Source organism: Entelurus aequoreus, linkage group LG16 (assembly GCF_033978785.1).
Source record: "Entelurus aequoreus isolate RoL-2023_Sb linkage group LG16, RoL_Eaeq_v1.1, whole genome shotgun sequence".
NCBI lineage: Eukaryota > Metazoa > Chordata > Actinopteri > Syngnathiformes > Syngnathidae > Entelurus > Entelurus aequoreus.
The window spans coordinates 51,447,695-51,736,052 of record NC_084746.1 but is presented as its reverse complement, the minus strand read 5'-3'; the positions used below and the strand labels follow the sequence as shown (position 1 = coordinate 51,736,052).

Genomic DNA, 288,358 nt, shown 5'->3' with positions numbered 1-288,358 from the left:
CGTCGACGAGGCGGCGCCCTCCGACAGCAGACAGAAGTCGTCTGTCAGACGCCAGAGAAGCTGCACCGGCGTAGAAGATGGAAGTGACACTTTTTTTTACCCCGCCCTTTTAACGCATCAACGCCTCGACACTACCAGACCATCTCAAGCACACATCTTCTTCTTGGCGTAATTGCCTTCTAGTTGCATGTTGATCTTTTTACTTCTATGTTGCAGCAGGAAATGACACAACTCAACAAAGTGTGCAAATAAACTGAAGCTGCATAGATCTACGTGGCAGGCGGCACACAGAGGCCTCACTTTTTGTTTTTTTTAAATCCCACAAAAATCGAGGCTTCAGCATATTCTAAAAGTAAAATTGAATCATTACAAATAAAATGTATTATTAGATATGGCACACGTTTGCTATGTCGGCTGTAATTGTTCAGATTTTTTTTTACTTAAACGGGAATAGCAGATCCATTCTATGTGTCATACTTGATCATTTCGCGATATTGCCATATTTTTGCTGAAAGGATTTAGTAGAGAACATCGACGATAAAGTTCGCAACTTTTGCTCGCTGATAAAAAAAAAGCCTTGCCTGTAGCGGAAGTAGCGTGACGTCACAGGAGCTAGTATTCCTCACAATTCCCCGTTGTTTACAATGGAGCGAGAGAGATTCGGACCGAGAAAGTGACGATTACCCCATTAATTTGAGCGAGGATGAAAGATTTGTGGATGAGGAACGTTACAGTGAAGGACTTGAGAGGCAGTGATGGACGTATCTTTTTTTGCTCTGACCGTAACTTAGGTACAAGCTGGCTCATTGGATTCCACACTCTCTCCTTTTTCTATTGTGGATCACGGATTTGTATTTTAAACCACCTGGGATACTATATCCTCTTGAAAATGACAGTCGAGAACGCGAAATGGACATTCAGTGCCTTTTATCTCCACGACAATACATCGGCGAAATGCTTTAGCTACGGAGCTAACGTGATAGCATCGTGCTTTAACTGCATATAGAAACAAAAAAAATAAACCCCTGACTGGAAGGATAGGTAGAAAATCAACAATACTATTAAACCGTGGACATGTAAATACACGGTTAATGCTTTCCAGGAAGGTTAACAATGCTGTGCTAACGACGCCATTGAAGCTAACTTAGCAACCGGACCGCACAGAGCTATGCTAAAAACATTAGCTCTCCACCTACGCCAGCCAGCCCTCACCCGTGCTCACCTGCGTTCCAGCGATCGGCAGAAGGACGAAGGACTTCGCCCGATGCGTTTGGCGGCCCGGAGACGTAGGAAGTCAAGGTGAGGTCGGCGGCTAGCGCGTCTGCTCTCCAACGAACTCCTCCTGGTTGTGTTGCTGTAGTCCGCTGCTTCTTTGCAGCCTTCATTGTTCATTAAAAAAATTGCAAAAGATGTCCAGAATACTGTGGAATTATGAAATGAAAACAGAGCTTTTTGTATAGGATTCTACGGGGTACCATAACTTCCGTTACTCTGACTTCGTCACGCGCATACGTCATCATACCGCGACGTTTCAGCCGGATATTTCCCGGGAAATTTTAAATGTCACTTTATAAGTTAACCCGGCCGTATTGGCATGTGTTGCAATGTTAAGATTTCATCATTGATATATAAACTATCAGACTGCGTGTTCGGTAGTAGTGGCTTTCTGTAGGCCTTTAACTGTCATGTCTTTTGGATCATGTTTTGTTTAGTTATTGGACTCTTTAGTTTATGTTACGCTCCATTGTTTTTGTTTCCATGACTACTCATTGGTTTCACCTGTCATGCATTTGGACTCACGCACCTGTCCCTAATCATGCCACTGTTATTTAAGCCTGTCTTTTTCTGTTGATCGTCCTGGTGACATTATCCTTACTACCTCTGCTACCAATTCCAAGCCATTGTTCCCTGCACGTTTTTTCATGCCACAGTAAGTGTTGTATATTTCATGTTTATAGTTTTTGCCTTTGTGCAAGTTTTTGTTTCGTTAGCCAAGTTATTGTACTTCCGCCTTGTGCGCGCTTTTCGTTTGTTCTTTTTGTTAGTGTAAAAATAAACATGTCCTTACCTTCACGTCTTGCCCGCGCCAACTTTCCTTTGCGTTCCGGGAAAACACAACACCCCAAGGTCCACGTATTGACAGTTAACCATATATTGATGACCTACGGCAGTGTTTTTCAACCTTTTTTGAGCCAAGGCACATTTTTTGCGTTGAAAAAATGCGGAGGCACACCACCAGCAGAAATCATTAAAAAACAAAACTCAGTTGACAGTAAAAAGTCGTTGTCGCAATTGTTGGATATGACTTTAAAGCATAACCAAGCATGAATCAATATAGCTCTTGTCTCAAAGTAGGTGTACTGTCACCACCTGTCACATCACGCCCTGACTTATTTGGAGTTTTTTTGCTGTTTTCCTGTGTGTTGTGTTTTAGATCTTGTCTTGCGCTCCTATTTTGGTGGCTTTTTCTCTTTTTTTGGTATTTTCCTGTAGCAGTTTCATGTCTTCCTTTGAGCGATATTTCCCACATCTACTTTGTTTTAGCAATCAAGAATATTTCAGTTGTTTTTATACTTCTTTGTGGGGACATTGTTGATTGTCATGTCATGTACAGATGTACTTTGTGGACGCCTTCTCTGCTCCACAGTAAGTCTTTGCTGTCGTCCAGCATTCTGTTTTTGTTTACATTGTAGCCAGTTCAGTTTTAGTTTTGTTCTGCATAGCCTTCCCTAAGCGTCAATGCCTTTTCTTGGGGCACTCACCTTTTGTTTATTTTTGGTTTAAGCACTAGACACCTTTTTACCTGCACACCGCCTCCCGCTGTTTCCGACATCTACAAAGCAATTAGCTACCGGCTGCCACCTACTGATATGGAAGAGTATTACACGGTTACTCTGCCGGGCTCTAGACAGCACCGACACTCAACAACAACACATCATTTGCAGACTATAATTACTGCTTTGCAAAAAATATTTTTAACCCAAATAGGTGAAATTAGATAACATCAATGATTTCTTTTTACACTTGCATGAAAATTATATAATAATTAAATAATAATTATATATAATAATAATATAATATATTATATTATATATATATATATGTATATATATAATATATAATATAATAATAATAATATGAGCAAAAAGGACAATGCGCCTTTGAGATGCGGTTGTAAGAGAACGGGTGATTATTTGTGCAGAACACTCAACCGAGTGCTTGTGAGTACAGCGCTATTGTCAGCTGAGAAAAGACAAGACAAATATTGATACGCAGTCAGATCACGAAGTCAGATAATCTTGTTGAGGGAGTAAATGATCCATAACAAAGCGGCGGCAAGCCTGCTGGCTCAGAGAAGCACAAACATGCTGGCGCTCAGCACTAAAATGACTTTGGACACAAAATGTCATCTTCGTCCGCCGTCAAGCAGGACTTTTCTTTGGATCAGCATACTTCAAATCAAAAGGGAAGCAGCTGTGAGTGGAACTTTAGAGTGCCACTTTTGGAGGAGGAGGATCACTCACAATCGACCAGTGGCCTCACCTCATGTATTAAAACTGCTGTTGATTTTTTGTTTTACTAAAAAAATGGTGAACAAATCCAGAAAACGTAGTAGGCACACATTTTTTTTTAAATGTGCTCATGCATTAATCCAAGCAGAGTTCTTTTGTACATGGTAAATGGGTTATACATTTCCACCTTCAAGGTACTCAAAGCGCTTTGACACTATTTCCATATTCACCCATTCACACACTGATGGCGGGAGCTGCCATGCAAGGCCCTAACCACCATCAGGAGCAAGGGTGAAGTGTCTTGCTCAAGGACGCACCATGAAAAAGACCCGAATCGGCACGTTCATCGGCAGTGCGCCTTATAATCCAGTGCGCCTTATGAGCCGAAAAATACGGTATTTGTTGTCATGCCCCCCCTTCGGGACATCATTTTTCCCACGACCCCCCCCCCCCTCAAAATAGAAATAAAATTGAGAACCTGATATCAATGATTTTTTACTTCTTCACCTGTACAAACCACTCTCTGAGTTGCTGGCACCAGCACCGACATGCCGCCTCGCTGAAAACTTGTGTAATGTTTTCTCACGACACCCAGTCATGCCCGCCCCACTAAGAAGTACTGGTCTAATTATTTGTAATACTTTAAAAGATATCTACAGTATATTTCATGTACGTACGCTCTGCTTTTCCTCTTTGTTCCGGAGGACACGACGTCCACAGTTTCCAAAAACAATTTCGAAATGTGGACTCGTCAGACCACAGAACGCTTTTCCACTTTGCATCAGTCCATCTTAGATGAGCTGCGGCGGCGTTTCTGGGTGTTGTTGATAAATGACTTTCGCTTTGCATTGTAGAGCTTTAACTTGCACTTGCAGATGTGGCGACAAACTGTAGTTGCTGACAGTGGTTTTCTGAAGTGCTCCTGAGCCCATGTGGTGATATCCTTTACACACCGTTGTCGGTTTTTGATGCAGTGCCGCCTAAAGGACCGAAGGTCACGGGCATTCAATGTTGGTTTTCAGCCTTGCCGCTTACGCGCAGTGATTTCTCCAGATTCTCTGAACCTTTTGATGATATTACGGACCGTAGATCAAGGGTCACCAACCTTTTTGAAAGCAAGAGCTACTTCTTGGGTAGTGATTAATGCGAAGGGCTACCAGTTTGATACACACTTAAAGGCCTACTGAAAGCCACTACTACCGACCACGCAGTCTGATAGTTTATATATCAATGATGAAATCTTAACATTGCAACACATGCCAATACGGCCGGGTTAACTTATAAAGTGACATTTAAAATTTCCCGGGAAATATCCGGCTGAAACGTCGCGGTATGATGACGTATGCGCGTGACGAAGGCAGTTGAACGCGTCATCTTGGAATAGGTCCCTCCCAATTTAAACAGCTCTGTTTTAATCGCTAATTTCCACAGTATTCAGGACATCTGTGTTGGTGAATCTTTTGGAAATTTGTTCAATTAACAATGGAGACTGCAAAAAAGAGAGTTGTAGGGAAGCGGTGTGTTGCTGCTGGATGTAGCAACACAAACCAAAACACAACCGGTGTTTCATTGTTTCTTTTCCCAAAAGATGGCGGCCAAGCTTTACTATGGAACAAAGAAGTCAAGCGAACACGGTTGGATTGGACGACACATACGAAGTACAGTGTATTATGCAGCGAACATTTCGAAAGATCATGTTTCGAAGAGGGTCCCTTGCGAATGGCAGAAATGGGAATCAGCACTCGTCGACTCGTGCTGAAGAAAGGTGCGAAGCCAACTATTTTCGATAGACCACGGACAAGTCCGGAGCACCCGACCCCCTCCACAAGCGGACAGACTGGGCACATGAGGTCTGCATTTGCCAAAAGGGAAAGGAAGAGGGTAAGAATCTTGATATCCAGTTTTCATAGTCAGACTACACTGTTCCAATATCCATTTCTTTGTTCTCAATTGTTGAAACCCCCCCACCTCCACACCCCGGATTGTAAATAATGTAAATAATTCAATGTGATTATCTTGTGTGATGACTGTATTATGATGATAGTATATATATGATAGTATATATCTGTATCATGAATCAATTTAAGTGGACCCCGACTTAAACAAGTTGAAAAACTTATTGGGGTGTTACCATTTAGTGGTCAATTGTACGGAATATGTACTTCACTGTGCAACCTACTAATAAAAGTCTCAATCAATCAACCAAAACTAACACACACAGTCATAGACTACTCCAGTGGTTCTCAACCTTTTTTCAGTGATTTTCCCCTGTGAACATTTTTTTAATTCAAGTACCCCCTAATCAGAGCAAAGCATTTTTGGTTGAAAAAAAGAAAAAAAATACAGCACTATGTCATCAGTTTCTGATTTATTAAATTGTATAACAGTGCAAGATATTGCTAATTTGTAGTGGTCTTTCTTGAACTATTTGGAAAAAAAGATATAAAAATAACTAAAAACTTGTTGAAAAATAAACAAGTGATTCAATTATAAATAATATTTTGTACACATAGAAGTAATCATCAACTTAAAGTGCCCTCTTTGGGGATTGTAATAGAGATCCATCTGGATTCATGAACTTAATTCTAAACATTTATTTTGTTGAAGTATTATTCAATAAATATATTTATAAAGGATTTTTGAATTGTTGCTATTTTTATAATATTTAAAAAAAATCTCTCGTACCCCTTGGCATACCTTCAAGTATCCCCAAGGGTATGCGTACCCCCATTTGAGAACCACTGGACTACTCCATGAACAATGAAATAAATTAACAATAAAATAGTCTACATATAATTATTGCTTCAAGTTCTAGTCAAGTTCTTCTGCAGTATAAAGTATCGTACATTTACTGACATTACTGTCAATAGTGTCAATACTGTCAATAGATTACAATAGACAATAATATAAAGTATTGTACATTTGTACATTTACAGACAATAGATCAGATCATGGACAGTACGACTACGGCATCAGTGGCGGATGCGGTGGATGAACCAATGGCAATGGCACTAGATTTGCCTGATGAGGAGGGCGATCAAGATCAGGTTCGATTTGTTTTCCTAATCAATGTTCAAATGGATTACAGTTCAAGCCCAATCCAAAAGTATTCATAATTAATGTAAATGAGGTATCCATATTACATGTAGCTGTTTCTCCATTTCCAGGGAAATACAAGAGAACAAGGATGCCAGACGGACTGGGTACCGATTGGGACAGCACCAACAGCAATGACCAGTAGCAAGAGCACCCAAACAGGGAAAATACATCATAGATCAAAGGGTATGTCTATTTCGGTGACGAACATGATTCTGCACATCACAGTACACATTGCACGCTGCCTGTGCAGAGTAGAGTAGACAGATAAATTAGGTGATTCAAAGACAATAATTATTATGTGATTCTAGTTTAATTTTAACAGATTATATAAAACAACTTGTGCTTGATTTTATTGCTAGGACACCAGGTGACCCCAGATATCCTCGAGAGGGTTAGAGCTCGGCCGGCCAGGGTTAGTGAAGTCCCATTGTCAAGTGTAGCAGCTCCATCTGACAGCCCCGAGATGCAGACTAACATAGCAGCTCCAGGTGTGTCTGGAATGCAAGCCAAGCTACGACCACCTCCTGCATTGTTTGATGAAGGACCAGCATCAAGTCCCACTGCGCCTTTTGTTGGTGGTTCTTCCGATGACAGCTATGTGCCGAGTGAGTCAACGACATCGGATCCGTGTCAATCTGACGGGTCGCCAGATCGCCCATGTACTCACCAGATGCGTGAAGAGGGCTGCCACAAGGAACCGAAGTACATCATCTTTGAGTCGTGCCTCCAGAGTCTCGTCAAGTGGTGTCACTGTCCAGTCTGTGGCAGCCAGGACATAAGCCCTTCTTGGGATTCGAACGGTACACAGCTGACCATGACTCTTCAATGTGCATCATGTGACCAGAGGAGTAGTTGGAGCAGCCAGCCAAACATTGGCCCTTATGCCGCGGGCAACATCCTGCTGTCTGCTGGCATCCTCTTCGCTGGGGCATCTTCTGGCAAGGTGTTGCAAGTGCTGAACAGCATCGGAGTGGTCACGTATGTGAAGAGGACATTTTTCAACCACCAGGAGCTCATCCTGCAGCCAGCCATCAAAAAGGTGTGGGAGGAACAGCAACGGACGCACCTCACCATGCTGCAGGTGGAAGGCCGACCCCTCGTCCTTGGTGGTGATGGGCGAGCAGACAGTCCGGGACACAGCGCCAAGTTCGGTACCTACACCACAATGGAGCTTGTGGCCAATGTGGTTCTCGACCTTCAGGTTGTACAGGTACGACCATATAATCTCACTAAAACACTAGTAACACAATAAGCAGATAAGGGATTTTCCAGAATTATCCTAGTAAATTTGTCTAATAACATTAACCATTTCAATGTATACTAAGCCCCTTTTTCATTTTTTTCTTTGCTCATTCCTTTTCTGTTATATATATTTCAGAGCAACGAATGTCTTGGCAGCTACCATATGGAGATGGAAGGACTGAAGAGGATGGTGGAACTGCTGATCAGCTGGGACCTGGATGTCGGGGTGCTGGTGACAGACAGACACAGACAGATCGCTAAATGGATTCGTGAAAACATGCCCAATACACGGCACTGCTATGACATCTGGCATGTTGCAAAATGTTAGTTGGATTATTTGTATGCATGACAAGTTGTGAAGTAGTGTGTACATATCAGTGATCAGATGAATGCGATATTGTATTTAATCCACAAATTTCTGTTTTTTTCTGTTTGTAGCCATCGGAAAGAAACTGAAGGCCATCGCCAAGCATAAGGACTGTGAAGACCTGAAGCCCTGGGTGCAAAGTATAATCAACCACCTCTACTGGGCAGCAGTGTCTACACCGCCTGGAGAGGGGGAACTTCTGGTTGCCAAGTGGAAGTCTGTGGAGCGAAACATTCAGAACATCCACAAGGACCATGGCGACCTCTTCCCAATTTGTACTCATGGACAACTGCAACGGCAAAAGAAATGGCTCAAACAAAGTGAGTAGGCAAATAAGTTGCCCGAAAGCAGTGAGGGACTAGCAGTATTTTCCTGCACATCTTTTGAAAGTCAAAAAATTCAGATAAACTTGTAAGTAAATAACCAGTTTAAGTTGACTGGAACATTTTTGTAGAAACGTTGTTCTATTTTAAATTTATGTTTAGGTTCACGCTCAGCAGTGAAACTGGAGGAGGTGGTCAACAACAAGTCCCTGCTAAAAGATATCGCCATGCTGTCGGGTGAACACCAGACTTCCAAGGTGGAGGCGTTCCATAGCCTTGTCATACAGGTGAGAATTAGACTGATCGCCTGTAGGTGGTGTCGGTGGTTACCACCTGCCACTAGGACTTTGGTGGCCAGGGAGCAAAATACTAGAGCATACTAAATGAAGCCTTGATACAGTCAGTGTAAGCAAGAGAATGTTGGAGGTCCAACATAGTGGCTGGCATCTTGGTGAGAAAGATTGCAAACAATTCTGGCGTGGTGTTAACATTGAAAACAAAACAGCTTCATTACTGCAGGAGATCAAGCTTTAATAGCTGACTATTAACAGTTTAATACACAAACATTTGTATTCAAATTTACAAACAATTTATAAATTTACACACACATTGTATGGACGCATGACTGAATAAAGTGTCTTTTATCTTATACAGTTCGCACCGAAAATGTATGTCTTCTCATACATCGGAATGCTGTGCAGGTATGTTTCCACACTAATCTAAGTGTCACTAGTGTGTGCCATACTTTAGTACTAATTATTACATTATTCTGTTACCACACCTAGGAACCTGCTTGCTGGGCTGCACTGGAACGAAAATTCGAGCCGCCCTATAGCCACTACACAAGCGGGTGCTGAGCGCTATGCAGTACGCTACCCGAAGTATAAAGCAGGGGGCCATGTGGTCAAGAAAATCGCGACAGAGCCAACATACCGTAAGTGTAGAGGACACAAAACATGTAAACACTTGACACTTTGTATCATGATAATAATACTGTCAAGTTTCACTCTCCATGAGTATATTATGTTGTGAGCAGGAACATGTACAATTGTATTTTGCAGGCTACGTAGATGACTTGATCAGGGAGGTTGTTGCTGGCTGCAGACAGACCCCTGACGAGAGAACACCACTCAGCGTCACTGTGGATGTGCCTCCCTTCCTCTGCGATGAACTGGAGAAGCCAGACAAGGAGGAAGCCATCGCCAAGCACAGGAGTCGCTTCGGTAAGTGTGAAATGCCCTCCCGGTAACAGTTAGAGATGCTACCTCAGTAGAAGCATTTAAGTCCCATCTTAAAACTCATTTGTATACTCTAGCCTTTAAATAGACCCCCTTTTTAGACCAGTTGATCTGCCGTTTCTTTTCTTTTCTCCTCTGCCCCCCCCCCCCACGTGGAGGGGTTATTCCGGTGACCATGGATAAAGTGCTGGCTGTCCAGAGTTGGGACCCGGGGTATACCGCTCGCCTGTGCATCGGTTGGGGACATCTGCGCTGCTGACCCGTCTCCGCTCGGGGTGGCCTCCTGCTGGCTCCACTGGACCCTCACTAATATGTTAGACCCACTCGACATCCATTGCTTTCGGTCTCCCCTAGAGGGGGGGGGTTACCCACATATGCGGTCCTCTCCAAGGTTTCTCATAGTCATTCACATCGACGTCCTACTGGGGTGAGTTTTCCTTGCCCGTGTGTGGGCTCTGTACCGAGGATGTCGTTGTGGCTTGTGCGGCCCTTTGAGACATTTGTGATTTAGTGCTATATAAATAAACATTGATTGATTGACTGATTGATTGATTGATTGATTTTATTGATTAAGTACAGTGGCCATGTAGATTCTGTTGCAGTCACTGCACGTCTTGGAACCCCGTGTAGTCCATCGATGGGAATGTTGTCCTAATCTTATGTACTACACAAGCTGGTAGTACCACCCTTATGTCCTTTCCCAGATATCCCCAGCAGAAGCGGACAAACTGTCGATAGGCTGTGTGTCGTCTCCGCCTGCAAGTAGCAAATGATGGCAGCTGTTATTATCCGGACATGGATACACAGTGACTCACTGTTCTCTGAGATTCAAAAGACATTGTCATGCATTCTATTCATTTGTCATTTACTGTTGCAGTAAATTGTAAATATTGTTGACATCTACGGTCCATCTATGTAATACTTCTATGATATATAATGTCATGTGCATTGTAGCACAGTACATTTCACAGAATAAGAATAAGATAAGAAAGTGCTCATTCTGACTTATCTTCCAAAGGTTGATAGAATAAAGAATTATTTAAACTTATTAGTGCCTCACTCATTTTGCTGTTGCTGCAGCATGCCATATTGCTGTTTGTAGGCGTTATACGCTGTCTGCAGCACCCATTCATCCAGACACACAGATGGAAAGCCATGGTGGTCTATGATGCACGTCTTCACCCCCTCCTCCTCCATCGTTCTGGTCACTGCCTCTATTTCACTACAGCAGACACACTCAGCCACTGTCTCCATGTTCACACAGTTTTGACATGTACACCTGGAAATAGAAATGTTCATAATATTTGTAAATCAATTCATATTATTGACACCTGCAATCTGCAAACATGTGGAATAATTAATATTATCATTGTCTTGTTGTGGATCTTATTAATCTGCATGCATATTTTTAGTATTGCCGGTATATGGAGCTGTGGCCCATAGAAATAATGGGTAATTAATTAGGTTTGACATTGTGTCAATGATAGATACTTAGTGTATAGATAGGCCTGGGGTGTAAGTTGTAACACTAACAGTAACAGTGCAAGACTAGGCCACAAACTAAAACTAGTCTATAAATAAATAACATATTACCATTCTGTATTCTCAAGGCGATCTATGTCGTGTGCTCCTCCAGCATCAATAGCAGCAGCGTCCTCCTGACCGTCTTCATCAGCGTCGGGTTCAAAGCGATATGGCTCTATCCCTCTCACAGCTTCTTCCCTATCTGAATCGCTTCCACTCCCCACTAGTCCTTCACTTGCACTTTCCTCATCCACAAATCTTTCATCCTCGCTCAAATTAATGGAGAAATCGTCGCTATCTCGGTCAGAATCGCTCTCAGATCTGGCGGCCATCATTGCAAACAATAGGGAGCTTTGCGGATATGTTCAATTGTCCACGTCACGCTACTTCCGGTAGGGGCAAGGCTTTTTTTTGTCAGATACCAAAAGTTGCTATCTTTATCGTCGTTTTTCTATTCTAAATCCTTTCAGCAAAAATATGGCAATATCGCGAAATGATCAAGTATGACACATAGAATAGATCTGCTATCCCCGTTTAAATAAAAAAATTTCATTTCAGTAGGCCTTTAAATAAATTGCCAGAAATAGCCAATTTGCTCAATTTACCTTTAACTCTATGTTATTATTAATAATTAATGATATTTACACTTAATTGAACGGTTTAAAAGAGGAGAAAACACGAAAAAAAATGACAATTAAATTTTGAAACATAGTTTATCTTCAATTTTGACTCTTTAAAATTCAAAATTCAACCGAAAAAAAGAAGAGAAAAACTAGCTAATTCGAATCTTTTTGAAAAAATTAAAAAAATAATTTATGGAACATCATTAGTAATTGTAATTGTGTGGGGGCGTGTCCAGATGCGCTCACAGTGGAGCCGCTGAGTGCTCCCGCAGAAGAGGGCGAAACATACGAGACGACTTGCAATCTTCTGGATTGCCAGCTGTCCCTTTGCACAGATAGAAAAATACAACTTCAGCACAATTGATAATAACTATAGCAACGGCCCTTAAGCAAAAGAATCCCCTTTAAAATACTCCTCACCACCTACAAGGCACTCCATAACCTGGCTCCACCCTACCTCTCTGACCTCCTCCAGCCACACGTCCCGTCCCGTTCCCTCAGGTCTAGTGATGCCGGCCTCCTGGAGGTCCCCAAGACCAGGCGCCGAACCTGGGGCGACAAGGCCTTCTCCGTGGCTGTCCCCTCTCTCTGGAACGCTCTCCCCAGGCACATCAGAGATGCCCCCTCCCTCCCTACCTTCAAAACCACCCTAAAAACTCACCTCTTCACATTAGCCTTTCCAAACTGACCCTGCCCTTGGTGTTTTTTTATTCTCAGGTATTATTATTATTATTATTAATATAAGAGTTGTGTGATAATATATACATAATTATTCAAACAGCCTCTCATGGTCCCCCTGACACGGCGCAATGATGATTAGGAGAGTTTAACATCATTTGGAGTGATAAAAAGGCGAGGAAAAAACTCAAACTGATGCAGTCTCCCACCACAATCACAACTACAACTCATTTGCTCTTCTCTAATAAGCCTGAAAGAATCAAAAAAGCACATCACTTACGGACCGTTTCTTTTTTTCCAGATCATTATGCAATTCTCTCTTCAAGAAAACACTCCAAACAATGCTTTGAAAAGTTATTGAACAACCGAGGCAATCAACTGAAAATGAAGGAGGCACCAAGGAGGACTGGGAAAATAAGATGTCATGTGGAGACACAGACATATGTTCAAAATGATTTATTTTGAAAACTCAGCAAGTTTGCCAGTCCTTATCACAACAGCAAACAACAGGACAAATAAATCAGCATTCCCACAACAACGGCTCAATCCAGACTGTTTGAAACTAGTGAACTTGAGAGACCAAGTGCTTCAAAACATATTGAACCAGGTCTGACTACAGATAAGCAAAGATATATATATATATACACGTGTATGAGCATTCAACTAACGCTCGAAACGCTAAAAGCCAAAGCAATTTTTTCATCACAATTCTGAAAAATAATAGTAGATACTGTCACGAGTGGGTCGCATCTTTCTGCGGGGTCGTTCTCCCGGGGTGCAGACGGACAACTCCGGACAAAGCGTGAAGGTAGGGGATGATTTATTGCTCATAAATCATACATCGTAGATACAAACGGACAAAAACAAAACTAAAGGGATGCGTGCCGATCGCACGGGAAGCTGAGGTAACCACTTAGCACAGGAATCATAGAGGCTAAGGTAACCACTTAGCACAGGAATCATAGAAGCTAAAGTAACCACTTAGCACAGGGATCATAGAAGCTAAAGTAACCACTTAGCACAGGGATCATAGAAGCTAAAGTAACCACTTAGCACAGGAATCATAGAAGCTAAGGTAACCACTTAGCACAGGAATCATAGAAGCTAAAGTAACCACTTAGCACAGGAATCATAGAAGCTAAGGTAACCACTTAGCACAGGAATCATAGAAGCTGAGGTAACCACTTAGCACAGGAATCATAGAAGCTAAAGTAACCACTTAGCACAGGAATCATAGAAGCTAAGGTAACTACTTAGCACAGGAATCATAGAAGCTAAAGTAACCACTTAGCACAGGGATCATAGAAGCTAAAGTAACCACTTAGCACAGGAATCATAGAAGCTGAGGTAACCACTTAGCACAGGAATCATAAAAGCTAAGGTAACCACTTAGCACAGGAATCATAGAAGCTAAAGTAACCACTTAGCACAGGAATCATAGAAGCTAAGGTAACCACTTAGCACAGGAATCATAGAAGCTGAGGTAACCACTTAGCACAGGAATCATAGAAGCTGAGGTAACCACTTAGCACAGGAATCACAGAAGCTAAAGTAACCACTTAGCACAGGGATCATAAACTCGGAAACCAGAATACCAACTAACTGTTGCAAATGCAAAGAAAGAAGCCAGGCCGACTGACCGGCAAAGGCAGGCTTAAATAATAACTCTGATTAGAGCTCGGGAAACAGGTGAGCGTCCCGAACACCAATCAGAGGCAGGTGAAAATAATAAGTAACCATGGTAACTAAACAAACTCAAGGGTGCACAACAACAGGAACTTAGGGAGTCCAAAACTAACAGAAAATAACAAAACCATGATCCGGGCCACGGATCATGACAGATACATCGGATACAATAAATATGTAGGAGCTGGTTTTTGTTGTTGTTGTTTTTTTTTTTTAGATTTGAGAGAAATATTTGATTCGTGGACCATAATGTACTTGTATTAAAATGATCATATTTAAATTTTTCCACAAATGCCACAAAATCAGAGCCGGCCCAAGGCATAAGCGTACTAAACGCGTGCTTAGGGCCCCGCGGCCACCAGGGGGCCCCCAAAAGAAATTAACAAAAAATTATTATTTTTTATTTTTTGCATGTACGAGTCTGACTGATGATTTCTAAATGATCAAAGATATATTATTGTACAAAAACACAATTTTAGGTCAACAGAGTGCTGCTGCTGATCTAGGCCTGGTAATTCTTCCTGCCTCTCTTTAAATGTAAAGCTGCTGTCGTAGAATTTCTGACCTTTTGACCTATATTTCTTGTCTTTTAAGAATGTCAGCTCATTTTCAATTCTCTTGTATTTTGTGCCATTGAATGGACCAGTTGTGGGACAAAAGTGAATATTAAGTCGTGCCAACCTGTCTACAGAATGTGTTGACTGTCTAAAGGATTTGAGTTGTTATGGAACAGATAGGGAAAACAACAAGATATTGACGCATTAGATAACAAACAATGACGCACAAGAGACATATAAAAAATGGCAGAAGACCGGAACTCGACAGTGTTTTTGGCTTGTGTGTGTCTTATTTGCTCCGGAGTAACATGTGGTCTGTCTGCACGGCCAACTTAATTCAACCTGCACTTCTGATAATGGGTAAATACATTTGTTGTACTAAACTACTTTTGTTGCCTGTTTAAGCTTCGGACAATCCACTACACTGCTTCTGCTGCACCTGTGACGTTTGCCGCCTGGCGTGCAATGCCAGTGCGCACTGGGCATCAAAAGCGCAGATAGAGGCAAAACAATGTCACAAAAAAGGACATGTCCTTCAGGTGCAGAAAAAAGGAAGAAGAAGAAAGTGGAAGAGGAGAAAAAAATGCCATGATAAAGGTATGTTTGCATGACTTGGTAATAAAAAGTGTATCCAAGAGATTTGTAGCTGTAATTAGCTTTAGCTAGGTGACGTTAGCTAGCTAGCGCGGTGCTAGCAATATGTTTTTAGCATGAGGTTACTCGTGAGATATGTTGTTTGCACAAATTGTTTGCAGCATTTGTCAATTGTCATTAACAAAAATGACGATTGATCATATACTGATATTACCAGTAGTATCGGCATCACCAATTCAGGGATCGACCCGGGGCGGGGGCGTGGTTGGGGGCGTGGTTAAGAGGGGGGAGTATATTTACAGCTATAATTCACCAAGTCAAGTATTTCATATATATATATATATATATATATATATATATATATATATATATATATATATATATATATATATATATATATATATATATATATATATATATATATATATATATATATATATATATATATATAGCAGTTAACGGGTTATGTTTAAAAGCTCATACCAGCATTCTTTACACAACTGTAGCACACAAAAAAGCACATTTAATAAAAAAAACATTATTGTGGTCTTACCTTTCTTGCTGGACATCCACACAGCCAGCCTTTGCATGTGTACCACGCCGTTTGAAAACGGGTCTTCTGTCCCGAAGTCAAAAGCAAACCTTTTAGCTCCGGCGTTGGTCTACCTTTAATTATTACCTCCTGCTTCCATTGAAAGTCCAGTTTAGAAAACTGTTTTATTTTACATATGTAATCCTCCATGTTTTTAATAAAAGTCCAGGCGAGAGGAAATAAACAATCATTGGAATAATTGACTTGCAAACTTTTTTTTTTTTTTCCTTCTGCGGCGAGGAATGATCTCTGGGATCACTACCGCCCTCTACCACCAGGAGGCCAGATTACTGCGAGCCTCAGTACGTCTTTTGCAGCAGATTTATGAATGCTCAGCACAAGAAATACGTGACACACATACAGTTGTTGACAAAATACACTGTACATTATATACCTCAGCTAACTAAACTATGCCATAGTTTACTTAGCTGATATAATTCATATAGCAATACAGTCTCACTGCACAGCAGCTCAGCAGTTAGCCGAGTCATTGTGCACAATCCATGTTGAGGCACAACTGAGTGACGTGCCTCAACTGGCTGCTGATCACCGCACCGTCTCTTCTCAGTATTTGAACGGCAAATGTGAAAATAAAAATAAAAATAATCTAAAACTGGTGAAGTTAAATGGAAAATAACTTTAGTATAATCACTGGATACATATAACAATTTAATTTAAAAAAAATTCTTTTTACATTTTTTTTCTTTCCATGATGGCAGGTGAGGCCCCGCCTCCCCTGCCTCTAGTGACTGAACGCCACTGATATATATATATATATATACACCACCGTTCAAAAGTTTGGGGTCGCCCAAACAATTTAGTGGAATAGCCTTCATTTCTAAGAACAAGACTGTCGAGTTTCAGATGAAAGTTTTCTGGCCATTTTGAGCATTTAATTGACCCCACAAATGTGATGCTCCAGAAACTCAATCTGCTCAAAGGAAGGTCACTTTTGTAGCTTCTGTAACGAGCTAAAGTGTTTTCAGATGTGTGAACATGATTGCACAAGGGTTTTCTAATCATCAATTAGCCTTCTGAGCCAATGAGCAAACACATTGTACCATTAGAACACTGGAGTGATAGTTGCTGGAAATGGGCCTCTATACACTTATGTAGATATTGCACCAAAAAGCAGACATTTGCAGCTAGAATAGTCATTTACCACATTAGCAATGTATAGAGTGTATTTCTTTAAAGTTAAGACTAGTTTAAAGTTATCTGCATTGAAAAGTACAGTGCTTTTCCTTCAAAAATAAGGACATTTCAATGTGAGCCCAAACTTTTGAACGGTAGTATATATATATATATATATATATATATATATATATATATATATATATATATATATATATATATATATATATATATATATATATATATATATATATATATATATATATATATATATATATATACATCCTGAAAATATGCAAACAAAACTGTGTTTAGATAATTCATACTTCAAACTTGCATAAATAAATCTTAAGGAATATAACATAACTTGGCTTCTGAGAGCTTCAAAATGTGATGAATAAAATGCTAAAGTTGTTGATGAACAAGCAATTATTTTAATAATTAAATATGGTCATTTTAAATGAATTATTATGATCATTTAAAATTAATTATTTCAAATATGTTTATTTTAATGTATAATTCTATGGCTGGATGTAATAAGGAGTCAGAAAAATTACAAATAAAAACACAATTAATTTGGATGTTTTTAGCAAAATATAGTAAAAATGTATTTAGTTATTTAAAAAAAAAAAAAAAAAAATTTTTTTCAGGTAAGATAAACATAATAATACAATTTATCTCTAGTCTGGATGATTTAGTTCTTTCAGCCTGACCAGCGTCGGCTTTGGCAACGTGTGCGCCAACACGGACGCCGAGAAGATCTTCTCCATCTGCACCATGCTCATCGGCGGTATGCCGGACGCCTCGTATGGAATAACGGGATTGGGCAGGCACGCTGTTTATATTGTGGGAAAGCGGACGTGAAAAAAGGCTGTCCTCACTCAGGTCTGCATGGAGCTGGAGGGGGCGTGGCCTCCTGCTCCGGCTGAAAATCGGGAGATTTTCGGGAGAATATTTGTCCCGGGAGGTTTTCGGGAGAGGCGCTGAATTTCGGGAGTCTCCCGGAAAATTCGGGAGGGTTGGCAAGTGTGAACAGAGTAAATGTAGCGTGTTACTACCCACCTCTGTTTGCAGCCCGAATGTGAATCTGTGAGAGGTAAATAAAAGATGCTGAGGTAAGTTCATTTGCAGACCAGTTGCAAGCTGATTTTCAAATTGTCCCACAGGCCAAGGTGGAATAATTCCCACATATGAATATAAATACACATTAGTCGGAAATGAGGTTGAACACGAGATCATTTACGCGGGGTTAATGTTTCACGGGGAATTTGAGGTCGCACACAAGAGGAATAATTCCCTTTTTTAAAAGTCATTATGTGCTGCAGATGAAATGGGTTATAAAAGTTATTATGGTGCTAAAGCTGCAAAATGGGCCTAAAATATATTCCAACACGCAGCACGCATGCAGAAGGCTGAGACTTTACGAGCATAAAACCAGATCATGTCGTTCATATTCCATAAAAGAATATGTGAACGATAAAGAAATAGCAGATACATGCTTACATCAAACACTGACATGTTATTACGACAGCACTATTTTAGCCGATTGTGTTCATTCTTAGGCCATGTCTACACTAAGATAACTGAGATAACCCCTTAAAGGCCTACTGAAATGATTTTTTTTTATTTAAACGGGAATAGCAGATCCATTCTATGTGTCATACTTGATCATTTCGCGATATTGCCATATTTTTGCTGAAAGGATTTAGTAGAGAAAATCGACGATAAAGTTCGCAACTTTTGCTCGCTGATAAAAAAAAGCCTTGCCTGTAGCGGAAGTAGCGTGACGTCACAGGAGCTAGTATTCCTCACAATTCCCCGTTGTTTACAATGGAGCGAGAGAGATTCGGACCGAGAAAGTGACGATTACCCCATTAATTTGAGCGAGGATGAAAGATTCGTAGATGAGGAACGTTACAGTGAAGGACTTGAGAGGCAGTGATGGACGTATCTTCTTTCGCTCTGACCGTAACTTAGGTACAAGCTGGCTCATTGGATTCCACACTCTCTCCTTTTTCTATTGTAGATCACAGATTTGTATGTTAAACCACCTGGGATACTATATCCTCTTGAAAATGAGAGTCGAGAACGCGAAATGGACATTCAGTGCCTTTTATCTCCACGACAATACATCGGCGAAATGCTTTAGCTACGAGCTAACGTGATAGCATCCTGCTTTAACTGCATATAGAAACAAAAGAAATAAACCCCTGACTGGAAGGATAGATAGAAAATCAACAATACTATTAAACCGTGGACATGTAAATACACGGTTAATGCTTTCCAGGCTGGCGAAGGTTAACAATGCTGTGCTAACGACGCCATTGAAGCTAACTTAGCAACCGGACCGCACAGAGCTATGCTAAAAACATTAGCTCTCCACCTACGCCAGCCAGCCCTCATTTGCTCATCAACACCCGTGCTCACCTGCGTTCCAGCGATCGGCAGAAGGACGAAGGACTTCACCCGATGCGTTTGGCGGCCCGGAGACGTATGAAGTCAAGGTGAAGTCGGCGGCTAGCGCGGCTAGCGCTCCAACAAAGTCCTCCTGGTTGTGTTGCTGTAGTCCGCTGCTAATACACTGATCCCACCTACAACTGTCTTCTTTGCAGCCTTCATTGTTCATTAAAAAAATTGCAAAAGATGTCCAGAATACTGTGGAATTATGAAATGAAAACAGAGCTTTTTGTATAGGATTCTACGGGGTACCATAACTTCCGTTACTCGGACTTCGTCACACGCATACGTCATCATCATCATGTTTCAGCTGGATATTTCCCGGGAATTTTAAATTGTCACTTTATAAGTTAACCCGGCTGTATTGGCATGTGTTGCAATGTTAAGATTTCATCATTGATATATAAACTATCAGACTGCGTGGTCGGTAGTAGTGGCTTTCAGTAGGCCTTTAAAGGAATAATTTTTTAGCCTAAGCCCCGTTTCAGCCACACTAAACCAGCGTTTAAGGTTCCCCTCCTCGGACAAATTTTTACACGGGTAAGTGCGCCGTGTATTTCTTGAATCTCCGGCTCTTAGCTTTGTATGGACTCTTACAAACTGAATTTGGAGAGGAAGTGACGTCAGAAAGAACGCGCCACAGCCAGCTTCATAATAAAGCGGTTTCGTAACTCGGAGCTAACCACTGGAAATATGGAGGCGAGTCATCCAGACATGCCCGTGTTTCTCATTCCTCTACATGTACAGACGCTTGTGGAAGTCACTCATGAACACCTTAAGAGAAAGCGATTGCAGCTATTTGGGATACAACACTTCTCAGACGGCAAGAGAACTTTCCAATGTCCAGGTCAGCTGTGATTCTACTTACCGAAAAACTTTTGTCTATTAGTCGAAGGACAGTCAACGAGCTCGGCACGGGCTCCTGTGGATGTGATAAAAAAGGGATCGTGTGCTTTGTATTACCTGGCCGTCGAGGGAAGACTACGGAAAACGGCGAATGCTTTTGGACTGGCAGAGCAGACTGTATCAGTTATTGTCCGCCATGTATGTCACGGACTCAACGTCTAGGTCCAGAGTATATAAAGTCACCAAAAAGGAATGGACAATGAAGGTGAAGGCAAAATAGTGAGGAGTGTCCTGACCAGAAATCTAGATCCCTAGATTGATTGTTCTCAAATGTTCTTTGTCACATTGTGTACTTTCGTGTCCAATAAAGATTAGATTAATTTATGATGGCTCAGGTGTGATTCACTACAATAGGGCCCCACAGCACACTGGATTCCAGTTCAATTGAACCTACTCAGTGGCCTAGTGATTAGAGTGTCCACCCTGAGATCGGTAGGTTGTGAGTCATACCAAAGACTATAAAAACGGGACCCATTACCTCCCTGCTTGGCACTCAGCATCAAGGGTTGGAATTGGGGGTTCAATCCAAGGCTGAAACGACGTAGTCGACGTTATCGGTTACGTAAATACGTCGACGCCGTTTTTGTGCGTCGACGCTTTGCATATTTACGTCACACTACCGTCATGGCGAAGCGCAAAGCAGACGATCAAAGCAGACGATGCGAGCGAGGGGGAAAAAGCACGCCAAAAGTCGTAAAAAGTGTGGAAGTATTTCAATAAACGGCCTAATAATGTTGTTGTATGCACACTGTGTCGAGCGGGAATGGCCTATCATAGCAGCACAACGGCTATGAACGAACATTTGAAAAGAAAACCATCAACTAGTCAATCGTCCGCGTGTGCATACGTTGTCATCATTACACAAAAACATGAATGTGTCATTTGTATCTGCTAGGGGTGTAACGGTACATGTTTTGTATTGAACCGTTTCGGTACGGGGCTTTCGGTTCGGTACGGGGGTGTACCGAACGAGTTTCTAAGCTAAAGCTAACTTTAGCTGCTAAAGTCTTAACAAGCTGCTTTGCTCCTTCTGCCTCTGTCTCAGCACGCAGCATTGTCCCACCCATACAACCATCTGATTGGTACACACAAAGCATTATCAGCCAATCAGCAGTGCGTATTCATAGCGCATGTAGTCAGCGCTTCAGCGTGGAGCAGATAGGTGTTTAGCAGGTGAGCATCAGGCAGCGGACTCTCCCCAAATGATAATAAACACCTCCCAGTCAACTACTAGTAACATCACTATGAGCCCGTTGACCTTCTAGAAACTTCAACTGCAGCTCAGCTCACTCGCAGTCCTGGCTTGAGGTGAAGGCTAATTAGCTCTCAGTTCCAGCCACATCGACCCCTTCTGAGCGCCTATTTTCAGCTGCTGGGAATATTGTAAACAAGAAAAGAACCAGAGCATGTAGACATGCTAACCTTTCTTCATTATAACTGTTAGTCACTCACTGGAATGAGTAGAATTGGTTATTGTGTACTGTGTTGGACTGGATGTTTATTTTGCACATTTTAAAAGCAATACTTAATGTTTACAGTGCTCCAGAATATTTAGATTGGCACTTTTTTGTATTGGATGTTTATCTTTATTTTTGCACATTTTAGCAAATAAGCAATACTTTCACTTTTGTTGAAATGTTTACGCTGTTGTTACAGAATATTTCGTTTTGCACTTTTTTGTATTGGATGTTTATCTTTATTTTTGCACATTTTAAAGCAAAATAAGCAATACTTTTACTTTTGAAATGCTTATACTATTGCAGAATATTAACATTTGCACTGGATGTTGACTTTTATATTTGCACATTAAAAAGCAAATAAGCTACTTTTAATTTTGTTAAATGTTAAAAGTTTTAAATGTTTACATTGTTACAGAATATTTAGTCATGTTGTTGTCAATGTTGACTGGGTGGCCATACTTCTTTTTTTTTGTAAATAAAAGCCATGCCTTTTGAAAAAACTGGCCTGCATTTATTTTTTCATCTTCATTTTGAATAAAAAAATAATCAGTAAAAGGAAAAATAATCTATAGATTAATCGAAAAAAAATATCTATAGATTAACCGATTAATCGAAAAAAATAATCTATAGATTAATCGATAGAAAAATAATCGTTAGCTGCAGCCTTAGTTCAATCACCCAAAAAATGATTCCCTGCTGCCCACTGCTCCCCTCACCTCAAGGGGATGGGTCAAATGCAGAGGACAAATTTCACCACACCTAGTTTGTGTTTAACAATCATTGGTACTTTAACTTTAATTGAAATACCACAACACTGGATATTGTTCAGATAAGTTACATTTAAGAACTTGCACACAAAGCAACACTGGAGGTGACGATGACGTGCGCATTTTCCGCGCATTCGTACTAGGTCACGGAGGGGGCGGGGGTCTTAAACGACCATTGTGTGTGTGTGGACAAGGATAAGGTCAGGTGGGATTTACCCTGGATAACCTTAGTGAAAATGTGAAAACTCACACGTAACTCAATATTTGAACTTCAACCCTCCTGAGCTTAGCTAATTAATGCCTCTCACGGCCGATCACAAAAAAAACAACCCTGGATACTTGCAGCCTGCTGATACTTGGCAGCCTGCGAGCAGTGTGGTATCGCCCACGCCCTTTCCTCACATGCGTGTGGCGGCAGGAATTCAAAACCATAAATGTTCGCGGTCTGGAATTTTTTTGTTATCTGCGAGAGCGATGTTGAGTTTGCATTCTGCAACACATGCCGGGAGAAAATACCTCATAGTGGGGCGGGGGCTTCTTAAAAACTTTAACACAACCGATTTGATACGGCATCTGTGGGTGTGTGGTGAGTTGTCGAGGCTCACGGCATAAAATGAAAAGAAGACGGCGGGAGCAGCTAATGCTAAAAGGAAGCTGTGGGGGGAGGTGGAGTCAGCGCTGCCTGTAGGAGGAAAAGTCACCGCCGCTGTCCATGGTACTGAGGACGAGCACAGGCGGGCAGGGGCGGTGCATGTGCTGACGGCGAGACACAGCTGGCAGGTGATTAGATTTCACAAGTGGTACGTGTTAATCTAATCATCTGTTGTCTTTAACATTAAGAGGCTGGGAGCAGAGCGAGAGAGAGGATTGGGAGTGACGGCAACGTCACGACATGCTGAAAACATTTTGGAGAAATCTTGTTAAAAAACATTCAAACTTTGTTAAACCTGCACACTTGGCTCTTGTGCCGTGTCTACAGTGGAGCTGCTAGGAAGCGACTTCCACAGAAGCTAACTCGGCAAACGCTGAGCAACACTCACCTGTACGAGCACGATAGCTAGGAGGCTAAGCCAAAAAATAATAATAATTGAATTCATGGGGTTAGATAACCAGCCATTCTCAGTGCTGGAACTTAGAGCCCCGCTACCTGCTACCTGCTACCTGCTACCTGCTACCTGCTACCTGCTACCTGCTACCTGCACGGGAATATTCCACAGACGTAGCCTTGCCTGAGCTCCACCAGGCTGTGTACTCTCACATCAAAAGTCTCCCTAAAAAAGGCGTCTCATCCTCTGTAAGTTTCAAGAGTGATGTATGGAGCTGGGATGTCAGTCCTATGTTGATGTTGAGTCTTACAGCTCGCTGGATTTATTTACATTTCCAAAGTTGCTTTTCTGTGACATTGCACAAGAGAGTTTGCACAAGGATTTTAATGTAAGAACCTATTTGATAGTTTGTTTATACGACACATATCCTTTTTTACTTTACAATATAGGGTTGTACGGTATACCGCGGTATACATAGTATAGTACCGCGATACTAATGAAACATATTCGGTACCGCCTCAGTCCCCCAAACTAGGAATTGTTGTTGGACACTAGGGTTGTTCGGTATACCAGTATTAGTATAGTACTGCGATTCTAATGAACCGTCTCTGAAACGTACCAATGCCGCAACCCCCCCCCCCCCCCCCCGCTCGTCACGCCGTGTCATTGCTGGTTTACGAGCAGACGAGCATGTTCGGCGGCACACAATCACAGAGTACTTACCGCTAGCCTGTTCATCAGATGGGGACATCTCTACGCTGCTGACTCGTCTCCACTCGGGATGGTTCCTGCTTGCCCCACTATGGACTGGACTCTCGTTGATGTGTTGGACTTTCACAATATTATGTCAGACCCACTCCACATCCATTGCTTTCGGTCTCCCCTAGAGGGGGGGGGGGGGTTACCCACATATGCGGTCCTCTCCAAGGTTTCTCATAGTCATTCACATTGACGTCCCACTGGGGTGAGTTTTCCTTGCCCGTATGTGGGCTCTGTACCGAGGATGTCGTTGTGGCTTGTACAGCCCTTTGAGACACTTGTGATTTAGGGCTATATAAATAAACATTGATTGATTGATTGATTGAGTACTTACAAGCAGACACGGTGTCTAGACAGAAAAGGGAGACCGGACGCATTTTGCCTTAAAAACTTAAGATAAAGGTGAAGTTATAACACTGAAACGCTCTCAGGAAGAGGTGCTTTAAGACATGGCTAGCTAGCTAGTGGCTAAAGCCCAGTCAAAGTTGGCAGTGTTTTAGCTACTTCTAAATCACTAATCCTTGTCTCCATGGCGACAAATAAAGTACGTTTCTTACAAGTGTCATCCCTGCAGGACGAGGAATAGCTAGACATGTTTCACTACACACCGTCACAATGTAAACAAACGCCATTGGTGTACCTACGCCTAACATCCACTGTCATGATACCAAATACAGTAGCGGATCTAGTTGATACTACTATGATTACGTCGATATTTTTTGGAATCACCATCAACTTCTTTCGTTTAAAAAAAATATATATTATGTTTATAAACTGAGGAAATATGTCCCTTGACTATTGAGGACTTTGAATATGACCAATGTATGATCCTGTAACTACTTGGTATCGGATTGATACCCAAATTTGTGGTATCATCCAAAACTATAGTAAAGTATCAAACAAGAGAAGAATAAGTGGTTATTACATTTTGACAGAAGTGTGGATAGAACTTGTTAAAAGATAATAATCTAATGCAAATAATCAAACGTAGATACTTTTTATTATGCTTTTTGATCTCTCTCTCTCTCTCTCTCTCTCTCTCTCTCTCTCTCTCTCTCTCTCTCTCTCTCTCTCTGTCCACTACTTGCTGTACATATTCTACCAAGTCAGACCTACACTGTTCCAATGTACATTTCTCTGATGATACAATTGTTGATGACTGAAGTGTTGATAACAACCAACCTAACCGCCCCCCCCTTCCACATCCCACACCCCGGATTGTAAATAATGTAAATAATTCAATGTATATACTCTGATGATTATCTTGTGTGATGACTGTATTATGATGATAGTATATATCTGATAGTATACATCTGTATCATGAATCAATTTAAGTGGACCCCGACTTAAACAAGTTGAAAAACTTATTCGGGTGTTACCATTTAGTGGTCGATTGTACTTCACTGTGCAATCTACTAATAAAAGTCTCAATCAATCAATCAATCAAAAAGAAAGTAAGCAGATATTAACAGTAAATGAACAAGTAGATAATTCATTTTCTACCACTTGTCCTTAATAATGTTGACAAAATAATAGAATGGAAAATGACACAATATGTTACTGCATATGTCAGCAGACTAAATTAGGAGCCTTTGTTTGCTTACTTACTACTAAAAGACAAGTTGTCTTGTATGTTCACTATTTTATTTAAGGACAAACTTGCAATAAGAAACATATGTTTAATGTACCATACGATTTTTTGTTTAAATGAAGCCAATAATGCAATTTTTTATGGTCCCCTTTATTTAGAAAAGTATCGAAAAGTACCGAAATGTATCGAAATAATTTTGGTACCGGTACCAGTACCAAAATTTTGGTATCGGGACAACACTAATACAATATATGATCCAGGCAATGTTTTGAGATATGTGACCTATTTATTTTACTTGTTGCATTATTCAGCTTGTTTAGAGTCCTGATTATTTCAATCTGTAAAAGATTGTGATACTAGCAACCAGGTTAAGAGTTTTCAGTTGTCCTTTTAACTGAATAAATGCTGCACTGTGCCTGCAAATGTTTTATATTTTGTCTCTTGTAAATATATTGTGTAGTACAAGAGACAAAATATAAAACATTTGCAGGCACAATGCAGCATTTATTCAGTTAAAAGGACAAAAATATAGTACAATGTTTTTGTCTAAACTCGGGTGACTATACGGTTAATTTTCTCATACATTGTCGCCAGCCAATAACACCCGCCATAAAAAAAATATTTTGCAGCTAATTCATGTGATGGTATCGGACAGTCTCACCCATAGATAAATGGAATCAGCAGCATAGAACCCTGTTCAGCACATCCCTAATAATTAGTGTCTCTGTGCTTTCTTTCAGGTCCAGCCTTTCCCAGCCAGTGGTATGCTTTCTCCATGTCAGCTCCTTCTTCAATTTGTCGGTGGTACATGCCATGCAGGGTTTTTTATTTCCATGACAGCCCATCGGGCTCCGGCTCCTTACTGGGCTTTTGTTGCCTGAGGCATTCGTTTAACAGGTCATCCCTGGGGGGCCATCTTAATCCCCAGGACAACGGCACAGAACAGAAGCAAGGACAGGGCATCTTCCTGGAATATAAAGTACCACATTTGATGGTTACTTGTGCAATTAGCTTTGAATTGGCCTGCAGAGTTCTTGTTAAAGGTTCTTAGTGTCCTGTTGATAGTATCATTCAATCATTCAATCAAAGTTTATTTATATAGTCCTTAATCACAAGGGTCTCAAAGCGCTGCACAAGCCACAACGGCATCCTCGGCTCAGATCCCACATCAGGGCAAGAAAAAACTCAACCCAATGGGATCAAATTTGAGAAACCTTGGAGGGGACCGTCGAATTGTGATGCGGGGGTGGTTCTCCCAAGATGCAGACAGACTCCGGACACAGCGTGCAGGTAGAAAATTATTTATTGGGATAAATCATACAGGGAAAAGCAAAGGTGTGCTCATAGCACGGGAGGCAAAGCTTAGGAGGCTAGCGCGGGAGCTAGCATACACAAACAATAATCAAAGTAGTCGTCAACTGTTGCGGGTAGCAAATTAGGAAGCCAGACTGACTGACCACTGACTGACCGGAAAAGGCAGGGCTAAATAGCGCTCTGATCAGTGGTCGGGAAACAGGTGAGCATCCCGAACACCAATCAGAGACAAGTGAAAACAATAAGTACCCATGGTAACTGAAAACAAACCCAGGGGTGCACAAAACAGGAACCGAGGGAGTCCAAAAACCAAACAGAACATGATCCGGGCAGCGGATCATAACAGTACCCCCCCCTTAAAGAACAGATTCCAGATGGCCCTTGGAAAAAAAACTAAGAGTCAGTTCAAGAGTCAGGGGAGGGCGGAGGGAGGACTTGGTGGTGGGCCGCCTGGCCAAGTGTCCCCGAATCCGCTGGGGACCAGTCAGGTGGCGGCGGCGAGTGGAACGCCGCTGCAGCAGGCGAGGCGGGCGACCACGGAACGGCCACATCCGTAGCTGTAGAGAAGGCGAGTGGCGCCAGAACTTCAGCAGACTTTGAGTTCTACGCCCAAGTCGTGGGCGTCACTGCTGTCTGCGCCAAGGGCGTCCCTTAATTGGCCATTGAGGGCATCGCGTGCAGGCACCTGATGACCGCCTGTGCTGCAGGCCAGCCGGAGGTCGCGGTGCTGACGACGCTGGAGATGAGGATGCATTTTGTACCAACTGTAATCTTTTAATACTAGACATAGGGAGACCCGAAAATAACACGTTACAGTAATCGAGACGAGAAGTAACGAACTGGTATGCAGTTCTCCAGGCACTACGGTATGCATGTGAGTGGCATTGAGTGGTAAGCTTTCTTGTGGTCAATCCAGACAGTACACAGGTTGGTGTTCTGGGTTTACAGTCTCAGGCGATTGTCCTCTTTACTAGCAACTGGTGTTTGGCTCCCCCAGTGTTATTGTCAATACTCTTCTGTGCGCCGCTCATGTATTGATCCATATGTCTATTCACCTTTGGCTGCTTCCATAGAAACTGTAGAAGTTATAGAAGATGCATTGAACGGTTGCAAATGTAGGGGGAGAAAACTGGGACAATGTGTCAAAAAGTCATCATAAATTCATTACAAAGTTTTTTTATTGGACAGTGACAAGATGGTTTGGATGTAAAAAGCAATTTATTCTTTGCTGTCTGCAGGTAGCGAGATGTTCATATTTGAAGACCATAAATCACAAGAGCACAGCGCCTGCAGTTAGATGTCAAATTAATAGCGGAGGACGGTGATGCTATTTGGTGAAGTCACCACCCGGCCGCTTGTCTGGCCTCCGGCGGAGACACACAATAACACACACACACACACACACACACACACACACACACACACACACACACACACACACACACACACGCACAACTCGATAGTTGTAACTCGCTGCTTGTGGTCCAGCAAGCCCTGAAACTGCATTACCGCTTCCACCATGCCTGAGGGAAGTGTTTAATTAGAGGCCAGCTCAGAGCCAAATAAACACCCTTCCCCTGATGCCACCTGTCAACAAATAGAAGAATCAAATCAATCTGATGCCAACGTGGCCCTGCAGCACAAACCTGACCCTCACGCCTGCTCAGCAGCTTGTCCTGTAATGATGCCATACTGTAACCAGTCTTTAAAATATCGTCTGACACTGATTGGCGGTACTGAATGGAAGCCATTTGTGTGGGTTGTGTTTTTCTTTTGCCCTGATAATAACACACATTCATTTTCCACATACTGTAACCTGACACACTTATTCTTACTCAAATCTGTTTGTCACTATAACAACAGAAGGCACATACTCCAGTGAGTCTTTACCACAAAATCTGGATGGAAGTATTCAGTGAGGCATTGTGGGTAATGTTGCGTCAGACCAGTTCTTCCTCCAAGGGAATCTAAATTACTGGTCAATCCCAAGTTCTTTCAAAGACATATATGCTGAGTAAGAAGGACCATCAAGACAGAATTGGAATATTTTCTAGTTTATTCCAAAGCTTTGGGAGATCAACTTAAACAATACATTCGTATCGTCTGCTGTAGTTGATCTGACATTCCAAGGGAAAAACACTCTTTTCACACAAAGGCCACCCCCATCTCCCCCTCTCTCAACACTGATAAGAAGAGAGAGACGTGGGTTTGTCTTCACATTCCAATGGTTTACGACCCTAACCAGGCATCTGAAGACAAAGAGAGACTGGTAAAATACACAGAGGAAAAGTACTAGCTACTCTAAACATGGCTATGTAAAAAGAAATAACTCTTAAACCTATCTCCATCCTTCCACAGTAAGAACCATCAGGACTAGAGGAGTGACGGTGGGTATTCATATTTGGTAGGTGGGTCAGCGGAAAGCAGCGTGCCGCCCTTGTTAAAGTTAAAGTCCCAACGATGGTCCTCTGCATTTGACCCGTCCCCATGTTCACCCCCTGGGAGGTGAGGGGAGCAGTGAGCAGCAGCGGTGATAACTTATACATAATTATTCTAACGGGTATGACCCGGCTGGGGTTTGAACTGACGACTTTCCAGTTTCAGGTCGAACACTCTAACCACAAGGCCATTGAGCAGGTTCAGTAGAGTTGGTGAGCTAAAGTGCTGCAATTCAGCTAGTAAGGAACTTGATTTGACAAAAAAAGAAAATAATTAATCAATCAAGCTTTATTGCAGATTCCAACGTCCAAGTAGACATAAAAAAGATACAGTATAAAAGGCATTGTCACTTAATATTATTATTCAGTAAAAAGGCATCTAATAAATAAATAAAAGCAGCAATAAAAAAATATACATCTACTAATTCTACACCAGTGCTTCCATATGTAGGATTTATTTATTTATTCTATACAAGTTTTTATTTATTTTTGTCATGACGTGGAGGTTTTCGCAGCTTACTGCGAGGATTGTTTTCCCAAGAAGCAAACGGACTACTCCGGACATGGCGTGCAGGTAAAAACATGATTTAAAGGCCTACTGAAATGATTTTTTTAAATTTAAACGGGAATAGCAGATCCATTCTATGTGTCATACTTGATCATTTTGCGATATTGCCATATTTTTGCTGAAAGGATTTAGTATAGAACAACGACGATAAAGTTAGCAACTTTTGCTCGCTGATAAAAAAAAGCCTTGCCTGTAGCGGAAGTAGCGTGACGTCACAGGAGCTAGTATTCCTCACAATTCCCCGTTGTTTACAATGGAGCGAGAGAGATTCGGACCGAGAAAGTGACGATTACCCCATTAATTTGAGCGAGGATGAAAGATTCGTAGATGAGGAACGTTACAGTGAAGGACTTGAGAGGCAGCGATGGACGTATCTTTTTTCGCTCTGACCGTAACTTAGGTACAAGCTGGCTCATTGTATTCCACACTCTCTCCTTTTTCTATTGTGGATCACAGATTTGTATTTTAAACCACCTGGGATACTATATCCTCTTGAAAATGAGAGTCGAGAACGCGAAATGGACATTCAGTGCCTTTTATCTCCACGACAATACATCGGCGAAATGCTTTAGCTGCGAGCTAACGTGATAGCATCGTGCTTTAACTGCATATAGAAACAAAAGAAATAAACCCCTGACTGGAAGTATAGATAGAAAATCAACAATACTATTAAACCGTGGACATGTAAATACACGGTTAATGCTTTCCAGGCTGGCGAAGGTTAACAATGCTGTGCTAACGACGCCATTGAAGCTAACTTAGCAACCGGACCGCACAGAGCTATGCTAAAAACATTAGCTCTCCACCTACGCCAGCCAGCCCTCATTTGCTCATCAACACCCGTGCTCACCTGCGTTCCGGCGATCGGCAGAAGGACGATGCGTTTGGCGGCCCGGAGACGTAGGAAGTCAAGGTGAGGTCGGCGGCTAGCGCTCCAACAAAGTCCTCCTGGTTGTGTTGCTGTAGTCCGCTGCTAATACACCGATCCCACCTACAACTGTCTTCTTTGCAGCCTTCATTGTTCATTAAACAAATTGCAAAAGATGTCCAGAATACTGTGGAATTATGAAATGAAAACAGAGCTTTTTGTATAGGATTCTACGGGGTACCATAACTTCCGTTACTCGGACTTCGTCACGCGCATACGTCATCATACCGCGATGTTTCAGCCGGATATTTCCCGGGAATTTTAAAATGTCACTTTATAAGTTAACCCGGCCGTATTGGCATGTGTTGCAATGTTAAGATTTCATCATTGATATATAAACTATCAGACTGCGTGGTCGCTAGTAGTGGCTTTCAGTAGGCCTATAATCTTGACTCAAAAGGGGTACAAACAAAAAGCGCTCACAAGGCAAAGGCACAAACTTGGCGCAGGGAACAAAACTAACACTTTAACGTAATCTATGAACATAAAACAAACAACACTTACTGTGGCATGAAAAGAGCAGCATGAACTATGACAGGGGTCACCAACCTTTTTGAAAGCAAGAGCTACTTCTTGGGTAGTGATTAATGCGAAGGGCTACCAGTTTGATACACACTTAAATAAATTGTCAGAAATATCCAATTTGCTCGATTTACCTTTAACTCTATGTTATTATTAATAATGAATGATATTTATCTTTGTGGAAACACTGATCATCTTAATGATTTCTCACAATAAATATATATAGAAACAGATAAATATCAATATGCAACACTTTATTTTTATATTTTCTCTAAGTGCACATTTTTCAAATTGAACATTTTCAAATGATCACTTCTAAGACAGTCTTGTGAAATCACAATATCCCATTTTAACTAGCTAGCCACTAACATTTTTGAACAAATCATGAATTACTTTGCACCATGTTTGTACAAATAATAACTCACGTAAAATACAAAAGTCAACTCTCAAATTTTTAAATAAATCATGTCACACTTTGAACTGGACACCAAATCTGTTATCTGTTACTTTGTCAGTTAGTGAAGACCAAGTCTTTAAAATATTTTCTTGGATTTTCAAATTGTATTTGAGTTTTGTCTCTCTTAGAATTAAAAATGTCGAGCAAAGCGAGACCAGCTTGCTAGTAAATAAATAAAATTTAAAAAATAGAGGCAGCTCACTGGTAAGTGCTGCTATTTGAGCTATTTTCAGAACAGGCCAGCGGGCTACTCATCTGGTCCTTACGGGCTACCTGGTGCCCGCGGGCACCGCGTTGGTGACCCCTGAACTATGGTATGAACCGAGCATGAAAAGCACATCAAAAGAGCATGAAAAGAACATATACAGCGCAATGTCGCCAGGACGACTAACTGGCAAAACAGGCTTAAATAATAGTCTCTGGTTAGAGCAGGTGCTTGATCCGAATACATGAGGCTGGTGAAACTAATGAGTCGTCATGGAAACTAAAACAAACAAGGGTGCACAAAAACAGGAACCATGGAGTCCAAAACTAGCAGAACATAACTAAACAAAACATGATCTGGACCACAGATCATGACAATTTTATTTCTGCTTGTATTTCTTTTATTTGGGTTTTATCGTTGTATGTTTTTACTTCTGTGATATGGATCCCCCTGGGTCTGAAATAAAAATGACTACGACTACGATTGGTACCTAACAGAATTCCACACCTAGGGATTGGTTATCTGTATAATAAGATCATTCTCGGACCCCCGCAGTCTACATATAAACTTAACCTTATCAGTTTTCTCAGGGTGGCGTGGAAGGCGTTTATACCTAAATCCCAAAAAAGGCTCGCTGGCACTACTCCCCCTGAGCTTTCCGAGCAGGATTCTTAGACAGTCATTATATGCAGCCTGAAACAAAAATCCATAGAGTTAAAACTCTTACCGTTGCACTTTCCTAAAATGCAAACCAGGACGGGAGTGTCGAAATTGCTAGCTTGATGCTAATTTACTTGGAATATGCCATATAGATGCTAGTGATTAGCATTAACGATTTTACATGGTAATTTCAACACCTCCAATTTTGGTAATGAACATTAGAGCTAAGATCCACATTACAATCAACAAGTGCAATACTTACAGTATAAACACTTTGTAAAACTCAACAAAAGACAAGACTCTTGGCACATTTTGTTCAATGGCAAAGACTACCTCCTGACTATGGCAACACACCTAGGACAAACTGAATTGAATGCATACTTGCAAAGGAGACTCAGAAGTGCAACAAAACAAGATGTAACAACTGAACAGCACGGTAATCATTAGCAGCTCAGTGTTACGTGGTAAATTAAAACATCGGATGTTATTGTTGCCACATGAACACACACAAAAATACTGAAAATAATAGTACATTGGCACACCAAAACTTGACATATTTAACCCTTGTGTGGTGTTCGGGTCTGTGGGACCCGTTTTCATTTTTTATTAAAAGAAAAATGATACAATTAATGAATTTTTCAAACTGAGACTCACTGACTTTGGCTCATTTTCTGTGAAGAACATATATCAGAATACATATTTAATTACCACACACACCATACACCCCCCCTACACATTTCTATTACATAAAAGATGTCTGGGTCCACTGGACCCGGGGCTATTAGAAGTGTGGAAATTGATGTTCTGTGTACCACACACACACACACACACACACACACACACACACACACACACACACACACACACACACACACACACACACACACACACACACACACACACACACACACACACACACACACACACACACACACACACAGCATGCCTAGACAGGAGGTGGACAGAGTGTAGGTACACAGAATATCAGAGGGTCAATTGTGCGAGAAAATGAGAGCAAACAATGTTGCAACCTCGTGTGGGAACCGCAGGTGCAGAAACACAAAAGAAGAATCCCTGTGGGATGCAGAAACTGGCAGAGAAATTTTCCGTGCAACGTTCATATTGTTGTAACTCAGCCAGCGTTTGCGGGTCTGATGGACCCGTTGCATTTTGTGGCTTTTAATGCCTCACAATCAAACACTTTTATGTTAAAATACTGAATAGATGTTTATTGGGATAAGGTAAACATCAGTTCAGTATTTTAACATAAAAGTGCTTGATTGTGAGGCATTAAAAGCCACAAAATGCAACGGGTCCATCAGACCCGCAAGCGCTGGCTGAGTTACAACAATATGAACGTTGCACAAGGATTAAAACAAGTGTGGACACTCCAGTGATGGAATTACCCCCCCCCCCAAAAAGGTGGCCAGAAAATAGCTGAATCCATCTCCCGCCATCTTTCCTGCTTAGTCACCCGCAACAGGACAGAGAGTGATCCTGCATTAAGTTGGGCATCCTCGTAATTTGTCACGGCGCCCGGGGGTAATGAACGGGGGTGAATAATTATGGAAAGGACAAAAAAAAAAAAGGCAGTTCTTGTCAAGGTCCTTCCTGCTAGAGCTCCTGTAGAGAAGCAATCATAAATCAGCAGTCATGACTCCTGTGGTCGCGTGTGTTTGGACTATTGAGGATTTTTGCCTTCATACTGTGCTTTTAAAGATGTTATTGATAAATGTAGCATTTAGTGAACAGGAAGAATGGTTATTTAATGCAGTTTGTCCATTCCAGGCTGGAAAATATTAGGACAATTGACATTATTGAAAATATTCAATCATGCTCCTTGTCATATCACAGTTACTAAAGCCATGTCTACACTTAGTCATTTAACCCCTTAAACCAGGGGTCGGCAACCTTTACCACTCAAAGAGCCATTTTGACAAGTTTCACAAATTAAAAAAAACAATGGGAGCCACATTACTTTGCATGGCATTCTGGGTATTTGTTGTGTTGTGTTATGTTGTGTTACGGTGCGCAGGTTCTCCAGAAATGTGTTTGTCATTCTTTTTTGGTGTGGGTTCACAGTGTGGCGCATATTTGTAACGTAACAGTTTTATACCGCAACCGTCAGTGTAAACTGTGTGGCTGTTGAGCAAGTATGCCTTGCTGTCTTCTATGTGTACGAGTCCAAGCTCGATACAACATGGGACCTGCCTGACATACTGTTTGTACAACCGCTAGAGGACAATAAATGCAGAGCTATCAGAGTATGCCCTTAATTCAGTTGTTAAGGTAAAAATCTGAAAATATTTTCATCGAGGGATTTCTAGGAGAGGCACGGAGATCGTAAGTAAGCTGCTGGGAAAACGGGAGGGTCGGCAAGTATGCAGCTGAGCTGCATTAGAGTTGTCAAAGAGCCGCATGCGGCTCCGGAGCCGCGGGTTGCCGACCCCTGCCTTAAACGAATCATTATTTAGCCTAAGCCCCGTTTCAGCCACACTAAACCAGCGTTTAAGGTCCCCCTCCTCGGTCAATTTTTTACACGGGTAAGTAAGCCGTGTATTTCTTGAATCTCCGGCACTTACACTCATGAATAATTAATACTGTTAAATAATCAATCCTTCCATTTTCTACCGCTTGTCCCTCTCGGGGTGGCTGTAGACTATCCTAGGAGCAGGCGGGCGGAAGGCAGGGTACACCCTGGACAAGTCGCCACTTCATCGCAGGGCACTGTTAACTAATATTTTATCAAATAATTGAAAATGACATTATATGAAAGTTCATTGAAAAACTAAAATGCTGTTAAAAGTTTAATAAATAACTAAAAACAATATAAAATATAAAAAATGCCATTAGATAACATTTGATTAAAAAGCTGAAAATGCAGATAAATGACATTTGATTAATTATCTGAAAATACAGTAAAATGTTATTTAATTAAATACATAAAAATGCTGTTAAATAACCTTTTATTTAATGACTTAAAATGTCATGGAATACAATTTAATTTAAATACCTAAAAGGCAGTTAAATAAAATCCTATTAAACAGGTCAAATGTTGTTGGATAAAACATTATTAAATAACTAAAAATGCTGTTAATTTAAATGTTATTAAATAAATAACAGGTAATTAAATAAAATGTCATTAAATAACTGTAATGCTGTTGAATTACTTTTTATTAAAAAATAAAAATGTCATTCAATAAAATGTTATAAAATAACTAAAAATGCGGTTAAATAACTAAATTTGTCGTTGAATACAATTTAATAAAAAAACAAACATGCAATTAAATAAATTGAGTTTGAAATAAAAAAATGCACTAATATTATTAAAAAATATCATGAAACATAAATACGTTCTTGAAAGGCCTACTGAAAGCCACTACTAGCGACCACGCAGTCTGATAGTTTATAAATCAATGATGAAATCTTAACATTGCAACACATGCCAATACGGCCGGGTTAACTTATAAAGTGACATTTTAAATTTCCCGCTAAACTTCCGGTTGAAAACGTCTATGTATGATGACGTATGCGCGTGACGTCAATCGTTGAAACGGAAGTATTCGGACGCCATTGAATCCAATAAAAAAAACCTCGTTTTCATCTCAAAATTCCACAGTATTCTGGACATCTGTGTTGGTGAATCTTTTGCAATTTGTTTAATGAACAATGGAGACTGCAAAGAAGAAAGTTGTAGGTGGGATCGGTGTATTAGCGGCTGGCTGCAGCAACACAAATAGGAGGACTTTGAGGTGGATAGCAGATGCGCTATCCGACGCTAGCCGCCGACCGCATCGGTGATCGGGTGAAGTCCTTCGTCGCATCGTCGATCGCTGGAACGCAGGTGAGCACGGGTGTTGATGAGCAGATGAGGGCTGGCTGGCGTAGGTGTATAGCTAATGTTTTTAGCATAGCTCTGTGAGGTCCCATTGCTAAGTTAGCTTCAATGGCGTTGTTAGCAACAGCATTGTTAACCTTCGCCAGGATGGAAAGCATTAACCGTGTATTTACATGTCCACGGTTTAATAGTATTGTTGATTTTCTGTCTATCCTTCCAGTCAGTGGCTTATTTCTTTTGTTTCTATATGCAGTTAAGCCCGATGCTATCACGTTAGCTCCGTAGCTAAAGTGGAGATAAAAGTCACTGTGAATGTCCATTTCGCGTTCTCGACTCTCATTTTCAAGAGGATATAGTATCCCAGGTGGTTTAAAATACAAATCCGTGATCCACAATAGAAAAAGGAGAGAGTGTGGAATCCAATGAGCCAGCTTGTACCTAAGTTACGGTCAGAGCGAAAAAAAGATGCGTCCTGCACTGCACTCTAGTCCTTCACTCTCACGTTCCTCATCCACGAATCTTTCATCCTCGCTGAAATTAATGGGGTAATCGTCGCTTTCTCGGTCCGAATCGCTCTCGCTGCATTGAAAACAACGGGGAAATGTGAGGAGCCTTTCAACCTGTGACGTCACGCTACTTCCGGTACAGGCAAGGCTTTTTTTTTTTATCAGCGAGCAAAAGTTGCGAACTTTATCGTCGATGTTCTCTACTAAATCCTTTCAGCAAAAATATGGCAATATCGCGAAATGATCAAGTATGACACATAGAATGGATCTGCTATCCCCGTTTAAATAAAAACATTTAATTTCAGTAGGCCTTTAAATAGATACATAGTCAGAAAAATAATTAGCAAAATGTTTCGACATAATTAGTTAATGCTGTATTTAACAATGGAATTAAGAATTGGATTTTTTAATCAATGTTTTCACATTTGAATAAAGTAATTCAGACGAAGACGCTTCATTTCAAGACTGCGTTGTGGTGAATGGTTGTGTGGATGTGAATAACCCAACGTCACCTGGGATAGGCTCCAGCTCCCATTGGCCGTGAGGAGGATAAGTGGAGGCAAGCACATCAGCCTCACTGAGAGACACCGGAGCCTTGCAAAGTTCATTCCTCACTGCGAGCCTGTCATCATCGTCATCGTCATCATCATCATCAGCTATTCCTGCTGGTGGCTTGTGAGGCCAGAGTCGCATCCGAAATGTGCGGCGCGGCACCATGAGAGCCAGAGACGGGAGACGGGGGTGGGGGGGAGAAGTAAAGAACATGCTCATTTTTCCCTCGGGTCGCTCCCTGTCAGAAGAAAGCATCGGCAAAGAAATACTGGTTGACTGCAGCAGCGATATGACTGCAGATGCTGCAAACCAAAAACAAGTTACTTCCACCACTAACCAAAATATTGGAAACATCTCATGATAAAGAGCTACGACCACAAAAAAGAATATATTGTTGGTTACATTTATATCTCAGCGGTACCAAGACACAATCATCTCCGTACGCTACTCTATGTGTTTGTTGCAGGACTATGTGTGTGATTTTAACCATGTGAATAATACCAGACGGTGTTGTACGCGTGTGATGGATGAGTCTTTCGTCAGTCCAAGAGGGCGAGGCGAAAAGGGAGTCCGTAAGCAAGCAGGTGGTCGAGGGCAGGAGGGAAGCGACAAGGTCCGTCCAGGCGGGGGAGTCGAGGATCGAGGGAGGCAGTCCAAAGTCCGGAGGAAGGTCGAGACACAGAGCTCGAGCACACGGGACAAGACAAGGAGACACAAAGAACATGAGGCGAGGGAACAAGGAGGACAAGGAGAACGAGTGCGAGGACAATGAGAAGGAAGCCAGAGACGTGAATGCTTACTACAAAGAGTTAACGACATTCCGGCGCAGGTTCCAAGGGCCGACTGGTCTTTATGCTGCCGCTCAGATGATCAGCAGGTGCTCTGATGATCAGCAAGTGCGCGGATTGCCGATAGTCTGCAGCTGCGGCGATGCGGGGGCGTGTCCTGGCCTGCTGCCAGACAGAGTGCTTGAGGATCTTGCAGCGGAAGAATTGAGGTTTCGAGACCGCGCCGTGACAGCTTGGATGGCAACATATGTTGCTCTAAAACCTGTATGTACCTTTCAGCATTACCCTTGCCTTGGGCACTAATACACCCCCATACCATCACAGATGCTGGCTTTTGAACTTTGCGCCTATAACAATCCAGATGGTTCTTTTCCTCTTTGGTCCGGAGGACAAGACGCCCACAGTTTCCAAAAACAATTTGGAAATGTGGACTCGTCAGACCACAGAACACTTTTCCACTTTGCATCAGTCCATCTTAGATGAGCTCGGGCCCAGCGAAGCCGGCGGCGTTTCTGGGTGTTGTTGATAAATGGCTTTCGCTTTGCATAGTATAGTTTTAACTTGCACTTACAGATGTAGCGACCAACTGTCGTTACTGACAGTGGTTTTCTGAAGTGTCCCCGAGCACATGTGGTGATATCCTTTACACACCGATGTCGGTTTTTGATGCAGTACTGCCTGAGGGATCGAGGGGCCGTAATATCATCGCTTACATGCAGTGATTTCTCCAGATTCTCTGAACCTTTTGATGATATTACGGACCGTAGATGGTGAAATCCCTAAATTCCTTGCAATAGCTGGTTGAGAAATGTTGTTCTTAAACAATTCGACAACTTGCTCACACATTTGTTCACAAAGTGGTGACCCTCGCCCCATCCTTGTTTGTGAATGACTGAGCATTTCATGGAAGCTGCTTTTATACCCAATCATGGCACCCACCTGTTCCCAATTAGCCTTTGGTCTTGACGTGGTGCTTCAGCCCGTGTTTCGTCGTTGCAGCCGAGAAGGTGGGCCGCGTCAGACGGGGGAAACCACTGAGAAGCTGTTGGTACTCTAAAAAAACATCCATAAAACGCTAACAATACTCCATTGACATTTCGTGACCGGAATATTAACCAACTATTAGCGATATTATTATTGTAAGCGCTAACGTTGAGGACCTACTTTTAGCGGCACATTGATCAGAGAAGGATAATTAGCTTATGCTGATGTATTGACATCATGAGCTGGTAAGCTCCTCTCTCGCCTCTGAGCTGGTGAAAGTTTATTGTAAATTATAAATCATGGTTCTTACCTGGGGTGGAGGTTGCCCTCTAGTGGGCTCTGCAGACCACCACACACTGCCAGGAGAGCCCGGGATTCAGGGTATAACACTGTTTTATTCTCATATACTAGTGCCAGTCTATTGCTTTCCAGCAAACTGTCTGTCTGTGTCTTGTGTCTCTCTCGCCCTCTCTGGCTACCACTCCAGCTCCATCAACGTGTCTCATTCCGGCTGCTGCTAATAAAGGCGACAGGTGATTAGATAACAAGGCCCACCTGGGCCATCCACTCACATGTCGCTGTCTTCGAGGCCGGTCCTGGCACACCCCGTTTTAGCGGCAGGCCCGCAGGCCACGCCCCCCCCCCTCCACACCTGTATAGTAGAAGGATGAGGTCATAAAACCAGAAATCGGTAAGCTTTGTTACTCAACTTAGACCGGGAGATGATAAGAAAGACAGAAAAGATGCTCGTTATGATATGTATGATTCTTATATGAACATCCCATTAGGCGGCATCATAGTTAGAGCAGACATTGTACAGTAAGTGATTGTTTTATAATGTTTGTTGTCACTCAAAAAGTCTGCCGTGAGTTGTAGTCGGGGTTGTTAAAGGAAAAAGCAAACATAATGTGCCAATTAAATTAATTGAGTAAAATACAAAATATTACATGTTATTATGAATGTATTATTACATATATATACTCTTACAGCCTGTTTATAAAACCTTCATGGAGGTTTTTTAGAGCGCCTTACAGGCGGAATACAGCGACTCCATTGTTGGCTGACTTTTGCCAATGTTTATTTATGTGTTAGAATGCAAAAAAAAAACAACAACATGTGTGCTTGTCTTACATAGGGATTGTGAATGATAGGCAAAAAAATCCCCAAAAAGTGCAGTTCTTCAAAAGAGCAAAAGGGAGAAAAAAAGTGAATCAAGTCAATAAAATTAAATAAAAGTCATAAAAAGATAAGAGTAAATTGTGAGTAATACACTAAATTAGGATAAGTGGAGACATTAGCCAAGTAAAGCAAAGATGATCCGGGGCACGGATCATGTTTTGTTCTGTTCTGTTAGTTTTAGACTCCCTTAGTTCCTGTTTTGTGCACCCTTGATTTTGTTTTAGTTACCATGGCAGTGGCGTGTGGTGAGGTTAATGTCTGGTGAGGCACTGCATCATCACAGTCAGATTTACAAACATATGAACCCTAAATAGTATCTTATTCACCATGTGATTGGCAGCAGTTAACGGGTTATGTTTAAAAGCTCATACCAGCATTCTTTACACAACTGTAGCACACAAAAAAGCACATTTAATAAAAAAAACATTATTATGGTCTTACCTTTCTTGCTAGACATCCACACAGCCAGCCTTTGCGTGTGTACCACGCCGTTTGAAAAGAACGGGTCTTCTGTCCCGAAGTCAAAAGCAAACCTTTTAGCTCCGGCGTTGGTCTACCTTTAATTATTACCTCCTGCTTCCATTGAAAGTCCAGTTTAGAAAACTGTTTTATTTTACATATGTAATCCTCCATGTTTTTAATAAAAGTCCAGGCGAGAGGAAATAAACAATCGCTGCACTAATTGACTTGCGAACCATTTTTTTTAACTTCTGTGGCCGAGGAATGATCTCTGGGATCACTACCGCCCTCTACCACCAGGAGGCCGGATTACTGCGAGCCTCAACCAGTACGTCTTTTGCAGCAGATTTATGAATGCTCAGCACAAGAAATACGTTACACACATACAGTTGTTGACAAAATACACTGTACATTATATACCTCAGCTAACTAAACTATGGAAATGTATAATATAATTCATATAGCAATACAGTCTCACTGCACAGCAGGCCAGCAGTTAGCCGAGTCATTGCGCACAATCCATGTTGAGGCACAAATCAGTGACGTGCCTCAACTGGCTGCTGATCACCGCACCGTCTCTTCTCAGTATTTGAACGGCAAATGTGAAAATAAAAATAAAAATAATCTAAAACTGGTGAAGTTAAATGGAAAATAACTTTAGTATAATCACTGGATACATATAACAATTAATTTGTTTTTTTTTTCTTTTTACATTTTTTTTTCTTTCCATGATGGCGGGTGAGGCCCCGCCTCCCCTGCCTCTAGTGACTGCATGCCACTGTACCATGGCTACTTATTATTTTCACCTGCCTCGGATTGGTGTTTGGGACGCTCACCTATTCCCCGAGCACTAATCAGAGGCATTATTTAAGCCTGCCTTTGCTTCATGCAACCTGTTTACGTGAGTATTGCTTGTCTCTAGTCCAGGGGTCACCAACCTTTTTGAAAGCAAGAGCTACTTCTTGGGTAGTGATTAATGCGAAGGGCTACCAGTTTGATACACACTTAAATAAATTGCCAGAAATAGCCAATTTGCTCAATTTACCTTTAACTCTATGTTATTATTAATAATTAATGATATTTACACTTAATTGAACGGTTTAAAAGAGGAGAAAAAAACGAAAAAAAAAGACAATTAAATTTTGAAACATAGTTTATCTTCAATTTCGACTCTTTAAAATTCAAAATTCAACCGAAAAAAAGAAGAGAAAAACTTAAAAAAAGAATTTATGGAACATCATGAGTCATTTTTCCTGATTAAGATTAATTTTAGAATTTTGATGACATGTTTTAAATAGGTTAAAATCCAATCTACACTTTGTTAGAATATATAACAAATTGGACCAAGCTATATTTCTAACAAAGACAATCATTATTTCTTCTAGATTTTCCAGAACAAAAATTTTAAAATAAATTCAAAAGACTTTGAAATAAGATTTAAATTTGATTCTACAGATTTTCTAGAATTGCCAGAATATTTTTTTTGAATTTTAATCATAATAAGTTTGAAGAAATATTTCACAAATATTCTTCGTCGACAAAACAGAAGCTAAAATGAAGAATTCAATTTAAAAATGTATTTATTATTCTTTACAATAAAATTTTTTTTTTTTACTTGAACATTGATTTAAATTGTCAGGAAAGAAGAGGAAGGAATTTAAAAGGTAAAAAGGTATATGTGTTTAAAAATCCTAAAATCATTTTTAAGGTTGTATTTTTTCTCTAAAATTGTCTTTCTGAAAGTTATAAGAAGCAAAGTAAAAAAAATAATTAATTTATTTAAACAAGTGAAGACCAAGTCTTTAAAATATTTTCTTGGATTTTCAAATTCTATTTAAAAATGTCGGGCAAAGCGAGACCAGCTTGCTAGTAAATAAATACAATTTAAAAAATAGAGGCAGCTCACTGGTAAGTGCTGCTATTTGAGCTATTTTTAGAACAGGCCAGCGGGCTACTCATCTGGTCCTTACGGGCTACCTGGTGCCCGCGGGCACCACGTTGGTGACCCCTGGTCTAGTCCATGCTAAGTGGTAGCCTTAACTTCGAGTGCGATCGGCACGTTGTTCCTTCGGCTTGTTTTCTGTTTTTTGTACTTCTTTGATTTTCGAGAGTAAATCATGTTCCTACCTACACGTCCTGTCCGGAGTGGTCCGTCTGCATCCCGGGGGAATGAACCCTGCAGTAAGCTGCGACCCCCCTCGCCGTGACAAGATATTGAGAATAAAAATATAAATAATGAAGAAAAAATGTTAACTGAATCGCACAATTCACAAATAGGGTGTTGAAAGAGTACGAAAAAAATCTAACAATATAAAACAGTGACAGAGTAGTGAAGTGAATTATATTTTATATAGCACTTTTCTCTAGTGACTCAAAGTGCTTTACATAGTGAAACCCAATATCTAAGTTACATTTTTTAACCAGTGTGGGTGGCACTGGGAGCAGGTGGGTAAAGTGTCTTGCTTAAGGACACAACGGCAGTGACTAGGATGGCGGAAGCGAGGATTGAACCTGGGATCCTCAAGTTGCTGGCACGGCCGCTCTACCAACCGAGCTATACCGCCCAGAGTAGCCTGTAGCTTGAAAAGAAAATAAAAAAGCCTGAAAAGTGTAAAAAAAAAAAAAAGGACAAAAATATGAGTTCATGTACAAACCCCGTTTCCATGAGTTGGGAAATGGTGTTAGATGTAAATATAAACGGAATACAATGATTTGCAAATCATTTTCAAGCCATATTCAGTTGAATATGCTACAAAGACAACATATTTGATGTTCAAACTGATAAACTTTGTTTTTGTTGCAAATAGTCATTAACTTTATAATTTGATGGCAGCAACACGTGACAAAGAAGTTGGGAAAGGTGGCAATAAATACTGATAAAGTTGAGGAATGCTCATCAAACACTTATTTGGAACATCCCACAGGTGAACAGGCTAATTGGGAACAGGTGGGTGCCATGATTGGCTATAAAAGTAGATTCCATGAAATGCTCAGTCATTCACAAACAAGGATGGGGCGAGGGTCACCACTTTGTCAACAAATGCGTGAGCAAATTGTTGAACAGTTTAAGAACAACCTTTCTCAAGCAGCTATTGCAAGGAATTGAGGGATTTCACCATCTACGCTCCGTAATATCATCAAAGGGTTCAGAGAATCTGGAGAAATCACTGCAGGTAAGCAGCTAAGCCCGTGACCTTCCATCCCTCAGGCTGTACTGCATCAACAAGCGACATCAGTGTGTAAAGGATATCACCACATGGGCTCAGGAACACTTCAGAAACTCACTGTCAGTAACTACAGATGGTCGCTACGTTTTATGGATGTTTTTTTAGAGTACCAACAGCTTCTCAGTGGTTTCCCCCGTCTGACGCGGCCCACCTTCTCGGCTGCAACGACGAAACACGGGCTGAAGCACCACGTCAAGACCAAAGGCTAATTGGGAACAGGTGGGTGCCATGATTGGGTATAAAAGCAGCTTCCATGAAATGCTCAGTCATTCACAAACAAGGATGGGGCGAGGGTCACCACTTTGTCAACAAATGCCTGAGCAAGTTGTCGAATTGTTTAAGAACAACATTTCTCAACAAGCTATTGCAAGAAATTTAGGGATTTCACCATCTACGCTCCGTAATATCATCAAAAGGTTCAGAGAATCTGGAGAAATCACTGCATGTAAGCGATGATATTACGGCCCCTCGATCCCTCAGGCAGTACTGCATCAAAAACCGACATCAGTGTGTAAAGGATATCACCACATGTGCTCAGGGACACTTCAGAAACCCACTGTCAGTAACGACAGTTGTTCGCTACATATGTAAGTGCAAGTTAAAACTCTCCTAAGCAATGCGAAAACCGTTTATCAACAACACCCAGAAACGCCGTCGACTTCGCTGGGCCTGAGCTCATCTAAGATGGACTGATACAAAGTGAAAAAGTGTTCTGTGGTCTGACGAGTCCACATTTCAAATTGTTTTTGGAAACTGTGGACGTCGTGTCCTCCGGACCAAAGAGGAAAAGAACCATCCGGATTGTTCTAGGCGCAAAGTGTAAAAGGCAGCATGTGTGATGGTATGGGGGTGTATTAGTGGCCAAGACATGGGTAACTTACACATCTGTGAAGGCGCCATTAATGCTGAAAGGTACATACAGGTTTTGGAGCAACATATGTTGCCATCCAAGCAACGTTACCATGGACGCCCCTGCTTATTTCAGCAAGACAATGCCAAGCCACGTGTTACATCAACGTGGCTTCATAGTAAAAGAGTGCGGGTACTAGACTGGCCTGCCTGTAGTCCAGACCTGTCTCCCATTGAAAATGTGTGGCACCTAAAATAGCAGAAGGGAGACCCCCGGACTGTTGAACAACTTAAGCTGTACATCAAGCAAGAATGGGAAAGAATTCCACCTGAGAAGCTTCAAAAATGTGTCTCCTCAATTGTAAGTTAATGATTATTTGCAAAAAAAAAAAAAAGTTTATGAGTTTGAACATGAAATATGTTGTCTTTGTAGTGCATTCAACTGAATATGGCTTGAAAAGGAGTTGCAAATCATTGTATTCCGTTTATATTTACATCTAACACCATTTCCCAACTCATATGGAAACGGGGTGTGTATAAAGTGAATGTCTTGTTTTTTCTCCACAGTGTCCGTTCAATATTTGGAACACCTTTTTCAGCATACAAACAGTCGTTAAAAATGGCAGTGAATGTCCTGCCTTTTCCTTGCAAGCTATTATTATGCTGGGGTGTGACGAGCCCCATGTGGCTGCTGGATCAGGTGGCTGATGCAAACCGCTGCAAATGCACACGCTATCGACTACAAATGGCTCCAATTTCCAAAAGAATGATGTGTCTGCTGGCCTTTCATTGGCCTGCCCTAATAGTGCTCACCATCCAAAATGGCCTCTCTCTCCTTTTGTTGTCAGCCTGACATGCTCCCACCTATACTTACTTTTTCCCTCCCGGTGACTCTGATGTGGATTACTGCCTGTGGGGTTTCCCTTGTCTCCCCACAGTAAAGAGAGTGTTTTCATTTCAATGAAAAGAAAAGATTATACATCACCAGACGGGCTGGGGGTGAAATGTAAAGCGACTGCCCTGTGGATGTGTTGCATTATTTATTCTCCATGTCCGAAACTCCAACTGCTACGCGCCTCACTTCTAAATTTAAAGTTTGAATACTGTGCGTGCTTGACACCACACTAGGCGCAAAACAAGCTACATTGTAAAAAATGATTGTTACTGTAAATAGCAACAGTAAGACGTTGTAAAATGAACAGTAGTTCATCACTGCGCTTACTGTACAATCAACACACCTGAGGATGATGAGAGCTCCCCTGCCTTCTTAAGCCAGCGTGTCCAGTAGGGCTGTGAATCTTTGGGTGTCCCACGATTCCATTCAATATCGATTCTTGGGGTCACGATTCGATTCAAAATCGATTTTTTTTTCTTCAATTCAACACGATTCTCGATTCAAAAATGATTTTTCCTCGATTCAAAAGGATTCTCTATTCATGGAATACATAGATTTCAGCAGGATCTACCCCTGACATGCAAGCAGAGTAGTAGATTTTTGTCAAAAGCTTTTATAATTGTAAAGGACAATGTCTTATCAACTGGAATTTGTTTGAAATATTAAATGAACCAAAAATATGACTTATTTTATCTTTGTGAAAATATTGGACACAGTGTGTTGTCAAGCTTATGTGACATTATTGTTCTTTTTTTATAAATGTCTAATGATAATGTCAATGAGGGATTTTTAATCACTGCTATGTTGAAATTGTTACTAATATTGATACTGTTGTTGATAATATTCATTTTTGTTTCACTACTTTTGGTTTGTTCTGTGTGGTGTTTGTGTCTCCTCTCAATTGCTCTGTTTATTGCAGTTCTGAGTGTTGCTGGCTCGGGTTTGGTTTTGGAATTGGATTGCATTGTTATGGTATTGCTGTGTATTGTTTTGTTGGATTGATTAATACATTTTTAAAAAAAAAAATTTAAATAAAAAAAATTAAAAAAAATTAAAAAAATCGATTTTTTAAAAATGAGAATCAATTCTGAATCGCACAACGTGAGAATCGTGATTCGAATACGAATAGATTTTTTTAAAATGCATTTTTTCCCACCTTTTTTCCATAAATTACATATAGTACCCATAAGAGTACCGATAAATACCGGTATCGATAAGGAATATCGATAAGGGTATCGTACCGATTAAAATCTTAACGATAAACATCCCTACTTGAGAGTGCAGGTTAAAGGCTGACATTGTGTTATGATCGGGTGCCGGATAATAGTTTATTTTGGGTTTTGATTCACTTGTTGTTGAAGTTCTGTTTCAGCACCCCAGTTTTGTGTTTTCTTGGTTGTCATGGGCGCTGATTATGTTCACCTGCCTCTGATTAATGTTCGGGACGCTTCACCTGGGGGCAGCGCGGTGGCAGAGGGGTTAGTGCGTCTGCCTCACAATACGAAGGTCCTGAGTAGTCGTGAGTTCAATCCCGGCCTCGGGATCTTTCTGTGTGGAGTTTGCATGTTCTCCCCGTGACTGCGTGGGTTCCCTCCGGGTACTCCGGCTTCCTCCCACCTCCAAACACATGCACCTGGGGATAGGTTGATTGGCAACACTAAATTGGCCCTAGTGTGTGAATGTGAGTGTGAATGTTGTCTGTCTATCTGTGTTGGCCCTGCGATGAGGTGGCAACTTGTCCAGGGTGTACCCCGCCTTCCGCCCGATTGTAGCTGAGATAGGCTCCAGCGCCCCCCGCGACCCCGAAGGGAATAAGCGGTAGAAAATGGATGGACGCTCACCTGTTTCCGAGCACTAATCAGAGAGCTTTTCCCGTTACGGTAGTTCCGTGTGTTTCTTGAGCTAATGCTTTGACTTAACGTATTTTTCCGACTATAAGTCGCCCCGGAGTTTAAGTCGCACCGGGCGAAAATGCATAATAAAGAAGGAAAAAAACATATATAAGTCGCACTGGAGTATAAGTCGCATTTTTGGGGTAAATTTATTTGATAAAAGCCAACACCAAGAATAGACATTTGAAAGGCAATTTAAAATGTCTAAAGAATAGTGAACAACAGGCTGAATAAGTGTACGTTATATGAGGCATAAATAACCAACTGGTATGTTAACGTAACATATTATGGTAAGAGTCATTCAAATAACTATAACATATAGAACATGCTATACCTTTACCAAACAATCTGTCACTCCTAATCGCTAAATCCCATGAAATCTTATACGTCTAGTTTCTTACGTGAATGAGATCAATAATATTTGATATTTTACGCTAATGTGTTAATAATTTCACACATAAGTCGCTCCTGACTATAAGTCGCACCCCCGGCCAAACTATGAAAAAAAAAAAGACTCATAGTCCGAAAAATACGGTATGTGTTTTCGTGTTAGCTACTCCGTTAGCTTTCCTTGTGCTAGGCACGCGCTCCCCTTGTGTTTGTTCCTGCCTGATTTATGGACATTAAATCATTCTCTTACCTGCACCTTGTCTCCGGAGTTTCTGCTGCATCTCGGAAGAACAATCCGCGCATCATCATGCCTTCTCGACCACGTCACATATTGCTAAGATTTTTCTTCAAGGTAAGTAAACAGAACACATCTAATACATCTTTGAATAGCGTAAGCTTGATTGTCATCTGTACACACTGCTTTTAAATTAATTAGCTTCCAGTTCTGAATGTCAGTAAGTCTTAAAGGCCTACTGAAAGCCACTACTACGCAGTCTGATAGTTTATATATCAATGATGAAATCTTAACATTGCAACACATGCCAATACGGCCGGGTTAACTTATAAAGTGACATTTTAAAATTCCCGTGACACTTCCGTGTAGATAAGATGACGTATGCGCGTGATGTAAACAGTTGAATCAGACATCTTGGAATAGGTCCGTCGCCAGCTTAAGTCGTCTGTTTTCATTGCTAAATTCCACAGTATTCTGGACATCTATGTTGGTGAATATTTTGCAATTTGTTTAATGAACAATGGAGACTGCAAAGAAGAAAGTTGTAGGTGGGATCGGTGTATTAGCGGGGGACTACAGCAACACAACCAGGAGGACTTTGAGGATAGCAGACGCGCTAGCCGAACGACCTCACCTTGACTTCCTCCGTCTCCGGGCCGCCGACCGCATCGGTGATCAGGTGAAGTCCTTCGTCGTACCGCCGATCGCTGGAACGCAGGTGAGCACGGGTCGTGATGAGCAGATGAGAGCTGGCGTAGGTGCAGAGCTAATGTTTTTAGCATAGCTCTGTCGAGGTTCCCTAGCTAAGTTAGCTTCAATGGTGTCGTTAGCAACAGCATTGCTAAGCTTCGCCAAGCTGGAAAGCATTAACCGTGTGGTTACATGTCCAGAGTTTGGTAGTATTGTTGATCTTCTGGCTATCCTTTGTTTTGTTTGTTTTGTCCCATTTACACATTTTGACAATTCCTCCAATGTTATTTCATCAAAGAGAGAGAAACTATTTTGGAGGGCAATGTCCGTCGTATATACAGTCGTATTTGTGTTAATAGAACCCAGTTGTAGCTGAGATGCATTGTCTTTAATCTCTTTTCTAATGACTTCAATTTTCTTATTAAAGAAATTCATAAAGTCATCTGCTGAGTGGGTGGAGCTACTGGGAGGAGTCCCTTGTTGGGTTAGCGATGCTACTGTACTAAACAAAAATTTAGGATCATTTTTGTTGAGGGGGATGAGATTTGAGTAATATTTAGCTTTAGCTGAGGTAAGCATGCGTTTATAAGTTATTAAACTATCACACCATGCTTGATGGAAAACCTCAAGTTTAGTCGCACACCATTTGCGTTCCAGCTTTCTACATGATAATTTCTGGGATTTAGTTTCTTCTGTAAACCATGGGGTACGCCTTTTAGGGGCCCCTTTTAGCTTTAGCGGTGCTACACTATCAATGGTGTCGCGCAGGGCGTCGTTAAAGTTGTTAGTGAGGTTATCAATAGAGCCCACATAATTTGGGAATGGTGCCATTACCGAAGGCAGTAGGTCAGTAAGAGTCGTCGTTGTGGCAGCATTAATGTTGCGGCTGCTATAATAGTTATTATTATTATTATTAGTTTGTTGACAATGAGTCAGAACTTCGAATTTTATAAGGTAATGATCGGACATTACTTTAGTGTACGGGAGTATCGTAACTTTAGAGGTGGTGACACCCCTGACAAGCACTAGATCTATCGTATTACCGTTGCGATGCGTGGGTTCATTTATTATTTGTGTAAGACCACAGCTATCAATTATAGTCTGGAGCGCCACGCATAGAGGGTCCGATGGGGTATTCATATGAATATTAAAGTCCCCCATTATGATTATATTGTCGGCGTGCGTCACTAGATCAGCAACAAACTCTGAGAATTCACTGATGAAGTCCGAATAGAACCCAGGGGGCGGTAGATAACAGCCAGGTGGAGAGGCAGCGGTGTGACAAACCTCAAAGTGAGCACCTCAAACGAGTTATATTTATTATTTAGGTTAGGTGTAAAATTATAGTTTTCATTGTATATTAGTGCGACACCCCCTCCCCTTTTAAGAGGACGGGCAACATGTGCATTGGTATAGTTAGGAGGAGATGCCTCATTTAGCGCAAAAAAATCGTCTGGTTTGAGCCAGGTCTCGGTGAGACCAACGACGTCAAGTTTGTTGTCTCTAATGACCTCATTAACTAATAACGTTTTGGAAGATAATGAACTTATGTTTAAAAAGCCTATATTATAGGTAGTGGGCTGTTTTGAGGATTGTTTGTTGAAATTATCCGAAGTAGCAATATTAATAATGTTGCGTTTATTATGCGTAGTGCACTTTAAATAGTTTCGACCATATCTAGGAATTGATACGACGGGAATTGTCCGATTGTTTGCTAGATGTTGCGATAAACTGAACGCATCATAGTTAATAGTTATCCCCGTTTATATATTTTTTTTAAATTTCAGTAGGCCTTGAAGGTCCTGCTCCCTTTCAGGTATTTAATTCACTCTTCTATGGTTGTGAATATAACGTTTTTTTGTAGTGGCCTCAAGGGCAAAACTGTCTTTCAGATAAATACCTCTGAAACAACATTTAACAAAATAAAATTTTTTTGAAAACACAACATCACTGCAAAAATGACATAACACAGCGACATTGCAGATTATGTAAACTGTAGGGACAACAGTTCTTGTTTATGATGGGACAGAACCCTTGCTAAAACATATAATGGCAGCACAGTGGCAGAGGGGTTAGTGCGTCTGCCTCACAATACGAAGGTCCTGGGTTCAATCTTGCGCTCGGGATCTTTCTGTGTGGAGTTTGCATGTTCTCCCCGTGACTGCGTGGGTTCCCTCCGGGTACTCCGGCTTCCTCCCACCTCCAATGACATGCACCTGGGGATAGGTTAATTGGCAACACTAAATGGTCCCTAGTGTGTGAATGTGAGTGTGAATGTTGTCTGTCTATCTGTGTTGGCCCTGTGATGAGGTGGCGACTTGTCCAGGGTGTACCCCGCCTTCCGCCCGAATGCAGCTGAGATAGGCTCCAGCACCCCCCGCGACCCCGAAGGGAATAAGCGGTAGAAAATGGATGGATGGATGCTGATGACGTGATTTTTTTGATTGATGTGGACGTCCCATTCAAAGTCACAGGCCGCGACAAAGTGTTTACTTTGATAAAAACGCGAAAAGACTGGTTGATGCGATTTCGCGTCAATGGGAGGCAATGTGTTGATCTAACTTTTGCTTTGTTTCTGTTTCTGGCCGCAGAGAGGTTCATGTCAGTCCGTAGTGGACTCCTGAGCAACAACATGTGTCATCCTCAAGCAGAAGCACAAATCTACATGTTGAGTGCCCTCTTCAGCTATCGGGCTCATTTTTTTCAAGATTTATAATTCTCTCCACCATGAATGATTTCAACACCGCCTAATGTGGTAATGAAAAATACAACTAAGATACACTTTAAAATCAATAATAACTACAACTAGTTTGAAGCCGAAACGACAAACGCGCTCAGAGGAGATAATGTTTGATGTTTGGTGACTGGTTTTTACAAAAATTTAGTTTTGAAGGGGGGATTGCAAACTTCCTGTTGATTTTTGCTGAAGGGTGTCAAAGAATGAAATGTAGGTCTAGGTGAGACCTACATGGAGGTTTTTCTTTCATGTCACTAAGACGTTCCTACCGGAAGTTACAAGCAGTTTTGTCTGTGTTTTCCTCTGAGGAGCAGTTTTGTCTGTGTCTTATTCAAAAATTGCGCTAGAGCGCAATTTTAAGTTTTGGGGTTCGTTTTTTTTATTAGATCGCAATTTCTACCAGTCCTGATGTGTGTGTAAAGTTTGGTGAGTTTTGAAGCATTTTAAGGGGGTCAAATTACAGGTCAAAGAGGCAAAAGTGACGGTTTTTAGTCATTTTTTGTCTTGAAGGGGGAATTGCCAACTTCCTGTTGCTTTTTGCCTGAGGATGTCAACTTATGAAATGTAGGTCTAAGTGAGACCTACATAGAGGTTTTTGTTTCATGTCTCTCCGACCTTCCTAGTGGGAGTTACAGGCAGTTTTTTTCCCCTAGGGGGCGCTAGAGCGCAATTTTGGGTTTTGAGGTTGTTTTTTTTTATTAGATGGCAATTTTCGCAGGTCCTGATGTGTGTGTCAAATATGGTGAGTTTTGAAGCATATTAAGTGGGTCAAATTGCAGCTCGAAGAGGCGGCCGCTATAATAATAATAATAATAAAACCTTATAATAACAATAGGTCCTTTCGTCCCATTGTAAAAGGAATCCCGTTGGGATTCCTTTTACAATGGGCCGTGCGGGCCCTAATAATTACGGTATAAACAAAAGACAAGACCGTTTTCCCAGGATGCAGACGGAACTCCGGAGGCAGAGTGCAGGCAATGATTTATTTACCATAAATCAGCCAGGAAATACAAAGTAAACAGAAAAGCATGACGATAGCATGGGAAGCTATGGCGAAGCTTAGTCCTAAAACATGAATCTCAAAGGTATTCACACATAACTTGTTGCACGGAGCAAACAAGACAGCCAGACTGAGTGTGGCGAAAAGCAGGAATAAATAGCTCTCTGATATGTGCCCGGAAGCAGGTGAGCATCCCAAACACAAATCAGATGCCGGTGAAAATCAGCACCCATGGCAACTAAAACACAAACCCAGGGGTGCTGAAAAAAGAACTAAGAGAGTCAAACTAAAATAAAACATGATCCGAGCAATGGATCATGACAGACTGGCACATTCGACTTAGTAACTGCATGCAAAGTCTACTATATTATATTGTATTTGCAAATGAGACACATCCGTGTAAGAAAACAAGATAACAACTGGACAGCACAGCTCAGTGTTGAATGTTAAATAAAAATGTTTTTATTTTTACAATCATTATTATTTGAACCCACACAAATATACCAAAAATTGGTACTAATATAGATTCCCAAGTACCGAGACTTCGTACCTTTTCGGTTCAAATATGAAATAATATGAATGCCGGCAATGTTTTGATACATTTATTCAATACCAAGGGTAGTATCAGTCAGTTTATGATTGATACTGGAGTGGTTAACTTACATCAATATTTTATATATATATATATATATATATATATATATATATATATATATATATATATATATATATATATATATATATATATATATATATATATATATATATATATATATATATATATATATATATATATATATATATATATATATATATATATGTATGTATGTATGTGTGGGAAAAAATCACAAGACTATTTCATCTCTACAGGCCTGTTTCATGAGGGGTTTTCCTCATCCTCAGGAGATTGAGGAAAACCCCTCATGAAACAGGCCTGTAGAGATGAAATAGTCTTGTGGTTTTTCCCCACACATACATATTACGCTCTACCACGGTATCGAGCACTATTTTTTGGATAATCTAATTAAGACATATATATATATATATGTATATATGTATATGTATATATACAGTATATATGTATTTTATTATAGGGGCGGTATAGCTCGGTTGGTAGAGCGGCCGTGTCTGCAACTTGAGGGTTTCAGGTTCGATCCCTGCTTCTGCCATCCTAGTCACTGCCGTTGTGTCCTTGGGCAAGACACCCACTGCTCCCAGTGCCACCCACACTGGTTTAAATGTAACTTAAATATTGTGTTTCACTATGTAATGCACTTTGAGTCACTAGAGAAAAGCGCTTAACTATAATCTGGTACAGAACATATCTGCCTTTGAACTTAATGTTTCTGTGCATTGTCCCTTCAAATAAAGACTAAACCAAACTTGTTAGCGACGGCTACAGCACCGGCAACAACACACTCTTGTCATTGTTATGCTCCGCGTGCGGCGGTTTGATGAGGTCGCCAGGAAACCTCTCATGCTGCAGTCGTCAACTCCTGTGTTGTGTGTGGGAGAAGGGAGAGGGGAGGGGCTGCTGACTTGGAGACGCAACTGCTCTGTACTTACCGCTCCGTACAGCGGCGTTTTTTAAAAAGTCATGAATTTTACTTTTTGAAACCGATACCGATAATTTCCGATATTCCATTTTAAAGCATTTATCGGCCGATATTATCGGACATCTCTAGTGTTGATATTGTTGCATTGTCAGTAGCACTAGCCATAAATACATTAACATTTTTTTTACAACTAATACATGCAATCCGTATCGGCCAATCTGACTCATGGTTGATCGGTATGTGAATCTGCAGTGTAATACCCTGATGGAAACAGTTTCAGCATATTTTAAAAAAAAATGCCTTCAACCAGTAAAAACAAGAGTGGGCAACAAATGGCCCCTGGACACACTTTGGGCACCTGTGTTCTACTGCCTTCAAATAACACACAGCAGGGACACCACATGACCCTCCTGGCAGCACTCTGCACTCCACCACGCTGTTGAAGGCCTTTGAACTTTGTTTGGAGGGGAGAAAAATGATGAAACATCTATTAATATTTATGCTTTACTCTAAACAGAAAGTGAATCATTTGCAGGGCTCCCCGCGAGAGTTCATGTGAAAACTATTTTATTTGTTGTTTATCCATATCAGCGCTACACCGTGTGTTGCACTACGTTCATAGCAGACATTTGACTTGAATTAAATTGGTGTGTGCTACATTCTGGAGGCGCAAGCGTTCAATCAGCAGCACTAAAACTTTCCAAGTATGTTTTAGCGACACAATCTCTCTGCTGCTGGCTGCTTCTAGAACAGGGGTCACCAACCTTTTTGAAAGCAAGAGCTACTTCTTGGGTACTGATTAATGCGAAGGGCTACCAGTTTGATACACACTTAAATAAATTGCTAGAAATAGCCAATTTGCTCAATTTACCTTTAACTCTATGTTATTATTAATAATTAATGATATTTACACTTAATTGAACGGTTTAAAAGAGGAGAAAACACGAAAAAAAAACGACAATTAAATTTTGAAACATAGTTTATCTTCAATTTGGACTCTTTAAAATTCAAAATTCAACCGAAAAAAAGAAGAGAAAAACTAGCTAATTCGAATCTTTTTGAAAAAATTAAAAAAATAATTTATGGAACATCATTAGTAATTTTTCCTGATTAAGATTAATTTTAGAATTTTGATGACATGTTTTAAATAGGTTAAAATCCAATCTGCACTTTGTTAGAATATATAACAAATTGGACCAAGCTATATTTCTAACAAATCATTATTTCTTCTAGATTTTCCAGAACAAAAATTTTAAAAGAAATTCAAAATACTTTGAAATAAGATTTAAATTTGATTCTACAGATTTTCTGGATTTGCCAGAATAATTTTTTTGAATTTTAATCATAATAAGTTTGAAGAAATATTTCACAAATATTCTTCGTCGAAAAAACAGAAGCTAAATTGAAGAATTAAATTAAAATGTATTTATTATTCTTTACAATAAAAAAAACTAAAAATTACTTGAACATTGATTTAAATTGTCAGGAAAGAAGAGGAAGGAATTCAAAAGGTAAAAAGGTATATGTGTTTAAAAATCCTAAAATTATTTTTAAGGTTGTATTTTTTCTCTAAAATTGTCTTTCTGAAAGTTATAAGAAGCAAAGTAAAAAAAATAATTAATTTATTTAAACAAGTGAAGACCAAGTCTTTAAAATATTTTCTTGGATTTTCAAATTCTATTTGAGTTTTGTCTCTCTTAGAATTAAAAATGTCGGGCAAAGCGAGACCAGCTTGCTAGTAAATAAATACAATTTAAAAACTAGAGGCAGCTCACTGGTAAGTGCTGCTATTTGAGCTATTTTTAGAACAGGCCAGCGGGCTACTCATCTGGTCCTTACGGGCTACCTGGTGCCCGCGGGCACCACGTTGGTGACCCCTGTTCTAGAACAAGTCACCTGATGCCTTAAAGATTGTCAGGAGGAAATAGTCTGTAAAGTGGAAAGGTCTCACACCGTGAGTTGCTTTAGCACACCGATGAAACTAAAGTGCAGATGAGATTGAATGCAATTTAAAAAAAAAAAAGAAAATTAAGTTGATATAAGACAGCATTGGACACGATAGGCTTTATTGATCCTGCTCGGGGAAAATCGAAACCGAGTCTCAGCAGGACAAAAGATGCATAAATAAGAAATAAGTGCCTTGCGTTCGGAATACCATCCGAACAACATTCACGCTGTTCTCATTTGATCTTTCCTGGTAAAATACTGTAAAGGTTAGAAAATAACAACTTTTTTTTAAACAGCCAATCCAATCCACTTTATTTATATAGCACATTTACACAACAAGAATGCTTCCAAAGTGCTGCACAGCCATGTTAAAAACAATATTAAAAACAATATTAAAAACAATATTATGCTACACCAATGACTGAATAAAAACAAAGAATAAATGAATAGAAAACCAATACAGAGACAATATAAAAAATAAATATGCTTAAAAGCCATTTTTAAAGGGTAAAACCAATTAAAACAGTAAAATAGACATCAAAATTTATTTAAAAAAAACACACAGGACAACAGAGGACAGAAGACCACACAACTCACGTAGTGTTAAAAGCCAAAGAATAAAAGTGGGTCTTAAGACGAGACTTAAAACACTCCACTGTGGGAGCAGTTTGAACATGGAGGGGCAGAGTGTTCCAGAGCTTAGGGCCGACCACAGAGAAGGCCCTGTCTCCCCTGGTTTTAAGTCTCGTCCTGGGCACCACGAGCTGGAGCTGGCTCTCGGACCTCAGAGCGCGCGCAGGTGTGTAAATTTGGATGAGGTCCGAGATATACTGAGGTGCCAGTCCATGTAAAGCTTTAAAAACAAACAGCAAGGATTTAAAATCAATTCTAAAATGAACAGGGAGCCAGTGCAAACTCCGAAGAATTGGGGTTATATGCTCACGTTTCCTGGCCCCTGTTTAAAAGTCGTGCTGCCGCGTTCTGGACTAACTGCAACCGGGAGAGAGCTTTTTGGCTAATGCCAGCATAAAGTGCATTGCAGTAGTCCAGGCCACTTGAAATAAAAGCATGCACGACTTGTTCAAAAAGGTTAAAAGATAAAAATGGTTTTACCTTTGCTAAAAGACGAAGATGATAAAAACACGATTTTAAAACGCCATTGACTTGTTTGTCAAATTTAAAATGGCTGTCTAAAGTGACGCCAAGGCTGGTGACTTTGGGACGCACATGATTTTGCAATGGTCCCAAGTCAGTGAGGGCCGGACCAAAAACTGAAATTTCCGTTTTTCCCTCATTCATTATTAAAAAATTCTGGGCTAACCAAGCCTTGACGTCACATAGACAGTTGAGAAGGGGTGTCAGGGGGCCGTGGCCTTTTCAAATTGGCACATACATTTGTCAGTCATCTGCATAAAAGTGATAAGACACTCCATGTTTCTTAAAAATCTCTCCAAGAGGGAGAATGTACAAGGAAAACAGGATGGGGCCTAGAATGGATCCCTGGGGGACACCACAGTAAAGCGGAGCAGAAGAAGAGGTGGCGTCCCCCAGCCTGACAGAGAAGGACCTCTCTGACAGGTAGGATCTGAACCACTCTAATGTAGTCCCCCTGACACCCACACAGTCTCTCAGGCAGTCTAAAAGAATTGTGTGGTGGACAGTATCAAAGGCAGCTGTAAGATCTAAAAGCACTAAAATGGCAGAGCTACCAGAATCAGACATTAAAGGCCTACTGAAATGAATTTTTTTTATTTAAACGGGGATAGCAGATCTATTCTATGTGTCATACTTGATCATTTCGCGATATTGCCATATTTTTGCTGAAAGGATTTAGTATAGAACAACGACGATAAAGATCGCAACTTTTGGTATCTGATAAAAAAAAGCTTGCCCGTACCGGAAGTAGCGTGACGTAGTCAATTGAACATATACGCAAAGTTCCCTATTGTTTACAATGATGGCCGCATGAAGTGAGAGAGATTCGGACCGAGAAAGCGACGATTTCCCCATTAATTTGAGCGAGGATGAAAGATTTTTAAATGAGTAAAGTGCAAGTGAAGGACTAGTGGGGAGTTGAAGCTATTCAGATAGGGAAGATGCTGTGAGAGCCGGGGGTGACCTGATATTCAGCTGGGAATGACTACAACAGTAAATAAACACAAGACATATATATACTCTATTAGCCACAACACAACCAGGCTTATATTTAATATGCCACAAATTAATCCCGCATAAAAACACCTAGGTGTTTGTTATGCTAGCTCCTAGCTACTAGCTCGAGCTAGTTATAACTCGAGCGGGTAATATGGACGGGATCCCGTATATATAACCCGCCAATACAATTCAAACACCTGCATAACACACACACTCACTCAGCCCAAACAACCGTTCACCTAACCCAAGGTTCATAAAGCTTATATATTTAATCAAGGTTACGTACATGACACGCACGTACGGGCAAGCAATCAAATGTTTGGAAGCGCGCGGGTGGGACCTGATATTCAGCTGGGAATGACTACAACAGTAAATAAACACAAGACATGTATATACTCTATTAGCCACAACACAACCAGGCTTATATTTAATATGCCACAAATTAATCCTAATGCTAGCTCCTAGCTCCTAGCTACTAGCTCGAGCTAGTTATAGCAAGCGATCAAATGTTTGGAAGCGCAGCTGTGTACTCACGTTATCGCAACTGTGTATCCAAATCAAAGTCCTCCTGGTAAGAGTCTCTGTTGTCCGAGTTCTTCCATCTTGACTGCATCTTTCGGGAATGTAAACAAAGAAGCGCCGGCTGTGTACGTGTTGTTGCTGACTTCCCTCGCAAAATAGACACTTCGCACCGACAACTTTCTTCTTTGCTTGCTCAGCTTCTTTCTCCATAATGCAATGAACAAATTGCAACAGATTCACCAACACAGATGTCCAGAATACTGTGGAATAATGAGATGAAAACAGAGCTATTTCGTATTGACTTCAATGGTGTCCGAATACTTCCGTTTCAATGATTGACGTCACGCGCATACGTCAACCCTCAGAGGCGTTTCGAACCGGAAGTTTAGCGGGAAATTTAAAATGTCACTTTATAAGTTAACCCGGCCGTATTGGCATGTGTTGCAATGTTAAGATTTCATCATTGATATATAAACTATCAGACTGCGTGGTTGGTAGTAGTGGCTTTCAGTAGGCCTTTAAAAGCAAGTCATTAAAAACCTTTAAAAGTGCAGATTCAGTACTGTGCAAAGCCTTGTATCCAGACTGAAATGGATCTAAAGTGCTATTTTCATCTAAAAAAGGCTGCAGTTGCGCTAAAACACATTTCTCCAGAATTTTTGACACAAAAGGTAACTTGGAAATGGGCCGATAATTTGACAAACTTGTTGGATCGAGACCCGTTTTTTTAATCAAAGGCTCGACAACAGCTCTTTTACAAAAAGAGGGGACACAGCCAGAAATCAAGCTGCTGTTGATGATGTCCTTAACAGACAAGTCAATAGTGTCCCAGATTTCTTTAAAAAAGCGAGGGGGGACGGGGTCTGTGGGACAGGACGAGGGTTTCAGTTTGTGGACTATTCCTGTAAGCTCAGGCATGGACACAGGCTCAAAGTGACTAAACACAGCCGAGCACTGAGTGGCCACATTAAAACTCAATGGAGAGCGAGAAAGATTTGCCCGAATAAAAGCAACCTTATCGTTAAAAAAGGAGAGAAATTTTTCACAAGTTTCACTTGTCATCTCCAGTAAAGTGGCTGGATTCAACAGCCAACATTAAGCACAAAGCAAACTATAGCTTGCTACCCAAGAATGTACAACAATTCTTCTCAACAAAGCAGGAGTATATTGTATAAAATATAACAAAAAAAATGTGCATGCACACTTAAGACTTTTAGAATATCAGTATGTGGATTTAAATGAAGTAATAGATTAAGCAAAGAAGTCAAACAATGTACTAGTGTTGTCCCGATACCAATATTTTGGTACCGATACCGGTACCAACATTATTTTGATTCTTTTTGGTACTTTTCGGTACTTTTCTAAATAAATGGGACCACAAAAAATAGCCTTATTGGCTTTATTTTAACAAAACATCTTTCGGTACATTAAACATATGTTTCTTATTGCAGTTAAGTCCTTAAATAAAATAGTGAACATACAAGACAACTTGTCTTTTAGTAGTAAGTAAGCAAACAGAGACTCCTAATTTAGCTGCTGACGTATGCAGTATCATATTGTGTCATTTTCCATTCTTTATTTTGTCAAAATTATTAAGGACAAGTGGTAGAAAATGAATTATTAATCTACTTGTTCATTTACTGTTAATATCTGCTTACTTTCTCTTTTAACATGTTCTATCTACACTTCTGTTAAAATGTAATAATCACTTATTTTTCTGTTGTTTTATACTTTACATTAGTTTTGGATGATACCACACATTTGGGTATCAATCCGATACCAAGTAGTTACAGGATCATACATTGGTCATATTCAAAGTCCTCATGTGTCCAGGGACATATTTCCTGACTTTATAAACATAATATACGTTTTGTTTTTAATTAAAGAAGATGTGATGCCAAAAAATATTGACGGTACTTTTCAGAGGCGGTAAAGTACCGAATATGGTTAATTAGTATCACGGTACTATACTAATACCGGTATAGCGTACAACCCTACAATGTAATGATATGATCTACTATAGGAAACTGTTCAAACTCAAAGCATTTACAAAGTATAAGGAAGAATAATCCTGGTAAACATCTTGAACCTTATGAAAAATTTGAAAATCTTATTCATCTCATTATGTGAATCATAACTTACCTTACTATTTATTCATGAGAACATTACTATTTGTTTATTTATTTACTCACTCATTTATTTATCATGCATCATCTGTTTGTGTTATGGATTGAGTACAGGAAGTGAACAAACAAATGTGTTAGAAATTGCTGTGAAACATAAACGGGGAGGATTAATCTGCTTCTTCCTACTCCTTTTCAGACATGCTGTGATGAGAAACTGGAAATATGTGATGTGCCATTGTGTAATTGTATGCATGTCTAAAATGTACTAAAACCATAACCATAATTTGTTCCAGGCCCGAATTTCGACAAATTTGGTGGGATTGTTATTAATATATTAAATATTTTTTATTGTTAGAGCATAGAAAAATAGTTGACTAGTTCCTAAATATTTTTTGACCATTACTACAGCTCTCTAAACATGAAAAAACACCAGGGGCCGTACTTATCAAGCTTCTTAGAGTGCCATTTTACACTTAAGTCCTGAGAATTTGCGAAATTTAGTCCTACTCTCAAACTTAAGAATAAAAGCTTTTTATCAACGTTCTTAAGTCTAAGAATCACTCCTACTCTCCACGATATTTAAGAGACCTTCAGAGGTGTCTTAAGTGGTTAGGAGTTGCCAGCAGGGGATGGCACTGAGGCGAGAGAGACGTGCGCCAACGTTCAGGGAACGGAACAATGTTTTTTTTGTTTTGATGACGAGCAGCTGATCAAACGGTATCGTTTAGACAGAGCGGATATTATTTTTGTCACAGATTTAATACTTTTCGATTCCTTGTTGATTTCTGCATGTGTCTGCAGTGGGCTAGTATATATAGAGCCACCCACACCAGTTTCAAATTAGTTGCCTAATTAATGAATTGGAAAGAAAATGTTATGAGAGTAGCGTATGTGTGTGGCCGTGAGGTGAGTGACGTCAGTGAGTGTGTGGGCGAGAGAAGAGAGGGAGCGGTAGCGTGAGTGCCGGCGGGGACTAGTTTGTTTTGTATTATTTTGTAGTTTATTGTCAAAATATACACTCCAATTGTCCACTTAAATATTTCCAAGATATTTCTTTCTTCTTAGACAACGGATTCCCTTCCGTGATTGGTCATTTCTATGGACACAGAAATGACGTCACCTAAAATTGCGTTTACGGCACATAGTAATGTCGTAATTCAGCTCTGAGTGTGACACTTAAGATTCAGTCCTACACTTCGCTGAAAGTGTGAGTAAGACGCTTGATAACTAACTTTTAAGTGCAGCTTTCAGCGAATAATTTATTTACTCTTAAGTCAACTCTTAGCAGACTTCTTAGGAGTAATTCTAAGAAGCTTGATAAGTACGGCCCCAGGTCTGCCCTAAACTCATGAGTTTTGTGAGAAAAAGCGCATGTAAAATGTCAATTTGATTGATTGATTGAGACTTTTATTAGTAGGTTGCACAGTGAAGTACATATTCCGTACAATGGACCACTAAATGGTAACACCCGAATAAGTTTTTCAACTTGTTTAAGTCGGGGTCCACTTAAATTGATTCATGATACAGATATATACTATCATATATACTATCATCATAATACAGTCATCACACAAGATAATCACAATTAATTATTTACATTATTTACAATCAGGGGGGGGGGGGGGGGGTTAGGATATGGACATCAAGTAGTGGACATAGAGAGAGAGAGAGAGAGAGAATCTGCATTTGATTGTTTACATTTGATTGTTAGCATTTAGGGTTGTAACTGCCTGGAGGTGAACTTTTATTGCGGTTTTGAAGGAGGATAGAGATGCCCTTTCTTTAATACCTGTTGGGAGCACATTACACATTGATGTGGCATAGAAAGAGAATGAGTTAAGACCTTTGTTACTTCGGAATTAATGAATGATGGGGCGCTTCGTACGAAATTTGACCACAAACCTATTCCTGTCTGCTTCCTGCTCCATCACTGATAAGAACATATGAACAATTCCAAACCCAACAGCCCACTCCACCCCACCCCACTCCAATCACTGTCCCAGTAGCTGTCGTGGCGCCGTGCAATAGTGCTTGTCTAATAAAATAGGAGGTATGGAGTTAAAATCCTGGTTGAAGTTTTTGTAAAGTATGGTCAATACATTTATGTTTTAATGAAGTTAAAATTAGGGCTGTCAAAAATAACGAGTCAACTCATTTGATCAATCACCAGAAATTATCATATTAATCATGTATCTATGGGATGGGGATAATAGGATGGGGTAGGTCTTTATTGTCATTGCAACAAGTACAACGAAACTTTGTTTTCAGCACAAACCCGTTCAAGATTGGACAAAACAAACAGTGTACAGGGTTACAGAACAGGGGCCGTACTTATCAAGCTTCTTAGAATTACTCCTAAGAAGTCTGCTAAGAGTTGACTTAAGAGTAAATAAATTCTTCGCTGAAAGCTGCACTTAAAAGTTAGTTATCAAGCGTCTTACTCACACTTTCAGTGAAGTGTAGGACTGAATCTTAAGTGTCACACTCAGAGCTGAATTACGACATTACTATGTGCCGTAAACGCAATTTTAGGTGACGTCATTTCTGTGTCCATAGAAATGACCAATCACGGAAGGGAATCCGTTGTCTAAGAATAAAGAAATATCTTGGAAATATTTAAGTGGACAATGGGAGTGTATATTTTGACAATAAACTACAAAATAATACAAAACAAACTAGTCCCCGCCGGCACTCACGCTACCGCTCCCTCTCTTCTCTCGCCCACACACTCACTGACGTCACTCACCTCACGGCCACACACATACGCTACTGTCATAACATTTTCTTTCCAATTCATTAATTAGGCAACTAATTTGAAACTGGTGTGGGTGGTTCTATATATACTAGCCCACTGCAGACACATGCAGAAATCAACAAGGAATCAAAAAGTGTTAAATCTGTGACAAAAATAATATCCGCTCTGTCTAAACGATACCGTTTGATCAGCTGCTTGTCATCAAAAAAAACAAAACATTGTTCCGTTCCCTGAACGTCCGCGCACGTCTCTCTCGCCTCAGTGCCACCCCCTGCTGGCAACTCCTAACCACTTAAGACACCTCTGAAGGTCTCTTAAATATCGTGGAGAGTAGGAGTGATTCTTAGACTTAAGAACGTTGATAAAAAGCTTTTATTCTTAAGTTTGAGAGTAGGACTAAATTTTGCAAATTCTCAGGACTTAAGTGTAAAATGGCACTCTAAGAAGCTTGATAAGTACGGCCCCAGGAACGCTGATGGGTCGCCACGAGGCGCCCCGTAAAAGATGGGAAAAAGATCAAACGCAAGGGAAAGATAAGTAAAAAAATACTATCTAGACTGGGATTGTAAGGGGGCCCAGTCTGGAGCGGGATAAAACCTCCATAGTAAAGCACATATACATCTCGAGATATCTCGCAGCGTCGAGGGCGTTGGGTTGGGGGGGGGGGGTTGTGACAAGACAAAGAAGCAAGCAGGAGAGATAAGGGAGAGGAAAGGGGACCGTCCACCCTCGATGAGTGCCGATTAATCACACAATTAGATGTGGATAATTATTTAAAAGGGTTGTTATAATGAAAGGTAATCAGGTCAATGCATACGTCAGTGCAAAGATGAATGATGAGACAAATTGGTGTGCTCGCTGGCAAATTCCACTTCAAAATTCACCCTGACTTGATTTTGGACAAACCTGTTAACCAGTTTTGAGCAAAGAAATTATTTGCATTCAAGCAAAAGATTAAAAAAAAAAGTTCCTGTATGACATTCTGACAATTGCTTGTAATCCGTCACGTGACTTCTTCCTGGCCGTGAAAAAAAGGTGGTGGTCAACCAAGCCAAGGTGGCTGTTGAGCGGCAAGCAGCGTGCAAATTCTTGAGTACGCAAGGGGCCTCGATCTTTCTGGAAAAAGCAGATGCGAGCAAAAAAAAACAACAACTATGCAATGGAATAGATCCCGATCTTTTATCAAAAACAATATTCGTTGAGGATTATCAAGGATGATCCGTCGGCGGCGTTCCCAGACATGTCGAACTGTCTTGTGCTACGACGTCATTCTACACGACAAAATAGATGAAAACTTGGAGAAGCATTGAGGTCTACAACTTCTCTGTGTGCGACTGAGTCAAGGAAATTGGTATCAAAACTTTCCCGGATCGAGTATGCATCGTTTTTGCTCGGGTAAGGTTGCATTGTGTCTGTGTATTTGTATCTGTGTCCTGGGCATGACATTAAAGTGCATCCGGCAGTGGAGGCTCCTCTATGGGGTCTTGGGGCACTAGGAGGTTAACCCCTTTACTACTGTTACCCCAGGTGGCCCTTGGCAAAGGTCTAGTACCTGACTGCCCCCTAGCCAGGGATACGGTGAAGACCTCAATGGCGGAGCAGGCCGAAGACGGTAGATGTAAGAACTACCACAACGGCTGCGATGGCGGATGAAGACACCCCCACATCCATGTGGGCCCAGTTATGGGGAAATAATAACCCAAGACCTCAACGGTGGAACAGGCGGAGGATGATTGCGTCACAACGGCTGGGATGGCGGATGAAGGCTACAGCAGAAAATGGTCTCCAGTCGTCTTGGACTCCATGCCACTGGACCCTGACCCGGATTTGCCAAGGATCGTGTGGTGACTGTCTGTGCATCAGTCTCCCCACGTTAAACAAAGTCACGCACTGGCATCCTCCATAAAGGGATACACCCCTACCAGGAGGATCGTCATACTCGCTTCGAGTTACCGCCGATGATGATGAAGGTTGCATTTCATGATTCATCCTTGGGTCTTGCGTGGACGCTTCCATGTAAACAAACAGCGGCTATTAGCACCCGACAACTGATACCCGTGACCGCTAGGGATGATGTTTGATAAGGAATTATCGAGTTCGAGCCTATTATCGAATCCTCTTATCGAACCGATTCCTTATCGATTCTCTTATGGAGTCCAGATAGGTTGTTGTATATGGAAAAAAACACACAAAATTTGGTTTAACAAAAGCTCACTTTTATTATATAATAAAAAAATAAAATCTAATAAATAAATAAATATTGACTGTTACCCACCTAAAAAAATAAAATAAAATAAATAAACGTTGACTGTTGTTACCCAAAGTATATTAAGTGGGATTTTTCAGAGAAACAAATATATACAGTAACACAAAAACAAGCTGTCTCTGTGATCACTATAGGTGTATAAATAATAATATAGTGTTAAATAAAATCAGTCCCTTGGGCACAAAACTGAAAATAATACAGCTCTCCAAAAAGTGCACTTCTGCTGCTATTGGAACATAACTGTTTGTTATGATGCTTTGACATTTTTGCACTTTATTTCTTTATTGAAAGAACATTCTATGAAGAGAAAAGTTGTTTGCAAATGTGGTTACAATGCTAAAAAATGAAAAGTTAAAGCTAAAAAAAGAAATACACTTTATTGAGTTAACATTATTTCTTTATAGGGGAAAAATGTTATGAGCGAGAGAATATAACAACTACACTACCCAGCATGCAACGGGAGTGACGAGCATGCGCGGTAGCCCCGAAAAGTGTTGCATGTTGCCACGCTGTGAAAGTAAACATCAAGAACTCAGCCAACACGCCTCGTCTGCATTATTTATAATTAGACAGACAACACATCTACAGTGTGATTTTGTTTTGTTTACAAGGAAAGAAAAACAAAAGTTAAAAAAGGGAGATGTGTTGTATATATATGTATGTGCTGCGGTTGTTTTAAGAACGTTGCGACAGCTGCCGTAAAGGAGGTGCGTTGCTAGCTTGGTTGCTATGTTTCCGGTTGGTCGTAAAAGTGTTCGTCATGTGTTTTACCCTGCTCAAATCTCTCAGTAAAGTTATTCGATGGATGATAGCTTTTGTTTTGAACTTTATTACACCTTGGAGCGCTTTTTCCCGTCCATTGTTTTCCTGCTTTCGCTATCTGCGCCTAATGACTGAGCTACGTGACTGATTTATTGTGATGTCCCACGGAGCATTTCTGGTCGGGACGGGATTCGAATAAAGAATCAACTCTTTTCCTTTACTATAGTGGTCTCGATAACGGGTACCGGTTCTCAAAAAGGGATTCGAGTCCGAGGACTCGGTTCTTTTCTTATCAAACAACCGGGAAAACCGGTTTCGAGTATCATCCCTAGTGACCGCATATCTATTTAACAAACTAACAAGTACTGAATCATCACCATATTAGAATTTTGTTCTGTTGTCATAGGTACTCTGACGCATTTATGTACAAAATAAACAAGAAGGCAGATGTAAAAGTACCTTTCCTGACAAAGTATCATTGACCCTGACTTTCTGGTTTCTGTTTGTTGAAAATAAAATACAAACAATCTCAAGGTAATAGTTCAATGGGAAATACTAAATGAGTAAGGTATATAACAAATATATCAAACAAACCTTTAACAAAGTGGTCACTTCAACTCTGCTCCCTTGGAGCGGAGTGCTTGCCACTTTGTCTAAAATGTTGCACTCTTCTGCCCTTCTTGATTTTATCTTGAGGAACTCTGAAGAAACGTTTAGGCTTTTTGCTATTCGTACAGCCGAAAACAACACAAGCATAGAGCTTTTTTTTTTTTTTAGAAAGGTTCAATGGTGCCTAGTACCCATTGAGAACAGACGCTGCTTGACCCCCACACAAATTCAATGAGCCCGGCATGATTTCATTTAGATCCAAGCAATTAAATTGCATTACTGTATATAATATATAATATTGGGATGTTTTTCAAGTTAATTTGAATTATGAACATGAGTAATAACCTGTGATTAATCATGATTATGTGATGATTGACTTCTGCCTGATGTGCTCACTCCCTCGCTCTCTGTCCTGTCGTGGGGCGATCCACTGGTGGCATGGCATTTGGGCACACCGGCTACTAATCAGCATTTAGTGTGATTGGTGACAGCTGGGACCCAGGTAACACCTAACGTTAACGTCACGTTCCCTTATGGTTCTCTTTTGGTTATGCAAGATGAGAACGTTCTTAGAACATATCAAAAAATAAAGTACGTTCTAAGAACGGTCTTAGAACATATTAAAAAATATGTTGTTTTTTTTAATTATGTTCTAAGAACGTTCTTAGAACGTTCTCATCTAAACCAAATATAATTTGCCTGCAATGGAAACAGCAACTATTAGGCTTTTATAAGTGGTTTTTTTTTTGCAAATTTACTTTTTATACAGTATGTTGTAACGTTTCCCTAACTTTCTGCGAAAGTGTTGTGTTTTGTGAACAATCTGACGCCGGCTGAGTCAAGGCTGCATGCACAGTAGGTGGCGGTAATGCACACACAAGGTTGCTTGCCAACCGCCATAAAAATCAGAAGAAGAAGAAGAAGAAGGAGAAGAAGACTGCACGCATGCACAATTGAAGCTGCTCCGTGAGACAAAGAAGGACGAAGGCTAACTACTTCCAGAATCCCGATTTTAAAGCAATTTGGTGCGCCATCCATTTATCACAAGTAAGTATAGAAAGAGTGAAATACGAAGCACGTTTTTGTATAACAATTTCCAACCTACATGATTAATGTCAGACCATTTTACGGTTTTAGCGTTGTGTATAAATGCGCGCCATGCGCCGGCGCTAACTAGCATACATTTCTCGTGCAGGTTGGCTGTTATAAAGTTTCCAAACTGACCAAAGACCAACGAATGACTTCTGAAGAAGGGTGGATTTATTTGTAGTTTAGTTAAACAATAATTTTCCATAGCATATTCATGGAGTTACTGCATGAATTTTGAACAGATCAATAACCAGTAGTAAGTATAGAACAGGGGTCACCAACGCGGTGCCCGCGGGCACCAGGTAGCCCGTAAGGACCAGATGAGTAGCCCGTTGGCCTGTTCTACAAATAGCTCAAATAGCTGTCTCTATTTTTTAAATTTGGTTTATTTACTAGCAGCTGGTCTCCCTTTGCTCGACATTTTTAATTCTAAGAGAGACAAAACTCAAATAGAATTTGAAAATCCAAGAAAATATTTCAAAGACTTGGTCTTCACTAACTGACAAAGAAACAGATAACAGATTTGGTGTCTAGTTCAAAGTGCGACATGATTTATTTAAAAAATTTGAGAGTTGACTTTTGTATTTTACATGAGTTATTATTTGTACAAACATGGTGCAAAGTAATTCATGATTTGTTAAAAATTGTTAGTGGCTAGCTAGCTAAATAAAATGGGATATTGTGATTTCACAAGACTGTCTTAGAAGTGATCATTTGAAAATGTTCAATTTGAAAAATGTGCACTTAGAGAAAATATAAATATAAAGTGTTGCATTTTGATATTTATCTGTTTCTATATATGTGAAGTGAAGTGAATTACATTTTATATAGCGCTTTTTCTCAAGTGACTCAAAGCGCTTTACATAGTGAAACCCAATATCTAAGTTACATTCAAACCAGTGTGGGTGGCACTGGGAGCAGGTGGGTAAAGTGTCTTGCCCAAGGACACAACTGCAGTGACTAGGATATATATATATATAATATATATAAAATATAATATATTTATTGTGAGAAATCATTAAGATGATCAGTGTTTCAACAAAGATAAATATCTTTAATGATTAATATTAACATAGAGTTAAAGGTAAATTGAGCAAATTGGATATTTCTGGCAATTTATTTAAGTGTGTATCAAACTGGTAGCCCTTCGCATTAATCACTACCCAAGAGGTAGCTCTTGCTTTCAAAAAGGTTGGTGACCCCTGGTATAGAAGGTCTGCTTGGAGCATGTCTAACCAGAAGAGGGTGTGCAGACTAAGAATAACTGACTAACTGTATCAGGATTCATAAATAACCCTTTGATGCAGTATTGAAATGGTAATATTATCTGATTCCCCCGCAACCCCGAAGGGAATGAGCGGTAGAAAATGGATGGATGGATGGATGGATGGATGTTTTCCAGATGGCTCCTTCTTTTGTGGTCGTTTAGTTCCTTGGTGAACATTCAGTTGCTGTTGTCCCAACCAAATGGACAGAAGATAATGGAAAGGTTATTACTTTTTCTGAAAAGTACTGTGCATAGGCATAATATTGTAGCTTATTATTATTATTATGTCATTCATCATGATTATTTTATCTTCAGAATACCTTCTGCTGTTGACCAAGGCCAAATCCTACCCACTCCAGAATCCGGAAAGCTGAGATTCCTGACAAACAATTCTGGGAGAGGCTGCCAATTCGGGTTTTCAGGAAAACATTGACTGGTAAGGGAATATTGTCTAAGTCATAACATGTATATTTTAAACAACATAAGTTAAATTCATCTTGAGTCATCGGCATACTTTGAAATTTTGCAGAAGACTTTGACAAGGCCCTTCAATACGAAAAACAAGCTGAAATGTTTTCGAGCCCAGAAGAAGTGTTAACCAAACGGAGCCACATCACCCCTGAACGTTATAGAAACGATGAGGAAGATGTGTTTGATGCTGACGGTATAGTCACTTTTCAAAGACTGTTTACTTACAATACTCAAATACTACTTAGTGGTGCATACATTTTTTTGTCTTCGTTGGTTTAGATGAAGAGGAAATTCGGCCAAAAAAGAAGTGCAGAAAAGAGAAAACACAGATCTTCGTCCAGGCACCCCCACTGCCAGAGCTCCCAACCTTTAACTTTCCAATCTCCAGCGAGTACCAGACCACTTCAGCCAGTACCAGCCAATACCAGACCACTCCAAGGCATCCAGGCCGACCTCACAGCCCAGCGAGAAGCAGCACTTCCAGGCTCAGTCCAGACAGGAATGCATCCGGCTCAAGCCAGTACCAGACCGCTCAAGCCAGTACCAGACCGCTCAAGCCAGTACCAGACCACTCCAGCCAGTACGAGTCAGTACCAGACCGCAGGAATGCCCTTGACAGTGAACGTTAGTTGGCTATTTAACTGTTGATAGGTGGTGTTAAACAGGCTGTTACAACGGGCAGTAATATGAATTACCTCTTTGACTTTTGTTGTCTTTGCAGTTTTCCAGTTGAACATGAAAGTTCCAAATATACTTGAGAACCAGGGAGAAATGATGCGCATGCTGAGAGGGCTGGTCTGTGGGGCCAGAATCTGTAGATGTTCAAGATCTCATTGATCAGCCTTTCGAGACTCTTGAGCAGCTGAAGGCCTTCTGTGAACGGCTCGACACTGATCTTCTGCTCAGAAAGCAGTTGGTAATTAGTTTTAATTCCCCACTGCAAAAATATCTTGCTCAGTTATCAAAAAAACAATTTCTAATCAAGTACAATATTGTTGTTTATTTATTTGTATAGGTGAAAGCTCTTACTGCTCTTGGTGGGCAGAATTTGGCAGACACGGTGAGGACAATGCTGAGGAAAATTGCCACAAAGTCCTGGAGCAGCTTGGCCTCCGTGGAAAGACAGGAAAAGTGGCGTTTGAGGACTTGCCCCTTTACAGAATAATAAATAGTAAGTGTTAATAATAGGTTTGCATCTTTGAACATATGTTGCATGTATGCTCACAAGGTCGATCTCGCTGTTATTATTACAGTATTTATTCTAAAGGGAATTCTAAATTGTGCTGGTGATTGCAGAGGCATGCAGGGGTGTTTCCAAGCAGACGACCACAGCTGAAGTGGATTGTGAGCTTGGAGAGGTCCTGAAACTGGCCACTTTTCGAAAGGGAGGTTCAAAATTTGAGGTACGGAGAAGAGAAGATATCCCAATTTTGAATTCCATTTTATTGAAGTTCCACTGCATGTCTTTTGAATGTGCAATTATAACTACTTGCAGGAGAAGAGGAGGAATTAAGAGGGAGGACAAAAAAGGAAAAAGAAACAAGCAAAAGAGCAGAGTGAGATGAGAGGTAAATGATAAAGTAATTATGCCAATGTTTTAATTCAATTCAATTAATCTACATTCAAGTGCTGTCTTTGTTGTATTTGTGATAATTATTTACTTCCAGGATTTGGGTTTCCCTGCTTGGGCTGCTGCCCCCGCGACCCGACCTCGGATAAGCGGAAGAAGATGGATGGATGGATTTACTTCCAGGAAGAGAACCAAGAAGGGGCAGGATACACTGACGCGCACGACCAAGACCACTGCATTCCATTCCATTTATAAATGAGAAATGATAAATGGGTTATATGTCAGAGCGCTTTGAGTACCTTGAAGGTAGAAAAGCGCTATACAAGTATATACTTGTATAGCGCTTTTCTACCTTCAAGGTACTCAAAGCGCTTTGACAGTATTTCCACATTCACCCATTCACACACACATTCACACACTGATGGCCATGCAAGGCGCTACCAGCACCCATCAGGAGCAAGGGTGAAGTGTCTTGCCCAAGGACACAACGGACGTGACTAGGATGGAAGAAGGTGGGGATTGAACCCCAGTAACCAGCAACCCTCCGATTACTGGCACGGCCACTCTACCAACTTCGCCACGCCGTCCCAATTTTTGTATTATATCACTAATAAAGAATGATTTCTGTTGAAATCACTATCACAAATAAATAATTAATTCTGTTGAAATTTCTGTTTGAGTGTTATTCCTGACAATATAGCATAAAAACAGATGTAAATAGCATGTTCCTAAACAGTTCCCTAAACGTTCTAGCCAAACGTTCTTGGCTAACGTTCTGCTAACCAAGCAAGAAGTCCACAACCAAACGTTCTTTGAACGTTATAAACGAACGTTCCCAGAACAATGCCACAACGTTCTAACGTTCACATAACGTTCCCTTGTTACCTGGGGAGGCGCCGGTTTCACATGCTCTGTGATTCTATTCCTCAGCAACAATCCGACTTCCTCACTGAGTATTATTCCTGGCTCGTGATGCTTCCACTCGTTCCGTCACTGGCGTCTCCCCTTTGCGTGGTATGCCAAGCTGCTTCCCAGTGTAACTACCAGTTGAGTTATTTTGTGATATCTTTCCATGATGTGCTTCCTCCCTCACCACCATCACTTTTTTTTTTACCCTCTTCCTGGATTAAAATGCTTTAAACTGCTATCTGGCCTCTGCTTCTGCATCTTGGGTTCCGCACCACACAAGAATGTAACAGTTGCAACCGGCCAGAGAGATGGAAGCCGCAGAAATGGGCCCCATCAAGTTGGCACTGCGCTGCCAGGCTCCTTCAGCAGGAGGAGCAGCTAAAAGTAATTGGCATGAGCCTCCAAGGACTTGCCGATGATGGACAGCCTTAGCTTCCGCCTCAGCACTCTGCTTGCCTGCTCCCAGCCAAATCCCGGGGCTGATACCGTCATCATCTTAATCAGCGCGTTGGTTCAGGCTTAGGCCATCCCGGTCCGATTGGAGAGATTTTCTGGGGATACAAATGACAAACAGCAGTTACTGACCCAGTGCCAGATCCACTTTGAGCTGCAAGCCGCGACTCTACCAACCCAGCGGGCAAAGGTGGCATTTGCTGTCTCCCACCTCACTGGGCGAGCGGTAGCATGGGCAACGGCAAAGGGGAACTGCAATACCGTCACCATCTTGTCATTTCCCGTGTTCTCCAAAGCTCTGCTCTAAATTTTTTTGCAAAACCCTCCAGGCCAAGAAGCAGAATGTTCTCTCTTTAAGCTGTGTTAGGGCCAGCGGCGAGTCTCTAAATAAGGCCATTGAGTTTTGCACAAAGGCGGCCAAAAGCGATTGGAACTCTTTGGCTCTCCTGGATGCTTTTTATCTTGGACAGGCAGTGAATATTCGCAAGAGTTTGATCCTGCTGGCTCTCCCCATTAGTCTTGATGACCTGATCGAGCTAACTGTGCGTATTGACAAGCGGTTGTGGGATGAAGCGGAGGAGTTTGAGCTCCGGTGAGGAAGCTCTCCGATGGCTACCCGGAAGAGCCATTCCAACGCTCTCTTCACCAAGGCTGGTCCACCACCGACGACCTATGCTACCCCTGCGTGGGATGTGGAGGATCCCATGCAACTCTGTGGCTGCCGGCTCACATCTGCGGAACGAGATTGACGTTGACGGCTTCTACTGCGGCGAAGCTAAACACTCTCTCTCTCGCTGTCAAACACGCCCCACGAGAGCCTCTCGTTACGGAACGCGCTCTTGCTCCCCTGGGATTTCGCCCTCATTGATTCTGGTGCTGATGATAATTTTATTGATGCCGCTTCTGCAGAAATTTGTACTATTCCCTGTATTGAGTTAAGGGAACCTAAAAAGTATTTTTCTCTTGACGGGCCTCTCCTAGCATGAATAACTCACCAAACTGGCTCACAAGATCTCCAGTTATCTGCTAATCATCATGAGTCACTAAACTTTTTTATATTGCCTCCCTGCCCTGCTCCTGTTATTTTTGGGTTAACCTGGCTGCTCAAACATAACCCGCTCATTGATTGGTTAGCTTCCATTATCCTTACCTGGAGCGTCACCTGCCACTTGTGTTGTCTTTGCTCTGCTGCTCATCCACCCTCTCTTAATCACTTGCCACCGCTTGAGATCATTGACCTCTCCACAGTACCAGCAGCTTACCACGATTTAAAGATAATGTTTAGTAAGGATAAGGCTTTGTCACGCCCCCCTCATTGTCCATATAATTGTGGCATTAACCTCCTGGCAGGTTCCCCATTACCGTCCTCTTGTCTTTTCGATGCGTCCAAAAATGAGCAGAAGGCTTTAGAAGAATATGTTTCCTCCTCACTAGCGGCCGATATTATTCGCCCCTCGTCGACTCCTGTAGTTGCAGTTTTTTCTTTATCGAAAAGAAGGACAAATTACAACGGCCTTGCATTGGCTATCGTACCCTCAAACAAGTTACAGTCAAAAATAAGTACCTTTTCCCTCTTGTACACTCTGATTTCTACGCCACTTCTATTTCGTTCCCAGGGGTTAATTGTAGAAACTGCCAAGATTCAGGTTGTAGTACAATTCTAGCGTGGAGGCCATCCTTTCCCAGTGTTCCGCCATCAATCAGAGAAGGCATTACTGCGCTTTCTTCTCTCGTCGCCTGACTGCTGCTGAGCGTGATTACGACATTGGCAACAAGGAACTACTGACTGTAGCCTTGACCCTTCAGGAGTGGAGGCACTGGCTGGAGGGGGCTCAGCTACTGCTCATCGTCCACACAGACCACAAAAACCTCTGCAACCGCTTAGAGACTCAACCCACATCAAGTCAGATGGGCTCTATTCCTCACACGATTCAACTTCACCATCACCTTCCACCCTGGCTTTAAGAATACAGTTGGATGCACTGTCCCGTCCCACTGATGAGACTTTACTGAAGCCAATCATACCCCAGTCCTGCATCCTTGGGGGATCGTAATGGGACATCGAGAAGCACGTCAGGGACACCCTCAAGTCTGCTGCACCTCTAGAGGGGTGTCCGTTTGTTATCCCCAGGCTGCGCTTCAATGTACTATGTTGGCGCCATAGTTCCAAGATATCCTGTCACCTTGGAGTCAGTCGTACAATATTCCTACTTGTCCAGCGCTTTTGGTGGCCTACTTTACGAGCGGACGTTAAAAGATCTGTTCGGTCTGCGCCCAGGAAAAGGCGTCCCATTGAGCTCCATCGGGACATTTCCTCCCTCCACCCATTCCTACTGGACCGTGGTCGTATTTTGCCTTTTACTTTTGTTACCGGTCTGCTTCTTTCTAACAGCAACACAACTATCCTTACCATCATTGACCGGTTCTACAAAATGGCTCATTTTGTGGCACTCCCCAAGCTACCATGGGCACTGGAGTTCAGCCCAGCTGCTGGTGGAGCAGGTTTTCCAACTTCATTGCATCCACACGGAGCTGGTCTCTGACAGGGGCCCTCCGTTTTATTTGTTAGTATCGGGGACATCCCGCAGGTCCTTAAGGGCATCACAATGTCCATCCTGTGGCTACCACCCCCAGAGTAACAGTCAGACTGAATGTACCAACCAGGATCTTGAGGTGGCCATCTGGTGCGTCTGCCATCAGCAGCCCTCGACTTGGTCAGCCGCTTACTACAGAGTCCAAGAAGCTGACCCTTGGATTTGTCGGCCCATACCCCATTATTGGAATCAGTCAACCTTAGCCTTCCGCTGAACTGTAAATGCAACCCGGTCTTCAACATCTCTCGCACCAACCCTGTATACTCGAGTTACCTCAGCCCTCCTGAAGTGCCACTTCCTCCTCCTAGGCTTATCAACGATCACCCCACATTCACAGTCAAGGACATCTTGGATGTGGGTTGCTGGTCCCTTAACCTCAACCCACCCCTCTCTCTTCCTCTTCCTCTCCTCCTTCCTGCAGTGGGGCGATCTACTGGTGGTATGGCTGTTGGGCACATCGGCCACTAATCAGGACCAGTACTACTTGGTGTGATTAGTGGCGCAGCTGGGAGGTGCTATTATTCCTGGCACATGATGCCTCCACCAAGGCTTGTACTCGTTTTGGCTTGGTATGCCCAGCTGCTCCCTGGTGTACCTACCAGTTCAGGTATTTTTCCATTGTGTGCTTCCTCCCTCACCACCATCACTTTTTGTCTACTCCTTCCTATATTATTAAGACTGGTAAACTGCTATCTGGCCTCTGATTCCCCCTCTGGCCTTTAGTTCTGCACCACGCAAGAACGTAACAGATTAATCCAAATTAGAAAGTGTGATTAATCTGATTTGAAACAATAATAATTTGACAGCACTATTTAAAAGTTTTATTTTGCACTTAAAAAATAAAATAGTTGAACAAAGTATTTTCCATGAAATTGTTACACTACAAAATATGCATCGAATTAAAATCTAATTTGATTTTAATATATATATATATATATATATATATATATATATATATATATATATATATATATATATATATATATATATATATATATATATATATATATATATATATATATATATATATATATATATATATGGAGTAGATTTGGGAAATGTAAAACATTTATGTTTGAATGATGTTAAAATTGTTATTTTCCACGAAAAAATATGAAACATTTGTTTTAGTAAATGTTGCGGGGTTCCTCTTCAATCTTCTTCAATCCCCACAATTAGGATGAAAAATGGCAAGTCAAAATAAGTTGTGTGATAACTTATACATAATTATTGTAACACTCCCATCCATCCATTTCCTACCGCTTATCCCTTTTAGGGTGGCGGGGGGTGCTGGAGCCTATCTCAGCAACAATCGGGCGGAAGGCGGGGTACGCCCTGGACAAGTCGCCCCCTCATCGCAGGACCAACACAGATAGACAGACAACATTCACACTCACATTCACACACCAGGGCCAATTTGGTGTTGCCAAAACACATCAATTTATATTTGAGTTTGACTTTTAAAAAAAACTATAGAAATTCACATAATTTAAAAAGTATTGGAAAAAAATTGGGGGGCGGCGGGGACCTCCAAATAAAATTCTGCTTCGGGCCCCAATTTAGCCTGGTGCGACCCGCTATTGCAAGGAATTTAGGGATTTCACCATCTACGCTCCGTAATATCATCAAAGGGTTCAGAGAATGTGGAGAAATCACTGCACGTAAGCAGCTAAGCCCGTGACCTTCCATCCCTCAGGCTGTACTGCATCAACAAGCCACATCAGTGTGTAAAGGATATCACCACATGGGCTCAGGAACACTTCAGAAACCCACTGTCAGTAACTACAGTTGGTCGCTACATCTGTAAGTGCAAGTTAAAACTCCTATGCAAGGTGAAAACCGTTGATCAACAACACCCAGAAACTCCGTCGGCTTCGCTGGGCCTGAGCTCATCTAAGATGGTCTGATACAAAGTGGAAAAGTGTTCTGAGGTCTGACGAGTCCACATTTCAAATTGTTTTTGGAAACTGTGGACGTCGTGTCCTCCGGACCAAAGAGGAAAAGAACCATCCGGATTGTTATAGGCGCAAAGTTGAAAAGCCAGCATCTGTGATGGTATGGGGTGTATTAGTGCTCAAGACATGGGTAACTTACACATCTGTGAAGGCGCCATTAATGCTGAAAGGTACATACAGCTTTTGGAGCAACATAAGTTGGTAGAGTGGCTGTGCCAGCAATCGGAGTGTTGCTGGTTACTGGGGTTCAATTCCCACCTTCTACCTTCCTAGTCACGTCCGACACTTCACCCTTTGCCTCTGATGGCTGCTGGTTAGCGCCTTGCATGGCAGCTCCCGCCATCAGTGTGTGAATGTGTGTGTGAATGGGTAAATGTGGAAATACTGTCAAAGCGCTTTGAGTACCTTGAAGGTAGAAAAGCGCTATACAAGTATAACCCATTTATCATTTATATGTTGCCATCCAAGCAACGTTACCATGGACGCCCCTGCTTATTTCAGCAAGACAACGCCAAGCCACGTGTTACATCAACGTGGCTTCATAGTAAAAGAGTGCGGGTACTAGACTGGCCTGCCTGTAGTCCAGACCTGTCTCCCATTGAAAATGTGTGAAGCCTAAAATAGCAGAAGGGAGACCCCCGGACTGTTGAACAACTTAAGCTGTACATCAAGCAAGAATGGGAAAGAATTCCACCTGAGAAGCTTCAAAAATGTGTCTCCTCAGTTCCCAAACCTTTACTGAGTGTTGTTAAAAGGAAAGGCCATGTAACACAGTGGTGAACATGCCCTTTCCCAACTACTTTGGCACGTGTTGCAGCCATGAAATTCTAAGTTAATTAGTATTTGCAAAAAAAAAATAAAGTTTATGAGTTTGAACATCAAATATGTTGTCTTTGTAGTGCATTCAATTGAATATGGCTTGAAAAGGATTTGCAAATCATTGTATTCCGTTTATATTTGCATCTAACACCATTTCCCAACTCATATGGAAACGGGGTTTGTACGAGAGAAGGTTGAAAGTTGTAATAAAAAGAGCAATAATAATGGGTTTACATAATATGTGAGGATACTGCAGACTTGTAGCTGGCAGCATTTCTTTCTCTTGACCATTAAGTCTTCTTATCGCCCTGCTGCAGGTGTGTCTCTCTAATGAATTCTCCCTCGACTCATTCCACGAACTGGGACGGGCTTTAGGACCCAGCCGACGCTCGATAGTGAACATCTGTCGCCTGGCTCTTTGGACCGAGGCTGACTGAGCGGGCGCTCCAGTCCAGTCCGCGGACCAGACCGAGCAGCAACGAATCCCACGACAAGCGAGGCGCAGCAGGACCCGAACCTGGACCATGAGAGGAGGTGGAACCAGGCGCACCGAGCCGTCCTGACAAAAACTCGCAGAAAGATGAAGACACCGCTGGTAAATGTTTGATATTTGTCTTTTTAAAAAAATTTTTTTTTTTAGGACAAGTCCGCCCCTCAGGCGAGTGTTCGCTCCTAAAGCTGCGGTGTGCTCCGGCAAAGTGCTCTCCAAAAGCCATAAGCTCGGGGGATGGAAAGAGTAGGCTCGGAACAATGGACCGGCCAATATGTGCCTCATTTAGCTTTGTTTTCTGCTTCAACTTGGAGAAAACACGTGGGTGCGTGTCGCAAAGTCCTTTTAATTGGATGTCAGTAAAAAAAAAAGCGAAACTAAATGTCGTAAAATCAGGGGTCGGCAACCCAAAATGTTGAAAGACTAATATTGGACCACAAATACAAACAAGTAATTGGTCTGGAGCCGCAAAAAATTCAAAGACTTATATAAGTGTTTTAATGAAGACAACACATGATGATGTAAGTGTCGATATTAGCTATATTAGTATAACAGGGTCAATTATGTCTTGTAAATAATGTATTTTATAATGCTTTATTATTGTTATAATTACACAAAATGTGTAAGTTACATGTAAATACCTGGATATTGTTCAATGTTTTGTCAATGTGGAACCATTGTCTCGTTGTCCCTCCTACTGCAATAATTACTGTGACACCTGTCTTTTTATATGCGTTGGACACGCCTTCCAACTTCCCTTTTGTCCACGATAACGGGAGAGGTAGGCGTGCATGCGACGACAGAAATATTGTCATGTTAAGAATTTAAGTTCACTATCTTTTTCTGTATTATATTTGTGTAGTCTCAACTGTCTATGTGATGTCAAGGCTTGGTTAGCCCAGAATTTTTTAATAATGAATGAGGGAAAAACGGAAATTTCAGTTTTTGGTCCGGCCCTCACTGACTTGGGACCATTGCAAAATCATGTGCGTCCCAAAGTCACCAGCCTTGGCGTCACTATAGACAGCGATTTTAAATTTGACAAACAAGTCAATGGCGTTTTAAAATCGTGTTTTTATCATCTTCGTCTTTTAGCAAAGGTAAAACCATTTTTATCTTTTAACCTTTTTGAACAAGTCGTGCATGCTTTTATTTCAAGTCGCCTAGACTACTGCAATGCACTTTATGCTGGCATTAGCCAAAAAACTCTCTCCCGGTTGCAGTTAGTCCAGAACGCGGCAGCACGACTTTTAACAGGGGCCAGGAAACGTGAGCATATAACCCCAATTCTTCGGAGTTTGCACTGGCTCCCTGTTCATTTTAGAATTGATTTTAAATCCTTGCTGTTTGTTTTTAAAGCTTTACATGGACTGGCACCTCAGTATATCTCGGACCTCATCCAAATTTACACTCCTGCGCGCGCTCTGAGGTCCGAGAGCCAGCTCCAGCTCGTGGTGCCCAGGACGAGACTTAAAACCAGGGGAGACAGGGCCTTCTCTGTGGTCGGCCCTAAACTCTGGAACACTCTGCCCCTCCATGTTCAAACTGCTCCCACAGTGGAGTGTTTTAAGTCTCGTCTAAAGACCCACTTTTATTCTTTGGCTTTTAACACTACGTGAGTTGTGTGGTCTTCTGTCCTCTGTTGTCCTGTGTGGTTAGGGTTAGGGTTATAAATTTTGATGTCTATTTTACTGTTTTAATTGGTTTCACCCTTTAAAATCGTTTTTAATCATATTTATTTTTTATATTGTCTCTGTATTGGTTTTCTATTCATTTATTCTTTGTTTTTATTCAGTCATTGGTGTAGCATAATATTGTTTTTTAATATTGTTTTTAATATAGTTTTTAATATTGTTTTTAATATTGTTTTTAACATGGCTGTGCAGCACTTTGGAAACATTCTTGTTGTGTAAATGTGCTATATAAATAAAGTGGATTGGATTGGATTGGATTGGGACTTGACGATGGAAACAAAGTTATTGACGACAATTGTATGTTCTGTATTGTCAGGTATGTTTATTTCACTGTTGTACTGCCCTTTTGTCCACGATAACGGGAGAGGGACTTGACGATGGAAACAAAGTTATTGACGACAATTGTATGTTCTGTATTGTCAGTAAAGTGCAGCTGAGCAATCCATGGTGTCGGTCGTGTTCCATTAAAGACACACAACGCAGAGGAAAAGACCACCGGTTACATTAGCCTACTATCAAAATGACTTTTAAAGTCTTATATGAGTGTTATAATGAAGACAACACACGATGTAAGTTGTTATGATTGAGTTCAAGGGTGGACCCCGGGATGCAGAGAATGGAGGCAAGGTATGCGATAGAAATGAAAATACCGTATTTCCTTGAATCGGCGCAGGGAATATAGTATTCGCACGTCTAGAATTACTGCCGGGTCAAACTCGTTTCTCAAAATAATTAACGCATGCTTGGCCTTATCGCCGGTTCATTATTGACGCCGGATCAAATTCGTTTCGCAAAATATTCATTTTATTATCGCATGTCTATAATTTTCGCCGGGTTAAACTCGTTTCGCTAAATATTTAGCATAGGTCTAGAACAGGGGTCGGCAACCTTTACCACTCAAAGAGCCATTTTGGCAAGTTTCACAAATTAAAGAAAATAATGGGAGCCACAAAGAAAATTAAAATGAAAAACACCGCATACAAAGCTTAAACGCTTTGTGCTATGTTAAAGGCCTACTGAAATGAATTTTTTTTATTTAAACGGGGATAGCAGATCTATTCTATGTGTCATACTTGATCATTTCGCGATATTGCCATATTTTTGCTGAAAGGATTTAGTATAGAACAACGACGATAAAGATTGCAACTTTTGGTATCTGATAAAAAAAAGGCTTGCACCTACCGGAAGTAGCGTGACGTAGTCAGTTGAACATATACGCAAAGTTCCCTATTGTTTACAATGATGGCCGCATGAAGTGAGAGAGATTCGGACCGAGAAAGCGACAATTTCCCCATTAATTTGAGCGAGGATGAAAGATTTGTGGATGAGTAAAGTGCAAGTGAAGGACTAGTGGGGAGTTGAAGCTATTCAGATAGGGAAGATGCTGTGAGAGCCGGGGGTGACCTGATATTCAGCTGGGAATGACTACAACAGTAAATAAACACAAGACATATATATACTCTATAAGCCACAACACAACCAGGCTTATATTTAATATGCCACAAATTAATCCTGCATAAAAACACCTGCGTGTTTGTTATGCTAGCTCCTAGCTCCTCTGCTAGCTCCTAGCTCCATAGAACACGCCAATACAATTCAAACACCTGATCAACACACACAATCACTCAGCCCAAAAGACCGTTTACCTAACCCAAGGTTCATAAAGCTTATATATTTTTAAAAAGTTACGTACGTGACGCGCACATACGGTCAAGTTATCGAATGTTTAGCAGCCAAGGCTGCATACTCACGGTACCTGATATTCAGCTGGGAATGACTACAACAGTAAATAAACACAAGACATATATTTACTCTATTAGCCACAACACAACCAGGCTTATATTTAATATGCCACAAATTAATCCTGCATAATAACACCTGCGTGTTTGTTATGCTAGCTCCTAGCTCCTCTGCTAGCTCCTAGCTCCATAGAACACGCCAATACAATTCAAACACCTGATCAACACACACAATCACTCAGCCCAAAAGACCGTTCACCTAACCCAAGGTTCATAAAGCTTATATATTTTTAAAAAGTTACGTACGTGACGCGCACGTACGGTACGGTACGTGTTATGCTAGCTCCTAGCTCCTCTGCTAGCTCCTAGCTCCATAGAACACGCCAATACAATTCAAACACATGATCAACACACACAATCACTCAGCCCAAAAGACCGTTCACCTAACCCAAGGTTCATAAAGCTTATATATTTTAAAAAAGTTACGTACATACGCAAAAAAAAGCCAAAGCTGCATACTCACAGTAGCACGTCTGCGTCTTTGTCATCCAAATCAAAGTAATCCTGGTAAGAGTCTGTGTTGTCCCAGTTCTCTACAGGCGTCTGTGTATCCAAATCAAAAGTCCTCCTGGTTAGAGTCTCTGTTATCCGAGTTCTTCCATCTTGACTGCATCTTTCGGGAATGTAAACAAAGAAGCGCCGGCTGTGTACTGTTGTGGCTGACTACGTTCGAAAAATACGTCCATTTCGCACCGACAACTTTCTTCTTTGCTTGCTCGGCTTCCTTCTCCATAATGCAATGAACATGATTGAAACAGATTCACGAACACAGATGTCCAGAATACTGTGGAATTATGAAATGAAAACAGAGCTTTTTCGCATCGGCTTCAATGTGGAAGGCATACCCGTGTTCGCCGGGCCACGTCACACGCATACGTCATCCTCAGAGGCGTTTCGAACCGGAAGTTTAGCGGCAAATTTAAAATGTCACTTTATAAGTTAACCCGGCCGTATTGGCATGTGTTATAATGTTAAGATTTCATCATTGATATATAAACTATCAGACTGCGTGGTCGGTAGTAGTGGGTTTCAGTAGGCCTTTAACCAGGGGTCTCCGACACACGCACCGGCACGCACTTTTATGTGGAAATTTGATGTTAGTGCGGCCCGCGAGTTTTGAATAAATGGCGCTTGATAGCGTCATACTTGCCAACCCTCTCATTTTTCCCAGGAGACTCCCGAATATCAGGGTGTGATGACACTGCTTTTGGCGCCCTCTACAGCCTGCCCAAACAGCGTACCTGCTTGACCTCATGTAGAATGCAGTTTCAGCTTGCTCACGTAAGTGACAGCAAGGCGTACTACCTCAGCAGCCACACATCTTACACTGACGGTACCAATACCCAGAATCCCATGCAGCCCTAACTCTTCCACTCAACCAACGCACGGAGAGGGGGGGGTTGATGTGTGGGGGGATTTGGTGGTAGCGGGGGTGTATAATGTAGACCGGAAGAGTTAGGGCTGCATGGGATTCTGGGTATTGGTTGTGTTGTGTTTATGTTGTGTTACGGTGGGATGTTCTCCAGAAATGTGTTTTTCATTCTTTTTTGGTGTGGGTTCACAGTGTGGCGCATATTTGTAACGTAACAATGTTAAAGTTGTTTGATACGGCTACCGTCAGTGTAAGCTGTGTGGCTGATGACTAAGTATGCTTTGCTGTCTCCTATGTGTGCAAGAAAAAACAAAACATACAACATGTGGTGGCACGCTGTTTGTAAACGCTATAGAGGACAATTACTGCAGTGCAATTAGGGCACTCCCTTTATTTAGTAATTAGTGTGTAAATATGATTATATTTTCCCTGGGAGTTATCTATGACAGACACTGAGATCCATAAGTCTCCTGGGAAAATCGGGGGGGTCGGCAAGTATGTAGCTGAGCCGCATCAGAGTGGTCAAAGAGCCGCATGCGGCTCCGGAGCCGCGGGTTGCCGACCCCTGGTCTAGAACTTCCACAGGGTCAAATTCGTTACGTCACGAGTGACGCTTTACCTGTCCTCATTTTCAAAATGGAGGAAGCTGCTTTCAGTAGCTTACAATCGCACAAAGGAAAAAAGATAAAGAGCTATTCAGTAGGATTTAAGGTCCAAGCTATTGAATACCGGTACAGTATGCTAAAAAGAACAGTAAGCAGCTATGTTTTATTAATATACCGTAGCTGCGTGTGTCAAATACTGTATGAGTCATGAAATGACTCCTGCCTCCTGGTGGTAGAGGGCGCTGCCGCACTAGTGATCCTTCTTGCGACTTCCGGTACTGCAGAAGAAGTGAACACACGCAGCAAGACATTTTTTTTCCCTCTGCCTGAACTTTTAACAAGGAGGATTACATACCGGTATCTAAAACAAAACAGTTTTCTAAACTGGACTTTCAATCGAAGCAGGAGGTTATAATTAAAGGAATATCTCCATCGAGACAGAGAGACTTTTAAAACGGAAGAAAGAAAATAAGGAAGACTTCCATAAACAAGTTATCGATGCTTTTGGTCAGAAGGAGCTGCAAATGGACTCCATTTATAAGTACAGGTAAGACCATAATAACGTTTTTTTTTATTAAATATGCTTGTCATGATGGTATGCTTACATCACACTCAAAGCACACGCCTAAATTTACCGCATTCCTTTTGGTAAACGCCGGAGTGAGAAGAGGTTTTAAAATAATTACCGCATGCACGGCCATCCCGCCGGTTTCCGGTAAACGCCGGAGTGACAGGAGGTTTTAAATTAATTAGCGCCCCTGCGGCTATTCAAGGAAATACGGTATTTAATAGGTGACGGCGGACCTACGTCACTTCCGCCTACCAATCCCCTAGCAACCGGGAATTCGTTGAAAACAAACCAGCTCACAGCGAACACAGCATTGACAGAAAAAGCATTTAACGAGTGTTGTGGCTTGGAAGTCGGCGTTAAATCCTTCATTTACGCATTTTTACTTATTCGCATATCGTGTGAAAAAACTAAAATGTATTATTTGCGTCAGACTCGTCTCAGTGAACTTTAAAGCTTCTCAGGCTTAGCTTAGCTCGCTAGTTAGCTTAGCCTGCGCGCTACTAAGAAAGAGACGCGGAAGTTATCAACAGCAAGATCAAGTGTTAGTGTATAAAATATTGAGCGATTTGAGGGCTACATGTATTGTTTAAGTACAACAAAGGAGAGTTTAAACAGAGAAGGGGGAGGTGGCAAAATAACCTAATAAGGAAAGTAATACCAAGATTACGGGTAACTAATACTGGAATGTCCGGCAAAAACCCCCAAAAGAAAGCAGACTGACCCCTAGTAGCCTGGTCCTTGTAAGTTGTAGCTTTATGAAGGCGCAGTACAGCAGGCGAATAATGTACAAAATATATGTCTTTGTATTGAAAAGTCTTGCAGACAGCATTTTGCGACTGTCTTGAAAAGTTGATTAAATGGCAACATGAAAATTATAGGGTTTATTGGTTTTTAAAAACCCAACTGTTAAGTGCAAATTTAAACGAAACCGGTTTTCGAAAATAGCTAGCTAGGCTATAGACCAGGGGTCACCAACGCGGTGCCCGCGGGCACCAGGTAGCCCGTAAGGACCAGATGAGTAGCCCGCCGGCCTGTTTTAAAAATAGCTCAAATAGCAGCACTTACGAAATAAAAAAAACATTACAAAAATAAAAAAAACATTACAAAAATGACAGACAATTGGCTGACATGTCCAACTGTTTGGTACATAATCAGTGTAAACCAGGGAGTCCAAGGTCATTTGTGTCATAGTAAAAGTGCATATATGAGCTGCCTCTATTTTTAAAATTGTATTTATTTACTAGCAATCTGGTCTCGCTTTGCCCGACATGTTTAATGACAAAACTCAAATAGAATTTGAAAATCCAAGAAAATATTTTAAAGACTTGGTCTTCACTTGTTTAAATAAATTCATTATTTTTTTTTTACTTTAAATTTGTCTTGCTTTCAGAAAGACAAATTTAGAGAAAAAATACAACCTTAAAAATGATTTTAGGATTTTTAAACACATATACCTTTTTATCTTTTAAATTCCTTCCTCTTCTTTCCTGACAATTTAAATCAATGTTCAAGTAAATGTATTTTTTTTTATTGTAAAGAATAATAAATAAATTGTAATTTAATTCTTCATTTTAGCTTCTGTTTTTTTGACGAAGAATATCTGTGAAATATTTCTTCAAACTTATTATGATTAAAATTCAAAAAAATTATTCTGGCAAATCTAGAAAATCTGTAGAATCAAATTTAAATCTTATTTCAAAGTCTTTTGAATTTATTTTACCATTTTTGTTCTGGAAAATCTAGAAGAAATAATGATTTGTCTTTGTTAGAAATATAGCTTGGTCTAATTTGTTATATATTGTAACAAAGTGTAGATTGGATTTTAACCTATTTAAAACATGTCATCAAAATTCTAAAATTAATCTTAATCAGGAAAAATTACTAATGATGTTCCATAAATGATTTTTTTAAGTTTTTGTCTTCTTTTTTTCGGTTGAATTTAGAATTTTAAAGATTCGCAATTGAAGATAAACTATGTTTCAAAAATTAATTGTCATTTTTTTCGAGTTTTCTCCTCTTTTAAACCATTCAATTAAGTGTAAATATCATTAATTATTAATAATAACATAGAGTTAAAGGTAAATTGAGCAAATTGGCTATTTCTGGCAATTTATTTAAGTGTGTATCAAACTGGTAGCCCTTCGCATTAATCAGTACCCAAGAAGTAGCTCTTGCTTTCAAAAAGGTTGGTGACCCCTGCTATAGACTATATAGTATATACCGCATGTTATTTTTGTACAACAACAACTTCAGCTGTCGAACGTTATAAGGTACAAATTCAACAAGTACAACATTAGCACGGACGGTATAGCCAAGTTGTGGTTAAGAAGGTGGATTTTTGTTCCTTATATTTACCAGAAACGAAGTGATCCGAACACACGACCCGGGACTTTGGGGGACTCCAGTGAGAACCGTCCTCGTTTTCCCGGTGTAAAGCTGCGAGCCATTTGTCTCGTCTCTGTGGGCTTTTATCACGCTTTGGCAGAACAAAATACAACCTTTGTTTTCCCTGTTTCCAGTTGTGGTTAGCACAACCAAAAACAACACCGTTTTTCGGCATTTTGGAGGCAGAATGACGGGTTTAACCAGCGTAGGTCGACAGGTTAAAGAGTAATGGCAACGGTTTGTTTTCAACGCCAGTCTGGTTGCTATGGCTCGAAGAACCCGTATGTAGCTCAGTTGCCCGGATGTCGGCCCTCACCTATAAGTCCAAAATGGTAACTAAGGGTGATGGGGCAAAAGTGCACACCATGGGAAATATAACAAAAGTAGTCTCTTTCAGAGGTTGGCGGAGCAAAGGCCAGGACGCACACAGCGTGGCAAAACAAGTCCTCTCAAAACAAGGTGGCTAGGAAAACAAAAACACAACGAGGTCAATATTACAGAAATATGCGAAGGCAACATACCAGGGAAGCAGAATCAAGGTAGCACATGTCAGAGCGGAGTTCAGGAACAATAACCGGCAGGGACCAGCTGGTGGAGACGCGCTTAAATGCTACCGGGAAGTGATTAGCAGCTGGTGTGCCTCGTTGGGGACAAAAAACTGGGGAAAGAAACTGACAAACCAATAGAGAAGGCAGGGAGAAGAGAACAAACACAACAGTAAGTGTCTATATTAGCTATATTAGCATACTGTCAAAATGACTACCGTATTTTTCGGAGTATTAGTCGCACCGGAGTATAAGTCGCACCTGCTGATAATGCATACTTAAGAAGGGAAAAAACATGTATAAGTCGCACTGGAGTATAAGTCGCATTTTTGGGGGAAATTTATTTGATAAAAGCCAACACCAAGAATAAACATTTGAAAGGCAATTTAAAATAAATAAAGAATAGTGAACAACAGGCTGAATAAGTGTACGTTATATCAGTGTTTTTCAACGTTTTTTGAGCCAAGGCACATTTTCTGCATTGAAAAAATGCAGAAAAATGCACCAGCAGAAATCATTAAAAAAGGAAACTCAAGTTGACAGTAAAAAGTCGTTGTTGCGATTGTTGGATATGACTTTAAAGCATAACCAAGCATGAATCAATATAGCTCTTGTCTCAAAGTAGGTGTACTGTCACCACCTGTCACATCACACCCTGACTTATTTGGACTTTTTTGCTGTTTTCCTGTGTGTAGTGTTTTAGTTCTTGTCTTGCGCTCCTAGTTTGGTGGCTTTTTCTCTTTTTTTGGTATTTTCCTGCAGCAGTTTCAAGTCTTCCTATGAGTGATATTTCCCACATCTACTTTGTTTTAGCAATCAATAATATTTCAGTTGTTTTTATCCTTCTTTGCGGGGACATTGTTGATTGTCATGTCATGTCCGGATGTACATTGTGGACGCCGTCTTTGCTCAACAGTAAGTCTTTGCTGTCGTCCAGCATTCTCTTTTTGTTTACTTTGTAGCCAGTTCAGTTTTAGTTTTGTTCTGCATAGCCTTCTCTAAGCTTCAATGCCTTTTCTTAGGGGCACTCACCTTTTGTTTATTTTTGGTTTAAGCATTAGACACAATTTTACCTGCACTCTGCCTCCCGCTGTTTCCGACATCTACAAAGCAATTAGCTACCTGCTGCCACCTGCTGATATGGAAGAGTATTACACGGTTACTCTGCCGAGCTCTAGACAGCACGGACACTCAACAACAACACATCATTTGCAGACTATAATTACTGCTTTGCAAAAAATATTTTTAACCCAAATAGGTGAAATTAGATCATCTCCCACGGCACACCAGACTGTATCTCACGGCACTAGTGTGCCGCGGCACAGTGGTTGAAAAACACTGCGTTATATGACGCATACAGGGTCAGGTCGCTCAAGAGAGTGCTACTGGTAACATGTAAACTTGTACTACCTGTTCCATGGTCGAGTCGTCGGCGACTAAACTGGCTCCCCCATCAAGTGTACTTGATGGGGAGGGTGGCTAGGCACCCAGCAGAACAAAAACAATATCTGTCAAAGGGTGGATGAGCACAAGAGTGCCAACGGCCATCTAGCAAGTTCCAGTACACCAAGCTTTAAGCATGACTAACCCCAGGACCCAAAAAACCCACCTACCAGGAGTAAACTAGTCATGATGAAAAGTTTGGGAGAAGGAGCTACACAAGGGAGACAACCCTAACAGAAAACAAGACCTCCACGGCTGAACAGGCAACTGTGAGGGCAGATGAAGGCTGCAACAGACTATAGAAGTGCTGTTTGTCTTGGTTCTCCTTGCCACTTCTTAATCTGCCAAGTGCTGTGTGTTTGACGAAGCGCAACTTCAGATACATAAAAAAAAAAAAAAAAATCACAGGCGTCCCCTATCTTCTAACAGAAGAGGAGCCAGCAAGCAAGCAAAATATGAGGCATAAATAACCAACTGAGAACGTGCCTGGTATGTTAAAGTAACATATTATGGTAAGAGTCATTCAAATAGCTATAACATATAGAACATGCTATACGTTTACTAAACAATCTGTCACTCCTAATCGCTAAATCCCATGAAATCTTATACGTCTAGTCTCTTACGTGAATGAGCGAAATAATATTATTTGATATTTTACGCTAATGTGTTCATCATTTCACACATAAGTCGCTCCTGAGTATAAGTCGCACCCCCGGCCAAACTATGAAAAAAACTGCGACTTATAGTCCGAAAAATACGGTATGTCATACTTAGGGATGATGTTTGATAAGAAATTATCGAGTTCGAGTCTATTATCGAATCCTCTTATCAAACCGATTCCTTATCGATTCTCTTATGGAGTCCAGATAGGTTGTTGTATATGGAAAAAAACACACAATATTTGGTTTAACAAAAGCTCACTTTTATTATATAAGAAAACAATTTAATCTAATAAATAAATATTGACTGTTACCCCCCTAAAAAAATAAAATAAAATAAATAAACATTGACTGTTGTTACCCAAAGTATATTAAGTGGGATTTTTCAGAAAAACAAATATATACAGTAACACAAAAACAAGCTGTCTCTGTGATCACTATAGGTGTATAAATAATAATATAGTGTTAAATAAAATCAGTCCCTTGGGCACAAAACTGGAAATAATACAGCTCTCCAAAAAGTGCAATTCTGCTGCTATTTGACATAACTGCCCTGCGATGAGGTGGCGACTTGTCCAGGGTGTACCCTGCCTTCCGCCCGATTGTAGCTGAGATAGGCTCCAGCGCCCCCCGCGACCCCAAAGGGAATAAGCGGTAGGAAATGGATGGATGGATGGATGTTTATGATGCTTTGACATTTTTGCACTTTAAAGAACGAAAGAAAATTCTATGAAGAGAAAAGTTCTTTGCAAATGTGGTTACAATGCTAAAAAATGACAAGTTAAAGCTAAAAAAAAAGAAATACACTTTATTGAGATAACATTATTTCTTTATAGGGGGAAAGATGTTATGAGCTAGGGAATATAACAACTACACTACCCAGCATGCAACGGGAGTGACGAGCGTGCGCGGTAGCCCCGAATAGTGTTGTTGCATGTCGTCACCCGTGAAAGTAAACGTCAAGAACTCAGCCGTCTGCATTATTTATAATTAGACAGACAACACATATACAGTGTGAAAAACAAAAGTTAAAAAAGGGAGATGTGTTGTATATATATGTATGTGCTGCGGTTGTTTTAAGAAGGTTGCGACAGCTGCCGTAAAGGAGGTGCGTTGCTAGCCTGGTTGCTATGTTTCCGGTGGGTCGTAAAAGTGTTCTTCATGAGTTTGTACCCTGCTCAAATCTCTCAGTAAAGTTATTCATTGGATTATACCTTTTGTTTTGAACTTTATTACACCTTGGAGCGCTTTTTCCCGTCCATTGTTTTCCTGCTTTCGCTATCTGCGCCTAATGACTGAGCTACGTGACTGATTTATTGTGATGTCACACGGAGCATTTCTGGTCGGGACGGGATTCGTTCCGAGGGATTCGAATAAAGAACCAACTCTTTTCTTTACTATAGTGGTCTCGATGACGGGTACCGGTTCTCAAAAAGGGATTCGAGTCCGAGGACTCGGTTATTTTCTTATCGAACAACCGGGAAAACCGGTTTCGAGTATCATCCCTAGTCATACTTGCCAACACTCCCGAATTTCCCGGGAGACTCCCGAATTTCAGTGCCTCTCCCGGGACAACCATTCTCCCGAAAATCTCCCGATTTCCGGCCGGACAACTATATCGGGGGCGTGCCTTAAAGGCACTGCCTTTAGCGTCGTCTCTCACCTGAAAAGGAGACTATTATATATGTCTCCGTTATCCATAGGTTTATCTATAACCCATAAAGTAGGCAGGCACGGAGCTATTTCCTAGCGTGTGTTTATTCCAGCCGGCACGTTAATACACTGACACACAACATCCGGATTCCCATCATGCATTGCTTCAAAACTACGGCAAGTTGTAATGTCCAAAATTTCCAGCCGGACAAACAATATTGGGGGCGTGCCTTAAAGGCACTGCCTTTAGCGTCCTCTCACCTGAAAAGGAGACTATTATATATGTCTCCGTTATCCATAGGTTTATCTATAACTCATAACACGGTGGCCGAATGGATATAGTCACTCATGAACGGTCAGAGAAGCACAACGCAGTATTATGGGCCACCTTGCAAGCAACATTCCGTTCTCATTTGCTGATGTTTTCAACAAATCCGTGAAGGATATGTTCCCGGATTCAGAGATCGCTCGCCAGTACTCAAATGGCAGAACAAAAGCTACTCAAATAGTGAAAGGTAAGTGTTATTTTTTTTTAAAGTCAGCAGCAAGTACAGTACAGTTAGTAGAACAACTGTGTTTTCATTACTGTGTACTGTACTCTATATATATATATATATATATATATATATATATATATATATATATATATATATAAGAATTACTTTAATTTCAGTGAATTCTAGCTATAAATATACTCCACAGTGCACCTTATAACCTGGAGCACCTAATGTACGGAATAATTCTGGTTTTGCTTACCGACCTCGAAGCAATTTTATTTAGTACATGGTGTAATGATAAGTGTGACCAGTAGATGGCAGTGAAACATAAGAGATACGTGTAGACTGCACTATGATGGCAATATGACTCAAGTGAACAACACCAAGATTTTATATGTTCCATTAAAAATATAACACATTACACACGGCGCTCAAAAATTTATCAAAAAGGTTTTAGTACGACTTTGGTAAGCTATGAAGGCGCTGATCTGTAAAACATAATCCATGCAACATTTTGACCAAAGAACCACCATTACATGTTATGTAGACCACAAAGAAGTGTTTTCCATTTAGAAAAGAAAAAATAATAATATGACTCCTTTAATGCGCCCTATAATATGAAAAAGGATTGAAACTAGACCATTCATCGGCAGTGCGCCTTATAATCCGGTGCGCCCTATGGTCCGGAAAATATAGTAATAACAGGCACATTCATAAAACATGTAATTTTTACATATTTTTATCTTTTTAAGCATATGGCGACGCATTAGTTTCGTAGATGCATGACCAATTTTCTAGGTTTATGTCCACAACATTTTTCTATCCGGGTGAGAGGCATGATTTATAATATAACATATATTTTCACCAGCTAACAGTCAATCATGAGCAGCAGCTCAGTATGTCAACACTGCAGCTACACAAGCTAGTTAGCTCTAGTTTGGCTGCGTAAATGCTCATAATAACAATATCACTAATACTATTCAGATTATGGGTTGTAAATGAAGTATTGTTGGCGCTTTTTGGATGCATTTTTAGAATGACTCCCATTAGCACCATTGCTAGCCACCTAGAATGAGCCGATCATTACAAATTAGAAAGCAAAAAATAAATAAATACTTACTGTATTTTTCGGAGTATAAGTCGCTCCGGAGTATAAGTCGCACCGGCCGAAAATGCGTAATAAAGAAGGAAAAAAAACATATATAAGTCGCACTGGAGTATAAGTCGCATTTTTTGGGGAAATTTATTTGATAAAACCCAACACCAAGAATAGACATTTGAAAGGCAATTTAAAATGTCTAAAGAATAGTGAACAACAGGCTGAATAAGTGTACGTTATATGAGGCATAAATAACCAACTGGTATGTTAACGTAACATATTATGGTAAGATTCATTCAAATAACTATAACATATAGAACATGCTATACGTTTACTGTCACTCCTAATCGCTAAATCCCATGAAATCTTATACGTCTAGTCTCTTACGTGAACGAGCTAAATAATATTATTTGATAATTTACGGTAATGTGTTAATCATTTCACACATAAGTCGCTCCTGAGTATAAATCGCAACCCTGGCCAAACTATGAAAAAAAACTGAGACTTATAGTCCGAAAAAATACGGTATGCGTTCTTGTCTCTCATAAGGATTGTGAATGATAGGAAAAATTCCAAAATAAGTGCAGTTTCCCTCTCAGGGGATTGTACTAGCATTATCGATTTGCTAGATGTGGGAAGGGGGGGCTCCCGATTCAATATTGTTATTGGATATGGGTTTGACTTCAGCAAAAAACAAGTATTGGATTACATCTAAACTCTCTGATACAAACGCTCCGATACACGCATGTCCTACTTGTGCAAAGCTGGACAGACAGTTAACGTCTAAATGTCTTCCAGTAAGCATACAAGGTTGATCTTTTCATGTATTTTGGTCAAGCCAGTTACAAAAAGGTAACCATGGTATGCTATAGGCTACTAGGACCTAGCAACTACGCAACAGCTCAGCACACAATAGCACACAAGCTAGACACACATGGTAAATGTCCTTCATTGAACAATATTGCAGTCTAAAACATCACATTTGTCAATATAAACAGGTATCAAATAATTATAGTTGCATATTACTTACAACAAAGTCTCCAAGGCAGAAGTGTTAAAAAGTATCCGGTAACAAACGTGTCCGCATCATTCCGCTTACTGTGTCATGAGTTTAACTTTATTGTGGCCACTATCACTGCTACCACTTCACCTACATTTAAAGACAGCATACGTCTATTCCAGATGGTTAATAATAAATAGGTTAGTGTTTTAATACACATCATTGTTCTCTGTTTGACTAATTTTACTTTATCATACCTTTTTGAACATTTCACACTACAAAGTAACAAAAGTATACATGATTCCTACTGATATTGTATTGGATCAATATGGGTATCGGCCAATTTTGTGTCAGAAGTGAAAAAGTTGCATCGGTACACCCCTAAGCTAGATAAAACGAATCGTTGTGTTGCCTGTAATTGCTATTGTGGAAAGTAATTGTAGTGAGGTTCTCTTGTTTGCACATCAACACGTTTGCATCCTTGCATTTTATGTAAATTAGGAGTTTGATGAAGCCCACACTTGTATTGCCAAAAATATACGACTACATTATCATGTCACTGGTTTCTCTGCCTGCCAGCAACCGGCAGATGTCGCTGATGTTCCTGTCGCTTAAACAGGCTGCAAAACAGGAAGCATAGGCAAGTAGACAGCAGTGTTGTTTGCTACTTCATCCATCCATTTTCTACCGCTCGTCCCTTTTGAGGTCGCGGGGGGTTCTGTCGAGTAAAACTGTTTGCTTTGAAATGTCACAGTACGGATGGAAGGTGAATGGAAGGATGCTTAGGCGGGTGTATTTGATTTGATTAGTCTACTTGGCAGCCAGCAGCAGATGCTCTCGTTGCCTGAACGGGCTGCTGAAGAAACCTATCTCGGAAGTAAAAACACGAGGATAATAGTGACAGCTGGTGCGAGCCTGACATTTGGAATATACACTCAAAATGTTTGCAGTACTGTATAGACGCACTAACAAACACATGAGCGGATGGATTGGTGTGACGGTTAATTCAGCGCCTCAACGTCCACATGCGGGTCATTTTGCCACCTGCTTATGTTTGTCAACGAATATCAGCCGGCTTCTTTTTGTGTTACTTGTGATTTTAAATGTAAATACGTCTAGCCCTGAGTTGCTTTTTCTGCACAAAACAGTCCAGTGTTTCCCATAAACTGCCAAGATACCTGTGGCGGTGGGGGCGTGGCTATGGGCGTGGTCACCGTGACATCATCGAGTAATTTGCATAATTTACTACAATGATATGATTTTCTCTAAAAAGGCTAAAAAAATGTATACTTACTAATTAATAATAACAGTTTTGTTTTAAACGTCCATCCATCCATCCATTTTACAATATAATTACAACACTTTATGTACATATTTATATACCGATTTGAACAATAAGTTATTCACTGAAATATATTTGTTAATTGTGGTTCTTACAAAAAATATATCTTTTAAAATATAAAAGCTAAAATGTCTCTTAAAGCTCTGCCCCTTTAATTAGTGCATACTAAATAATTTAACTTTAGCCTACTACTACAACCATATTATTTACCAGCAACATAAAGTGAAACAGAGGCAGAGGTGTCCTGCCACAGTCAGTAACAAATAAACAGAAAACAGTAGTGGTCAAATACAAATAAGGCAACAAGAGAAATATCCTCCACTTCTCTTTTGTAAAGTAAATCTCAACAGCCTATATGGGCATCTACATCAACTATATGATTTGCCTGAGAAGCTGGACATAGGAATGTGCAGATCGATCAGTATCGGACGTTTTTCGTACAGAAGTACATGATTGCCTTTTAATGTCGATCACAAACGCAATCCCCTTTGGCTGACACTTTATTTATTTGTAGCAGTGGTGGGCCGTCGGGGCCAGCAAGGCCTTCTCTGCTGGCCCAACATAAATCAAAATCAGAAATTGATAAAAGTTAAAATATATAAAAGTATCCATCATATTCCGGGGTTGCTGTTTTTACATTAAAACTTTTATCCAATTGCCAGCGCTGTATGAAATCTGCCGGAGTTCTACATCACAATACGGCGGTCTGTAATGTGTAGGTGCACGGGCACGTACAGTTGACAGACAGTTGCGATAGCCAATCAGATCACGAGTTGTTGAACGTGACATAACGCCTCCTGTGAATACAAGTAAGTACCGTATTTTTCGGACTATAAGTCGCAGTTTTTTTCATAGTTTGGCCGGGGGTGCGACTTAAACCGTATTTTTCAGAGTATAAGTCGCTCCGGAGTATAAGTCGCACCGGCCGAAAATGCATAATAAAGAAGGAAAAAAACATACAGTATATAAGTCGCACTGGAGTCACATTTTTTGGGGAAATTTATTTGATAAAAGCCAACAGCAAGAATAGACATTTGAAAGGCAATTTAAAATAAATAAAGAATAGTGAACAGGCTGAATAAGTGTACGTTATATGAGGCATAAATAACCAACTGGTATGTTAACGTAACATATTATGGTAAGAGTCATTTAAATAACTATAACATATAGAACATGCTATACGTTTACCAAACAATCTGTCCCTCCTAATCGCTATATCCCATGAAATCTTATACGTTTAGTCCAGGTTGTCGGCAACCTTTACCACTCAAAAAGCTATTTTGACCCGTTTCACAAAATAAAGAAAACAATGGGAGCCACAAAACTCTTTTGAAATTTAAAATGAAATAACACTGCATACAAAGTTTTTTTTTGCTTTGTGCTATGTATAAACCAGGGGTCTCAGACACGTGGCCCGCACCTTAATATGAAAATGTAATGTTAGTGCGGCCCGCAAGTTTTATATGAATGCCGCTTGACAGCATCACACTTGCCAACCCTCCCACGTTTTCCTGGAGAGTCCCGAATTTCAGAGCAACTTTTCTCTTGAATGTCTGCTGATTTTCACCCGAACAACAATAATAAGGGCGTGCTAAGATGGCACTGCCTTTAGTGCTCTCTACAACCTGTACAAACAGCTTGCCAGCCCAGTCACATGTTGTATGCGGCTTCTGCAGACACACATAAGTGACTGCAAGGCATACTTGTTCAACAGCCATACAGGTCACACTGAGGGTGCCCTTTTAAACAACTTTAACACTCTTACTAATATGCGCCACACTGTGAACCCACACCAAACAAGAATAACAAACATATTTCGGGAGAACATTCGCACTGTAACACAACATAAACACAACAGCACAAATACCTAGAATCCCATGCATCCCTAACTCTTCCAGGCTACATTATACACCCTCGCTACCACCAAACCCCCCCACCCCCCTCCGTGCGTCGGTTGAGGTGGGCGGGGTTGGGGGGGGCGGGGTTTGGTGGTAACGGGGGTGTATAATGTAGCCCGGAAGAGTTAGGTATGCATGGGATTCTGGGTATATGTTCTGTTGTGTTTATGTTGTGTTACAGTGCGGATGATCTCCCGAAATGTGTTTGTCATTCTTGTTTGGTGTGGGTTCACAGTGTGGCGCATATTAGTAAGAGTGTTAAAGTTGTTTATATCACAACCCTCAGTGTAACCTGTATGGCTGTTGACCAAGTATGCCTTGCAGTCACTTACGTGTGAAAGCAGAAGCCACATACTCATACTTGCCAACCTTGAGACCTCCAATATCGGGAGGTGGGGGTGGGGTGTTGGGGGCGTGGTTATTTACCGCTAGAATTCACCAACTCGAGTATTTCATATATATATATATATATATATATATATATATATATATATATATATATATATATATATATATATATATATATATATATATATATATATATATATGTATGTATGTATGTATGTATGTATGTATGTATGTATGTATGTATGTATGTATGTATGTATGTATGTATGTATGTATGTATGTATGTATGTATGTATGTATGTATGTGTGTGTGTGTGTGTGTGTGTATATATATGTGTGTATATATATATATATATGTGTATATATATATATATATATATATACACACATATATATATATATATATATGTGTATGTGTATATATATGTGTATATATATATATATATATATATATATATATATATATATATATATATATATATATATATATATATATATATGTGTATGTGTATATATATGTGTATATATATATATATATATATATATATATATATATATATATATATATATATATATATATATATATATATATATATATATATATATATGTGTATATATATATATATATATGTGTATATATATATATATATATGTGTATATATATGTGTATATATATATATATATATTTATGTGTATATATATATTTATGTATATATATATATATATGTATGAAATACTTGACTTTCAGTGAATTCTAGCTATATATATATTTATTTTATTTACATAAAAGAAATACTTGAATTATCTATCCATTAGATGGCAGTATTGTCCTGTTTAACTTCTCCGTTCATGACTGAGTATATCATTTCGGCCACCGTGTTCAATGGAGAAGTCTGTTCTACATATTTACAGGCAACATACACCTTCCCCTTCCAACTGTCCTGGATGAACTGAAATTCTGGTTTCCATTCGTTTTGGAACTTGCAAGCATATTTATATTGTGGGAAAGCGGACGTGAGAATAGGCTGTCCCCACTCAGTCTCAGGTCCGCATTGAGCTGGAGGGGGCGTGGCCTCCAGCTCCGCTGAATACCGGGAGTTTGTCGGGAGAAAATCTCTGCCGGGAGGTTGTCGGGAGAGGCGCTGAATACCGGGATTCTCCCGCTAAAAACGGGAGGGTTGGCAAGTATGCGCATACTACATGTGACCGGGCCGGCACGCAGATAGCATGGTGTGAAACCGGATGCGGCGACATGTTGTAGAGGACGTTAAAGCCATCACGGCACGCCCTCAATATTGTTGTCCGAGTGAAAATCGGAGAATGTTTGCCCCGGAAGAGGCATTGAAATCCGGAAACCTCCCGGAAAAATCGAGGCGGTCGGCAAGTATGCAGCTGAGCCGCATCAGAGTGATCAAAGAGCCGCATGCGGCTCCGGAGCCGCGCGTTGCTGACCCCTGGTCTAGTCTCTTATGGGAATGAGCTAAATAATAATATTTGCTATTTTACAGTAATGTGTTCATAATTTCACACATAAGTCGCTCCTGAGTATAAGTCCCAAACTAGGAAAAAAACTGCGACTTATAGTCCGAAAAATACGGTACTCAGGAGCGACTTATGTGTGAAATGATTAACACATTACCGTAAAATATCAAATAATATTATTTAGCTCATTCACGTAAGAGACTAGACGTATAAGATTTCATGGGATTTAGCGATTAGGAGTGACAGATTGTTTGGTAAACGTATAGCATGTTCTATATGTTATAGTTATTTGAATGACTCTTACCATAATATGTTACGTTAATATACCAGTTGGTTATTTATGCCTCATATAACGTACACTTATTCAGCCTGTTGTTCACTATTCTTTAGACATTTTAAATTGCCTTTCAAATGTCTATTCTTGGTGTTGGCTTTTATCAAATACATTTCCCCAAAAAATGGGACTTATACTCCAGTGCGACTTATATATGTTTTTTTCCTTCTTTATTATGCATTTTCGGCCGGTGCGACTTATACTCCGGAGCGAATTATAGTCCGAAAAATACGGTATACAATCACAAGTTGTGAGTTGCGAATGTTACGGTACAGTGGGAAGAAGAAGACGGCACAGAGGCAGGGACAATGTTTAGCTCTAGGCGTATTTATTAATATAATAGAAATACGTGTGTAATAACTCAAGATACGTATGGTGTGACTATGTGTTGTGTTTAACTGAGTGTTACCAGGAGTTGTTGAAGGTGCGTGTTGAGCGAGATGCGGAAGTCCAGGGAGGGCAAGAGAAGCTCGGAGGTCCGTGGGCTGGGGAGAGGTCAAAGGCAGGAGCGAGGCGTCAAGATCCGTGTCCAGGCGAGAGGTCGAGATCCAGGAAGGCAGCCAGGGAACCAGAGGGAATTCGGGGAGACGAGACACAGCTCGAAACCAGAAAACGGAGGAACGCTGCGGGATGACGACACAGGACACAAGACGATGAGCACATAGGAGGAGAAACGCTGAATGAACTGAACTTCAAATGTTGTGCTGGCTGTCCAGAGTCGGGACCAGGGGTGGACCGCTTGCCTGTGCATCGGTTGGGGACATCTCTGCGCTGCTGACCTGTCTCCGCTTGGGATGGTCTCCTGCTGGCCCCACTATGGACTGGACTCTCACTATTATGTTAGATCCACTATGGAGTGGAATTTCACAATGTTATACTAGCTCCACTCGACGTCCATTGCACCGGTCGCACTAGGGCAGGGGTCGGCAACCCGCGGCTCCGGAGCCGCATGCGGCTCTTTGACCACTCTGATGCGGCTCAGCTGCATACTTGCCGACCCTCCCGGTTTTCCCAGTATACTTAACGACCCCCCGATTTTCCCAGGAGACTGCCTCTTCTAGAAATCTCCCAGGGCAAATATAATCCTATTTTCACTCTAATGACTTAATCAAGGGCGTGCCCTAATGGCACGGCATTAATTGTCCTCTATAGCATTTACAAACAGCGTGCCAGCCCGGCCACATGTTATATGTTGCTTTTACTTGCACACGTAGGAGACAGCAAAGCATACTTGCTCAACAGCCACACAGCTTACACTGACGGTAGTCGTACAAAAACAACTTTAACACTGTTACGTTACAAATATGCGGCACACTGTGAACCCACACCAAAAAAGAATGACAAAAACATTTCTGGAGAACATCCGCACCGTAACACAACACAACAAATACCTAGAATCCCATGCAGCCCTAACTCTTCCGGTCTACATTATACACCCCCGCTACCACCAAACCCCCCCACACATCAACCCCCCCTCTCCGTGCGTTGGTTGAGCGGAAGAGTTAGGGCTGCATGGGATTCTGGGTATTTGTTGTGTTGTGTTTATGTTGTGTTACAGTGCAGATGTTCTCCAGAAATGTGTTTGTCATTCTTTGTTGGTGTGGGTTCAAAGTGTGGCGCTTATTTGTAACGTAACAGTGTTAAAGTTGTTTTTGTACGACTACCGTCAGTGTAAGCTGTGTGGCTGTTGAACAAGTATGCCTTGCTGGCACTTACGTGAGCCAGCAAAAGCTGCATTCTACATGTGGCCAAGCAGGTACGCTGTTTGGGCAGACTGTAGAGGGCGCTAAAAGCAGTGCCAGCACGTCCTGAAAATTGGGAGTCTCCCGGAAAATTGAGAGGGTTAGCGAGAAAGACGCTATAAAGCGCCATTCAATCAAAAGTCGCGGGCCGCACTAACATTAAATTTCCATATTGAGATGCGTGCGGGTGCGTGTGTCAGAGACCCCTGGTTAACATAGCGTAAAGCAATTTAAGCTTTGTATGCGGTGTTTTTCATTTTAAATTTTCAAAATTTTTTTGTGGCTCCCATTGTTTTCTTTAATTTGTGAAACTTTCCAAAATGGCTCTTTGAGTGGTAAAGGTTGCCGACCCCTGCACTAGTGGGTGTGGGGTTACCCACATCCGCTGTCCTCTCCAAGGTTTCTCATTGTCATCCCACTGGGTTGAGTTTTTCCTTTGCCCTGATGTGGGATCTGAACCGAGGATGTCGTTGTGGCTTGTGCAGCCCTTTGAGACACTTGTGATTTAGGGCTATATAAATAAACATTGATTGATTGATTGAAACATTGAAACACAGAGAGCTAGAGACGTGTAGGCTTACTGTACCCTACATGGGGCTACATTCTGGCCCCGGAACGCAGGCTGCGCTGGCTTAAGAAGCGTGGAGCCTCCTCAGCGTCAGGTGTGCAGATTGCAGAGTGAAGACAGCGGCAGGAGCGGAACGCCCGGGGCGTGTCCCGGGGCGCACTCAGTGGAGCGCACGGCAGAGTGAGAGGCGGCAGGTGTTTGAACCGTTAGAACGCAGCCGCACGGGCGTTATGCAAATCAACAGAGCCGCACAGGAGCCACACTCGGCCAGCAGAAAAATCTGATATCCACTCGCTTTTTCAACCCACCATGGCCGAAGGAGAGCAAAACGTTGATTAGGCTGCAGATATATATTGCACTGCCAGGTTCGATCCCAGCTTCCGCCATCCTAGTCACGTCCAAGTGTCCTTGAGCGAGCCACTTCACCCTCGCTCCTGATGGATTGTGGTTTAGGCCTTGCATGGCAATTCCCGCCATCAGTGTGTGAATGGGTGAATGTGGGAATAGTGTCAAAGCGCTTTGAGTACCTTGAAGGTAAAAAAGTGCCATACAAGTATAACCCTTTTACCATTTACCATGAGCGGTACCCCTGGCTTACGGCTTCTGATGGGTGCAAAAAATTGTGAGTTCAAATATTTAAATATGTTTTTACAACTATTTGAATTTTGACACTATCACGGGGAGATATGTTTTTTAATTGCGGATGCGGGTTCATTAATTTTTAAATGCAGCAGAAAATAGCCCGTTTTGTACACTATTAAGCGTGTTTCTGTATAGTATTTCTCCAGCATAAATGATGGTATTTTCAGAGATATTTATCAAAGTTGGACTAAGCAGGACATCACTGAAGGTGTGAAATGCACGGCCCGTCACTCATTTCTAGTCCCCCAGCTAACAGGCGTCTAGCAGCTAATTGTTTGTCTCCATACACCGTACCCCTAAGCTAATAATAATCACCTCCATTTCAGCAAATAAACTAGATTTCTTAGTATATAAGTATTATCATCACTGGAGGACAAGGCTAACATGTTACACACTGAGAGAAAGCCAGGAGCATGCATGCTAAAAACTGAGCTAACCTTTAAGCTAGCTTTAAACAACACAAATAAATGAGTGCTGAGTCAAGTCTAAGAAGTGTAGATGGAACCATGTGACAGCAGAAAGTAAGAAGTTAACATGAATTCTTAATTAAAAAAATATGTATAAACTAATAGGAGTTAGAGAGAGGATGAAATAATGGTTTTTGGTGTGTCAGCATTGTCGTGATATTCTCATTCATCCAGGTCATTGTAATCTCAGGACATTTAATGGATCACAACTGGACTGTTTGGTTTGTCTTAGAAGACGTTTTGCTTCATCCAAGTAGGCTTCGTCAGTTCACGCTCATACACTTAGATTGGTCAGATCTAGTCTTAGATTTAGATTGGTCAGATCTAGTCTTGGACTTAGATTGGTCAGATCTAGTCTTAGACATAGATTGGTGAGATCTAGTCTTAGACATAGATTGGTGAGATCTAGTCTTAGACATAGATTGGTCAGATCTAGTTTCAGACTTAGATTGGTCAGCTCTAGTCTCAGACTTAGATTGGTCAGATCTAGTCTCAGACTTAGATTGGTCAGATCTAGTCTTAGACTTAGATTGGTCAGATCTAGTCTTAGACTTAGATTGGTTAGATCTAGTCTAAGACTTAAATTGGTCGGATCCAGTCTAAGACTTAGATTGGTCAGATCCAGTCTAAGACTTAGATTGGTCAGATCCAGTGTAAGACTTAGATTGGTCAGATCTAGTCTAAGACTTAGATTGGTCAAATCTAGTCTAAGACCTAGATTGGTCAGATCTAGTCTTAGACTTAGATTGGTCAGATCTAGTGTTGGACTTAGATTGGTCAGATCTAGTCTAAGACTTAAATTGGTCGGATCCAGTCTAAGACTTAGATTGGTCGGATCCAGTCTAAGACTTAGATTGGTCAGATCCAGTCTAAGACTTAGATTGGTCAGATCCAGTCTAAGACTTAGATTGGTCAGATCCAGTCTAAGACTTAGATTGGTCAGATCCAGTCTAAGACTTAGATTGGTCAGATCCAGTCTAAGACTTAGATTGGTCAGATCCAGTCTAAGACTTAGATTGGTCAGATCCAGTCTAAGACTTCGATTGGTCAGATCTAGTCTTAGACTTAGATTGGTCAGATCTAGTCTTAGACTTAGATTGGTCAGATCTAGTCTTAGATTGGTCAGTTCTAGTCTTACATTGGTCAGATCTAGTCTAAGACTTAGATTGGTCAGATCTAGTCTAAGACTTACATTGGTCAGATCTAGTCTAAGACTTACATTGGTCAGATCTAGTCTTAGATTGGTCAGCTCTAGTCTTAGACTTAGATTGGTCAAATCTAGTTGCAGTCAGTACACAACACATTAGAGGCGGATCAATTCATAAATCGGTGGTGTTGATACTTATGGTGGTATCCGTATATGATCGATACTAAAGGGATTTCATTGATATTTTTATTTTGTCAGTATCTTTTTTTAATTGTTTTTATTCATGTTTACAAACTCAGGTAATCATTTTCTGCAAACAGAAGGACTTTGAGAGCAAGAACCAAAGGATTTAAATGAGTAGTAGACAGTAGTTTTTGCTTTAATGTGGTTATTGTGTACTATTGACTTTGTTTTGATCAAACAATTGTATGTCATACAATAAGAAACCCGTTTAAAAAGTGAGTGATATTGTTACACTGTCAATAGCATCACCATAAACACATTGAACAAAATACATGTGATTGGTACCAGCCGATCTCACTCCTGGAAGATCAGTATCGGAATCAGCAGCATCAAACCCTGATCGAACATCCTTAAAGGCCTACTGAAATGATTTTTTTTTTAATTTAAACGGGAATAGCAGATCCATTCTATGTGTCATACTTGATCATTTCGCGATATTGCCATATTTTTGCTGAAAGGATTTAGTAGAGAAAATCAACGATAAAGTTCGCAACTTTTGCTCGCTGTTAAAAAAAGCCTTGCCTATACCGGAAGTAGCGTGACGTCACAGGAGCTAGTATTCCTCACAATTCCCCGTTGTTTACAATGGAGCAAGAGAGATTCGGACCGAGAAAGTGATGATTACCCCATTAATTTGAGCGAGGATGAAAGATTCGTAGCTGAGGAACGTTACAGTGAAGGACTTGAGAGGCAGTGATGGACGTATCTTTTTTCGCTCTGACCGTAACTTAGGTACAAGCTGGCTCATTGGATTCCACACTCTCTCCTTTTTCTATTGTGGATCACGGATTTGTATTTTAAACCACCTGGGATACTATATCCTCTTGAAAATGAGAGTCGAGAACGCGAAATGGACATTCAGTGCCTTTTATCTCCACGACAATACATCGGCGAAATGCTTTAGCTACGAGCTAACGTGATAGCATCTTGCTTTAACTGCATATAGAAACAAAAAGAATAAACCCCTGACTGGAAGGATAGATAGAAAATCAACAATACTATTAAACCGTGGACATGTAAATACACGGTTAATGCTTTCCAGGCTGGCGAAGGTTAACAATGCTGTGCTAACGACGCCATTGAAGCTAACTTAGCAACCGGACCGCACAGAGCTATGCTAAAAACATTAGCTCTCCACCTACGCCAGCCAGCCCTCATTTGCTCATCAACACCCGTGCTCACCTGCGTTCCAGCGATCGGCAGAAGGACGAAGGACTTCACCCGATGCGTTTGGCGGCCCGGAGACGTAGGAAGTCAAGGTGAGGTCGTCGGCTAGCGCTCCAACAAAGTCCTCCTGGTTGTGTTGCTGTAGTCCGCTGCTAATACACCGATCCCACCTACAACTGTCTTCTTTGCAGCCTTCATTGTTCATTAAACAAATTGCAAAAGATGTCCAGAATACTGTGGAATTATGAAATGAAAACAGAGCTTTTTGTATAGGATTCTACGGGGTACCATAACTTCCGTTACTCTGACTTCGTCACGCGCATACGTCATCATACCGCGACATTTTAAATGTCACTTTATAAGTTAACCCGGCCGTATTGGCATGTGTTGCAATGTTAAGATTTCAACATTGATATATAAACTATCAGACTGCGTGGTCGCTAGTAGTGGCTTTCAGTAGGCCTTTAATAAGTGATCATGGATGGATTTTTCATGCGCATAAAATTTATGTGAGATTTTCGATGACTAAAGTATCCATATTGTCTGTTTACGTCTTTTCCCAGCGCCATGGCGTGGCTGCGCTGCTCATGGTGCTCCTGTGCGCCAGCCTCTTCCTGGTTTACAACGGCAGTTTCAACGGCGCCGCCAGGGACGCCAACGACACGCGGCGGCAAGAGCAGCTGCCGCGGCCCGTCGTTTCCTCCGTCAGGCTGCCTGAGCCTCACCCACGCCCCCTGCAGGGCTACAGCAGCATCATGGACCACAAGGTGAGCACCAGATGCACGACTACTTCGGCGGGGGCCGTATTTACATTTAAATTAGGAGCTTGTTCATTGCTGCTCTGTGCTGCAATAAAGAGCAGCGTTCTAAAAGAGAGGCAGCATCTCACGTTCATTCATCAGACTTCTCCGCCGCACACCTGCCATTGATAATTACAACCAAGGCCACAAATTAGGTCCGTCACTGCGTTCTCTGTGCTCTAATTGAGAAGCCCCAGAGACGCGGCGCACAACCCACATGTCACTCGCCCCGCCATCTTTGTCTCTCCTTTTTTTTTGGCCATGCCAAGAGACAACAATCAATGTGAGTAGCGAGTAGCGACGCATGCAGGACAAATCACCTTGTAAAGATTTTTATTTCAACATTCGCAAACCACTGTGCTTCTCTTCGCCTTGTTGCTCTGATGGCTTGTCGGACAGCGTCTGTGTGCAGCAATCCGCACCACCGACTCCAATCCAACAGCTGCAGTTATTGACTGTCGGACGTTTGAAAAGAATTCCGAGATGAACGGAAAACTCGGATTTGGCTTTGAGCGCCATTATTGCATTCACTTATTTTTTTTCATTTCAACAAAGGTGCTGGATGTATTTTCAGCAAAATGGGATTGAGCAGCGAAAGATTTGATGCATACAACCAGTTTTTCGTTTTTAATCTACGTGAAAAAGTCAAGACTAAATTAGGGCTGCAACTAACGATTAATTTGATAATCGATTAATCTGTCGATTATTACTTCGATTAATCGATTAATAATCGGATAAAAGAGACAAACTACATTTCTATCCTATCCAGTATTTTATTGAAAAAAAACAGCATACTGGCACCAAACTTATTTTGATTATTGTTGCTCAGCTGTTTGTAAATGTTGCAGTTTATAAATAAAAGTTTATTTAAAAAAACAAAAAAAATTAAAAAAAAAAAAAAAAACAACCTCTGCGCATGCGCATAGCATAGATCCAACGAATCGATGACTAAATTAATCGGCAACTATTTTAATAATCGATTTTAATCGATTTAATCGATTAGTTGTTGCAGCCCTAGACTAAATACACATTACCGTATTTTTCGGACTATAAGTCGCATTTTTTTCCATAGTTTGGCCGGGATGCGACTTATACTCAGGAGCGACTTATGTGTGAAATTATTAACACATTACCGTAAAATATCAAATATTATTTAGCTCATTCACGTAAGAGACTAGACGTATAAGATTTCATGGGATTTAGCGATTAGGAGTGACAGATTGTTTGGTAAACGTATAGCATGTTCTATATGTTATAGTTATTTGAATGACTCTTACCATAATATGTTACGTTAACATACCAGGCACGTTATTAGTTGGTTATTTATGCCTCATATAACGTACACTTATTCAGCCTGTTGTTCACTATTCTTTATTTATTTTATATTGCCTTTCAAATGTCTATTCTTGGTGTTGGCTTTTATCAAATACATTTCCCCAAAAAATGCGACTTATACTCCAGTGCGACTTATATATGTTTTTTTCCTTCTTTATTATGCATTTTCGGCCGGTGCGACTTATACTCCGGAGCGACTTATACTCCGAAAAATACGGTATTTGAAAACTGAAGCAAGTTTTCCTATGAAAAATAAAGTGAATCTAGTTAATTTGTTATGGACACCTAAAAAAATATGAACGCACATCACATTTTGTAGAGAATAATTAGTTTTACATGCAGAAAACAATATGACGTGTGTGTGTGTGTGTGTGTGTGTGTGTGTGTGTGTGTGTGTGTGTGTGTGTGTGTGTGTGTGTGTGTGTGTGTGTGTGTGTGTGTGTGTGTGTGTGTGTGTGTGTGTGTGTGTGTGTGTGTGTGTGTGTGTGTGTGTGTGTGTGTGTGTGTGTGTCCATCCATCCATCTTCAACCGCTTATCCGGAATCGGGTCGCGGGGACAGCAGCTCCAGCAAAGACCCCCAGACTTCCCTCTCCAGAGCAACATTTGCGACTTCCTCCTGGGGAATTCCGAAGCGTTCCCAGGCCAGAGAGGAGATGTGTGTGTGTGTGTGTGTGAAACAAATATATCTACAATTTACTACAGCATGTTTTTTCAGTTGGAAGTGGAATTCTTGTAGGCTGAAATAGGGCTGGGTGATATGGACGAAAAAGTATACCTCGATATATTTTTACTTAAACTCGATATTCGATACATATCTCGAAATATTTTTCGGTGAAAGTATACATATAAAGATATCCATTTTTGTGCGATATTCAGTGAAATTGAAGTGAACGACAACTGTACTGTAAACAGTCAGTGGCACTTTTATTAACCCAGTTAGTCAAGATGGGTATTAACAGCACAGAAAATAAACTGTTTAAGTGGAACATAATTACATTTTTTGTACCATAAAGTTAGACTAGAGGAAAAATATGGTAAACGATTAAAACAGGAAAGCTAAATATGTGAGTTTCTTGGGGGAAATGGACGGGTTGACGTTAAACGTTAAAGTTCCAACGATAGTCACACACACACTAAGTGTGGTGAAATTATCCTCTGCATTTGACCCATCCCCATGTTCACCCTGTGGGAGGTGAGGCGAGCAGTGAGCAGCAGCGGTGGCCGCGCTCAGGAATAATTTTGGTGATTTAACCCCCAATTCCAACCCTTGATGCTGAGTGCCAACAGGGAGACAATGGGTCCCATTTTTATAGTCTTTAGTATGACTCAGCCGGGGGTTTGAACTCACAACCTTCCAGTCTCTTTTAACCACAAGACTACTGACCAGGTCGCAGGTATGGTCTTTATTAATTCATTGTGACATTGTTTTTAATTCCATCCATCCATTTTGTACCGCTTGTCCCTTTTGGGGTCGCGGGGGGTGCTGGAGCCTATCTCATTGGAGGAAATTAGAACCACTTTTTCATGACTGCAACCTACAAGACTAGAGTGGAATAATATATCTGGCCTCTTCAGAATGGTCTTTAGTGGGCTGCACAGATGAGACAAACCAATCACCAGGACAACTAAGCGAGTCAGCATGTTGCTTGCTAATGGCGGTCGGGTCAGGTTGCCTGCGTGGTAAACTTTTTGGGCTAAATGAAACACACAAAGGAGGCCCTCAGGAGTCATTTAATCGCAACAACAAAGCGCTGCCGGGTTGGCGACAGATGTTCGACGGCGGTATCATTATTCTTTAAAAGACATCTAATTGATGTATGCAAAACACAAACGTTCTATTTCTGGTAAATAACTCTGAATGCTACACAGGTTAAATATGAAGCTCACACGACACCAACAGAGCTAAACTGCTGAAAATTAAAAGCGCAGTGTTTCCCACACATTCATTTATTTGTGGCGGCCCGCCACGAAAGAATTAAGGCCGCCACAAAAAATTTTTTAATTTGTATTTTTAATTTTTTTTTTTTAAATATTGTTTTTTTTTTATTATTTTTTTTTGTCCTGTCCAGCTTCTCAGGCAAATCATATAGTTGATGTAGATGCCCATATCGGCTGTTCAGATTTACTTTACAAAAGAGAAGTGTAGGATCAAGATTTTTGGAGCTCTTTGTTCACTGGATCAGATGTTTGATGAAGCTCTGTGTCTATCTACCACCACTACTGTTTTCTGTTTATTTGTTACTGACTGTGGCAGGACACCTCTGCCTCTGTTTCACTTTATGTTGCTGGTAAATAATATGGTTGTAGTAGTAGGCTAAAGTTAAATTATTTAGTATGCACTATTTAAAGGGGCAGAGCTTTAAGAGACATTTTAGCTTTTATATTTGTATAAGATATATTTTTTGTAAGAACCACAATTAATAAATATATTTCAGTGAATAACTTATTGTTCAAATCTGTATATAAATATGTACATAAAGTGTTATAATTATATTGTAAAATGGATGGATGGACATTTAAAACAAAACTGTTATTATTAATTAGTTAGTATACATTTTTTGAGCCTTTTTAGAGAAAATCATATCATTGTAGTAAATTGTGCAAATTACTTGATGATGTCATGGTGACCACGCCCATAGCCACGCCCATAGCAACGCCCCCACCGCCACAGGTATCTTGGCAGTTTATGGGAAACACTGAAGCGGTATTAAAAACTGATAGTGACACGTTTATCAAGTCAGCTTTGCATTTTGTGACCCAAAACCACAACACAGTGTTTAGTCTGTGGTGTATTAAACTTTGATCATTTGCAAAAAAACTATTTGACTTCAGCGGCCAAAACCAATGTAAGGTGTTCTTATGTAAAAAAACAGTTACTCTGTGGATTAAGTTAGAGGAGTTGAGGCCCGGCAGCACGGTGGTACAGGGGTTAGTGCATGTGCCTCACAATACGAAGGTCCTGAGTTCAATCCCGTGTGGAGTTTGCATGTTCTCCCTGTGACTGCGTGGGTTCCCTCCGGGTACTCCGGCTTCCTCCCACCTGGGGATAGGTTGATTGGCAACACTAAATTGGCCCTAGTGTGTGAATGTTGTCTGTCTATCTGTGTTGGCCCTGCGATGAGGTGGCGACTTGTCCAGGGTGTACCTCACCTTCCGCCCGAATACAGCTGAGAGAGGCTCCAGCACCCCCCCGCGACCCCGAAAGGGACAAGCGGTAGAAAATGGATGGATGGAGTTGAGGCCTTAGCAGTCATCCCTAACATCACTAAAACAGCAGGGTACAGCATCAGGGGCAGTATTTTCCTCATGGATACTTCAAAACACCAAACATGTCAAACCATCAATCTTCTCCTCTCCCCTGCATGAACACAAGCAGCTAAAATTAGTTTAAAAGCGCATACAGAGCTACAGAAGACTGCTGAGGCTGACCACCCATAGAACTGTACTACCAGTGCAACTACTTCCATCTTGTGTCGTTCACAAAACATCAATAAAGCGTGCAGTGTTTGTTGCAGATGTGTTTCTTGTAGAGATGTCCGATAATATCGGACTGCCGATATTATCGGCCGATAAATGCTTTAAAATGTAATATCGGAAATTATCGGTTTCAAAAAGTAAAATGTATGACTTTTTAAAACGCCACTTTGTACACGGACGTAGGGAGAAGTACAGAGCGCCAATAAACCTTAAAGGCACTGCCTTTGCGTGCCGGCCCAGTCACATAATATCTACGGCTTTTCACACACACAAGTGAATGCAAGGCATATTTGGTCAACAGCCATACAGGTCACACTGAGGGTGGCCGTATAAACAACTTTAACGCTGTTACAAATATGCGCCACACTGTGAACCCACACCAAACAAGAATGACAAACACATTTCGGGAGAACATCCGCACCGTAACACAACATAAACACAACAGAACAAATACCAAATAAATAACAAATAAATAAATAAATAACAAATAACAAATAAATAAAAGTAAGAAATAACAAATAAATAATAAATAAAATAAATAAATAGTGAAATAAATAAATAAATAAATAAATAAATAAATAAAAATAAATAAAAGTAACAAATAAATAACAAATAACAAATAAATAAAAGTCTCAATCAATCAATCAAAACCCAGAACCCCTTGCAGCACTAACTCTTCCGGGACGCTACAATATACACCCCCTGCTGCCCCCTTAGCCCCCCCCACCCCAGACTCCCACCCTGCCCACCTCAACCTCCTCATGCTCTCTCAGGGAGAGCATGTCCCAAATTCCAAGCTGCTGTTTTGAGGCATGTTAAAAAAAATAATGCACTTTGTGACTTCAATAATAAATATGGCAGTGCCATGTTGGCATTTTTTTCCATAACTTGAGTTGATTTATTTTGGAAAACCTTGTTACATTGTTTAATGCAGTGGTCCCCAACCTTTTTGTAGCTGGGGACCGGTCAACGCTTGAAAATTTGTCCCACGGACCGGGGGGGGGGGATTTATTTATTTTTTCATAAAGAAATACAATCATGTGTGCTTACGGACTGTATACCTGCAGACTGTATTGATCTATATTGACATACACATACACAATATGTATATATAGTGTTTTTATGTTGATTTAATTTAAAAAAAAAAAAAAAAAAAAAAAAAAATTATTTAAAAATTTATTTATTTATTTATTTATTTAATTTCTTGCGCGGCCCGGTACCAATCGGTCCGGTGGTTGGGGGCCACTGGTTTAATGCATCCAGCAGGGCATCACAACAAAATTAGGCATAATAATTCATAAAATGAATCGGTAATTAAGAGTTGGACAATATCGGGATATCGGATACCGGCAAAAAAGCCATTATCGGACATCTCTAGTTTCCTGTGTTAAAGAAGTGGAACCACTTTCATTCTCTGTGATGAACATTGGAATTCAGAATTTGTGGTCAACCCGTCCACATGCTGTTTTGCTGCTCTCCCAGATCCATTGCATGGCGTCATGTCCTGCTCCCAGGCTGAGTGGGATACTGTAATAAATATGAAACGAATGTCACACCGCATGTCGATACGCAGCAAGAAGATTTGTGGTAAAAAAGCGAAGCAACATTGGCAAACTGCCAATGAGTCTTTTTCTCCCTGCGATAAACTTGAACTTGGTCAATTAGGACCCCGCATGCGGCTGTAATGCTTCATCCAGCTTGTTGATATGACTAACCTTTGTTTTCAGCTGCTGCACGCTCCCAAAATAATCAATACCGTGTGATTTAGCGATGCGTTTGCTCCTACAGCAAGTGCTCATGAAAATTGCAGCGATAGTTAGCATTCCGTTTTGTAGCACTGCTCAGTCTTATTTCGACAGCACCCGAAACCGTGACTTAATCATGGTTTAGTACGTGCCTCAGTTTGCAGGTTCTGCACAGTGAAGGGACAAAATTCTGCTCAGCCAGGGACGGTTTGGCCAGCTGCAAAGAAAGGCACAGGGTCGTTCCGAAAATTGCAAAAAGCCCGCCAGAAACGACCTGAGGGCCAAAGCGATCTGTGATTCCATCATGGAAATGATGCTGCTGAACTACCATCCACTCACCATCACTAAAGACCCTGTCGGCCAGCAAACAACCTGTAGCCATGGTTTGTACTTCCGAGCTGCCACTGTTTCTCGAATATGGTCTGCTAGCAAAGTGCAACATGGTTGCCACACTCCTGCATACACTGATAGATTGAAACAAGGACACAAGCTTCACTATTGATGTGATGTTAGCTCTACCATAATAGTGACATCACACTTAGGTAGGACAAATCTACAGGCACACTTTGTCAAATCCACCTTTGCTTGTTTCTTTCTTACCTTCAGGTGTGCACAAACTACACTTATATCTACATTTAAAAAAATAACAAATATAGAGAACAGGCCAAAGGTTTGGACTAGAGATGTCCGATAATATCGGACTGCCGATATTATCGGCCGATAAATGCTTTAAAATGTAATATCGGAAATTATCGGTTTCAAAAAGTAAAATTTATGACTAAAACGCCGCCGTACAGAGTGGTACACGGACGTAGGGAGAAGTACAGAGCGCCAAAAAACCTTAAAGGCACTGCCTTTGCGTGCCGGCCCAGTCACATATCTGCGACTTTTCACACACATAAGTGAATGCAATACATACTTGGTCAACAGCCATACAGGTCACACTGAGGGTGGAGGTATAAACAACTTTAACGCTGTTACAAATATGCGCCACACTGTGAACCCACACCAAACAAGAATGACAAACACATTTCGGGAGAACATCCGCACCGTAACACAACATAAACACAACAGAACAAATACCCAGAACCCCTTGCAGCACTAACTCTTCCGGGACGCTACCCCCTACCCCAGACTCCCACCCTGCCCACCTCAACCTCCTCATGCTCTCTCAGGGAGAGCATGTCCCAAATTCCAAGCTGCTGTTTTGAGGCATGTTAAAAAAAATAATGCACTTTGTGACTTCAATAATAAATATGGCAGTGCCATGTTGGCATTTTTTTCCATAACTTGAGTTGATTTATTTTGGAAAACCTTGTTACATTGTTTAATGCATCCAGCGGGGCATCACAACAAAATTAGGCATAATGTGTTAATTCCATTGATTTATTATTGAACTCGATGCAAGTTATAACACTTCTATTTGATTTATTATTGAACTTGATGCAAGTTATAACACTTTTATTTTATTTATTATTGAACTTGATGCAAGTTATAACACTTTTATTTGATTTATTATTGAACTTGATGCAAGTTATAACACTTTTATTTCATTTATTATTGAACTTGATGCAAGTTATAACACTTTTATTTCATTTATTATTGAACTTGATGCAAGTTATAACACTTATTTGATGTATTATTGAACTTTATGCAAGTTATAACACTTTTATTTCATTTATTATTGAACTTGATGCAAGTTATAACACTTTTATTTCATTTATTATTGAACTTGATGCAAGTTATAACACTTATTTCATTTATTATTGAACTTGATGCAAGTTATAACACTTTTATTTCATTTATTATTGAACTTGATGCAAGTTATAACACTTTTATTTGATTTATTATTGAACTTGATGCAAGTTATAACACTTTTTTTGATTTATTATTGAACTTGATGCAAGTTATTTTATTTATTACTGAACTTGATGCAAGTTATACCACAGCTGCACAGTTATTTTATTGATTATTGAACTTGATGTTATTTTATGTTACTGAGTTTGAATCTATACAACTAGATGTTACTTGATGTTCAATACATTTGAAAATGTTAAGCTTGGCATTAGCGTTCTGTTGGGGCGATGGGGGCAGGTGGGGCTTGAAAACTCCCCCTTGTACAAAGTGGGGGATGACAAAACAAGTTTGAGAACCACTGCCCTAGTGTGTGAATGTGAGTGTGAATGTTGTCTGTTTATCTGTGTTGGCCCTGCGATGAGATGGCAACTTGTCCAGGGTGTACCCCGCCTTCCGCCCGTTTGTAGCTGAGATAGGCTCCAGCGCCCCCCGTGACCCCGAAGGGAATAAGCGGTAGAAAATGGATGGATGGATGGGCGTCTTAGCATTACTGCTGCTGCCAGGAGGATAAGATCGCAACTTCCATTTGTAGTCATTGCATGCTGTGTGTTCAAATGTTTCAACATATTGCTCGTATTTCCTCCTCTTGATGAAATAGCAATCTTGCAATTATCACAAGTAGCGCTGCAATCGTTTTTTGTAAAATGTCATCAACTTTAGAGCGTTTGTTCCGCTCTGCGTAATGATGTCATTCCCACAGGCCGACATCGTTAAGGGAATCGTTAAAAAAGTTGGCAAGCGAGTCCAAGGAATTGATACACTGGCAGAACAGGTTTTCGATTCGCATCCCTGGGCGTATTACACGCAAAAATCTAATTTAAATAAGGCGGTCCGTACCAGCTATTAATTGTACATGCAGTCTTAGTAGATCACATGCAACACGCCGACTTACAGTACACACAATTTTATAGTTTGCAAACGCTCTATTTGGATACGGACTGTTCCATCTCGAAGAACCTGACCATGAATATATGTACACGACTGCTACAAACAGGGCCTTTGCAAATAATTCTGGGACCACTGAAAAAGTATCGGTGTGTGCCCCTCCACCCCATTCATTGCCCCCTTCAATGTTCTTGTGTTTTAGTGTTCTTGACGGTGCCTGGTGTAATACACCCAATTTGTTTTCTTTTATCACGATTAACCACTTTACAAGTCAGAGTATTATTATGTAAATTATGTATTATTAGTTGTATTTTAACTTTTTGGAGTTTAGGCTATTCAAATTTCCCACTAATAACCATATTAAACACATCATGCTAATATAACTGACCTTTTTCAGATGCTCATAATTATTAATAATAAGCATCTCACAAAGGTCATTACTCAGTTTCTAAGTAATTAATAATTATTAATAATGTTGGAGAAAGTTGTACATGTAAACCAGGGGTCACCAACGCGGTGCCCGCGGGCACCAGGTAGCCCGTAAGGACCAGATGAGTAGCCCGCTGGCCTGTTCTAAAAATAGCTCAAATAGCAGCACTTACCAGTGAGCTGCCTCTATTTTTTAAATTGTATTTATTTACTAACAAGCTGGTCTCGCTTTGCCCGACATTTTTAATTCTAAGAGAGACAAAACTCAAATAGAATTTGAAAATCCAAGAAAATATTTTAAAGACTTGGTCTTCTTTTGTTTAAATAAATTCATAATTTTTTTTACTTTGCTTTTTAGAGAAAAAATACAACCTTAAAAATGATTTTAGGATTTTTAAACACATATACCTTTTTACCTTTTAAATTCCTTCCTCTTCTTTCCTGACAATTCAAATCAATGTTCAAGTAATTTTTTTTTTTTATTGTAAAGAATAATAAATACATTTTAATTTAATTTTTCATTTTAGCTTCTGTTTTTTCGACGAAGAATATTTGTGAAATATTTCTTCAAACTTATTATGATTAAAATTCCAAAAAATTTTTTTGGAAAATCTGTAGAATGAAATTTAAATCTTATTTCAAAGTCTTTTGAATTTCTTTGAAAATTTTTGTTCTGGAAAATCTAGAACAAATAATGATTTGTCTTTGTTAGAAATATAGCTTGGTCCAATTTGTTATATATTCTAACAAAGTGTAGATTGGATTTTAACCTATTCAAAATATGTCATCAAAATTCTAAAATTAATCTTAATAAGGAAAAATTACTAATGATGTTCCATAAATTATTTTTTTAATTTTTTCAAAAAGATTCGAATTAGCTAGTTTTTCTCTTTTTTTTTTCGGTTGAATTTTGAATTTTAAAGAGTCGAAATTGAAGATAAACTATGTTTCAAAATTTAGTTGTCATTTTTTTCACGTTTGCTCCTCTTTTAAACTGTTCAATTAAGTGTAAATATCGTTAATTATTAATAATAACCGAGTTAAAGGTAAATTGAGCAAATTGGCTATTTCTGGCAATTTATTTTAGTGTGTATCAAACTGGTAGCCCTTCGCATTAATTACTACCCAAGAAGTAGCTCTTGCTTTCAAAAAGGTTGGTGACCCCTGATGTAAACAAACTACGGTAAGTTCAAGGACCGCCAAAATCAGTAGGACATATGGGCGCTCGCCAAATACTCTCATTGGTGAAGCGTGTTTAATACAAACAGTGGGTTTTCTAACAATTAGGAAGGTTTGTGTCATGTTTGTCCTCCTATTGAAACCATATTAAAACAAAAAATAAATTTTTTCAGCCATGTTTTTCCATTTTCATACATCTTTGAAAAAGCTCCAAGGAGCCACAAGGGCGGCGCTAAAGAGAGATTGCCGACCCTTGTGCTAGGCCAGGGGTCACCGACCTTTTTGAAAGCAAGAGCTACTTCTTGGGTAGTGATTAATGCGAAGGGCTACCAGTTTGATACACACTTCAATAAATTGCCAGAAATAGCCAATTTGCTCAATTTACCTTTAACTCTGTTATTATTTATAATTAATGATATTTACACTTAATTGAACGGTTTAAAAGAGGAGAAAACATGAAAAAAATGACAATTAAATTTTGAAACATAGTTTATCTTCAATTTCGACTCTATAAAATTCAAGATTCAACCAAAAAAAAGAAGAGAAAAACTAGCTAATTCGAATCTTTTTGAAATAATTAAAAAAAGAATTTATGGAACATCATTAGTCATTTTTCCTGATTAAGATTAATTTTAGAATTTTGATGACATGTTTTAAATAGGTTAAAATCCAATCTGCACTTTGTTAGAATATATAACAAATTGGACTAAGCTATATTTCTAAGAAAGACAAATCATTATTTCTTCTAGATTTTCCAGAACAAAATTTTTAAAAGAAATTCAAAAGACTTTGAAATAAGATTTAAATTTGATTCTACAGATTTTCTAGATTTGCCAGAATATTTTTTTTGAATTTTAATCATAATAAGTTTGAAGAAATATTTCACAAATATTCTTCGTCGAAAAAACAGAAGCTAAAATGAAGAATTGAATCAAAATTTATTTATTATTCTTTACAATAAAAAAATAAATTTACTTGAACATTGATTTAAATTGTCAGGAAAGACAAGGAAGGAATTTAAAAGGTAAAAAAGGTATATGTGTTTAAAAATCCTAAAATCATTTTTAAGGTTGTATTTTTTCTCTAAAATTGTCTTTCTGAAAGTTATAAGAAGCAAAGTAAAAAAATGTATGCATTTATTTAAACAAGTGAAGACCAAGTCTTTAAAATATTTTCTTGGATTTTCCAATTCTATTTGAGTTTTGTCTCTCTTAGAATTAAAAATGTCGGGCAAAGCGAGACCAGCTTGCTAGTAAATAAATACAATTTAAGAAATAGAGGCAGCTCACTGGTAAGTGCTGCTATTTGAGCTATTTTTAGAACAGGCCAGCGGGCTACTAATCTGGTCCTTACGGGCTACCTGGTGCCCGCGGGCACCGCGTTGGTGACCCCTGTGCTAGGCCATCAGCCTGAAGCCTGAACGCGGTCAACTGCTGGTGCGGTAGGAGTTATTTGTAGAACTCATATGAACACTGAACATTTTGACCATGGACTAAAATATTGTACCTAGCATTGGGACTGAATAAGATGTGCACAGTGTAAATATTGTATTATATTTTGCACATATTTGGGGTTTTATCTACTTTGTAATATACTCAAACTCTGGAGAGAACTTAATTCAGTGTACAATCTCTCTCAGGATGTCCCAATTCTGTGTTGAAGGTTGTTCAAAGTTCCCGACATCTGTCTCGTCATCATTCAATGTCAGGCCATAAGTTACAACATGAAATTCATCTCATTATGCATGAATGTTTATAAGCGATCCTTAAAGGGGATCTTGACTTTTGGGGGGAATTTTGCCTGTCGTTCACAATTATTATTATATAAGAAATTTCGTTCTTATCTGTACTGTAAAGTTCAAATTTGAATAACGATAAAAATAAGAAATAAAAATAAAAAAGGAAATCTAATTATGAGAGACATGATGAAAGATGTTATTTATTATTAATTAGTTTTTGCAATTCAAATATTAAATGGACCCTATGGGAGCCGCGCAATTCCACTTACAAAGCCCTTAAAAACATCCAAACACCTCCATTAGGGTTTTATATACATGCTGTAAGTACATACAGTTGCGATCAAAAGTTTACATACACTTGTAAAGAACATAATGTCAATACTTCCTTATTTTTTTGTGATGTAGTGATTGGAGCACATACTTGTTGGTCACAAAAAACATTCATGAAGTTCGGTTCTTTTATGAATTTATTATGGGTCTACTGAAAATGTGACCACATCTGCTGGGTCAAAAGTATACATACAGCAATGTTAATATTTGCTTACATGTCCCTTGGCAAGTTTCACTGCAATAAGGCGCTTTTGGTAGCCATCCACAAGCTTCTGGCAAGCTTCTGCTTGAATTTTTGACCACTCCTCTTGACAAAATTGGTGCAGTTCAGTTAAATGTGTTGGTTTTCTGACATGGATTTGTTTCTTCAGCATTGTCCACACACTTAAGTCAGGACTTTGGGGAAGCCATTCTAAAACTTTCATTCTAGCCTGATTTAGCCATTCCTTTACCACTTTTGACGTGTGTTTGGGGTCATTGCCTGTTGGAACACCCAACTGCGCCCAAGACCCAAACTCCGGGCTGATGATTTTAGCTTGTCCTGAAGAATTTGGAGGTAATCCTCCTTTTTCATTGTCCCATTTACTCTCTGTAAAGCACCAGTTCCATTGGCAGCTAAACAGGCCCAGAGCATAATACTACCACCACCATGCTTGAGGGTAGGAATTGTGTTCCTGGGATTAAAAGCCTCACTTTTTCTCCTCCAAACATATTGTTGGGTATTGTGGCCAAACAGCTCCATTTTTGTTTCATCTGACCAATAACTTTCCTCCAGAAGGTCTTATCTTTGTCCATGTGATGTCAGATGAAACAAAAATGACAAGAGTTATGTGGTTTAAAACATAACAGGCACATTTGTATTAACATTTAATATGTATGTATTTTGATCATGTTAAGCATACGCGGTGCATTAATTAAAAGAACTCATCACGACGTTTGCTTTTTTTTTTTTCTTCATCACTGATTTTTACTCACTGCAGACTTTATGAGAGCCAACAAACATGATAAAACATCACTTACCCTACAATGTCTGCTTTCATTAGGATGGCGACTGCTAGCATTGTTCATAGATTCCTGTTTAGATGAAGAATGACTCATTATCCTCACAAAGAAACAGGGTGGAAGGGGAACAAGTGCTTTTCGTGTCCTTCTCGCCATTTCCAGGTCCTAAATGGGTGTCAAAGTGTACCAACTTTTCGGAGTACGTCCTCAGCCGTCTACTTTCCAGGTGAGAGGCATGAATTATGATTGACAATAAACTTACATGGAGCGAGGAAGCAGCAGACCACTCGATGTAAACATCGACACACACACACACACACACACACACACACGACGCCGCTATAGTTTGTCTGTGTTAGCGCATGTAGCAATATCGCTAATACTCGGTTATTATTCAAATCATGAAATGTAAATGGAGTATTGTTGGTGCTTTTTGGATGGTTATTTATTGGATTTTATGGGCAAAATAGTGGAGCTCCCTTTGGCTCCGCTGTAAGCAGACTTTTATTCATGTTTATTTAATATTTGGAATGCATTAAAAAAGTCCATCAGTCATTCTGTCTTTCACAATAATTGTGAACAATAGGCAAAATTCCCCCCCAAAAAAGCAGTTCCCCTTTAAAGGCCTTCTAAATCGTAACACTTCTCTGCCTTATTGATTGTTGAAAGAAATCACAGCCTTTGACCATTCTCACTTTCTCCTCCAACGGAGCAAGAAACTCACCACATAGCTAAGAATTAGTCTTCCAATACTAGTATTTACTATGTATATTGAGTTTGTGCATCTTCCATAAATGATCATTTCTCGCCAGCACTTTTTGATGCAACACAACGTGAGTGAGGTCACAAGGAGGGCTCATTTATTCCTTGCTATGCTGCAGCTCTGCCCTGATAAGAAAAAGGCACAAATTCAATTTAGGATTGATCAGGAAATAAAAGGCAAATAAACTGCAGACTGTTAGACAGGGCAAGAGCCCACGGGACACATCCAGGTAAAAACAGGTGAAGGTTTGAAAGGTTTGAGCGGAGTGTTAAATCTCATGGGCTTTTCTGAGAGAAAAGTACTTTCCTGAAGGGACGATTGCCTGTCTGACTCCGGGGTCTTCCAGACTGATATCCTGCAATCAAGTGGAGGAAGGCAAGAAACAATGAGTACTTTCTGTTGCAACATGTTTCTATCTACACTTCTGTTAAAATGTAATAACCATGTATTATATTTCTAATTATAGCCATAGTTTTGGTCATACCTTAAAATTTTCAACATCATTGAATCAAACAAAACACAAGATGGTGGTGTAACAATATCAATAGTTTTGATAACATCCTACCATGGGCTGTGATTTAAAGGCCTACTGAAAGCCACTACTAGCGACCACGCAGTCTGATAGTTTATACATCAATGATGAAATCTTAACATTGCAACACATGCCAATACGGCCGGGTTAACTTATAAAGTGACATTTAAAACTTCCCGGGAAATATCCGGCTGAAACATCGCGGTATGATGACGTATGCGCGTGACGAAGTCAGAGTAACGGAAGTTATGGTACCCCGTAGAATCCTATACAAAAAGCTCTGTTTTCATTTCATAATTCCACAGTATTCTGGACATCTTTTGCAATTTGTTTAATGAACAATGAAGGCTGCAAAGAAGACAGTTGTAGGTGGGATCGGTGTATTAGCAGCGGACTACAGCAACACAACCAGGAGGACTTTGTTGGAGCGCTAGCCGCGCTAGCCGCGCTAGCCGCGCTAGCCGCGCTAGCCGCCGACCTCACCTTGACTTCCTACGTCTCCGGGCCGCCAAACGCATCGGGTGAAGTCCTTCGTCCTTCTGCCGATCGCTGGAACGCAGGTGAGCACGGGTGTTGATGAGTAGATGAGGGCTGGCTGACGTAGGTGGAGAGCTAATGTTTTTAGCATAGCTCTGTGAGGTCCCGTTGCTAAGTTGCTAAGTTAGCTTCAATGGCGTCGTTAGCACAGCATTGTTAACCTTCGCCAGCCTGGAAAGCATTAACCGTGTATTTACATGTCCACGGTTTAATAGTATTGTTGATTTTCTATCTATCCTTCCAGTCAGGGGTTTATTTTTTTGTTTCTATATGCAGTTAAAGCACGATGCTATCACGTTAGCTCGTAGCTAAAGCATTTCGCCGATGTATTGTCGTGGAGATAAAAGGCACTGAATGTCCATTTTGCGTTCTCGACTCTCATTTTCAAGAGGATATAGTATCCCAGGTGGTTTAAAATACAAATCCGTGATCCACAATAAAAAAAGGAGAGTGTGGAATCCAATGAGCCAGCTTGTACCTAAGTTACGGTCAGAGCGAAAAAAGATACGTCCATCACTGCCTCTCAAGTCCTTCACTGTAACGTTCCTCATCTACGAATCTTTCATCCTCGCTCAAATTAACGGGGTAATCATCACTTTCTCGGTCCGAATCTCTCTCGCTCCATTGTAAACAACGGTGAATTGTGAGGAATACTAGCTCCTGTGACGTCACGCTACTTCCGCTACAGGCAAGGCTTTTTTTTATCAGCGAGCAAAAGTTGCGAACTTTATCGTCGATTTTCTCTACTAAATCCTTTCAGCAAAAATATGGCAATATCGCGAAATGATCAAGTATGACACATAGAATGGATCTGCTATTCCCGTTTAAATTTAAAAAAATCATTTCAGTAGGCCTTTAAATCCTTTGTTTAGGGACTAATTTCCTGAGTTTGTAAACAATAAAAAAAAAAAACAAGATCTTTTTGGATAATGAAAAATATTGATCTAACTACTGCATAAACGAAAAAAAAAAAATTCCATACTTGTTTGTTAAGAAAGGCTCTTTGTAGCGGAGGTCGTGATTTCAAAAAGCAGGAGACTTAAGGCAGCTTGCAGGCAAATAAGTATTTAATGCTCAAAAGTCCAATATCTGAGGTAGAGTGCAACAGGGATATGCATAAAGCAAGCAAAGGGAAACTGCAAGAAAAATAACTATATAGAGCAAACAAGAAAGATATGCAAAACAAGAAGTCAAAAATGCTACAACCCGTAAAAGTTACTCTGAACATCAAGACACTAAACATTTGGTATAATCCCACAACCAACAAAGAAAAGAGGCTGGCTTAAAAAGCCCTCCAACACCAGGTGAGACAATCAACAAGTCGCAGGTGAGGAGGGAACGCTCAGAAAGAGAGTAAAGCTAGGGCAAACAAAATACAAACAAAACAGGATGTGGAACCAAAATGACAGTGTAAAACAGGAAGTGAAGCCGAAAAACACTCAAAAACTAAAACAAAGAATGGCCTGGCCTAACAGGTCGTAACAGTACCCCTCGCCCTTAAGGGACAGATTCTAGACATCCTAGAAACCCCCAAAAAACCCAAAAGTCCAAAGTTTCGAGAGGGTAGAGGAAGCACCAAGTGTAGTTGAGCGGCTCTGCGGTAGGCGTGGCGGACGTCCACATCCGTGGCCGACGAGTAGGTGGATGCGAGCAGCAGCCCTGTACCAGCAGCAGTTCATCCTCGGGTCCTGGGCATTGCTGCTGATGGCGCATAGGACGTCCATGGAACGGCCACATTTTTGGCAGACGAGGTGGCGGAGTACGGGTGCCATACAGGCGCCTCAGCAGTAAGCAAGAAAGGCACACGCCAGGCTGGCGCCTGCGTGGCAGACAAGCTGGAAGTTGTGTAGGCTGCAGTACTGTATGTGATGCTGGAGCAGCAGGTCAAGCTGACTGCATAGCTGGCGGCGTGGCTGGAGGTCGAGCTGACTGCAGAGCTGGCGGTAAAGCTGACTGCAGAGTTAGAGACGAGGATGCAGGCGTCGTTGGAAGACCCGCTGGAGACAAGGATGGCGGCGTCGTTGGAAGACCCGCTGGAGACGAGGATGGGCGGCATCGACAGACCTGCTGGAGAGAATGGGCGGCCTCGACAGATCCGCTGAAGAGGACGGCTTTGTCGGAAAGCCCACTTGAGACCAGGCTGGCGGCTGTGGCAGACCTACTGGAGTTGCTTTTGGTGTTTGCAGAGCTGGAGAAGCAGGTGTCTGGACTGGTGGCGTCTGCAGAGCTAGAGCAGCAGGCGTCTTGACTGGTGGTGTCTGGACTGGTGGCGTCTGCAAGGCTAGAGCAGCAGGCGTCGGGACTGTGGCGTCTGCAGGCCCACTGAAGTAGCTGGTGGCAGAGCGGGCATAACATTCGGAGCAAGCCGGGGTGCTGGAACCAGAACAGGAAAAGCAGGGGTTCTGTAAAACTGGAGCGGGTGAGGTGGGAGGAGCTTGAGCCCTAGCCCACTGTGGTCCACCAGCTGTTCCAGTCAAAGAAAAACTGTCCCAACTTGGCGCGTTATGGGCGCAAGCCTCCTCAAGTGTCTTCCGCTAGCGGCGTAGACTGCGCATCCACCTGCGTGCTTCTGGTAATGTACATAAGAAGGTTTTGAGCCAAGGCTGCGCTGAGTGATAGCCCAAGCTGCGTACACTGATTCCAGGAAGGCATTTATCAAACCGCTATTTTTTGGTGAGATCATTCTGTTAGGAAATGCTCTATGTAGCGGAGGTCGTGACCTCAAAAAGGCGGGAGACGTAAGGCAGCATGCAGGCAAAAAAGTATTTAATGTTCAAAAGTCCAATATCTGAGATAAAGTGCAACAGACAAGCAAAGGGAAACTGAGCAAGAAAAATAACTAAAGAGAGCAAACAAGAAAGATATGCAAAACATGAAGTCAAAAATGCTACAAACCGTGAAAGTTCCTCTGAACATCAAGACGCCAAACATTTGGAATAATCCCACAACCAACAAAGAAAAGCGACTGGCTTAAATATTCCAACACACAAACAAACAAGCCGCGGGTGAGGAGGGAAACGCTCAGAAAGAGGGTAAAGCTAGGGCAAACAGAATACAAACAAAACAGGAAGTGGAACCAAAATAAGAGCGTAAAACTGGGAGTGAAGCCCAAAACACAGAAAACACATCCAAAAACTAAACCAAAGAATGGGCTGGCCTAACAGGTGTTGTTATTGTTACTGTTGCTATTTGTATTGATCCGCCTACATTTAAGAGCATTAGCTTGTGGTTAGCAGTTGACATATTCTCCTACGGTGTGTACTGTAGCATGTTTAGCTATTCCTTGTCCTCCAGGGACTTGTAAGATATTTGGTTTATTTTCTGCCATGGATGATGGAGGCGACGATTACTGACTAAACAGTGGCTTTGCACTGTGGAGGGACGTTAGCTGCTTGCAAGAGTACTACCCGCTCCTTCGTTTGTTGCTGTCAAATTTGTGGGACACAGCTGGATTGTGTCATCAACATGCATTAACATGATGCAATGATAATATTTACAGCTCTATCGTCAGTCAACTTTATATCATTTATATCGTGCAATCTTAACGTCAGGGTATCGGCAGAAAATCATAAGACTGACTTAGGGCCTGATCTACCAAGATCCAAATAACAGGTTCTAAACAACGTGCGGAAACTATGACATTTCCGGTCATAAGCCGAAATGTGCGAAAAGTGAAAACAGAGGCCCCATTTTATTGTGATTTTTATGAAAGACAACATACTGTACAGTCTCTTCAGGATTTTGCAGGCTTCTTTGTGATTGTTTGCGGCCTTAAATGCCTCAATTCATGAAAGCTTTTTCAGTTGTTTTGAGGATTTCTTTTTTTTTTAAAGTTCAACTTGAGGTTTTATCAATTTTTTATCAATGTTTTAAGTGTTCCTTGTAACCTCAACCCCAAAAAGCACAGGATTGCAACACGAATGTGAAAACAAATACTGCATTAGACTTAGACTTCCTTTTTATTGTCATTCAAATTTGAACTTTATAGTACGGATAAGAACGACATTTCGTTGCATGAGCTCATGGTAGTGCAGGATAAAAAAGCAATAAGGTGCAGCTATAAATAAATAGATTACTGTACAGATAAATATATTGCACTTTTGCATATGCAACTACGTTTATGGATGTATGTTATATTGTCTTTATATTCCAGCCAGTTAATCCATTTTTGGGGGGAATTGAGGGGATTATTGTGATGCGTTCAAGAGTCTTACGGCCTGAGGAAAGAAGCTGTTACAGAACCTGGAGGATCTGCTTCGGAGGCTGCGGAACCTCTTGCTAGAGTCCAGCAGTGAAAACAGTCCTTGGTGGGGGTGGGAGGAGTCTCTGCAGATTTTCTGAGCCCTGGTCAGGCAGCGGCTTTTTGCGATCTCCTGGATAGGAGGAAGAGGAGTCCTGACGATCTTTTCCGCCGTCCTCACCACTCTCTGCAGAGACTTCCAGTCTGAGGCACTGCAGGCTCCAGTCCAGACAGATGCAGTTGGTCAGAAGGCTCTCTCTCTGTAGAATGTGCTGAGAATGGGGGGAGGGAGCTGTGCTCTTTACATCCGTATTGATGCTTTACTCGTTTTATACCACACAGACTTAAAAGTGAACACTAGATGGCAGTAAAAGCAAAAGCTTTCGTCCACAAGTTGCAGACATTCTCTGTCTGTTTGACAGTTGAAGAGTGTTTGTCCATCTTGAACATTCATTTATGTTCCAACTAGGGTTGTATGGTATACCGGTACTAGTATAGTACCGCGATACTAATGAATCATATTCGGTACTATATCGCCTCTGAAAAGTACCGGTACTAGTATAGTACCACGATACTAATGAATCATATTCGGTACTATATCGCCTCTGAAAAGTACCGGTACTAGTATAGTACCGCGATACTAATGAATCATATTCGGTATTATATCGCCTCTCAAAAGTACCGGTACTAGTATAGTACCGCGATACTAATGAATCATATTCGGTACTATATCGCCTCTGAAAAGTACCGGTACTAGTATAGTACCGCCATACTAATGAATAATATTCGGTACTATATCACCTCTGAAAAGTACCGGTACTAGTATAGTACCGCGATACTAATGAATCATATTTGGTACTATATCGCCTCTGAAAAGTACCGGTACTAGTATAGTACCGCGATACTAATGAATCATATTCGGTACTATATCGCCTCTGAAAAGTACCGGTACTAGTATAGTACCGCGATACTAATGAATCATATTCGGTATTATATCGCCTCTCAAAAGTACCGGTACTAGTATAGTACCGCGATACTAATGAATCATATTCGGTACTATATCGCCTCTGAAAAGTACCGGTACTAGTATAGTACCGCGATACTAATGAATCATATTCGGTATTATATCGCCTCTCAAAAGTACCGGTACTAGTATAGTACCGCGATGCTAATGAATCATATTCGGTACTATATCGCCTCTGAAAAGTACCGGTACTAGTATAGTACCGCCATACTAATGAATCATATTCGGTACTATATCGCCTCTGAAAAGTACCGGTACTAGTATAGTACCGCGATACTAATGAATCATATTCGGTATTATATCGCCTCTCAAAAGTACTGGTACTAGTATAGTACCGCGACACTAATGAATCATATTCGGTACTATATCACCTCTGAAAAGTACCGGTACTAGTATAGTACCGCCATACTAATGAATCATATTCGGTACTATATCGCCTCTGAAAAGTACCGGTACTAGTATAGTACCGCGATACTAATGAATCATATTCGGTATTATATCGCCTCTCAAAAGTACCGGTACTAGTATAGTACCGCGATACTAATGAATCATATTCGGTACTATATCGCCTCTGAAAAGTACCGGTACTAGTATAGTACCGCGGAACTAATGAATCATATTCGGTATTATATCGCCTCTCAAAAGTACCGGTACTAGTATAGTACCGCGATACTAATGAATCATATTCGGTATTATATCGCCTCTCAAAAGTACCGGTACTAGTATAGTACCGCGATACGATGAATGAATCATATTCGGTACTATATCGCCTCTGAAAAGTACCGGTCCGCCACCCCCACACTGTTTTTGTGGTATCATCAAAAACTAATGTAAAGTATCAAACTGTCATGATCTGTGGTCTGGATCATGTTTTTGTTATTTTCTGTTTTAAAGGCCTACTGAAATGAATTTTTTTTATTTAAACGGGGATAGCAGATCTATTCTATGTGTCATACTTGATCATTTCGCGATATTGCCATATTTTTGCTGAAAGGATTTAGTATAGAACAACGACGATAAAGATTGCAACTTTTGGTATCTGATAAAAAAAAGGCTTGCCCCTACCGGAAGTAGCGTGACGTAGTCAGTTGAACATATACGCAAAGTTCCCTATTGTTTACAATGATGGCCGCATGAAGTGAGAGAGATTCGGACCGAGAAAGCGACAATTTCCCCATTAATTTGAGCGAGGATGAAAGATTTGTGGATGAGTAAAGTGCAAGTGAAGGACTAGTGGGGAGTTGAAGCTATTCAGATAGGGAAGATGCTGTGAGAGCCGGGGGTGACCTGATATTCAGCTGGGAATGACTACAACAGTAAATAAACACAAGACATATATATACTCTATTAGCCACAACACAACCAGGCTTATATTTAATATGCCACAAATTAATCCTGCATAAAAACACCTGCGTGTTTGTTATGCTAGCTCCTAGCTCCTCTGCTAGCTCCTAGCTCCATAGAACACGCCAATACAATTCAAACACCTGATCAACACACACCATCACTCAGCCCAAAAGACCGTTTACCTAACCCAAGGTTCATAAAGCTTATATATTTTTAAAAAGTTACGTACGTGACGCGCACATACGGTCAAGTTATCGAATGTTTAGCAGCCAAGGCTGCATACTCACGGTACCTGATATTCAGCTGGGAATGACTACAACAGTAAATAAACACAAGACATATATATACTCTATTAGCCACAACACAACCAGGCTTATATTTAATATGCCACAAATTAATCCTGCATAATAACACCTGCGTGTTTGTTATGCTAGCTCCTAGCTCCTCTGCTAGCTCCTAGCTCCATAGAACACGCCAATACAATTCAAACACCTGATCAACACACACAATCACTCAGCCCAAAAGACCGTTCACCTAACCCAAGGTTCATAAAGCTTATATATTTTTAAAAAGTTACGTACGTGACGCGCACGTAGGTACGGTATGTGTTATGCTAGCTCCTCTGCTAGCTCCTAGCTCCATAGAACACGCCAATACAATTCAAACACATGATCAACACACACAATCACTCAGCCCAAAAGACCGTTCACCTAACCCAAGGTTCATAAAGCTTATATATTTTAAAAAAGTTACGTACATACGCAAAAAAAAGCCAAAGCTGCATACTCACAGTAGCACGTCTGCGTCTTTGTCATCCAAATCAAAGTAATCCTGGTAAGAGTCTGTGTTGTCCCAGTTCTCTACAGGCGTCTGTGTATCCAAATCAAAAGTCCTCCTGGTTAGAGTCTCTGTTATCCGAGTTCTTCCATCTTGACTGCATCTTTCGGGAATGTAAACAAAGAAGCGCCGGCTGTGTACTGTTGTGGCTGACTACGTTCGAAAAATACGTCCATTTCGCACCGACAACTTTCTTCTTTGCTTGCTTGGCTTCCTTCTCCATAATGCAATGAACATGATTGAAACAGATTCACGAACACAGATGTCCAGAATACTGTGGAATTATGAAATGAAAACAGAGCTTTTTCTTATCGGCTTCAATGTGGAAGGCATACCCGTGTTCGCCGGGCTACGTCACGCGCATACGTCATCCTCAGAGGCGTTTCGAACCGGAAGTTTAGCGGCAAATTTAAAATGTCACTTTATAAGTTAACCCGGCCGTATTGGCATGTGTTATAATGTTAAGATTTCATCATTGATATATAAACTATCAGACTGCGTGGTCGGTAGTAGTGGCTTTCAGTAGGCCTTTAAGACTCCATAAGTTCCTGTTTTTGTGCACCCTTGTTTGTTTTAGTTTCCATGGCGACTTATGATTTTCACCTGCCTCTTGCGTTCGGGACACACCTGTTTGTAATCAAGAGACACTATTTAAGCCTGCCTTTGTTGGTCACTCGTCCTGGCTTCATTGTTTGCGTCACGCCTATGCCAAGTAAGTTTTGTTTGTTCCATGCTAAGTCTTAGCCTCTCGTGCAATCGGCACGTTTGCCTTTTTGTTGTTTGCCTGTATTTTGGTAGTTGGGTGATTTATGTTAAATAAATCAAATCCTACCTTCACGCCCTCGTCCGCAGCTGTCAGTTTTGCATTCCGGGAGAACGAACCGCTATAAGCCGCCCCCTGCCGTGACACAAACAACAGAAGAATAAGTGATTATTACATTTGAACAGAAGTGTAGATAGAACATGTTAAAAGAGAAAGTAAGCAGATATTAACAGTAAATGAACAAGTAGATTAATAATTCATTTTCTATCACTTGTCATTAATAATGTTGACAAAATGATAGAATGGAAAGGATGGATGGATATGTCAGCAGACTAAATTAGGAGCCTTTGTTTGCTTACTTACTAATAAAAGACAAATTGTCTTGTATGTTCACTATTTTATTTAAGGACAAACTTGCAATAAGAAACATACACTAACGTTCAAAAGTTTGGGGTCACATTGAAATGTCCTTATTTTTGAAGGAAAAGCACTGTACTTTTCAATGAAGATAACTTTAAACTAGTCTTAACTTGAAAGAAATACACTCTATACATTGCTAATGTGGTAAATGACTATTCTAGCTGCAAATGTCTGCTTTTTGGTGGAATATCTACATAGGTGTATAGAGGCCCATTTCCAGCAACTATCACTCCAGTGTTCTAATGGTACAATGTGTTTGCTCATTGGCTCAGAAGGCTAATTGATGATTAGAAAAGCCTTGTGCAATCATGTTCACACATCTGAAAACACTTTAGCTCGTTACAGAAGCTACAAAACTGACCTTCCTTTGAGCAGATTGAGTTTCTGGAGCATCACATTTGTGGGGTCAATTAAACGCTCAAAATGGCCAGAAAAAGAGAACTTTCATCTGAAACTCGACAGTCTATTCTTGTTCTTAGAAATGAAGGCTATTCCACAAAATTGTTTGGGTGACCCCAAACTTTTGAACGGTAGTGTATATTTAATGTACCCTAAGATTTTTTTGTTAAAATAAAGTAGGGCTGCAACAACTAATCGATTAAATCGATTAAAATCGATTATAAAAATAGTTGCCGATTAATTTAGTCATTGATTCGTTGGATCTATGCTATGCGCATGCGCAGAAGATTTTTATTTGTTTTAAATAAACCTTTATTTATAAACTGCAACATGTACAAACAGCTGAGAAACAATAAGCAAAATAAGTATGGTGCCAGTATGCTGTTTTTTTTCCAATAAAATACTGGAAAGGATAGAAATGTAGTTTGTCTCCTTTATCCGATTATTAATCGATTAATCGAAGTAATAATCAACAGATTAATCGATTATAAAATCAATTGTTAGTTGCAGCCCTAAAATGAAGCCAATAATGCAATTTATTGTGGTGCCCTTTATTTAGAAAAGTACCGAAAAGTATCGAAATAATTTTGGTACCGGTACCAAAATATTGGTATTGGGACAACACTGGTTCCAACACATCCCTGACAACTTGTGAGGTAACTGACTTTTCATTTCTTAGCCTGCCTAATTAAAAGGCTTGCTAATTAGTGTCATTGTCAAGTCAACGCGCTGAAAGGACCACAAATGTCTACGCTATAATCTGCCATGAAGTGACTGTTAGGGTAATTTGGTTTCAAAATAATTTCCCAAGCCCGTCCAGATGGAGCGTGTCTGGACCCGGCCAGTTTTGGGGTGAACGTCGGGCTGCAAAGTGCTCTCAGACGAGGTCACCGGAAGGCAGAAGCCAAGGAGAACGGGCGCCATCTGCGCCAACAGACGTGACGAGGCATCGCCGTCGCCACTGCGGCTCCGGCAACAGCTGCTCAAGCGAGTTGTTTAATATTTTACGTTGTCATATTGTCGTGTCGTGATGACAAAGCCATTATTTCGCCTTCATTAGGACTTGCAATCAGCCAGCTGGATAGCGGGACGGAACGCGGCCCAATTAAGCCGCCGCGGCTCAGGACCGCGTCGCCGTTTGATGGCGGTCGACAGGGACGATGCATGCGTCTCGTGCCGTTTAGACTTTTAAATCATCCTCCCGTGAGCGCTGCCAAACTCAAAGTGACAGACCGTCTTTAGCGCTGAGACCTCATTAAAAGTAAAAATGTTCTGCTGGGCCCAAGAGATGGGAGGTGGGTGGGTGGGTGGGTTGGGGGGGATTCCGGTTTGAATTCCAACTCATCTTGAAGGCGCCGTCTCTCTCAGTGTCGGGCTGGCACAGCAATTATGGATGAGGAGTGCTGGTGATGGAGGAGGCGGGCGAGTCTCGATAAGCATTTCCTTGACGGAGTAATCTCACACTGCGTGGTTAGGGAATCGCTGGCGAAGTCATAGATTTTTGGCCATAAAGCGAGAGGCGCGGGCTGAATAGTAATTTCATGCCTTTCGTGTTTTAAAGCGCGGCGGGGCTGGCTTCCTCTGGCCCCTGACAGACCTGAAAAGGATCTGAAAAGGTTAAAAATGATGAATGGAAGCTGGGGAGCATTTAGCACAACATCAGCTTCAGACAGATGACGGCAGCAGGCGAGCGCCTTTTCATTTCTTGTCCGCCACGGGCAACCAAACGTTTGCTAGAAAATGATGCAAGGAAGCATCATTCCGTAGCTGCTCAAGGCCGCTTGCATTACTCCAATATTTAGGAGATTTATGGTGGGGGAGAAGAAGCTATTTCTCAAACATCGTGCCCCATATAGATATACTGATACTCACTAAAATATTATTATCATTTTCATTGTAGCAAGAAACAAGAAAGTGACAAAAGACCTGGGGCCGTACTTATCAAGCTTCTTAGAATTACTCCTAGAAGTCTGCTAAGAGTTGACTTAAGAGTAAATAAATTATTCGCTGAAAGCTGCACTTAAAAGTTAGTTATCAAGCGTCTTACTCACACTTTCAGCGAAGTGTAGGACTGAATCTTAAGTGTCACACTCAGAGCTGAATTACGACATTACTATGTGCCGTAAACGCAATTTTAGGTGACGTAATTTCTGTGTCCATAGAAATGACCAATCACGGAAGGGAATCCGTTGTCTAAGAATAAAGAAATATCTTGGAAATATTTAAGTGGACAATGGGAGTGTATATTTTGACAATAAACTACAAAATAATACAAAACAAACTAGTCCCCGCCGGCACTCACGCTACCGCTCCCTCTCTTCTCTCGCCCACACACTCACTGACGTCACTCACCTCACGGCCACACACATACGCTACTCTCATAACATTTTCTTTCCAATTCATTAATTAGGCAACTAATTTGAAACTGGTGTGGGTGGCTCTATATATACTAGCCCACTGCAGACACATGCAGAAATCAACAAGGAATCGAAAAGTATTAAATCTGTGACAAAAATAATATCCGCTCTGTCTAAACGATACCGTTTGATCAGCTGCTCGTCATCAAAAAAAACAAACATTGTTCCGTTCCCTGAACGTTGGCGCACGTCTCTCTCGCCTCAGTGCCATCCCCTGCTGGCAACTCCTAACCACTTAAGACACCTCTGAAGGTCTCTTAAATATCGTGGAGAGTAGGAGTGATTCTTAGACTTAAGAACATTGATAAAAAGCTTTTATTCTTAAGTTTGAGAGTAGGACTAAATTTCGCAAATTCTCAGGACTTAAGTGTAAAATGGCACTCTAAGAAGCTTGATAAGTACGGCCCCTGGTTTACAAAGATCCAGACATCACAAACTAAACAGCGTGTGAGATCTATAAAATAGCGTGTACTATTACTGGGTGTGTGATTTACTAACACTGGTAAAGTGGTGCAGACCGCCCTTTTTAAATGAGGATTTTGCATGTACTCCACCACCGAGACACTCTCACTGCCTGCACATTCATGTTATCATGCTCGTTTTGCTATGTTTTTAAACATGCAGGAGACATGTAGCACCGTGGAAGGACCAGCCTCGAAGCACAGCTGGCAGGTGATTGGATTACCCAGCTGGGACTGATCATCCAATCACCTGCCATGCGTGTGTGTGGTGGTCAGGAGACCCCACTAGAGGGCAACCTCTACAAAGATATTTCATGTTCGAACTGAAGAACTTATTTATTTTTTGCAAATAATCTTTAACTTAGAATTTAATGGCAGCAACACATTGCAAAAAATTTGGCACAGGGGCATTTTTACCACTGTGTTACATGGCCTTTCCTTTTAACAACACTCTGTAAACGTTTGGGAACTAAGGAGACCAATTTTTGAAGCTTTTCAGGTGGAATTCTTACCCATTCTTGCAAAAAAATAACAAAGTTTACCAATTTGAACATTAAGTATATTGTCTTTGCGGTGTATTCAATTGAATATAAGTTGAAAAGGATTTGCGACTTCACTGGTTTTGGGTTTTTTACATTGACACAGCTTTTTTTTTTTTTTTCACCTTGGAGAGAAGCTGCTCTTACTCCGATCAAGACGCAAAAAAATGTGTACTTAAAGAAGTTTCTTTCATATAAGAAATATTTTTGTGATATTTATTCTATGTGAATAAAAACAAACGTCATTAAAGAAAATACTAAAGGACACCAAAACGCATCAATTGCCCCTTAAGTCCTCGAGCAGCACTAAAATTATAAAATTATGTTGCTGAATAGACCATATATGTGTGATATTTTTCATTTCTGACGGCCCAAAATGTTGACACACACACGTATGACGGCGGATTCTCATCTGTGCTTTGTCTGTCTGTGCAGAGCGAGCACCGATCCTGCAGCCGTGTCCGGATTTGTCAATTTGCACGTCCTCACACGTGCTAAATAAAACGCAAAATAGTGCTCGCAAAACGGTGATGAGTGTTGATAAACCAAATAAATCACAAACTTCTTAACTAACTGATATACCTGCGCACTGTTCACTGTCGTCACTGTACTGTTGGATGAACTGTATGTATGTATGTATGTATGTATGTATGTATGTATGTATGTAAAGCGTTGTGTCTTGATGTCCAAGACAAATTTCTCCTCGGAGACCATCCATCCATCCATCTTCTTCCGCTTATCCGAGGTCGGGTCGCGGGGGCAGCAGCTTAAGCAGGGAAGCCCAGACTTCCCTCTCCCCAGCCACTTCGTCCAGCTCCTCCCGGGGGATCCCGAGGCGTTCCCAGGCCAGCCGGGAAACATAGTCTTCCCAACGTGTCCTGGGTCTTCCCCGTGGCCTCCTACCGGTCGGACGTGCCCTAAACACCCCCCTAGGGAGGCGTTCGGGTGGCATCCAGACCAGATGCCCGAACCACCTCATCTGGCTCCTCTCCATGTGGAGGAGCAGCGGCTTTACTTTGAGCTCCTCCCGGATGGCAGAGCTTCTCACCCTATCTCTAAGGGAGAGCCCCGGCGGAGGAAACTAATTTCGGCCGCTTGTACCCGTGATCTTGTCCTTTTGGTCATAACCCAAAGCTCATGACCATAGGTGAGGATGGGAACGTAGATCGACCGGTAAATTGAGAGCTTTGCCTTCCGGCTCAGCTCCTTCTTCACCACAACGGATCGATACAGCGTCCGCATTACTGAAGACGCCGCACCGATCCGCCTGTCGATCTCACGATCCACTCTTCCCTCACTCGTGAACAAGACTCCGAGGTACTTGAACTCCTCCACTTGGGGCAGGGTCTCCTCCGCAACCCGGAGATGGCACTCCACCCTTTTCCGGGCGAGAACCATGGACTCGGACTTGGAGGTGCTGATTCTCATCCCAGTCGCTTCACACTCAGCTGCGAACCGATCCAGCGAGAGCTGAAGATCCTGGCCAGATGAAGCCATCAGGACCACATCATCTGCAAAAAGCAGAGACCTAATCCTGCAGCCACCAAACCGGATCCCCTCAACGCCCTGACTGCGCCTAGAAATTCTGTCCATAAAAGTTATGAACAGAATGGGTGACAAAGGGCAGCCTTGGCGGAGTCCAACCCTCACTGGAAACGTGTCCGACTTACTGCCGGCAATGCGGACCAAACTCTGACACTGATCATACAGGGAGCGGACCGCCACAATCAGACAGTCCGATACCCCATACTCTCTGAGCACTCCCCACAGGACTTCCCGAGGGACACGGTCGAATGCCTTCTCCAAGTCCACAAAACACATGTAGACTGGTTGGGCAAACTCCCATGCACCCTCAAGGACCCTGCCCAGAGTGTAGAGCTGGTCCACAGTTCCACGACCAGGACGAAAACCGCACTGTTCCTCCTGAATCCGAGGTTCGACTATCCGGCGTAGCCTCCTCTCCAGCACACCTGAATAGACCTTACCGGGAAGGCTGAGGAGTGTGATAGTTAGAACACACCCTCCGGTTCCCCTTCTTAAAGAGAGGAACCACCACCCCGGTCTGCCAATCCAGAGGTACCGCCCCCGATGTCCACGCGATGCTGCGGAGTCTTGTCAACCAAGACAGCCCCACAGCATCTTTATTGTCTCCTCGGAGACAATAAAGCTAATTATTATTATTATTGCACGTGCTAAATATTTATATTTGCATCTTCTCCTCCGTTTTGATGGTCAGCATATATCTTGCATATTAATGAAGACAGAGACACAAAATGGATTGCACGCCTTATTTTTAGAGATGTCCGATAATGGCTTTTTTGCCGATATCCGATATTCCGATATTGTCCAACTCTTAATTACCGATACCTATATCAACCGATACCGATATATACAGTCGTGGAATCAACACATTATTATGCCTAATTTAGTTATGATGCCCCGCTGGATGCATTAAACAGGGTTTTCCAAAATAAGAGAACAACTTCAACTCAAGTTATGGAAAAAAATGCCAACATGGCACTGCCATATTTATTATTGAAGTCACAAAGTGCATTATTTTTTTGAACATGCCTCAAAACAGCAGCTTGGAATTTGGGACATGCTCTCCCTGAGAGAGCATGAGGAGGTTGAGGTGGGCGGGGTTGGATGGGGCGGGGTTGAGGTGGGGGTGGGGGAGTAGGGGTAGCGGGGGGTGTATATTGTAGCGTCCCGGAAGAGTTAGTGCTGCAAGGGGTTCTGGGTAGGGATGTCCGATAATGGCTTTTTGCCGATATCCGATATTCCGATATTGTCCAACTCTTTAATTACCGATACCGATATCAACCGATATCAACCGATATATGCAGTCGTGGAATTAACACATTATTATGCCTAATTTGGACAACCATGTATGGTGAAGATAAGGTACTTTTTAAAAAAAATAATAGAATAAGATAACTAAATTAAAAACATTTTCTTGAATAAAAAAGAAAGTAAAACAAGATAAAAACAGTTACATAGAAACTAGTAATTAATGAAAATGAGTAAAATTAAGTGTTAAAGGTTAGTATTATTAGTTGAGCAGCAGCAGCACGCACAATCATGTGTGCTTACGGACTGTATCCCTTGCAGACTGTATTGATATATATTGATATATAATGTAGGAACCAGAATATTGATAACAGAAAGAAATGGGGGGAGGGAGGTTTTTTGGGTTGGTGCACTAATTGTAAGTGTATCTTGTGTTTTTTATGTTGATTTAATAAAAAAAAAACAAAAAACAAAAAAAACGATACAGATTAAAAAAAAACGATACCGATAATTTCCGATATTACATTTTGACGCATTTATCGGCCTATATCCTTAGTTCTGGGCATTTGTTCTGTTGTGTTTATGTTGTGTTACGGTGCGGATGTTTTCCCGAAATGTGTTTGTCATTCTTGTTTGGTGTGGGTTCACAGTGTGGCGCATATTTGTAACAGTGTTAAAGTTGTTTATACGGCCACCCTCAGTGTGACCTGTATGGCTGTTGACAAAGTATGCATTGCATTCACTTGTGTGTAAAAAGCCGCAGATATTATGTGACTGGGCCGGCACGCAAAGGCAGTGCCTTTAAGGTTTATTGGTGTTCTGTACTTCTCCCTACGTCCGTGTACACAACGGCGTTTTAAAAAGTCATACATTTTACTTTTTGAAACCGATACCGATAATTTCCGATATAACATTTGAAAGCATTCATCTCTAGTAATAATCCATAGGTACGTCAGTATTTAACAACACCCCACAACTTTTTGCCACTTTGCATTCCAGACAGACGATAAAAATCACCAAAGCTTTCATTCAAATTAAAATGGTCCAGGGTATGAATCATTTTGGACTTAACGGTATATCATATACAGAAGTTATTCATTGTGGAGGCTTACAAATAATGCAAAGTAGGCACATATTTATTCTAGTTGGGTTCTTCTCATAATTGAAAAAACGTTAAATTCATTGAAACGGCATTGAAGTCACGCCGTGTACTAGAGTTAGCACAATATAGACAATATACGATACGAAGACTAGATGTGTCCTGCAAATCTGACAGCGACAAGCGAACGAAGGCAACCTCAAAGAAATGTAGCGTGTCCCTTCACCGTGCAAAGCCATGTCCTCACGGCAACGTAGCATACTTGTTAGCAAGATAGCGGCTAACTAATTCTTGCCTCCATGGCGGCAAATAAAGTATGTTTCTTACAAGTCCTGGAGGACAAGAAGTAGTGAAACATGCTGCACATCACACTGGAGGAGAATACTATAAACTCAACTCTGGAGCTCTAACCGAGGTGGGCGGATCGAGATGTGTGCCAACAGCAACGATACCAAATATAGTATCAGTAAATATTATGTTGAATTATTTTGCACTATTGACCTTATGTCGCTCAAAACGTTGTATGTACTAAGAGCGAGTAGGGAAATAGTTTAAATCAGGGGTGTCAAAGTCATTTTAACTCGGGGGCCACATGGAGGAAAATCTATTCCCAAGTAGGCCGGAATGGTCAAATCATTGCATGATAACTTAAAAATTCAATCAATCAATCAATCAATGTTTATTTATATAGCCCTAAATCACAAGTGTCTCAAAGGGCTGTACAAAAATTGTCATGATCCGTGGCCTGGATCATGTTTTGTTATGTTCTGTTAGTTTTGGACTCCCATGGTTCCTGTTTTGTGCACCCTTGAGTAGGGATGATGTTCGAAACCGGTTCTCCCGGTTGTTCGATAAGAAAAGAACCGATTCACACAAGCAGCAAAAATAATGGAAGGGAAAAAACGCCTCAAGGCATGGTTATTCACCTATAGTGACCACAGAGACAGCTTGTTTTTGTGTTACTGTATATATTTGTTTTTCTGAAAAATCCCACTTGATATACTTTGGGTAACAACAGTCAATATTTATTTTTTATTTTTTTTGGGGGGGGTAACAGTCAATATTTATTTATTTTTTTTCTTTTTTTTCTTATAAGATAAAAGTGAGCTTTTGTTAAACCAAATATTGTGTTTTTTTCCATATACAACAACCTATCTGGATTCGATAAGAGAGTCGATAAGGAATCGGTTCGATAAGAGGATTCGATAATGGGCTCGAACTCGATAATTTCTTATCAAACATCATCCCTACCCTTGAGTTTGTTTTAGTTACCATGGTTACTTATTATTTTCACCTGCCTCTGATTGGTGTTCGGGACGCTCACCTGTTTCCCGAGCACTAATCAGAGGCATTATTTAAGCCTGCCTTTGCCGGTTAGTCGGGTTGGCTTCATTCTGTCACGTGCGGGGGTCGCAGCTTGCTGCGAGGTTCGTTCACCCAGGATGCAAACTGACCACTCCGGACAGGACGTGCAGGTAGGAACATGATTTATTCTCAAAAACTCGAACAAGTGCCAACAACAAGAAAACAAGCCGACGGAACAACGTGCCGATCGCACTCGAAGCTAAGGCTACCACTTAGCATAGGCGAAAGACAAGGAATACTCACGTAACTTGTTGCATGAAGCAAACAATGAAGCCAGCCCGACTGACCGGCAAAGGCAGGCTTAAATAATGCCTCTGATTAGTGCTCGGAAAACAGGTGAGCGTCCCGAACACCAATCAGAGGCAGGTGAAAATAATAAGTAATCATGGTAACTAAAACAAACTCAAGGGTGCGCAAAACAGGAACTTTGGGAGTCCAAAACTAACAGAACATAACAAAACATGATCCAGGCCACGGATCAGGACAAAAATAAAGACAACTCCAGGTTGATTACTTTGGCCAAAAATAGAACAAGCACATTCTGAAAACGTACAAATCACAAATAATCCCCGGAACAAAACACTTCAAGTTTGTTGCAAATTCTGAGGAAATTGATGCAGCTTCAAAAACACAATGAGCTTAGACTTGGTCTCAGTGTATCTACAAAGCCAGGCTGGAACTTCAAGTCACAGTCTTTCTGAGATTGAACGAAAAACACAACATGTAAACTCTTCTAGGGATCAAATACCTCCTTTGTCATGTCCACGTATCAATCCAGAGCTAACTCAACAAACCATAAGAAACAGAGTTAAAAACTATTCAAAAGTATTAAGTTTACTTTTCTTGTGTTTGACAGATACATTTTGGGGGAGTAAGGGTGACAAATAATGATGTGTTCGAAGCACAAGTCTTAAAGGCCTACTGAAAGCCACTACTACCGACCACGCAGTCTGATAGTTTATATATCAATGATGAAATCTTAACATTGCAACACATGCCAATACGGCCGGGTTAAAGTGACATTTTAAAATTCCCGGGAAATATTCGGCTGAAACATCGCGGTATGATGACGTATGCGCGTGACGAAGTCCGAGTAACGGAAGTTATGGTACCCCGTAGAATCCTATACAAAAAGCTCTGTTTTCATTTCATAATTCCACAGTATTCTGGACATCTTTTGCAATTTGTTTAATGAACAATGAAGGCTGCAAAGAAGACAGTTGTAGGTGGGATCGGTGTATTAGCAGCGGACTACAGCAACACAACCAGGAGGACTTTGTTGGAGCGCTAGCCGCGCTAGCCGCCGACTTCACCTTGACTTCCTACGTCTCCGGGCCGCCAAACGCATCGGGTGAAGTCCTTCGTCCTTCTGCCGATCGCTGGAACGCAGGTGAGCACGGGTGTTGATGAGCAAATGAGGGCTGGCTGGCGTAGGTGGAGAGCTAATGTTTTTAGCATAGCTCTGTGCAGTCCGGTTGCTAAGTTAGCTTCAATGGCGTCGTTAGCACAGCATTGTTAACCTTCGCCAGCCTGGAAAGCATTAACCGTGTATTTACATGTCCACGGTTTAATAGTATTGTTGATTTTCTATCTATACTTCCAGTCAGGGGTTTATTTCTTTTGTTTCTATATGCAGTTAAAGCAAGATGCTATCACGTTAGCTCGTAGCTAAAGCATTTCGCCGATGTATTGTCGTGGAGATAAAAGGCACTGAATGTCCATTTCGCGTTCTCGACTCTCATTTTCAAGAGGATATAGTATCCCAGGTGGTTTAAAATACAAATCCGTGATCTACAATAGAAAAAGGAGAGAGTGTGGAATCCAATGAGCCAGCTTGTACCTAAGTTACGGTCAGAGCGAAAAAAGATACGTCCATCACTGCCTCTCAAGTCCTTCACTGTAACGTTCCTCATCTACAAATCTTTCATCCTCGCTCAAATTAATGGGGTAATCGTCACTTTCTCGGTCCGAATCTCTCTCGCTCCATTGTAAACAACGGGGAATTGTGAGGAATACTAGCTCCTGTGACGTCACGCTACTTCCGCTACAGGCAAGGCTTTTTTTTATCAGCGAGCAAAAGTTGCGAACTTTATCAGCGATTTTCTCTACTAAATCCTTTCAGCAAAAATATGGCAATATCGCGAAATGATCAAGTATGACACATAGAATGGATCTGCTATTCCTGTTTAAATAAAAAAAATCATTTCAGTAGGCCTTTAAAACGGCAGGTTTTAAGTTGCATGTGGGTCGAGGAGGAGAAGCCACAGTCACCCTTTACTGTGCACCTCTTGCTTGGCCCTGGTATAAACCGTTTGCTTGCCTAACAGAATTGCTATTGTGACATTCAGTGGGCACATTTAGAACAGCAGTTTCTTTCGTTAAAAAAAAAAAAAAGCAGCTCATTTTAATACTTGGCAAACGCATCACTCGGGTCGGATAAATCCTGTTTAGGCCCGCGGGCCGTAGGTTTGACACCCCTGGTTTAAACACTTAATGAATGTTGTTACACCGCCATCGTGTGTTCTTGTCTGATTATAATTGTGATCAAAAATGGAATCATTCAATGATCTTAAAAATTTGAGGTGTCAGTATCAGCATTGATACTGCCCCTATAACTACTTGGTAGGCAATCGATACCCAAATTTGTAATACCACCCTTAACTAATGTAATGTATCCAAGCAACAGAAGAACAAGTGCCCATTAGATTTGAACAGAAGTGTAGATAGATTTGTATTCCAGCATAAAGTGACCAGATATCAACAGTAAATTAAAAAGTAGATTATTTATTTTTTATATAAATAATTATTATACAACCTGAAATTACACAATACAGTATCTGCATACCTCAAATTAGGAGCCTTTGTAACCCGTTTTGAAATGCTTCTATTACCATTTCTATGTTAAATAATGCAGTATATGGTGAGGCTGCCATATATATATCGCCCATCTGTACTGTGTGTAACCTTCCTGCCCGTCTCTGGTATGCTATTGAGATTCCTAGCAAACCCCAGCAGGGCTAAGTGGGTCACTGCAAAAGTCCACTATTGTCTGCAGAGAAGAATTGATTTTGGGGATGGAGTCACAGGAAGTGGAACCCGTTAGTTTCACCATCATGACTTTGTCACAGTCTCACCCTGAAAGTCCTTTTCCTGAAAATGCTGCCGTTTTAAAACCTAACAAAGTTGTGCAGTTAGTTTTATGAACTCAGTGGAATACAAATTGGATGAACACCCAACTGGAAATAGCCACACACTGTAAATGCTGTCTTTATAGACGGGTGGGTTTTTTTCTGTGAAAACTCTTTTTAACATGTTTTTAATAATGATATGAAGCGCATAAAACGGTGAAAAGGAAAATAGATTTGACCCCATAATCAATAATTAAGTACCGTCATCATACATAGACGTTTTCAACCGGAAGTTTAGCGGGAAATTTAAAATGTCACTTTATAAGTTAACCCGGCCGTATTGGCATGTGTTGCAATGTTAAGATTTCATCATTGATGTATAAACTATCAGACTGCGTGGTCGCTAGTAGTGGCTTTCAGTAGGCCTTTAAGGCGTACGCGTCGTGGTGTTTCTGTGACGATCTTATGGAGGAGGCGGGATTCGCTGGTCTGTGCCTTTCGGGAGAGGGCCAGTGTGGCTGCTTCTCGTCTGATGTTTGCTGGGGCGATGCCAGCGAGGACGGGCAGTTGGTTTACCGGGGTCCCTCGCAGGCACCCGGAGACGGTCCGCAGGGTGCTGCAGATGCAGATGGTATGGATCGATGGATGTCCAGTTGGCAAGTCATGAATCGGTTGGTTGTAGATCTGACACAAAATATCTAATCCCGCGAGACTTCTGTGATGACGTAATACGACAGGACCACGCAATGTAAACCAATCAGAAGCAGCGTAAGGCTGGCCGTCGCATCTTTATTTTTCACACACACTTTTCAGCGCAGTGTTGTCAACCTGGCGACTTTCTCGTTAAATCTAGAATCTTTTTAACTCCTCTTAGTCACTTTCTTTCTCAAAAGCGACAAATCTAGCAATTTTTTGGGATGTTTGGAGACATTAAAGCACGTAAGGCTTTCCTCACATGCGGACCCCTGTCTACTGAATGTCTGCTCTTAGACACTCGCATATATAAAGTTGCCGTACAGATTTGACACATTTTTATTAGTTACACTCTTAAAGGCCTACTGAAATGATTTTTTTTTATTTAAACGGGAATAGCAGATCCATTCTATGTGTCATACTTGATCATTTCGCGATATTGCCATATTTTTGCTGAAAGGATTTAGTAGAGAACATCGACGATAAAGTTCGCAACTTTTGCTCGCTGATAAAAAAAAGCCTTGCCTGTAGCGGAAGTAGCGTGACGTCACAGGAGCTAGTATTCCTCACAATTCCCCGTTGTTTACAATGGAGCGAGAGAGATTCGGAGCGACAAAGCGACGATTACCCCATTAATTTGAGCGAGGATGAAAGATTCGTAGATGAGGAACGTTACAGTGAAGGACTTGAGAGGCAGTGATGGACGTATCTTTTTTCGCTCTGACCGTAACTTAGGTACAAGCTGGCTCATTGGATTCCACACTCTCTCCTTTTTCTATTGTGGATCACGGATTTGTATTTTAAACCACCTGGGATACTATATCCTCTTGAAAATGAGAGTCGAGCACACGAAATGGACATTTAAAGTGACTTTTATCTCCACGACAATACATCGGCGAAATGCTTTAGCTACGAGCTAACGTGATAGCATCTTGCTTTAACTGCATATAGAAACAAAAGAAATAAACCCCTGACTGGAAGTATAGATAGAAAATCAACAATACTATTAAACCGTGGACATGTAAATACACGGTTAATGCTTTCCAGACTGGCGAAGGTTAACAATGCTGTGCTAACGACGCCATTGAAGCTAACTTAGCAACCGGACTGCACAGAGCTATGCTAAAAACATTAGCTTTCCACCTACGCCAGCCAGCCCTCATTTGCTCATCAACACCCGTGCTCACCTGCGTTCCAGCGATCGGCAGAAGGACGAAGGACTTCACCCGATGCGTTTGGCGGCCCGGAGACGTAGGAAGTCAAGGTGAGGTCGGCGGCTAGCGCGGCTAGTGCTGTCCTCCTGGTTGTGTTGCTGTAGTCCGCTGCTAATACACTGATCCCACCTACAACTGTCTTCTTTGCAGCCTTCATTGTTCATTAAAAAATTGCAAAAGATGTCCAGAATACTGTGGAATTATGGAATGAAAACAGAGCTTTTTGTATAGGATTCTACGGGGTACCATAACTTCCGTTACTCGGACTTCGTCACGCGCATACGTCATCATACCGCGATGTTTCAGCCGGATATTTCCCGGGAAGTTTTAAATGTCACTTTATAAGTTAACCCGGCCGTATTGGCATGTGTTGCAATGTTAAGATTTCATCATTATCAGACTGCGTGGTCGGTAGTAGTGGCTTTTAGTAGGCCTTTAAACGATAAATCTAAGCAACAGAACATCAATTAAAGCTTTTTTCTACAAGAGGATGGGTCAAATGCAGAGGGTAATGTCACCACACCTAGTGTGTGTGTGACTATCAGTGGTTGTGGAAGTCTCCGAGTGTGGTGGGTTCTTCTGATGACGATAGATCTTACAGGTTGGAGCAAGTATTTTATTTGTCATACACAAGTATGGTTTGCTTTCCAGCAATATATATTCAAGACTTTTCAGTCCGGCGTGTCCCTGCTCTTGGCTCCAACTCCAACTCCAACCACGTGTCTCGGACCGGCTGCTGCTAATAAAGGCGACAGGTGATTAGATAGCCAGTCCCAGCTGGGCAATCTACTCACCTGTCGCTGGCTTCGAGGCCGGTCCTTACACACCCCGCTCCGCGGCAGGCCCACAGACCACGCCCCAATTTAACTTTATTCGACTTAATCCATTAATCGATTGATTAGCCCTCGCCCTCATTGTGTTATGTTGGGCAACAACATTGGTTCTCAATAATTGTTTGTCTCTTTCATGCCCTCAGCCCAGTATTGAAATACTATTGAGAACCAGATCATATTCATTTATTCATGAATAAAAACTAGGGATGTCCGATAATGGCTTTTTGCCGATATCCGATATTCCGATATTGTCCAACTCTTTAATTACCGATACCGATATCAACCGATACCGATATCAACCGATATATGCAGTCGTGGAATTAACACATTATTATGCCTAATTTGGACAACCATGTATGGTGAAGATAAGGTACTTTTTTAAAAAAAATAATAAAATAAGATAACTAAATTAAAAACATTTTCTTGAATAAAAAAGAAAGTAAAACAATATAAAAACAGTTACATAGAAACTAGTAATGAATGAAAATGAGTAAAATGAAGTGTTAAAGGTTAGTACTATTAGTGGAGCAGCAGCACGCACAATCATGTGTGCTTACGGACTGTATCCCTTGCAGACTGTATTGATATATATTGATATATAATGTAGGAAGCAGAATATTGATAACAGAAAGAAATGGGGGGAGGGAGGTTTTTTGGGTTGGTGCACTAATTGTAAGTGTATCTTGTGTTTTTTATGTTGATTTAATTTTAAAAAAAAACCCGATACCGATAATTTCCAATATTACATTTTAACGCATTTATCGGGCCGATATTATCGGACATCCCTAATAAAAACACTAATACTGAAAGTGCCATCTGCCTCCAGGGGGACGTGCCACACTATATGTGAAGTACTGGACTACAAAGAGCTGTAAAAAGGCATAAAATAAAACAAATGACAGTGTGCTGTTTGTCCTTGGAGACGCTAACATTAACAATCATTGCTCGTTATGGACCGGCAGACATTTGTCATAAAGTAAACATAATGTATTGTTTGGCAGTGGGACAAAAAGGGAAAACAGTCCAATAAAAAGTAAATTCATGTCCTCATTAAAAAATGTCTGTGGTTTTTAATTTTTAAACTTCTTGTCACCTACTGCAACCGTTTCAATGAAAGCGACTTCTTGCTCACAATATAAGTTGTGGATGTTCAGATTGTGTTTTAGAAAGTGTGTGTGTGTGTGTGTGTGTGTGTGTGTGTGTGTGTGTGTGTGTGTGTGTGTGTGTGTGTGTGTGTGTGTGTGTGTGTGTGCGTGTGCGTGTGCGTGTGCGTGTGCGTGTGCGTGTGTGTGCGGGATCGGGGCTTATTCAAGGATCAACCATAGTGGGAAAGTGTGCAAGACCATTAGCACATAGCTAACGTGCTTTCATGACAAAAGTATGTTTGCTTGCCATTAGAGATGTCCGATAATGGCTTTTTTGCCGATATTCGATATTCCGATATTGTCCAACTTTTAATTACCGATTCCGATATCAACATTATATTGCATTGTTTTTCATGTAATATTTATCTCAAAGTTAATGTTTCCTTTTAAAAGGTATGTTGCATGTTAAAACGGATTAAATACATTTTAATGATAAATAAATGATAAATGGGTTATACTTGTATAGCGCTTTTCTACCTTCAAGGTACTCAAAGCGCTTTGACAGTATTTCCACATTCACACACAGATTCACACACTGATGGAGGGAGCTGCCATGCAAGGCGCTAACCAGCAGACATCAGGAGCAAGGGTGAAGTGTCTTGCCCAAGGACACAACGGACGTGACTAGGATGGTAGAAGGTGGGGATTGAACCCCAGTAACCAGCAACCATCCGATTGCTGGCACGGCCACTCTACCAACTTCGCCACGCCGTCCCCAATAATTAATGTCGTTGTTTTGCAATACAAGTTTTTTAATGTACACGCTGTGTCACAGAGTAAATGAAACTTGGTAATAATTAGAGATGTCTGATAATGGCTTTTTTGACGATATCCGATATTCCGATATTGTCCAACTCTTAATTACCGATTTTGATATCAACCGATACCAATATATACAGTCGTGGAATTAACACATTATTATGCCTAGTTTTGTTGTGATGCCCCGCTGGATGCATTAAACAATGTAACAAGGTTTTCCAAAATAAATCAACTCAAGTTATGGAAAAAAATGCCAACATGGCACTGCCATATTTATTATTGAAGTCACAAAGTGCATTATTTTTTTGAACATGCCTCAAAACAGCAGCTTGGAATTTGGGACATGCTCTCCCTGAGAGAGCATGAGGAGGTTGTGGGGGAGTTAGTGGGGGGGTGTATATTGTAGCGTCCCGGAAGAGTTAGTGCTGCAAGGGGTTCTGGGTATATGTTCTGTTGTGTTTATGTTGTGTTACGGTGCGGATGTTCTCCCGAAATGTGTTTGTAATTCTTGTTTGGTGTGGGTTCACAGTGTGGCGCATATTTGTAACAGTGTTAAAGTTGTTTATACGCCTACCCTCAGTGTGACCTGTATGGCTGTTGACCAAGTATGCTTTGTATTCACTTGTGTGTGTGAAAAGCCGTATGTGTTTGGGCCGGCACACAAAGGCAGTACTTTTAAGGTTTATTGGCGCTCTCTACTTCTCCCTACGTTTGTGCACCACTCCGTTCAGCGGCGTTTTAAAAAGTCATACATTTTACTTTTTGAAACCGATACCGATAATTTCCGATATTACATTTTAAAGCATATATCGGCCGATAATATCGGCAGTCCGATATTATCGGACATCTCTATTTGCCATCTATCCATCCATCCATTTTCTACCGCTTGTCTCTTTCGGGGTCGCGGGGGGTGCTGGAGCCTATCTCAGCTGCATTCGGGCGGAAGGCGGGGTACACCCTGGACAAGTCGCTACCTCATCGCAGGGCCAACACAGACAGACAGACATCACTCACACTCACATTCACACACTAGGGCCAATTTTTAGTGTTGCCAATCATCCTTTGATTGATTGTGAAGTTTATTGACATCTTAAAGAATTGAATCCATGTAATGCTTTAAAAAGGCAAATTGATGGCACAAAAAGCCAGAAGGCTTGTTTCCATTGTGGTCCATGAAATATTTGATACATTCCATAATAAAAGATATATAACCTGTAACGTGTATATAAAAAATTGCGTAAAAAAATGGATAATTTATGTACATATACTGTACATGTCAGGTGATTTGAAAAACAATATATACAAAAAATGAGGTAGGGATGTCCGATAATATCGGCCTGCCGATAAATGAGTTGAAATGTAATATCGGAAATTATCGGTATCGTTTTTTTTATTATCTGTATCGTTTTTTTTATTTTTTATTTTTTATTAAATCAACATAAAAAAACAACCCAAAAAACCTCCCTCCCCCCATTTCTTTCTGTTATTAATATTCTGCTTCCTACATTATATATCAATATATATCAATACAGTCTGCAAGGGATACAGTCCGTAAGCACACATGATTGTGCGTGCTGCTGCTCCACTAATAGTACTAACCTTCAACACTTAATTTTACTCATTTTCATTAATTACTAGTTTTTGGTATGACTCGGCTGGGATTTGAACGGTAGGTTGGAGTTCAAATCCCAGCCGAGTCATACCAAAGACTATAAAAATGGGACCCATAACCTCCCTGCTTGGCACTCAGCAACAAAGGGTTGGAGTTGGGGGTTAAATCACCAAAATGATTCCCGGACGCGGCGCCGCTGCTGCTCACTGCTCCCCAAGGGGATGGGACAAATGCAGAGGACAAATTTCACCACATCTAGTGTGTGTGTGACAATCATTGGTACTTTAATCTTTAATCTATGTAACTGTTTTTATATTGTTGTACTTTCTTTTTTATTCAAGAAAATGTTTTTAATTTAGTTATCTTATTTTATTTTATTTTTTAAAAAAGTACCTTATCTTCACCATACCTGGTTGTCCAAATTAGGCATAATAATGTGTTAATTCCACGACTGCATATATCGGTTGATATCGGTATCGGTTGATATCGGTATCGGTAATTAAAGAGTTGGACAATATCGGAATATCGGATATCGGCAAAAAGCCATTATCGGACATCCCTAGTTGGGGGTATATACACTATGTACCGGTACATGACACTATGTACATGACTAGAATGAGAAAATATATATACACTATAACCACATATAAATATATATACCCTATAACCACATATAAATATATATACACTATAACCACATATAAATATATATACACTATAACCACATATAAATATATATACACCAGGGGTCACCAACGCGGTGCCCGCGGGCACCAGGTAGCCCGTAAGGACCAGATGAGTAGCCCGCTGGCCTGTTCTAAAAATAGCTCAAATAGCAGCACTTACCAGTGAGCTGCCTCTATTTTGAAAATTTTATTTATTTACTAGCAAGCGGCCTCGCTTTGCCCGACATTTCTAATTCTTTTTTTTTTATTCTAAGAGAGACAAAACTCAAATAAAATTTTAAAATCCAAGAAAATATTTTAAAGACTTGGTCTTCACTTGTTTAAATAATTTCATTATTTTTTTTTACGTTGCTTCTTATAACTTTCAGAAAGACAATTTTAGAGAAAAAATACAACCCTAAAAATGGTTTTAGGATTTTTAAACACATATACCTTTTTACCTTTTAAATTCCTTCCTCTTCTTTCCTGACAATTTAAATCAATTTTCAAGTATTTTTTTTTTTATTGTAAAGAATAATAAATACATTTTAATTTAATTCTTCATTTTAGCTTCTGTTTTTTCGACGAAGAATATTTGTGAAATATTTCTTCAAACTTATTATGATTAAAATTCAAAAAAATTATTCTGGCAAATCTACAAAATCTGTGGAATCAAATTTAAATCTTATTTCAAAGTCTTTTGAATTTCTTTTAAAATTTTTGCTCTGGAAAATCTAGAAGAAATAATGATTTGTCTTTGTTAGAAATATAACTTGGTCCAATTTGTTCTATATTCTAACAAAGTGCAGATTGGATTTTAACCTATTTAAAACATGTCATCAAAATTCTAAAATTAATCTTAATCAGGAAAAATTACTAATGATGCTCCATAAATAATTTTTTTAATTTTTTCAGAAAGATTCGAATTAGCTAGTTTTTCTCTTCTTTTTTTCGGTTGAATTTGGAATTTTAAAGAGTCGAAATTGAAGATAAACTATGTTTCAAAATTTAATTGTCATTTTTTGTGTGTTTTCTCCTCTTTTAAACCGTTCAATTAAGTGTAAATATCATTAATTATTAATAATAACATAGAGTTAAAGGTAAATTGAGCAAATTGGCTATTTCTGGCAATTTATTTAAGTGTGTATCAAACTGGTAGCCCTTCGCATTAATCAGTACCTAAGAAGTAGCTCTTGGTTTCAAAAAGGTTGGTGACCCCTGATATACACTATAACCACATATAAATATATATACACTATAACCACATATAAATATATATACACTATAACCACATATAAATATATATACACTATACCCACATATAAATATATATACACTATAACCCAGACCTGGGCATTGTACGGCCCGCGGGCCGCATCCGGCCCTTTGCGCATCCCTGTCCGGCCCGCGTGAGGCCAATCATAAATTACAAAATAAATTTAAAAAAGTATCTATGTCGAGTGTGCAATACAACGGTGCTGCTTTTGTTTTGAAAAGCGTTATTTGTATTACTTCCGTGTGGACGTATGCGCGTGTGCGATTGTGAGTGAATTGAACGGCGCAATTACAAATTACATAATAAAGTTTAAAAAACATCTATGTCGTGCGCGCAATACAACTGTGCTGCTTTTATTTTGAAATGTGTTATTTATGCCGTATGTCCGGAGGGAACCTGTGAGGGAAGGTGCATAGAGACAAGTGATGAGACGCTAAAAAAAGAAAAGTTGATGAGGAATGGCGTGTTTCCAACAAGAGATGGACTGCCAAGTATTTCTTGACATAAATTAATGGTAAAGCCGTGTGCTTAATGTGTGGTACACAGCTTGCTGTGTTTGAATATCATTTTAATCGCCACTACACGAAGAAACACGAGGGAAAATACCGGAATGTGTCTGATGAAGCGCGCGCAAGGGAGGCTGATGCGTTGATGGTAAAACTGCAAACCCAACAAGGACTTTGTGCCATATTTCACACCCCCAGAGATGCAGCCGTCAGGACAAGTTTCGTCATTTCTCACAAAAGCGCCAGAAAAAGTAAGGCGTTTTCTGACGGAGAGTTTATTAAGGAGTGCTTATTGGACTTTGTTGCGCTGATAATGCCCGGAGACATTGACTGTTTTTCGCTAACTTTGGATGAGAGCTCTGATGCAGTCAATTAAAGAGACAACCACAGGTAATGACTTGTTCACAGAGGTAAATGCGTGTTGGGACAAGCTGGCAGGTGTGACAATCCAATCCACTTTATTTATATAGCACATTTAAACAACAAAATGTTTCCAAAGTGCTGCACAACAATATTACAAACAATATTCAAATATTATCCTTAGCTCCACCAATGACTGAATAAAAAGAAAAAAACAATTACATATAAAACCAATATAAAAAACAATATAAAATAAATATGATTAAAAACTATTTTTAACAACAGATGGTTGTCCAAATCTGATGGGGAAAAATGTTGGATAATGCAGGATAAAGTGACCTTAAAAAGCAATCTGCTTTTGTATAAAGTTAAGTTAGGTTAAATGAAATTATTATTATTATTATTATTATTAATTATTATCATCATTATTATTTATCTTATGGTATATCAAAAATAATATTGAGCAAAATGTAATTGAAATATTGTCGTGTGGCCCTCCAGCAGTGCTCGGGTTGCTTATGCGGCCCCCGGTGAAAATTAATTGCCCACCCCTGCTATAACCACATATAAATATATATACACTATAACCACATATAAACCTGCTTGATGCTTCGGAAAGTTGCTGGGGATCAATTTGGGTTCAGATCAGGTAGAGGTTGAGCTGAGCCATGATTTTATGGCAGTTTTAAAATTTAGTAGGGAATTTCGAATTTTATCCCCAGGTGCATGTCTTTGGAGGTGGGAGGAAGAAGCCAGAGTACCCGGAGGGAACCCACGCAGTCACGGGGAGAACATGCAAACTCCACATAGAAGGACCCCGAGCCTGGGGATCAAACCCAGGACCTTCGTATGCCAGTCTGATGAAAATGAGCAAAGCTCTGAAAAGATGTTCACTTGTCAGTGAGTCAGCTGGCAGGACAAAGGGATGGAATACATTTGTTTTTTCGGGGTGGAAGATTAATTTGAGAACCTTTCATTCACTTGTCCTCCAATCACTACTTGATGTTTTTGCCATTTCCAAGTACATTAGTAACTCGGGTTTTGCTAGGACTCCATTCCAAAAGGTCAGACGAAGACCGAATTGTACAAAAGCCACAATAAATAAAGTACAGTGGAACCGTGATTTACAAACGCCATTGATTCTTCAACATGGTTTATGGTTTTAAATAGTTCCACAATAAGCAATAAAAATATGAATGATGAGTTCCAGCCTTGACAAACGTCCCTATTTTAGTAAAGGTTTGCACACTTTGAACACAATATGAAGTGCTATACTGTACTGTCTATCAAACATAACAAGGGGGTGATGGCTCCAATTTTTATTTAATAGCAGATTTAAAACAACAACATCAACTAGATCAGGGGTCACCAACCTTTTTGAAAGCAAGAGCTACTTCTTGGGTAGTGATTAATGCGAAGGGCTACCAGTTTGATACACACTTCAATAAATTGCCAGAAATAGCCAATTTGCTCAATTTACCTTTAACTCTATGTTATTATTAATAATTAACGATATTTACACTTAATTGAACGGTTTAAAAGAGGCGAAAACAGGAAAAAAATGACAATTAAATTTTGAAACATAGTTTATCTTCAATTTCGACTCTTTAAAATTCAAAATTCAACCGAAAAAAAGAAGAGAAAAACTAGCTAATTCGAATCTTTTTGAAAAAATAAAAAAAATAATTTAGGGAACATCATTAGTAATTTTTCCTTATTAAGATTAATTTTAGAATTTTGATGACATGTTTTGAATAGGTTAAAATCCAATCTACACTTTGTTAGAATATATAACAAATTGGACCAAGCTATATTTCTAACAAAGACAAATCATTATTTCTTCTAGATTTTCCAGAACAAAAATTTTCAAAGAAATTCAAAAGACTTTGAAATAAGATTTAAATTTCATTCTAAAGATTTTCTAGATTTGCCAAAATATTTTTTTTGAATTTTAACCATAATAAGTTTGAAGAAATATTTCACAAATATTCTTCGTCGAAAAAACAGAAGCTAAATTGAAGAATTAAATTAAAATGTATTTATTATTCTTTACAATAAAAAAAAATTACTTGAACATTGATTTGAATTGTCAGGAAAGAAGAGGAAGGAATTTAACAGGTAAAAAGGTATATGTGTTTAAAAATCCTAAAATCATTTTTAAGGTTGTATTTTTTCTCTAAAATTGTCTTTCTGAAAGTTATAAGAAGCAAAGTAAAAAAATTAATGAATTTATTTAAACAAAAGAAGACCAAGTCTTTAAAATATTTTCTTGGATTTTCAAATTCTATTTGAGTTTTGTCTCTCTTAGAATTAAAAATGTCAGGCAAAGCGAGACCAGCTTGCTAGTAAATAAATAACATTTAAATAATAGAGGCAGCTCACTGGTAAGTGCTGCTATTTGAGCTATTTTTAGAACAGGCCAGCGGGCTACTCATCTGGTCCTTACGGGCTACCTGGTGCCCGCGGGCACCGCGTTGGTGACCCCTGAACTAGATGAACTGAACTGAACAGTCTCCTCCTATGCAGCCGCCCTGCCAACACACACACTGTTACTAGCCCTGTGGTGCTCTCAGTGTTTGAAATCACAAACCACCTTAACTGTAACAGCTAGTTCACTACAATGATTCAGAATAAGATTACAATCCGCTTTTTTTTGTTTTTTAATCTTTTTGGTCAGGGGTGTCCAAAGTGCGGCCCGGGGGCCATTCGCGGCCCGCAGCTAATTGTTTACCGGCCCGCCACACATTCTGGAAATACTATTGTAAAAATAAAAAAGAACATTAAAAAAAGTGGAATGAGGTGAAATCTAAAGAGAAAAAGTTGCAATGTTGACACAAAAGCTGCCATGCAGGCTATTTTTTTTTTCTTTTGTCTTTCTTTATTTTTCTTTTTTTGCCATTGCTCAAAAAAAAAAAAAAAAACACAAAAAAACCCATGTTATAATGAATTATTTTCAGGGCTCCGATTACTTCAAATATTTCACATTAAAATGTTTTGTGTGGTAAATATTGCCTATATTGTGTAGTAGCCATATAAAAACATCAAAGTTTTCTTTGACAAAAGCGCATAAAACAAACAAAATAATAGTTCCAGCATAAAATGGACATATATATCTGAAGTTGATCTCGTAACTTAAGTGTTGAAAGTAAAAGAAAAACCTAATAAAAATGTATCACTTTATGAGTGGGGCACCTTTTGGATCCCAAATATATTTAGTGATTTTTTATTTATCTTTTCACTGTGATTACTCAAAAATATGAAATAATTAAAATTAGGGATGTCCGATAATATCGGCCTGCCGATATTATCGGCCGATAAATGCGTTAAAATGTAATATCGGAAATTATCGGTATCGTTTTTTTTTTTTTTTTTTTTTTTTTTTTTTTAATTAAATCAACATAAAAAACACAAGATACACTTACAATTAGTGCACCAACCCAAAAAACCTCCCTCCCCCCATTTCTTTCTGTTATCAATATTCTGGTTCCTACATTATATATCAATATATATCAATACAGTCTGCAAGGGATACAGTCCGTAAGCACACATGATTGTGCGTGCTGCTGCTCCACTAATAGTACTAACCTTTAACAGTTAATTTTACTCATTTTCATTCATTACTAGTTTCTATGTAACTGTTTTTATATTGTTTTACTTTCTTTTTTATTCAAGAAAATGTCTTTAATTTAGTTATCTTATTTTATTTTATTTCTTTAAAAAGTACCTTATCTTCACAATACCTGGTTGTCCAAATTAGGCATAATAATGTGTTAATTCCACGACTGCATATATCGGTTGATATCGGTATCGGTTGATATCGGTATCGGTAATTAAAGAGTTGGACAATATCGGAATATCGGATATCGGCAAAAAGCCATTATCGGACATCCCTAATTAAAATCAATGGTGTCCTGCGTTATTGATCTTTTAGGGCTCTAATTACTAAATACTGCATATTTCAGTTTTACTATAACAAAAACTAAGTTGTTTTTGACAGAAAAGCCATAAAACATTTTTTTTTAATTTGTATTACTTTGTATCAACTTGAAGTTGATATAGAGATTTACTGTAAGCGTTAAATCATTTAAAAAAAATAATAATCTGACTTATTTTTTACATTTTAATGACTGAGACCCTTTATGGTCCCCGAGACTCCTAAAGGTAAAATAAATTAAAAAATGCATATATTTTGTTATGGTTTGAAAATGAAAAATATCAAAATGGCCCCCACATGCTTTAATTTTTCCGTGTGTGGCCCTCAGTGGAAAAAGTTTGGACACCCCTGTTTTTGGTGCAGCGGAAGAAAGGGGGAGGTTTTAATTTTTTAAAATTTATTTTTATTTTACATTTTTTGAAGATGGCACCGCTGTAGTGGCTTCTGGTTGCCGGAGCTCTGGGGCCGTACTTATCAAGCTTCTTAGAATGACTCCTAAGAAGTCTGCTAAGAGTTGACTTAAGAGTAAATAAATTCTTCGCTGAAAGCTGCACTTAAAAGTTAGTTATCAAGCGTCTTACTCACACTTTCAGCGAAGTGTAGGACTGAATCTTAAGTGTCACACTCAGAGCTGAATTACGACATTACTATGTGCCGTAAACGCAATTTTAGGTGACGTCATTTCTGTGTCCATAGAAATGACCAATCACGGAAGGGAATCCGTTGTCTAAGAATAAAGAAATATCTTGGAAATATCGAAGTGGACAATGGGAGTGTATATTTTGACAATAAACTACAAAATAATACAAAACAAACTAGTCCCCGCCGGCACTCACGCTACCGCTCCCTCTCTTCTCTCGCCCACACACTCACTGACGTCACTCACCTCACGGCCACACACATACGCTACTGTCATAACATTTTCTTTCCAATTCATTAATTAGGCAACTAATTTGAAACTGGTGTGGGTGGCTCTATATATACTAGCCCACTGCAGACACATGCAGAAATCAACAAGGAATCGAAAAGTATTAAATCTGTGACAAAAATAATATCCGCTCTGTCTAAACGATACCGTTTGATCAGCTGCTCGTCATCAAAAAAACAACAACATTGTTCCGTTCCCTGAACGTTCGCGCACGTCTCTCTCGCCTCAGTGCCATCCCCTGCTGGCAACTCCTAACCACTTAAGACACCTCTGAAGGTCTCTTAAAGGCCTACTGAAAGCCACTACTACCGACCACGCAGTCTGATAGTTTATATATCAATGATGAAATCTTAACATTATAACACATGCCAATACGGCCGGGTTAACTTATAAAGTGACATTTTAAATTTGCCGCTAAACTTCCGGTTCGAAACGCCTCTGAGGATGACGTATGCGCGTGACGTAGCCCGGCGAACACGGGTATGCCTTCCACATTGAAGCCAATACGAAAAAGCTCTGTTTTCATTTCATAATTCCACAGTATTCTGGACATCTGTGTTCGTGAATCTGTTTCAATCATGTTCATTGCATTATGGAGAAGGAAGTTGAGCAAGCAAAGAAGAAAGTTGTCGGTGCGAAATGGACATATTTTTCGAACGTAGTCAGCAACAACAGTACACAGCCGGCGCTTCTTTGTTTACATTCCCGGAAGATGCAGTCAAGATGGAAGAACTCGGATAACAGAGACTCTAACCAGGAGGACTTTTGACTTGGATACACAGACGCCTGTAGAGAACTGGGACAACACAGACTCTTACCAGGATTACTTTGATTTGGATGACAAAGACGCAGACGTGCTACTGTGAGTATGCAGCTTTGGCTTCTAAACATTTGATCGCTTGACCGTATGTGCGCAACTTTTTTTTGCGTATGTACGTAACTTTTTTAAAATATATAAGCTTTATGAACCTTGGGTTAGGTGAACGGTCTTTTGGGCTGAGTGATTGTGTGTGTTGATCAGGTGTTTGAATTGTATTGGCGTGTTCTATGGAGCTAGGAGCTAGCAGAGGAGCTAGGAGCTAGCATAACAAACACGCAGGTGTTTTTATGCAGGATTAATTTGTGGCATATTAAATATAAGCCTGGTTGTGTTGTGGCTAATAGAGTATATATATGTCTTGTGTTTATTTACTGTTGTAGTCATTCCCAGCTGAATATCAGGTCACCCCCGGCTCTCACAGCATCTTCCCTATCTGAATAGCTTCAACTCCCCACTAGTCCTTCACTTGCACTTTACTCATCCACAAATCTTTCATCCTCGCTCAAATTAATGGGGAAATTGTCGCAATCTCTCTCACTTCATGCGGCCATCATTGTAAACAATAGGGAACTTTGCGTATATGTTCAACTGACTACGTCACGCTACTTCCGGTAGGTGCAAGCCTTTTTTTTATCAGATACCAAAAGTTGCAATCTTTATCGTCGTTGTTCTATACTAAATCCTTTCAGCAAAAATATGGCAATATCGCGAAATGATCAAGTATGACACATAGAATAGATCTGCTATCCCCGTTTAAATAAAAAAAATTCATTTCAGTAGGCCTTTAAATATCGTGGAGAGTAGGAGTGATTCTTAGACTTAAGAACGTTGATAAAAAGCTTTTATTCTTAAGTTTGAGAGTAGGACTAAATTTCGCAAATTCTCAGGACTTAAGTGTAAAATGGCACTCTAAGAAGCTTGATAAGTACGGCCCCTGAGCTCTTGTGTATTTTCCTTTTGTGTTCTTGATGTTTCACTCTTGTTTTCATGTGTTTTTTTTTTTTTGCCTTCTGGTTTGCGCCCTTTCGGGACTGCGCCGCAAGGGGTGGCACTTTTGTGACTTCTGCACAGCTTTTTGGTGCTTTTGTGTGAACTTTTGGATAAGCCTCATGGTAGACTTTTGGCCATGGCCATGTTTGCACCGCATACCAACTGCTGGCTCTCTGCCACATCGGAGTCCGAAGAAGAGACAGGGCTGCGGAGCTAGTGTAGTGGATTGTCCGAAGCTTAAACAGGCAACAAAAGTAGTTTAGTACAACAAATGTATTTACCCATTATCAGAAGTGCAGGTTGAATTAAGTTGGCCGTGCAGACAGACCACATGTTACTCCGGAGTAAACAAGACACACACAAGCCAAAATCACTGTCCAGTTCCGGTGTTCTGCCATTTTTTATATGTCTCTTGTACGTCATTGTTTGTTATCTAAATGCGTCAACGTCTTGTTGTTTTCCCTATCTGTTCCATAACAACTCGAATCCTTTAGACAGTCAACACATTCTGTAGACAGGTTGGCACGACTTAATATTCACTTTTGTCCCACAACTGGTCCATTCAATGGCACAAAATACAAGAGAATTGAAAATGAGCGGACATTCTTAAAAGACAAGTAATATAGGTCAAAAGGTCAGAAATTCTACGACACTAGCATTCTGGTTAAAGGCCATACCTTTGTTCTAGACGACTTCCTGGGTTATTCCAAAGCGTGGAGCAGGTTAACGACCTCACGGCAACAACGGGCAAGGCTCACTGGTGGTGTCCTGCAGCTTCACGCCAAAGCCCTGCAAGGCCAGCAGAGCCAAGATGGCAGCCGTGATGTATTATTGATACTTCCTCCCTGTTTATCCTGGGCTCGCTTTTGTTGTTGTTGTTGTTGTTGTTGTGTTGGGCTAATTGCTCCTCTGGGACTTCGGCTCGACCGGATTCATTGCGCCTGCTGTGGAGAAAAATACGTTTGGTGTCAAGACAGACAATGGGTGAGGGCGGACCTACGTCACTTCCACCTACCAATCCCCTAGCAACCGGGAATTCGTTGAAAACAAACCAGCTCACAGCGAACACAGCATTGACAGAAAAAGCATTTAACGAGCGTTGTGGCTTGGAAGTCGGCGTTAAATCCTTCATTTACGCATTTTTACTTATTCGCATATCGTGTGAAAAAAGGAAAATGTATTATTTGCGTCAGACTCGTCTCAGTGAACTTTAAAGCTTCTCAGGCTTAGCTTAGCTTGCTAGTTAGCTTAGCCTGCGCGCTACTAAGAAAGAGACGCGGAAGTTATCAACAACAAGATCAAGTGTTAGTGTATAAAATATTGAGAGATTTGAGGGCTACATGTATTGAATGGCAACATGAAAATTATAGGGTTTATTGGTTTTTAAAAACCCAACTGTTAAGTGCAAATTTAAACGAAACCGGTTTTCGAAAATAGCTAGCTAGGCTATAGACTATATCAGGGGTCACCAACGCGGTGCTCGCGGGCACCAGGTAGCCCGTAAGGACCAGATGAGTAGCCCGCTGGCCTGTTCTAAAAATAGCTCAAATAGCAGCACTTACCAGTGAGCTGCCTCTATTTTTTAAATTGTATTTATCTACTAGGAAGCTGGTCTCGACATTTTTAATTCTAAGAGACAAAACTCAAATAGAATTTGAAAATCCAAGAAAATATTTTAAAGACTTGGTCTTCACTTGTTTGAATAAATTAATACTTTTTTTTTTTTACTTTGCTTCTTATAACTTTTCAAAAATAAGATTTTTCTTCATCCTGCTCCTTCTCAGGCATTGGTGTGTAACGGTGTAACTGAATAATTGTGGTATAATTGTCTATCAAAGATGCACATCAATGAAGGAGATAAATAAAAATGATGATGATGATGATGATGAAAATGATGATGATAAATACAGTTTTAGAGAAAAAATACAACCTTAAAATGATTTTAGGATTTTTAAACACATATACCTTTTTACCTTTTACATTACTTCCCCTTCTTTCCTGACAATTTAAATCAATGTTCAAGTATTTTTTTATTTTTTTATTGTAAAGAATAATAAATACATTTTAATTTAATTCTTCATTTTAGCTTCTGTTTTTTCGATAAAGAATATTTGTGAAATATTTCTTCAAACTTAATATGATTAGAATTCAAAAAAATTATTCTGGCAAATCTAGAATATCTGTAGAATCAAATTTAAATCTTATTTCAAAGTTGTTTACAATGGAGCGAGAGAGATTCGGACCGAGAAAGTGACGATTACCCCATTAATTTGAGCGAGGATGAAAGATTCGTAGATGAGGAACGTTACAGTGAAGGACTTGAGAGGCAGTGATGGACGTATCTTTTTTCGCTCTGACCGTAACTTAGGTACAAGCTGGCTCATTGGATTCCACACTCTCTCCTTTTTCTATTGTGGATCACGGATTTGTATTTTAAACCACCTGGGATACTATATCCTCTTGAAAATGAGAGTCGAGAACGCGAAATGGACATTCAGTGCCTTTTATCTCCACGACAATAAATCGGCGAAATGCTTTAGTTACGAGCTAACGTGATAGCATCTTGCTTTAACTGCTTATAGAAACAAAAAAATAAACCCCTGACTGGAAGGATTGACAGAAGACCAACAATACTATTAAACCGTGGACATGTAAATACATGGTTAATGCTTTCCAGGCTGGCGAAGGTTAACAATGCTGTGCTAACGACGCCATTGAAGCTAACTTAGCAACGGGACCTCACAGAGCTATGCTAAAAACATTAGCTCTCCACCTACGCCAGCCAGCCCTCATCTACTCATCAACACCCGTGCTCACCTGCATTCCAGCGATCGGCAGAAGGACAAAGGACTTCACCCGATGCGTTTGGCGGCCTGGAGACGTAGGAAGTCAAGGTGAGGTCGGCGGCTAGCGCGGCTAGCGCTCCAACAAAGTCCTCCTGGTTGTGTTGCTGTAGTCTGCTGCTAATACACCGATCCCACCTACAACTGTCTTCTTTGCAGCCTTCATTGTTCATTAAACAAATTGCAAAAGATGTCCAGAATACTGTGGAATTATGAAATGAAAACAGAGCTTTTTGTATAGGATTCTACGGGGTACCATAACTTCCGTTACTCTGACTTCGTCACGCGCATACGTCATCATACCGCGACGTTTCAGCCGGATATTTCCTGGGAAGTTTTAAAAGTCACTTTATAAGTTAACCCGGCCGTATCGGCATGTGTTGCAATGTTAAGATTTCATCATTGATATATAAACTATCAGACTGCGTGGTCGGTAGTAGTGGCTTTCAGTAGGCCTTTAAAAGACTCCTCAGCTGCTGCACAAATAGTAGGTGAAAGGAAGGCACAATGTTGCATCTTGCTTCCTTCGTCTTCAACCTTCACCTTCCCGCAGGCTGCGACAAACACTCCTGTGGACGCGACTTTTAATTAGTTTGCTGTGTCGAGCATGGAGCGAGAGACAGAGAGAAAGTGCAGACTAGAGGTTTCTAAAGTTAGAATCAGGGGCCTTTCGTGGGCCTGGAGCTCAATTTTTATTAAGTTTGCTATGTATTATTGACCTGGATCTAAATATTATTAAATGATCTTATTGTTTATTGTTTATTGAATGGATCCCCACTAGCTGACGCCAAGGCGACTGCTCGTCTTGCTGGGGTCCATATAGGAGCATACAAAACAAAAATACAAAGAATACATACATTACCAAACATTATACATAAGAAAAATACAACATAAGATAAAAAAGCTAGTTAAATTGTATTCAAATTGCAAAGAAACAAAACGTTTGTATAAATATCAGTCATCTTCAACGATAACCTATTTCACTCAACCAAAAAAAGTAAAACATTTGAACATTGTCGACTATTATAGTTTACTTCACCATACAGAAAAGACTGTATACTACTTGTATAATCAGGAATAATCACATTTTAATTGGAACTATAAAAAAAAATCCAGTGGCCATATATTTGTATCCCCCCCGCCCCGTTTAACATGGACAAACACTTTTCAATAGAGATGTCCGATAATGGCTTTTTTGCTCTTAATTATCGATTCCGATATCAACCGATACCGATATATACAGTCGTGGAATTAACACATTATTATGCCTCATTTTGTTGTGATGCCCCGCTGGATGCATTAAACAATGTAACAAGGTTTTCCAAAATAAATCAACTCAAGTTATGGGGAAAAAAATGCCAACATGGCACTGCCATATTTATTATTGAAGTCACAAAGTGCATTATTTTTTTGAACATGCCTCAAAACAGCAGCTTGGATTTTGGGAAATGCTCTCCCTGAGAGAGCATGAGGAGGTTGAGGTGGGGGTGTATATTGTACAAGGGGTTCTGGGTATTTGTTCTGTTGTGTTTATGTTGTGTTACGGTGCGGATGTTCTCCCGAAATGTGTTTGTCATTCTTGTTTGGTGTGGGTTCACAGTGTGGCGCATATTTGTAACAGTGTTACAGTTGTTTATACGGCTACCCTCAGTGTGACCTGTATGGCTGTTGACCAAGTATGCGTGGCATTCACTTGTGTGTGTGACTGGGCCGGCACGCAAAGGCAGTGCCTTTAAGGTTTATTGGCGCTCTGTACTTCTCTCTACATCCGTGTACACAGCGGCGTTTTAAAAAGTCATAAATTTTACTTTTTGAAACCGATAAATTCCGATAATACATTTTAAAGCATTTATCGGCCGATAATATCGGCAGTCCGATATTATCGGACATCTCTACTTTTCAAGTGTAAAACATACCGAGAGAATGTCCTTTACATTTGACAACGAGCTCTGAGTATGTGCTTTTACGTCCATCCAGAAGTCACTTTTAAGTCTGTGTGGTATAAAACCAGTAAAACATCAGAACAGTATTTTTTTGTTCAAATCCTGTGCTTTTTGAGGTTTAGGTGACACGGAACACTTACTGTAAAACATTGATAACAAATTTATAAAAATCGCAATGACAAAAAATAAGAGATTCCAACTTTTGCTGCAACATTCTGAAAAAGCTGCTGCAAAAAAACACACATTTAGTAGAATGTTTTTGTTATTTAAATGGTAAATGGGTTATACTTGTATAGCACTTTTCTAATTTCAAGGTACCCAAAGCGCTTTGACACTATTTCCACATTCACACATTCACACACTGATGGCGGGAGCTGCCATGCAAGGCGCTAACCACGACCCATCAAGTCAAGGACACAACGGACGTGACAAGGTTGGTAGAAGGTGGGGATTGAACCAGGAACCCTTAGGTTGCTGGCACGGCCACTCTCCCAACTGCGCCACGCCGTCACAGTGGAACCTCGATTTACGAACTTAAATGGTTCTTGGTAGAGATGTCCGATAATACCGGCCTGCCGATATTATCGGCCGATATATGCGTTAAAATGTAATATCGGAAATTATCGGTATCGTTTTTTTTATTATCGGTATCGTTTTTTTATTTTTTTTTTATTTTTATTTTTTATTTTTTTTATTAAATCCACATAAAAAACACAAGATACACTTACAATTAGTGCACCAACCCAAACAACCTCCCTCCCCCATTTACACTCATTCACACAAAAGGGTTGTTTCTTTCTGTTATTAATATTCTGGTTCAGAATCAGAATCAGAATCAGAATCGTTTTATTGCCATTGTTTGAGAACGGGTTCACAAACTAGGAATTTTTCTTGGTGCAAACGTGCGACATAAAACACATATAACACATATTTGGTATAAAAAGAGCTGTGACTGAGCTATCAGATAGACTTAGAAGGGATTCAAGGAATTCAAGGAGCTGCTGTTAGGAGTTATTGTTCATTTGCCTGATGGCCGAGGGGAAAAAACTGTTCAGGTGGCGGGTTCCTACATTATATATCAATATACACTACCGTTCAAAAGTTTGGGGTCACCCAAACAATTTAGTGGAATAGCCTTCATTTCTAAGAACAAGAATAGACTGTCGAGTTTCAGATGAAAGTTCTCTTTTTCTGGCCATTTTGAGCGTTTAATTGACCCCACAAATGTGATGCTCCAGAAACTCAATCTGCTCAAAGGAAGGTCAGTTTTGTAGCTTCTGTAACGAGCTAAAGTGTTTTCAGATGTGTGAACATGATTGCACAAGGGTTTTCTAATCATCAATTAGCCTTCTGAGCCAATGAGCAAACACATTGTACCATTAGAACACTGGAGTGATAGTTGCTGGAAATGGGCCTCTATACACCTATGTAGATATTGCACCAAAAAGCAGACATTTGCAGCTAGAATAGTCATTTACCACATTAGCAATGTATAGAGTGTATTTCTTTCAAGTTAAGACTAGTTTAAAATTATCTTCATTGAAAAGTACAGTGCTTTTCCTTCAAAAATAAGGACATTTCCATGTGACCCCAAACTTTTGAACGCTAGTGTATATCAATACAGTCTGCAAGGGATACAGTCCGTAAGCACACATGATTGTGCGTGCTGCTGCTCCACTAATAGTACTAACCTTTAACACTTAATTTTACTAATTTTCATTCATTACTAGCTCCTATGTAACTGTTTTTATATTGTTTTACTTTCTTTTTTATTCAAGAAAATGTTTTTAATTTATTTATCTTATTTTACAATTTTTTTTTAAAAGAACCTTATCTTCACCATACCTGGTTGTCCAAATTAGGCATAATAATGTGTTAATTCCACGACTGTATATATCGGTATCGGTTGATATCGGTATCGGTAATTAAGAGTTGGACAATATCGGAATATCGGATATCGGCAAAAAGCCATTATCGGACATCCCTAGTTCTTGGCCATGGTTTGTAAACTAGGAAGTTTGTATAGTGAAGCATAGTCCCCCATACGAAACAATGTAAACGTGAATGATTGGTTCTAGCCTTGATAAAAGTCTTATATATATTACAGCTGTCAATGTTAACGCATTAACGCATGTGATTAACCAAACATTTTTTTCCCGTTGCCATTCATGAATGATGATTAATCACAGTGTATGTTTTGACCGGAAGGAAGGCAGCGTGCATTATGCACAGGCAGTGATCACGTCACACGCCAGTTAAAGCGATGTGCTCTGCGCCCACTTTTGCTTCAAAACAAACCTCGATGAAACTTTAGATCAAATCTAGGGCTGCAACAACTAATCGATTAAATCGATTAAAATCAATTATAAAAATAGTTGCCGATTAATTTAGTCATCGATTCGTTGGATCTGGCTTTTTAATTTTTTTAAATTTATTTTATTTTATTTTATTTTTTTAAATAAACCTTTATTTATAAACTGCAACATGTACAAACAGCTGAGAAACAATCAAAATAAGTATGGTGCCAGTATGCTGTTTTTTTTCAATAAAATACTGGAAAGGATAGAAATATAGTTTGTCTCTTTTATCCGATTATTAATCGATTAATCGAAGTAATAATCGACAGATTAATCGATTATCAAATTAATCGTTAGTTGCAGCCCTAATCAAATCTAGAACTTGACTTAGTTGTGGTTTCCCTCTCTGCATGAAAGTTTAAAATGAGCATATATTAATGCAGTATGAAGAAGAATGTTTTAATGTAGACACATAGAATCATCATACTGCTGTGATTATATGCATCAAGTGTTCATTCAAGGCTAAGGCAAAATATGGAGATATATATCGTGACATGGCCTAAAAATATCCAGATATTAATAAAAGGCCATATCGCCCAGCCCTAATTCAGCCACAGTTTTGTTATTGTTTTTAGTATTTTTCTTAAAGCACCGACCAAGAGTGGCAACTATAAATCATGAAGCATAATGTCATAAGGGACAAGGAATAAGCGCCGTTTGGTAATTTCAACGTGAAATAAATGATATCGATATTACGATATTTTCTTAATTCATATCTTGTTGAAAAATATATCGATATATCTTACGAACTCGAGATATCGCCCAGCACTAATCCAATGTAGTATTAGCATGGAGCTAGCACATTTTCAGTGCTTTCTATCAGGCATGCGTGCTTTGTTGACATGGATAACTGAACTGCAACATTAACTAGAGGCCGTCCGCACACTTGCCAACCTTGACACCTTCGAATTCGGGAGATTGGGGGGGGCGGGGTTGAGGTGGGCGGGGTTTGGTGCTAGCGGTAGTGTATATTGCAGCCCGGAAGAGTTAGGGATGCAAGGGATTCTGGGTATTTGTTCTGTTGTGTTTATGTTGTGTTACGGTGCGGATGTTCTCCCGAAATGTGTTTGTCATTCTTGTTTGGTGTGGGTTCACAGTGTGGCGCATATTTGTAACAGTGTTAAAGTTGTTTATACGGTCACCCTCAGTGTGACCTGTATGGCTGTTGACCAAGTATGCTAGGCATTCACTTATGTGTGTAAAAACTGCATATATTATGTGACTGGGCCGGCATGCTGTTTGTATGGTGAAAAAGCGGACACGTCGACAGGTTGTAGAGGACGCTAAAGGCAGTGCCATCACGGCACGCCCTTAGAATTGTTGTCTGGGTGAAAATCGGGAGATGGGAGAATGGTTGCCCCGGGAGATTTTCGGGAGGGGCACTGAAATTCGGGAGTCCCCCGGAAAAATCGGGAGGGTTGGCAAGTATGGCCGTCCGATTTGCCCGCCAAGTGTTTGAGTCTGCAACCGGACGTGACGTCTCGTGCAACGAAAGTATCATAATATTGTACCGTTTGATTTTACGTGGCAGCACGGTGGAACAGGGGTTAGTGCATGTGCCTCACAACACGAAGGTCCTGAGTAGTCCGGAGCAACGTTCCCTCTAAGGTGCGCACCTACGCAATTGCGCACTGCTCACGCGTCCTCTGCGCACAGCAAATCTATGCCGCGCAAAAAATCAAATCCCACTCCAAACAAAATAAACAAATTGTTTGTTTTGTATGATTTTGCAATGCAACTGTGAGTAACAGGTGACGAAAGGCGGCCACAACAGATAAAAACAACGTTTGTCAACACTTAAATTATTGTAACGTCTGTGGAGACACTTAAAGGAGGACAGGAATTCCATCGGTCCCTTTATTTAGCGAAATTGTTTGTCGGCCTTAACCACACCAAAACAATGTGTAAAATACTTCTATCTAGCTAAACTGGTCGTTGTCTACCGTACAAACCAAGCCAAAAGCAACTCTTTGTCATCTGTTATATCAACAGCAGCCGCTTGCTCTCTCTCACCTGCACCAACACATACACTATGGCAATTAGCCACTGGTGCGTTTATGGCCACACAAAAAGTTGGACAACTCCAACACTACACGTGAAGTGTAAATTTCAGGTCGTTTTACTATGACTCCTCAATCAGTGTGCTTATTCTACTGTCATTTGTTAAGAATGTTATTTTTGGGATATTCATCATGAAATGATGTTACAGGACTACATAATTGCTAATAAAAATATTTATTTTACGGACAGAAAGTTAATAAACACTTCATCTCATGCAACATGTGAATGTTTTAAGGGGAACTAAATGTGATCTCTGAAAGGGGTACACAATCTTTCCAAAGCAGGACCCCCACCCAGGCATAAAATATTATAGTGCATAGCTGATTAAAAAAAACAATATCTAAGTGGGCCAAATCACATATATTAGAAAATAATCTCTTGACATTGACTACTGTCACTTGATTATAATAATAAGACATTTAAATTGTTATGTCAGGTTTGAGACAAATGTGCTGCTGGTTGTCAGAGTTTGTTGGTGACGAACCCCAAGATGCAGAGATGATGGCAGGCATAGTGCGAGAAAACATGATTTAATTAATTACTTTGGCAAAAAAACAAACAAAAGGGAACAAACAAAAGGCGCGCACAAGGCGGAGAACAAACTAGGCCAGGGGTCACCAACGCGGTGCCCGCGGGCACCAGGTAGCCCGTAAGGACCAGATGAGTAGCCCGCTGGGCTGTTCTAAAAATAGCTCAAATAGCAGCACTTACCAGTGAGCTGCCTCTATTTTTTAAATTGTATTTATTTACTAGCAAGCTGGTCTCGCTTTGCCCGACATTTTTAATTCTAAGAGAGACAAAACTCAAATAGAATTTGAAAATCCAAGAAAATATTTTAAAGACTTGGTCTTCACTTGTTTAAATAAATGCATTAATTGTTTTACTTTGCTTCTTATAACTTTCAGAAAGACAATTTTAGAGAAAAAATACAACCTTAAAAATGATTTTAGGATTTTTAAACACATATACCTTTTTTACCTTTTAAATTTCTTCCTCTTCTTTCCTGACAATTTAAATCAATGTTCAAGTAAATTTATTTTTTTATTGTAAAGAATAATAAATACATTTTGATTTAATTTTTCATTTTAGCTTCTGTTTTTTCGACGAAGAATATTTGTGAAATATTTCTTCAAACTTATTATGACTAAAATTCAAAAAAAATATTCTGGCAAATCTAGAAAATCTGTAGAATCAAATTTAAATCTTATTTCAAAGTCTTTTTAATTTCTTTTAAAAATTTTGTTCTGGAAAATCTAGAAGAAATAATGATTTGTCTTTGTTAGAAATATAGCTTGGTCCAATTTGTTATATATTCTAACAAAGTGCAGATTGGATTTTAACCTATTTAAAACATGTCATCAAAATTCTAAAATTAATCTTAATCAGCAAAAATTACTAATGATGTTCCATAAATTATTTTTTTAAGTTTTTCAAAAAGATTCGAATTAGCTAGTTTTTCTCTTCTTTTTTTCGGTTGAATCTTGAATTTTAAAGAGTCGAAATTGAAGATAAACTATGTTTCAAAATTGAATTTTCATTTTTTTCGTGTTTTCTCCTCTTTTAAACCGTTCAATTAAGTGTAAATATAATTAATTATAAATAATAACAGAGTTAAAGGTAAATTGAGCAAATTGGCTATTTCTGGCAATTTATTGAAGTGTGTATAAAACTGGTAGCCCTTCGCATTAATCACTACCCAAGAAGTAGCTCTTGCTTTCAAAAAGGTTGGTGACCCCTGAACTAGGCTATAAACTAAAATAGCACAAAGGCTAACTGTGGACAATAAACAAAAACACTAAAAACTATGACTAAAGCGGAGTGGACAAAAGTAGACGGAGCTACAACGACAAATAGGTAGAAGGTACAAGTGACAAGTGACATTCAGGTAGACACTACAATGACAATGATCCAGCCGTGACTGGAGGGCAGGACAGGTTTAAATAGCAGCCGGCTGACTGGCACCAGGTGTGGCCAGGTGCCAATCAGCCACAGCTGAGGGGACAAAACACTCAGGGAACATAATCAGGAAATGAAGACAAAATAAAAGCACTGACAGGAAACTAAGACAAACGCAGAGGAAAAACTAAAACATAGCCAAACTGTCAGGGACAAGCCTGACACTGGTATGACCACAGTGTGCACGTCTGTATTCCAGTGAATGCTCAGGGTGTTGGTGTGTGTGCTCACACACATGAAAAATTAGAGGGAACATTGGTTTGGAGTTCAATCCCGGGCTCGGGATCTTTCTGGGTGGCGTTTGCATGTTCTCCCCGTGGGTACTCCGGCTCCCTCCCACCTCCAAAGACATGCACCTGGGGATAGGTTGATTGGCAACACTAAATTTGCCCTGGTGTGTGAATGTTGTCTGTCTATCTGTGTTGGCCCTGTGATGAGGTGGCGACTTGTCCAGGGTGTAACCCGCCTTCCGCCCGAATGCAGCTGAGATAGGCTCCAGCACCCCCCCGTGACCCCAAAAGGGACAAGCGGTAGAAAATGGATGGATTTGACGTGAATCTGTACTTTGGAGTACTAACACAGTGTTTCTCAAAGTGTGGGGCGCGCCCCACTGGTGGGGAATAGAGACATGACAGGTGGGGCGCGAGGAACGGGAGGACTTTCACTTTACATTTTTTTTATTTTATTATATTCTTAGATTTTTTTTTTTACTATGCTTTCATTTTCTATACACACTGTAAATCACTTTGTGATTCTGTCTGTGAAATCCGCTATATAAATAAATGTAAATTACTTATTTTTCCTGTAGGCTTTAAATTTCTAGGTAGGAGCGAAAGTTTGACAGACATAGCAACAGTAACTAATGGGGGCGGGGCTAAGCGGAGCTGTGTCCATTCTTCTCCCCTTTGCCACATCTTATCTGTGTGAGATAGGCTTTTCAGCTGTTGCTTCACTCAAAACAAAGTACAGGTCTCAGCTGAACATTGAGCATGACTTAAGAGTGGCAGTGTCAAGCCTGCAACCCCCATTTGAAAAGCTGTGCAGTGCAAAACAGGCTCATTGCAGCCACTAATGCTGGAGTACTGTAAAACTCATGTTCACTAGCCCTGTCTTGCCAAATGCATAGCTCCTCCTTTTTTTTTTTTGCAAAGATAGCAAAGTGGCACTTTTATTTGATTTATTATTGAACTTGATGCAAGTTATAACACTTTTATTTGATTTATTATTGAACTTGATGCAAGTTATAACACTTTGATTTATTATTGACCTTGATGCAAGTTATAACACTTCTGTTTTATTTATTATTGAACTTGATGCAAGTTATTTTATTTATTATTGATCTTGATGCAAGTTATACCACAGCTGCACAGTTATTTTATTTATTATTGAACTTGATGTTATTTTATGTTATTGAGTTTGAATGTATACAACTTGATGTTACTTGATGTTCAATAAACTTGAAAATGTTAAGCTTGGCATTAGCGTTCTGTTGGGGCGATGGGGGCAGGTGGGGCTTGAAAACTCCCCCTTGTCCAAAGTGGGGGATGACAAAAAAAGTTTGAGAACCACTGTACTAACACAATTCTGTTGGTACCCAAAAAAACTGCTGAATTTGGTACTCATCCCTATTCTGTATGCGGCCCTCGGAGGCCAAAACTTTGACATTCATGGCACAGATGAAGCAGTTGCAGGGAGTTACAACACAGTGCCTGTATTATTATTTTTTAATTGGTTGTCTTTCTGGTGCCGACTGTAACCTCCATCCAGCGAGGAGGAGACAGCTACCGCTGTGAGGAGCGACCACACCGACACAGTTGCCATGAATACCAAAGACGGAGGAGCGCTCAGCGGGTCAAAGGTTTTTTTTTTGGTTTTTTTTTCCTGGGCTGTGAATTTGCAGCAGGGGGGTGAGCTGAGGAGAAGGAGACAGAAGGATGTTAGGAAGCCAGCAAACAGATGAGGAGTGACGTGAAATTGGAGAGCGTGACAGACAAGAGGCGCGCTGAGAAAAGAAAGTGACGAGGTAAAGGAGGGGGGGAAAGGCGTGTGTCAGAGAAAGAAGCACGTCGGAGAGCCTGAAATGTAGGCCAAGCCCGTCTGAGGGAATTCAGGGGCGTCCTTTGATGAGAGGACGTTACTTTTCCCAACTATCAGTCACGTGATGCGGTCATTATGCAGCACAAAGCAGCCGCGCCATCATTAAGCTTTGCTCGTGTGTTACTTGAGGAGATATCACACCGCTGCTGCTCACTGCTCCCCTCACCTCCCAGGGGGTGGAACAAGGGGATGGATCAAGCACCAATTACAATTATTTCAATTCATTTCAAAGGTAGATGTTGATTTGAAATACAAGTATTTTGAGTTTAGAGACACTATAAGCCTATAAATTGATGTACTACTGCAGGGGTCGGCAACCTTTACCACTCAAAGAGCCATTTTGACAAGTTTCACAAATTAAAGAAAACAATGGGAGCCACAAAACTCTTGAAAATTTAAAACGAAATAACACTGCATACAAAGCTTTTTTTGCTTTGTGCTATGTTTTAACCAGGGGTCTCAGACACGCGCCCCGGCCCGCACCTTAATATAAAAATTTAATGATAGTGCGACCCGCGATTATCAGGCGCTGATAGCGTCATACTTTTGTTGACCAGAGAGGAGATTCTGTAGAGAAATCTCGTTCGTTGGTTAACCTTTTTGATTACCTTAGTTGCCATTTTATCACAACAAAGATTAGCCTCTTCGGCGGTATAGCTCGGTTGGTAGAGCGGCCGTGCCAGCAACTTGAGGGTTGCAGGTTCGATCCCCGCTTCCGCCATCCTAGTCACTGCCGTTGTGTCCTTGGGCAAGACACTTTACCCACCTGCTCGCAGTGCCACCCACACTGGTTTGAATGTAACTTAGATATTGGGTTTCACTATGTAAAGCGCTGTGAGTCACTTGAGAAAAAGCGCTATATAAATGTAATTCACTTCACTTCACTTCACTCTAGAATGGAACCTAGGTAGGTGACCTCATCTTTCCTGGTGATAACAGCCTGTTCTCACGTCCGCTTTCCCACAATATAAACAGCTTGCCTAACGAATTCAAACGAATGGAAACAAGAATTTCAGTTCATCCAGGACAGTTCGAAGGGGAAGGTGTATGTTGCCTGTAAATATGTAGAACAGACTTCTCCATTGAACACGGTGGCCGAAATGATATACTCATCATGAACGGAGAAGTTAAACAGGACAATACTGCCATCTAATGGATAGCCACCAGTACACTGAAATTCAAGTATTTATTTTATGTAAATAAAATAAATAAATATATATATATATATATATATATATATATATATATATATATATATATGTATATATATATATATATATATATATATATATATATATATATATATATATATATATATATATATATATATATATATATGTATATATATATATATATATATATATATATATATATAGCTAGAATTCACTGGAAGTCAAGTATTTCATATATATATATATATATATATATATATATATATATATATATATATATATATATATATATATTGATTGTACAGATATGGTGTTGTTTCTGCTGGGCAAGTATGCATGACGCGCCTCCTACAGCGCCTTGGGTCAGGTGCAGGGTCATCAGCCGGGGACCACCGCTCATTGGAGTTTCGCTCTCTTTAACCCCGGAACGCCTCCTGGTGGCGGAGCGGTGGCAGGGACGTCTCCCTGCCACCCCCTGCAGCTGACCCATCTTATTGCCTTGACCCCCAGTACTTATCCCTCCTCCTCAGCCACAACCAGAAGCTTCCCTTTTCTGCTTCCTCAGCAAGGGCCTTAGTTTCCCTTTGGAGCTTTTCCCCAGTCGTTCCCACATCTCGGAGCAGCTTTATAGTTGATGTACCGACGAAGCCCCGACAGCCTACTTCCACAGGGTAGATGGTAGTGGACCAACCTGCCTCTCTGCACTCAGCAGCCAGATCTGCATACTTGGCTGCTTTGCGCTCGTAGGCTGCCTGGATTCCCTCCTCCCAGGGGATGGTGAGCTCAATCAGTATGGCAGCCTTGGTAACAGCAGACCACAGCACGATGTCTGGGCGGAGTGAAGTGGTGGTGATTTCACGGGGGAACTGGAGCTGTTTGCCGATGTCAGCCCTCATACTCCAGTCCCTTGCCAGAGAGAGGAAACTGCGGGGGCCTCGTCGGCTGGTGTCTCCTTTGCCTTCCCCTGGCCTCACAAACATGACAGGAAGTTGCTTGGCTATGGGCTGGCTGTTGGCCTCTTGTCTACTGCTCTCCAGGACTTCGGCCAGTTTCCTCAGGACTTGATCATGCCGCCATCTGTAGCGACCCTGTGTCAGCGCGATCTTGCAGCCTGATAGCAAGTGCTGCAGGCTGGCGTTGGGAGCACCACACAGGGGACAGCTCTCCTCCTGGCCGAACCACTGGTGGAGGTTTCTGGGGCATGGCAAGGTGTCATAAGTTGCCCTGAGTAGGAAGCTGAGTCTGGCTTGTGGCATCTTCCATAGGTCGGCCCAGCTGATGGGTCTGCTGATGGTACCTTCCCAAGTGGTCCATCTTCCTTGGCGACCTTGAGACACGGCCTTGATAGTATATTGCTCCTGGTTTGCCCTTGAGACCTCCTCCACAACCATGGCTCTGCGTTCCCTCTTTGTGGCCTTGGACCAGAGGCGTGGAGAATCACCCCAGCCAAGCCCCGCTCTCCCCACTTGCACCCTGCCGACTATCTCCTGGTGTTGGAGCCTGCCAATGGCCTTGGCGACCTCTGGCCCTGCTTGCCACTTCCGGCCTGTTCGGGTAGGTACACATGCATTCCTCACTGTAGGATCTGAAGATTCTTCCAGCTCAAGAACCAGTCTGGCCTTCTCTTGCTTATAGCCCAGGGTGATGGACTGGATCGGCAGATGCAGCGAAGTTTCCCCAAATAAGCCAGTGTCTGAGAAGCAACGCGGTAGGCCCAGCCACTTTCGGATGTAGGAGTTGGCTAGTCTGTCCAACCCGTTGGCTGTTGAGGATGGAATCTCACAAATCTTCAGTGGCCACATAACCCTTTGGTACAGTGTGAAGTTGTAGCACCACAACTTGTACTTTCCGGGGAGCTGGCTCTTGTTAATACTCGCTAGGCCTTCTGAGAGTTGTTTCCGTGCTGCCTTGCCTGCGTGCTTGTCCGACAGGTCCGCATTGTACTGCCTCCCCAGGCTTTGGATGGACTGGTTGACCAGTAGAGGGATTTGCTCACCTCCTGCAACAAAGATGGTTTTGTCGCTCCTGGTGCCTTTGCGCAAGGAGAGGCTTCGTGACTTGGAGGGTTTTATCTTCATCCGTGCCCATGTCACTAGCTCATCCAGCCTCTTCAGACATCTTCTCGTGCATGGGGCTGTTTGCAGCACCACAGTGACATCGTCCATGTAGCTTCGGAGTGGTGGAAGCCTCTGCCCTGTCTGCAGCCTCATTCCTCCTACAGTCTGGCGGGCTCCGCGGAGGATGATTTCAAAAGCTGCGACAAAGAGGACTGGGGAGATGGAACACCCCATGGCGATGCCTACTTCCAGACGCTGCCAACCTGTTGTAAAATCCTGGAGGCTAAAACACATCTGGAAGTCCCTGAAGTAGCTGCTTACCAGGTTGATGATGGAAACAGGGACGTGGAAGAACTCCAATGCAAACTGGATGAGTTTGTGCGGGACAGAACCATAAGCGTTGGCAAGGTCAAGCCACACCACGTGGAGGTCGCTCTTCTCCTGCTTGGCCCTCTGGATCTGTGCCCAAATCATTGAAGAATGCTCCACGCATCCTGGAAAACCTGGTACTCCTGCTTTCTGGCAGCTGGTGTCAATATAGCCATTCTTTGTGAGGTAAGAGGTTAGTCTCTTGGCCATGACTGCAAAGAAGATCTTTCCCTCGACATTCAACAGAGCAATACTCCTGAATTGACTGATGTTATGGGACTCCTGTTCCTTCGGAATAAACACTGCCACAGCTCTCTGCCACTCCGACGGGATGAGTAAATTCTTCCATGCTGTGCTCATTAGCTTCCACAAGCATTTCAGCACTTGGGGGCAGTTCTTGTATAGCTTGTAGGGGATTCCGTTAGGCCCAGGAGCTGATGCTGACCTCGCTTTCTTGACGACTGCTCTTACCTCGCTCAGTCGAGGAGGGCAGCCGTCAAACTGCGTGGTTGGAGGAGGTGGAAGAGGGACGTATCCTGGTGAACCTAACGGATCATTCCTCTTTGGGTCGCTGTATTGGCCCCTGATGTACTGCTCAAGCTCCTCCTTGGTGGCTTCCAGTTTCCCGCTTCTTTTCTCCTCCAGAAGCTGACGGGCGTGCTTGAAAGGATTCCTCATGAAGCTAGCTCTTTCTTTCTCCTTTCTTTTCCTGCGTCTGCGAATACGTTCTGCTCTTCGCATGCTGCCCAGCTTCTGTCTCACCTCATCCCATAACACCTTCAGGCCTTCTTTCTCCTCTGCCGATGCTTTCCTCCATCTCCTGCGGAGCTGGCGCCGATCTTGCACCAGGGCGTCAATCTCAGCCTCCCTCCTGCCCTTTCTTGGGGGTAGATTGTGCTGCTTCTTGGTGAGGCTACCGAATCTAGCTTTGCACTCCTCGTACAGGATGTCCCCAAGAAGGTTGAGTTTCTTGTCCACTTTACCACGTAGCGAGTGCTCCAGCACTAGACTGAGGTCTGAGTCCAGTTTCTGCCATGTCTTCACATCACTTGCTCTAGGCCACTTGATGGTGCACTTTCTTCCTGGTTCCCTCTTTTCTGTTTGCTGGGTGACTGGGGGGCTGGCAGGTCTATTTTCAGCATGCTCACATGCCAGGGGGCTACTGCTCCGCTCAGGGGGTTCTTCCTCTACCAACCGCATATCAACAATGTTTGGACCCTCGGCTCTGTGGTTCTCTCCCCGGCTGGGGGTCCTGCTTGTCTTATCTGCCAGAGCAGTGCAAGGATGTTGTATGCCTTTTCTCTCGCTCTCCTTTCTGTTCCTCCCCTGATGGATCCGTAAGCCCCTGTATGTGGTCACTTTCCCCCATCCACACCTGCACAATCGGAAGGTCCTTATCTCGTTGTCGATGTCCGTTCCAGTCGTTTCCGAATAGTCAGTCCTGTTAGGCCCATCTTCCACCCCGCCTCTCGGAGGGCCTTCGGGTTGTTTTTTCTTATTCGTTTTCGTAGTTATAGGTTGGGTGTCTCCTGGCTAGGAGACTAGTGGGTTGGGTAACTAGCCGCCCACTCCCAGTACAGACTTTCCTGCTGTCATCCAGACTTTCCTGGAAGTCTTCCAGTCTTTCCTGGATGTCAACTGCCCTTTCGCAGTAGTCACTGGTTACCCAGAAATCAGATTGATATATATATATATATATATATATATATATATATATATATATATATATATATATATATATATATGAAATACGAGTTGGTGAATTCTAATGAACGAATAAACCACAACAAGTAAAATAATATAACAATATATTTAATACTAATAGCAATGTAATTTTGAATTCTGTTTTTTTTACCTTTTATTCTTTTTTTACCACCATAAAGTGTTTCCTTTTTGTGTCAAATACAATGTTTGTTGATTAAACATTTCCGTGATGTTCTGCGCGTATCAGTGGATTCCGTTTTATTGGCCACTTATGTGACTCTGTTCGCGGTTACCTTCTCCATATACCTTAACTTTTTTTGTGGAGTTTAGTGATTATTGATTAGGCATATTGGCACTGTGTCAAATAAAATGTAGCAACCATGGTGAGACGCCAAAGTTCAAGTGAAGCCTTTTCAGTAGCCGGGCCTCGACTTTGAAACGGCTTTCAACTTTCTATTAGATCTTCCTAGTCCCTGGGCCGGCTTAAATCTAGGCTAAAAAATATGTTTTTACTCCCTGCCGTTTAAATTCAGTTAGCAGGATATCTTGGTCTTTTATTTCTTATTTTATACATTTTTTTATTTATTACATTTTATTATGGGATACATTTTTGCAATTATTTTAAGGTATAATTGCTGTTGTAGTATTTCATCCATCTTGCTGTGTTAAAATGTACATGTGTACACTTGCACTATTTCGTAAATTGTATCTTAAAGTCTGTCCATCACTTAGGTCAGGGGTCGGCAACCCAAAATGTTGAAGGAGCCATATTGGACCACAAAATACAAAAAAAGTAATCGGTCAGGAGCCACAAAAAATGTAAAGACTTATGTAAGTATTATAATGATGGCAACACATGATGTAAGTGGCTAATTAGCTATATTAGCCTACTATCAAAATGACTATGTGTCGCAGGCTGACGCAAATCTTCATTGACAGAAATGTTGAAATGTAATATTTATTCTACACATTTTTACAACATTGGAAAACATTAGTAAAACTTCTCAGAGGGTGAGATAACTCCTGGAAATGACTTTCTTAGAACAGGTGTGTGTGTCCAAGTTAAAAGAAACGGCAGGCTGTGTTATTTTAATGGATTTATTACAATATTTGCAAGCTGGGTAATGTTTGCTGTAGTCTGGAACAACATGGCAGCCAATATTACATACAGATAATGTAAATATAAATCAAATACACTGAGGACATAAGTAGGGGAAATTAAATTAGCTCAAATATACCTACAAATGAGGCATAATGATGCAATATGTACATACAGCTAGCCTAAATAGCATGATTAGCTTGCAGTCATGCACTGACCAAATATGCCTGATTAGCACTACAACAAGTCAATAACATGAACAAAGCTCACCTTTGTGCATTCACGCACAGTACTAAACGTTTAGTGGACAAAATGAGACAAAGAAGGAGTGGCATAAAACATGTATTTCTGTGGCAGCGTTGGAGAAAGTTATAATAATAATAATAATAATAATACCTGGGATTTATATAGCGCTTTTCTAAATACCCAAAGTCGCTTTACACGTGTGTGGGGGGGGGATTAAAACAACTTTATTAGGAAAAGAAACTAAGTTATACATGTAAACAAACTGTTGAGTCACAGTCCACACAACGGTGAGTTCAAGGGCCGCTGAAATTAGTCGGACAAAACGGCGCTCGCCAAATACTCTCATCAGTGAAGGATAAACACAGACATATTAAACAGTGGGCTTTCTAACAATTAGGAAGGTTTGTGTCATGTTTGTCCTCCTACAGAAACTAAATAAAAAATATATACTTTTACCCCCATCTTTTTCCATTTTCATACATTTTTGAAAAAGCTCCGCATGTGGCTCTAGAGCCGCGGGTTGCTGACCTCTGACTTAGGTCAACGGGGGTTGTTTTTAAAAATGTGCTGTATAAATGATCAAACTGAACTTAACTGAAATGAGCTTTGGTCCTCATGAGGCAACCGTGAGTCACACATTAAAGCTATTGTGAAGAGCCACAGCGTATCTATCCATCCATCCATTTTCTACCGCTTGTCCCTTTCGGGGTGTGTTATACATACCAAATCAACAGTTTCACATCTGTAAGTAACCTTTAAAAAATACTACATTTTTGTGTCCTTTTTTTTAATGTAGCAAACAGATGGAAGGTATTCAAACCCCCACTTATTAAATAGCTGGAGTGTCACTTTAATTTAGGATTCTGTGTTATGTGAGAATGTTTGTGTGTGTGTGTGTGTGTGTGTGTGTGTGTGTGTGTGTGTGTGTGTGTGTGTGTGTGTGTGTGTGTGTGTGTGTGTGTGTGTGTGTGTGTGTAATCTGGTGTAAGGCAGCTGTTTTGTAAACGGCTGTATCTCTCCCCTACGGCCAAAACAATTGTACTTTGATCACGGCGAGGCGCACAGAGACGCAAATTAGATCTCTTTCTTGCTGACTACTGTACGTGCAAAATGGAGAACGCTCTCCTTCTCCGGTTGCAGTTCATAGTGGGATTTACTTGGGTGCCACTGGAAAGGAAGCGCTGTAAGAGGGCACGACTGGGCAATGCGATGCATGCTTGGGCTTGCTTTAAGAGGGGACCGGCAGAATATAAAGCGAGAATAAAAACGATCACCCGCTCGTGTTTGGTTTAGCTTGGTTAAAGAGGATGCAGGCAGAGAAGAAAAAAGCTCAAACAAGACATCACCGGCTCATGTTTGGTCTAGCCTGGTTAAAGAGGGGACAGAAGGAGAGCAAAATGAGACAAAACAAGACAATATAACCTGTTAGTGCTTGGTTGAAGAGGGGAGAGAAGGAGAAAAATAAGACGAAACAAGACGATATCCCCTGTTAGTGCTCGGTTAAAGAGGGGACAGGCAGACAAGAAGAGAAGCCACAACAAGACATCGCCTGTTTGTGCTCGGGCTAGCTTGGTTTAAGAGGGGACAAGCAGAGACCAAAAATAAGTCATAATAAGACAACACACATGTTAGTGCTTGGTTTAAAGAGTACAGAGAAGACAATAAGCCAAAACATCACCTGTTTGTACTTGTTCTAGCTTGGTTCAAGAGGGGACAGAAGGAGAGTAAAATAAGACGAAACAAGACAATATCATCTGCTAGTGCTTGGTTTAAGAGGGGACAGGCAGAAAATACAAGAAGCCACAACAAGACATCACCTGTTTGTGCTTGGTTTAAAGAGAGACAGACAGAGAAGACAATAAGCCTAAACAAAACATCACCTGTTTGTACTTGTTCTAGCTTGGTTAAAGAGGGGACAGAAGGAGATTAAAATAAGATGAAAAAAGACAATATCATCTGTTAGTGCTTGGTTTAAGAGGGGACAGGCAGAGAATACAAGAAGCCACAACAAGACATCACCTGTTTGTGCTCGGGCTAGCTTGGTTTAAGAGGGGACAAGCAGAGACCAAAAATAAGTCATAATAAGACAACATCACCTGTTAGTGCTTGGTTAAAGAGAGACAGACAGAGCAGACAATAAGCCTAAACAAGACATCACCTGTTTGTACTTGTTCTAGCTTGGTTCAAGAGGGGACAGAAGGAGATTAAAATAAGACGAAAAAAGACAATATCATCTGTTAGTGCTTGGTTTAAGAGGGGACAGGCAGAAAATACAAGAAGCCATAACAAGACAACATTACCTGCTCGTGGTTGGTCGAGCTTGGTTGAAGAGGGGACAGAAGGAGAGTAAAAGAAGATGATATCACCTGCTAGTGCTGGGTTAAAGAGGGGACAGAAGGAGAGTAAAAGAAGACAATATCACCTGCTAGTGCTTGGTTAAAGAGGGGACAGAAGGAGAGTAAAAGAAGACAATATCACCTGCTAGTGCTGGGTTAAAGAGGGGACAGAAGGAGAGTAAAATAAGACAAAACAAGACAATATGACCTCTTAGTGCTTGGTTAAAGAGGGGACAGGCAGAGAAGAAAATAAGCCACAACAAGACATCACCTGTTTGTGCTTGGGCTAGCTTGGTTTAAGAGGGGACAAGCAGAGACCAAAAATAAGTCATAATAAGACAACACACATGTTAGTGCTTGGTCTAGCCTGGTTAAAGAGGGGACAGAAGGAGAGTAAAATAAGACGAAACAAGACAATATCACCTGTTAGTGCTTGGTTTAAGAGGGGACAGGCAGAGAAGAAAAGAATGCCATAACAACACATCACCTGTTTGTGCTCGGGCTAGCTTGGTTTAAGAGGGGACAAGCAGAGACCAAAAATAAGTCATAATAAGACAACACACATGTTAGTGCTTGGTTTAAAGAGAGACAGACAGAGAAGACAATAAGCCAAAACATCACCTGTTTGTACTTGTTCTAGCTTGGTTGAAGAGGGGACAGAAGGAGAGTAAAATAAGACGAAACAAGACAATATCATCTGCTTGTGCTTGGTTTAAGAGGGGACAGAAGGAGAATACAAGAAGCCACAACAAGACATCACCTGTTTGTGCTCAGGCTAGCTTGGTTTAAGAGGGGACAAGCAGAGACCAAAAATAAGTCATAATAAGACAACATCACATGTTAGTGCTTGGTTTAAAGAGAGACAGACAGAGAAGACAATAAGCCAAAACATCACCTGTTTGTACTTGTTCTAGATTGGTTTAAGAGGGGACAGGTATAGAAGAAAATAGGACACTTCAAGACATAACCTGCTCGTGCTTGGTCTAGCTGGGTTAAGGAGAGGGCGGGCAAAAAAGAAAAGAAGCCTCAACAAGACAACATGACTTGCTCCTGCTTGGTTTAGCCTTGTTTAAAAAGTGAAGAAAAGAAGACATAACAAGATAATATCACCTTGTAGTGCTTGGTCTAACAGGGGACAAGGAGATAGGATGAGAAGTCATAATAAGACAACATCACTTGCTAGTGCTTGAGGTTTAAGTGGGGACAGGCAGAGAAGGAAAAAAAGCCACAACAAGATAACATCAGGATGGGACATCCAAAGAAAAGAAAAAAAAGACATAACAAGATAATATATCCTGCTAGTGCTTGGTTTAACACTGCAAAAAGTCAGTGTTCAAAAACAAGAAAAAAAAATACAAAAGTTAGGGGCATTTTACTTGAACTAAGCAAAATTATCTGCCAATAGAACAAGAAAATGTGGCTTGTCAAGACTTTCCAAAACAAGTAAAATGAGCTAACCTCAATGAACCCAAAAATAGCTTTTAAAATAAGTATATTCTCACTAATAACAAGTGCACTTTTCTTGGTAGAAAAAAAAGAGACCTTTTTGCTCAATATGTTGAAAAATATTCTTAAATGAAGTAAATGCTAGTGCCATTATCTTGACATAATGATATGCACTCGGCATGACATTTCTTGCATTTTCCCATCGATAACATGACATCAAGTGCGTGCTCTTTCAATTAGTGCGCAAGGAATATATATATATATATATATATATATATATATATATATATATATATATATATATATATATATATATATATTAGGGATGTCCGATAATGGCTTTTTGCCGATATCCGATATTCCGATATTGTCCAACTCTTTAATTACCGATATCGATATCAGCCGATACCGATATCAACCGATATATGCAGTCGTGGAATTAACACATTATTATGCCTAATTTGGACAACCAGGTATGGTGAAGATAAGGTACTTTTTTAAAAAAATTATAAAATAAGATAACTAAATTAAAAACATTTTCTTGAATAAAAAAGAAAGTAAAACAATATAAAAACAGTTACATAGAAACTAGTAATGAATGAAAATGAGTGTAATTAACTGTTAAAGGTTAGTACTATTAGTGGAGCAGCAGCACGCACAATCATGTGTGCTTACGGACTGTATCCCTTGCAGACTGTATTGATATATATTGATATATAATGTAGGAACCAGAATATTGATAACAGAAAGAAATGGGGGGAGGGAGGTTTTTTGGGTTGGTGCACTAATCGTAAGTGTATCTTGTGTTCTTTATGTTGATTTAAAAAATAAAAAAAAAAAACACAAAAAAAACCGATACAGATAATTAAAAAAACGATACCGATAATTTCCGATATTACATTTTAACGCATTTATCGGCCGATAATATGACATCCCTAATACTAATATATATATATATATATATATATATATATATATATATATATATATATATATATATATATATATATATATATATATATATATATATATATATATATATATACAGCCCGGCCCCCGACCACATTTTTTTTAATTGTAATTTTGAAGAATTTATCAGAATGTGCATGAACTATTTCTGTTCAAAATAGTTTGAAATGTCACATGTTAAATGTTTAAATATTAACTGTCAGCTTACTGTACTGTGCCAACTGTACTACTATATGAGTACGTAGTTTCTATTGTTTCATTGAAAATAAAACAGCAAAGTCCATTTGGCTGTCATCTGTTTTAATTATGAGACACAATTTTGTCAAAGTCATGATTTTTTTATTTAATGCTTGAAATAAGAAATTCTTACTTAGAAAAAGTAGTTTTCTACTTGTGAGTGTTGATAACACAGCTTTGCAACAGTTGATATTCTAGTTTCAAGCATGTTTTACTCAATATAGGTCATCACATCTCAGCTACAAGCTGTAATATCTTACTGACATCATTTAGGACCAAAACACTTAAAACAAGTAAAACACTCTAACATAAAATCTGCTTAGTGAGAAGAAGTATCTTATCAGACAGAAAACAAGCAAATATCACCCTTATTTGACATATTTCATCTTACTTAGATTTCAGTTTTTGCAGTGCAGAGAGGGATGATGACATCACCTGCTCATGCTTGGTCGAAGAGAGGACAGGAAGAGAAGAAAGGACGACATAATAAGTTGATATCGCCTGCTAGTGTTTGGTGTAAAAGGGGACAGGAAGTCATACTGTGCCAAGACAACATCACCGGTTAGTGCTTGCTTTAATGAGGCAAGGGCCACAACAATACATCCACTGATTGTGCTTGGTTTAGATTGAAAGTAGGGATGTCTGATAATGGCTTTTTGCCGATATCCGATATTCCGATATTGTCCAACTCTTTAATTACCGATACCGATATCAACCGATACCGATATCAACCGATATATGCAGTCGTGGAATTAACACATTATTATGCCTAATTTTGTTGTGATGCCCCGCTGGATGCATTAAACAATGTAACAAGGTTTTCCAAAATAAATCAACTCAAGTTATGGAAAAAAATGCCAACATGGCACTGTGGTTAGGGATGTCCGATAATGGCTTTTTGCCGATATCCGATATTCCAATATTGTCCAACTCTTTAATTACCGATACCGATATCAACCGATACCGATATCAACCGATATATGCAGTCGTGGAATTAACACATTATTATGCCTAATTTGGACAACCAGGTATGGTGAAGATAAGGTACTTTTTAAAAAAATGAATCAAATAAAATAAGATAAATAAATTAAAAACATTTTCTTGAATAAAAAAGAAAGTACAACAATATAAAAACAGTTACATAGAAACTAGTAATGAATGAAAATGAGTAAAATTAAGTGTTAAAGGTTAGTACTATTAGTGGAGCAGCAGCACGCACAATCATGTGTGCTTACGGACTGTATCCCTTGCAGACTGTATTGATATATATTGATATATAATGTAGGAACCAGGGGCCGTACTTATCAAGCTTCTTAGAGTGCCATTTTACACTTAAGTCCTGAGAATTTGCGAAATTTAGTCCTACTCTCAAACTTAAGAATAAAAGCTTTTTATCAACGTTCTTAAGTCTAAGAATCACTCCTACTCTCCACGATATTTAAGAGACCTTCAGAGGTGTCTTAAGTGGTTAGGAGTTGCCAGCAGGGGATGGCACTGAGGCGAGAGAGACGTGCGCCAACGTTCAGGGAACGGAACAATGTTTTTTGTTTTTTTGATGACGAGCAGCTGATCAAACGGTATCGTTTAGACAGAGCGGATATTATTTTTGTCACAGATTTAATACTTTTCGATTCCTTGTTGATTTCTGCATGTGTCTGCAGTGGGCTAGTATATATAGAGCCACCCACACCAGTTTCAAATTAGTTGCCTAATTAATGAATTGGAAAGAAAATGTTATGACAGTAGCGTATGTGTGTGGCCGTGAGGTGAGTGACGTCAGTGAGTGTGTGGGCGAGAGAAGAGAGGGAGCGGTAGCGTGAGTGCCGGCGGGGACTAGTTTGTTTTGTATTATTTTGTAGTTTATTGTCAAAATATACACTCCCATTGTCCACTTAAATATTTCCAAGATATTTCTTTATTCTTAGACAAGGGATTCCCTTCCGTGATTGGTCATTTCTATGGACACAGAAATGACGTCACCTAAAATTGCGTTTACGGCACATAGTAATGTCGTAATTCAGCTCTGAGTGTGACACTTAAGATTCAGTCCTACACTTCGCTGAAAGTGTGAGTAAGACGCTTGATAACTAACTTTTAAGTGCAGCTTTCAGCGAAGAATTTATTTACTCTTAAGTCAACTCTTAGCAGACTTCTTAGGAGTAATTCTAAGAAGCTTGATAAGTACGGCCCCTGAATATTAATAACAGAAAGAAACAACCCTTTTGTGTGAATGAGTGTAAATGGGGGAGGGAGGTTTTTTGGGTTGGTGCACTAATTGTAAGTGTATCTTGTGTTTTTTATGTTGATTTAATTAAAAAAATTATATCAGCCGATAATATCGGCAGGCGGATATTATCGGACATCTCTAATTGAAAGAAAATTAAAGAACAGAAAAATCTCTTAATTGCTTGTGTAGTAGAATTGCTGACTTTTGACCTATATTGCACGTCTAATAATCAATCAATCTATCTATCAATGTTTATTTATATAGCCCTAAATCACAAGTGTCTCAAAGGGCTGTACAAGCCACAACGACATCCTCGGTACAGAGCCCACATACGGGCAAGGAAAAACTCACCCCAGTGGGACGTCGGTGAATGACTATGAGAAACCTTGGAGAGGACCCCCCCCCCCCCCCCCCCCCCTCTATGTACGTATAAGAATGTACGCTCATTTAATTTCTCTTCTATTCTGTGCCAGTGGGACAAAGGTGAATATGGAGTTGTGCCAACCTGTCTACAGAATGTTTAGAATTTCCAAATATGACTAAGAGATACAAGGTTGTTTTGGAACAGACAAAACCAAAACAAAATAATTATGACGCACTAGATAAAAAACAATGACGCACAAGAGACATATAAAAAATGGCAGAAGACCGGAACTGGACAGTGATTTTGGCTTGTGTGTGTCTTGTTTGCTCCGGAGTAACATGTGGTCTGTCTGCACGGACAACTTAATTCAACCTGCACTTCTGATAATGGGTAAATACATTTGTTGTACTAAACTACTTTTGTTGCCTGTTTAAGCTTCGGACAATCCACTACACTTGGTTTGGATTGAAAGAGAGTTAAAGAACAGACAAATCTCTTTATTGCTCGCACTCCTCGGGTCTTCTTCACCACCCTCCTCTTCCTACCTCTCGTCTAAACGTCGTTCTAATTAGCGCTGAGCCGCATCTCGCTCCAAATGAGCTCTCCCCCTCCACCAAGTGCGCCCTGCAGCACAATAAAGGTGAGTATGATGCTGGTCCTGAAGAGCTTCTGTGCGGCTGACATTTTGGTCTAATTGGTCGCGTTCCTGCTTTTCCGCTCTTTTCTCCCTTGGCCTCTAATTGCTCTTTCAGTGGCTGTTTTGCACTTCCTTTTGCTTGGACCCGTTTTCAAACGTCTCCCTTCTGCCTTCCAGGTGTCTTACGGTGTTGATCTTTGGTCTCTTGGTTTTTTTTCTCTTCGACTGACGCTGAGCATGCTAGCGTGCATGCGGTGCAAACGTCCTTTAGAGCAGTGTTTTTCAACCACTGTGCCGCGGCACACTAGTGTACCGTGAGGTACAGTCTGGTGTGCCGTGGGAGATGATGTCATTTCACCTAATTGGGTTAAAAATATTTTTTGCAAACCAGTAATTATAATCTGCAAATAATGTGCTGTTGTTGAGTGTCTGTACTGTTATACATGTCATACTCTTCCATATCAGTAGGTGGCAGCAGGTAGCTAAATGACGACAGCGGGAGGCAGAGTGCAGATAAAAATGTGTCTAATGCTTAAACCAAAAATAAACAAAAGGCGAGTGCCGCTAAGAAAAGGCATTGAAGCTTAGGGAATGCTATGCAAAACAAAACTAAAACTGAACTGGCTGCAAAATAAACAAAAACAGAATGCTGGACGACAGCAAAGACTTACAGCATGTGGAGCAGCAGACGGCGTCCACAAAGTGCATCCGTACATGACATAACAATCAACAATAAAATAGGAAACACTACACACAGGAACACACTCAAAATAAATCAGGGCGGGATGTGACAGGTGGTGACAGTACACCTACTTTGAGACAAGAGCTATAGTGATGCATGCTTGGCTATGGTTTGAATTTATAGCCAACAATTGGGAGAACGACCACTGTTTTGCAGTACAGATAAGAACGAAATTTCCTTGCATTAGCTCGTTGTAGTGCAGGATAAAAGAGCAATAATGTGCAGATATAAATAAATAGATTACTGTACAGATAAATATATTGCCCTTTTTCATACCCATCAAAATGCAGTCCTTTATAAATTATTTCATGTTTCTCTGCGGCCCGGTAGCAAATGCCTCACGGACCGGTGGTTGGGGACCACTGCTTTAGAGCCTAATAATCATGCAGCCATAGCTAATTCATGGCTCACTCTCACCTGTGCCTATGCAAACACACACTGCTTGATGGCGGCTATTTTTTTCCCCCAAGCAGTCTTGCTCAGATACAGTCTGTAAAAATGCTGTGGTGATGTGGCTAAAAGACTCTGAAGCCACAGTGAGTGTTTTGCAGGGCGCAGTGAGTGAACAGTGCGAGAAATTCCAAGTCAATGGGCCCCATTCAGAAACAAGTTTTGTTCTTTGGCCCACTTACGAAGTTTTTAAGGAGATTTTTTTGTCAGGTTTAAGCACCGAACTATCTCTTAAACAGAACAAAAAGCAAGGAATCAGTTCAATTTTGCTCATGAGGAGAACGCATGGAGCTGCACACTCAGTTACAGTCTCACCCTACGCTCTGAGGAACAGCCCACGCGCCCCCCTTTTTATTCAGGAGTTCCCTACGTACATCGCTTCTAAAGGGAGGGGTCACACATTATGCAAGCAGCTCAGTACGCACAATACGTGATTATTCAGAACGGAAATGTGCTGGGGGCCTTGTGAGTGCGCCCTGTCTCTGCTTTGTCTGCCTGCTGTTATGCCTTATCTTCGTTGAGGTGCTTGAGGCTCGTCCTTGGCTGTTAGCAGGCTGAAAGACAGAAACATCTGCGGCGAGGCAACTCCTCACATTGCAGTGGAAGATAAGTAGTGTGCCTTTGCACGAAAATAAAAAGTACAGCTTGAGCACAATAGATAATAACTAGAGCAGGGGTCGGCAACCTTCACCACTCAAAGAGCCATTTTGGAAAGTTTCACAAATTAAAGAAAACAATGGGAGCCACAAAAAAAAATTAAAAATTTAAAATGAAAAACACCGCATACAAAGCTTAAATTGCTTTGCGCTATGTTAACCAGGGGTCTCTGACACACGCACCGGCACGCATCTTAATAAGGAAATTTAATGTTAGTGCGGCCCGCGACTTTTAATTGAATGGCGCTTGATAGCGTCTTTCTTGCCAACCCTCTCAATTTTCCGGGAGACTCCCAAATTTCAGGACGTGCCGGCACTGCTTTTAGCGCCCTCTACAGCCTGCCCAAACACTGTACCTGCTTGGCCACATGTCGAATGCAGCTTTTGCTTGCTCACGTAAGTGCCAGCAAGGCATACTTGTTCAACAGCCAAACAGCTTACACTGACGGTAGCCGTACAAAAACAACTTTAACACTGTTACGTTACAAATATGCGCCACACTTTGAACCCACACCAAACAAGAATGACAAACACATTTCTGGAGAACATCTGCACTGTAACACAACATAAACACAACACAACAAATACCCAGAATCCCATGCAGCCCTAACTCTTCCGCTCAACCGACGCACGGAGAGGGGGGGGGGGGGGGGGGGAGGGGTTGATGTGTGGGGGGGTTTGGTGGTAGCTGGGGTGTATAATGTAGACCGGAAGAGTTAGGGCTGCATGGGATTCTGGGTATTTGTTGTGTTGTGTTACGGTGCGGATGTTCTCCAGAAATGTTTTTGTCATTCTTTTTTGGTGTGGGTTCACAGTGTGGCGCATATTTGTAACGTAACAGTGTTAAAGTTGTTTTATACGTACACCGTCAGTGTAAGCTGTGTGACTGTTGACCAAGTATGCCTTGCTGTCGCCTACGTGTGCAAGTTAAAGCAAGTCTCCAAATGCCCCTGGCTGCAGGCTGCAGCCAGGGGTTACTCAGTTAAAGCAACATATAACATGTGGCCGGGCTGGCACGCTGTTTGTAAATGCTATAGAGGACAATTAATGCAGTGCCATTAGGGCATGCCCTTGATTAAGTCATTAGAGTGAAAATAGGATAATATTTGCCCTGGGAGATTTCTAGGAGAGGCAGTCTCCTGGGAAAATCGGGGGGGTCGTTAAGTATACTGGGAAAACCGGGAGGGTCGGCAAGTATGCAGCTGAGCCGCATCAGAGTGGTCAAAGAGCCGCATGCGGCTCCGGAGCCGCGGGTTGCCGACTCCTGAACTAGAGCAACAACCTTTAAGCATGAGAGTTGTGTGATAACTTATAAATAATTATTCTAACATTTTTGTATTCACCAATGTTTTCTGAGCTGGGATTTGTTCGTAGGTAAGAACAAAAACTATGAGTGCTCCAGAGCACTCTTAGGGTGGCCTATTTGTTTTTAAGTGTGACAAGTTCCCTTACTTCTATTGTCTAATGTTAAATGAATATCATAGATGGATAGATAGATAGATAGATAGATAGATAGATAGATAGATAGATAGATAGATAGATAGATAGATAGATAGATAGATAGATAGATAGATATAGACAAGACAGACACACAGACCTATAGCAAAATTAGCAATATAAAGACATTTCAAAATACAGTGTGCGTTCACACACACACACACACACACACACACACACATACAGTGTGCGTTCACACACACACACACACACACACACACACGCACGCACGCACGCACGCACACACGCACACACACACACACCACACACACACACGCACGCACGCACACACACACACACACACACACACACTGGCAATGCTTTTGCTGCTACTGCAAGATGCCGCAGATCGTGCCCTGGGGAGGGAGCGCATATTTCACGACCATGTTTTGCCCGAAGTGACGAATGTTTATTTGGCCGCTTCGGGGCTACCTCAGCAGTCCCACTTTCTTACACTTGCGTTTTGACATTATGTATTTCCCCCCCGCGGGATAATACGGATTTCTCTTCTGCAATCTGTTTGTGTTTTCTCCGTGTGTCTGATATTCGGCTTTTCCGCCAGAATTGTGCCCTTATGTGGGGGATTAGGGGCGTTTACCTATGCAAATTACGGAATTAAGGGTGTTAACATATGCATATTGGTAAACTAAGGGCTTGTTTATATGCAAATTAGGATAGACACACACGCGCGAACTAGGGATGTCCGATAATATCGGACTGCCGATACTATCGGCCGATAAATGCTTTAAAATGTAATATTGGAAATAATCGGTATCGGTTTCAAAATTATCGGTATCCAGTGTTTCCCATAAACTGCCAAGATACCTGTGGCGGTGGGGGCGTGGCTATGGGCGTGGTCACCATGACATCATTGAGTAATTTGCATAATTTACTACAATAATTTGATTTTCTCTAAAAAGGCTCAAAAAATGTATACTTACTAATTAATAATAACAGTTTTGTTTTAAACACCCATCCATCCATTTTACAATATAATTACAACACTTTATGTACATATTTATATACACATTTGAACAATAAGTTATTCACTGAAATATATTTATTAATTGTGGTTCTTACAAAAAATATATCTTATAAAATATAAAAGCTAAAATGTCTCAAAGCTCTGCCCCTTTAATTAGTGCATACTAAATAATTTAACTTTAGCCTACTACTACAACCATATTATTTACCAGCAACATAAAGTGAAACAGAGGCAGAGGTGTCCTGCCACAGTCAGTAACAAATAAACAGAAAACAGTAGTGGTGGTAGATAGACACAGAGCTTCATCAAACATCTGATCCACTGAACAAAGAGCTCCAAAAATCTTGAACTTTAGACTGCCATCAGTTTTACTCCCTACACTTAACCATGTGTTTCCTACTGCCTGCAGACTTTGCACCCTTTGTTATAAACACATGTTGTGTTTCTAATATAAATACATTTAATAAAGTCAAATAAAAATAAGGCAACAAGAGAAGTATCCTACACTTTTCTTTTGTAAAGTAAATCTGAACAGCCGATATGGGCATCTACATCAACTATATGATTTGCCTGTGAAGTTGGAGAGGACAAAAAATAAAATAAAAAATATTATTATTTTTTTAATTTTTATTTATTTTTATTTTTTTGGCGGGCCGCCACAAATAAATGAATGTGTGGGAAACCCTGGTATCGGTTTCAAAAAGTTAAATTCATGACTTTTTAAAACGCCGTTGTGTACACGGACGTAGGGAGAAGTACAGAGCGCCAATAAACTTTGAAGGCACCGCCTTTGCGTGCCGGCCCAGTCACATAATATCTACGGCTTTTCACACACACAAGTGAATGCCATGCATACTTGGTCAACAGCAATACAGGTCACACTGAGGGTGTCCGTATAAATAACTTTAACACTGTTACAAATATGCGCCACACTGTGAACCCACACCCAACAAGAATGACAAACACATTTCGGGAGAACATCCGCACCGTAACACAACATAAACACAACAGAACAAATACCCAGAACCCCTTGCAGCACTAACTCTTCCGGGACGCTATAATATACACCCCCCCGCTACCCCCTACCCCCCACCTCAACCTCCTCATGCTCTCTCAGGGAGAGCATGTCCCAAATTCCAAGCTGCTGTTTTGAGGCATGTTAAAAAAAAAAAAGCACTTTGTGACTTCAATAATAAATATGGCAGTGCCATGTTGGCATTTTTTTCCATAACTTGAGTTGATTTATTTTGGAAAACCTTGTTACATTGTTTAATGCATCCAGCGGGGCATCACAACAAAATTAGGCATAATAATGTGTTAATTCCACGACTGTATATATCGATATCGGTTGATATCGGAATCGGTAATTAAGAGTTGGACAATATCGGAATATCGGATATTGGCAAAAAATCCATTATCGGACATCTCTAGCGCTAACCATTTGGCATTTAGCAACTTAAGAACAGCAGGTGGGAACAATTTGGGTGTTCAAGAACACGTCATGAATTTGAATGGACTCCTCTTAGGAAATCACTTGGGAAGAAAGATAAGAGGAAAGGTTAGGAACTTATTACTGAATGGAGCCCAATGTGACATGACAGGAGAACACCAATCAACAGGTACCTTTCTGCTGTATAAAATCCTTCCATAAGGCGGCCAACAAGTCATTTTAAGGGTTATTTAGTACACTTCTTAAGATCTGACAGTGTAAACAGTAAAAATTGAGGCCACGACATTGCAGACAACATCCTGCAGTGCGGCGTGATTTCCATCTTTCGGCTTTCACTCTCTACATGCACCGATTCTTCACTCCCGCCCGTCGTTCTCGGCGGCCTTCGTTCTTTTTTCGCCCTCTCAGTGTTGCTCCCCTGCCGCCTTCACCCGCAACAAATCAATAACAACGCTTGAATGCTATTTCTCTGCACAGAGGGAGCAAGGCATCCATCTGGAGTAATGGCCTGCTGCAGTCCTCCAGGGACTGGGGGGCGGGGGCTACGGCGGGGAAGAGGGTGGTGAGGTGAACATGTGTGGATTTTATCCACAAATTACCGCCTGTGTTACGACCATGACACTCCCCCCCCCAGAAATTAACAGGTTGATAATGTATACTCACAGCTTTTCTTTTTCCCGCGTGTTTATTTGCACAAGCCTCTTATGCGAACCTAGTGGTTCATGCAGCGCAGTGATTGATTGAGACTTTTATTAGTAGGTTGCACAGTGAAGTACATATTCCGTACAATTGACCACTAAATGGTAACACCCGAATAAGTTTTTCAACTTGTTTAAGTCGGGGTCCACTTAAATTGATTCATGATACGGATATATACTATCATATATACTATCATCATAATACAGTCATCACACAAGATAATCACATTGAATTATTTACATTATTTACAATCAATGTGTGGAGGGGGGGGGGTAGGATATGGACATCAAGTAGTGGACATAGAGAGCGAGAGAGAGAGAGAGAGAGAGAGAGAGAGAGAGAGAGAGAGAGAGAGAGAGAGAGAGAGAGAGATCAGAAGGCATAAGAAAAAGTATCTGCATTTGATTGTTTACATTTGATTGTTAACAATCCGGGGAGGGTGTTAGTTTAGGGTTGTAACTGCCTGGAGGTGAACTTTTATTGCGGTTTTGAAGGAGGATAGAGATGCCCTTTCTTTTATACCTGTTGGGAGCGCATTCCACATTGATGTGGCATAGAAAGAGAATGAGTTAAGACCTTTGTTAGTTTGGAATCTGGGTTTAACGTGGTTAGTGGAGCTCCCCCTGGTGTTGAAGGCCAGCCTCTCCGGGACAAATACGTAACTGGCTGTTGTCTTGCGTTGCGCGTGGTTGTTGCCGGCGGGCAAGCTTAATGAAAGCAGGTCATACATTTTACTTTTTGAAACCGATACCGATTATTTTGAAACCGATACCGATAATTTCCGATATTACATTTTAAAGCATTTATCGGTCGATAATATCGGCAGTCCGATACATGCTGAAATCTTAAGCATATATATAAAACCAATTTTAAAAGTGACAAAGTTGGCCAGAGTGCTTTACAAATTAGGTAAATAGTCAAAACGTAATGAAGTAGTTCACTACATTATGTTTAAAAATACAAGATTTCCGTAACACACACAAGCTTACTCAAATTGCATGTAAAAACAACTTTTGCTTCACAATTTCAACACTGCTACTGAAATTGACACATATATGCACAGCTGAGATATTTTATAAGCTGCTAATCATGTATAGCAGTGGTCCCCAACCACCGATTGGTACTTTGGGTATATATATATATTTTTTATTTTTTATTTTTATTTTTATGAAATCAACATAAAAAAACACAATATATATACATTATATATCAATATAGATCAATACAGTCTGCAGGGATACAGTCCGTAAGCACACATGATTGTATTTATTTATGTAAAAAAATATATATATATATATATTTTTTTATTTTATTTTTTTTTAAATACACCCCCCCACCCCCCACCCCCACCCCCCACCGGTCCGTGGGACAAATTTTCAAGCGTTGACCGGTCCGCAGCTCCAAAAAGGTTGGGGACCACTGATGTATAGAACATCAGGGAGATGTGTTTTTCTAAGAAAAGCACAAAAGATAAAATGACAGTTTTTCCAAAGCTGCAGGCAATCGTTTGCTACCTCGTCTCCGTTTACGACTCCTATAGGAGCAAAAATCTCAAAGGTGATCACGCCATTTCATGGGCCTAATCAACAAGAGAGTCAGGGTTGTTAGGAGGCAGTCGACGCTTCCAGCGCTTCTCAAGTACGCAACCAGCAATTTCAAGCCCATAAATGATTCATGCGCACAGACGGCGAGAACAACGTGCGCCGTCGCTGACTTATTAGGCGGACTGGATGTTTACTGAGCACAAACACAACATGACTCGCGGTTGTTAGGATTCTCCGACGCCATCGGCTCTGATAAGTCCCATGATCCCGGGTGGGGTCACTAACGAGGAGACTCTGATTAAGTCAAGTGAGGCGGTGCTTCCTGAGACAAAATAACTTAGGCCCCGTTGACACTAAGGTTATCCAGGGTAAATCACACCGAACCTTATCCGTGTCCACACACAACGATGCCACCGTTTAAGAGCCCCGCCCCCCTCCGTCCGCCGGCGCAACGCCACCTACACTGCAAAAAGTCAGTGTTCAAAAACAAGAAAAAATAATACAAAACTTAGGGGTATTTTATTTGAACTACCGTATTTCCTTGAATTGGCGCCGGGAATATGGTATTCGCATGCCTCGAATTACAGCCGGGTCAAACTCGTTTCGCAAAATAATTAGCGCATGCTTGGCACTTCCGCCGGGTCAAATATGAGTCATTAAATGACTCCCGCCTCCTGGTGGTAGAGGGCGCTAATGATCCTTCTTGCGACTGCTGGTACTGCAGAAGAGTGCTGCAGAAGAAGACAACCGGCAGCAAGAGTGCGCAGCCATTGTTTGCTTGGACTTTTAACATGGAGGATTACATATCTAAAATAAAACAGTTTTCTAAACTGGACTTTCAATCGAAGCAGGAGGCAATACTTAAAAGGAAGATCTCCATCGAGACAGAGAGACTTTTAAAACTGAAGAAAGATAAGGAAGACTTCTATATCGATGCTTTTCTTCAAAATGAGCTGGCATGGACTCATTTATACCTAAAGGTAAGACAATAATAAGTTTTTTTTTATTAAATGTGCTTTTCATGATAAGGTAAGCGCCGGAGTGAGAAGAGGTTTTAAAATAATTACCGCATGCTTGGCCATCCCGCAGGCTTCTGGTAAGCGCCGGAGTGACAGGAGGTTTTAAATTAATTAGCGCCCCTGCAGCTATTCAAGGAAATACGGTAAGCGAAATTATCTGCCAATAGAACAAGAAAATTAGGCTTTTCAAGACTTTCCAAAACAAGTAAAATTAGCTAACCTCAATGAACCCAAAAATAGCTTAAAATAAGTATATTCTCACTAATAATAAGTGCACTTTTCTTGGTACAAAAAAAAAGAGACCTTTTTGCTCAATATGTTGAAAAATATTCTTAAATGAAGTAAATGCTAGTGCCATTATCTTGACATAATGATATGCGCTCGGCATTACATTTCTTGAAACCAGCAAACTTATACTAAAAACTAGTTAATTTTTCGTATTGGAAAGGCAACAAGGCAAGCGCTTGTTACTCTCTGGGTCTCGTAGCCGCTCAGGCAAATCATATGGTCTAAAAATGCATTTTTCCATCGACAACATGACATCATCGCGCTAAGTGCGTGCTCTTTCAGTCAATTAGTGCGCATATATACAGCCCGGCCCCAGGCCACATTTGTTTTTGCTGTAATTTTGAAGAATTTATCTGAATGTGCATGAACTATTTCTGTTCAAAATTGTTTGAAATGTCACATGTGAAATGTTTAAAGGCCTACTGAAATGACATTTTTTTTATTTAAAAGGGGAATAGCAGATCCATTCTATGTGTCATACTTGATCATTTCGCGATATTGCCATATTTTTGCTGAAAGGATTTAGTAGAGAAGATTGACGATAAAGTTCGCAACTTTTGCTCGCTGATAAAAAAAGCCTTGCCTGTACCGGAAGTAGCGTGACGTCACAGGTTGAAAGGCTCCTCACATTTCCCCGTTGTTTACACCAGCAGCGAGAGCGATTCGTACCGAGAAAGTGACGATTACCCCATTAATTTGAGCGAAGATGAAAGATTCGTGGATGAGGAACGTGAGAGTGAAGGACTAGAGTGCAGTGCAGGACGTATCTTTTTTCGCTCTGACCGTAACTTAGGTACAAGGTCTCATTGGATTCCACACTTTCTCCTTTTTCTATTGTGGATCACGGATTTGTATTTCAAACCACCTCGGATACTATATCCTCTTGAAAATGAGAGTGGAGAACGCGAAATGGACATTCACAGTGACTTTTATCTCCACGACAATACATCGGCGAAGCACTTTAGCTACGGAGCTAACGTGATAGCATCGGGCTTAACTGCAGATAGAAACAAAATAAATAAATCCCTGACTGGAAGGATAGACAGAAAATCAACAATACTATTAAACCATGGACATGTAACTACATGGTTAATGCTTTCCAGCCTGGCGAAGCTTAACAATGCTGTTGCTAACGACGCCATTGAAGCTAACTTAGCTACGGGACCTCACAGAGCTGTGCTAAAAACATTAGCTATCCACCTACGCCAGCCAGCCCTCATCTGCTCATCAACACCCGTGCTCACCTGCGTTCCAGCGATCGACAGAGCGACAAAGGACTTCACCCGATCATCGATGCGGTCGGCGGCTAGCGTCAGATAGCGCGTCTGCTATCCAAGTCAAAGTCCTCCTGGTTGTGTTGCTGCAGCCAGCCGCTAATACACCGATCCCACTTACAACTTTCTTCTTTGCAGTCTTCATTGTTCATTAAACAAATTGCAAAAGATTCACCAACACAGATGTCCAGAATACTGTGGAATTTTGCGATGAAAACAGAGCTTTTTGTATTGGATTCAATGGTGTCCGAGTACTTCCGTTTCAACGATTGACGTCACGCGCATACGTCATCATACATAGACGTTTTCAACCGGAAGTTTCGGGGGATATTTAAAATTGCACTTTATAAGTTAACCCGGCCATATTGGAATGTGTTGCAATGTTAAGATTTCATCATTGATATATAAACTATCAGACTGCGTGGTCGCTAGTAGTGGCTTTCAGTAGGCCTTTAATCATGACATTACTATTTAAGCCTGTCTTTTCAGTTAGTCGTCCTGGCGACATTACTCTGATTTTGCTGTTCATGCCATTGATTCATGCTCTACCAAGTAAGTTTTGTTCCATGTCCATAGTTTCTGCCTATGTGTTAGTTTTGTTGCCTGCGCCAAGTTTGGTTCCTCCGCTGTGAGCGCCTTTTGTTTGTACCCTTTTTGAGTAACAATTAAAAATGCTCCTACCTTCAAGCCATGACTGGTCTAGTCCGATTGCATCCCGAGAAAACAATCCTCGCAGTAAGCTACGTAAAAGGCCACGTACTGACAGACGCCTTCTTTCTGATATCACTTCCTGCGTGGGCGTGGTCTTTCTGGCGTCACGTCCTCTCCGAACTCAGTTTGTAAACGATCAATGAGTCCCTACAAAGCTAAGAGCCGGAGATTCAAGAATTACATGGCTGACTTACCCGTGTAAAAATTTGTCCGAGGAGGGCGACCTTAAACGCTGGTTTAGTGTGGCTGAAACGGGGCTTAGGCTAAATAATTATTTAAGGGGTTAAACGACTTAGTGTAGACATGGCCTTAGAGATAGAAATACAACTTTTGACCTGCATCCCATGGCTGTCAAGGTGCTGCCAATTGGGGGGAAATGAGCGCAGTGGGACTGAAAGACCAGAGGATGGATGTCCTTGCTTTAGGAGGTGAAGACCGTCAGGACCTCATTAGCTGCACATTTCATCGAGCACAATAGGAGCAGCGTCGCCCCCCACGGCCTCTATAAGTCTTCTTCATTGGCTTCTTCTTTTTCACTCGCGTTCCCACCTGAAGGTTTCATTAATCAGATCCGCCCCTCGTCTTGTCTCGTAAAGTCAGAGCGAGCAGACCGGGCTGTGATAACGACGCCACCCCATTTATTTTCCTATTCCACGTTAAAACGCCTGGATTTTAGCTGGGAGACCATATTGACTCGCTGGCAGGGTTCGCACGGGTGCTGAAAAACCTTGACAATGCTTGGATTTTAATTAGGGGTGTGGGGAAAAATCACGTTGTGTGATTCAGAATCGATTCTAATTTTTTTAAAATCATTTTTTATTTCTTAATTAATTTTTTTTTTTTTTAATTTAGTAATTTTTTTTTAAATTAATCAATCCAGTGATTAAAAATCCCTCATTGACATCATCATTAGACATTTATAAAAAATAAAAAAAAAGAACAATAGTGTCACAGTGGCTTACACTAAGGCTGCAGCTAACGATTATTTTTCTATCGATTAATCTATAGATTATTTTTTCGATTAATCGGTTAATCTATAGATTTTTTCGATTAATCTATAGATTATTTTTCCTTTCACCGATTTTTTTTAATTCAAAATGAAGATGAAAAAATAAATGTAGGCCAGTTTTTTTCAAAAGGCATGGCTTTTATTTACAAAAAAAAAGAAGTATGGCCACTCAGTCAACATTGACAACAACATGACAAAATATTCTGTAACAATGTAAGCATTTAAAACTTTTAACCTTTAACAAAATTAAAAGTAGCTTATTTGCTTTTTAATGTGCAAATATAAAAGTCAACATCCAGTGCAAATCTTAATATTCTGCAATAGTATAAGCATTTCAAAAGTAAAAGTATTGCTTATTTTGCTTTAAAATGTGCAAAAATAAAGATAAACATCCAATACAAAAAAGTGCAAAACGAAATATTCTGTAACAACAGTGTAAACATTTCAACAAAAGTGAAAGTATTGCTTATTTGCTAAAATGTGCAAAAATAAAGATAAACATCCAATACAAAAAAGTGCCAATCTAAATATTCTGAAAAGTATTGCTTTTAAAATGTGCAAAATAAACATCCAGTCCAACACAGTACACAATAACAAATTCTACTCATTCCAGTGAGTGACTAACAGTTGTAATGAAGAAAGGTTAGCATGTCTACATGCTCTGGTTCTTTTCTTGTTTACAATATTCCCAGCAGCTGAAAATAGGCGCTCAGAAGGGGTCGATGTGGCTGGAACTGAGAGCTAATTAGCCTTCACCTCAAGCCAGGACTGCGAGTGAGCTGAGCTGCAGTTGAAGTTTCTAGAAGGTCAACGGGCTCATAGTGATGTTACTAGTAGTTGACTGGGAGGTGTTTATTATCATTTGGGGAGAGTATGCTGCCTGATGCTCACCTGCTAAACACCTATCTGCTCCACGCTGAAGCGCTGACTACATGCGCTCTGAATACGCACTGCTGATTGGCTGGTAACGCTCTGAATATGCACTGCTGATTGGCTGATAATGCTTCGTGTGTACCAATCAGATGGTTGTGTGGGTGGGACAATGCTGCGTGCTGAGACAGAGGCAGAAGGAGCAAAGCAGCTTGTTAAGACTTTAGCAGCTAAAGTTAGCTTTAGCTTAGAAACTCGTTCGGTACACCCCCGTACCGAACCGAAAGCCCCGTACCGAAACGGTTCAATACAAAACACATACCGTTACACCCCTAGCAGATACAAATGACACATTCATGTTTTTGTGTAATGATGACAACGTATGCTAACGCGGACGATTGACTAGTTGATGGTTGATGGTTTTCTTTTCAAATGTTGGTTCATAGCCGTTGTGCTGCTATGATAGGCCATTCCCGCTCGACACAGTGTGCATACAACAACATTATTAGGCTGTGTATTGAAATACTCCCACACTTTTGACCACTTTTGGCGTAATTTTTCCCCCTCGCTCGCATCGTCTGCTTTGATCGTCTGCTTTGCGCTTCGCCATGACGGTAGCGTGACGTAAATATGTGACGCGTCGACGCACAAAAACGGCGTCGACGTATTTACGTAACCGATGACGTCGACTATGTCGACGCGTCGTTTCAGCCTTACTGTCAGCAGACTGGGGTAGATCCTGCTGAAATCTATGTATTGAATGAATAGAGGATCCTTTTGAATCGGGAAAATATCGTTTTTGAATCGAGAATCGCGTTGAATCGAAAAAAAAAATCGATTTTGAATCGTATCGTGACCCCAAGAATCGACACCCAAAAGATTCGCAGCCCTAATTTCAATGTTGTGTTTTCAAGGTTTGAAAAATGCTTGAATTTTTGGGTGAAGTGCTTGGAAATGCTTGGAAATGTTTGTCATATTTCTCGGCAGTCTGACTCAATAGGCTGCACTGCAAAAACTGAAATCTAAGTAAGATGAAATATCTCAAATAAGGGTGATATTTGCTTATTTTCTGTCTGATAAGATAATTCTTCTCACTAAGCAGATATTATGTTAGAGTGTTTTACTTGTTTTAAGGGTTTTGGTCCTAAATGATCTCAGTAAGATATTACAGCTTGTTGCTGAGATTTGATGAGCTATATTGAGTAAAACATGCTTGAAAGTAGAATATCAACTGTTGTGTCATCAACACTCACAAGTATAAAACTACTTTTTTAAAGTAATCATTTCTTACTTCAAGCATGAAAAAAAAAAAATCATGATGCCGAGCGCATATCATTATGTCAAGATAATGGCACTAGCATTTACTTCATTTAAGAATATTTTTCAACATATTGAGTAGGGATGTCCGATAATATCGGCAGGCCGATATTATCGGACGATAAATGCGTTAAAATGTAATATCGGAAATTATCGGTATCGGTTTTTTATTATCTGTATCAGTTTTGTTGTTGTTTTTTTTGTTTTTGTTTGTTAAATCAACATAAAAAGCACAAGATACACTTACAATTAGTGCACCAACCCAAAAAACCTCCCTCCCCCCATTTCTTTCTGTTGTCAATATTCTGGTTCCTACATTATATATATAGGGGCGGCATGGCGTAGTGGGTAGAGCGCCCGTGTCAGAAACCTGAGGGTTGCAGGTTCGCTCCCCGCCTCTTACCATGCCGTTGTGTCCTTGGGCAGGACACTTCACCCTTGCCCCCGGTGCCGCTCACACTGGTGAATGAATGTTGAATGAATGATAGGTGGTGGTCGGAGGGGCCGTAGGCGCAAATTGGCAGCCACGCTTCCGTCAGTCTACCCCAGGGCAGCTGTGGCTATGAAAGTAGCTTACCACCACCAGGTGTGAATGAATGATGGGTTTTTAACATGTAAAGCGACTTTGGGTACTTAGAAAAGCGCTATATAAATCTCAGGTATTATTATTATTATTATTATATCAATATATATCAATACAGTCTGCAAGGGATACAGTCCGTAAGCACACATGATTGTGCGTGCTGCTGGTCCACTAATAGTACTAACCTTTAACACTTAATTTTACTCATTTTCATGAATTACTAGTTTCTATGTAACTGTTTTTATATTGTTTTACTTTCTTTTTTATTCAAGAAAATGTTTTTAATTTAGTTATCTTATTTTATTATTTTTTTTAAAAAGTACCTTATCTTCACCATACATGGTTGTCCAAATTAGGCATAATAATGTGTTAATTCCACGACTGCATATATCGGTTGATATCGGTATCGGTAATTAAAGAGTTGGACAATATCGGATATCGGCAAAAAGCCATTATCGGACATCCCTAATATTGAGCAAAAAGGTCTCTTTTTTTTTTCTACCAAGAAAAGTGTACTTGTTATTAGTGAGAATATACTTATTTTAAGGTATTTTTGGGTTCATTGAGGTTAGCTAATTTGACTTGTTTTGGAAAGTCTTGACAAGCCAAATTTTCTTGTTCTATTGGAAGATAATTTTGCTTAGTTCAAGTAAAATACCTCCATTTTTTTTTCTTGTTTTTTCTTGTTTTTTAATACTGACTTTTTGCAGTGTAGTGGTTAGTGTCCGCCCTGAGATCTGTAGGTCTTGAGTAGGACTGCAACTAACGATTAATTTGATAATCGATCAATCTGTTGATTATTACTTCGATTAATCGATTAATAATCGGATAAAAGAGACAAACTACATTTCTATACTTTCCAGTATTTTATTGAAGAAAAAAAACCCAGCATACTGGCACCATACTTATTTTGATTATTGTTTCTCAGCTGTTTGTACATGTTGCAGTTTATAAATAAAGGTTTATTAAAAAAAATAAAAAAAATTGAATAAAAAAACGATCCAACGAATTGATGACTAAATTAATCGCCAACTATTTTTATAATCGATTTTAATCAATTTAATCGATTAGTTGTTGCAGCCCTAGTTGTGAGTTCAAACCCCGGCCGAGTCATACCAAAGACTATAAAAATGGGAGCCATTACCTCCCTGCTTGGCACTCAGCATCAAGGGTTGGAATTGGGGGTTAAATCACCAAAAATGATTCCCGGGCGCGGCCACCGCTGTTGCTCACTGCTTTCCTCACCTCCCAGTGGGTGATCAAGGGTGATGGGTCAAATGCAGAGAAACATTTCGCCACACCCAGTGTGTGTAACAATCATTGGTACTTTAACTTTTGTTTACTTTTAGTTTAAGCATAAGATACCTTGGTACCTTCACGCTGCTTCCCGCTGTCGTCTGCATATTGTGGTCACGACATGACGTTTTTCCGACATCTATGGAATAGTCTACAGCAGGGGTCACCAACGCGGTGCCCGCAGGCACCAGGTAGCCCGTAAGGACCAGATGAGTAGCCCGCCGGCCTGTTCTAAAAATAGCTCAAATAGCAGCACTTACCAGTGAGCTGCCTCTATTTTTTAAATTTTATTTATTTACTAGCAAGCTGGTCTCGCTTTGCCTGACATTTTTAATTCTAAGAGAGACAAAACTCAAATAGAATTTGAAAATCCAAGAAAATATTTTAAAGACTTGGTCTTCACTTGTTTAAATAAATTCATTATTTTTTTTACTTTGCTTTTTATAACTTTCAGAAAGACAATTTTTGAGAAAAAATACAACCTTAAAAATGATTTTAGGATTTTTAAACACATATACCTTTTTACCTTTTAAATTCCTTCCTCTTCATTCCTGACAATTTAAATCAATGTTCAAGTAAAAAAAAATTTTTATTGTAAAGAATAATAAATAAATTTTAATTTAATTCTTCATTTTAGCTTCTGGTTTTTCGACGAAGAATATTTGTGAAATATTTCTTCAAACTTATTATGATTAAAATTCAAAAAAAATATTCTGGCAAATATAGAAAATCTGTAGAATCAAATTTAAATCTCATTTCAAGTCTTTTGAATTTCTTTTAAAATTTTTGTTCTGGAAAATCTAGAAGAAATAATGATTTGTCTTTGTTAGAAATATAGCTTGGTCCAATTTGTTATATATTCTAACAAAGTGCAGATTGGATTTTAACCTATTTAAAACATGTCATCAAAATTCTAAAATTAATCTTAATCAGGAAAAATTACTAATGATGTTCCATAAACTATTTTTTTAATTTTTTCAAAAAGATTCTAATTAGCTAGTTTTTCTCTTCTTTTTTTCGGTTGAATTTTGAATTTTAAAGAGTCGAAATTGAAGATAAACTATTATTCAAAATTTAATTGTCATTTTTTTCGTGTTTTCTCCTCTTTTAAACCGTTCAATTAAGTGTAAATATCATTAATTATTAATAATAACATAGAGTTAAAGGTAAATTGAGCAAATTGGCTATTTCTGGCAATTTATTTAAGTGTGTATCAAACTGGTAGCCCTTCGCATTAATCACTACCCAAGAAGTAGCTCTTGCTTTCAAAAAGGTTGGTGACCCCTGGTTTACAGAAACACTGCTTCATTTTCTATGCCCCATTCAGTTAATAACTGCTGCTTCAATGTCAGGCTTACGTTTCTGTATTGGTGACCTCAAACAAACAAGGCTACGGATTGATTCACACTGGTTGTCGCCTTTTTGAAGGGTACTGGAAAAACTGGAAAATTGATCTTGAAAGTCCTAAAAAAGTGCTTGAATTTGGCCATGGAAAGGGTGTACGAACCCTGGGCTGGCGTGTAAAGCCGCTTCTATACACGCCAGTATTGTGCATGAACTCCTTTGAACGAGCATGACAAACACTCCACAGAGAAGCTGTCAGAAAAATGTTATTTAAATTATCAAAAAACTTTCCATTGTGAGTTTCCATTGAACAGACAAGAAGCTGTCTTTGTGGCACCAAGCCAAACGCTCGGAAGATTCTGCTGTGTACGATGGAATCAGACGGGAGGGGTCATCCATTGTCCTCCAAAACCTGCCAAAGCTGAATCCACGACAAGCCCAAGCCCGAGGGATCTTCTTCTTTTGTCTTCTAATGTGACCGAAAACAAGGACTGTTTACATACTACCCATTCCTGTTGAGACAGGTGTTGTTGCGTAAACATTGAACATCTAAATAAAAGAGAGGACGAAAACCTTCTTCATCAGAGCGTGGTGCAGGACTGTACAGAAAGTACAGTGGCCATGTCTCTCCTCAATATTGAGTCCAAATTTAACTCTGTCTCTTTTTGATTCTCTTGTCTGTTTAATAGATGTCATCAGTGTTTGAACCTAACAGAAGCTTTTACAGAAACAGCATTTTGTCAAAAACAAAAACTACGGTGTGCACAACAGTGAGGGCGTTAGAGGTCGTAAGTAATACAAGCTTTACAGAGAGTGGACGGCATCTAATCAGCTGATTGAAAGCAACAACGTTTTCTCTGGGTTGCCATGGCGACGCAATCTGTTTGAGCTGCCTGTCGAAGGACCGTGGCTGTGTGTCAGTTCCCACACTCCAACATATAATTTATCCATCCATCCATTTTTCTATCGCTTGTCCCTTGTGGGGTAGTGGGGGGTGCTGGAGCCTATCTCAGCTGCATTCGGGGCGGAAGGCGACATATAGTTTAAGAAGAGTTAATTGTTACAATTAATTGATGAGCACAAAAACAATTCCCTCTGGCTGGCATGTTTATTTTTAGTCCCCCGGCTGACAAGGTAATTATGTGTCTTATGTGTCGCTGGAGGACGACGCTGAACATGCCAGGAGCAGGCATGCTAACCACTAAGCTAGTTTCGAACAAGAAATAAAGAAATAAGTTCTTAGTAAAGTTTAAGAAGTGCAGAAAGAAGCACATTACAGCAGAAAGTAATCAGATGTTAACTGGAAATGAAGAAGTAGATTAATAAGGGTATAGGGAGTGGATCAATCAAGCAATCAATTAATCAATGTTTATTTATACAACCCTAAATCACAAGTGTCTCAAAGGGCTGCACAAGCCACAACGACATCCTCGGTACAGAGCCCACATAAGGGCAAGGAAAAACTCACCCCAGTGGGACGTCGATGTGAATGACTATGAGAAACCTTGGAGAGGACCGCATATGTGGGTGACATATGCGGTCACCCCCTCTAGGGTAGACCGAAAGCAGTGGATGTCGAGTGGGTCTGACATAGTATTGTGAAAGTCCAGTCCATAGTGGATCTATCATATTAGTGAAAGTCCAGTCCATAGTGAGGCCAGCAGGAAACCATCCCGAGCGGAGACGGGTCAGCAGAGATGTCCCCAACCGATGCACAGGCGAGCGGTCCACCCCGGGTCCCGACTCTGCACAGCCAGCACTTCATCCATGGCCACCGGACCTGTGTGTCTCCCCCTCCACAAGGCAGGGGGGCCGAGGAGAAAAGAAAAAAAAACGGCAGATCAACTGGTCTAAACAGGGGGTCTATTTAAAGCAGGGGTCTCAAACTCAATTTACCTGGGGGCCACTGGATGCAGAAACTGGGTGAGGCTGGGCCGCAAGAAAATATTTCTTTAAAAAAATCCAATATGCACTTTTTAATGAATTCACCTTCTTTGAATGGCTTTCCCGCCCTAGCAACCATCTCACTCACCATGTAGCTAGCTTTGACTGCTGCAACGCTATTTTCGGTTGCTTTCTTGAAGAAATCTTGTTGCCTCAGTAGACTGCTTTTAAAATGTGCAACCCGGTTCACTCTCTCATCTCCCTGGTATTTTGCATACTCCTAAGCATGTTTAGTTGTATAATGACGTTTCAAATTGTATTCCTTGTGCACCACAACTTTCTCTGTGCAAATAAGACACGTCGGGGTGCCGATGTGCTCAACAAAGAAATATTGCATCTCCCACTTTTCCTGGAATTGTCTTTGCTCGTCACAAACCTTTCTCTTCACTGCAGGCTTTGAAAAAGATGCCCGAACCACCTCAACTGGCTCCTCTCGATGTGGAGGAGCGGCGGCTTTACTTTGAGCTCCTCCCGGATGACAGAGCTTCTCACCCTATCTCTAAGGGAGAGACCCGCCACCCGGCGGAGGAAACTCATTTCGGCCGCTTGTACCCGTGATCTTGTCCTTTCAGTCATAACCCAAAGCTCATGACCATAGATGAGGATGGGAACGTAGATCGACCGGTAAATTGAGAGCTTTGCCTTCCGGCTCAGCTCCTTCTTCACCACAACGGATCGATACAGCGTCTGCATTACTGAAGACGCCGCACCGATCCGCCTGTCGATCTCACCATCCACTCTTCCCTCACTCGTGAACAAGACTCCAAGGTACTTGAACTCCTCCACTTGGGGCAGGGTCTCCTCCGCAACCCGGAGATGGCACTCCACCCTTTTCCGGGCGAGAACCATGGACTCGGACTTGGAGGTGCTGATTCTCATCCCAGTCGCTTCACACTCAGCTGCGAACAGATCCAGCGAGAGCTGAAGATCCTGGCCAGATGAAGCCATCAGGACCACATCATCTGCAAAAAGCAGAGACCTAATCCTGCAGCCACCAAACCAGATCCCCTCAACGCCTTGACTGCGCCTAGAAATTCTGTCCATAAAAGTTCTGAACAGAATCGGTGACAAAGGGCAGCCTTGGCGGAGTCCAACCCTCACTGGAAACGTGTCCGACTTACTGCCGGCAATGCGGACCAAGCTCTGACACTGATCATACAGGGAGCGGACCGCCACAATCAGACAGTCCGATACCCCATACTCTCTGAGCACTCCCCACAGGACTTCCCGAGGGACACGGTCGAATGCCTTCTCCAAGTCCACAAAACGCATGTAGACTGGTTGGGCAAACTCCCATGCACCCTCAAGGACCCTGCCGAGAGTATAGAGCTGGTCCACAGTTCCACGACCAGGACGAAAACCACACTGTTCCTCCTGAATCCGAGGTTCGACTATCCGGCGTAGCCTCCTCTCCAGCACACCCGAGTAGACCTTACCGGGAAGGCTGAGGAGTGTGATCCCACGATAGTTAGAACTGGACTGGACTCTCACACTATTACGCTAGATCCACTATGGACTGGACTCTCACACTATTATGCTAGATCCACTATGGACTGGACTCTCACACTATTATGTTAGATCCACTATGTTCTGGACTCTCACACTATTATGCTAGATCCACTATGGACTGGACTCTCACACTATTATGCTAGATCCACTATGGACTGGACTCTCACACTATTATGCTAGATCCACAATGGACTGGACTCTCACACTATTATGTTAGATCCACAATGGACTGGACTCTCACACTATTATGTTAGATCCACTATGGACTGGACTCTCACACTATTACGCTAGATCCACTATGGACTGGACTCTCACACTATTATGCCAGATCCACTATGGACTGGACTCTCACACTATTATGCTAGATCCACAATGGACTGGACTCTCACACTATTATGTTAGATCCACAATGGACTGGACTCTCACACTATTATGTTAGATCCACTATGGACTGGACTCTCACACTATTATGCTAGATCCACTATGGACTGGACTCTCACTATTACGCTAGATCCACTATGGACTGGACTCTCACACTATTATGCTAGATCCACTATGGACTGGACTCTCACTATTACGCTAGATCCACTATGGACTGGACTCTCACACTATTATGCCAGATCCACAATGGACTGGATTCTCACACTATTATGCTAGATCCACTCCAAGGTTTCTCATTGTCATCCCTTCGGGGTGAGTTTTTTCTTGCCCTGATGTGGGATCTGAGCCAAGAATGTCGTTGTGATAATTTGGTACCGCTACCAAATTATTGGTATCGGGACAACCCTATTCCTGACATATCTCATTTTGACAATGTAATGATGGCCCTAATCACATGTTGTTGTACTTCTCATTTCACGCACTTGGAATATGAATGTGAGCGAATTGAAACCTGAAACAAAGCCTGTGACTGATACTGTAGTGACTATCAAGCCCTAACATTTTAGTCGCTTCCGTGTGCGGGGGATCCAGGTTATATATAAGGCGCTCGAAGAAACCATATCCAGACAGCAAATTACATTCAGGCCAGGGTATGTTTCCATTCATCACACAAAAGTGAATGAGTAAGTGGAGTGTGTATCAAGCACATTCTGGTCTTGCTGCTAAATATCATCAACTACATGCGTGGTCATGATCACTTCCATTGTAGACCACATTTCAGGGTGTAAAGCAGGGGTCACCAACCTTTTTGAAAGCAAGAGCTACTTCTTGGGTAGTGATTAATGCGAAGGGCTACCAGTTTGATACACACTTCAATAAATTGCCAGAAATAGCCAATTTGCTCAATTTACCTTTAACTCTATGTTATTATTAATAATTAATGATATTTACACTTAATTGAACGGTTTAAAAGAGGAGAAAACACAAAAAATGACAATTACATTTTGAAACATAGACTATCTTCAATTTCGACTCTTTAAAATTCAAAATTCAACCGAAAAAAAGAATAGAAAAACTAGCTAATTTGAATCTTTTTGAAAAAATTTAAAAAAAATAATTTATGGAACATCATTAGTAATTTTTCCTGATTAAGATTAATTTTAGAATGTTGATGACATGTTTTAAATAGGTTAAAATCCAATCTGCACTTTGTTAGAATATATAACAAATTGGACCAAGCTATATTTCTAACAAAGACAAATCATTATTTCTTCTAGATTTTCCAGAACAAATTTTTTTTAAAGAAATTCAAAAGACTTTGAAATAAGATTTAAATTTGATTCTACAGATTATCTAGATTTGCCAGAATATTTTTTTTTGAATTTTAATCATAATAAGTTTGAAGAAATATTTCACAAATATTCTTTGTCGAAAAAACAGAAGCTAAAATGAAGAATTAAATTAAAATGTATTTATTATTCTTTACAATAAAAAATAAATTTACTTGAACATTGATTTAAATTGTCAGGAAAGAAGAGGAAGGAATTCAAAAGGTAAAAAGGTATGTGTTTAAAAATCCTAAAATCATTTTTAAGGTTGTATTTTTTCTCTAAAATTGTCTTTCTGAAAGTTATAAGAAGCAAAAAAAATAATGAATTTATTTAAACAAGTGAAGACCAAGTCTTTAAAATATTTTCTTGGATTTTCAAATTCTATTTGAGTTTTGTCTCTCTTAGAATTAAAAATGTCGGGCAAAGCGAGACCAGCTTGCTAGTAAATAAATACAATTAAAAAAAATAGAAGCAGCTCACTGGTAAGTGCTGCTATTTGAGCTATTTTTAGAACAGGCCGGCGGGCTACTCATCTGGTCCTTACGGGCTACCTGGTGCCCGCGGGCACCACGTTGGTGACCCCTGGTGTAAAACAAAGTGAAGCTGACGTATATATAAAGCTATTAGTGGCATCCTAAGTGACAGTGGGCGTCACGTTCTTAAACCACGGCAAAAAGATATGACAAGCTGCACACGCCCAGGAGGCTCCGTCGCCCCCCATTTGTCAACAAAGTGTTTTCCACCTCCAACGCGTAGTGAAGTTTTCTCCCAACATTGCCTCAGGTGTGCATCTCCTGTCTGCTTTGCATTCGCCTCTACGAAGCAACCAGGAGGCGCAACCTTCAAGGGCGTTTGACAAGCAGATAAACATGGCGTGCCGTGTCGTCACCATTCTAACGCTTCTACCCGTTTTATTTCAGCCTCTCCGGATGCACTGCCAGACGTGCGCACTGGTGACCAGCTCAGGTCACCTGATCGGCGGCGGCCGGGGCGAGGAGATCGACGGGGCCGAGTGCGTCATCCGCATGAACGACGCACCTGCCGCCGGGGGCTTTGCCGCCGACGTCGGGCGCCGCACGTCGCTCCGCGTCATCGCCCATTCCAGCATGCAGCGTGTCCTGAGGAGCCGCCACCAGCTGATCAACGCCAGCCAGGACACGGTGTTCATCTTCTGGGGGCCCAGCAACTACATGAGGCGCGACGGGAAGGGTCTGGTCTACAACAACCTGAGGCTGATGAGCCAGGTCCTGCCCAAGCTCAAAGTCTACATCATCTCCTGGCAGAAGATGCTGCAGTTTGACGAGCTCTTTAAGAAGGAGACTGGCAAGGACAGGTAAGCCTCAAATCGTTGTTTTAACGATGAGATACACAGGCATGTGATTTTTCCGTCTAAAGTCAGAATTCCGTCTTTTTTAATCTCGGGGGGGAAAAAAATGATCTCCCGTTTTTCTTTTTTTTTTCCGACCATAAATCAAGATTTGAGACGTAGTTTATATTACGCCGTAGTTGATTGGTCGATATGTTCCTTGTGAGCAATCAGGACATCTGTTATGAATGATGACGTTAATAACGTCATCATTGATTGATTGAGACTTTTATTAGTAGGTTGCACAGTGAAGTACATATTCCGTACAATTGACCACTAAATGGTAACACCCCAATACGTTGTAGGGTGTTAGTTTAGGGTTGTAGCTGCCTGGAGGTGAACTTTTATTGCAGTTTTGAAGGAGGATAGAGATGCCCTTTCTTTTATACCTGTTGGGAGCGCATTCCACATTGATGTGGCATAGAAAGAGAATGAGTTGAGACCTTTGTTAGTTCGGAATCTGGGTTTAACGTGGTTAGTGGAGCTCCCCCTGGTGTTGTGGTTATGGCGGTCGTTTACGTTAAGGAAGTAGTTTGACATGTACTTCGGTATCAGGGAGGTGTAGCGGGTTTTATAGACTAGGCTCAGTGCAAGTTGTTTAACTCTGTCCTCCACCCTGAGCCAGCCCACTTTGGAGAAGTGGGTAGGAGTGAGGTGTGATCTGGGGTGGAGGTCTAGAAGTAACCTGACTAGCTTGTTCTGAGATGTTTGGAGTTTAGATTTGAGGGTTTTGGAGGTGCTAGGGTACCAGGAGGTGCATGCGTAATCGAAAAAGGGTTGAACGAGAGTTCCCGCCAGAATCCTCAAGGTGCTTTTGTTGACCAGAGAGGAGATTCTGTAGAGAAATCTCGTTCGTTGGTTGACCTTTTTGATTACCTTGGTTGCCATTTTGTCACAGGAAAGGTTAGCCTCTAGAATGGAACCTAGGTAGGTGACCTCATCTTTCCTGGTGATGACAATGTCACCTACTTTTATGGTGAAGTCATTGACTTCTTAAGTTTGATGTGGGACCCAAACAGGATGGATTCTGTTTTACCCAAGTGTATGGATAATGGTTATTACGGCCATTTTCCATATGTGAACGATGTCGGTTCTCGAGAGAAAGGACACTTTACGAGTTAAATAAATTGATAAACATGTCAAAAATAAGTTTGGATGGGACTGGATGGAAAGGGAAATCACTGATACTGTTGGGAAGAAGAAAGTTACGACTTTGTTCGGTGATTTTATTCGGAAAATCGATCGTCCTGGAAAGGTTTTGTGCACGCGGTGTCATGATAATATTGACTATGGATCACGAGGTTTCAAGGCTTTGGAAGTACATGCGAAACGGCAAAAACATATGAAACAACTTGAAGCAAGGAAAACCAACTTTTCACTAGCTGGTACTTTTGGATGTCAACCCAAAGTGAGCAAACCTTACGGACTTCATCTTTTGTTTACGTCGACAACTGCCGTAGACATGGAGAGGAAAGATCCGCCCACTTCAGTTGCAGACAGGGTTGTTAATAATGAGGTAAGCTAAACAATATTTGCTTGCGAAATACGCACGTTTGTTTTAAATATTAACCAATTATTGCTTTGCGAAATATAAATGTTTTTTTCTAAAAATAAAAAGCCACGTGAAAATATATTATGAAATTACAGAAATTCAAAGAGTCGCATTATTGAATGCAGTTAACAATTTATTTGAAATAAATTTGCATATAATACTATTTTGTAATATTAAGTTCTTATGTAAACTATTGTCAGTGGTGTAACAACCTTGAAGGTAAATATTTTCACACTTGTTTCATGCAATATGTCAGTGTCCTCACATTATTATTATTTACTATTTTCAAATATGAGTAAACAATACCAAACATGTTTAATTATTTTCATGAATTTATATCCTATTTTGGCGAAAAGAATGAAATGTTTACACTTGGTATTTTGTTACATTTATAACTAAACTTGTAGGCAATTAGGCATATACATTGAAACTGTGAATTGTTATTAGTGGTTATGTATTTTACAATTAATGCTACTTTCTGATAGCATATATCATGTAATAGTCTTAACTTTAAAATATATTTTGTATAATAATAAATCTTGATAATAACACTGATCAATGTGACACCTGTGGCTGTGAAATGAACACAAGATGTAAATATTAGTGACTAAATACTGTTGGGACTGAACCATATATTCATTCATTATTATAATTGGGTTATGTATGTTCTATTAATGATGTTTTCATGTCTTTAAACACTAAAATATTTTCTTCAAATGGTGCTGTCTTTGTCCCCCAGACCCCCGGAAATTGTTTCAGTCTTTTTCATTGTGGTCAAATAGATGTCGGAACATGGTTTGTCGTGATCCCAATATGCAGACAACAGTGGGAGTCAGCGTGTAGTTGAAAAGGTATCTAATGCTAACACCAAAAGTAAACAAAAGGTGAGTGTCCCTAAGAAAAGGCATTGAAGCTTAGGGAACGAAACTAAAACTGAACTGGCTACAAACTAAACCAAAACAGAATGCTGGACGACAGCAAAGACTTACTGTGGAGCAAAGACGGCGTCCACAATGTACATCCGAACATGACATGACAATCAACAATGTCCCCACAAAGAAGGATAGCAACAACTTTAAATACTCTTGATGGCTAAAACAAAGTAGATGCGGGGAATAGCGCTCAAAGGAAGACATGAAACTGCTACAGGAAAAGTCACCAAATTAGGAGCGCAAGACAAGAATTAAAACACTACACACAGGAAAACAGCAAAAAACTCCAAATAAGTCACGGCGTGATGTGACAGGTGGTGACAGTACACCTACTTTGAGACAAGAGCTATAGTGATGCATGGTTGGTTATGGTTTAAAGCAGACCTGGGCATTCTGCGGCCCTTTGTGCGTCCCTGTCCGGCCCGTGTGAGGCCAATTATAAATTACAAAATAAATTTAAAAAAGTATCTATGTCGAGTGTGCAATACAACGGTGCTGCTTTTGTTTTGAAAATCGTCATTTGTATTACTTCCGTGTGGACGTCTGCGCGTGCGTGATTGTGAGTGAATGTGAACAGCTGCAATCCCAAATTACAAAATAAAGTTGAAAAAACATCTATGTCGTGCGCGCAATACAACTGTGCTGCTTTTATTTTGAAAAGTATTATTTATGGGCGTGTGTCCGTGTGTAACCTGCGAGTGAAGGTGCACACGCAGCGACAAGTGATGCACGGTTTACACCCGAGACGCTAAAAAGAGAAAAGTTGATGAAGGATGGCGTGTTTTCAACAAGACATGGACTGCCAAGCAACGTTCCCTCTAAAGGCCTACTGAAATGATTTTTTTAAATTTAAACGGGAATAGCAGATCCATTCTATGTGTCATACTTGATCATTTCGCAATATTGACATATTTTTGCTGAAAGGATTTAGTAGAGAAAATCGACGATAAAGTTCGCAACTTTTGCTCGCTGATAAAAAAAAAGCCTTGCCTGTAGCGGAAGTAGCGTGACGTCACAGGAGCTAGTATTCCTCACAATTCCCCGTTGTTTACAATGGAGCGAGAGAGATTCGGACCCAGAAAGTGACGATTACCCCATTAATTTGAGCGAGGATGAAAGATTTGTGGATGAGGAACGTTACAGTGAAGGACTTGAGAGACAGTGATGGACGTAACTTTTTTCGCTCTGACCGTAACTTAGGTACAAGCTGGCTCATTGGATTCCACACTCTCTCCTTTTTCTATTGTAGATCACAGATTTGTATTTTAAACCACCTGGGATACTATATCCTCTTGAAAATGACAGTCGAGAACGCGAAATGGACATTCAGTGCCTTTTGTATCCACGACAATACATCGGCGAAATGCTTTAGCTACGAGCTAAAGTGATAGCATCGTGCTTTAACTGCATATAGAAACAAAAGAAATAAACCCCTGACTGGAAGGATAGATAGAAAATCAACAATACTATTAAACCGTGGACATGTAAATACACGGTTAATGCTTTCCAGGCTGGCGAAGGTTAACAATGCTGTGCTAACGACGCCATTGAAGCTAACTTAGCAACCGGACTGCACAGAGCTATGCTAAAAACATTAGCTCTCCACCTACGCCAGCCAGCCCTCATCTGCTCATCAACACCCGTGCTCACCTGCGTTCCAGCGATCGGCAGAAGGACGAAGGACTTCACCCGATGCGTTTGGCGGCCCGGAGACGTAGGAAGTCAAGGTGAAGTCAAGGTGAAGTCGGCGGCTAGCGCGGCTAGCGCGGCTAGCGTGGCTAGCGCGGCTAGTGTGGCTAGCGCGGCTAGCGCTCCAACAAAGTCCTCCTGGTTGTGTTGCTGTAGTCCGCTGCTAATACACTGATCCCACCTACAACTGTCTTCTTTGCAGCCTTCATTGTTCATTAAAAAAATTGCAAAAGAAGTCCAGAATACTGTGGAATTATGAAATGAAAACAGAGCTTTTTGTATAGGATTCTACGGGGTACCATAACTTCCGTTACTCGGACTTCGTCACGCGCATACGTCATCATACCGCGATGTTTCAGCCGGATATTTCCCGGGAATTTTAAAATGTCATTTTATAAGTTAACCCGGCCGTATTGGCATGTGTTGCAATGTTAAGATTTCATCATTGATATATAAACTATCAGACTGCGTGGTCGCTAGTAGTGGCTTTCAGTAGGCCTCTAAGGTGCGTGCCTGCGCAATTGCGCACTGCTCAAGCGTCCGCTGTGCACAGCAAATATATGCCGCACACCAAATCAAATCCCATCTGAATTCTAAACAAAATAAACATATTTATTCTATGTAATTTTGCAATGCAACTCTGAGTGACAGTGACAACAAGCGGCCCTAACGGTGTTCGTCAACACCGTTCAATTGAACACCGTTCAATTATTGTAACGTCTATCGAGATGCTTCGAGGACAGGAATTATATCGATCACTTTATTGAGCAAAACTGTTTATATTCGGCCATAACCACACCAAAAAAATAAGTAAAACACTTCTATCTGGAAAAACTAGTCATTTTCTGCCGTACAAACCAGGCCAAAACCAACTTGTCATCTGTCACCAACACGCATAGCACTAAACCACTGGTGCGTTTATGGCCACACAAAAAGTCGGACAACTCAAACACCACACAAAGTTACACTATGACTCCTCAGTCATACGTGTGCTTATTTTACTGTCATTTATTATTCATGTTAATTTATTTATATTAGTCATGGAATGCTGTTACACACACTATGTTGAAGTATTACTATTATTATTATTATTATTATTATTTATCTTACGGTATATATCAAAAATATTGTCGATGTGGCCCTCCAGCAGTGCTCGGGTTGCTCATGCGGCCCCCGGTAAAAATTAATTGCCCACCCCTGCTTTAAAGTCATATGCAACAATTGCGACGACAACTTTTTACTGTCAATATCGGCTGTTGAGTTTCTTTTTTTAATGATTTCTGCTAGTGGTGTGCCTCCGGATTTTTTCAACGTGCGTGGGTGTGTCATATGTATACAGGAAGTGTTTAAAGGACTAGCATTCACTTGTTCACCGAGGGAGGAAATAGGAGAGAGGACAGGAGTGAATTACCATATTTGTGTTAGCCGTAATAATACGCGCTTTCACATATGCTGTGCATACGATACGGCACATTACCCCTACTGCCCGATGTGATACAAAAGAAGTAGGGAAGTCCGATAATGGCTTTTTTGCCGATATCCGATATTCCAATATTGTCCAACTCTTAATTACCGATACCGATATCAACCGATACCGATATATACAGTCGTGGAATTAACACATTATTTATGCCTAATTTTGTTGTGATGCCCCGCTGGATGCATTAAACAATGTAACAAGGTTTTCCAAAATAAATCAACTCAAGTTATGGAAAAAAATGCCAACATGGCACTGCCATATTTATTATTGAAGTCACAAAGTGCATTATTTTTTTTAACATGCCTCAAAACAGCAGCTTGGAATGTGGGACATGCTCTCCCTGAGAGAATCCTGATAGCCACTACAACTATGGGAAATACTATACTTTGACTTTCACACAGTGCTTTTTTTTTTTTTTTTTAAACATGCCTCAAAACAACAGCTACAAAAACAATGAAGGCACACAGCTTCAGTCCAGAGTATACTAGAAACTGGGCTCAACCTGCCCTGTTCTTAACGTATTTGTGTATGTGCAAATAAAAACAAGAAAGGCACAAAAATAAAAAACTGCTTCAGTCTAGACTAGAGATGTCCGATAATATCGGCCTGCCGATATTATCGGCCGATATATGCGTTAAAATGTAATATCGGAAATTATCGGTATCGTTTTTTTTATTATCGGTATTGTTTTTTTATTTTGTATTTATTTATTTTATTTTATTTATTTTATTTTATTTTATTTTATTTATTTTTTTATTAAATCAACATAAAAAAAACAAGATACACTTACAATTAGTGCACCAACCCAAAAAACCTCCCTCCCCCATTTACACTCATTCACACAAAAGGGTTGTTTCTTTATGTTATTAATATTCTGCTTCCTACATTATATATCAATATATATCAATACAGTCTGCAAGGGATACAGTCCGTAAGCACACATGATTGTGCGTGCTGCTGCTCCACTAATAGTACTAACCTTTAACACTTAATTTTACTCATTTTCATTCATTACTAGTTTCTATGTAACTGTTTTTATATTGTTGTACTTTCTTTTTTATTCAAGAAAATGTTTTTAATTTATTTATCTTATTTTACTAATTTTTTTAAAAAGTACCTTATCTTCACCATACCTGGTTGTCCAAATTAGGCATAATAATGTGTTAATTCCACGACTGCATATATCGGTTGATATCGGTATCGGTAATTAAAGAGTTGGACAATATCGGATATCGGCAAAAAGCCATTATCGGACATCCCTAGTTCTAATGGTACAATGTGTTTGCTCATTGGCTCAGAAGGCTAATTGATGATTAGAAAACCCTTGTGCAATCATGTTCACACATCTGAAAACACTTTAGCTCGTTACAGAAGCTACAAAACTGACCTTCCTTTGAGCAGATTGAGTTTCTGGAGCATCACATTTGTGGGGTCAATTAAACGCTCAAAATGGCCAGAAAAAGAGAACTTTCATCTGAAACTCCACAGTCTATTCTTGTTCTTAGAAATGAAGGCTATTCCACTAAATTGTTTGGGTGACCCCAAACTTTTGAACGGTAGTGTACGTTGTTAAAATTTGTGAAAACAAGACAGGAATGCTGTTTGTGCCGAGAAACAAACCACAACATCAGCCATATACAGTGTGGCCGTGCTTCACTCAGCCTTGTTTTTTTTAGCCTTGGCGAAGGTATTCATTCTGTAGAGTGCTCTTCTTTTGTTCTTTTTTCTATTCAAACTGAAAAGTGTTTTATGAACACAAAAGCCCAATAAATAGCCTGCGCAAAAAACAAGATCTTCAAGGTAACGTGCCGTGTTATTTCCAAGTGGTTGTTGAAGTAATTTAAGGAAAGCTAAGTGCTCGCTCTTTGTCAATCCTGAGGAATAATAATGCAGTCAGTAAGTAAATTGCTTAGTTTCAGCCTTTCTGCTGGAGTCTGAGGAGATTGAATCTGACGCCAGCTTAGGATGGACGTCAGCAGGGAAATTGCCTGAAGGAGGATTGGGTGGATAGCTTGGACATTCATACCCGTCGCCCCGTTTGATGTTCGCAGTGATGTTCTTTATTCGTGCTTTTTCTCCATTGCGACACAAGTAGGGATGACTGTTTTTCACATTGGAACTGATGCGGTATGTGGGAATTAAAGGCCTACTGAAAGCCACTACTAGCGACCACGCAGTCTGATAGTTTATATATCAATGATGAAATCTTAACATTGCAACACATGCCAATACGGCCGGGGTAACTTATAAAGTGACATTTTAAACTTCCCGGGAAATATCCGGCTGAAACGTCGCGGTATGATGACGTATGCGCGTGACGAAGTCCGAGTAACGGAAGTTATGGTGCCCCGTAGAATCCTATACGAAAAGCTCTGTTTTCATTTCATAATTCCACAGTATTCTGGACATCTTTTGCAATTTGTTTAATGAACAATGAAGGCTGCAAAGAAGACAGTTGTAGGTGGGATCAGTGTATTAGCAGCGGACTACAGCAACACAACCAGGAGGACTTTGTTGGAGCGCTAGCCGGCGACCTCACCTTGACTTCCTACGTCTCCGGGCCGCCAAACGCATCGGGTGAAGTCCTTCGTCCTTCTGCCGATCGCTGGAACGCAGGTGAGCACGGGTGTTGATGAGCAAATGAGGGCTGGCTGGCGTAGGTGGAGAGCTAATGTGTTTAGCATAGCTCTGTGAGGTCCCGTTGCTAAGTTAGCTTCAATGGCGTCGTTAGCACAGCATTGTTAACCTTCGCCAGCCTGGAAAGCATTAACCGTGTATTTACATGTCCACGGTTTAATAGTATTGTTGATTTTCTATCTATCCTTCCAGTCAGGGGTTTATTTCTTTTGTTTCTATATGCAGTTAAAGCAAGATGCTATCACGTTAGCTCGTAGCTAAAGCATTTCGCCGATGTATTGTCGTGGAGATAAAAGGCACTGAATGTCCATTTTGCGTTCTCGACTCTCATTTTCAAGAGGATATAGTATCCCAGGTGGTTTAAAATACAAATCTGTGATCCACAATAGAAAAAGGAGAGTGTGGAATCCAATGAGCCAGCTTGTACCTAAGTTACGGTCAGAGCGAAAAAAGATACGTCCATCACTGCCTCTCAAGTCCTTCACTGTAACGTTCCTCATCTACGAATCTTTCATCCTCGCTCAAATTAATGGGGTAATCATCACTTTCTCGGTCCGAATCTCTCTCGCTCCATTGTAAACAACGGGGAATTGTGAGGAATACTAGCTCCTGTGACGTCACGCTACTTCCGCTACAGGCAAGGCTTTTTTTTATCAGCGAGCAAAAGTTGCGAACTTTATCGTCGATTTTCTCTACTAAATCCTTTCAGCAAAAATATGGCAATATCGCAAAATGATCAAGTATGACACATAGAATGGATCTGCTATTCCCGTTTAAATAAAAAAAAATCATTTCAGTAGGCCTTTAAGACCAGTACCAACTTGTGGTAATGAAAAAAAAAAGTGTTTAATTATAAAATTTCCATTATTTTCTATAACATTCAAAAAGGAGCTGATAATAATTGTTGTGAAACAAGTGTGCATTCATTTTAGTTTGTCCTTAGTGTGTTGTTGTAGTCCAGGGGTATCCAAAGTGCGGCCCGCAGCTAATTGTTTAGCGGCCCACCACACATTCTGGAAAGCTACCCAGACAAATCCGAATGTTTTTCGGACATTTGTTGTTGAAAGGGGTTTGTCCAGTCACATCTGAGGTGTTTTTGTACAAATTCTTACTAAATCCGTTCATCCATTTTCTTCCGTTTGTCTGGGTTATGAGGGCAGCAGTCTCAGTAGGGAACCGCCAGGGGGACATTGAGGTGTTCCCAGGCCAGCTGAGGGACGTATTCTCTCCAGCGTGTCCGTCTTCTCAGGACATTCAATGGATTGTAACTGTTCATTAATAAACAACTGTTCATTAATTACTAGTTTCTATGTAACTGTTTTTATATTGTTTTACTTTCTTTTTTATTCAAGAAAATGTTTTTAATTTATTTATCTTATTTTATTTTATCAATTTTTTAAAAAAGGACCTTATCTTCACCATACCTGGTTGTCCAAATGAGGCATAATAATGTGTTAATTCCACGACTGTATATATCGGTATCGGTTGATATCGGTATCGGTAATTAAGAGTTGGACAATATCGGAATATTGGATATCGGCAAAAAAGCCATTATCGGACATCCCTAATCCCGAACGATTAAGCGAGTAATCGAATAAATCATATTTTTGCTTAATTAATTTTTTTGTCCTGTCCAGTTTTTCAGGCAAATCATATTGTTGATGTATAGTAGATGCCCATATCAGCTGTACACATTTAGTTTACAAAATAGAAGTGTGGGATACTTTTCTTGTTGCCTTATTTGTATTAGACTTTATTAAATGTGTTTATATTATTATTTGGTGCAGCCGGGCCGGAGCAGGAGGGGATAGAAAGAGGGAAAAAAGGAAGACAGAGGGGGGGAATTGTGGGGACAAGAGGGGGATAAGTTCTATGTCTTATGTTATTGTTATTCCAGACTGATGTTTTTTTTTTTACCAATTTTTGAGTTTTTTATTATTATTACTTTTTTCAACATTTACACAACAACAACAATAAAAGCATATGATAGTTACAAACTGAGTACAAAACAAATAACCATTTTGACTAGAGATGTCCAATAATGGCTTTTTTGCCGATACCGTATTTCCTTGAATAGCCGCAGGGGCACTAATTAATTTAAAACCTCTTCTCACTCCTGCGTTTACCAAAAGCATGCGGGATTGGCAAGCATGCGTTAATTAATTTAAAACCTCTTCTCACTCCGGCGCTTACCTTATCATGATAAGCACATTTAATTAAAAAAAACTTTATTATGGTCTTACCTTTAGGTATAAATGAGTCCATGCGCAGCTCCTATAGAAGTCTTCCTTATCTTTCTTCAGTTTTAAAAGTCTCTCTGTCTCGATGGAGATCTTCCTTTAAGTATTACCTCCTCCTTCGATTGAAAGTCCAGTTTAGAAAACTATTTTATTTTAGATGTGTAATCCTCCATGGTAAAAGTGCAAGCAAACAATGGCTCCTCACTCTTGTCTTCTTCTGCAGCACCGGTCTTCTGCAGTACCAGCAGTCGCAAGAAGGATCACTAGCGCCCTCTACCATCAGGAGGAGGAAGTCATTTAATGACTCATATTTGACCCGGCGGAAGTGCCAAGCATGCGCTAATTATTTTGCGAAACGAGTTTGACCCGGCTGTAATTCCAGGGAGGCGAATACTATGTTCCCGGCGGCACTTCAAGGAAATACGGTATTCCGATATCGTCCAACTCTTAATTACCCATTCCAATATCAACCGATACCGATATATACAGTCGTGGAATTAACACATTATTATGCCTAATTTTGTTGTGATGCCCCGCTGGATGCATTAAACAATGTAACAAGGTTTACCAAAATAAATAAACTTAAGTTATGGGGAAAAAAAGTGCCAACATGGCACTGCCATATTTATTATTGAAGTCACAAAGTGCATTATTTTTTTTAACATGCCTCAAAACAGCAGCTTGGAATTTGAGACATGCTCTCCCTGAGAGAGCATGAGGAGGTTGAGGTGGAGGGGGCAGGGTTGAGGTAGGGGGGGGTGGGAGGTAGCGGGAGGTGTATATTGTAGCGTCCCGGAAGAGTTAGTGCTGCAAGGGGTTCTGGGTATTTGTTCTGTTGTGTTTATGTTGTGTTACGGTGCGGATGTTCTCCCCAAATGTGTTTGTCATTCTTGTTTGTTGTGGCTTCACAGTGTGGCGCATATTTGTAACAGTGTTAAAGTTGTTAATACATGAGGAGGTTGAGGTGGGCGGGGTTGGGGGTAGCGGGGGTGTATATTGTAGCGTTCCGGAAGAGTTAGTGCTGCAAGGGGTTCTGGGTATTTTTTTTGCTGTGTTTATGTTGAGTTCAGGTGCGGATGTTCTCCCGAAATGTGTTTTTGTCATTCTTGTTTGGTGTGGGTTCACAGTGTGGCGCATATTTGTAAGGGTTAAAGTTTTTTATACGGTCACCCTCAGTGTGACCTGTATGGCTGTTGACCAAGTATGACTTGTGTGTGTGAAAAGCCGTAGATATTATGTGACTGGGCCGGCACGCAAAGGCAGTGCCTTTAAGGTTTATTGCCGCTCTGTACCTCTCCCTACGTCCGTGTACACAGCGGCGTTTTAAAAAGTTATAAATGTTACTTTTTGAAACAGATACAGATAATTTCCGATATTACATTTTAGAGCATTTATCTGCCGATAATATCGGCAGTTCGATATTATCGGACATCTCTAATTTTGACTAATGAAGGAATAATTCCCTATATGTATTACCGTAATTTCCGGACTATAAGCCGCTACTTTTCCCCCTCGTTCTGGTCCCTGCGGCTTATACAAGGGTGCGGCTTATATACGGCCTGTTCTTCTCCGACACCGACGAAGAGGATTTCGGTGGTTTTAGTACGCAGGAGGAAGACGATGACACAATGATTAAAGACTGACTTTTCATATACCGGTAGGCTGGTTATTTTGATAACGTACAGGCGAGCACTTTGTATTACTTTGCACCGTTGTATTATTTGTACTCTACACGAATGCTGTTCGCCATGTCAAAGATGTGAAAGTTTGATTGAATGATTGAAAGATTTATTGTTAATAAATGGGACGCTTTGCGTTCCTAAACAGTCATCTCTGTCCCGACAATCCCCTCCGTGGTAGCAGGAACCCCTATATACTACGCTAATTACACATCAAAACCCTGCGGCTTATAGTCGGGTGCGGCTTATATATGGAGCAATCTGTATTTTCCCCTAAATTTAGCTGGTGCGGCTTATAGTCAGGTGCGGCTTATAGTCCGGAAATTACGGTATATTGCCTCATACATAGTGCTAGCCTATGAGTGCCAAAGCAATGATCTAATCATCAAACAGCCATGAATAAATGAATGTTGAGGTGTTTATTTAATGTTGAGGTGTTTATTTTAGACCTCTTTATTTACGGAAAGCAAAGCAGGTCATTAAAAGGTTGTTGTTTTGATTTCTGGCTCAATGGGGACGTCTGCTCGAAGTTTTTATGCAAATTTACAGACAACACCTGAAGAGGAAATCTTTTTTAGAATGTATGAAAAAAAAAAGAAAGAAGGGTGAATTTGCATCTGCAGCTCACATTTTTTTCCAAGGCTGACAGACCAACACATGTTTGAAATCACACTAAATTGCTTGGAGCCGAAGTGGTCAAGTCCCTTTCGGGGGGAAAAAAAGCTTTGCCGCCACATTAGTCAATAACATGCGAGTAAACAAACACGGGAGCGATGCAGACGCGGCGTTTACTTGCAAGGACGACCCCTACTTGAAGATGAAAGCCGAGGGAAAGTCATTAATGTCACACTGACAGTCGGCGGCTTTCTGTTTGTTTTGAGGAAAACACAATAATGCAGGGAACAAATGAGCCGCACTTTGCATTTTCTTGTTTGTGTCCACACTGGAAACGTCTTAATGACTTCTTGGAGATTCTGTGAGGATGAAATGAAAAGGATGTGTTGCAGTCATAGCCTGAAGTGGTCGTCATTTCATTTACTGCGTCACATAAGTAAGTACAGCCCTCATCTTTCAGCAAGTTAACGTGGATATACCTTAGAGCAGTGGTCCCCAACCACCGGGGACTCCGCGGACCGATTGGTACCGGGCCGCACAAGAATTTTTTTTTTTTTTTTTTTTTTTTTTTTTTTAATGAAATCAACATAAAAAACACAATATATACATTATATATCAATATAGATCAAAACAGTCTGCAGGGATACAGTCCGTAAGCACACATGATTGTATTTATTTATGTTAAAAAAAAAAAAAAATTTTTTTTTTTTTTTTTTTTTTTAATGAAATCAACATAAAAAACACATTATATATCAATATAGATCAAAACAGTCTGCAGGGATACAGTCCGTAAGCACACATGATTGTATTTATTTATGTAAAAAAAAAAAAAAAAAAAAATTTTGTAATTTTTTTTTTAAAATGAAATCAACATAAAAAACACAATATATACATTATATATCAATATAGATCAAAACAGTCTGCAGGGATACAGTCCGTAAGCACACATGATTGTATTTATTTATGTAAAAAAAATATATATATATATATATATTTTTTTTTTTTTTTAAATGAAATCAACATAAAAAACACAATATATACATTATATATCAATATAGATCAAAAAAGTCTGCAGGGATACAGTCCGTAAGCACACATGATTGTATTTATTTATGTAAAAAAAAAAAAAAAAACTTTTTTTTTAAATTTTTTTAATGAAATCAACATAAAAAACACAATATATACATTATATATCAATATAGATCAAAAAAGTCTGCAGGGATACAGTCCGTAAGCACACATGATTGTATTTATCTATGTAAAAAAAAAATTTTTTTATTTTTTTTATTTTTTTATTTTTTTAATGAAATCAACATAAAAAACACAATATATACATTATATATCAATATAGATCAAAACAGTCTGCAGGGATACAGTCCGTAAGCACACATGATTGTATTTATTTATGTAAAAAAAAAAAATTTAAATTTTTTTTTTTTTTTTTAAAATACCCCCCCCCCCCCCACACACACACACACACACACCGGTCCGTGGGACAGATTTTCAAGCGTTGACCGGTCCGCAGCTACAAAAAGGTTGGGGACCACTGCCTTAGAGTAGTCAGTGTACAGCTTGCATAGCAGTATAGGTTTGCTATCAACACACAAATATTATTGTCTAATGTGTCCTGGGCATGACGTTAAAGTGCATCCGGCAGTGGAGGCTCCTCTATGGGGTCTTGGGGCACTAGGAGGTTAACCCCTTTACTACTGTCACCCCAGGTGGCCCTTGGCAAAGGCCTAGTACCTGACTGCCCCCTAGCCAGGGATACGGTGAAGACCTCAACGGCGGAGCAGGCGGAAAACGGTAGATTTAAGAACTACCACAACGGCTGCGATGGCGGAAGAAGGCTGCAGCAGAAAAGGGTCCCCAGTCGTCTTGGACTCCATGCCACTGGACCCTGACCCGATTCTGTCAGGGATCGTGTGGTGACTGTCTGTGCACCAGTCTCCCCACGCTAAACTAAGTCACGCACAGGCATCCTCCATAAAGGATCGTCATACTCGTTCCAGTGACCGCCGATGATTATTGTCTAAATATCTGGCAACAAGTGTAGCGAGATGATTGTGTCAACCCTGGTTGTGGTAGCGGCACGGTCTGGGGCTGCACGAGCGCTGCCGGTCCTGGGGAGCTGCGGTTCATAGAGGGGAAAGGTGAATTCCAGCCCGTGCTGTGACATTGTGAAGCAGAAATTGGGCTGCATGGCAGTTTTCCAACAAGATAAGGAACACAAACACACTTCCAAGATTATAAGTGGCTCGCTATAGTAAGATGATGATGATGGAGGGGACCAATGTTCCCTCTGAGGTGCGCGCCTGTGCAATTGCGCACTGCTCAAGCGTCCTCTGCGCACGGCAAATCTATGCCACGCACAAAATAACATAACAATTTTTCGACACACGGACACGACAGAGAAAACCGTTTTCGTCATCATTGTTCAAATATTGTAACGTCTGTCGAGACGCTTTGAGGACATGAATTCCATCCATCACTTTACTGAGCAAAACTCTTTATTGTCGGCCATAAACACGTCACCAAAACATTAGTAAAAAAAAAAGATATCTAGCAAAAGTGGTCATTTTCTGCAGTACAAACCAGACCAAAAGCAACTTTGTTATATCAACAGCACCCGCTCGCTCTTTCTCACTTGCGCCAACACATGCACATATGGCACTTAGCCAGTGATGCGTTTACAGCCACACAAAAAGTCGGACAACTCCAACACCACACATAAAGTGTAATACCAGGTCGTTACACTATGATTTACCAATCAAATGTGTGCTTATTCTAGTGTCATTTATTAGGAATCTTCATTTATAAATATTAATCATGAAATGCTGTTAGTATATTAAATAAATACTAATACAAATATATTTTTTACAAACAGGAAGTTGCAGGAATGTACACATGATCCCCTGCTTACATATCATTGTGCAACATGTGAATGTTTTAATGGGAACTAAATGCAATGTCTGAAAGGGCTACAAATTATTTCCAAAGCAGGACTTCCACCCAGACAAACAATACAAGTACACAGCTCATGAAAAACAATATTTGTTGTTATTGTCATTGTAAGTGGGCCTAAACACTTCTATTAGAAATGGAAATGACTGCTGTCATTTGATTATAATAATAAGAGAATGTTGTCTGTCTATCCGTGTTGGCCCTGCGATGAGGTGGCGACTTGTCCAGGGTGTACACTACCTTCCGCCCAAATGCAGCTGAGATAGGCTCCAGCATCCCCCGCGACCACGAAAGGGAAAAGCGGTAGAAATGGATGGATGGATGGCGATTGAAGTTGTTATTTAGTCAGGTTTGGGACAGGTGTGCTGCGGGTGTAGCCACAGTGTGCACGTCTGATGTTGCTCACATGGCCTCCACTCAATGCTCAGGGACTTTTTGCCTTTGCTCACACATGAAAAATTAGAGGGAACATTGCCTAGAACAGGGGTCGGCAACCCGCGGCTCCGGAGCCGCATGCGGCTCTTTGATCCCTCTGATGCAGCTCAGCTACATACTTGCCGACCCCCCGATTTTCCCAGGAGACTTATGGATCTCAGTGCCTCTCCTAGAAAACTCCAAGGGCAAATATAATCCTATTTTCACTCTAATTACTAAATTAAGGGCATGCCTTATTGCACTGCAGTAATTGTCCTCTATAGCATTTACAAACAGTGTGCCAGCCCGGCCACATGTTGTATGTAGCTTTTACTTGCACACGTAGGAGACAGCAAGGCATACTTAGTCATCAGCCACACAGCTTACACTGACGGTAGCCGTATAAAACAACTTTAACACTGTTACGTTACAAATATGCGCCACACTGTGAACCCACACCAAAAAAGAATGAAAAACACATTTCTGGAGAACATCCCACCGTAACACAACATAAACACAACACAACCAATACCCAGAATCCCATGCAGCCCCAACTCTTCCGGTCTAGATTATACACCCCCGCTACCACCAAACCCCCCCACACATCAACCCTCCCCCCCTCCGTGCGTCGGTTGAGCGGAAGAGTTAGGGCTGCATGGGATTCTGGGTATTTGTTGTGTTGTGTTTATGTTGTGTTACAGTGCAGATGTTCTCCAGAAATGTGTTTGTCATTCTTGTTTGGTGTGGGTTCAAAGTGGGGCGCATATTTGTAACGTAACAGTGTTAAAGTTGTTTTATACGGCTACCGTCAGTGTAAGCTGTGTGGCTGTTGAACTAGTACGCCTTGCTGTCACTTACGTGAGCAAGCTGAAGCTGCATTCTACATGTGGTCGAGCAGGTACGCTGTTTGGGCAGGCTGTAGAGGGCGCCAAAAGCAGTGCCATCACGCCCTGATATTCGGGAGTCTCCCGGAAATAATGAGACGGTTGGCAAGTATGACGCTATCAATCGCCATTCATTCAAAACTCACGGGCCGCACTAACATCAAATTTCCATATTAAGGTGCGTGCCAGTGCGTGTGTCAGAGACCCCTGGTTAACATAGCACAAAGCAATTTAAGCTTTGTATGCGGTGTTTTTCATTTTAAATTTAAATTTTTTTTTCGTGGCTCCCATTATTTTCTTTAATTTGTGAAACTTGCCAAAATGGCTCTTTGAGTGGTAAAGGTTGCCGACCCCTGGCCTAGAAGTACCTGCTTTTGTGTATTTGGGATCCGCACAAGTCCCGACAATTTAAATCCAAACCATGGAGGAGTGGCAGAGATTTTTATTTACCGTATTTTCCGCACCATAAGCCGCACCTAAAAACCACAATTTTTCTCAAAAGCAGACAGTGCGGCTAATAACCCGGTGCGCCTTATATATGGATTAATATTCATATTTATTTTCATAAAGTTTAGGTCTCGCAACTACGGTAAACAGCCGCCATCTTTTTTCCCCGTAAAAGAGGAAGCGCTTCTTCTTCTACGGTAAGCAACCGCCCCCATAGAAGAGGAAGCGCTTCTTCTTCTACTGTAAGCAACCGCCAAGGTGAGCACCCGCCCCCGTAGAAGAAGAAACGCGCGGATATTACGTTTCATTTCATTTGTGTGTTTCTGTAAAGACCACAAAATGTCTCCTACTAAGAGACACGCGTACAAGGTTCCACTGGCTTTTGATATTCATGTGAACCGCACTGTGGATACAACGGTAACACGTACGGTGAATATTCGCACCACAAGGAATGAGAAGTCGTCCTTAACCGTGGTTCTAGCTTGCCATGCTAACGGCAAGAAACTTCCACCCACGGTGATATTCAAAAGGAAGACCTTGCCAAAAGAGAACTTTCCAGCCGGCGTCATCATAAAAGCTAACTCGAAGGGATGGATGGATGAAGAAAAGATGAGCGAGTGGTTGATAGACGTTTACGCGAAGACACCGGGTGACTTTTTTCACGCAGCTCCGTCCCTGTTGATCTATGACTGCATGCGCGTCCACATCATCGATGGTGTCAAGAAACAAGTGAAGCACACCAAAGAAGAAGAATTCGAAGGATTTGTGGATGAGTAATAACTTCAGAAAGTGAGCTTTAAATGTTTATTTTGTGTGTTGTGTGACACTAACGTATGAGCAACGTTGAGTTATTGATGTTGCTATTGCTCTGCACTATTTTGAGTGTTACTATTTTTGTGATTGCACATTTGCACATTACATTTTGGGAGTGAACAGAGTTGTTAGAACGCTGGTTTGTAATACATTATTAAAGTTTGACTGACCTATCTGACTGTTTTGTTGACATTCCCTTTAGCGTAGCGTAGGTGCGGCTAATAGCACGGGGCGGCTAATAGGTAAACAAAGTTTTGAAATATTCCGTTCATTAAAGGCCTACTGAAAGCCACTACTACCGACCACGCAGTCTGATAGTTTATATATCAATGATGAAATCTTAACATTATAACACATGCCAATACGGCCGGGTTAACTTATAAAGTGACATTTTAAATTTGCCGCTAAACTTCCGGTTCGAAACGCCTCTGAGGATGACGTATGCGCGTGACGTAGACCAGCGAACACGGGTATGCCTTCCACATTGAAGCCAATACGAAAAAGCTCTGTTTTCATTTCATAATTCCACAGTATTCTGGACATCTGTGTTCGTGAATCTGTTTCAATCATGTTCATTGCATTATGGAGAAGGAAGCTGAGCAAGCAAAGAAGAAAGTTCTCGGTGCGAAATGGACGTATTTTTCGAACGTAGTCAGCCACAACAGTACACAGCCGGCGCTTCTTTGTTTACATTCCCGAAAGATGCAGTCAAGATGGAAGAACTCTGATAACAGAGACTCTAACCAGGAGGACTTTTGACTTCGATACACAGACGCCTGTAGAGAACTGGGACAACACAGACTCTTACCAGGATTACTTTGATTTGGATGACAAAGACGCAGACGTGCTACTGTGAGTATGCAGCTTTGGCTTCTAAACATTTGATCGCTTGACCGTATGTGCGCAACTTTTTTTTGCGTATGTACGTACATTTTTTAAAATATATAAGCTTTATGAACCTTGGGTTAGGTGAACGGTCTTTTGGGCTGAGTGATTGTGTGTGTTGATCAGGTGTTTGAATTGTATTGGCGTGTTCTATGGAGCTAGGAGCTAGCAGAGGAGCTAGGAGCTAGCATAACAAACACGCAGGTGTTTTTATGCAGGATTAATTTGTGGCATATTAAATATAAGCCTGGTTGTGTTGTGGCTAATAGAGTATATATATGTCTTGTGTTTATTTACTGTTGTAGTCATTCCCAGCTGAATATCAGGTCACCCCCGGCTCTCACAGCATCTTCCCTATCTGAATAGCTTCAACTCCCCACTAGTCCTTCACTTGCACTTTACTCATCCACAAATCTTTCATCCTCGCTCAAATTAATGGGGAAATTGTCGCTTTCTCGGTCCGAATCTCTCTCACTTCATGCGGCCATCATTGTAAACAATAGGGAACTTTGCGTATATGTTCAACTGACTACGTCACGCTACTTCCGGTAGGTGCAAGCCTTTTTTTTATCAGATACCAAAAGTTGCGATCTTTATCGTCGTTGTTCTATACTAAATCCTTTCAGCAAAAATATGGCAATATCGCGAAATGATCAAGTATGACACATAGAATAGATCTGCTATCCCCGTTTAAATTAAAAAAATTCATTTCAGTAGGCCTTTAAACGTGCGGCTAATAACACGGGGCGGCTTATGGTGCGGAAAATACGGTAACACTTTACGCCTTGTTCCAAACAAGCTGTTTGGAATTTAAGACTTTAGTGGCGTAATTTGCCTTAGTTGCATCAGCGGATATCTCCATATATGGTAGAGGTTTACCCACGAAGCTTTGCACGAGTCCGCCATACTTATCCGGTTGTAAAACCTACAACGCAGCATAACACTTTGAGTTATTACAACTTTTTTCCAGCCACACTGGAAACGTTTCTTTTCTATACAAATTGTGTCTTCCCACCCACAAGCTGAAAAAGGGAAAGGCAAAAAAGAACAGTCTTTCCATTTCTACAAGATACGCTAAACGCGGCCCTCGCCTCTGCTGTTGATGCGTCACCCCCGTCAGCGGAAGGAAGGAGGGTGTCGAGACGCCTGCGGGTGTTTTCCCCCCCCACAAACACTGGAGGTTTCTTATCAGCTTTGTCTCGCCGCAGCGACAGGTAAGAAAGACGAGGGCGAGGGATACAAAAATACAAGCAAATGTGTGCTGCAGATAAGAAGGCGACAAGTATTCTTGAAAGCTGCAAGGTCGACCTGCTGACTCCACTTCTCTTTATGCACACAAAACATTTGACTATTCTCAGCACACTACTAAAACAACTCAGCCATCATCCAGCTCCACTTTCTTTATTTCTAGTACTTTAATATTCAGGTACCAGCCACAATAGATTTCTGTGCTACTCTACCGAATGCCAGCATGTTGTGTAAATGTTTTGACGGCCTGTGGCTTTTAGCTAAATGGTTACCGCGTTAGCGTACAATGAAAAGATTGACGATTAAAAAGGTCCGATTGCATCACTGACGTGCAGCTCCAAAATAGACGATACCGCCCGTTAGTGATGCAAGTTTTCCACCATCCTTTAGAACAGAGGTATTCAACAGGTGGTCTGCGGCTCTTAGGGGGTCCTCAAAGGTTCTGCGGGGAGGTCGTGAAATATTGGGTTAATAAGACTTTTCTTTTTTAAACAAATTTATAAATTAGTTAGTTAGTTAGTATATTTAGCTCACACTTGGCAAGACATTTAGATTGAACATGTATATTTATTATTTACATTTTCCATTAGATGTAACGTTTATATTTAAAATATAATGTTTGTTTTTTATATAACTTTTAGTTTTAGAGGTAACATTTACTTTAGTAGAGATGTCCGATAATGGCTTTTTTACCGATATTCCGATATCGTCCAATTCTTAATTACCGATACCGATATCAACCGATACCGACATATACACTACCGTTGAAAAGTTTGGGGTCACATGTAAATGTCCTTATTTTTGAAGGAAAAGCACTGTACTTTTCAATGAAGATAACTTTAAGCTAGTCTTAACTTGAAAGAAATACACTCTATACATTGCTAATGTGGTAAATGACTATTCTAGCTGCAAATGTCTGCTTTTTGGTGCAATATCTACATAGGTGTATAGAGGCCCATTTCCAGCAACTATCACTCCAGTGTTCTAATGGTACAATGTGTTTGCTCATTGGCTCAGAAGGCTAATTGATGATTAGAAAACCCTTGTGCGATCATGTTCACACATCTGAAAACACTTTAGCTCGTTACAGAAGCTACAAAACTGACCTTCCTTTGAGCAGATTGACTTTCTGGAGCATCACATTTGTGGGGTCAATTAAACGCTCAAAATGGCCATAAAAAGAGAACTTTCATCTGAAACTCGACAGTCTATTCTTGTTCTTAGAAATGAAGGCTCGAACACAAAATTGTTTGGGTGACCCCAAACTTTTGAACGGTAGTGTAGTTAGTTAGTATATTTAGCTTTACACTTGGCAAGACATTTAGATTTAACATTTATATTTATTATTTACATTTTACATTAGATGTAACGTTTATATTTAAAATATAACGTTTATTTTTTATTCAACTTTTAGTTTTAGAGGTAGCATTTACTTTAGTAGAGATGTCCGATAATGGCTTTTTTACCGATATCCGATATTCCGATATCGTCCAACTCTTAATTACCGATACCGATATCAACCGATACCGACATATACAGTTGTGGAATTAACACATTATTATGCCTAATTTTGTTGTGATGCCCCGCTGGATGCATTAAACAATGTAACAAGGTTTTCCAAAATAAATCAACTCAAGTTATGGAAAAAAATGCCAACATGGCACTGCCATATTTATTATTGAAGTCACAAAGTACTTTTTTTTTTTTTAACAAGCCTCAAAACAATAACAGTGCAATAGTTTTTCATAACATGGTCACTACTACCTAGTTTCTCTTGTTATATTCTTATGTTACTGTTATATTTTTATTCTCATTGTTGCTTGTTATTTTCATTCTTATTGTAATATTTTTTTATTCTGTTTCCATTTATACCCCCATTATTTACTTTTTAAATTCGATCTCAATTCTGTACACTGCTGCTGGAATTTTAATTTTCCTGAGGGAACTCTCCTGAAGGAATCAATAAAGTACTATCTATCTATCTATACAAACAGCAGCTTGGAATTTAGTTCATGCTCTACTACTCTAGAGACTATGAGAGGTTGAGGTGGGCGGGGTTGGGGGCCGGGGAGGAGAGAGTTAGTACTACAAGGGATTCTGGGTATTTGTTCTGTTGTGTTTATGTTGTGTTACGGTGCGGATGTTCTCCCGAAATGTGTTTGTCATTCTTGTTTGGTGTGGGTTCAGTGTGGCGCATATTTGTAAGTGTTAAAGTTGTTTATATGGCTACCCTCAGTGTGACCTGTATGGCTGTTGACGAAGTATGTCTTGCATCAATTCGTAATGAGTAAAGCCGGTAGATATTATGTGACTGGGACGGCACGTAAAGGAAGTGCCTTAAAGGTTTATTGTCTGTCTGTACCTCTCCGTACGTCTGTGTACACGTAGGGAGAGGTAATAAAGGTAAAAATGTCCTATATTTTACTTTTAAAAACTGATACCGATAATAACGAAACCGATACCGATAATTTCTGATATTACATTTTAAAGCATTTATCGGCCGATAATATCGGCAGTCCGATATTATCGGACATCCCTATACATTAGATTTAGATTTTGGATTTATATTTCAAATGTAAAATTTATATTTCTAGTTTACATTTATATTTACCATTTAACATTAGATTTAACATTTTATATTTAAAATGTAATGTTTACATTTAGATTAAACATTTAGATTTAAAACATCTTCTATACCTTTTGTGCGGAAGGTGTGAAGGGTAGGTTTTGGAGAAGAGTTGGTTCACCGGCCGTGCCTGAAAGATTTAGAAAAAGAAAATATTTTTTTTGCCGACTATAAGTCGCAGTTTTTTTCATAGTTTGGCCGGGGGTGCGACTTATACTCGGGAGCGATTTATGTGTGAAAATATTAACACATTAGCGTAAAATATCAAATAATATTATTGATGTCATTCACGTAAGAGACTAGACGTATAAGATTTCATGGGATTTAGCGATTAGGAGTGACAGATTGTTTGGTAAACGTATAGCATGTTCTATATGTTATAGTTATTTGAATGACTCTTACCATAATATGTTACGTTAACATACCAGTTGGTTATTTATGCCTCATATAACGTACACTTATTCAGCCTGTTGTTCACTATTCTTTAGACATTTTAAATTGCCTTTCAAATGTCTATTCTTGCTGTTGGCTTTTATCAAATACATTTCCGACTTATACTCCAGTGCGACTTATATATGTTTTTTTCCTTCTTTATTATGCATTTTCGGCCGGTGCGACTTATACTCCGGAGCGACTTATACTCCAAAAAATACGGTATCTATCTATCTATCTATCTATCTATCTATCTATCTATCTATCTATCCATCTATCCATCTATCTATCTATCTATCTATCTATCTATCTATCTATCTATCTATCTATCTATCTATCTATCTATCTATCTATCTGTCTATCTGTCTGTCTATCTATCTATCTATCTATCTATCTATCTATCTATCTATCTATCTATCTATCTATTTATCTGTCTGTCTGTCTGTCTGTACTTTAGTGCTTCCATAATGAGAATACTGTCAGATATAAGTTACAACTAGAGATGTCCGATAATATCGGCCTGCCGATAATATCGGCCTGCCGATATTATCGGCCGATATATGCGTTAAAATGTAATATCGAAAATTATCGGTATCGTTTTTTTAATTATCGTTATCGTTTTTTTTTTTTTAGTTGTTTTTTTTTTTTTATTAAATCCACATAAAAAACACAAGATACACTTACAATTAGTGCACCAACCCAAAAAACCTCCCTCCCCCATTTACACTCATTCACACAAAAGGGTTGTTTCTTTCTGTTATCAATATTCTGCTTCCTACATTATATATCAATATATATCAATACAGTCTGCAAGGGATACAGTCCGTAAGCACACATGATTGTGCGTGCTGCTGCTCCACTAATAGTACTAACCTTTAACAGCTAATTTTACAAATTTTCATTCATTACTGGTTTCTATGTAACTGTTTTTATATTGTTTTACTTTCTTTTTTATTCAAGAAAATGTTTTTAATTTATTTATCTTATTTTATTTTATTCATTTTTTTTAAAAGTACCTTATCTTCACCATACCTGGTTGTCCAAATTAGGCATAATAATGTGTTAATTCCACGACTGCATATATCGGTTGATATCGGTATCGGTAATTAAAGAGTTGGACAATATCGGAATATCGGATATCGGCAAAAAGCCATTATCGGACATCCCTAGTTACAACTGTATGCTACTTTAGAAATGGCAACCGCGGGTTTTATCATGCATGTGCATGTATGAGACAGTTTGCCCCACAAAAAGAGGATAGTGAAAACGAAGGAACTTACTGACTAAAATGGCTAACTAAGCCCAAAAAAAACGCCACTGAAAACCTGCTCCAAAAAGCTGGAGCAGGTTTGGTAGAAGGCGGGATGGTTTTTTTAAATATATCTGCAATGCTGTGGCATTATATTTGTGTCTTAATGTTGACGTCGCAAAGGCAGATTTTGAGGACAGAAAAATATGTTTTGCAAGCGCAGACATATTTTCAAAAGAAATTAATACAAATGTTTGAGCAAATATAAATGTATTTTGCGCACAATAGAAGTGTTTGCTTGTTTGCCATTAGCCGAATTAATGCTAAATAATGCTGTCTGCAGTCAAATGTATGCACTCTCTCTCGCCCCCTCCCTCTCTTCTGCTCTCTCAACCTCAGCAACTTTTTTTTCCTGCACTCGCTCAGATTTCTGCTCTGTGCTCGCACAACTTTAGACGTACTTTGTGCTATTTATATTAGTGTCAAAAAGGCAACCAAGCACCTCTGATTGGCTGCTCGGTCTCCAATGAGATCGCTTGTTCTGTTATCCTGGACACATTACTTTGCGCCTGATGGAGTCGTTTGTCGTGTCCCTATTCGGGGGCTGCATCTTTCCAAGGACCCAGCCCATGCAGTCCAGGGAGTTTGGGTCATTGAGCGAGTCCTCCAGTCGCAGCTGGAGGGATTGTATTCGGAAAAAGGACTGGCCTTCGCAAATGGCACCACTTCCTGGTGGTGTCACATGTTTACATCTACCGGCCTGCAGTCAGGTCCACAAAGAGAAAGAAACCTAACAAAATATTCAATTATGAAGCAAAATGTGTTATATATTTATCCTGCGTGTGTATGTGTGTTGCTGTAGGTGGATTTATCTCCTGCTCGGGGAGACATCTTTTATTTTTAAACATAGTGGGCTACTTTATATTGCAACCTAAATTATAGAGCACTCTTTATTTTTTAAATCTGCTTTAAATATGCAGGGAATTTCAGCAATAAGAGGTTTTTAGGATGTCTACCGTAATTTCCGGACTATAAGCCGCACCTGACTATAAGCCGCACCAGCTAAATTTAGGGGAAAATACAGATTGCTCCATATATAAGCCGCACCCGACTATAAGCCGCAGGGTTTTGATGTGTAATTAGCGTAGTATATAGGGGTTCCTGCTACCACGGAGGGGATTGTCGGGACAGAGATGACTGTTTGGGAACGCAAAGCGTCCCATTTATATATATGAAAAGTCAGTCTTTAATCATTGTGTCATCGTCTTCCTCCTGCGTACTAAAAACACCGAAATCCTTTTCGTCGGTGTCGGAGAAGAACAGGCCGTATATAAGCCGCACCCTTGTATAAGCCGCAGTGACCAGAACGAGGGGAAAAAGTAGCGGCTTATAGTCCGGAAATTACGGTACATGTTATGCATTATATATTTGCGTCATTAGGTTCAGCCGCTGAAATATTCTTCAGCCCCCCCAAATAATTTGGTGGTTTTCTTTTTTTTACAAAAAATCGCAGAAAAAAATCAATATAAATATTCAAGAATATGAGTTTAAATAAGTAATAATTTAAGATGTCATAATTCACTATGATGATTACAGATGTCCGATAATATCCGACTGCCGATATTATCGGCCGATAAATGCTTTAACATGTAATATTGGAAATTATCAGTATCGGTTTCAAAAAGTAAAATTTTTTATTTTTTTAACGCCGCTGTACGGACTGGTACACGGACGTAGGGAGAAGTACAGAGCGCCAATAAACCTTAAAGGCACTGCCTTTGCGTGCCGGCCCAGTCACATAATATCTGCGGCTTTTCACACACACAAGTGAATGCAAGCATACTTGGTCAACAGCCATACAGGTCACACTGAGGGTAGCCGTATAAACAACTTTAACACTGTTACAAATACGCGCCAGACTGTGAACTCACACCAAACAAGAATGACAAACACATTTCGGGAGAATATCCGCACCGTAACACAACAGAACAAATACCCAGAACCCCTTGCAGCACTAACTCTTCCGGTACGCGACAATATACAAACCCGCTGCCCCCTACACCCCCCCCCCACCCCCCAACTCAACCCCGCCCACTTCAACCCCGACCACCTCAACCTCCTCATGCTCTCTCAGGAAAAGAGCGTGTCCCAAATTCCAAGCTGCTGTTTTGAGGCATGTTAAAAAAAATAATGCACTTTGTGACTTCAATAATAAATATGGCAGTGCCATGTTGGCACTTTTTTCCCATAACTTGAGTTGATTTATTTTGGAAAACCTTGTTACATTGTTTAATGCATCCAGCGGGGCATCACAACAAAATTAGGTATAATAATGTGTAGGGATGTCCGATAATGGCTTTTTGCCGATATCCGATATTCCGATATTGTCCAACTCTTTAATTACCGATACCGATATCAACCGATATATGCAGTCGTGGAATTAACACATTATTATGCCTAATTTGGACAACCAGGTATGGTGAAGATAAGGTACTTTTTAAAAATAATAATAAAATAAGATAACTAAATTAAAAACATTTTCTTGAATAAAAAAGAAAGTAAAACAATATAAAAACAGTTACATAGAAACTAGTAATTAATGAAAATGAGTCAAATTAACTGTTAAAGGTTAGTACTATTAGTGGAGCAGCAGCACGCACAATCATGTGTGCTTACGGACTGTATCCCTTGCAGACTGTATTGATATATATTGATATATAATGTAGGAACCACAATATTGATAACAGAAAGAAATGGGGGGAGGGAGGTTTTTTGGGTTGGTGCACTAATTGTAAGTGTATCTTGTGTTTTTTATGTTGATCTAATTAAAAAAATTAAAACTAAAAAAAACTTTAAAAAAACGATACAGATAATAAAAAAACCGATACCGATAATTTTCGATATTACATTTTAACGCATTTATCGGCCGATAATATCGGCAGGCCGATATTATCGGACATCCCTAATAATGTGTTAATTCCACGACTGTATATATCGGTATCGGTTGATATCGGAATCGGTAATTAAGAGTTGGACAATATCGGAATATCGGATATCGACAAAAAAGCCATTATCGGACATCTCTAATGATTATAAATCATTTGAAGACCCTTTGTTAGTGGATTCACTGACAGACTCAAAGTCAAAAAGGTGTATTTTGTTTATCTTCACTTAGATCGTTTTCACCATAAATGGCAAATTATTGTGATAGTCCAAATCACCCATCCCTCCTTGCCAGGTGGCCTGTGGGCCTAGAATTTGAAACCTGTGGTCTAAATGCCTTTAATTACCATGACAGTAATAACAGGAAACTAACAATATTGCTTTTCAACCATTTCAGTTCCTTCAGTATTGGCTGTGTAATTTTAATGCAATAACAACAAGTGGTAAGCAAAAAAATCTTGGAATTGCAAAAATTCGAATCAAACAGGTTGTGCACAGACAACATATCTTCGGGTGGACATCCAGCCCGTTTTCCAGGCTAGAACATTTATTTCCACCAGAACCTCCTCTGTTTTCAACTCTGTAGTGCTGTGCAAGTTTGTTTCCACTGCTATCATCCGTGCAGTGTTTGCCTGTTTGCAAGTTCCCTGTGAGCAATCCCATGCAAGAACACTGTTCTTATGTGTGTGGGCCATCTCATGCTTACTAAAGAAGACTAAAGCTTTCTTACACTTACACTTTCAACTAGGGATGTCCGATAATGGCTTTTTGCCGATATGCCGATATTGTCCAACTCTTTAATTACCGATACCGATATCAACCGATACCGATATCAACCGATATATACAGTCGTGGAATTAACACATTATTATGCCTAATTTGGACAACCAGGTATGGTGAAGATAAGGTACTTTTTAAAAAAAAAGGAATCAAATAAAATAAGATAAATAAATTAAAAACATTTTCTTGAATAAAAAAGAAAGTAAAACAATATAAAAACAGTTACATAGAAACTAGTAATTAATGAAAATTTGTAAAATTAACTGTTAAAGGTTAGTACTATTAGTGGACCAGCAGCACGCACAATCATGTGTGCTTACGGACTGTATCCCTTGCAGACTGTATTGATATATATTGATATATAATGTAGGAACCAGAATATTAATAACAGAAAGAAACAACCCTTTTGTGTGAATGAGTGTAAATGGGGGAGGGAGGTTTTTTGGGTTGGTGCACTAATTCTAAGTGTATCTTGTGTTTTTTATGTGGATTTGATAAAAAAAATAAAATAAAATAATAAAAAACCGATACAGATAATAAAAAAAACGATACCGATAATTTCCTATATTACATTTTAACGCATTTATCGGCCGATAATATCGGCAGGCCGATATTATCGGACATCCCTAGTAATAACCTGTGGTATTCATGATTAATCCAAACTCAAAGGTGTGATTAGAGTGGTTAAAAATGTATCCTTTGACAGCACTATTTAAAATAACTTCCATCCATCCATCCATCTTCTTCCGCTTATCCGACGTCGGGTCGCGGGGGCAGCAGCCTAAGCAGGGAAGCCCAGACTTCCCTCTCCCCAGGCACTTCGTCTAGCTCTTCCCGGGGGATCCCGAGGCGTTCCCAGGCCAGCCGGGAGACATAGTCTTCCCAACGTGTCCTGGGTCTTCCCCGTGGCCTCTTACCGGTCGGACGTGCCCTAAACACCTCCCTAGGGAGGCGTTCGGGTGGCATCCTGACCAGATGCCCGAACCACCTCATCTGGCTCCTCTCCATGTGGAGGAGCAGCGGCTTTGCTTTGAGCTCCCCCCGGATGGCAGAGCTTCTCACCCTATCTCTAAGGGAGAGCCCCGCCACCCGGCGGAGGAAACTCATTTCGGCCGCTTGTACCCGTGATCTTGTCCTTTCGGTCATAACCAAAGCTCATGACCATAGGTGAGGATGGGAACGTTGATCGACCGGTAAATTGAGAGCTTTGCCTTCCGGCTCAGCTCCTTCTTCACCACAACGGATCGATACAGCGTCTGCATTACTGAAGACGCCGCACCGATCCGCCTGTCGATCTCACGATCCACTCTTCCCTCACTCGTGAACAAGACTCCGAGGTACTTGAACTCCTCCACTTGGGGCAAGATCTCCTCCCCAACCCGGAGATGGCACTCCACCCTTTTCCGGGCGAGAACCATGGACTCGGACTTGGAGGTGCTGATTCTCATCCCAGTCGCTTCACACTCGGCTGCGAACCGATCCAGTGAGAGCTGAAGATCCTGGCCAGATGAAGCCATCAGGACCACATCATCTGCAAAAAGCAGAGACCTAATCCTGCAGCCACCAAACCAGATCCCCTCAACGCCTTGACTGCGTCTAGAAATTCTGTCCATAAAAGTTATGAACAGAATGGGTGACAAAGGGCAGCCTTGGCTAACTTCATACAAGATAAATAAGTAGGGGGTCCCCATTCCATCTCTCCATCAGTTTAGGGGTCTTTGGCTGGGAAAAGACGCCTGCTTTTAACTGAAGTCTGATTTTCATGGCCACTAAGTCCTCCCAAATCCTGAACAATCTTTCATTTGCCAGCAAGGGAAGACTTTTTTTTTTTTAAAGAGATTTTCAAAAGCGTAAGTAAACATCATTTCTGTTTGGGAGAAAGTGCATTAAAAGCTTTTGTGGGACTTAAAAGCGAGCAGGTCATTCGTCAATTAACGCTCTTTCTTTGCCGCATGCAGAGCAAGGCGAGGGTTGATTATTTAACATGCAGCTTCCTGATGACTGATGCATCTTCGAATGAAGCTGTGAGGCGGCGTGATTCATGTGACGGTCAGCGTGGAATGGAGCGCTAGATTTAGATGGTCTTTATTCTGCTGTACTCCCGGCATGTAGACCATGTATCTCACTTCATCACCTCATGTGACACGGATCAAACATGGCAGCCTCCCGGCCCAACTACGTCCATCTAACCGCCGCCATACTCTTGCAGGAGGATATCGAACTCGTGGCTGAGCACCGGCTGGTTCACGATGACCATTGCCCTGGAGCTGTGCGATAGGATCAACGTCTACGGCATGGTGGCGCCCGACTTCTGCAGGTGAGACCGTGGCACAGCATGTAAACCAAGGTCACGCACAAGTGTAGTTTCAAAACTGTCTCTGTCTACACACAAGCACATACACCCGCTGTCATGCACATTTTGTCCAATCAGAAGCCTGAAAAAAGCAGCAATATCTGACTCGGTGGCATTACACCTCTTATTATGTTTATTGTGATCGACTTTACATGTACACTACCGTTCAAAAGTTTGGGGTCACATTGAAATGTCCTTATTTTGGAAGGAAAAGCACTGTACTTTTCAATGAAGATAACTTTAAAGGCCTACTGAAAGCCACTACTAGCGACCACGCAGTCTGATAGTTTATATATCAATGATGAAATCTTAACATTGCAACACATGCCAATACGGCCGGGTTAACTTATAAAGTGACATTTAAAACTTCCCGGGAAATATCCGGCTGAAACATTGCGGTATGATGACGTATGCGCGTGACGAAGTCAGAGTAACGGAAGTTATGGTACCCCGTAGAATCCTATACAAAAAGCTCTGTTTTCATTTCATAATTCCACAGTATTCTGGACATCTTTTGCAATTTGTTTAATGAACAATGAAGGCTGCAAAGAAGACAGTTGTAGGTGGGATCGGTGTATTAGCAGCGGACTACAGCAACACAACCAGGAGGACTTTGTTGGAGCGCTAGCCGCGCTAGCCGCCGACTTCACCTTGACTTCCTACGTCTCCGGGCCGCCAAACGCATCGGGTGAAGTCCTTCGTCCTTCTGCCGATCGCTGGAATGCAGGTGAGCACGGGTGTTGATGAGCAAATGAGGGCTGGCTGACGTAGGTGGAGAGCTAATGTTTTTAGCATAGCTCTGTGCAGTCCGGTTGCTAAGTTAGCTTCAATGGCGTCGTTAGCACAGCATTGTTAACCTTCGCCAGCCTGGAAAGCATTAACCGTGTATTTACATGTCCACGGTTTAATAGTATTGTTGATTTTCTATCTATACTTCCAGTCAGGGGTTTATTTATTTTGTTTCTATATGCAGTTAAAGCCAGATGCTATCACGTTAGCTCGTAGCTAAAGCATTTCGCCGATGTATTGTCGTGGAGATAAAAGGCACTGAATGTCCATTTCGCGTTCTGGACTCTCATTTTCAAGAGGATATAGTATCCCAGGTGGTTTAAAATACAAATCTGTGATCTACAATAGAAAAAGGAGAGAGTGTGGAATCCAATGAGCCAGCTTGTACCTAAGTTACGGTCAGAGCGAAAAAAGATACGTCCTGCACTGCCTCTCAAGTCCTTCACTGTAACGTTCCTCATCTACGAATCTTTCATCCTCGCTCAAATTAATGGGGTAATCATCACTTTCTCGGTCCGAATCTCTCTCGCTCCATTGTAAACAACGGGGAATTGTGAGGAATACTAGCTCCTGTGACGTCACGCTACTTCCGCTACAGGCAAGGCTTTTTTTATCAGCGAGCAAAAGTTGCGAACTTTATCGTCGATTTTCTCTACTAAATCCTTTCAGCAAAAATATGGCAATATCGCGAAATGATCAAGTATGACACATAGAATGGATCTGCTATTCCCGTTTAAATAAAAAAAAATCATTTCAGTAGGCCTTTAAGTCCTATTATACCGGTAGTGTGTTTAAAGGCAGCAAGGCAGTGTTGTTGAGCTTGGAAATGATGTCATCACAAGGCTCCGTTTGTGCCGTGTACCGTATTTTTCGGATTATAAGTCGCAGTTTTTTTCATAGTTTGGCCGGGGGTGCGACTTATACTCAGGAGCGACTTATGTGTGAAATTATTAACAATTTATCATTTACATTAGCGTAAAATATCAAATAATATTATTGATGTCATTCACGTAAGAGACTAGACGTATAAGATTTCATAGGATTTAGCGATTAGGAGTGACAGATTGTTTGGTAAACGTATAGCATGTTCTATATGTTATAGTTATTTGAATGACTCTTACCATAATATGTTACGTTAACATACCAGGCATGTTCTCAGTTGCTTATTTATGCGTCATATAACGCAGTGGTCCCCAACCACCGGTCCGCGGCACAGATTTTTTTTTTTTTTTTTTTTTTTTTTTTTTTTTTTTTTTTTTAATGAAATCAACATAAAAATCACAATATATACATTATATATAAATATAGATCAACACAGTCTGCAGGGATACAGTCCGTAAACACACATGATTGTATTTATTTATGTAAAAAAAATTTAAAAAAAAAATTTTTTTTTAAATACACCCTCCCGGTCCGTGGGACAAATTTTCAAGCGTTGACCGGTCCGCAGCTACAAAAAGGTTGGGGACCACTGATATAACGTACACTTATTCAGCCTGTTGTTCACTATTCTTTATTTATTTTAAATTGCCTTTCAAATGTCTATTCTTGGTGTTGGCTTTTATCAAATTAATTTCCCCAAAAAATGCGACTTATACTCCAGTGCCACTTATATATGTTTTTTTCCTTCTTTATTATGCATTTTTGGCCGGTGCGACTTATACTCCGAAAAATACGGTGTTTGTTTAAGGGGTCAAACGACTTAGTGTAGACATGGCCTAAGTGACATCCTCAAAAAGTGACAACATAGAAATATTAGGTAAAAAAGTTTTACTATTACATAACAATGTTGTCATTACACAATGTATAAAACTTAATACTGTTCCAAAATAATTTAAAGTAGTTGCTGCGGCCCAGCGTTTGTATGACGGCAAAATGTTGAGGCAACTGAGTTGAAAGGAAAGAGCAGCCATTAATATTTCACCAGCAGCATCTGAGGTATTAGTCACGGATTAGTGTTTGTTCTGTGAACAGGCTATCTTTAAAAGAAGGATTAGCTAGTGTAATATACCAAGAACTTGTGTGAAAAAGGGAGAGAAAAAAAAAAGAAGCTGTGTTTGAAGTCCGATTAGCATGAAATTTGCAATAAGATGGAAGGAAACCCACCAAGAGTAAAAATATATACAGCATTATTATGCTATCATTACAGTGTAGTAGCAAAGCACACAGCTATGTTAAAAATAAAAATAAAATAAAATGTCGGTGCTCCAATGAGGCAAGATAGTGTAAGTGGGTTTGGGTAAGAAAACCAGATGCTCATCGTCTCTTGTAAACAAACATGGTTTAAAAAACCACAACTGTGGGACCATAGTAAATTAATTTATTCTAAGTATCAATTATAAAATAATCATAATATTGTCATTATTGGAGCATAAAAAACTGTTTACAACCTTCAAAATATATATTTTTAACAATATAAGAGCCCTCTAGACATGAATTAAAACCCACAGTTAGTTAGTTAAAGTAATAATAATAATAATAATGGATTACATTTATATAGAGGAATTTATTAAAGTTGCTGGAGTTATTCCCGCACTTTCAGACCGAGACATTGACCAGTATTACTGCTTCTTGGTCCAAGTTCCACAAACAAGTGGAAGTGCCGGGAAGCCAATCAGGTGTTAGGACCCGCCCACTGACTTGAATGATGAAATAAATAATTATACTTTTACATTGGATGAATCAATTACACATTTAATAACACATTCATGTATATGTTTCCAATTATAATTAATTAGTGAAAACCAGTGACGTGTGGTGAGGTTCATGGCTGGTGAGGCACTGACTTCATCACAGTCAGATTTACAAACATATGAACCCTAAAGAGTATCTTATTCACCATTTGATTGGCAGCAGTTAACGGGTTATGTTTAAAAGCTCATACCAGCATTCTTCCCTGCTTGGCACTCAGCATCAAGGGTTGGAATTGGGGGTTAAATCACCAAAAATGATTCCCGGGCGCGGCGCCGCTGCTGCCCACTGCTCCCCTCACCTCCCAGGGGGTGAACAAGGGGATGGGTCAAATGCAGAGGACAAATTTCACCACACCTAGTGTGTGTGTGACAATCATTGGTACTTTAACTTAACTTTAACTTTACACATACAAACTGTAGCACACAAAAAAGCACATTTAATTAAAAAAAAATGTTATTATGGTTTTACCTTTACTTATGAATGAAGTCCATGCGCCGCTGTTGTGCTGGATTAATGCACCCCCGCCGAAGAATGCACCCCCTGACGGGAGTGTTATATCAACTAAAGCCCACACTTAAACTTTCCACGTGCAAGATTGAATCTATTTAAAAAAGTTATTTAATAAGAAGCCAAAAAGTGCAAAAACAATAATGTTGGTGTTGGAGGAGTTGTGAATGAATGAAATATGAAATCCGTGCTGCAGTCTGCAGGTGTACCTAATGTTGTGGCCCAGCAGTCATTCACAACTCCTCCAACACGAACATGATTGTGGGGGGGTGGGGGGGGGTGGGGGTTGAAGTGTGGGGGGCGGGGTTGAGGTGGGGGTGGGGGTGTATATTGTAGCCCGGAAGAGTTAGTGCTGCAAGGGATTCTGGGTATTTGTTCTGTTGTGTTTATGTTGTGTTACGGTGCGGATGTTCTCCCGAAATGTGTTGGTCATTCTTGTTTGGTGTGGGTTCACAGTGTGGCGCGTATTTGTAACAGTGTTAAAGTTGTTTATACGGTCACCCTCAGTGTGACCTGTATGGCTGTTGATCAAGTATGTCTTGCAGTCACTTTTGTGTGTATGCAGAAGCCGCACACAACATGTGACTGGGCCGGCACGCTGTTTGTATGGTGAAAAAGCGGACGCTAAAGGCAGTGCCTTCACGGCACGCCCTTGATATTGTTGTCTGGGTGAAAATCGGGCGAAATTCGGGTAGAATGGTTTCCCCGGGAGATTTTCGGGAGGGGCACTGAAATTCTGGAGTCTCCCGGAAAAATGGGGAGGGTTGGCAAGTATGCTTTAAGACAGGGGTGTCCAAACTTTTTCCACTGAGGGCCGCACACTGAAAAATCAAAGCAAGCGGCGGCCATTTTGATATTTTTTACATTTAGGCCTCCACTCAGGCTTGATCCCGGGGACCCCAAAGGGTTTTGGTCAAAAAAATATAAAAAATGTGTCATTATTCATTATTATTATTCATGTTTTAAATCTCTAGATCAACACTAGGTATATATATCTGTCAATATAACGTTTTTAAAGATTTAAGTTGTATGCTCTTTTTGTCAAAGAAAACCGTGTTTTTTATGGAAAAAACACAAAATATGCAATATTTTCACCCAATAAAACTTTTAAGTGGAATATTTGAGATTATATAATAATGGGAGCCTTAAAAAGGTCAATAACTCATAAAAACATTGATTTTAATTCATTATTATTTTTTTGAGCAATGACACTTAAAAACAAATCACACTAAAATGATTGGGATCCAAAAGGGTTCTACTCATTAAAGTGTTAAAAAATCAATTATAATTTTTTTTTTACTGTTTACTTTTAACACAATAATCTCGAGATCAACTTCAGATCTATCTATTCTAAGTTGTATTGTTGTTTATGTTTTTTTGTTTGTTCGTTTTAGGCCCTTCTTTAAAAAAAAAAACAACAGCTCAGTTTTTTACATGGCAAACACAAAATACCGTATTTCCTCGAATAGCCGCAGGGGCGCTAATTAATTTAAAACCTCTTCTCACTCCTGCGCTTACCAAAAGCATGCGGGATGGGCAAGCATGCGCTAATTATTTTAAAACCTCTTCTCACTCTGGCGCTTACCTTATCATGAAAAGCACATTTAATTTAAAAAAAAACGTTATTATGGTCTTACCTTTACTTATAAATGGTGTCCATGTGCAGCTGCTTCTGATCAAACGCAGTCTTCCTTATCTTTCTTCAGTTTTAAAAGTCTCTGGAGATCTTCCTTTAATTATTACCTCCTGCTTCGATTGAAAGTCCAGTTTAGAAAACTGTTTTATTTAAGATATGTAATCCTCCATGGTAAAAGTGCAAGCAAACGATCGCTGCCCATGCTTGCTGCTTGTTGTCTTCTTCTGCAGCACCGGTCTTCTGCAGTACTGGTAGTCGCAAGAAGGATCACTAGCGCCCTCTACCACCAGGAGGCGGGAGTCATTTAATGACTCATATTTGACCCGGCGGAAGTGCCAAGCATGCGCTAATTATTTTGCGAAACGAGTTTGACCCGGCTGTAATTCTAGGCAGGTGAATACTATATTCCCGGCGGCAATTCAAGGAAATACGGTATGCAACATTTTCCCCAAAAATATCTCAAAGTGGAATATTTAATGTGACGTAATTGGAGCCTTGAATAGGTCAATAATTCATAATGACACTGATTTTGATTCATATTATTTTTTAAATAAACAGCCTGCCAGGCAACTTTGTGTGATTAGAGTAAACATTGCAAAATTTTTTTGTTACATTTCACCTGTTTGCTCTTTTATACCACTTTATGTTTTTTTATTTTTTTTCAATCGTATTTTTAAAATGTTCCGTGGGGCCGTTGAAAAATGGCCCCCGGGCCGCACTTTGGACACCACTGCTTTAAGCATAAGAGTTGTGTGATAACTTACGCATAAATATTCTAACATTCACTCCCCCCCGCCCCATGTGTCTCCCCAGCAGGGAGCCGGAGAACCACTCGGTGCCCTACCACTACTACGAGCCGCGGGGCCCCGACGAGTGCGCCATGTACATATCGCACGAGCGCGGGCGGCGAGGCAGCCACCACCGCTTCATCACAGAGAAGCGGGTCTTCGCCAACTGGGCACGGACGTTTGACATCCACTTCTACCAGCCCGACTGGAGCCCCGCCCCTCTGCCGGCCAACCGGACCCTGAAGGCCAGCCTCGCGGCGGGCGGCCAGTCGTGATTGAAACTACGGACTCTGAGGGAATACGCGGTTTTATCGAGTCAACAACACGACAACTTCTGTTCCAACGCTCCATCAACTGAAGGCGTTTCAAAGTCACCCGGTGACTATTTCTCCCCCCCTGACAAACAACCCGGAGAAGGTAAAGTTCCACGAGGTTGGAGCATCCTCATCTTACAGTCACTCGGGAGAGCTTGCACTGTCAATCACTGTGTGTGTTTGGGAGAGAACCAGAGCGCGCTTCAGGCACTGAGAGCCGGTTCAATTTAAAGTTAAACTTCAGACGTTCTGCAGTTACCAAAGATGAAGCTGAGGCTGTGCCACACGAGCAAAAAAAAAAATGGTCAAAATGGTCCACAACATATTTCCCAGTCACGTTCACAACAAAAAGGTGCGTTTCGTTAGCTCAACATGTCATAACGTTAACGCAGTGTTTTTCAACCCTTTTTTGAGCCAAGGCACATTTTTTGCGTTGAAAAAATCCAGAGGCACACCGTCTTTGCTCCCACAGTAAGTCTTTGCTGTCGTCCAGCATTCTGTTTTTGTTTACGTTGTAGCCAGTTCAGTTTTAGTTTCGTTCTGCATAGCCTTCCCTAAGCTTCAATGCCTTTTCTTAGGGGCACTCACCTTTTGTTTATTTTTGGTTTAAACATTACACACCTTTTTACCTGCACACTGCCTCCCGCTGTTCCCGACATCTACAAAGCAATTAGCTACCGGCTGCCACCTACTGATATGGAAGAGTATTACACGGTTACTCTGCCAAGCTCTAGACCAGGGGTCACCAACGCGGTGCCCACGGGCACCAGGTAGCCCGTAAGGACCAGATGAGTAGCCCGCTGGCCTGTTCTAAAAATAGCTCAAATAGCAGCACTTACCAGTGAGCTGCCTCTATTTTTTAAATTGTATTTATTTACTAGCAAGCTGGTCTCGCTTTGCCCGACATTTTTAATTATAAGAGAGACAAAACTCAAATAGAATTTGAAAATCCAAGAAAATATTTTAAAGACTTGGTCTTCACTTGTTTAAATTCTCTTTTTTTTTTTACTTTGCTTCTTATAACTTTCAAAAAGACAATTTTAGAGAAAAAATACAACCTTAAAAATGATTTTAGGATTTTTAAACACATATACCTTTTTACCTTTTAAATTCCTTCCTCTTCTTTCCTGACAATTTAAATCAATGTTCAAGTACATTTATTTTTTTTATTGTAAAGAATAATAAATACATTTTAATTCAATTCTTCATTTTAGCTTTTGTTTTTTCGACAAAGAATATTTGTGAAATATTTCTTCAACCTACTATGATTAAAATTCAAAACAATTATTCTGACAAATCTAGAAAATCTGTAGAATCAAATTTAAATCTTATTTCAAAGTCTTTTGAATTTCTTTTAAAACGTTTGTTCTGGAAAATCTAGAAGAAATAATGATTTGTTATATATTCTAACAAAGTGCAGATTGGATTTTAACCTATTTAAAACATGTCAACAAAATTCTAAAATTAATCTTAATTAGGAAAAATTTGTAATGATTTTCCATAAATAATTTTTTTAATTTTTTCAAAAAGATTCAAGTTAGCTAGTTTTTGTCTTTTTTTCGGTTGAATTTTGAATTTTAGAGAGTCGAAATTGAAGATAAACTATGTTTCAAAATTTAATTGTCATTTTTTTCGTGTTTTCTCCTCTTTTAAACCGTTCAATTAAGTGTAAATATCATTAATTATTAATAATAACATAGAGTTAAAGGTAAATTGAGCAAATTGGCTATTTCTGGCAATTTATTGAAGTGTGTATCAAACTGGTAGCCCTTCGCAGTAATCAGTACCCAAAAAGTAGCTCTTGCTTTCAAAAAGGTTGGTGACCCCTGTACTAGACCATGTAGTGATTTATATGTGAGCAGGAGGATTTTGAAATCTATTCTCTGATGTACAGGGAGCCAATGTAAGGATTTAAGAATTGCTGTAATGTGCTCACATTTTTTGGTCTTTGTTAGAACTCTAGCAGCAGCGTTCTGAACAAGCTGTAGCTGCCTGACACTTTTTTTGGGACGACCTGCAAGGAGACCATTACAATAGTCTAGCCTACTGGTAATAAAAGGCATGTACACGTTTTTCAAAATCTCTAGCTGACATGAGCCCTCTTAAGTCTTTTTACATTTTTGAGGTGATAGTAGGCCGATTTTGTTACTGATTTGATGTGACTGTCCAAATGTAAATCAGAATCTAAAATAACCCCAAGATTTCTGGCTTTATTTGAGGTTTTCAGGGACAGTGATTGAAGGTGTTGGACGACTTTAAAGCTTTCTTTTTTAGCAGCAAAAACAATTATCTCAGTTTTATCTTCATTTAGTTGTAGGACATGTTGGCACATCCAGTGTTTGACTTGCTCAATGCAAATAGGTGAAATGAGATCATTTCCCACGACACAGTGGTTGAAAAACACTGTGTTAACAAACACACACCTGCTAATGACTAGGGATGATGTTTGATAAGAAATTATCGAGTTCGAGTCTATTATCGAATCCTCTTATCGAACCGATTCCTTATCGATTCTCTTATGGAGTCCAGATAGGTTGTTGTATATGGAAAAAAACACACAATATTTGGTTTAACAAAAGCTCACTTTTATTATATAATAAAACAATTTAATCTAATAAATAAATAAATATTGACTGTTGCCACCCTAAAAAAATAAAATAAAATAAATAAATATTGACTGTTGTTACCCAAAGTATATTAAGTGGGATTTTTCAGAAAAACAAATATATACAGTAACACAAAAACAAGCTGTCTCTGTGATCACTATAGGTGTATAAATAATAATATAGTGTTAAATAAAATCAGTCCCTTGGGCACAAAACTGAAAATAATACAGCTCTCCAAAAAGTGCACTTCTGCTGCTATTGGAACATAACTGTTTGTTATGATGCTTTGACATTTTTGCACTTTAAAGAAAGAAAGAAAATTCTATGAAGAGAAAAGTTGTTTGCAAATGTGCTTACAATGCTAAAACATGAAAAGTTAAAGCTAAAAAAAGAAATACACTTTATTGAGTTAACATTATTTCTTTATAGGGGGAAAGATGTTACGAGCTAGGGAATATAACAACTACACTACCCAGCATGCAACGGGAGTGACGAGCATGCGCGGTAGCCCCGAAAAGTGTTGTTGCATGTCGTCACCCGTGAAAGTAAACGTCAAGAACTCAGCCAACACGCCTCATCTGCATTATTTATAATTAGACAGACAACACATATACAGTGTGAAAAACAAAAGTTAAAAAAGGGAGATATGTTGTATATATATGTATGTGCTGCAGTGTTGTATATATATGTATGTGCTGCAGTGTTGTATATATATGTATGTGCTGCAGTGTTGTATATATATGTATGTGCTGCGGTTGCTTTAAGAACGTTGTGACAGCTGCCGTAAAGGAGGTGCGTTGCTAGCCTGGTTGCTATGTTTCCGGTGGGTCGTAAAAGTGTCCGTCATGTGTTTTACCCTGCTCAAATCTCTCAGTAAAGTTATTCGTTGGATTATACCTTTTGTTTTGAACTTTATTACACCTTGGAGCGCTTTTTCCCGTCCATTGTTTTCCTGCTTTTGCTATCTGCGCCTAATGACTGAGCTACGTGACGTCATTTCTTGTGATGTCCCACGGAGCATTTCTGGTCGGGACGGGATTCGTTCCGAGGGATTCGAATAAAGAACCAACTCTTTTTCTTTACTATAGTGGTCTCGATAACGGGTACCGGTTCTTAAAAAGGGATTCGAGTCCGAGGACTCGGTTAATTTCTTATCGAACAACCGGGAAAACCGGTTTGGAGTATCATCCCTACTAATGACAACACCTTAATGAGTCTGATTAAAGTCAGAACACATAGGAAGTGAAAAGACTCTTGCATGTATGTTATGTAACGTTACATTTAGAGCGGGGGTGTCTAACTGCGGGTCAAAGAAATGTATAGATTGCTGCCACATTGCATGTGCACACAAGTACGGTAGTCGGGATGTCGGGTAGACAAAGACAATTTCTGGGAGTTTTCCGCAGAATCCGCAAGAGTTTGAATTGCGTGTGGAGAGCAAGTGTTTCCCTTAATGTCTTGTTGTTGTTACAATGATCACTTTAGATTCGTGCATTTTTAAAGGGGACCTGTGATGATTTTAATCTACATTTCAATTGTGGTCTAGGCCCTTATTCACACTGCAGGTCAATTCCAATTATTTTGCCCACCTGTATGGGATTTTTGGGACAAAGCAATTCCGAATTTTTCACATCTGACCCAGGCCTGTTTCGTATATGGATATAAATCGGATATATATGCCATGCTTTTCCCGTGCTCAGGTGGCATTCATACGACCAAAAAGTCATCAAAAAGCGACGAGTGTCATAATTATTCACCGAAATAGACTGTTACAAAGTAAATAGTTGACAACGAAGCAGAAAACGGGTGAAAATAATGTTTTAAGAACGCACATGAAAGTTCCACCAATCCCGTCTCCCACAGACGCGCTCTTTAAAGGCCTACTGAAATGATTTTTTTTATTTAAACGGGAATAGCAGATCCATTTTATGTGTCATACTTGATCATTTCGTGATATTGCCATATTTTTGCTGAAAGGATTTAGTAGAGAAAATCAACGATAAAGTTCGCAACTTTTGCTCGCTGATAAAAAAAAGCCTTGCCTGTAGCGGAAGTAGCGTGACGTCACAGGAGCTAGTATTCCTCACAATTCCCCGTTGTTTACAATGGAGCGAGAGAGATTCGGACCGAGAAAGTGACGATTACCCCATTAATTTGAGCGAGGATGAAAGATTTGTGGATGAGGAACGTTACAGTGAAGGACTTGAGAGGCAGTGATGGACGTATCTTTTTTCGCTCTGACCGTAACTTAGGTACAAGCTGGCTCATTGGATTCCACACTCTCTCCTTTTTCTATTGTAGATCACGGATTTGTATTTTAAACCACCTGGGATACTATATCCTCTTGAAAATGAGAGTCGAGCACGCGAAATGGACATTCAGTGCCTTTTATCTCCACGACAATACATCGGCGAAATGCTTTAGCTACGAGCTAACGTAATAGCATCGTGCTTTAACTGCATATAGAAACAAAAAAAATAAACCCCTGACTGGAAGGATAGATAGAAAATCAACAATACTATTAAACCGTGGACATGTAAATACACGGTTAATGCTTTCCAGGCTGGCGAAGGTTAACAATGCTGTGCTAACGACGCCATTGAAGCTAACTTAGCAACGGGACCTCACAGAGCTATGCTAAAAACATTAGCTCTCCACCTACGCCAGCCAGCCCTCATCTACTCATCAACACCCGTGCTCACCTGCGTTCCAGCGATCGGCAGAAGGACGAAGGACTTCACCCGATGCGTTTGGCGGCCCGGAGACGTAGGAAGTCAAGTTGAGGTCGGCGGCTAGCGCGGCTAGCGCTCCAACAAAGTCCTCCTGGTTGTGTTGCTGTAGTCCGCTGCTAATACACCGATCCCACCTACAACTGTCTTCTTTTCAGCCTTCATTGTTCATTAAACAAATTGCAAAAGATGTCCAGAATACTGTGGAATTATGAAATGAAAACAGAGCTTTTTGTATAGGATTCTACGGGGTACCATAACTTCCGTTACTCTGACTTCGTCACGCGCATACGTCATCATACCGCGACGTTTCAGCCGGATATTTCCCGGGAAGTTTTAAAAGTCACTTTATAAGTTAACCCGGCCGTATTGGCATGTGTTGCAATGTTAAGATTTCATCATTGATATATAAACTATCAGACTGCGTGGTCGCTAGTAGTGGCTTTCAGTAGGCCTTTAAGCAGACATTGAAGCAAATTATCCCCTAAAACTGCGACAGTTGTCCTCTTCTTTCTTTTACGCAGAGTAACTTACTTCAGAAATATGTTGAGTTTGATTGCACAAAATCCTTGAAATTGCCACAAATGTGCCAGTACTACACTGCAAAAACTGAAATCTAAGTAAGATGAAATATCTCAAATAAGGGTGATATTTGCTTATTTTCTGTCTGATAAGATCATTCTTCTCACTAAGCAGATTTTATGTTAGAGTGTTTTACTTGTTTTAAGGGTTTTGGTCCTAAATGATGTCAGTAAGATATTACAGCTTGTTGCTGAGATTTGATGAGCTATATTGAGTAAAACATGCTTGAAACTAGAATATCAACTGTTGCAAAGCTGTGTCATCAACACTCACAAGTATAAAACTACTTTTTTAAAGTAATCATTTCTTACTTCAAGCATGAAAAAAAAAAATCATGATGCCGAGCGCATATCATTATGTCAAGATAATGGCACTAGCATTTACTTCATTTAACAATATTTTTCAACATATTGAGCAAAAAGGTCTCTTTTTTTTCTACCAAGAAAAGTGCACTTGTTATTAGTGAGAATATACTTATTTTAAGCTATTTTTGGGTTCATTAAGGTTAGCTAATTAGGGCCCGCACGTCCCATTGTCAAAGGAATCCCAAAGGGAGTCCTTTTGCAATGGGACGAAAGGACCTATTGAATTTGTAAGGTTTTATTATTATTATTATTATTATTATTATTCCGCCGCCACAAAAAAACTCTAATTGGACCCACTTAACATGCTTCAAAACTCACCAAATTTGACACACACATCAGGACCTGCGAAAATTGCCGTCTAATAAAAAAAACAAACCCCAAAACTCTAAATTGCGCTCTAACGCCCCCTAGAAAAAAAACAACTAACTGCCTGTAACCCCCACTAGGAAGGTCGTAGAGACATGAAACAAAAACCTCTATGTAGGTCTGACGTAGACCTACATTTCATAATTTGACATCCTCGGGCAAAAACCAACAGGGAGTTGGCAATTTCCCCTTCAAGACAAAAATGTACTAAAAACACTCATTTTTGCCTCTTTGAGCTGTAATTTGACCCCCTTAAAATACTTCAAAACTCACCAAACTTTTCACACACATCAGGACTGGTGGAAATTGCGATCTAATAAAAATTAAAAAAAAAAAAAAAACTCGAATTTGCGCTCTAGCGCAATTTTTGAATAAAACAGAGACAAAACTGCTCCTCAGAGGAAAACACAGACAAAACTGCTTGTAACTTCCGGTAGGAACGTCTTAGAGACATGAAACAAAAACTTCTATGTAGGTCTCACTTAGACCTACATTTCATAGATTGACACCCTTCAGCAAAAATCAACAGGAAGTTTGCAATCCCTCCTTCAAAATTAAATTTTTGTTAAAACCGGTCACCAAACATCAAACATTATTTCCTCTGAGCGTGTTTGTCGTTTCGGCTTCAAACTACTACAGGAGAGAGATTGAACCCTTCTGATTGACGGATACTCAAAGAGTTTGGATAAGTGCTACGGTTTTGATTTCACGAGCCTTCAAAGAACCGCTGCGCTGATCATGCTGCTGTGATTTTACGAGCCTTAATAGAACCACTGTACCACTGCGCTGATGTCAACAAAAGTATTGGGACACTTAGGACTAACCGTAGACAAACGTTTTTGGACACTTAGGACTAGCACCTGCCAAATATGCGGGCCCGACCAACGCTGCTTGCAGCTTTAATTTTACTTGTTTTGGAACGTCTTGACAAGCCAAATTTTCTTGTTCCATTGGCAGATAATTTTGCTTAGTTCAAATAAAATACCCATGATTTTTGTATTTTTTTTCTTGTTTTTGAACACTGACTTTTTGCAGTGTGAAATCGACTAGAGCAGGGGTCGGGAACCCAAAACGTTGAAAGAGCCATACTGGACCAAAAATACAAAAAAAGTATCTGTCTGGAACCGCAAAAAATGAAAAGTCTTATATAAGTGTTATAATAAAGACAACACATGATGTAAGTGTCTATATTAGCTATAGTAGCCTACTATCAAAATGACTATGTGTCGGACGGAGGCTGACACAAATCTTTGTTGACAGAAATGTTGAAATGTAATATTTATTCTACACATTTTTACAACATTCGAAATCATTAGTAAAATGAAGTCTTCTCAGAGGTTGAGATAAGTCCTGGAAATGACTGGCTCAGAATGGCCAGAGGTATAGATGTGTGTGTCCGCGTTTAGGTCTTCTTCTAATGGAATTATTACAATCTTTGCAAGCTGGGTAACGTTTGCTGTGGTCTGGAGCAACATCCATCAAAAATGCAGCCAATATTACATATAGATAATGTGTCATGAGACATGCAAATATAAATTGAGTTAAGAGGACTTCAAGGAAATTAAATGAGCTCAAATAGACCTACACACGAGGCATAATGATGCAATATGTACATACAGCTAGACTAAATAGCACAGTGGTTCTTAACCTGGGTTCGATCGAACCCTAGGGGTTCGGTGAGTCGGCCTCAGGGGTTCGGCAGAGCCTCCGCCACGGAGGTAAAGACACATCCGACTTATCGTGTAAATAAAAACTTCTCCCTATCGGCGTATTATGGATACCCCCAAACAATGTTCCCTCTAATTTTCCATCTGATTTGCAGGTTTTTTGATTGATCGATTGAAACTTTTACTAGTAGATAGCAATGGAAGAGAATACATTATATGAAACAGTACAGTTTACACAGTACAGTACATATTCCGTACAATTGACCACTAAATGGTAACACCCGAATAAGTTTTTCAACTTGTTTAAGTCGGAGTCCACGTTAATCAATTCATGGTAATATGTATAAAGTGTGTAATTTGTTGTAAGTTTATGCACTGTGTTGATTTTGTTGTTTGAACAAGGTGATGTTCATGCACGGTTCATTTTGTGCACCAGTAAAAAAAACATATTACTTTTTCCTAAATTTGAGAAAAAACAAAACATTTTATTTTTCACTAAAGAAGGGTTGAAACTGGTGGGGTTCGGTACCTCCAACAAGGTTAAGAACCACTGAAATAGCATGTTAGCATCGATTAGCTTGGCGGTCATGCACTGACCAAATACTGTATTCCTGATTACTTCATCAACAAAGCTCACCTTTGTTTATTCACGCACAGCAATAAAAGTTTGGTGGACAAAATGAGACAAAAAGGGGTGGCATAAAACACGTCTTAGAAAGTCGGGAGAAAGGTGTACATGTAAACAAACTACAATGAGTTCAAAGACCGCTAAAATTAGTAGGACAAAACGGCGCACGCCAAATAGTCTCTAATCAGTGATTTTTTGATTGATTGATTGAGACTTTTATTAGTAGGTTGCACAGTGAAGTACATATTCCGTACAATTGACACATTTGAAAGGCAATTTAAAATGTCTAAAGAATAGTGAACAACAGGCTGAATAAGTGTACGTTATATGAGGCATAAATAACCAACTGGTATGTTAACGTAACATATTATGGTAAGAGTCATTCAAATAACTATAACATATAGAACATGCTATACGTTTACCAAACAATCTGTCACTCCTAATCGCTAAATCCCATGAAATCTTATACGTCTAGTCTCTTACGTGAATGACATCAATAATATTATTTGATATTTTACGCTAATGTATTAATCATTTCACACATAAGTCGCTCCTGAGTATAAGTCGCACCCCCGGCCAAACTATGAAAAAAAACTGCGACTTATAGCCCGAAAAATACGGTATATGGAATTGCACGGTCACAACATTAGGTACACCTGCACACTCCAATCAATTCAGAGCTACATATTAAAAAGTTGCTTTTAGCAGCATTTGACTGATGTCGTTGTGGTTTGTGCAGCCCTTTGAGGCACCTGTGATTAAGGGCTATATAAATGAACTTTGATTGATTAGTTGATTGATTTATGTCACACGTCAGTATTAAGTGCATGCCAAGATAAAAAATAAAAACCTTATCCTAACTTTTTTGTGTTACCTCAAACCCTTTTTTTCAAACTCAAACTAATTTCTCCCCGGTGGCTAATCCAATTTTGTAGTGGCCCAAATAAACACGGAAGTAATTATTCTATTGACACAGAGCAGGCGGGAGAGCATGAAAGGAGAAGGATGCAGAAGCTGCAGAATCTCAGTTAGTCAGCTCATCAGAGGAGGAGGCTTGCAGAGACAATAATGAGTACATCAGTCCATGTGTGACGTCACACATTCCACACTGTGTAAAAAAAACCATTCCAAAACCCAGTGAACACCGGCATCCAAAACCATTCCAAAACCCAGTGAACACCGGCATCCAAAACCATTCCAAAACCCAGTGAACACAGGCATCCAAAACCATTCCAAAACCCAGTGAACACAGGCATCCAAAACCCAGTGGACACAGGCATCCAAAACCATTCCAAAACCCAGTGAACACCGGCATCCAAAACCATTCCAAAACCCAGTGAACACCGGCATCCAAAACCATTCCAAAACCCAGTGAACACCGGCATCCAAAACCATTCCAAAACCCAGTGAACACAGGCATCCAAAACCATTCCAAAACCCAGTGAACACAGGCATCCAAAACCATTCCAAAACCCAGTGAACACAGGCATCCAAAACCTGCATGTAAGCTCACAGACAAATGCGTGAACTTGATGGTTTAGAGGCCTACTGAAAGCCACTACTAGCGACCACGCAGTCTGATAGTTTATATATCAATGATGAAATCTTAACATTGCAACACATGCCAATACGGCCGGGTTAACTTATAAAGTGACATTTTAAATTTGCCGCTAAACTTCCGGTTCGAAACGCCTCTGAGGATGACGTATGCGCGTGACGTAGCCCGGCGAACACGGGTATGCCTTCCACATTGAAGCCGATACGAAAAAGCTCTGTTTTCATTTCATAATTCCACAGTATTCTGGACATCTGTGTTCGTGAATCTGTTTCAATCATGTTCATTGCATTATGGAGAAGGAAGCTGAGCAAGCAAAGAAGAAAGTTGTCGGTGCGAAATGGACGTATTTTTCGAACGTAGTCAGCCACAACAGTACACAGCCGGCGCTTCTTTGTTTACATTCCCGAAAGATGCAGTCAAGATGGAAGAACTCGGATAACAGAGACTCTAACCAGGAGGACTTTTGACTTCGATACACAGACGCCTGTAGAGAACTGGGACAACACAGACTCTTACCAGGATTACTTTGATTTGGATGACAAAGACGCAGACGTGCTACTGTGAGTATGCAGCTTTGGCTTCTAAACATTTGATCGCTTGACCGTATGTGCGCAACTTTTTTTTGCGTATGTACGTAACTTTTTTAAAATATATAAGCTTTATGAACCTTGGGTTAGGTGAACGGTCTTTTGGGCTGAGTGATTGTGTGTGTTGATCAGGTGTTTGAATTGTATTGGCGTGTTCTATGGAGCTAGGAGCTAGCATAGGAGCTAGGAGCTAGCATAACAAACACGCAGGTGTTTTTATGCAGGGTTAATTTGTGTCATATTAAATATAAGCCTGGTTGTGTTGTGGCTAATAGAGTATATATATGTCTTGTGTTTATTTACTGTTGTAGTCATTCCCAGCTGAATATCAGGTCACCCCCGGCTCTCACAGCATCTTCCCTATCTGAATAGCTTCAACTCCCCACTAGTCCTTCACTTGCACTTTACTCATCCACAAATCTTTCATCCTCGCTCAAATTAATGGGGAAATTGTCGCTTTCTCGGTCCAAATCTCTCTCACTTCATGCGGCCATCATTGTAAACAATAGGGAACTTTGCGTATATGTTCAACTGACTACGTCACGCTACTTCCGGTAGGGGCAAGCCTTTTTTTTATCAGATACCAAAAGTTGCAATCTTTATCGTCGTTGTTCTATACTAAATCCTTTCAGCAAAAATATGGCAATATCGCGAAATGATCAAGTATGACACATAGAATAGATCTGCTATCCCCGTTTAAATAAAAAAAAATCATTTCAGTAGGCCTTTAATGCTCTGGCTTTGTTTAACACGGACATCCAACACTTTAACAACATTTATAAGTCAGAAAAGAGGAACATCATTACAGGTCTCCTTTAATGTGTTACTTTGTTACTGACATTGTTTAATAGTTCAAGTGGTAACGCTTTTAGTCGTGTGCAATTCAACTATTGATACTTTAGGTCAGGGGTCCTCAAACTATGGCACGCGGGAAGTCTCAAGTTAAAAAAAAAAAAAAATCTGTCCTTTCTAATCCATTTTCTACCGCTTGTTACTCTCGATGTCTCCTAGCCACTCAGGCATATCATATTGTCTAAAAATGCATTTTCACATCGATAACGTGACATCATTGCGCTCTGTATATATATTTAAGCATATATATATATATATATATATATATATATATATATATATATATATATATATATACATATATATATATATATATATATATATTAGGGATGTCCAATAATATCGGCCTGCCGATATTATCGGCCGATAAATGCGTTAAAATGTAATATCGGAAATTATCGGTATCGTTTTTTTAATTATCTGTATCTGGTTTTTTAAATTTTTTTTATTAAATCCACATAAAAAACACAAGATACACTTACAATTAGTGCACCAACCCAAAAAACCTCCCTTCCCCATTTCTTTCCGTTATCAATATTCTGGTTCCTACATTATATATCAATATATATCAATACAGTCTGCAAGGGATACAGTCCGTAAGCACACATGATTGTGCGTGCTGCTGCTCCACTAATAGTACTAACCTTTAACAGTTAATTTTACTCATTTTCATTCATTACTAGTTTCTATGTAACTGTTTTTATATTGTTTTACTTTCTTTTTTATTCAAGAAAATGTTTTTAATTTATTTATCTTATTTTACTAATTTTTTTAAAAAGTACCTTATCTTCACCATACCTGGTTGTCCAAATTAGGCATAATAATGTGTTAATTCCACGACTGCATATATCGGTTGATATCGGTATCGGTTGATATCGGTATCGGTAATTAAAGAGTTGGACAATATCAGAATATCGGATATCGGCAAAAAGCCATTATCGGACATCCCTAATATATATATATATATATATATACATATATATAGTCATGGTTTCTGTGGTTTAACCATTATACAGCACTCAATACCGGGGTAGAGCTTAATATACGTTAGGTCAGGAAAAAACGCAGAGGCTATTTCATCCCTACAAGCCTGTTTCGCAGGTTTCCCTGTTCTTCAGGGGATTTTTTTTATATTATATAATATATATATATATATTGTATTATATTATATATATATATATTATTATATGTATATTTTATTATATTATATATATTATAAAATCCCCTAAAGAGCATATATATTATTATATATTATAATTAGAGATGTCCGATAATATCGGTCTGCCGATATTATCGGCCGATAAAGGCGTTAAAATGTAATATCGGAAATTATCGGTATCGGTTTTTTTATTATCAGTATCGGTTTTTTTTGTTTTTTTATTAAATCAACATAAAAAACACAAGATACACTTACAATTAGTGCACCAACCCAAAAAAACCTCCCTCCCCCATTTACACTCATTCACACAAAAGGGTTGTTTCTTTCTGTTATTAATATTCTGCTTCCTACATTATATATCAATATATATCAATACAGTCTGCAAGGGATACAGTCCGTAAGCACACATGATTGTGCGTGCTGCTGCTCCACTAATAGTACTAACCTTTAACACTTAATTTTACTAATTTTCATTCATTACTAGTTTCTATGTAACTGTTTTTATATTGTTTTACTTTCTTTTTTATTCAAGAAAATGTTTTTAATTTATTTATCTTATTTTACTAATTTTTTTTAAAAAAGTACCTTATCTTCACCATACCTGGTTGTCCAAATTAGGCATAATAATGTGTTAATTCCACGACTGCATATATCGGTTGATATCGGTATCGGTAATTAAAGAGTTGGACAATATCGGATATCGGCAAAAAGCCATTCCAAGCCAAGCCATCCCTAGTTATTTTGCATCTGTAGTCCTCTGGCCATGATGTAAAAAAGGCAGTAAAATGACAATGTGTTGTTATGTTCCTGTATGCAACACAGCAGCTCTTCTTGCACCACATGGAGTGCAACCCTGCTTTACAAACCCCTCATTGTTCCAACGTTTTGATTTACGAACCACACAGACTGAATAAAAAATGTGCTTTGTTGTACAAACCTTGTCTCAGTGTACCAACGTTTCATCCAGCTGTTACACGGCTCCAAAGATGGGCCAACTCTTTCGTTGTGCGACACGTTGGTTTTTCAGGATCAAGCTGCAAAACAATGAATACAGCGTTACAACACATCTGCTTTTCTTCATATCGCGTACTGACAGACTTCTACAAAATACAATGTCTGGAGTTGAACAATTTTACAAATATTCCAAAAATATATATATATATATATATATATATATATATATATATATATATATATATATATATATATATATATATATATATATATATATACACAAACCATTTTTACTGTTTTTAATCTACCTTTGAATCATGTTTGTAATCACTGTTTATTAATCTATGGATTGTATTTATCTCTTATGTCATTTTATCATTACTTGTACTCAATCTACTGTCCTATGTGCGACTGTAGCACACACTAACTGTAGTTCAGCTTCGACACATATCTGGTGTGCTTATGATAAATACAACACTCAAAAGTTCATTTAGCATGTCCTCATAACATAAATGGCCCTTAAAGGCCTACTGAAAGCCACTACTAGCGACCACGCAGTCTGATAGTTTATATATCAATGATGAAATCTTAACATTGCAACACATGCCAATACGGCCGGGTTAACTTATAAAGTGACATTTTAAATTTCCCGGGAAATATCCGGCTGAAACGTCGCGGTATGACGACGTATGCGCGTGACGAAGTCAGAGTAACGGAAGTTATGGTACCCCGTAGAATCCTATACAAAAAGCTCTGTTTTCATTTCATAATTCCACAGTATTCTGGACATCTTTTGCAATTTGTTTAATGAACAATGAAGGCTGCAAAGAAGACAGTTGTAGGTGGGATCGGTGTATTAGCGGCGGACTACAGCAACACAACCAGGAGGACTTCGTTGGAGAGCAGACGCGCTAGCCGCCAACCTCACCTTGACTTCCTACGTCTCCGGGCCGCCAAACGCATCGGGTGAAGTCCTTCGTCCTTCTGCCGATCGCTGGAACGCAGGTGAGCACGGGTGTTGATGAGCAGATGAGGGCTGGCTGGCGTAGGTGGAGAGCTAATGTTTTTAGCATAGCTCTGTGAGGTCCGGTTGCTAAGTTAGCTTCATTGGCGTCGTTAGCACAGCATTGTTAACCTTCGCCAGCCTGGAAAGCATTAACCGTGTATTTACATGTCCACGGTTTAATAGTATTGTTGATTTTCTATCTATCCTTCCAGTCAGGGGTTTATTTTTTTTGTTTTTATATGCAGTTAAAGCACGATGCTATCACGTTAGCTCGTAGCTAAAGCATTTCGCCGATGTATTGTCGTGGAGATAAAAGGCACTGAATGTCCATTTCGCGTTCTCGACTCTCATTTTCAAGAGGATATAGTATCCCAGGTGGTTTAAAATACAAATCTGTGATCTACAATAGAAAAAGGAGAGAGTGTGGAATCCAATGAGCCAGCTTGTACCTAAGTTACGGTCAGAGCGAAAAAAGATACGTCCATCACTGCCTCTCAAGTCATTCACTGTAACGTTCCTCATCCACGAATCTTTCATCCTCGCTCAAATTAATGGTGTAATCGTCACTTTCTCGGTCCGAATCTCTCCCGCTCCATTGTAAACAACGGGGAATTGTGAGGAATACTAGCTCCTGTGACGTCACGCTACTTCCGCTACAGGCAAGGATTTTTTTTTATCAGCGAGCAAAAGTTGCGAACTTTATCGTCGATTTTCTCTACTAAATCCTTTCAGCAAAAATATGGCAATATCGCGAAATGATCAAGTATGACACATAGAATGGATCTGCTATTCCCGTTTAAATAAAAAAAAATCATTTCAGTAGGCCTTTAAGACCGTATTTTCAAGTATCTCTGAGGATTTATGTCGTGGACTTCGTCTTAAACTAAAGCTAACTGTATTTTGCTTCGTCACCGTGGTTACCGTCGGACCAACGTCCGCCATCTTAGTAAATAACCCTGAATGTGACTGGTTTTTAACTCATAAAATCAACAAAACAGACCATAGCTTAACATTGCTTACTCTAAAAGGTACATAATAAATTATACTACTACTTGTATGTGTTACATTCAAACCAGCTTACCTGCAAAACAATGAATACAGCGTTACAACCGCATCTGCTTTTCTTCATATCGCGTACTGACAGACTTCTTCTACAGCGCCAGCTACTGATACCGAAGGCACTAAGCGCCCTCTGCTGGTGTAACTAAATATCGCATGCTGCATACGCTGCAAAAAGTGAAATCTAAGTAAGATGAAATATCTCAAATAAGGGTGATATTTGCTTATTTTCTGTCTGATAAGATAATTATTCTCACTAAGCAGATTTTATGTTAGAGTGTTTTACTCATTTTAAGTGTTTTGGTCCTAAATGATCTCAGTAAGATATTACAGCTTGTTGCTGAGATTTGATGAGCTATATTGAGTAAAACATGCTTGAAACTAGAATATCAAGTGTTGCAAAGCTGTGTCATCAACACTCACAAGTATAAAACTACTTTTTTAAAGTAATCATTTCTTATTTCAAGCATGAAAAAAAAAATCATGATGTATGCATGTCATGATGTCAAGATAATGGCACTAGCACTTACTTCATTTAAGAATATTTTTCAACATATTGAGCAAAAAGGTCTCTTTTTTTATACCGAGAAAAATGCACTTGTTATTAGTGAGAATATACTTATTTTAAGGTATTTTACTTGTTTTGGAAAGTCTTGACAAGCCAAATTTTCTTGTTCTATTGGCAGATAATTTTGCTTAGTTCAAATAAAATACCCCTTATTTATTTTTATTTTTTTCTTGTTTTTGAACACTGACTTTGTGCAATGTAGAAATACATAGTAAACCTTGACATCATAAAAAATGAATCTATAAACAGTATTTAAATCGAGTTTTCTGACCTTAAAGAGTTTTTAATGGGGGGTGGGCAGGCCTGGCCCTAACCAATCTGGCGCCCTAGGCAAGATTTTAGGTGGCGCCCCCCCCCCCACACCGTCAGTGAAGTGCATATACTCACAAGAAACCGAATAGCTTTGTCTTTGACCTTTTTTTTTACTTAAAGAAAGCAAATTAACATATTATATGAGAATGTTATGTTATGATTATCTTTAACCGAATCACAGCAGTGCTCAAATTAAAAAACAGCATTCCCTCTCATGTGATATTGCTTAATTAACATTAATGATGTGCACTTTAACAACTAGGCTTACAACTATACCTAATATATAAAGGGGTGGAAAAGTGACTATTACCTGCAGGGCAAACATTAGCTAACCAGAAGGCAATAACAATGTCAACAAAAAACACCTGCTTGAAAGATCTAATACAAATGTCCCTGAGGAATGTAAGGTGGGAGTACTGTAATTACCTAACGCTACATTATTATTTTCCATAACAATTTAGCCCCCTCCACAATATTAACCCGACGTTAAAACAGAACTAGCTATTTATTGATTAGCAATTGCCGAATCATGTAACATTAGCTTAATGCTAAAAAGCCAGGTTACTATCACATTCTGTAACAGACAAATAATTTCATGTAGGCTAACGTTACCTACCTGCTACCTCTGTCTTTTTCTCGTTTCTCCTCCTCTTCTTCTTTTCTCTTTTTTCTTCCCTGGGCACCTGACAGTTTTGGCCGTTTTGACATCTGGCGAAGCTGGTAGAGTGGCCGGGCCAGCAATCGGAGGGTTGCTGGTTACTGGGGGTTCAATCCCCACCTTCTACCATCCTAGTCACGTCCGTTGTGTCCTTGGGCAAGACACTTCACCCTTGCTCCTGATGGCTGCTGGTTAGCTGCCTTGCATGGCAGCTCCCGCCATCAGTGTGTGTGAATGTGTGTGTGAATGTGGAAATACTGTCAAAGCGCTTTGAGTACCTTGAAGGTAGAAAAGCGCTATACAAGTATAACTCGTTTATTTATTTTTTGATGTGGTAAGAGTCATGATACGGGAAGGGAGGGGAGGCACCGTGCGGGGGGAGGGGGGGGGCGTAGTGTTGTAACAAATAATATTTCTATTAAATAGGCTTTACTCTGCATTTTAATTGACATGGGATTATTTTTTGTATTTAGAAATAATAGTACCAACTTTTTTTTTTTTTTTTTTTTTTTCTCCAACATTTGTGGCACTGGCGTGGCGCCCCCTGATGGACGGCGCCCTTAGCATTTGCCTATACGGCCTATGCCACGGGCCGGCCCCGGGGGTGGGGGCAACTATTTTAATCAAAGTAAATCACTTAGTGCCACACAACCATTGTGTGGCTGCAGGGCAGCCATTTTGTGCCCGGCAGCACATCCAAAAAGGCGTTTTTGGACTTTATTCTTGAAACATTACGATATTTCTCTTGGCATTTTCAGTTTAGTTCCTTTTAAAAAAGGCGCCCTAATGCACTTTGGCACCATACAAATGAGCTCTTGGTGCACCTGTCGCTAGCTAATTGTGTGATTGATGGTGTCGCTGCAGACAAGAAGATGGAGCGCTCGCATCCGTCCAGCGGCTGTCAAGCTGTTAGTCAGCTTTTCTTTTTGCAGGAGAATAACCACTACACTTTTTTTCCTTTTTTTTTTTTTGAGTTTGTGAAATTGACAAAGACGTGACCTGCCAACATTTTGTTGTCTCTCCTCTCACAGTCAAGTGTCTCCTTTGAAGGAGAGCACGCCGCATATCGAGCTGGCCAAGATCCTCCTTGCACCGCCACTTCTCCATGAATAGCAATCAGGTATTAGTGAGGGTGGAGTGGCGAGGCGAGCGGTCCTGACCACAGATACTGGTGCTACGTCGGTATTGATTTTGCCGGGAGCAATGAAAGGAAGCGCGGCCTGAGGTCGCCAGCGTGGGTGTGTGTGTGTGTGTGTGTGTGTGTGTGTGTGTGTGTGTGTGTGTGTGTGTGTGTGTGTGTGTGTGTGTGTGTGTGTGTGTGTGTGTGTGTGTTCTTGGATTTCTACCCTTCGTGAGACAAGGAAAAGTAGCTTCCGTAAGAGGACGGGTGAACGAGTAAGGACATAAATCATGGTCCCAATACGGAAAACCATCGCATGTAATAGAGAATGTCTCATTTGCACCCCTGGTGGTGAAATCTATCAAAATTAAGGTGGTCTCAAAAAGGAGGGATTTTTCAAATTGACTGTGTGTCGGTTTTAAAAGTGCTCCCCCTCTGGTCAATGTGTGTAATAATAAGTGTGTGTAAGAAATTGAAATGCGCCCCCTTTGGCCAAAATTAATTTAAAAAATCTAATAAATATGTATCTAGAGACATACTGTAATAACGAAGTAAATAATGAAGATTAAAAAACAATTACAAACAAATAAACAAGACTTTGTGTCGATTTCTTTCTTATGAAATTGGGAACAATTTCTCATATTCACATATAATATTGCGATATTTTCTCATAAAATAATTACTTTTTTAAGTAAATGTATTACTTTTAAATGCAAAATGGTGACATTTGTCATATAAAACTCTGACTTTTATCACAATATTGCCAATGTTTTTGTTCTTGTCAAATTTTTGAGTAAAATTCTGACTTTTGTCATTATTTTTGCTGAGTAAAGTTCCAATTAGTATTATTATAGTATTGCCAAAAATTTTCAGTTTTCTTATAAAATTGTGACTTTTGTCCAGTAAACGTACAAATCTTTTAATAAAATTGCCAAAATGTTTAGCTTTTTCTTCAAAAATAGCGACTGTTATTGAGTAAAATTCCAACTTTTATCATAATGTTGCACAAATGTTCAGTTTTTCTTGTAAAATTTTGACTTGCGTTGAGTAAAATTACGACTTTTATTATAATACTGCCAAAATGTTTCTTGTGAAATTTTGACCTTTTTTCTTGTGAAATTCCAACTCATTTTTCACAACAAGCTTTTTTATATTTGCGTAGTATGTATATATTATTAATGTTGTAAATACTAATCTTTATATATCTACAAAGGGTGGTCCTAAAGAGGTAGGCATTTTTCGGAGGTCCCAAGAAGCATGTGTGTGTGTGTGTGTGTGTTCTTGTATTTCTACCCTTCTTGAGACATCAACAAGGAAAAGTAGCTTCCATATGAGGAGGTGTGAACGAGTAAGGACATAAATCATGGTCCCAATACGGAAAACCATCGCATGTAATAGAGAATGTCTCATTTGCACCCCCTGGTGGTGAAATCTATCAAAATTAAGGTGGTCCCAAAAAGGAGGGATTTTTCAAATTGACTGTGTGTCGGTTGTAAAAGTGCTCCCCCTTCTGGCCAACGTGTGTAATAACAAGTGTGTGTGTAAGAAATTGAAATGCGCCCCCTTTGGCCAAAATTAATTTAAAAAATCTTACAAACTAAACAAGACTTTGTGTCGACTTCTTTTGATTGATTGATTGAGACTTTTATTAGTAGGTTGCACAGTGAAGTACATATTCCGTACAATTGACCACTAAATGGTAACACCCGAATAAGTTTTTCAACTTGTTTAAGTCGGGGTCCACTTAAATTGATTCATGATACAGATATATACTATCATATATACTATCATCATAATACAGTCATCACACAAGATAATCACATTGAATTATTTACATTATTTACAATCAGGAGTGTGGAGGGGGGGTGGGGTGGGGTGGGGGGGGGGGTATGGACATCAAGTAGTGGACATAGAGAGAGAGAGAGAGAGAGAGAGAGAGAGATCAGAAGGCATAAGAAAAAGAATCTGCATTTGATTGTTTACATTTGATTATTAGCAATCCGGGGAGGGTGTTAGTTTAGGGTTGTAGCTGCCTGGAGGTGAACTTTTATAGCGGTTTTGAAGGAGGATAGAGATGCCCTTTCTTTTATACCTGTTGGGAGCGCATTCCACATTGATGTGGCATAGAAAGAGAATGAGTTAAGACCTTTGTTAGTTCGGAATCTGGGTTTAACGTGGTTAGTGGAGCACCCCCTGGTGTTGTGGTTATGGCGGTCATTTACGTTAAGGAAGTAGTTTGACATGTACTTCGGTATCAGGGAGGTGTAGCGGATTTTATAGACTAGGCTCAGTGCAAGTTGTTTAACTCTGTCCTCCACCTTGAGCCAGCTCACTTTAGAGAAGTGGGTAGGAGTGAGGTGGGATCTGGGGTGGAGGTCTAGAAGTAACCTGACTAGCTTGTTCTGAGATGATTGGAGTTTAGATTTGAGGGTTTTGGAGGTGCTAGGGTACCAGGAGGTGCATGCGTAATCGAAAAAGGGTTGAACGAGAGTTCCCGCCAGAATCCTCAAGGTGCTTTTGTTGACCAGAGAGGAAATTCTGTAGAGAAATCTCGTTCGTTGGTTAACCTTTTTGATTACCTTGGTTGCCATTTTATCACAGGAAAGGTTAGCCTCTAGAATGGAACCTAGGTAGGTGACCTCATCTTTCCTGGTGATGACACTGTCACCTACTTTTATGGTGAAGTGATTGACTCTCTTAAGTTTGATGTGGGACCCAAACAGGATGGATTCTGTTTTACCCAAGTGGATGGATAGCTTGTTGTCAGCGAGCCAGGTGCAAATTCTACAGAGCTCAGCACTGAGGATTTTCTCCACCTGTGACTTGTCCTTGCCGGATACCAGCAGGGCAGAGTCATCCGCAAACAAAAACAATTCACAGTCACATGCCGATGACATGTCGTTTATGTATATTAGGAACAGTAAAGGTCCCAATATACTGCCTTGGGGGACTCCACAGTTCACCGAGAGGGGGGGGGACACGGTGCCGTTCACCTCTACCACCTGCTCCCTCCCCTCCAAGTAAGACTGCATCCAGCTCCATGAGGTTTTGTTAAATCCGATTGCTCTGAGCTTATCCAACAGTATAGCGTGGTTAACGGTGTCAAAGGCCTTCTGAAGGTCCAGCATGACCATGCCGCAGTATTTGCCCGCGTCCACCTCATGTTTGATGTGGTCGGTCAGATAGAGAAGGCATGTGTCAGTGGAGTGGTTAGTTCTGAAGCCGGATTGGAATTTGTACATGAGTTTATTAGTGGCAAGGTAACTATCGACCTGTTCATAAACTATTTTCTCCATTACTTTCGAAATGGAGCTGAGAATAGAAACAGGTCGGTAGTTGCCAGGTTCCAATTTGCTTCCTTTTTTAAAGAGGGGAGTTACTCTTGCTATCTTAAAATCTTTTGGTACTTGGCCTTGTGTAATTGAGAGGTTTATTATGTATGTGATGATCGGGGCAATGATGGAGGCAGAGTCCCTGAGGAATCTGGAGGGAATATTATCAAGACCGGTGGCCTTGTTAGGGTGGAGAGCGCTCAATTTTTTAAACACCTCATCAGCTGTGACCATTTCTAATTTGAAATCATTGTTGGATACTCCTAGCTTTCTGTAGAAGGCTTTAATGTGTTCTACACCAAAGCGACCAGAGTGGTGGGACAGCTTGTTGACAAGAGTTGCAGCTATGCTGGTGAAAAAGGCGTTAAGTCTGCTAGCTACCTCCATTTTGTCTGTAATGAGGGAGTCACCCTCCTTGATGCTGATGTTGGTGAGTCTTGTTTTAAGTTTCTGGCTGCAACCAGGAAGCTGGTTGTTGAGAATTTTCCAGAGCTCACGTGGCTTATTCGTGTTTTCCTCTATTTTGTCGTTAATGTAATTTTTTTTTAAGGATTTAGTCAGGTTGGTTGACTTATTTCTTAATTTATTGCATTGCTTTTTGAGAGTTGAAAGGAGTAATTTGAGGTTGATATTATTGGGTTGTTTATCTACTTCTGTTTTACATTTTTGGTATTCAGAGTATTTCCTGTCTCTGTCTTTTATGGCAGCTAATAGGTCTTATGAAATTGGGAACAATTTCTCAAATTTGTTCTGTTTCTGTAATATTGCGATATTTTCTCGTAAAAGAATTACTTTTTAAAGTAAATGTATTACTTTTAAATGCAAAATGGTGACATTTGTCATATAAAACTCTGACTTTTATCACAATATTGCCAATGTTTTTGTTCTTGTCAAATTTTTGAGTAAAATTCTGACTTTTGTCATTATTTTTGCTGAGTAAAGTTCCAATTACTATTATAGTATTGCCAAAAATTTTCAGTTTTCTTATAAAATTGTGACTTTTGTCCAGTAAACGTACAAATCTTTTAATAAAATTGCAAACATTTTTAGCTTTTTCTTCTAAAATAGCGACTGTTATTGAGTAAAATTCCAACTTTTATCATAATGTTGCACAAATGTTCAGTTTTTCTTGTCAAATTTTGACTTGCGTTGAGTAAAATTACGACTTTTATTATAATACTGCCAAAATGTTTCTTGTGAAATTTTGACCTTTTTTCTTGTGAAATTCCAACTCATTTTTCACAACAAGCTTTTTCATATTTGCGTAGTATGTATATATTATTAATGTTGTAAATACTAATCTTTATATATCTACAAAGGGTGGTCCTAAAGAGGTAGGCATTTTTCCGAGGTCCCAAGAAGATGTATATATTATTAATGTTGTGTGTGTGTGTGTGTGTGTGTGTGTGTGTGTGTGTGTGTGTGTGTGTGTGTGTGTGTGTGTGTGTGTGTGTGTGTGTGTGTGTGTGTGTGTGTGTGTGTGTGTGTGTGTTCTTGTATTTCTACCCTTCTTGAGACATCAACAAGGAAAAGTAGCTTCCATATGAGGAGGTCTGAACCAGTGATGACATAAATCATGGTCCCAATACAGAAAATCATTGCATCTAATAGAGAATGTCTCATTTGCACCCCTGGTGGTGAAATCTATCAAAATTAAGGTGGTCCCAAAAAGGAGGGATTTTTCAAATTGACTGTGTGTCTGTTTTAAAAGTGCTCCCCCTTCTGGCCAACGTGTGTAATAATAAGTGTGTGTAAGAAATTGAAATGCGCCCCCTTTGGCCAAAATTAATTTAAAAAATCTTACAAACTAAACAAGACTTTGTGTCGACTTCTTTCTTATGAAATTGGGAACAGTTTCTCAAATTTGTTCTGTTTCTGTAATATTGCGATATTTTCCCGTAAAATAATTACTTTTTTAAGTAAATGTATTACTTTTAAATGCAAAATGGTGACATTTGTCATATAAAACTCTGACTTTTATCACAATATTGCCAGTTTTTGTTCTTCTTGTCAAATTTTCGAGTAAAATTCTGACTTTTGTCATTATTTTTGCTGAGTAAAGTTCCAATTATTATTATAGTATTGCCAAAAATTTTCAGTTTTCTTATAAAATTGTGACTTTTGTCCAGTAAACGTACAAATCTTTTAATAAAATTGCCAAAATGTTTAGCTTTTTCTTCTAAAATAGCGACTGTTATTGAGTAAAATTCCAACTTTTATCATAATGTTGCACAAATGTTCAGTTTTTCTTGTCAAATTTTGACTTGCGTTGAGTAAAATTACGACTTTTATTATAATACTGCCAAAATGTTTCTTGTGAAATTTTGACCTTTTTTCTTGTGAAATTCCAACTCATTTTTCACAACAAGCTTTTTGATATTTGCGTAGTATGTATATATTATTAATGTTGTAAATACTAATCTTTATATATCTACAAAGGGTGGTCCTAAAGAGGTAGGCATTTTTCCGAGGTCCCAAGAAGAATGTGTGTGTGTGTGTGTGTTCTTGTATTTCTACCCTTCTTGAGACATCAACAAGGAAAAGTAGCTTCCATATGAGGAGGTGTGAACGAGTAAGGACATAAATCATGGTCCCAATACGGAAAACCATCGCATGTAATAGAGAATGTCTCATTTGCACCCCTGGTGGTGAAATCTATCAAAATTAAGGTGGTCCCAAAAAGGAGGGATTTTTCAAATTGACTGTGTGTCGGTTTTATAAGTGCTCCCCCTTCTGGCCAACGTGTGTAATAAGTGTGTGTGTGAGGAATTGAAATGCGCCCCCTTTGGCCAAAATTAATTTAAAAAATCTTACAAAGTAAACAAGACTTTGTGTCGACTTCTTTCTTATGAAATTGGGAACAATTTCTCAAATTTGTTCTGTTTCTGTAATATTGCGATATTTTCCCGTAAAGTAATTACTTTTTTAAGTAAATGTATTACTTTTAAATGCAAAATGGTGACATTTGTCATATAAAACTCTGACTTTTATCACATTATTGCCAATGTTTTTGTTCTTCTTGTCAAATTTTTGAGTAAAATTCTGACTTTTGTCATTATTTTTGCTGGGTAAAGTTCCAATTATTATTATAGTATTGCCAAAAATTTTCAGTTTTCTTATAAATTTGTGACTTTTGTCCAGTAAACGTACAAATCTTTTAATAAAATTGCCAAAATGTTTAGCTTTTTCTTCAAAAATAGCGACTGTTATTGAGTAAAATTCCAACTTTTATCATAATGTTGCACAAATGTTCAGTTTTTCTTGTAAAATTTTGACTTGCGTTGAGTAAAATTACGACTTTTATTATAATACTGCCAAAATGTTTCTTGTGAAATTTTGACCTTTTTTCTTGTGAAATTCCAACTCATTTTTCACAACAAGCTTTTTGATATTTGCGTAGTATGTATATATTATTAATGTTGTAAATACTAATCTTTATATATCTACAAAGGGTGGTCCTAAAGAGGTAGGCATTTTTCCGAGGTCCCAAGAAGAATGTGTGTGTGTGTGTGTGTGTGTTCTTGTATTTCTACCCTTCTTGAGACATCAACAAGGAAAAGTAGCTTCCATATGAGGAGGTGTGAACGAGTAAGGACATAAATCATGGTCCCAATACGGAAAACCATCGCATGTAATAGAGAATGTCTCATTTGCACCCCTGGTGGTGAAATCTATCAAAATTAAGGTGGTCCCAAAAAGGAGGGATTTTTCAAATTGACTGTGTGTCGGTTTTATAAGTGCTCCCCCTTCTGGCCAACGTGTGTAATAACAAGTGTGTGTGTGAGGAATTGAAATGCGCCCCCTTTGGCCAAAATTAATTTAAAAAATCTTACAAAGTAAACAAGACTTTGTGTCGACTTCTTTCTTATGAAATTGGGAACAATTTCTCAAATTTATTCTGTTTCTGTAATATTGCGATATTTTCCCGTAAAGTAATTACTTTTTTAAGTAAATGTATTACTTTTAAATGCAAAATGGTGACATTTGTCATATAAAACTCTGACTTTTATCACATTATTGCCAATGTTTTTGTTCTTCTTGTCAAATTTTTGAGTAAAATTCTGACTTTTGTCATTATTTTTGCTGGGTAAAGTTCCAATTATTATTATAGTATTGCCAAAAATTTTCAGTTTTCTTATAAATTTGTGACTTTTGTCCAGTAAACGTACAAATCTTTTAATAAAATTGCCAAAATGTTTAGCTTTTTCTTCAAAAATAGCGACTGTTATTGAGTAAAATTCCAACTTTTATCATAATGTTGCACAAATGTTCAGTTTTTCTTGTAAAATTTTGACTTGCGTTGAGTAAAATTACGACTTTTATTATAATACTGCCAAAATGTTTCTTGTGAAATTTTGACCTTTTTTCTTGTGAAATTCCAACTCATTTTTCACAACAAGCTTTTTTATATTTGCGTAGTATGTATATATTATTAATGTTGTAAATACACATCTTTATATATCTACAAAGGGTGGTCCTAAAGAGGTAGGCATTTTTTGGTGGTCCCAAGAAGAATGTGTGTGTGTGTGTGTTCTTGTATTTCTACCCTTCTTGAGACATCAACAAGGAAAAGTAGCTTCCATATGAGGAGGTGTGAACAAGTAAGGACATAAATCATGGTCCCAATACGGAAAACCATCGCATGTAATAGAGAATGTCTCATTTGCACCCCCTGGTGGTGAAATCTATCAAAATTAAGGTGGTCCCAAAAAGGAGGGATTTTTCAAATTGACTGTGTGTCGGTTTTAAAAGTGCTCCCCCTCTGGCCAACGTGTGTAATAACAAGTGTGTGTAAGAAATTGAAATGCACCCCCTTTGGCCAAAATTTATTTAAAAAATCTAATAAATATGTATATAGAAACATACTGTAATAACGAAGTAAATAATGAAGATTAAAAACCAATTACAAACAAATAAACAAGACTTTGTGTCGACTTCTTTTCATGAAATTGGGAACAATTTCTCAAATTTGTTCTGTTTCTGTAATATTGCGATATTTTCTCGTAAAATAATTACTTTTTTAAGTAAATTTATTACTTTTAAATGCAAAATGGTGACATTTGTCATATAAAACTCTGACTTTTATCACAATATTGCCAATGTTTTTGTTCTTCTTGTCAAATTTTTGAGTAAAATTCTGACTTTTGTCATTATTTTTGCTGAGTAAAGTTCCAATTATTATAATATTGCCAAAAATGTTCAGTTTTCTTATAAATTTGTGACTTTTGTCCAGTAAACGTACAAATCTTTTAATAAAATTGCCAACATTTTTAGCTTTTTCTTCTAAAATAGCGACTGTTATTGAGTAAAATTCCAACTTTTATCATAATGTTGCACAAATGTTCAGTTTTTCTTGTCAAATTTTGACTTGCGTTGAGTAAAATTACAACTTTTATTATAATACTGCCAAAATGTTTCTTGTGAAATTTTGACCTTTTTTCTTGTGAAATTCCAACTCATTTTTCACAACAAGCTTTTTTATATTTGCGTAGTATGTATATATTATTAATGTTGTAAATACTAATCTTTTTATATCTACAAAGGGTGGTCCTAAAGAGGTAGGCATTTTTTGGAGGTCCCAAGAAGAATGTGTGTGTGTGTGTGTGTTCTTGTATTTCTACCCTTCTTGAGACATCAACAAGGAAAAGTAGCTTCCATATGAGGAGGTGTGAACAAGTAAGGACATAAATCACGGTCCCAATACAGAAAATCATTGCATCTAATAGAGAATGTCTCATTTGCACCCCTGGTGGTGAAATCTATCAAAATTAGGGTGGTCTCAAAAAGGAGGGATTTTTCAAATTGACTGTGTGTCGGTTTTAAAAGTGCTCCCCCTCTGGCCAACGTGTGTAATAACAAGTGTGTGTAAGAAATTGAAATGCGCCCCCTTTGGCCAAAATTATAAAAACATAAATATGTATATAGAAACATACTGTAATAACGAAGTAAATAATGAAGATGAAAAACTAATTACAAAGCACAAATAAAATAAATTAAAAAATAAACTTTTTCTCACAATGTGTCGACTTCTTTCTTATGAAATTGGGAACAATTTCTCATAATCTTTCTGTTTCTGTAATATTGCGATATTTTCTCGTAAAAGTATTACTTTTTTCATGTAAATCATTACTTTTTAATGCAAAACGGTGACATTTGTCATATAAAATTGCAACTTTTATCACAATATTGACAATGTTTTTGTTGTTCCTGTAAAACAGTGACCTTTTTTTGAGTAAAATGATGACGTTTGTCATCATTTTTGCTGAGTAAAATTCGGATTATCATTATAATATTGCCAACATTTTTAAGTTTTCTTATACAACTGTGACTTTTGTCGAGTAAAATTACGACTCTTTTCATAAAATTGCCAAAATGTTAAGCTTTTTTTTTGTAAAATTGCGACTGTTATTGAGTAAAATCCCAACTTTTATTATAATGTTGCACAAATGTTCAGTTTTTCTTGTCAAAATTTTGACTTGCGTTGAGTTAAATGACCACTTTTATTATAATACTGCCAAAATTCTAAGTTTTTCTTGTGAAATTGTGACCTTTTTCTTGTCAAGAAGGTAACAAATACAATAATGTGTGTGTGTGTGTGTGTGTGTGTGTGTGTGTGTGTGTGTGTGTGTGTGTGTGTGTGTGTGTGTGTGTGTGTGTGTGTGTGTGTGTGTGTGTGCGTGTGTGCGTGTGTGTGTGTGCATCACACAGCATAACACTTGATTGTTTTTGGTTTCTGCTGATTAACATTGCAGGTAGAATTATCAAAGATTCTACTGGGAATGCTTTTCTTCTTCCTTCCTTCCTCGAGTAGTTTTCTTTTTTCCGCCTATTGAGGCATGGAGCTAATCAGTTTATTAGCCCTTTGTCAGAGAAACACAATTACCGGTATTTTTTTTTTTTTTTTAAATGAACACCTCCCCTATACCGGTCGATTAATCCCTCAATCCAACTATGGTGAAATAATTTGGAGAAGGTCCCTCATGGCACAGTCTTTCTTCTCCATACAGTAGGTCCTTGGTTAATATGTTGTGTTACCAAGCACTTCCATCAAGACTCCATAAATTATTTTAACCTAGTCCAGGGGTCAGCAACCCAAAACGTTGAAAGAGCCATATTGGACCAAAAATACAAGAAACATATCTGTCTGGAGCTGCAAAAACTGAAAAGCCGTATATATAAGTCTTATAATGAAGACAACACATGACGTAAGTGTCTATATTAGCTATAATAGCCTACTATCAAAATGACTATGTGTCGCAGGCTGAAGCAAATCTTCGTTGACAGAAATGTTGAAATGTAATATTTATTCCACCCATTAATACATCAGAGGGTGAGATAACTCCTGGAAATGATGTCTTTTAATGGCCAAAGGTATATATGTGTGTGTCCAAGTTAAAGGAAACGGCAGGCTGTCTTCTTTTAATGGATTTATTACAATCTTTGGCAAGCTAGGTACCGTTTGCTGTGGTCTGGAACAACATGGCACAAAAACAACTATCAGAAATGCAGCCAATATTACATCCAGATAATGTGTCATGAGTAGGGATGTCCGATAATATCGGCAGGCCGATAAATGCGTTAAAATGTAATATCGGAAATTATCAGTATTGTTTTTTTTATTGTCTGTATCGTTTTTGTTTTTTTTGTTTGTTTTTTTTGTTTTTTTTATTAAATCAACATAAAAAACACAAGATACACTTACAATTAGTGCACCAACCCAAAAAACCTCCCTCCCCCCATTTCTTTCTGTTATCAATATTCTGGTTCCTACATTATATATCAATATATATCAATACAGTCTGCAAGGGATACAGTCCGTAAGCACACATGATTGTGCGTGCTGCTGCTCCACTAATAGTACTAACCTTTAACACTTAATTTGACTCATTTTCATTAATTACTAGTTTCTATGTAACTGTTTTTATATTGTTTTACTTTCTTTTTTATTCAAGAAAATGTTTTTAATTTAGTTATCTTATTTTATTTTATTTTTTTTAAAGTACCTTATCTTCACCATACCTGGTTGTCCAAATTACGCATAATAATGTGTTAATTCCACGACTGCATATATCGGTTGATATCGGTATCGGTTGATATCGGTATCGGTAATTAAAGAGTTGGACAATATCGGAATATCGGATATCGGCAAAAAGCCATTATCGGACATCCCTAGTCATGAGACATGCAAAACTAAATTATATACAAAGAGGATAAAAGTAAAGGATATTAAATGAGCTCAAATATAGCTACAAATGAGGCATAATGATGCAATATGTACATACAGCTAGCCTAAATAGCATGTTAGCATTGATTAGCTTGCAGTCATGCACTGACCAAATATGCCTGATTAGCACTCCAACAAGTCAATGACATCAACAAAGCACACTTTTGTGCATTCGCGCACAGTATAAAACTTTTGGTGGACAAAATGAGACAAAGAAGGAGTGGAAGGTTTTACATGTAAACAAACTGTTGCGTCACAGTCCACACTATGGTGAGTTCAAGAACCGCCGAAATTGGTAGGACAAAACAACGTTCACCAAATACTGTCATCAGTGAAGCATACACACAAACATATTAAACAGGGGTAGTTCCAACAATTGGGAAGGTTTGTGTCATGTTTGTCCTCGTCTTTTTCCCCCATCTTTATCCATTTTCAATCCTTTTTTTAAAAATGCTCCAGGGAGCCACTAGGGCGGCAGTAAAGAGCCGCGGGTTGCTGACCCCTGACCTCGGCGGTCTCAAGAACTGGTTACCTGCGTGCAGTGGAAGAATACAACCCCTGGAAAAGAATGGAATCACCAGACTTAAGGGATATTATTCCAGTTGTTTAATTTTGTAGAAAAAAATAATCAGATAACTACCGTATTTTTCGGACTATAAGTCGCTCCGGAGTATAAGTCGCACCGGCCGAAAATGCATAATAAAGAAGGAAAAAAAACATATATAAGTCGCATTTTGGGGGGAAATGTATTTGATAAAAGCCAACACCAAGAATAGACATTTGAAAGGCAATTTAAAATGTCTAAAGAATAGTGAACAACAGGCTGAATAAGTGTACGTTATATGAGGCATAAATAACCAACTGCTATGTTAACGTAACATATTATGGTAAGAGTCATTCAAATAACTATGACATATAGAACATGCTATACGTTTACCAAACAATCTGTCACTCCTAATCGCTAAATCCCATGAAATCTTATACGTCTAGTCTCTTACGTCAATGACATCAATAATATTATTTGATATTTTACGCTAATGTGTTAATCATTTCACACATAAGTCCACCCCCGGCCAAACTATGAAAAAAACTGCGACTTATAGTCCGAAAAATACGGTATGGTCATTTCTAATTGCAAACGTTCTGGCTTAAAGAAACACAAAAATAAATCGAGACAATAAATTGTTTTAGTTGGTAACGGTTTCATTTTTAGATCAAGCAGAGTAAAAAAAAAAGAAAATATTTAATTTTGACCAAAAACGTAATGGAATCACCCTGTAAATTTTCACTTCCAAAACTGACACCTGTATCTGATTAAACCTGTTCATTAGTCTGAAGTTAGACTACGTGGGTTCCCTCCGGGTACTCCGGCTTTTTCCCACCTCCAAAGACATGCACCTGGGGATAGGTTGATTGGCAACACTAAATTGGCCCTAGGGTGTGAATGTTGTCTGTCTATCTGTGTTGGCCCTGCGATGAGGTGGCGACTTGTCCAGGGTGTACCCCGCCTTCCGCCCGTCTGCCCGAATGCAGCTGGGAAAGGCTCCAGCACCCCTGCAAGCCCAAGAGGCACAAGCAGTGAAAAATGGTTGAGTGGACAAGAAGGAATGTTCCGGAGTCACGGTCTGTAACTGAACTGTAAGAAATGGCCTTATGGAAATAGGATTTAAATACAGTAAAGTTAAATGAACATATTAACAGAAAGAAACGAGGTTCCACTGGGCTAAGGAAAAGCAATCGTTGTCTACGGATTACTGGATGAAAGTCTTACTTAGTGATGAAAATGGCGCTCGGTGCTCTGCTCTTGTGTATCTCCCTTCGCCTTTGATGTTTCCCTCTTCTTTTCATGGCTTTTTGCCTTTTTGTTTTGTAGACTCTTTGATCTGCTCCGTGGGAGCCTTTTGGCCACGGCTCAGTTGTTTGCACCGGAGACCACTCTCCTTACCGGATTCCGTGCGGAGAGACCGAAGGTTCCGGTGCAGATGTGGAGGAGGGTAGGAGGCTGTGGAGCTGGCATCCAGCGTAGGGTCTTGTTTGCCAGAGGGGGACGTTCGCTCCCTCTCTGGCTGGACGGACGCAGTCTGCGGGGTCCTGGCTGGATGAGCATGTGTCGGAGACTTTGGTTCGATTCTCGCTCATCCGCGCCAACCGGACGTTGCCTGGGGGCTGGTGGGCAGCCTAGGACGGAGTCGACTCTCTTGGTTACTTTGTTGAGTCTGTTCCTGTCTCTGACTGCCCAGTGGACAATTGTGTGGAGCTTTGTGGAGGACGCTGTGTTGTGTGTGGGTGTTAAGATGGTGTTTTTCTTTCGTTGTTTATCTATGCATGGTGCTGTCGTGTATGTATACTCGCGCAAAACCTTTTAGAGCAGGCCTGGGCAATTATTTTGACTCGGGGGCCACATTTAGAGAAAATAATGTGTCTGGGGGCCGGTATATCTAACGTATTTCCTTGAATTGCCGCCGGGAATATAGTATGCGCATGCCTAGAATTACTGCCGGGTCAAACTCGTTTCGCAAAATAATTAGCACATGCTTGGCTATACCGCCGGCTCAGGATTAACGCCGGATCAAACTCGTTTCGCAAAATATTACTTTTATTAGCGCATGTCTGGAATTTTCGCCGGGTCAAACTCGTTTCGCAAAATAATTAGCATATGCCTAGAACTTCCGCCGGGTCAAACTCGTTACGTCACGAGTGACACTTCACCTGTCCTCATTTTCAAAATCGAGGAGGCTGATCTCAATAGTTTGAAATCGCATAAAGGCAAAAAGATTAAGAGCTATTCAGTAGGATTTAAGGTCCAAGCTATTGAATATGCTAAAAAGAACAGTAAGCAGCTATGTTTTATTAATATATCGTAGCTGCGTGTGTCAAATATGAGTCATTAAGTCATATGAGTCATATGACTCCCGCCTCCTGGTGGTAGAGGGCGCTAGTGATCCTTCTTGCGACTACCGGTACTCGGCTGCAGAAGAAGTGACAACAAGCAGCAACAGATTGTTTATTTTTTCCTGGCGCCTGAACTTTTAACATCGAGGATTACATATCTAAAATAAAACAGTTTTCTAAACTGGACTTTCAATCGAAGCAGGAGGTAATAATTAAAGGAATATCTCCATTGAGACAGAGAGACTTTTAAAACTTAAGAAAGATAAGGAAGACTTCTATAAGCAAGTTATCGATGCTTTTGTTCAGAAGCAGCTGCGCATGGACTTCATTTATAAGTAAAGGTAAGACCATAATAACGTTTTTTTTTATTAAATGTGCTTTTCATGATGGTATGCTTACATCACACTCAAAGCGCAGGCCTAAATTTACCGCATGCCTTTGGTAAGTGCCGGAGTGAGAAGAGGGTTTTAAAATAATTAGCGCATGCTTGCCTATCCCGCATGCCTTTGGTAAGCGCCGGAGGGAAAAGAGGTTTTAAATTAATTACCGCCCCGGCACCAATTCAAGGAAATACGGTATATTTAGGAACACTAATACAAAACCTCACAATAATTTGATTGAATGCTTAAAAACGTTATGACAGACCGCTTAAAAAACGTAATGGAATTTTCAAATTTTTCTATCAACGATAAAACACTGAATATTGACAAAATATGAACGTCACACCCCCTTTTGATCGACATATTTTACAATCAAGTGAAACGCAACAAACAGTGAAATATGAACGCGAAGGGTACAAAATAAACCCACCTACAATCTGATATATCTGATATTTGCTGAATTTCCCCCAGGGATCAATAAAGTACTTTCTATTCTATTCTATATATCACTAAGCTTTAGAACTTTGTTGTGAAAATCTCCTGTGGAAACGCTTCCCACCCACACTGCTTGGTGCCTCGTCTGAGCTGCTGTGACGTAGATTACCATAGGAACTAATTAGATGACCATAGTAACTGGTATATCATCCATAAGCGCAGATTCCAACCATTGAAATACTTTGTATAGTTGAAGACTTACGGTCATTAAAAAACATGACTGCACATCATAATGGCAGCTACACTTTCCATCTTAAAGATCTAAAAAAAATATTTGGGAATGTCCGGCGGGCCAGATTGAAAAGCTCAAAGGGCCGCATGTGGCCCCTGGCCTTAATTTGCCCAGGTCTGTTTTAGAGACTGCACTGCAACCACATGGTTTTGATGTGCGCCTAATAAAGTGGCAGCAGTGTGAATGTTGTCTGTCTATCTGTGTTGGCCCTGCGATGAGGTGGCGACTTGTCCAGGGTGTACCCCGCCTTCCACCCGAATGCAGCTGAGATAGGCTCCAGCACCCCCCGTGGCCCCGAACGGGACAAGCAGTAGAAAATGGATGGATGTATAGATCCTTAGCTCCTTAGATTTTAATAATTTTACATTTGAGCTACTGTGTGTCAAATAATTTCTCTTGTGAATCAATAAAGTTTGTCTAAGGCTGAATCTGCATTGGGCAAGATGATGATCCTGGAACTTTTGTTTGGTGCCGTTCCAATTTATGAAGACGACGGCCTGAAGAAAACATGCAATTTCTACAGTCACTAGCTGCATTTCCATTGCAGTTTTTCGCAAAAAAATGGCAATATTTCAATAATTTCGACAAAGTACGTTTGCGACCTGTAAGCGTTTCCATTAAAGGGTGTTTTGCATCGTGAGCCGTAACTCTTGTAAAATCTCGTCCCGCGAGACTCCACTTTGAGGAAAATGGACCCTTTGCGATTTCATGGTTTTGGAGTGGTGATTACAATTGCAGCCAGATTAAAGTTAAAGTCCCAATTATAGTCACACACACACTAGGTGTGGTGAAATGACCCTCTGCATTTGACCCATCTCCATGTTCACCCCCTGGAAGGTGAGGGGAGCAGTGAGCAGGAATATTTTTGGTGATTTAACCCCCAATTCCAACCCTTGATGCTGAGTGCCAAGCGGGGAGGTAATGGCTCCCATTTTTATAGTCTTTGGTATGACTTGGCCGGGGTTTGAACTCACGCCCTTCCCGTCTCAGGGCAGACACTCTAACCACAAGGCCACTGAGCCGGTCTATTCTGAATAGAAGAAGAAGGTAGAAGGTAATTGCTCAAAGGCAACATCCTTACAAGGGATTTCTGGGAGAGATTTGTGAACGAGGAATACACAGACGAATTGTGGATCCAAGGGCCTCCTAGACATTGATCTGGTATGTGCGTCTCTCCCAGCCTGCGAGCCGGCCTCTATTGTCGGGAAGAAACCTGCGAGACGGCCCGGTACAGCTTCACTCCCCTCGGCCGACCGATCGGAAGTGAGACCAAGACGACCCCTCAGTTGTCCTGCATCGATGATCCGCTGGTTCTGTGTTTAGGTTCCCTGTAAATACCAAAGACTATAAGAATGGGAGCCATTACCTCCCTGCTTGGCACTCAGCATCAAGGGTTGGAATTGGGGGTTAAATCACCAAAAATGATTCCAGAGTGCGGCCACCGCTGCTGCTCACTGCTCCCCTCACCTCCCAGGGGGTGGAACAAGGGGATGGGTCAAATGCAGAGGATCATTTCCCCACACCTAGTGTGTGTGTGACTATCAGTGGTACTTTAACTTTTTCCTGGACTCCCTATGTTACACAAACATAGGGAGTCAAACATAGGAAGTCAGGGTGAGGTCGGCGGCTAGCACGGCTAGCGCGGCTAGCGCTCCAACAAAGTCCTCCTGGTTGTGTTGCTGTAGTCCGCTGCTGATACACCGATCCCACCTACAACTGTCTTCTTTGCAGCCTTCATTGTTCATTAAACAAATTGCAAAAGATGTCCAGAATACTGTGGAATTATGAAATGAAAACAGAGCTTTTTGTATAGGATTCTACGGGTACCATAACTTCCGTTACTCTGACTTCTTCACGCGCATACGTCATCATACCTCGACGTTTCAGCCGGATATTTCCCGGGAAGTTTTAAATGTCACTTTATAAGTTAACCCGGCCGTATTGGCATGTGTTGCAATGTTAAGATTTCATCATTGATATATAAACTATCAGACTGCGTGGTCGCTAGTAGTGGCTTTCAGTAGGCCTTTAAAATTTACCACAGGGGTAGCCAAAGTGCTGTACAACGGGCAGGTTAAAATAATACAAGAAACGAGCAAACACAACACAAACAGAACACGATAAAAAATAAATAAATAAAATATAAAAACATAAAAACAGGTTCACAGCGGGTGTGTTATGGGGCGCCATTGCAGGATGGGTATCACTCAGTGTTAAAAGCCATGGAATAAAAGTATGTTTTTAAGAGAGATTTAAAAACAGGAAGAGAGGAGGCTTGCCTAACACTCAGAGGTAGGTCGTTCCAGAGCTTGGGAGCAGCAGCAGCGAAAGCTCTGTCACCTCTAAGCCCCAGCAGAGCGGTCTTGTAGTGTTTCTGTCAGAGCATGAGCTTACCCAGCCCATCATTATCGTTTTTTCCAACGGTGTCATCATCCCCACCCCTTCCCTCTCCAGGCAGCCCAAACCTGACACCTTGCACTTTATTCAACCAAACTGTAGTCACGAGCCATTTTACATCCTCAGTAACGGCAACTGCGGCGCAACGACGGGAACAGTAATTGATGAATTGCTCAATAATAGCGCCGTTAGTTACACCATTATACTCTGAGGCCATTATTACCAACATTGTTACTGTCTACCACAAATTGATTTCATTTAGTGTTGCTTAAAGCCAGAAATGTTCCATTGGAAATAACTATAGTTTTGTGTCACGTCTTTTTTTCTACAAAATGAAACAACTGGATGAACATCCCCCCAAGTCTGCTGATTCCATCCTTTTGCCAGGGGTTGTACTTCATCCTACATAGCCACACTGGGGAAGGACATCATTTTTGATCGCATTCCTTAACCTTTTGTCCCTCAAAATGTCTCTTTGATGAAAGTGCATCAAAGAAAAGAGAAGCGGCCACCATGAAAATGGAATGAAATGTGCTTAAATGCTCAGAAATGAGAGAGACTGTCGTGTCTCTAAATGTGGCCTTCCACATTATTTAACGTGCTCCACTGCCTCATTTAATGTCGTCCGCCCCCACATTTCAACTGGCCTTCCACATCATTCAACTAGGGCCGTCACATCATTTAACGTGTGTCATCTGCCACATCATTAACGGTGCCTCGTCATGTCATTAAATGTGGCCTGCCAGATCATTTAATCTGGTCGGCCACATCATTTAATGTGGTCACTCACGCAATTTAAACGTGGTCTGTAATATAATTTAACGTGGCCTGTCATGTCTCTAAATGTGGCCTGCCACAGTATTTAAAGTGCTCCACTACATCATTACATGTGGACTGCCACATCATGTTATATAGTCTGCCACATCAACTAATGTGGTCACCCATGTAATTAATGTGGCCTGTCATGTCTCTAAATGTGGCCTTCCATGTTATTTAATGTGCTCCACTAAATCATTACACGTGGGCTGCCACATCATGTTATATAGTCTGCCACATCAATTAATGTGGTCACCCATGTAATTAATGTGGCCTGTCATGTCTCTAAATGTGGCCTTCCATGTTATTTAATGTGCTCCACTAAATCATTACACGTGGGCTGCCACATCATGTTATATAGTCTGCCACATCAACTAATGTGGTCACCCATGTAATTAATGTGGCCTGTCATGTCTCTAAATGTGGCCTTCCATGTTATTTAATGTGCTCCACTACCTCATTACACGTGGACTGCCACATCATGTTATATAGTCTGCCACATCAATTAATGTGGTCACCCATGTAATTACTGTGGCCTGTCATGTCTCTAAATGTGGCCTTCCATGTTATTTAATGTGCTCCACTACCTCATTACACGTGGACTGCCACATCATGTTATATAGTCTGCCACATCAATTAATGTGGTCACCCATGTAATTACTGTGGCCTGTCATGTCTCTAAATGTGGCCTTCCATGTTATTTAAAGTGCTCCACTACATCATTACACGTGCCGTGGAATCTCCCGGATAAATTGAGAGGGTTGGCAAGTATCAGGCGCAATCGCGGGTCGCACTATCATTACATTTTTATATTAAGGTGTGTCTGAGACCCCTGGTTAAAACATAGCACAAAGCAAAAAAAAGCTTTGTATGCAGTGTTATTTCGTTTTAAATTTTGAAGAGTTTTGTGGCTCCCATTGTTTTCTTTAATTTGTGAAACTTGTCAAAATGGCTCTTTGAGTGGTAAATGTTGCCGACCCCTGATCTACATGCACATAAGACCACCGCTATGGCAAAAATATTCTGCTCAAGACCATGAAACAGGAGTTTAAAACATTCCTCTATCTCGTCAGTAGTGCATCTAATCAACTAATAGTTTAGTTCCCTTAGTAATTATTAAGGATGTTCCAAATATATTGACTATAAATTACCCTAATGTTTGTCAGAGATTCACGCAACAT

At 40.2% G+C, this 288,358-nt stretch overlaps 3 protein-coding genes and 2 long non-coding RNA genes across 7 annotated transcripts in view; all 5 read left to right on the top strand.

Annotated features, from left to right (window-relative positions):
* The window catches only part of st6galnac3 (ST6 (alpha-N-acetyl-neuraminyl-2,3-beta-galactosyl-1,3)-N-acetylgalactosaminide alpha-2,6-sialyltransferase 3), a 97,119-nt gene extending 81,441 nt beyond the window's left edge, over window positions 1-15,678 (top strand). The window contains exon 6 of one of the 2 annotated variants that reach the window (XR_009821411.1): window positions 12,908-13,222. Coding sequence is in view for 1 of the 2 variants with exons in the window: in XM_062023281.1 (XP_061879265.1) it covers window positions 15,255-15,294 (40 nt within the window). In the remaining variant the exon portion in view is untranslated. Of the gene's footprint in view, window positions 1-12,907; window positions 13,223-15,254 lie in introns of those variants that run through there. The other variant, XM_062023281.1, reaches the window with a different exon arrangement.
* LOC133631161 (uncharacterized) lies at window positions 1,228-10,322 on the top strand. Its single transcript, XM_062023279.1, has 11 exons — window positions 1,228-1,299; window positions 5,101-5,393; window positions 6,449-6,559; window positions 6,680-6,794; window positions 6,971-7,821; window positions 7,990-8,176; window positions 8,292-8,540; window positions 8,706-8,830; window positions 9,198-9,244; window positions 9,329-9,477; window positions 9,605-10,322. Exons 2-11 carry the CDS (start codon window positions 5,232-5,234, stop codon window positions 9,790-9,792), a joined length of 2,184 nt encoding a protein of 727 aa, XP_061879263.1. The 5' UTR covers window positions 1,228-1,299; window positions 5,101-5,231; the 3' UTR covers window positions 9,793-10,322.
* A 55,179-nt stretch (window positions 15,679-70,857) lies between the features above and the next one.
* On the top strand, window positions 70,858-71,608 carry LOC133631407 (uncharacterized). The gene is made up of 3 exons (XR_009821460.1): window positions 70,858-70,957; window positions 71,051-71,185; window positions 71,272-71,608. It is a non-coding gene; the product is annotated as an uncharacterized LOC133631407 (long non-coding RNA).
* A 678-nt stretch (window positions 71,609-72,286) lies between these two features.
* LOC133631408 (uncharacterized) lies at window positions 72,287-72,844 on the top strand. The gene is made up of 3 exons (XR_009821461.1): window positions 72,287-72,395; window positions 72,488-72,560; window positions 72,660-72,844. It is a non-coding gene; the product is annotated as an uncharacterized LOC133631408 (long non-coding RNA).
* A 6,905-nt stretch (window positions 72,845-79,749) lies between these two features.
* Window positions 79,750-250,546, top strand: st6galnac5a (ST6 (alpha-N-acetyl-neuraminyl-2,3-beta-galactosyl-1,3)-N-acetylgalactosaminide alpha-2,6-sialyltransferase 5a). Of its 2 annotated transcripts, none has more exons than XM_062023295.1 (5): window positions 79,750-79,887; window positions 107,048-107,251; window positions 211,598-212,010; window positions 242,762-242,869; window positions 249,348-250,546. In XM_062023295.1, the coding sequence occupies exons 1-5, from the start codon at window positions 79,873-79,875 to the stop codon at window positions 249,592-249,594; spliced, it is 987 nt and encodes a 328-aa protein (XP_061879279.1). In that variant the 5' UTR covers window positions 79,750-79,872; the 3' UTR covers window positions 249,595-250,546. The 2 variants fall into 2 exon arrangements, with proteins under 2 accessions (XP_061879279.1, XP_061879278.1); XM_062023294.1 differs by having other exon boundaries at window positions 249,345-250,546.
* Window positions 250,547-288,358: the final 37,812 nt, after the last annotated feature.

Bases quoted from the DNA above. Each gene is read 5' to 3' on its own strand.
- LOC133631161 (XM_062023279.1), top strand. From the start codon at position 5,232: ATGGCAGAAATGGGAATCAGCACTCGTCGACTCGTGCTGAAGAAAGGT. The intron at 8,541-8,705 runs GTGAGTAGGCAA...ATTTATGTTTAG, and splicing joins AAAGAAATGGCTCAAACAAA to GTTCACGCTCAGCAGTGAAA. The intron at 8,831-9,197 runs GTGAGAATTAGA...TATCTTATACAG, and splicing joins TCCATAGCCTTGTCATACAG to TTCGCACCGAAAATGTATGT.
- st6galnac5a (XM_062023294.1), top strand. The intron at 107,252-211,597 runs GTGAGCACCAGA...GTTTTATTTCAG, and splicing joins GCAGCATCATGGACCACAAG to CCTCTCCGGATGCACTGCCA. The intron at 212,011-242,761 runs GTAAGCCTCAAA...ATACTCTTGCAG, and splicing joins AAGGAGACTGGCAAGGACAG to GAGGATATCGAACTCGTGGC.